Here is a 288,358-nt window from a genome sequence, read left to right as displayed (position 1 = left end):
CCAGGCAGTGGTGGTAGCAGCAGCAGCAGCAGAAGCATCCATTGTTGGAGTCCTCAGCCTAAAGACCTTGGAGGAATTGAGCCACTGATATGGGTCTCAGTCCTGAGTGACGGTCTGGGGGTGAGGAAGAGTACTGGCTGATGTGGTGGAGCTGCTGGAGGCTCTGGAAAGGGAATTCTACTTGCAGATCCTAGGCAGAAAAGCTTTGGTAGCTCCCAGACCAGAGCACAGGCCAGGAGAAGAGTAAACTCCTCTACTTTGATTGCGCCATCTTGGAGGAACTGAGAACTTGCAGGTCCCCAGAGTATACCGCCCCCCCCCCCCCCCCCTTGACAAAGGACTCAAAAGTCAACTGGCTGAGAAAATGCTGAAGGAAAAATATAAGACTTCAGAGGGGTACTTTCTTGGTGAACAGGTATTTTCTTCCATTCTTTCAGATCAGGAAGAACAATACTTACCATCAGAGGCCTTCAAAATAAACAGGCAATGGTCTCAGACAAGGGGAGAGCTCAAAAAGAATTTTGAAAATCAAGTAAGAGAGGTAGAGGAAAAATTGGGAAGAGAAATGAAAGCAATGAAAGAAAATCATGAAAAGTGAGTCAATAGCTTGCTAAAGGAGAGCCATAAAAATGCTGAAAAAAATAATACCTTTAAAAATATGCTAACTCAATTGGCAAAAGAGATCCAAAAAACCAATGAGGGGAAGAATGCTTTAAAAAAGAAGAATTAGCCTATTGGAAAAGGAGGTTCAAAAGCTCACTGAAGAAAATAGTTCTTTCAAAATTAGAATGGAGCAGATGGAAGCTAATGACTTTATGAGAAACCAAGAAGTTACCAAACAAAACTAAATGAATGAAAAAATAGAAGATAATGTGAAATATTTCATTGGAAAAACAACTGATCTAGAAAATAGATCCAGAAGAGACAATTTAAAAATTATGGGATTACTTGAAAGCCATGATCCAAAAAAGAGCCTAAACATCATCTTTCACAAAATTATCAAGGAAAACTGCCCTGATATTCTAGAACCAGAGGGCAAAATAAATATTGAAAGAATTCACTGATAATCCCTTGAAAGAGATCCGAAAAGAGAAACTCTTAGAAATATTGTAGTCAAATTTCAGAGTTCCCAGGTCAAGGAGAAAATATTGCAAACAACTAGAAAGAAACAATTCGAGTATTATGGAAATACAATCAGGAAAACACAAAATCTGACAGCTTCTACATTAAGGGATCAAAGGGCTGGGAATATGATATTTCAGGAGTCAAAAGAACTGGGATTAAAACTAAGAATCACCTACCCAGCAAAACTGAGTTCAATACTCCAGGGGGAAATGGTCAATCAATGATAGAGAGGACTTTCAAGCATTCTTGATGAAAAGACCAGAACTGGAGAGAAAGTTTGACTTTCAAACACAAGAATCAAGAGAAACATGAAAAGGTAAACAGGAAAGAGAAATCATAAATGACTTTCTAAAGTTGAACTGTTTATATTCCTACATGGAAAGATAATATTTGTAACTCTTGAGACTTTTCTCAGTATTTGGGTAGTTGAAGGAATTATACACACACACACACACACACACACACACACACATACATATAGATAGAGAGCACAGGGTGAGTTGAATAAGAAGGGGTGATATCTAAAAAAAATAAAATTAAAGGGTGAGAGGAAATATAGGGGGGAGAAAGGAATAAATTGAATGGGGCAAATTGTCACTCATAAAAGAGGCAAGAAAAAGCTTTTTCAATGGAGGACAAAAGGGAGGAGGTGAGAGGGAAAAAGTGAAGCTTACTCTCTTCACATTTGGCTTAAGGAGAGAATAGCATGCTCACTCAATTTGGCATGAAAATCTATCTTACACTACAGGAAAGTAGGGGTTAAGGGGACAAGTGGGGTGAAGGGGATGATAGAAGGGAGGGCTAATGGGAGAAAGGAGTTATTAGAAATAAACACTTTTGGGGAGGGACAAGGTCAAAAGAGGGAATAGAATAAATGGGGGGCAAGATAGGATGGAGGGAAATATAGTTAGTCTTTTACAACTTGACTATTATGGAAATTTTTTGCAAAACTATACATATATAGCCTCTATTGAATTACTTGCCTTCTCGGTGGGGATGTGTGGGGAGGGAGAAAGGGAGAGAAGTTAAAATTCAAAGTACTGAAACAAATGTTGAGAATTGTTTTTGCATACAACTGGGAAATAAGAAATACAGGTAATGGGATATGGAAATCTATCTTGCCCTATAATAAAAAAGAGAAGATAGGGATAAGGGAAGGGAGGGGGTCTGATAGAAGCAAGGGCAGATTGAGTGAAGGGGTAATCAGAATGCAAGGCATTATGGGGTGGGGAGAGGGGAGAGATGGGGAGAAAATTTGGAACTCAAAATTTTGTGGAAATGAATGTTGAAAACTAAAAATAAATAAATAAACATTAAAAAAAGAGAAATCAAGGAATAATTCCCTGATATTCTAGAACCAGAGGGTAAAATAGAAAGTATCCACCAATGACCTCCTGCAAGAGATCCCAAAAAAGAAAAACTCCTAGGAGTATTGTAGCCAAATTCGGGAGCTCTCGGGTCAAGGAGAAAATATTGCAAGCAGCCAGAAAGAAATAATTCAAGTATTGTGGAAATATGATTGAGCTAACACATGATTTAGTAGCAGTAAGGGAATGGAGAGCTTGGAATATGATATTCCAGAGATCAAAGGAGGTAAGATTAAAACACAAAATCATTGAACCAAACTGAGTATAATACTTCAAGGAAAAAAAATTATCATTCAATGAAATAGAGGACTTCCAAGCATTCTTTTTGAAAAGACCAGAGCTGAATAGAAAATCCGACTTTCAAAAACAAGAACCAAGAGAAACATGAAAAGGTAAAGAGGAAAGAGAAGACATAAGGAACTCATTCAATTGAACTTTTTACATTCCTACATAGAAAGATGATATTTGTAACTCATGAGACCTTTCTATACGTGTGTTCACATATATGTATATATGTATATGTAGATTATATATGTATATGTATACACACATACATATGTGTGTATGTATGTGCACACATATATACATGCACATATACACATACATGTATATGTATGTATAGACAGAGGGCACAGGGTGAGCTGAATATGAAGGGAGGATACCTAACAAAATTAAATGTTGAGAGGAATGTAATAGGAGAAAGAGAAAGGGAGAGGTAGAATGTAGTAAAACATCTCACATAAAAGAGGCAAGAAAGAACTTTTACAGTGGAGGGGAAGGGGGGTAGGTGAGAGGAAATAAGTGAGCCTCACTCTCATGGGATTTTGTTCTAGGAGGGAATAGCACACATTCAATTGGATATGGAAATCCATCTTACCCTACTGGAAGGCAGGGGAGAAGGAGATAGGAGAGGGATGATAATAGAAGGGACAGCAGGTTGGGGGAAGAGGTAATCAGAAGCAAACACTATTGTGAGGGGGAGAGGTCAAGGGACAGAATGGAATAAAGGAAGGGCAGGACAGGATAGAGGGAAATGTGGTTAGTCTTTTGCAACATGACTGTTATGGAAATGTTTTGTGTGGCTACACATGTATAACCTATATCAAATTGCTTGCTTTCTCAATGAGGGTGGATAGGGATGGGGGAAGGGGGAGAATGTGGAACTCAAAACTTTAGAAAATGAATGTTAAAAATTGTTTGTGCATGCAACTGGGAACTAAGTTGTACGGGCAATGGGGTATAGAAATCTATCTTGCCCTACAGGGAAATAGAGATGAAGGGGATGGGATAAGAGGGAGGAATTGAAGGGAGGACACATTAGAGAAAAGTGTGGTTGGGGTGCATGCTGTCCTGGGGTGGGGGGAGGAGAGAGATGGGGAGAAATTTGGAATTAAAACTCTTTTGGAAGTAAATGTTGAAAACAATATAAATAAATCATATATATATATATGCATCTATACATAAACATATGTATATATATAATGCATATATATGTATGTGTATATACATATACATATATATAATGTATATGTGTATAGATAGATAGATAGATAGATAGATAGATAGATAGATAGATAGATAGATAGATGAATAGATAGGAAAACCTCAAATGTGGTGATGAAGACTTGGACATATCTGAATACAACTGAACAACAACAAATGGGCTGGAGAACCAATATTCAACAAAGCAAGTAAGCAAGCATTTATTAAGCACTCACTATGAGCCAGGGACCACTGGGGATTAAAAAAATAAAATAGTCCCTGCAAGCAATGAACTTACTTTCTAACTATACATGGCCCATGACACTTTTCAAAAGAGGTAAAGTTTCCTGAAAGAGGGTAGAAATTCTATTGCCCTTAACAGAGGTCATAAAATTGTGAGCTGTGAGAGCTGGAATGGTTCTTCTAAGTCATCTAACAAGAGCTTTTTCTTTCATTGCTTTCATTTCATTTCTTCCCTTTCATTCCCAGAAAGGGAAGACATTCCATGAAGTAGGATCAGCAACCTTATTAGAGAACTCTGGTTCCTGACTCACAGTGCAGATGGTTTCCCACTGTACCAGCTCATCCCTTATCTCAGGGGGCTTCCTCTAGGGACTCATTTTGCTGGTTAAAATTCTCAAGGGAAAGGTGACTGAACAAGCAGAGTAGAAGTCAATGCAAAGACAGGCTTAGAAAATATGAGTCACAGATATGACTGGGGATAAATTGATTCTCTAGAAATCAAAATGAAATCTTTCCCAAGAACAATTGAGTTGAGAAGTAAAAGGCACCTTGGAATTTCTGTTCTTCATTTGGAGAACTCTTTCATCAAAGACAAATGTTTCAACAGCTGGAAATTTCCCTCTAACAAGAAAGAGGGCCTCTCTTTAAGCAGTTGAATTGAGCAGTTATTTTCAGTCTGTAATTTTTAAGAAAAAAGTGGGATTTGTTTATTGTAAGACGTTCCCTACAATTCTAGGAGAGAAGAAAATCTTTTTTTGAACAAAAAAAGTCCTACAGGATAAAAGGCTCCATGTGTGCTAAAGTAATCTCAGCAGCACTTTTTGCGGTAGCCAAAGTCTGAGAACAAAGTGGATGCCTGGAGTGGCTGAACAAGCCCTGGCATATGAATGTAATTCAGCACTATTATGCAGCAAGAAACGATGAATATGGGGAATCCAAAGTAACTTGAAAAGACTTGTATGAATTGATAATGAGTGAAGGAGAGCCAAGAGAAAAACATACATAGTGACTACAACTGGTGCTAGCAACTATAATTCTGACTATTGGCAAGGGGAATTTGCAAGTGAGGAAACTTCTAACAAGGCAGTACAGCACCTTATCCGTAACTTACAGCTTTAGAGAGATGTTTACAATGTAAATGACTTATCCAGAGTCATACAGCCATTAGGTGTCAGATACAGGACTTGAACTCAGATCTTGGTTCTAAGTCCATCTCTCCATCCACTATGATATCCCTTTAACACCAACTCTAATAATAGAAGTCAAAATACCACTAAAAGGAATCTGATGTTTTAGTCATTGTAATGACCAATCTGGGTTCCAGGAAGTAGGTAGTGAAAGAAACCTCTCTCTCTCAGCAGGGAGATGGGACACAAGATGTTGTGCTGTTTATCAGATGTGGTCTCTTTATTGTTGTTTTTACTTAATTATGTTTATTTATTATAAGGAAGAGTTCGAGTGCTGAGATGGAGTGGAATTGATGAAGGAAGTGCATAGATAGAAAATGAATAAAACCTTCTCTTAAGAATATCCTGACTCCTTTTTCTCCTTGTTTTTTGGAGACTTCAACTTTAAAGAATGACTAATGGTTTGGGATCCAAAGCAACCCAGAAAACTGTCAGAGGGAACTGGGATTTTGTAGATTGACAGTGTCCCAAAAATCTCAGTGCAAATTTAAGGTACCAAAACGAAATACTTAGCTTACTATTACTATAATAGCAATTGTTTCTCTTACCCAGGAACCCTGAGGATGTCCTCCCAGTTTGAATTTTTTTTTGTATTAAAGGGGCCATCCCTTGAGCAACTATTTAAAGATGCCTACTCATTGAATGGGTGTATTTCATTCACAGAGAGAATGCTATAAGACCTTAGCCTAAAAAGGCCAGGATCTCACATTGCATTCTGGGCCATTTTCAGTCATCTTGATGAATATCAGGCCACTGGACCCAGATGACTCTGGAGAAGAAAGTAAGATTAGTGACCCTGCACAGCCCTTCCTCACTCAAATCAAAGTCAACTACAAGTCATGTCATCATCTTTATGTCATGATCCTCTTTGAGGATGAAGGACAAACACAACAACAATTTAACTTACTGTCTCCATTTAACTGATGAAGAAATTGACCCTCAGACAGGTTAATTGATTTGTCCATGGTCACACTCTATTCACACATCTCTGAACACCCCTGCATTTTCTCCATCATTTGCTATGATGATGGAACTGGTGAAGGACTAGTTTTAATTTTATTTTTTTAATACTTTACTTTTTAAATTGGTCCCAGTTGGAAGACTAGGAAAAGAGAAAGGTTCACTAGAAAGTGCACCAGTTTTGTAGGAAGAGAGCCTGCATTAAAATCTCCATTCTGTTACTCATTACACTTTTCCTCTAGGTTTCTAGAAAATGAGGGGATTAGACTGGATGCTCTTTATAATCTCTTGCTCTGTTTGATGATCAAAACCACTTGTTACCTGCCCTTCCCCCATCTTTCCAGTCTTCTTATACCTACTTCCTCTCCACCCCAACATACACATGTATTCAGTGATCCATTGACTCTGACTCTGAGCTCTTTCCTTGTCCTCGAACAAAGTATTCCATCTTCTGACTTTAGGCATTTTTATTGAATGCTCTCTATGTTTTGAATGCTTTCTGTCCTTATCTTCATCTCTTGGCTTTCCTGGCTTCTTTCAAGTCCTGACTAAAACCGCACATTTTTAGAAAGTCTTTCTCATCACTCTGAAATTCTATTACCTTCCCTCTGTTGATTATTTCTCATCTGTACTGTATGTGAATTGTCAGTACATAATTGTTTGACTGTTGTCCCTCCCATTGGATTGTGAACAACTTGATAATAGAGATAGTTGTTTGCCTTTCTTTGTATCTCCAGGAGTTATCACAGTGCCTGGTGCATAATACACATCTAAATAAATAAATGTTTATTGACTATGAGTATATGAGTCTAGCTAAAATAACTTTGTAAATCTAGGCATGACTTTTTCATCATCTTCGTACATTAATTACGGTTTGCATTGAATGTCTGATATGGTCCTTTTGTTACCCATTCTTAAAGTAGCTCCAGTACCTCATTTACCACCAGAATTTTGTCTATTTAATATATGTCATTGCTACTTAATTGCTACCTCCTGTTATCTAAATGTTTTGAAGTCCCTGTTATGTGTCATATGTGCATGTACTTGTACACACACATTTATGCATATGTTTTTCTTGGAAAATGATCCCTTCTTTTCCTATGTTTTTCAAATGGACTGTGGTATAATAGGATTAATTGTTCTTTGAATGTTTGATAGAATTTATTCTATGTGGTCTTGGGGTCCCCCTCACTTTGGAATTTCATTTATGAATTGTTTAATTTTTTTTTGAAGTTGAGCTATTTAAATTCTCTCTTGTTCTGTTATCTAGATATTTTATACTTTATATTTTATAAATATTCATCCATTTCATGTAACTAAACAGTTTTTTCACAATATAATTGGGAAAAATAGCTTCTGATAACTTCCTTTATTTAATCTTCATTTGCTGTGATTTCTCTTTTTTCATGTTTGATAATGGCAATTTAGTTTGCACCTGTGTAAAAAAAGCAAATTTTATAGCAGTTTATTTTGTTGGTTTTTCTCTTTTCTAAAAAAAGTTTATAGTTTTATCAATTTAAGGAGTTTTTGTTTTTTGCTTTGTTTTTATTTTGTTGTCAAGTAATTCATATCTTCTTTAACTTTCAGAATTTCTAATTTGATGGGGTCTCTGGAGCTTATTTATTTGTTTATTATTGATTTCACAGTGTCTGGTACATAACAGGCACTTACATATTAAATTTTCATGCATTGATTAATTCTATTTCTTTAAATTGTTTTTAATTGCATTAATATGTTATTTTTTATTGATGAAAGAGTTTTAGAAATAGAAATTTTCCCCTAAGGAATGCTTTGGCTGCATCCCATAAGTTTTAGTAAGTGCCTTCTCATTATTGCTGTTTTCTTTGATGAAATATTCTATTGTTTCCAGTATTTGTTCCTTGACTCAGAAGTTCTGTAGTATTAAATTTATTTAGTCTTCAATTGATTTTAATCATTTTTCAAAGATCCTTTATTAAATGTATTTTATTGTACTGGGTTCATTAAAGGATATATTTAATGCTCTTGCTGTTCAGTATTTGTTTGGGAGGTTTACATGCCCTAGTATGCAAGTTAATTTTCACAGAAGTGCCTTGCACAGCTTAAAAATGAAATGAAATATATATTCCTTTGTATTGCCAATCTGTAATTGCCTGAGATGTATCATGCCTACCTTTCCAGTAATTTTATTCAAATTCTAAATTTCATTCATGTTTCTCTTTTTGCTAGTTTTATCTAGGTCTTAAAGAGATCTTTTGATGGTAAAAATGTGATTTTTATAGTCTATTCTTATAATTTCATTAATTTTTCCTTTAAGTATTCAGACACCATTCTGTTTGGTATTTACATATATTTATATTGATCCACTCTCTATTGTGTCTTTAAGGATGATGTAGTTTTCCTGTTTATTTCTTTTAATTATGCCTTTTTTCACTCTTACCTCATCTGAGACCATGATTACTACTCCTACTTTTGTTGTAGTTGTGGCTGTTATAAGTTCACCTGCAGTGTAATAGATTTTGCTCCAGCTCCTTAAAAAATCTACAACTCTTTGTGATTATGTTTCGTGTGTGTGTGTGTGTGTGTGTGTGTGTGTGTGTGTGTGTGTGTAAATAAAAATATATTCTTGGATTCTGGTTTCTAAATAATTTTCTATTTCTAAATCCTTTTACATCTTATGTGTTAGTTTATCTAAATCATATTCACAGTTATGAGAGTCAATTTTGTGTCTTCTTCTGTCTTTTCCTTAATACTTTTTCCTCCTTTTGCTCTGGAAACCTCTTTGTAACTAAGAATGTTGTAAAATGGAAAGATACTTCACAGCAGTGATCTATAATTGAAGGATCTGTCTCTGATCTACTGCCTTTTTTCCCCTCACCTAGCCTTTGACCACAGGTTCTTACTCTTTTTTTTCTTTCCTTTCATTCCTCTCTGCATTATCCACCTTCCAACATTAGGGCTTGTTTTGCTCATGGCATCTCTGACTTAGCCTGATTGATTGGTTGTTTTCCTCTGTTCTCGAAAAGGACCAAAATGACATCACTGTGCTAGAGTCAAGTTACAGTGTGTCTGACTGTGGCTGATCAGACCAATATGAGCTCAGAATGCTCTACCACAGGTCAGGCATAAATAAACCATGTGAACACTTGGGGTGGATTCTCTAAATTTGTGTGTCTTACTTTTCCTTTCAACTACTTCAGTTCTGCTGCTTTGATGTGGGCACACCATGCTGAATGGTCCTGTGCTAGTGTCTCTCATGTCACACAATCAGTTCCAAAGTTCTTATGAGAGACCTTGAGAGTGTCCTTGTATCGCTTCTTCTGACCATGTGAGTGCTTCCTCTATGTGAGTTCTGCATAAAATAATCTTTTTGGGAAACATACATTTTGCATTTGAACAACATGGCCAGCCCATCAGAGTTGTACTTTCTGAAGTAGAGTTTGAAAGCTTGGCAGTTTAATTTGAGAAAGGACCTCAATGTCTGATACCCTTTCCTGCCAGGAAAATCTTCCTAAGACAATTCAAATTGAAGCAATTCAGTTTCCTGGCATGGCACTGGTAGACTGTTAAGGTTTCACAGGCATACAACAATGAGGTCAGTACAATGACTGTCCTTCAGTTTGGTAGTCAGAGAAAGTACCTCTATTCTCCCACACTTTCCTTTGGAGCATCCCAGACGCTGAGCTAGCTCTCGCAATGCGTGAGTCAACTCATTATCGATGTGCATATCCCTGGAAAGTACACTAAAAAGGTACTTATCCACAGCATTCAATATTTCTCCATTTGCTGCAACCAATGGTGATGGTTCCATATATGGAGGGTGTGGTGATGGCTGATGGAGAACCTGTATTTCCTTGGTATTAATTGTTATGCCAAAATTAGCACAAGCAGCAGAGAATCAATCCATACTTTGTTGCATCTCAGCTTCAGAGACTGAATTGAGTGTACAACATCTGCAAACAAAAAAGTCATGCACCAACGCTCCCTCCACTTTGGTCTTCTCAAGTTGAATAATTTACCATCAGTACAGTAGTTGACTTCAATGCTGTGTTCATCCTCATTGAAGGTATTTGACAACGTGGTTGAAAACATCATGCTAAAAAGCATGAAGCATTCACACAGCCCTTGTTTCACTCCATTGGTGACTGGGAAAACAAGAGAGCATTGTCTATTGTCCAGAAGCTAGGCAAGAATGCCATCATGAAAGTGATGTACAATACTGAACTTCTCTGGGCCACCAAATTTTGATGTAGTTTTCCATAAACCCTCATGAATGATTATATCATAGGCCTTGGTCAGATCTACAAACATTGTGTACAGACCTCTGTTCAGCTCCTGGCATTTCTCCCAGAGTTGTCGAGCAGCAAACACCATATTGACTGTTACTCGGTCCTTTCTGAAGTCACACTGGCTCTCAGGGAGATGACCATCTTCCAGGAGAAGAATTAGCCTATTAAAAAGGACTCTAGAAAGAATTTTGCCAGCGATGACTCAGGTAGAAACTCCCCTGTGATTGTCGCAGGACAATCTATTCTCTATACCTTTATAGAGATGGGCAATGGAGACATCCTTGAACTCCTGAGAAATAGGCTCCTCTTGCCATATAACCCAGAAAATTTCAGTCAGCTTTTGTATGAGCAATGGACCTCCTACCTTGTGAATCTTAATTGGAATAAAATCAGCACCAGGTGCTTTTCCACATGAAAGGATCCTAATGGCACTCAAAACCTCTTCTTCAGTTGGAAGTTCAGCTAAGGAGGGATTGACTTCAACTTGAGGTAAATGATCAGTGGCCTCAGCATTGTTTGATGATGGACTGTTGAGACACACTATGGAAGTGTTCAGCCCATCTTCCTAGGATCATGTCCTTATCACTAGTCAATGTGCCTCCATCAGCACTGTGTAGTTGAGATGCTCCATAGGTTTTGGCCTATAAATAGCCTTCAGAGCATCGTAAAAGCACTCTGGATTGTTACTATCAGCATAAAACAGAATTTCATCTGTCTTCTTATTGAGCCAAGAATCCTACATCTCTTTAAGCTTTGCTTGCACTTTACTTTTGATGGAATTAAATGCTGCCTTCTTAGAGATGGATGAACTAGCCTGCTAGTAAACCCTGTTGAGTTGTTGTTTTTCAGTTAGTAGCTTCTGAGTTTCCCCATCATTTTCATCAAACCAGTCTTGGTGTTTGCCAGTGTTCCAACCCAGATGAGGAAAAGTGGTGCTATTCATCAAACCTCTGGAAGCTTCTCACTTCATTTCTGTTCCACTGTTGCCAACTTTGTATTGGCTCAACTTTCCCTCCAAGTTAGCAAAAAGCTGTTCCTTCTCAGAGAAGAGTTCTAATTTGTTGACATTAATTCTTTTGGTAGTCATTTTGCCTTGGGGATGCTGCTTTTGTTGAATGTGAATATTTAGCTTAGAAAGGATGTCTATGGTAGTCCAGCACTCTGCACCATATATTGCCTTCAGCATTCTCACATCCTGTCTGTCTCTTTTTTTGCAATCGCATTGTCTGTGAAATACTTGTTTAGAGGGTGCAGCCATGAGTTTTTATTGCTTTTAGGTAAACAGAAGACATTGTTAGTGATGAAAAAGTCATGAGATACACAAGACTTCAGAACCAAGTGACCTTTGTTGTTGCTGTTTCCAACTCCATTCCTCTCTAGGACTCCCTGCCACCCAGAATCATAAACTTGTCCACTTTTGGCATATTAATGATAAAGGTCTCTAGACCTTTATAAAATTTTTCATCATGTTTGGAGCATAGGCATTGATGATGGTGGAGTGATATTTTCCTACAAGTGGCAATTGCATTGTCCTGAGCCTGTCATTCACTCTTTTGGTTGGCATACAAGCTTGTTGACTAGATTAGTTTTGATTGCAAAACCTATGCCAGCTTTATGGTGCTCCCTTTCACTGCAGCCACTCCAGAAAAACATGTATCTAGCTCCAACTTCAATAAATTGACCTTCATTTGCCAGCCTTGTTTCACTCAGGGTTGCTATTTGGATGTGATACCTGCTGAGTTCTCTTGCAACAAGAGCTGTTTGTCTTTCCTGTTTGCTGGATTGTATGTTGTCTACAAGTGTGCACACATTCCATGTGCCAATGGTGAACGGAATCACCTTTGCAGATGGTTTTGTACATTTTTGTTTGTTTATTTTGACCACAGGGTAGGATTTCCACCTATCACAGTAATCAGGCCTGGGTTGGGTAAGCACACAATTCTTAGGGCATCTTTTTCTAGCCCCCTTCGTCACACCAGAAAGTGAGCAGTATGATCCTTAAAAGGCTGCTCAGACCCCTCAGGGGCTGCCAAATCTCATTGCTCCTTCCAGTGAGAAGACAACCCTATGGTCTAGACCATCTGTTTATAGGATTGTGACTACCTCTCCCAGTATATCCATACCTGTTGCTTTGTCACTTGCCTGTTGCCACAGGACTCTGAGATAGGTAAAAATGGCAAAATAGTATGGGTGATGTCTTTTTATTCATGCACAAATTGGATTTAAGTGAGGCAAAGTTGCACAAAGTTGTTGGCCTCACTCCTCCAGAGTTATCACCGTCCAGTGGCAGGATAGAATCAAGTTGACTTGTTATGGACCAAGATGCATTGGATGACGTTGGCATCTTTGATGTATAAATGAGCTCTAAGCACTCCACAGAATCTTCTTCAGCTGCCTTTATGGCCTTTGGAAAAGATTGTTCTCAACCTCCCATTCCACCAGTGGAAGTATTCACATGCTTGGGGTAGGACTCCCCTAACTCACCAAAGGGTTTGTGACCCCTTGGTCACCCTCAACATGGTTTAGTCCATCTGCTGAAATGGTTTACCAGGGTATGGCCACTGCACATGCTACAGCTTTTTGGAACCACAAGTGAGAGTTAGGTAGAACAGGTGGACACCAAAATTGGAAAGCATCCCTAAAAAGAGTTCTGCAGCCCTCACACCAGAGTTACGAGTCTTCACTGAACATACCTTGCACCTGCCCTGGGCTTCACCTTCTTCAAAAACCCTAATCTCCTTTCCTGGCCCTTACTTGGGGCAGCTGGTACAGTGAATAGCACACTGAGCTTAAAATCTCAAGGGCTCATTTTCATGAATTCAAATCTGAACTCAGATACTTACTCTCTGTGACCCTGGGCAAACCACTTAACCCTGTTTGCCTCAGTTCCTCATCTGTAAAATGAACTGGAGAAGTAAATAAAGTGGCAAACCACTCCAATGTCTTTTCAAGAAAATCCCAAACGTGGCAGCCTGAATGAAGAGTTGGACATGACTAACAACAATATTGATCTATTGAGTTTAGTTTAATGTATTTCTAAATAACAAACTTTTTATATGTGTGTCTGTGTTAAACCCTCTTTGTCCAGTTGAGAAGAAGGTAAGGTTCCTGTGACTCCTCAAAACACCTGTCACCTTTACTACTTTCCACATGTACTCTCCATCCTAAACAGCCAAATTATGTTACAGTAAGTTCCCTGACCTCCTCCTTTCTTCTCTCATAAGTCTCTTTTCTTTCCCTTCTTTGGCTTTGCTATTTTGTCTTATTTAAATGCCTTCTATTATCTTTTTTGGGTTCTGAAGTAACACTTGTTTCTCCCTCCTCTTTGTTTTCAGAATGTAAGGACTTTGCCATCATATAATCCCTTCCAAGAGATAACATCCATTTGCCTTTCTAGGCTTCTTATATTTGCACTTCAAAAATTTCACCCAGATCTATGATTTCAGCAAGAATGCTTGAAAGTCCAATAAGAGTCAATTTTCTCCCTATAGGTTTGTACTCAATGTTTCAAGGTAAGTTTTTTCTTTGCTTATGCCCCTCCCCTTTCCCTTTTGAAATATTTTATTCCAAGATCTCTTTTACTAATGATAACTTGCATGATACTGACTGTGTGATTACTTGGCATTTGAACTCTTCTATTCTACCTGTTTATAATGTTTTTTCTTTGACTTGGAAGCTCTGGATTTTGACTGTGACATTCCTAGGAGTATTTGTTCTGGGAATTCTTTCAGGAAGTGACCAGGGCATTCTTTCTATCTTTATTTTGCCCTCAGGTTCTTATAAATCAGAACAGTTTTCACTTATCATTTCTTGAAATATGGCATCCAGTAGTTTTCTTTTATACTTTTCAGGTTGTTTGTTGATTCTTAGATTATTTCTTCTTGACCTTTTCCACAAGCTAATTATTTTCAATAGATATTCTTTCATTTTATTCTATGTTTCAATTTTTTGATTTGTTCCATTATTTCTTATTGCCTTATGAAGTCAGTTATTTTTTATTGGCTCATTCCAATTTTTAGGGAATCTATTTCTTGGATAAAGAGTTCTAAACTACTAATTCTTCTAGATATTTCTTCCATAGCTTTCATTTAATCTACAATCTTTTACTTCATTTTTTTCTAGGTACTTTTCATAAACAATCCTTTCATGATTAACAATATGTTATCTTTGTGGCTAGTCATTTTCTTCTCAGAGACTCTGCTTGTGTTGGTACAATTATTTTCTTTGGAATTTTTCTTTTACATGATTCTCAGCCAATAATATTTCTTCACAATACTTGGTGTTTTCTGGCTATTCATATCTCTAACTTCAGTTCTTGATTTGGAATTTCATGTTGAAGTCAGGCTCTCACTGACCCCTCTCACATCTTTGGGTGTGGTAGTAAGGCTCTGCTTGGTCCAGCCTTTGATTTCCTACTTTCCTGTCAATGGATTTTGTAGTTGGTTATCCTTGATTGGGGCATTAGGTGGTTTTGTCACTTTTATACCCCAGCTCCTAGATTCTTTGTTTAAGGTACTGCCTCTTCTGTGTCTCCTGAAGCTTTCCCTGCTTGAGGCATTACTATGTTCTACTTCCTCCTCCTTCCTTCATGAATTTGCACGTTAGGGTACTGCCTGCTTTGTGTACACTGCCCTCTGCTTCTCCAGAATGCTGTCCCTATTGAATGAAAAGGAAAATGGTTGCCCTATTGCTTTCCTAGAGAGTTGCCAGATTGGGGGGCTGCTGAGGCCTCCTGTACTGGGCACTTCTGTCAGTTTCCATGCATTTGTTCTGGCTTCTTTGGTAAGGTGCCTCTCTCCATGTCCACAGCTTTTGGTTACCTTATTGTTGAGTCCTGGGCTGAATGGAGGAGCTTACTAAAATTTCCCTTAGGATCTTTTGTTCATTGTTCAATATGGTGATCCTTCTAGAACACTGATGGAGTAAAGGTGAGAGAACTGGACCCTTCTGCATCCTTGACAAGACCAACTTACACACACCTATGCCTGTAGATGACATCTCTCAGAGTTCAATTTTTTGAAAATAAAAGGCAAAAAGGAAATGGTGAAGGAGGGTATTTCCATTAAAATAGCAAACATTCTGAGATGACTAATTCATCAGATGCTTCCTAATGCCTCCTGAAAGGGAATTTTTTCACATGGGATGGAATGACCCTTTCTTTCTTGAAGCTGCTTGCATATTACCCGTGTCTGAGTAACTCGATCCTCATGAAAACACATTCCTTGGATTAAGGTACAACAAAGGCAAGTGGGCTTCATTTTCACAGAAAGAAAAAGGACTTACATATTCTTGCCATGATGTAGTCTCATTTTCTGGTGCTGCCCAGTTTTCCTTTTGTTATTTCCTGGCTTTTATTGGGAATAAGTAGATACCTGCTGAGCTTCCTCTGCCGATAGTCTTAGCTCTAAGAGCTGTGAATTGGTTATCCAGTTTTCCCTTTATACTTATGACTACAACACAATTTGTAAAGGCTAATAGAGCCAGGAATCCTAGTAACCAAATTCTCTGCTTTGCACATTTTTTTCTCATCTTAGAGATGTTATTTCCTGTATTTAAAAGTCATCTGTAACTTTGGCTTCTCTGAACTTTAGATCCCTATCTAGAGCAAAAGTCATAACCAGACCAAGTTAGCTAAATTCAAAGCAACAAATATTTATTAAACACCTACTACGTACCTGGCACTGTGATATATGCTGAGCATATTAAGAAAGACGAGGAAAACCAACAGAGCCTGTATTTAAGGAGTCCATAATAAATCAAATTAATAAATATTTATTAGGCCAGAATTGAGATCTGATAAAAATAGTTTATCACTCCAGATTCACACAGAAGCAAAATTTAGACCTATGTCCAGGGATCAGGCATTAGGAAGAATAGGACAGCCTGGGGTTGATTACCTCAAGGTTATTTAATTCATTTAAAAAGACTTTTCTTCCAGTTACAAACTAAATGATTATCAACAATTACAAACATTTCAAAAATTCAAAGAACAAACCAAAGATTGCTTATGAAGCTTGTGAACTTCTGTCATGTATTACTTCTTTTAACAAAGTAGTACAGAATCACCATTGGTTTATGTTCCCTCTTAAAATTGTTGCTTTATTCTGGATATTTCAAAGATTTGCTTTTGTATTTCTTGAATTTTTTTGCATTTTCATCACTACCTATTTACTCATCCCCCACATACCAAATAGAAGCTCTCCTTTATAACAAACAAGCATGGGTTAGCCAAATAAATCAGCACATTGATTGCATCTAAACATGGTTGTTTCACTCTTTGGCTCTAGTTTATCACTCCTCTGCCAAGAGGCAGGAGGTCTTTTTGATTATCAATCTCCCGAAATCACTATTAATTTTTGTGTTGACTCAAGTTCTGAAGGCCTTTGAAGGTGTTTTTAAGTATAGTATTGGGGTCATTGTAGAAATTATTCCCCTGATTCCCTGCTCGTTTCATTTTGTAAAAGTTCAGACAATCCTTCCAGAGTTTCTCTCTTCATATTTGTTAATTCTTATAGCATAATAATATCTTATTACATTCATCTAGCATAATTTGTTCTTTCCTGCCTCATTATTCAATAGGCACCAGTTTGCCAGGTTAAAGGGATAGGCTCATTTAGGAGTTCCCTGTGGATAGGACATGTGACACAACTTCTTCAGAAAGTGGATCATGGAGAATAGGGAAGGGACAGGGTTTATACTGGACCAGGAACTGAAACCAAGGTTAGAGTTAGTCAGTTACTGATACTGTTTTACTGCTGACAAATGGGTTTCCTTGATATTCACTGAAACCTCAATCAATGATTATTTGACCAAAGGTTAGAAATTCTCATTGTGATTGGATTCTAAGAGGAATTACAGGCTCAATGAAGTCAGAGCTGGTTGTGATGTTAGAGACATCTAATAAAATACCTTCATTTTACAGATGAGAAAACTGAGGCCCAGAGAAGAAGGGATCTTGATATAAAGAATAAGCACAAAAACAAGACCAGAATGCAAGTTCCCTAACCTCTTATTAAGTATTTTAGCATGAAGAGGTTTGATGTCTTAATGTAATTTACTATGTTGAAAAAAAATTGTGTCAGATGGGAGTGAAACCACACTTCCAAGGAATTATCCAAGTGAGTACAATATTTAATAGCATGTCTGCAGCAATGGACAATCTGTGCTTCCTCAGAATTATTTGTTGCCCATTGAAAGTTCTTAAGTATTGACCTATTCTCCTGAGGTCATTTGCTTTCCTTGCATGGTTCTCTACCATGGTATATTCTTTAAATTTTTTTTATCCTTTCATAATCTGCTACAAAAAGACCCAATTGAGAAAGGCAGGATAGGAATTCTTACCCCATTCCCCAACCAGGGGAACATGCATCCCCATTATAAAGAGTTGAGAGTGAGAAGGATGTAATGTTTTGTTCTTTGTTTTCTACACAGGCAGTAGACATGGGTTTTGGATAAGATATCTCACATTTACCAAAAAGCTATTTTTAAATGTGATTTTCTGAGCCAATCTGACTTTCATGAGTTTTTCTATAGCTCTTAAAAAATACCCAAGACAAGTAAGGTAAAAATATTTCTATATCTTGAATGCTGAAATTTTGGAAGTCCGTATTATTGCTCCTTTTCCAACTTTTTTTCTTAAAATAAACTCCAGATCCAAATTGAGTGAAGGAGGCAATTTTCACAATCAAAAAGAAAAGATACCAACATCCTGAAAAAAATATATACCTATCAGCCAGAAGCAACACTAGAGTGTGGCAGTAGGATCTTGCTCCAAGGTGTTAAAATGATAGAATCACCCTACAATGGTCCTCTGGTCCACCATGTCCCCTTCAATTCTTCTTAGGGATGTTGGAACCATAGGTGATATTACATGGAAAAAGACTGAATTCTCAAGGGGACTTATCACCTTCACTCCTGGAGCAACTGAATCTGGAGAAGATTGTCCTCTCCGCAGTTCTGTACCCAGTGGACAAATATTTCTCCAGCATTTTATTCAGCACAAAGATCGCAGTTGGCACAAAAAATGAGTAAAATGGGTCAAACTCACATGCTCTCAGATTCATTTGGTCAAACCACAACTGGAGTAAGACGGGTTTCTGGGCACCACATTTGGAGAAGAATATTGACAAACTGAAATATAGAATCCATACTACACAAGAGTGGGCAGAAAGAAGTAGGAAGAATTTAGGGCATATAGAATCATATTGGAAAGAGTTGGAAGAGACTTTAGATTCCCCGTTTTATAGATGGGGAAACCGATGGGGTAGTGTCATTGTTTAGGATGCATAGGATGACTGACAATGGAGAGAAGGCAGGATTATCCAGCTTTAATTTTGCTTTTGTTTTCTCTACAAAGGAAAATTATTTTCAGATTTGTAAGAGCAGAGGATTGAAACCCAAGATAAAGTAGCAAAGCACCAAAATGTTTTCCAGAGTTGTAGTTACCGGGCACAGTTGAGCTAATCTCTGGATGGTAAGGGAAATGGTAAATGGGAAGGCAGAGTCACTGTCAGACAGCTTTGAAAGGTCTTGGAATTAGGAGAGATGCTGCTGAACTGAAGAAGGAAACTGATGCCCAAAGAAGTGATGGAACTTGTCAAAGTCACATGGGTAGTAAACAGCAGAACTGAGATTCAAATACAAATCCAGCACCTTTCTTTATGACCATAGATATGGATTGGTGGTAGTGGTGGTAGAAGAGGTGTATCTTGGAAGTTCAGCCTAAAGTAGACCCTAAATGTCAAAATTGTCCTAGAGGCTCAGTGTATAGAGTACTGGGCCTGGAGTCAGAAAGACTTGAGTTCAAACTTGGATTTAGACACTTACCAGCTATAAAACCCAGGGGTGAGTTACTTTACCTCTCCTTGCCTCAGTTTCCTCAATTGTAAAAATAATAACCCCCCTGCCTCACAGAGTGGTTTTGAGGATCAAATGACATAAATATTCATAAAAATTACTTAGCACAGTACATGGCACATAGCAGGCACTCTATAAATGCTTATACCCTTCCCTTCTTTCCTTTCCCAGTTTTCAAAAATAGGAAGAAGGTATCCAAACTATAAACTTTTAAGCTTGGCTTCCATCCTGGAAAAATTCTAGAATATGTTATTAAAGGAATTATTTGTTCTCATTTAGAAAAAGAAAACCAGACTGGCTTTAGAATTTAATAAAATGAAATTTAATAGAGATAAATGTGAAGATTTTTCTTGGGAAGAGAATAAGAGAATAAGCTTGTATACAGTGCATACTATGTGCCAGACACTGCGTTAAGTACTTTCAAAAATATTATTTCATTTGATCTTCACAATAGCCTTAGGTGCTATTGTTATCTCCATTTTACAATTGAGGAAACTGAGGCAAACAAGGTTTAAATAACTTGGCCAGGGTCATACGGATGGCAAATGTCTGAGGCCATATTTGAACTCAGGTCTTCCTGACTCCAAGCCCAGCACCATTTTCTTCCTCTTTGTCTAGTTGTATTTAAGAAATCTATAGCTTTCTTGTCACTGGAAGAAATGCTAACTTCAGGTTGGTCTTTCCATAGGCTGCTTTGGGGTTGGAAGAGATCCTAAAGGCCAGTAAGTCCCAATCCTTCATTTTGCATATAGAACACTGAAGTACACAATAAGAAATCTCAGAATTGGGAGTGATATCAGAGGCACTCTGGTCCACACTCTGCTTGAGCAGAAATTGACTCTCTAGTCAACAAATATTTCTTTTACTTGATGGCTTCCCTGCCTCTCAAAGTAGTCTGTTCCATTTTTTGGAGAGTTCTAATTGGTATGAAGTTATCTTTACATCAAACATAAATCTGGCTCTCTGTAATTTATTTCCACTCATTGCTCCCAGGGACCACACAGATAAAAGAAGCATTGGTAGACCACAAACATATGGGCATTTTTTGCAGGGGTGGAAGAGTGAGGAGAATGGAGAAGTTAATAGGAATTAACTGTGTGACATGGCAGTTCAAAAACTAATGTGCACTAGGTTGCCATGAAAAGCCTACTGTCTAGAATGAAGATGACAGACTTGCCATACTCCGCCCTGATGATAACTTGTCTAGAATATTGAATGTTATACTCTGAAATCCACATTTTAGGAAGGACATTAAAAAACAGGACAGGGTCCTTGATGTTAAGGAGATTTAAGGCCATGTCATATGAGGGCTGGCTGAAGGAAACAAAACATTTAGAAGGAAAAAGAGAAAACTGGATTGGAGAGGAAGAAGAAGGGATGATAGCTGTTTTCAAATACGTGGTGGGCTATAATGAGGAAGATAGACTAAGCTTGTTCTGTTAGGGTTGGAAAGTGAACTAGGGACAATGAGTGGAAAATACAGAGAAGGAGATTAAGGCTTATTGTAAAGAAAAACTTCCAAACAATCCTAGTTCTTCAAAAGTGGAATGAGCATTTCAAGAAGCAGTGGGATCCCTCTCACTAAAAGTCTCTAGGTGAAGGTTGGATTGCTATTTCTCCCCAGGGATGTTGTAACCATGATTCCTGTTCAGTCACAGGTTTGAATAAGTACTCTCTCCAACTTTCAGTCTTAGGTTCTGCTATTATTTTATTTTGGGATTTTTACGGTGATTAGAAATTCAAACAGGCACATTAGGTAGAATGGAAACTCCTTAAGGTCAAAGATTCTCTCTCTCTCCCTCTCTGTCTGTCTGTCTGTCTGTCTCTCTTAGTCTTTCTTTGTCTCTATCTTTCAGTTTCTCTCTCAATCTCTGTCTCTCTTTCTTTCTGTCTCTCTCTCTGCCTGTTTCTCTTTCTCTCTCTGCCTCTCCCTGTCTCTCTCTCTCTCTGTCTCTCTCTTTTACTATGTCTCTGTCTCTCAGTCTTTCTCTGTCTCTGTCTCTCTGTCTCTGTCTCTCTCCCTCTCTGTCTCTCTTGTGTTTTTCTCTTTGTCATCCTATACTTAGCACAGAACTTGGCACTAAACAAAAGCTTATTGCTTTGCGTTGTATTGAATTCCATTGATGTGATTATTTATGAGGCCACTTCTAGCTCTTTGACTTAAAAGGAAAATGTGCAATAACAGAAAACAGGGAAGTGGGGCATCCCTGTTTCCCTGGCAATTTTGTTGAGGGCCAACATTGCCAATTAACGTTGTTTTGAGCCTCAGAGAAGATTAACCTAGATGTAGACCAGAGAAGATCTGATTTCTTACTCTGGGGGGGTTCGCATTTAAATTATTGTAAAATGTGTTTTCATGCCAATGTTATAATGTTAAATGCCAAGAAACGAGAACATCTAAGGGTATCCAGCTGGGTTATTTGGGGCTTCATGGCTTCTCCCTGCTTGTTTGTTCTTTATGTCTTACTCCAAAGAGTTTAACCTAGAGTTCCCTGGACTTTACATTGCAAAACCATAGGGCACAGCTGAGTTTCATTTGTTGTCAGAAACTTCAGAAGACCTGGAACATAGGGAAAGTTTATAATCAACTGTATTCTTCTTAGGAATCTGCTTTCAAACATTTTTTATTTGCCAGTAATGACTAAGGAATCAGTCTTTCTTCCCTTGCAATGTGAAACTCATTAGGATTTGCAATATTTGGGAACCTTGTATGGCCTCCTAGAGAATGAAGATGTTCAGCTTCAAAGTCTTTCTGTCTATTATTCCCACCCCTAGGCCTTCTATACTGTTATGAATAGCTTGGGGAATGTCTCTTCTGGCTTTGCTTGACCACTGGTTGGTATGTTATAGAGAACATACTTTTTCAGATATGGATTGGACTACACGGTTACTGAGGCCTCTTGCCTGAAAGTCTGTGATCCTGTCATTTGGTCTGGCTGATTCTTGTGATCTATCCATCAACAACACACTCAGTGATTATCTACTTCATCTGAAGTATGGGGAAGGTAGGTGGTTCATTGGATAGAGCACCAGTACAGGAGTCAGGAGGACCTGAGCTCAAATCTCACCTCAGACACTTGACGCTCACTAGCTGTGTGACCTTGGGCAAGTTGCTTAACTCCAATTGCCTCATCCTGGATCATCCCCAGTCATCCTGATAAATATCTGGTCACTGGATTCAGATGGCTCTGGAGGAGAAGTGAGACTGGTGACCTGCACAGCCCTCCCTCACTCAAAACAAAGTCAAGTGCAAGTCATGTCATTATTTCTCTGATGGCATGGTCTTCTTTGGCAACAAAGGATGAACACATGACTTCATCTGAATTGTCCTCTTCTAAAAAGTTGTAGTGGGCTCATTAACAAGGAGAAATGGGCTACCCAAGAGTACTCTCTAATAGTGGAATTTATCAATGACAATCTAGTGGCAAGATATTTGGAGAAAGAGAACCTTCTTTAGTCAGATATATATGCAATATCACCTGTGCGTAAGGACTTGGAACATAGGGGTAAATCCTCTTTGATTCTTGTCACTTAATAAATAAGCATGAAATGCTTCTGAACCAGATGATGTACTAGGTCCTGGGAAAACAAAGCCAAAAGTAGAGCTTGTATTTTATTAGGGAAGACAAGATGTGTCTATATTTATATGTATACCATAAATATACATATATCTATACATGTACATAGACATATATATAGCCTCTCTTAAACATACACAAACTATGTATATAAACTATATACATACATATATATAACCTCTCTCATTCCTTATTCATGAACCTATTCTCTAATATATTACTGACTGTCTTCACTTTTTCATTGAAGTCACTAAGTAAACAAAGCATTTTTTTCTTTTTGATGACATGTTTTTATTGGCATGTGGAAATCTTACTGAAGGATTTTCCTCTGCTGATATAAATCATAAAATTCTTTGCAACTTCTAGTGTTAGAGAGTGACCTGGGTTACTGATGGGAGAAATAAGTTGCCTAGGGTCACACAAGGCATATGTATCTGGGGTGGGGTTTTAATAGGTCTTTATAACTTTGAGAATGACTATATCCACTAATCTATAGATTCTGGTCATAAAAATATATAGAGATGAAATTTCACAGGATCTTATTGAGTTATTTATAGAATTTACCCATATCTTGATCCTCTGTAATTAAAATGTTGATGTATAAACCAAAAATAGTATTCACATATTTGTCATGGATATTGCAATATAATATTAATCAAATGTACCATGAAATGACATTTCTTGTTACCTTTAGACAGTGGAGTGAACCAGGTCTTGTTGATATTCATGTGGTTCTAATTCTTTGTGACCCCCCCCCTCCCATTTTGGGGTTTTCTTGGCAAAGATTCTGGAGTAGTTTGTCATTTCTTTCTCTAGCTTGTTTCACAGATGAGGAACAGAGGCAAAGAGGGTTAAAATGACTTGCCTAGGGTACACAGCTAGTAACTGTCTGAGGCCAGATTTGAATTCAGGCCCAGCACTTAATCCATTGTACCACCTAGCTGCCCAAAACCAATTGTACCAATTTTGGACCAGGGGAGGCCTGGAGTCAAATTGAGGAATTAAAGTATGTGACTTCTATGGCACTGATTCCCTCTTTTCATCCTTTCTTGAATCGTTCCATGTCCTGTGACATTCATGTAATCATAGGATTCAAACTAAAATCATTTCATTTTATAGAAAAAACAAAGAGGCCTGAAGAAATGAAGTGACTTACCCAAGCTAAATCAATATTCAAGTGAAAGAACTGGGATTTTCATTCTCTATTTAACTGTATTTCAAACAAAGCAGAAGGAAAGAATATGAGTATAATATGAGGATATTATGAGGATAATGAATATAATTCTGCAGATGCCATCTCCTTCCTGAAATGCTGCATGTAAGTGTGATAGTTTTACCCTTTCCCTTTAAAAATAAACAAATTCCCAAGTTGATAGTTAAAAGCTCATTGTTTAGAGAAATTTGAGGCTGATTTCAAGGTATTTCTTTGGGGACTTCAGAGAGTAATAAAATAGCTTTCAGAGCTGATTGCTGAAGTCCTAGAATAGGCTTAAGAGATTTATATTTTCCAAAAAGAAACTGGTTTCAGTTTTAGGTTGAAAAAGATAAAGATTCATGTACACACACACACACACACACACACACACACACACACACACACACTTCTAATCCTCCCAAATGTTTAATTTATTCATCTGGATTTCTGATGGAAAAACTACAGTGTATTTATGTTGTGAATGTGACAGGCACTTGAATTCTCAATAAACAACTGTAGGAAAAATGACTTAGAGTTATCTGGAAATAGGGTTTTCATACTCACTAGAGTTTGACAGGTGCTAATTCAAATTCAGCTCAACAAACATTTATTAGATTTTTGCTATATGCAAGGCAATGAGCTAGATACTAGGGATACAAAGATGAAAATCAATATTCTAGACTCTGAAAGAGTTTAAAATAAAATAGGGAGGATAAGAAATGTATAAATATACACAATACAAGGAAAATTGTGATAAAGGCAGCAGAGAGATCTAGGCAGGCAATTATAAGAAATATAATATGAGAAAAATTTTCTTGTTTTTTTTAGAAGTGTGAGTGATAGTTGTGATGGTAGGTGAATGGTAGGTAGGATGATGATGGATGTGTGTGTGTGTGTGTGTGTGTGTGTGTGTGAGAGAGAGAGAGAGAGACAGAGACAGAGACAGAGAGACAGACAGAGAGAGACAGACAGAGAGACAGAGAAAGACAGAGAGAGAAAGAGAGACAGAAACAAAGAAAGAGAGACAGAAACAAAGACAGACACAGACAGACACACAGAGAGACACACACCTAGACAGAGGGAGACAGAGACAGAGAGAGAGAGAGAGAGACAGTAGTGGAAAGGATCAGGGTTCACAAGAAATTGATACTTGAGCAGGGCCTTGGAGAAAGATAAGAATTTCAATAAATAGAGCTGTGGATGGAGAATACTCCAGCTATTGGGAATGACAGTATTTGCAAATGCACAAACTCTGGAGAGGGAAGGACAGGATAAGAAACTAGTTCATAGGTAGGTAGGCTATGAAGAGGCAGCTAGGTTACTCAATGGATAGAGCATGCAGTCTGGAGTCAGGAAGACGTGGGTTTACATCTGACCTCAGACATTCACTAGATGTGTGACCCTGAGCAAGGCACTTAATCTCTGTTTGCCTTCATCTACTGGAGAAGTAAATGGCAAACCAATTCAGTGTTCTTGCCAAGAAAATACCATAGTCAGTGTTGGTGTCCTATATATCCAAGGGGTCATGAGGAGTCAGGCAGGACTGAACAGCTGAACAACAGGCTATCTAAAATAGTGGTATCAAGCTCAAATAGAAATGAGAGTCCTAACCATTCATAAGGATCCATGTGGCTCCATAGAGACTTATAAAACCATAAAATCACAATATCTATGCTTTACCATATTTTATTATGCATTTTCCAGGTGTATTTTAATCTGCTTGTGGCCACTCTCCCCCAGAAGGCTAAGTGTTTGACACCTCTAATTTAAAAAATATCATTATTTATATTTAACATTCATTTAAAAAATTTTTGAATTCCAAATTCTCTTCTTCTCTCCAGTTTCTCTCCCCACTCATTGAGAATGCAAGCAATATATCAATTATACATGTTAAGCTATGCAAAATATATTTTTATGTTAGCCACTTTGAAAAAAAAAGGCAAAAAAATGAAAAAAGTATGCTTCAATCTGCACTCAGAGTTCATCAGTTCTCCATGGAGGTAGATAGTATTTTTCATCAAGACTCCTTTGGCATTAACTTGAATCCATGTATTGATTAAAGTAGCTAAATCTTTCAGAGTTGATCAGCATTACAATACTGCACAGTGTTTTCCTGATTCTGCTCACTTCACTTTGTGTCAGTTCATGTAAATCTTTCCAGGTTTTTCTGAAATCAATCTGCTCATCATTTCTTTTCATTTAAATTTTAATTTTTTTATTCTGAACTTAAGAAATAAAAGAAGCATTTCCATACCATAGTAGAATAGAAAGATGATTATTCATGAAACTGCAAGTCTATTATGTACAACCTGTCTTTCCTTTAAAATATATAATAAAGTTATCGAATAACTTTCTATTTCCTTCCCCATCCCACCTAGAGATGACTATATTAGATGCAAAAATGTGTGTATATATGTATATGTTTGTACATATACATACATATGTAAAGCCATTCTATTCATATGTCTATTTTCCAGTTCTTTCTCTGGATTCAGATGGTGTCTTCCTTCATACGTTCTTTGTAGTTTGTGTATTTACAGTAATCAAAATGACTTAGTTTTAAAACAATATTGTTGTTCCCATATAAAATGTTCTCTCCTTTCATTCTTCATTATTTTGTGTGTCTATCCATGCTTTTCTAAGACCATCGAGCTCACCATTTCTTATAGTAGTAGTCTGTCATGATCATATACCACAACTTGTTCAGCCATTCCCCAACTGACTGGCTTCCCTGCAAATTCCAGCTCTTTGCCACCATTAAGATCTGCTATAAATATTTACAAATATATAAGTTCTTTCCTTTTTTTCCCTAATCATCTTTGGAGGGGCAGCTAGATGGTGCAGTGGATAGAGCACCAGTGCAGGAGTCAGGAGGACCTGAGTTCAAATCTCACCTCAGATACTTGACACTCACTAGCTGTATGACCTTGAGCAAGTCACTTAACCCCAATTACTTCATCCTGGGTCATCTCCAGTCATCCTGATGAACATCTGGTCACTGGATTCAGATGGCTCTGGAGGAGAAGACAGCCCTCCCTTACTCAAAACAAAGTCAAGTGCAAGTCATGTCTTTTTTTCTCTGATAGCATGGTCTTCTTTGGCAACAAAGGATGAACACACAATCATCTTTGGAAAATGAATTAGTAGTGATGTTGCTGGGTCAAAAGGTATAGGCAATTTAAAAACTCTTGGGGTATAATTCTAAATTGCTCTCCAAAATGGGTTCACAATTTCACCAATAGTGAATTAGTGTTCCAATTTTTCTACATACCCTCCAACATTTGTTGCTTTCCTCTTCAATCATTTTAGCCAATCTGATAGGTATAAAATGACATCTCAAAGTTGTTTCAATTTTCATTTTGTAATCAAGAATAATTTAGAACATTTTTTCATATGTCTGTAAATTGCTTTGATTTCTTCATCTAAAAACTACCTGTTCATATCCTTTACCATTTATTAATTGGGGAATGACTAGCAATCTTACAGATTTGGCCAAGTTCTTTATATACTTGAGTTATGAGACCTTTATCTGAAAATCTGTCCATAAAAATCCCTCTGAAATCTCCTGCTTTCCTTCTCATCTTGGCTACATTTGTTTTATTTTTACAAAACTGTTTTAATTTAATGTAATAAAATTTTCCATTTTATACTTCCTACTTTTCTCTATTTTTTGTTTATTCATAATTTTTTCACTTATCCATAAGTTTGGTTCGTAATATATTCTATGTTCTTCACATTTTCTTGTAATAGCTCAGTTATGTATTGCTTTTGATCTTATCTTGATAAATGGTGCAGAATATTGGTCTATGCCCAATTTCTCCCAGGCTGTTTTCCAGTTTTTCCAACAATTTCTACCAAATGATGAATTCTTATCCCCAAACATCAAGAGCTTACACTTGCTTATGAAAATTGTATGTCTACTCTGTTCTACTGATTTACCTTTCTGTTTCTTAGTACCAGATAGTTTTGACAAATACTGTGTTATAGTATAATTTATGATTTGGTACTGCTGAATGTCCTTCCTTTACATTTTTTTTCACTAGTTCTTTTGATATTTTTTATTTTTCTTCTCCCAAATGAATTTTGTTATTATTTTTCCTAATTCAGTAAATTTGTTTTTGGTAATTTAATTGGATGATGTTGAATATATAAATTAGTTTAGGTAAAATTGCCATTTTTATTATATTGGCCCTGGCTATTCATGAATAATGAATATTTCTCCAATTATTTAAATGTGATTTTATTTCCATAAAAAAAGGTTTTTAAAATTTTGTTCATAAAATTCCTGGGTTTGTTTTGGCAGTTGTACTTCTAGGTATTTTACTATCTCTTACTATCTCTTCTTGCAGGATTTTGTTTGTGATATATAAGAATGCTGATGATTTATGTCAATTTACTTTATATACTGCTCCTTTACTAAAATTATTAATCATTTCAACTAACTTTTTAGTCGAGTCTTTGGGGTATTTCAAATATATCATCATATTGTCAACAAAAAGAGATGGTTTTATTACCTCATTCTCTATTCTGATTCCTTCTATTTCTTTTTCTTTTCTCATTGTTATTTCTGGCATTTCCAATATGATATTGAATGATATTGGTGACAATGGGCACCCTTGTTTCACATGTCACCCTACTATGAAGGCTTCTAGTTTATCCCCATTAGACAAATAAGTATTTTTTTATCAATTTAAGGAAAAATCCCTTTATACCTATACTTCCAAGTGTTTTTTAACAGAAATTAGTGTTGTACTTTATCTAAAACTTTTTCTGCATTTATTAATATGATCAATTATGTTCATAGCTTTCTTTATGTTAGACCATCCCTCCCTTCCTTCTACAAATCCCACTTGGTCATAATATATAATCCTTGTAATACAATGTTGTAGTATTTTAGCTGATATTACATTTAGAATTTTTACATTCATATTCATTAATGAAATTGGTCTGTAATTTTCTTTCTCTGTTTTTACTCTTCCTGGTTTAGGTATCAGTATCATATTTGTTTCATAAAAGGCATTTGGTAGGATCCCTTTTTTGCCTATCAGTCCAAATAATTTATTTAATATTGTAATTAGTTGATCTTTAAATGTTTGATAAAATTCACTTGCAAAGCCATCTGGTGCTGGTGCTTTTTTTTTTCTTAGCATGAGGAAGTGTGGCCTGTTTAATTTCTTTTTCTAAAATACATTTATTTAGATATCCTAATTCTTCTTCAGCTATTCTAGGCAATTTATACTTTTGTAAATATTCTTGCATCTCATTTAAATTTTAAAATTTACTAGCCTATAATTGAACAAAATGACTCCTTATAATTCTTTTAATTTTATATCAATTAGTAGCATTTTTACCATTTTCATTTTTAATACTAGAGATTTGTTTTTCTTCTTTTTAAAAAAAATCAAATTTACCAATGGTTATTTTATTGTTTTTTTTTCATAAAACCAACTCAGTTTTATTTATTAATTTGAGCGTTTTTACATTCATTTTTATTGATTTCACCTTTAATTTTTAGGATTTTCACTTTAGTATTAGAATTATGACACCTCTGATCTAAAACATAAATCCACATTAAGTGTAATAGAGTAAAATTAATCTGGAAAAGAAATTTGAAGTCAAATTTTGGAGAGTTCTAAATTCCAAGATAAATATAGAACATGACAAGAGGGTACTAGTAAAGGATCTTAGACAGGGGAATGCAATTATCATACTTGTACACTAGGAAGATTATTTCAGCAGCTTTTCTAATCATATAATCATAGAAACATAATCTCGGAGTTGGAGATTATTTTGGAACCACCTATCCCAAACTGAGCCTAAATAAAAATCATCTCTATGACTTCCCCAAGTGATCTTGTAATTTTCACTTGAAGACATGGAGTATGGGAGAACCCACCATTTTTCAAAGTATCCCATTCTACTTTGAGATAGCTCTAATTGCTAGGAAAATTTTCCTTACATGGACTCTAAACCTATCTCTCAGAAACTTCTTATGATTATAATTAATTCTACCCCACAGAGCAAAGCAGAAAGTCTAATTCCTGAGGTTGAGTTAAGATGGAGGAGTAAAGGCAGGGACTTGCCTGAGGTCTCCCTCAAACTACTCCAAATACCATTAAGTAATGACACTAAACAAATTCTAGAACAGCAGAAGCCACAAAAAGATGGAGTGAAAAACTTTTCTAGCCCAAGACAACTTATAAAGAGGGCAGAAAAGGTCTATTATATCAGGGAGAGAGAGGAGCACAGTCCAGTGCAAGTCACACAAGCACAGCAGGTCCCAGCAAACCAGGAGCAGGGAGACTCTGCAGCAGCAATGGAGGTTTCCAGACCTCTCAGACAGTAAGGGGATTAGACAACAGGTCAGAAGATTTATAGGGCTCTTTTTGCTGGCATTAGGGGCACAATTCTGTGGCATTGCCTATACTTGGATCTAGGTCACAGTCCTAGGTCTTAGTCTCAGTGCAAAGAGCATCACAGCACAGCAGAGCTTGTGACTGCAGTGGACCAGGAACCCTGGTCACAGTTCCAGGGTTGAAAATAGTGTTTGTGGCCACTCACAAACCAGTGAACAGTTCAGGAAAGCAGTAAACTCACCTCTCCCTAGATCATATCACCTTGGAAGAACTAAAAACTTACAGGTCACCAGAATTATCTCTGAAAACAGTCACACAAAAAACCTGTAGCTTGGGACAATGCCCCTTTACTTGGGAAGCAGAATCCCACTTTAGCATAGAGTTAAAAGTCAAGAAATAGGCTGGAAAATGAGCAAACAAGAGAAAAAATTCTGACCATAGGAAGTTACCATGGTGACAAGGAAGATCAAAACATACACTCAGAAGAAGACAGCAAAGTCAAAATTCCTCCATCTAAAGCCTCAAAGAAAAATATCAACTAATTAGGCCATGGAAGACCTTAAAAGATTTATTTAATCAATTAAGAGAGTTAGAGGAAAAATGGGAAGAGAAATGAGAGTGATGCAAGAAAATCACGAAAAGAGTCAGCAGCTTGGTAAAGGAGGCACAGAAAGTACCAAAAAAAATAACACCTTAAAAAACAGAATAGACCAGATGATAAAAGAGATAAAAAGGAAGGTCTTGAAAAGCAGAACTGGCCAAATGGGAGAAGTTATAAAAGAATGACTGAAGGGAACTCCTTAAAAAGTAGAATTGGCCAAATGATAAAGGAGGTACAAAAGCTCAATGAAGAAAATAATTCCTTAAAAGTCTGAATGAAGGAAGTTAGAGAAACAATCAAACATAATCAAAAGAATGAAAAAAAATAGAATCAAATGTGAGCTATCTCAATGGAAAAACAACTCTCCTGGAGAATTGTTCCAGGAGAGATAATTTAAGAATTATTGAACTACATGAAATTCGTGATAAAAAAAGAACTTAGACATCATTTTTTAAGGAAATTATCAAGGAAAATTGCTCTAATATTTTAAAACCAGAATATAAAATAAAAATTGAAAGCATCTACGTATCACCTTCTGAAGGAGATCTCAAAATAAAAACTCCTAGAAATATTATAGCTAAATTCCAGATCTCCCAGAAAAGGAGAAAAATGTGCAAGGAACCAAAAGAGAAACAAATCAAATATCATGGAGCCATAATCAGGATAACACAAAATTTAGTAGCTTCTGCATTAAAGGATCAGAGGGCTAGAAGTATGATATTCCAAAGGGCAAAAGAGTTAGGGTTAACAGTCAACAGTCACCTACCCAGCAAAACTGAGCATAATCCTTCAGGGGAAAAAATGGATGTTCAATGAAATAAAGAACTTTTGATCATTTGTGAAGAAAAGACCAGAGTTGAATAGAAAATTTGACTTTCAATTACAAAATGCAAAAGAAGCACAAAAAAGTAAACAGGAAAGAGAAAACATAAGGAATTTGATGAAGTTAAACTGTTTATATTTCTATGCGGGAAAATGATCTCCATGATTCCTAAAAGCTTTCTCAATATTAAGGCAGTTAGAAGGAGTATAAATAGACAGAAAGCATAGGTATGAATTGAATGTCATAGCATGATTATCCAAAAAAATTAAGGGATGTGAAAGAACAATGCACTGGAGGAAGGGGAAAGGGAAAGGTTGAGTGGGATAAATTATTCGACATATAAAAGGCCTGAAAGAGATTTTACAGTAGAGGGGGAAATGGGGGAAGTGGGGAAGGGAGCACATGAATCTTGATCTCATCAGATATGTCTCAGAGAGGGAATAATATACCCACTCAGTTGGGTGTAGAAATTTATCTTACCATTCAGAAAAATAGGGAGGGAAGGGAATAAGAGGAAGCAGAGGGAGCTGATGGAAGGAAGGGAAGCTTAGGGGAGGTAAAAGTCAAAAACAAAACACTTTTGAGGGTAAAAGGAGAGAAGCAGTAGGATAAATAGGGGGAAATAGGATGGTGGGAAATACATAGTTGGTGATTTAACAATTACCATGGGAAAAAATGACTCTGAGTTTCTCTGATAAAGACTTCATTTCTCATACGTATAAAACACTGAGTCAAAAAATAGAAATAAGATCCATTGCTCAATTAATAAATGATCAAAGGATAGGAACAGGCAGTTTTCAGACAAAGTAATAAAAGCTATCTATATAGCTATCTCTATATCATTTGAAATGATCTAAATCACTATTAATAAGAGAAATGCAAATTAAAACAACTCTGATCTACTACTTCACATTTGCCAGATTGGCTAATGAGATAGAAAAGGAAAATGAAAATTGTTGGAGGGGATGTGGTAAAATTAAAACACTAATGTACTATTGATGAAATTTTGTTCTTATTCAGCTACTCTGGAGAGCAATTTGGAACTATGCCCAAAGGGCTATAAAACCATGCATACATTTTGAACAACCATTACCACTACTAGGTCTGTATCCCACAGAGACTAAAAAAAACATCAAAAAGGAAAAGAACCCATGAGTACAAAAATATAGTAGCTCTTTTAATGGTGGCACAGAATTGGAAATTGAGGGGATATCCATCAATTGGGGAATAGTTGAGCAAGGTGTAGAATATGATTGTGATGGAACACTATTGTTCTTTAAAAAATGATGAGCAGGATGCTCTCAGGAAAAATATGAAAACACTGACATGATTTGATACAAAGTAAAATGAGCAGAACCAGGAGAACATTGTACATAGTAATAGCAATATTGTATGATTATCTATTATGAATAATTTAGCTATTTTCAGCAATACAACGATCTAAGACAATTCTGTAGGATTTATGATGAAAGGTGCTATCCATTTCCAGAGAAAGATGTAGAGCCTGAATCCAGATCAAAGATATTTTTCTTTATTGTTATTTTTAAAGTTTGTGTTTTCTTTTACAGAATGTATAACCTATGTCAAATTGCTTGCTTTCTCAATGGGGAGATGGAGAGAATTTGGATCTCAAAATTTGAAAAAAAAATGATGAAATTGTTTTTACATGTAATTAGAAAAAATAATATACTTTTAAAGAGAAAGTAATTCCTTTTCAATATGAAAATACTTTAAATACTTGAAGACAACTATGATTCCCATCTTTAATTTTCTCTTCTCCAGGCTAAACATCTTTGGTTCATTCAACTGGTCCTCACATGGCATCATACTCATTCCTCTAACTGTCCTGACAGTTCACCTAGCGGCACTTTCTTGCTTATCAAGGTCCTTCCTAAAGAATGTGCCAAGAACTGAACCTAGTACCACATATGTGGTTTGAACAGGGTTTGAATAGGACAGGAGATAAGTCAACCATCTTCTCCTTGATTCTGTACAATCTAATATTTTAAATGTGGCCAGACATTTAAATGTTGGTTCCTAATAGCTCATATGGCTAAGATGATGTGCTACAAATTCTTATGGAACTTGCACTCAACTAACCCCACCGGGACTTTTTCACATGAACTCTGGGCTATTGGTTTTGTTTTCCCGCAACCCCCTTTTCATCTTGGATTTGTTCAGTTGATTTCTTAACAATCATTTTCATCTTGAGAGAAAACATGAAGTGCTGGGTGAAGGGCTAGCCTTGGACTCAGGAAGACTTTGGGTTTAACTCTTCTTATCTTTGAGACATCAAAAAATCAATAAGTATTTGTTAAGTATTATTATATACAGCTCTGTTATTATTATATATCAGCTCTAAGAATATGAAGAAAAGATTAAAAAAAACTGTCTGTGTCCTCTGGGAAAACATATTTGGATATGGAAGATAATATGGATATAAACTGGTACATGCAAAATCCATGGCTGATTGTTGGTCATTTTTGAGGAGGACAAAAATGACATCACGAAGTTAGAATCAAGTTACGGCACATCTGACTGTGACTGATCAGACCAATGTGAGCTCAGAGTGCTCTACCACAGGTTGGGCACAAATAATCCATGTGAACATTTGGGTGGATTCTCTAAATTTGTATATTTCACATTTCTTTTGAGATACTTCAATTGTGCTTTGCTCATAGAGCACAGTGCCTTCTTTGATGAGGGTACATCATGCTGGGTGGTCCCTTGCCAGAGTCTCCCATGTCATGCAATCAATTCCTAAGTTCTTTAAGAAGACCTTGAGAATGTTATTGTATTGCTTCTTCTGATCACCATGTGAGTGCTTGCCTTGTGTGAGTTCTCCATATGCAAAATATACACAGAGTAGATAGTAAGGAAGGCACTGCCAGATGGACCAACTAAGAAAGACTTTCTGTAGAAGATGGCATTTGCTTTAAGTCTTGAAGGAATCCAGAAATTCTAAGAGGCAATGGCAGGGAAGGAGAACAATGAGCATCAGGTTTGAGGAACTGAAAATAGGTCAGTATAAAAAACAAAATATGTATATATGAGTACTGGAAAGATAAATAGGATGCAGGCTGTGAAAAGCTTTAAATGAAAAGGAAATTTATATTTGATCCTAGAGATGATAGAGCCATTGGAGTTTATTGAGGATTTGTGTGTGTGTGTGTATGTGTGTGTGTGTGTGTGTGTGTTTAGTTGTATTGCATGGTCAGACCCACACTTCAGGAAAAGCATTTTGGCAACTGGGAGATAAATTGGAATGGTGAGAGACTTGAGGCAAGCAGACCAAATATGAAGCTATTGTAATAATCTAGCTAAGAAGTAATGAGAGACTGAACTAGAGTCATGGTGATGTGAGTGGAGAGAAGGGGACAAATACAAGAGATGTTGTACAATTGGGGAAAAAGCAGATTTGGCATCTGAATGAGTATGTGGAATGAATTGTGACTGAGAGGTTGATGATGCCCTTAATGATATGGAACTTCAGAAGAGGGGTGGGTTTGGAGTAATTTTGAGTTCTGTGTTAAACATGCTGATTTTGAGGTGCATACATGATATTCAGTTCAAAATACATCTTGGGAAATGACCTTAATTTTTTTCAGTCTAGTATGAAGTAAGGTTCTCAGAAGAGAGAATGGAAACAGCAGGTACCAAAGGAGAATTGAGATGTGTGGCATAAATTGGCAAAATTCAGTTGAAAAAGGCTGTTGGTGATGTGCGATTGGAATTCAGGAGAGAGACCAGGGCTAGATGTATGGATCTGGAATCATAATCATAAAGAATATCTGCTTTCATAGAAGGTGATGAAAACACCACATGAGCTTAAGTTTAGAGAAAATAGAAAAGAAGTCTTAAGAGAGAGCCTTGGGGTTGAGATGCATGTGGTGGGGGGTGATGGTTAGTGAGTATGACATGAATAAATATTCAGCAAAAGAGACTGAGAAGGAGCAGTCAGACACATAGGAGGAAAATTAAGCGAGAGCAATGTCACAAAAACTCAGAGAATGCAGGAAGTGTCAAATGCTGCAAAGAAGTCAAGAAGAATGATGAAGAGGGCATTAGAATGGGCAAGTGAAAATATCTGACAAATGAAGAGCACAGCTTCTATTGAATGGTGGAGGTGGATGCCAAACTGAAAATGATTTAGAAGTGAGTTAGAGAAGAGGAAGCAGAGATGGTGTAAGTGACTTTTATAAAGGAGTTTAGTCAAGAAGGGAAGGAAAGATATAGGACAATAGCTAGCAGGGATGGTAGAATCTAGTGAGGGTTCCTTCAAAGAGGGAAAACAGAGGTGTGTTTGTGGGTGAAAAGGAAAAAAAGGCCAATTTTTCCTTACAGATGAAGTGAAGGAAGAGATAGGGAGGAATTATGCCAGAAAAAAGTGAGATGAGGAGAATTAGAAAAAAGAGACCTCTTGGGAAATGGCTTATTTCCTTCAGTCAAGTATAAAGCAAGGTTTTCATAAGAGAGTGTGTGAATAGGGGATACCAAAGGACGAGAAGATTTGACATAATTGCCGTGTTATGTGCAGTAGAGAATTAATTAAGGAAGCATAGAAGGATTGTCATGCTGTAGTGAGAGCTCAGTTATAATTAGATAAATACAGTTTTAGTGGACCCAGTCATTGTTTTGTGATGTCTTCTAGGTCCATTCAGTAGCATATGAATACAAGTGAAGATGGCAGAAGGTAGGAGTAATCCAGACTTGGTAGTTGGTAAGGTATGATGAATGATACTATTAGGAGACAAAGGCTCTCAGTCATAGGATAGTATAGAATCAAACTGTCTCAACTAATATTCAAAATTGGAAAGGGGTAGAAGTGTAGTCAGTGCAGAATTATGGTGTGAGAAAGTACTAAAGGACTAGAAGATATGAGGTGTAACAGAGTTAAGCATTATAATGCATAGGGAAAAATGGATTGAGGAAAGATTATAAAATAATTTCAGAGTTCATAAAAATGGAACTTGAATACTTATGGGTTATGGCAAAATCAAGGTATGTCTACCCCTTGTGTAATTGAGGTGGTGTGGAGGGGTATGTCATAGGAGGTGAATTGATTGAAGAACTGGTAATTTAGGATATGTATGGGACTATCAACATATATCTATAAGGGCATAGAGTTAGAGTGGGGAAGGAGATTGTGAGTCAGGCATTTATCTCATTAAAGGAGAGATAATGTCTTGGAGCTCACTAGATCTGGGTTGGATAGTAAATTTGGATAGATCAAACCTCAAAAGGCTAGAGCTTGTTGAGTGTTAGAAATACAGTCTGGATATGCCAAGATATGTTATGACTCCCTCACTGGGACTAATGAGTATGAAGTAAAATGCAGCTAGTGCTAAAAAGGGATACAGTGTCACATGTTGGTCAAGTCTCATTGAGTACCAATAAAATGGAAAGTAAAGGAATAGGAGAGTTCTAAAATGAAAAGACATTCTTTTTAAATTATAGAGCAGGAGATCAACAGGGCATGGAGAAGAAGAGGAGGAGGAGACATGGGGAAGATAGGGTCCAGGTATGAGGGCAAGAGACAGTAAACATCTGGTTAGAAATACTGGGGCTAAGTATCAAAGAGATGATCAAAGATCAAAGAGAATACATGCTAATATCTAAGAGATGGTGGGAGTAAGCTAATCATTAGGGAATGAATTCAATCTGAGGAACAGTGAATGGGAAGAGGTCCATCTAGCAGTCGGTGTTGCTGTGTGTGTGGGGGAGTAGGTACAAGAGTGAGGTGGCACAAGAAGGAATGTTGGACGCTTTAGAAAAATAGCCAGAAGGCAGGAAGTAGTGTGTCTTGGGATGCTGCCTGGAGACAAACACAGATGATCTGCATCATTCTGGTTGCTTTTAGCAGTGCTCTATCCACCATGCCACCTAGATGTCTCTAAAACACAAGGAAGATACATTTGAGAACAATACAAGGTGGTGTGTGATAAAATTCCAAAATAAGTGGTAGAAGTAATAAATTATTGTAGGGGTTCAGAGAGTGGACATGCTTGTACTATCAATATCAGAGAAGTTTACATCACAGCAGGTGGACCTGGTACTGTCTTTTTTTCCCCCTCTTACTATTGTTTTCTAGTTTATTATACCAACATCACAGGACTTAGAACCAGAAGGTACCTTGGAGATCGACAAAAGACAATTGCACTCTTCATCCCCATTTCCCCCTTATTTCACAACTTCATTCCCTTACATTTTTTTTCATTTTTAAATATGTACTGTCTTAATGTACATGTAGTTCTTGAATCATTATAGTGACTGGAAGGTCCTTTTCAACCCAGTAACAGTAACAGCCACCTCTGGGATGACATCCTGGGAATGCTTTTTCTTGTTATCTCACCTCAGTAGTTTTGGTACTGAAGAAGAATAAGGAGGGATGCACAGAAATGAATAAGGGACCCAGGTATATTTTGGGATCAATATGATTTTAATAAAAGCTCTCAAGGCATCACAGTGTGAAAAGAAGATGGGACTCTTTGGAAGGAAAGAATCCCGGTTTCCAGTCTGTGTTTTGAATTTTTCTATGTGACCTCAAGTAAATTATCTAACCTCTCTCAGACTTATCTGAAAAACAGGAATGTTAATACTTGACACTACTATTTCAACGTTTCTTTGAGCGTAAGCTTTAAAGTCTAACGGAAGTGAGAAGTCTCTTTACTGTGACTTTGGTTGCTGACCTAGAACCTTCCTTGACCCTGTTTGCTGGTGGCTGTTGGGATCTGGACATACCAGAATGTGAATGGAATGCCCACAAATGAATGCATGTGATAGGTCTGAATCTGCTGCAGTGGGAGTGCTCGCCAAGAGGATTGAGTGGTTGTCATAGAAACCTCCTGAAGTCCCTCAGTTAAACAGTGATTGCAACAATAAAGAAATACATAAAAGGCCAACCACATTCTTTGTGGGTCAAGCATAGGGCTGAGTTGGAGGGGACTGTAGGAATTTAAAAAGAGCTGTCTTGGAAACAACTTGTCACTGTAGTTCATTCTGTAGATGTCCTTCTGCTTATAACTAAGGCTCACAAGACTGACCTTCACTTCCCATGCTATTTAAAATATTAATATTTGATCTTCCTTATAAGAGAATTGATAATGTCTATCAATCAGGAAACAGCTAAAAAAATTGTGGTACATAAATATAATGGAACATTGTTGTTCTGTAAGAAATGATAAACACAATGAATATTGAGCACCATGGAAAGACATGTGAACTGATAAAAAGTGAAGAAAGCAAAACCAGGAATCTAATACATATACCTATACATGCGCACATGTGCACACATGCACACACATACACATACATATATGCAGACATATGTGTATTTATATGTAATTATGTAAATGGAGAGCACAATAGCATCACCAACAAAAATCATCAAAACTGAATGCTGCAAAATTACAACTAAACTTGACCCCAAGGAAGAGTGATGAAAAGGTACCTTCCCCTGCTTATTGGCAGAGCTAGGGTATTATCAGTATAAAATACTGTATATAAAATGAGACTTTTTCTATATATTGGGTAGTTTCACAAAGCATTTTTCTTCTTCCTCTTTTTATTGCTTATTTTAAGTGATATCTCTCTGGGAGATGAGGATATCATGGGAAATGTAAGTGATGCAACATAAAATATATTGATACAAATTTGTATTAAAAGGAAGAGACTTAATACTCACAAATACAATCACATAAAAAGAATGCTGAAAGGATTTTGAATTCTGAATAATTGTAAGACTAATTTTGGTTTGAAAGAAAAGGTAATGAAACATGCCTCTCTTGACATGAAGTCTATAAGGAGTCTATAGAGAAAAAGAATTTCATACAAATTCAAATAATTTCACTACAACATTATTTTCACTTTCTCATAAAAAGTGTTTAATTCCACTGTTGGGGGTTATGTTGGGCTGAGGGTGAGATACAGGAATGACAGTGTTGTAAAAAATAAAAGTCATCAATAAAACTTTACTTTGTTGATTGATTTCAAAATTTTAATTTAAAGAATATTTAAAAAAGAACATATTTTCCCTCTCTGTTCCTTTAAACATGATTTGATTATTGCTAAAACTTATTGAGTAGTTTTCGTAAGAATAAAAATTCCCCTCTGTATTTCAGTTGACTTGTACGGACAAGAGATGGTATTGAGAACTCAGCTCTACCTAGCACCCAAGGTACACTTGCCTCTTGGAAAATTCTGCTCTACTCTTCTGTAGCATGGACAAAGGAATTTGGTAACTCAGGTAAAAATGCTTTAGGTGTCCCAGAGACAACTGGACAAAGAAGTGTCATTATAGTCTATCATCAAAATACATATGAAGTTGCACAATCGAGCAAGCTAGCTGGTATTGGGGGAAATAAGTTCTGGCAGATAAAATGGTTGGTTGGTTGGTTGATTGTTGTCCTTCATTCTCAAAGAGCAACAAAATGACATCGCCATGATAAAGTGAAGCTTCAACGTGTACGTCTGTGGCTGATCAGACCAGCAGGAGCTCAGAATTCTCTACTACAGTTTGGACACAGATAGTCCGTGTGAACATTTGGAGTGGTTACTCCAAATTTGAGTATCCTACATTTCCTTTGTACTGTTTCAATTCTGCTTTGCTTATAGAGCACAGCACCTTTTCTGATGTGTGCACGTCATGCTGAGCAGTCCTTTTCCAGTGTCTCCCATATCACACAAACAAATACAAAGTTCTTGAGAGAGATCTTTAGAGTGTCCTTGTATTGCTTCTTCCAGCCACCATGTGATCACCTGCCCCATGTGAGTTCTCCATAAAATAGTATTTTTGGCAAATGTACATTTTGTATTCGAACAATGTGGCCAGCCCATTGGAGTCGTGCTCTCTGAAGCATAGTCTGAATGCTTGACAGTTTAGTTTGAGCAAGGAACTCAGTGTCTGGTACCTTAACCTGCCAGGTGATCCTCAGAATCTTCCTAAGACAGTTCAAATCAAAGCAATTCAGTTTCCTGGCATGGTACTGGTAGACTGTCCATCTTTCACAGGCATACAACAATGAAACCAACACAATGGCTTGGTAGACCTTCAGTTTGGTAGTCAGTCTAATACCTCTTTTCTCTCTAACTTTTTTTCAGAGCCTCCCAAACACTGAGCTAGCTCTGACAATGCGTGTATCAATCTCGTCAACATGTACATCCCTGGAAAATACACTACCAAGGTAAGTGAACTTATCCATAGCATTCAAAGCTTCTGCATTTATTGTAGCCAACGTGAATGGTGTGGTGGTGGCTGATGGAGCACCTGTGTTTTCTTGGTATTGATTATTAGGCCCAAACTAGCACAAGTAACAGAGAATTGATCCATACTTTGTTTTATCTCAGCTTCAGAGGTTGCATTGAGTGTGCAATCATCTGCAAACAGAAAATAATGCACCAACACTCCCTCTAGTTTGGTCTTGGCATGTAGCCTTTGCAAGTTGAAGAACTTGCCATCAGTACAGTAGTTGACCTTGATACCAAGTTCATCCTCATTGGAAGCATTTGACAACATGGCTGAAATATATGGCAGATAATATATAAGATGAAAGAAACTGCCCTCAAGAATGTTGGGTTGTAATGAGGCTTTTGCATATAAGTTACATATCTGGTTGTAACCTGTATATCCACCATATCCAAGGCCATTTCCAGTCATCCTGATCTATATCTTGTCACTGGGCCCAGATGGCTCTGGAGGAGAGAGTGAGGTTGGTGACTTTACATACTCCTGCCTTTTTGATGTCATGGTCCTCTTTGAGAACAAAGGACAAACAATAAGAACAGGGAACATCCACATTGTCATGTAGTGAAAAGAACATTGACTTTGAAGTTAAAAGACCTGGATTCAAATTCAGACCCTCATGTTAACTACTTGGATAACCTTGGGGAAAGAATCAATCAACAAGTCTAGTATATATCAGGTACTCTGCTATGTGTTAGAGATACAAAAACAAAAATGAATCAGCTCCTTTCTGCCCTCAAGGAGAATTACATTCTAATGTCAAGTGGTACAATGGTTAGAGCTCTGGGTCTGGATTCAAGATGACTTGATTTCAAATTTGGCTTCAGGCTTTTATTAATTGTATGACTCTGGGTGAGTCATTTGACTTCCATCTACCTCAATTTCCTTGTCTGTAAAAATGGAAATAGTAATAACACTTACTTCTCAGAGTTATTATGAAGATAAATTGAAATAATATTTGTAAAGCATTTTGTAAGCTTTAAGTTGTTATAAATGCAAATTATTAATAATAATTATTATTATTGAGAGAAACAACATTCACATATACAGGCATATAGAACTCATACAAAACAGAAAGGAGGCAACCCTTGTGGGAGAAAGGAGCATGAAGACATACAGAAGGTAGTATTTGATCTGAATCCTGAAGAAAAGGCAGAGATTCCAGAAGTCCGAGGTGAAGGTGGGAAATGATATCAATATTGAATGTCGGTATAATGGCATGGAGATAAAAGACTGGAATGTCATGAGTGAGGAACAAGAAAAATGCCAGCTTACCTGAACCAGAGTATGCTGAAGGGAATAATGTGGAATGAGACTGAAAAGGAAGGATGGAGCCAAGTTGTTAAGATCTTTAAATGTCAATGAAGGATCCTAGATGTAATAAACATTGGGATTTATTGGGGGGGGGGTGATGTAGTCAGGCCCATGCTTTCAGGAAAATCATTTTGTCACTTGTGTGGAAGAGGGATTGGAGGGGAGAGAGATCAAGTCTAAGGCTACTTGCAATAGTCTTGGCAGGAAGTAATGAGGACCTGAACAGTAGTGGGGCTGCATGGATGAATTAAAAATGATGGATGCTAGACATGTGTTATTATGAAAGATAAGATTTGACAGGTGATTAGATATACTGTGTGGGGGGAGGGAGGAGTCAACGATGTCACCTGGGATACAAACATAAGTAAATGGAAGGATGGTGGTGCTTTCTAAATAAATAAGAGAGGTAGGTATGAGAAGGAACCATAATGTGTGTGACTCAGGGTAGGTTGAGTCTGAGATGTTTATAGAACATTCAATTCAAAATGTCTGATATGTAGTTGATGATACAGAATTTGAGTTCAGGAAAGTAGAGCTAGACATATAGATCTGGAAATTATCTGGTTAGAGATGAAATTGATGAACTTCAGCCTATGGGAGCTGATGAGGTCGCCAAGTGAGAGAGCAATGAAGGAAAGTCACTTTCCCTTTCTGGGACAGTTTTTCCCTCTATAAAAATGAATGTTCCACACTAGGTAATTACCTGCCAGCTTTAAAGCTTATGATTCTATAACCATCTTGTTCTTTGAATCCCTATTTTTGTTGTTCAGATATTTTTCAGTTGTGTCCAACTCTTCATAACCCCATTTGGGTTATTCTTGGAAGAGAAAAAGAAGTGGTTTGCCGTTTCCTTCTCTAGCTTATTTTACAGATGAAGAAGTGAGGCAAACAGGGTTAAGTGACTTATCCAGGGTCACACAGCTAGTGTCTCAGACTGGACTTAGTCTTTCTGACTCTAGGGTCAACATGCTTATCTACTACACCACCTAACTGTCCTTTGAATTCCTAAAGTTAACGAGATATCCTTGTTTGCATCCATGGGCTATTTTGGAATGTTAGTATTTTAAAATTTTCATTGATAGCTTTTGTCCTATACACCAGAGTTATAGGTTTCCCATGCATGGGTCATGAGTTTCATTTCTCTGCTTTACACCACAGTCATTTTACAATTTGATTCCTCCCCCATTGAATCCTTACTTGTGTCAAGGAAATATGCTTAAGTAAAATTGACTGACAGAGTGATGGGGTCTAAATTAGGGAACATTTCTCACATACTTTATTGTAAGCCCAACCCTACTCTACTTAAGGAAGTGTCATTTATCATCTGTTCTTCAGGACCCAAACTGGTCATTGTAATAAATCATAGTCTGGCTATCTTTTAGGGTTTTTTCCCCTTTATAATTATATTTCATTTACTTTATTGTACTGATTAAGTTGATTGTCCTCTTAGTTTGCTTTGTTCTGTCTTTCTTTTCTAACAATTCATAGGAGTCTTCCCATATTTCTCATATTCATAATTTCTTATGGCACAGTAACCTTCCATGAATATTCTTTACCATAGTGTGTTCAGTCATTTCCCAAGTGATGGACATCTACTTTAAATTTGGAGATTTTTACTCCCACAAAAGTGATGCTATGAATACTTCAGTATATGACCTATTCTAAAAATGACTGAATTTTCTATTAGAAGTCTTTACTCACTGGGTGATAACTGAGTGACTAAAGTAGGATGTGAGTTTGAAGTCAAATAAAAACCACAGTGGACATCACATTAGACACCTATGCGTCACAAAACTAGATCAAAATCATTTCCAGGTCAGGAAATTCATAAGTTGAGAGTAGGTCTACACAGCCACAAGTGTATAGGTACTTCATTCCACACCCACCCTGACCAATCAGGATTATAGAATTTGGGGGTACAAAGTTTCCAGCTAGGACTGCCCCTTGCTGCCCCTGATCATGAACTTCATGCCCTGAATGTGCTTACTGAGGCCTTTTCATAAAAGCTGATTTGGTTCCAGGGGATGTTTTTGTTTTCCTTTGTTCTTAAATATATCACGCAGAGAATCAAATTAAGCTGATTTAAGAGACAGGTGAAGAACGTAGGTGTTGGGTACTTCATCATGTGTCTCCATGGAAACAGAGCCAACTGCCTTTCTTGTCATGCTTCCAGCTGGGAAAGGCCTCAAGACAATTATGACTTCATGGTGGAATCTTCTTATAGTGGGCAGAGGGCAGTGGGCTTGATGGGGAGAGGGTAGGGGGAGGAGGAGGAAGAAGGAAGAAGAAAGCTATCTCCATGGACACATTTTGCCTTGTCTTTGTAACCATAGTTTAAACTATGAGACTCATTCATGCAATGAATAACCCCCCAGTGAACAAAAAAATGAAACACCAGGGATGGTTTTTAGAATTTTAGATATCTTTTCTCAAGTTGGAACTGGCCTTCTTAAGGGGTGCTGGACTCCCTGGTCTTACTTGATGAATTAATTGATTGAGATGGAGATAAGACAGATTCAGCACCAGCCCCCTCTGAGGCTAATGACTCCCTTGTGTACTGAAGCCAATGACCATCAAGGAAAAGACTGGACACATGGAAATTGCCTGCCTTAGACCACAGTTAACATTAGCTCCAGTGTTAACATCCACCAAATGGAAAGAATGGTAAGGCCTTACAAGAATCTAGAGTAAGTGAATAGGTTGTCATAGCAATTAAAAATGGCACCTCCAAATTATTGACTCAACATAAAATACTGAGGGGCTCAGATTAAGAGATTGTCCTGATTTTGTCACTGACATAAAGTGGAGCAAATAATTTCAGTTATTTATCTGAACCTTATTTGCTTCACCTGTAAGATAGAGAAGTTAGAGTGGAATCATAGATCTAGAGCTTAAGTACTAATATTCTAGTATTATATGTATAAATGTGGTTGGGCACTATATACGGTGCTATGTACAGTGGGTGCAAAGTGTGTATATATACATACATACATACATATATATATATGTATGTATGTATGTATGTATATATATACACACCCTGGAAAAAGGGAAACAATTGTATAAGGTCATGGCCATGGTGAATTTCAAAGGAAAACCTATGAAAAGTATAAATTATATGATACAAATCCTACTCCTAGAGAGAAAACTTCTCCAGGTAAGATTAATTACTTACCCTCTTTCTCTGTGTGGGAAACTTTTTCAAAGAGCTCAGGCCCCTGACTGCAAAAAAGATTTCCTACTTGTAGCACCCAATTTGATGGGCTAATCGAGATTTTGTGAACCAGGTATATCTTCTCTTTAGAAGCCTAGGTGAGACTGATCTTGTTTTAATGAGAATAGGGTATGGAGGCCCAAGGCAAACCAAAGGCCTTTCAAGGTTTGTAAAAACAATCTACACCAAAAAAATTTTCTGGATTGCTTGTGGTCCTGTGTGTTCTCTCTCCTTGCACCATCCAGTCATAAGTGCCACAAATTACATCCTCAAGGGACTTCTTATTTGATAGAGCCAATGGCAGCTCATTCATTCGTTCTACAAACTCTAGGTGCCTACTGTTTGCAAGAGACAATCTAACTAGGGCTGCAAGGCTATAAGCACAATACAAAGGAGAATATATATGCAAGGAAGACAGGCAAAAGTAGAATAAGAAATTTAGGAAGATAGAGATCACTTTTGCCTAAAAGCTAAAATAATAATTATAGTATACATTTATTTTATTTACTCATTTTTAAGGGTTTTCTTGACAATGATACTGGAGTAGTTTGCCATTTCCTTCTCCAGCTCATTTTGCAGATGGGAAAACTGAGGCAAACAAGGCTAAATGACTTACCCAGGGTCACATAGCTAGTAAGTGTCTGAAGCTAGATTTGAACTCAGAAAGTGCCAGAAAGGACTGGCACTCTACCTACTGTACTATCAAGCCACTAATAAAACATTTTATAGAACATTTTGATATTTCCAAGGCACTTCTTATGCATTTGATCCTCACAGCTTCTCTGTGAGGTGGCTGTTATTATTATCACCATTTTACAGATTAAGGAAACTGAGGCTCAGATACATTAAGTGACTGTCAAAGGTTAAGTGTTTGAAGGAGGATTCTAATCCAGGTTATTCTAACTCTAGCGCTCTACTAATCATTCTGTGCTCCCTCATTTCAAGATGGTGGCACCCGAATTGGACCTTAAACAAAGTGAGGGACTCTTTAAAGAATCTCTCTTCCTTTAAGATGGATTTCAAGCAACATTTTGTGCATAAAGCCTGTCCTGATCTCTCTAATTTCTATCATCCCTTGTATTTAACTACTTTACCAAAATACTTTGTATTTAACTACTTTACATTTGTTCACATTTACTCACTTTATGCTTCATAGTATATTTATGTTATATATACATATATGTATGTGTATATATACACACACATGTGTGTATATATTTATATGTATGTGTGAATATATGTGTGTATATGTATATGTAGATATATTTTTCCTATTAGAACGTAATCTTAAGATTAGGAATTATTTCATTCTCCATATTTGTATCTCAAGTATCAAGCATATTGCCTGGCCTGTACTAGGTGCTTAATAAATACTGACTGATTGGTTCACAGGGGTCACCTGAAGTCAATTTCAGGCGTTAGAGATGGTGTGTTAGAAGAGAGTGTGACAAGAGTGGAGGATGTATCAGTAGTATTCTAGTCTGCCTAGAGTTGTGGGAAGGAAGATTTAGGGGAAAGATAAGTTCATTTGAAGGAAGTCAATTCATGATTGTGGAAGGTCAAAAATCAAAAGATATTCTATCTCTTTGTTCCAGACTTTCCAGAAGAAAAATAAGACCAAGGAGAAACCTACCTCTGTGATCCCCTGTGGGAAGGCACTTATGTCCCCTCTTCGGTTGTCTGAGGATTCCCCTAATACCAGGGCTGTTCTCAACGCCAGGAAATCATCCACACCAAAGACAGCTGTGTCTTTGGAATACTTACCATACTTTAGAACATACGAAGGGCCCTTTGATGAACCATTATCAACTTTGAATTTGGGGTTCTGTCTCCAGGAAGAAGAAATCTCCAAGGAAAAAAAATGCAGGAGTTTAACTACCGTTAGGCATAAGGAGGACCAGAAACACTTGGTTCCCTCCATTGGATTTTTTCCATATTATCGATCTCAGGATGAATTCTTAGTAAGCCCACTTCTACGGAGCAGGTTATATAAAGTCCACAGGAGAAAATCCAGAAATGAAGAAAAAAGCAGAGATGCTAATAGAAAACTTAGCATTCAAAACTGTAGAGTAAGTTCTGTTTGGAATCCCTCCCTCTCCTTTGGCAAGGAGGGGGCTTGGAAGACTTGGTCTTTAAAGGGTTGTCCCTGTAAACTACTCTGATAGAGCCAAATTCTGGGGTCTTTGACTCTGTTGGTGAATGTAATGCAGGAAAGTGGAAAAGATTACTGGCTCCTAATCCCAGGTTGGCTACCCAGAAGCTTCATGGCCTCAGCCTAATCAGTCTCTGTATCTGTTTCCTTGTCTGTCAGATGAAGATAATAGCACCTGCTCTGCCTACCTCACAGGGCTGCTGTGAGTACTTAAGTTCTTTACCTCCATGATCTCATTTGAAACTTATGAGAACCTTGTGGGGTAAGTCCTGGAGGTATTATTATCTTCATTCTACAAATTAGGAAACTTCTTTCAGACAAGTGAAGTGACTTGTCCCCACAGTCAGGGGGAAGATTGTAATCCAGATTTTTCCTGACTGCAGGTCCAATATCCTTTCCATTATCTCTTTGCCTCATTTTAATAGAATTATAGGAATATGAAAGAGTTTTAAATATCAATTTATCAATCATCTATCAATTGATAGATGCATCTGAAAGTACTTTAAATCTCTATTTGTAAGTACTTATGTGTATATACACACTTATCTAAGTATATATATCCTATAGATATATGTATGTATGTGTATATATACATATAGACACAATATCTATATGTAGCTATACATAACACATAATCTGTGTATATTTAAAGCACTTTCATATTCATATTGATATAAATATTTAAAACATTTTCACATACCAAGATCCTATCTGGATCAGGTATATAGTAAAAGGGCACTGGACCTAGGGTCAGGAGGATTCAAGATTTAAAACTTACCCGTGGCATATGATAGCTGTGTGATCATGGAACAAGTGCTTTTAAGTATCTTATATCTGTCTATCTATCTATCTATCTATCTATCTATCTATCTATCTATCTATCTATCTATCTATCATCTATCCATCCATCTATCCATCCATCTATCCATCCATCCATCCACCCACCCACCTATCTATCTACCTATCTATCATCCATCTATCTATCTATCTATCTATCTATCTATCTATCTATCTATCTATCTATCTATCATCTATCTATCCATCTATCCATCCATCTATCCATCCATCCATCCACCCACCCACCCATCTATCTATCTATCTATCTATCTATCTATCTATCTATCTATCTCTCTCTCTCTCTCTCTATCTCTAAATGCCTTAAATATCTACATTTATGTGAAAGGGCTATGCATATATTTATGTTAAACATATTTATATATCTTTATATACACCTACATTATAAATATGGGTAGAGGTATTTATTTTTATCTATATTATATCTATAGATAAATCTCTCTATCTAAAGTGTCATTAAATACAAAAAAGGTGATATGTTTATTATGCCCATATTACAGTTTGTCCAGGAATGTAGAGCAATGCACATCCTCTCTCCAGACTTAAATTTCCATATCTATACAATGAACATCCTTAATTAGTTGTTCCTTAATGTCTCTTCCAGCACTGGATCTTATTTTCCTCTTTTAACCTGGAGTGTTGTGCTTTCTTTTCAGGCCTCCTTGCTAAATCTTAAATCAAATTTTGATCTCCATCCCTTGCCCAAGAACTCTGTTCCTTGTAGTCCCCTTGTGTTCTTCTCTGGTGAAACTCCTGAAGAAAGCCAAGTGGATGTCCCTTTGTTCAATGAAGAGGCCATATACTCTGCAGGGTTCATTCCCTATTATAGAACTGAAGAGGCTCTCCAGCTCAGCCCCATCTCAATAATTCTTTCTTCAGTTCCCAGAGGCCATGAGTGGGATGGCACTGAGATAAGGAAAAGGAACTGGATCATACCGACTTACTGTGGGGTATGTCAGAAACATAGCAAATCTTAGAGAATCTAGATTTGTTTCTGATAAGATCAGGAAGGGTTCCACAATGTGGCTATTCCTCCAGTAACAGCCGCTATATCAGCATGTAGCAAGAAAAAAAATAGCAGAAAGGAAGCCGTGAAACATCTGGAAAGGAAGCACAGGGAGGGAGTTTGGTCCATCTGTGTTTCAATATTGAGAAAAGAGAGGGAACTTGATCTGAGGCTTATGAACATGAAAGAAAAGGGGGAAGAAATGCCTGCATTCAATCTCTTTATGCCAGAGTGCAAAACTGTTCAACTCCAGAGAGGAATTGAGAGCTGGCTCCAGGAGTCTAGCCACACATTCAAGTGAAAAACAATTAAAGAAACAGAAGTTACTAAATAGCAGATCTTCATTATCTCTCACTGTCCTCCCTGACTCCCTTTACCCCTCAAATTTCAGTGACAAGTGAATGACCACAGGTTGGGCAGAAAGATCTCAAAGTACCAAACAGTCTGGTAGAGCATTAGACTTAGATCTTCCATCTCTGAAACAAGGTGCATTGGGATCACGGACATCTTCATTGCTCACTGATTTGATAGTCACATCCCCTTGCACCATGAGAAACTAGTCTAGTACACTCCTGAATTAAATTATGACCTTTAATTCCAGCTTTTTCCTTACATAGTAGGAGAGAGATCCCACTTGGGAGAGACCCTTAAGTCTACTTCCAATGCCACTCTGAACACTTTTGTCTTGAGAAGATGCCAGATCATAGCCCATACCTAAAAAAGGATTAATTGAAGCATCAACGAGAAGATCAATATCTGAAGTTAATTTCTGTGATTTGCTATGATTAGAAAAACCCTTAAATAAAGAGAGTCACTTGGCTACATAGTGATTGGCCTTTGACTGGGGATTTGGATTTGGACTGAATGTCCTTAAAATTTTTTAAAAATTAATTTAAATTAAAAAAAAAATAAAGGTAGCACCAGGACTGAAAAGCATTTGAAGCCACATTATTTTCATAAATAAATAATCATGTTCACACAAAGGTCAGATTGAGTCAATTTCTTTCATTATATGGCTTGAAATTCATATTAGAATGTCTTGTCCTGTAGCTGTACATGTGGTTGGTCCTCTCCATCTGGCCTGTCTCTCCCCAACTTATCTACTTTTCACTTTCATTCACTCACCATTTTTCCTTCCAGAGGAAAATATGGGAGACTATAATCTGAATATATCTGCTAGGAAGCATTCATTGATTTTCTTTCCTCAATAAATGTTTTATCATTGGCCTCCTTAACTTGGGTCTTTTTTTACCTTTCCCCTGTGTACACAGTCACGATGTGTGACATTGCCTCCCAGGGCTGTACCATCGTTTGCTAGCAAATAACAATTATTTGATCATGTCAATACTAGTTGATAAAAGCAGGAATGAAACTCCTTGACTCTGTGTATTGTATATATTAAAACTGAGTACCTCCATCCCCCAAAATAAAGTCATACACATAAAAACCAGCAAAAAAAAAAAAAGATTCCTTGGAGAAGAAATGAACACATATTTTCAACATTCAGTGTGAAAATATTTTGCTGAGGCCACATTTTACAGCATCCTGTCTTTGCTTTGAGTGCCTGGTGGCTTTGATATGTACCTTTCTCTTTAATGATACTGCTTCTCTGGCATCAAGAGAAGACTTTATTAAGAAGTTTCTGACTGCATTTTTTTTATCCTGAGGCACACTGGGAGGGGAAGAGATGGAAGTGGAGAGGAATCTGGTCTCACTTAGGCTATAGAGAAGGTATTTCTCACCTCCCCCCCACCCCCAATCAACTTTTGAACTCATCTGAGACATATTTGTACATATAACTTTCTGTGAATTTTTAATCTATGAGTAGAACAAGAGATGAGGACTAATGCTCCTTTTGGACTCTGTTTGCCTAGTCAGTGGGGTGCCTCCCCTTCCGCTATTGCTAGCCTGGGGTCTCTCCACACAAACGTATCTGTATGGGCTCTGGAAACAAACTTCTTATCTCTTACTCACAAGCAAAGAGTAGAAGGTGGGAGAGAGGCAAGGCAAATGTTTGCATGGTTGAAATAACCACTGACACTTTTCAACAACACCCTATGTCCAAGGATTCCTTTGTGCAGGTGGCATTCAAGGACATCATTGTGAAAGTACAGTACTGTCCAACAATACCACTATTAGGTCCATTTCCCAAGGTGATCAGGGAAAAAGGAAAAAGACCTAAATGTTCTAAAGAGTTTATAGTAACTCCTTTTGTGGTGGCAAAGAACTGGAAATTGAGAGCATGCCCATTAATTTGGAAATGATTAAAAAACTTGTGTAGTATATGTTTGTGATAGAATACAACTGTGCTTTAAGAAATAATGAGCTGGTTGATTTTATTATTTTTCTTTTTAAATAGTATTTTTTCAATTACATGTAAATACAATTTTTAACATTCATTTTACAAAAATTTTGAGTTCCAAGTTTTCTCCCTTCCTTCTTTCTCCCCTCCCTAAGAAGATAGGCAATTTCATATGGGTTATATATGTGCAATCATGTAAAGCCTATTTCCATATTAGTCATAGTGTGAAAAAAGAAATAGACCAAAAGAAGAAAACTACACATGCACACACACACAAGTATATATTGTGTGTGTGTGTGTGTATATGAATATATGCTATATACAGTATATGTATATATAGCATATAATAGTATATATGGTATGTGTATGTGTGTGTTGGTGTGAACCAGTGGCCTTCTCTAGCACAGGGTAGGTAGGAAGGGAGGGAGACTTAAGTTTGGAACTTAAAATATAACAAAAAATTATTTTTTAAAATCGCAATACAGTGAGATCCTGACCTGCCTAGAAAGTACAAATCACACCTCAATCCCTTGCATCTGACATTTGCTTTACAGGTAGGATTTCCCTCATCTACTCTCAATCAATCCTCCTGACAACCTTGTTAAGGTAGGCAAAACAGAAATCAGTATCTCCACTTGACAGGTAAAGCTCAGAGAGTTTAAACAACTTGCCTAGGCAAGTGGTGGGACTGGACTATATTAATAATAGCTGACATTTATATAGCATTTATGTACTGGAGATAATAATCTCAATTTGATCCTCACAAAAGCGCCGTAAGGCAGGTTACTTTATCTCCCTTATTTTATAGAAAAAAATGGCAAAATCACATATTCTTCATGTTGATTGGTTGGTTGTTGCCCTTTGTTCTCAAAGAGGACCAAAAGGACATCACTGTGCTGGAGTCAAGTTTCAGTGTGTCCAACTATGGCTGATCAGATCAATATGAATTCAGAATGCTCTACCACAGGTCCAGCACGAATACTCTGCATGAACATTTGGGGTGGATTCTCCAAATTTGCACATCCTACATTTCCTTTGAGCTGTTTCAATTCTATTTTGCTCATAGAGCACAGCACCTTCTCTGATGTGGGCACACCATGCTGAGAGATCCTGTGCCACTGTCTCCCATGTCACACAATCAATTACAAAGTTCTTGAGACCTTGAGAGTGTCCTCGTAACGTTTCTGCTGCCCACTCTGTGAACACTTGCCCTGTATGAGTTCTCTATAAAACAGTATTTTTGGAAAGCAAACATTTTGCATTCAAACAACATGACCAGCCCATCGGAGCTGTGTTCTCTGAATGGTAAAATAGTATGGGTGAGTCTTTTGATTTGTGTGTAAACTGGATTTAAGTGAGGCAAAGATGCATGAAGTTATCAGTCTCACTCTCTCCTTCAAAGTCATCACAGTCCATTGACAGGACAGAATCAAGATGTCTGGTGATGGCTCAAGATGTAGTGGATGACCTTGACATCTTCAATGTCTGACCAAGCTCTAAGGACTCCACAGAACCTGATTCAGCTGTCTTCATAACCATCAGAACAAATTATTCTCTTCTTCCCATTCCACCAGAAGAAGTCTTCACATGATTGAGGTAGACACCCCCCAGTTCACCAGTGGGTTTGAGACCCCTTGGTTTAACCTCAACCTGGTTTAGCCCTTCTGCTGAAACAGTTTACCAGGGTGCGGCTACTACATATGCTATAGCTTCTTGGAGCCACAGATGAGAGTTGGGTGAAATAGGTAGACACCAAAAGTGGAAAACATCCCTGAAAAGGGCTCGGCAGCCATCACACCAGAGGTACTAGTCTTCTCTGAACACACCCTACACCCCTTCTTCATGTATTCCCATAGATACACACTATGGGACATTAAATTTTTTTTTCATTAAAATGTATAATTGTAACTCCAGACTTATTTTTAATTCACCTGATATGATAGATGTAAGCATAGCTGTGGGATTTTGTTTTCTTATTCAGTCTATCTCTTTTACATTTTATGTATTGTTTAATCCATTAACACTTAAAATTATGAGTTAGGTTTGTATTTTTCTCCATTTGTCTCTATTATTTTTTTTCAAATTAAAATCTTTTTCTTCTTCTTTTGTAAGCATAGTACTCTGTCTTTTTGGTTATTTTATCTTAATCTATTTTAAACAATTCTGGTCCCCCTGTCTCTCTTCCTTTTACCTGACACCCTCTTCCCTTTAATACTTCAAGGAAATAAAGTTTCTGAAGTGCCCATTTTGGGTTCTTTCTTCTAAACAGCTTGTATGTCATTACACTATAAGTCTTGCCTTCTAATCCCTCTTTTCTGTTATGCCTCACTTTTAGAAATACAAATTGCTGTGGATGATGTAGAAGACAGAAATGTTGCCCCATGGTGGGAATTTTCCTATGTTCCTGATAATGCAGTTAATTGTTACTCTTTGCCCTCCTCATAGAGGGCTACTATTGTAACCTGAAACCTAAAGCCCATTGATATGGGACTTTCTCCTTATGGGTGAGATCAGTGTCTCATGTTTGTGTATGTGGGGGAGGAGGAAACAGGTTAACAAGAGCGAGAGAAAAGAGAGATCTTGAACTTTTCTAGCTTCTGGTTTTAGGAGAGAAGATGTGGGAAGCCAACCTCTCTTCAGGTCTCCGAAGGGAAAGATTTGGGGAAGAATCCAATATAAAAGAAGCTGGTAGTCTCCAGTATAGCAAGTTAAGGATAAGGAAATGATAGGAAATGTTGGACAGTTTTTTTTTTCTTTTTTTAAAAATGCCATTAGTGACAGTGAAATCCTCACACTTGGAATCTAAAACCTGAGCAGGTTCACAGGCAAGCAGCAACATCAGTGTAGATCTGAAGACTGCAGGGAAATTAGGAGGAGAGGAATACCAGATCCAATGGGAGCCTATAGTTCTGTCCCTCTGAACCAACAGAGTTCCCCAGATGACTAAGAGTGGCTGAGTGCAGCAGCAGGTTCAGACCTAAATGCGGGTCAAGAAGTTGCAGAGTCTATACCATGGGGACATCAATCAGATTTTATCCTGGATCCTGGATTTTATCACTCTGAAAATGGTGAAAGTTTGCAAGTCTTCAGCCTGAATTGTCCCTGAGATCCTGAAATATACAATACTCAATACCCCAATAAAAGAATTAGAACAAGCCCAGACATTGCCTTCAGAAACACATAGAGCCTAGCCCTAATATCACATTAAATTTTTTTAAAAGGTCAGAAGAATTAGTAAAAAAAAAAATGTAATTCTACTATAAAAAGCTACTATGCTGATAGAGATGCTGAAGACACAAGCCCAGAAGAAGAGAATGACTCCAAAGCATCTACAAGCAGGTCCTTAAAGGAAAATAAAGTGTGGATACAAATTCAACTAGAATTCATGGAAGAAATGAAACAAAGATTTAAAGATGGGACTAAAAATGTTTTTCTCAATGAAATAAGAACACTAGAGGAAAAAACTGGAAACAAAAGATAGACCTATGCAAGTAAGAAATGGAAAGAGTACTAACAATTTCGCTCAATAGGTACAAAATTTTGCCCAAACAACAGACTCTATGAAAATTCGAGTGGACCGAATAGAAACTAATGACTCCATAATACAAGAAATATTTGTCAAAAGACTTTAAAAATGGAAGAAAATATAAGGTATTTCATAGGAAAACCAACTGACCTGGCAAATAAAAGGAGAAAAAGTTTAAGAATAATTGGACTACCTGGATGTCGTCAACAAAAATGTCAAGAGCTTGGATGTCATGTTTTAGAAATCTTAAAGAAAAAAAACAAATTAGACAAAAGAAAACAAAATCCCGTCAAAGTTCCTAGAACAGAGGAAAAAGTGGAAACAGAAAAAACATCTACTGGTTATCTTCTGAAAATGCTTCCAAATGAAAGCTTCCAGGAACACTTTAATCCAAATCCAGAGTTCCAGGTCAAACACAACAAGTCAACCAGAAAAAAAGATTCAAGTACTAAGGAGAATCACACATAACAGCCACCATCATTAATAAGAGAGCTTGGAATACCACACGCCAGAAGTCAAGGCTATATGTTTGTATGCAAGAATAAATAACTTGCCCATCAAAACTGAATACAATCCTAATGGGAGAAAAGGGACTTTTCATTAAAAAAACAAAACAAACAAAAAAGAAAAAAACCAGCGAAGCCTTTTCAGGTATGAATGATTCAATCTAAACCTAATTGAAGATTTTAAATTGCACTTGTTGACATAGGAAATGACCAGCAAAGAGCTTGCCCTCAAGATATAGGTTGCCTTTGTACTTTGGACTAATTTACTGAAATGAAGATTTGGGAAATATCCTGAATGATTATATGTAAACTTAAAGTCCCTCATCAAGGAGACAGCTCTGAGTCAGAAGCTATCAAAAGGAAAGGCTATAATTCTGTTCTCTTATCTTCTTACTGGGAGATAGCAAACTTTTAGAGCCTAGGTTCTAAAAGAGTAGAACTGGAGTCCATAACTATTCAATAGTCATTTGCCCAATAATTCCCAAAAATCTCTGGGATTCAAGGTTCCCCAGTTTCGTTTAGACTGAGATTTTTGAGAGCAGAAACTGTTACCTTTCTTTCTATTCCCAGCATTTAGCACAGGGTCTTGACACACTAGGTACTTATTAAATGTTTATTGTCAATGATTTCACAGTCTAATGTGGGATATAATATGCAAACAACTATGGATAAACCAATGATATACAGGATAAATTGGAAACTATCAACAGAAGGAAGACACTATAACTAAGGAGGCTCCAGAAAGGATTCTTAAATGAGGCTGAATTTTACATGGGACTTGAAGAAAGAATGAACTCACCCATAAAACTAAAGAGGTTAGCAGAATAAATTAGAAAAATCCAACAGAATTTTGTTTACAAGAAATACACTTGAGCGTAAAGACTCACACAAAGTTCATAAATGAGACTGGATAAACATCTATTATGCCTCAGTTAGAAAAACAAAAGTCAGGAATGGCAATTATAATTTCATACAAGGCCAAGCAAAATATATATTTCATTAAAAGAGATAAAATGGCAAACTACATTTTACTGATAGGCAACATAGACTGTGAATTTAGTTCATTTCTTAATATTGAAATGCAGCCAGTGGTATAACTAATAAATACTTAAAGGAAAATTGAATGAATTGCAAAGAGAATTAGAAAATAAATGTACAGTAGTGAGGTACCTCAATTAAAGGAATCTGATAGATACAAACAAGAAAAAGTTAATGACATAAAAAGAATTTTAGAAAAATTATATATCATAGATATCTGACAATTTTTAAATGGAAGTACAAAGGAATATTCCTATTTTTCAGTTGAGAATGTCACTTTTATGCAAATTAATCATATCTTAGGAAGTATAAACCTCACAAAGAAATGCAGAAAAACAGAAATACACATTCTTTAATAATCAAAATGAGAAAAAAATTAAAAGTCACTGAAAAAAGTGTTGTTACTAAGTAACTTAAAGAATAAATTATAGAAATGAAAGATAATTTCATTAGACACTAATGAACTAACATTACAAAATTTTGATTATGGAATAAAAACAATATTTAGGGGAAAATTTATATTTCTAAATATTTTTAATAACAACAAAAAAAGACTAAGCACTTATGAAAAGTTGTGAATATAGCTAAAAATACTAGAAAACCAGCAATTAAAGAAAAACAAACATCAAAATGGATATCTTGAAAATTAAATAAGAAATTAGTAAAACAGAAAACAAAATCACCAAATAAAATAAATCTATGGTTTTTTAATAATAAAGTAATAAAGTAGATAAATCATTAGATAATTTGATTAAAAATTAGAAAAAGTACCAGTATCAAAACTGAAAAAGGAAAATTCAGAATATGAAGAAGAAATGAAAGATATTATTAGAAACATCTTGCTGAACTATATGCCAACAAAACCAACAACTTAAATAAATGTTCACAAAAAAATATAAAATTTCCAAATTATTAGAATGAAATACAAAAATTTAAACAGCTTAATTGCAGAGGGGGATATTGAACAAGCCATAAATGCCTCCTCAAGAGATATGTAAATGAATTATCAAATATTCAAAGAAAAGTCAATTTGATATTATATAAATTGTTTGCTAGAATAACAAAAGAAGAGAGAACTCTTGTCAAATTTCTTTTTTTGACAAAGAGAAAGCCTTCACATATATACCAGGGAAACTAAAAATAGAAAAAAGAAAATTATAATGAACATAAATGCAAGTTTTTAAATGAAATATTAAGAAGTTAAGCAACACATCACAAAGATTATACACTATGATTGTATTTATATCAATAATATCAGAAATGCAGGGTGAGAAAACTAAAAATTTACCTAACAATATTAACAACAATCAGTAAATATCATATAATTACATTACTAAATATTTAAAAAGCTTTTGACAAAATGCAGCACTTCTTTCTGTGATAAACACTAGAAAATATAAGTGGACCTTTCCCTAAAATGATAAATAGTATATATCTAAAAGCAAAAGCTATCATTATTTATAATGGTAATAAATCAGAATCCTTTCCAGTAAATTCTGGGGTTACCCAAGGATGTCCATTGGCATCAGCTCTATTTGATGAAATCCTCAAAATGTTGGCTATAGCACTAAGATAATAAACAGAGATTGAGGGATTTAAATCAGGAAAAGAAAAAACAAAATTATCAATTTTTGAAGATTATATGATGGCTTAGGGGACTCTAGTGAACCAAGGAAAAAATTAATTGAAATGATAACTTCAGAAAAGTTTCAGGCTATTAAATAAATCCAAATAAATCTTCAGTATTTCTACAAAATGCAACTAGAACCCAGCAGGAAGAGAAAGAAAGAAAAATTAATTTTAAAATTGCTACAGAATGTATAAAATACCTGGCAATCTAACTTCCAAGATACATAAAATAACTGTGTGACTACAAACAATGTTTATAGACATACAGACCCAAATATTTGGAAAATATGAATTGCTTATGGGTATAATGAGTCAATATATAATAAATGTGACAACGCCATGCCACACTATCAAATGATGACTTTATAGACCTAGAAAAAAGTTAACAAAATCATATGGAAGAAAAAGAGTCAAGATTCTTGAGAGAAATAATGAAAAAAATAGGTAGGAAGGGAGCCTAGGGAATGATAGATCTCAAGCAGCAATTATTTTTTAAAACATACTTTCAGTGTTCCACAATCACTACCATACAACCTGGATTTTTCTTTCTCTCCCTTCCCCTCCATCTCCCCTACCTACCCCCTCCCTCCTCGAGATGGCATACAATTTTATGTAGGTTCTACAATACTTCCTATTAAATACATTTTCACCATAGTCATGTTGTACAGAAGAATCAAAATGAATGGGAAAAATCATATAACAAACCAAAATGTAATACAAAAGAAAATGATCTGCTATAATCTGTGATTGAATTCCATAGTTCTTTCTCTGTATGTGGAAGGCATTTTGCCTTAAAAGACTATTGGGGAATTTTTTAAGTCCTTGCATTGCAATAAAGTTCTAAGTCTACCAGAAAAAGTCCTTGCACACTGTGGTTGTTGCTGTTTACAAAGTTCTCCTGGTTCTGCTTTTTTCACTCAGCATCATCATATAAGTCTTTCCAGGCCTCTCTGAAGCCTTCCTGTTCATCATTTCTTATAGTGCAATAGTATTCCATTACATTCATATACCATAATTTATTCAGCTATTTCCCAATTGATGGGCATCCCCTTAATTTCCAGTTTTTGACCACCACAAAGAGTGTCAAGCAGCAATTATTAAAACAATTTAGTACTGGTTAAAAAATGGGGAAATCAATTAGTGGAACACATTAAATATATTACATACAGAAGCAAATGTATCTAAAATCCTAGTATAATCACAAAGATCCTAGTTACTAGGATAACTCACTGTCTAGTAACTAATAACTAGGATGACTCGCTAGGACATCTCACTGACAAAACATTTTTGGGAAAATTCAAGAGAAGTACAAAAGGAATTAAATTTAGACCAATACTTCACACCTTATGCAAAGACTCCAACAACAATGAGAAAATGAGCATGTGACCTAAATATGGAAGATTCTATCATAAACTAATTAGAGAAACTGAAAAAATTACCTATCAGATAGAAGGAAAGTTCATGACCAAAGAAAAACTAGAGAGGATCATAGAAGATACAATGAGTAATTTTGATTACATAAAATTTAAAACATTTTGCACAAACAAACCTAATAAAACTAAGATTAATAGGGAAACAACTGGGAAAATCTTTAGAACAAGTTTCTCTGATAAAAATCTCATTTCTACTACATATGGAAATGATTCAAATGTATAAGAAAAAGAGCCATTCCCCAACTGATAAATGATATAAGGATATGAATAGTCACTTCTCAAGGGAAGAAATCCAGATTATTTATTTAAAAAAAAATTATGCTACAAATCACAACAGAGAAACACAAATTAAAGTAATTCTGAGATTCTAGCTCATACACCTCAGAGTGGACAAGACAACAAAAAAGTGAAATGATCAAAAGACATTGGAGGGGATGTGAGAAAACAGATACATTGATGCACCATTAGTAGACTTGTGAATGAGTATAAATATTCTGGAAAGAAATTTGGAATTGTATGCAAAAATTTACTAAATAGCATGTGTATACCTTTTCACCTGAGAAAAATGATTACTTGTCTCATATTAATAACTAATTATTGAAGTAGGAATATGATTTTTCCCTTTTTTGTTTCCTCATTTAGAAATTAGCTCCATGTAAGGTACTCAGCCAGCATCTGAAGGACATGTTGCTGAGAATGAGATTGGATTAGTTTTCTCCTCAATCTTGTTCAGACCCCACCCAGATAGGGAAGCCCTTTGTGTTCTACTCAGGCTTCCCTGAGGGGGTAAATTCTTTATCTAGATTGCCAGGGCTGAGGGTGGTCTGAGAATAAGGGTGACATAATCAAAGTTATTCTCATCAGCCCCTTATTAGAATAGGTCCACCTCTCATTATCATTCTTTCATTGGTTCTTAACAATCAGAGTTGATTTGTCATCTGCTGGGAACACCCACTCTTTCAAGGGCATATAAGTGTCAATAGGCTGCCATGATCCAAATGACCAATCTTTTATTAATTATTTACCAGTCATAATTAATAAAATGAATAATTATCCAGAAATTGTCTCTTGAATTTTTTATTTGTCACTCAAACATACAGCTCTAAAGTTTATATGCAAAAAAAGAAAGAAAAGAAAAAGATTACAAAAAAAAGAGGAAATGGTCCTTTAGGTCCAAAAATGTTTATAGCAGTTCTTTTTAAGGTGGCAAGAAGAAAAGAAAAGGAAAGAAAGGAAACTAATGGGCTGTCCATCAACTGAGGAACTGCAGAATAAGTCGTATGTGACACAGAGTAGTAGTGTGTTGTAAGCAATGAAGAAATAGATTATTTCAAACAGACTTGTAGCGACTAATGGAGATTGAAGCGAGCAGAATGAAAGAATAGTTTGTATTATAAAAACAATATTATAAGAATGAACAATTTTGAGGACTTTTTTAAAGTGATAAAGAATGAAATGAGAAGAATAAAGAAAACAATTGATATGAGAACAATGCTATAAAAACTAGCAACTTGAAAAGCTATAACAACCTTGATCAAAATATAATAATCATTCATGATCCTAGAGAACTGATGATGAAACTTGCTATCTATTAGAGAACTTGATGGATTGAAGGTGTAGAATGAGAAACAGGTATTTTTGTATATAGTCATTGAGTGAATTTCTTTCGTTTGATTTTGCATATCCAATAAAAGAAATTTGTTTTTCTTCTTTCTCTCCTCCTTACTCCCCATCCCCTAGAGTGATGGGAAGGAAAAGAAATAAAATAGATTTCTTTTTTTTTATTAAATTTTTAAAAATATTTTTGTACTTTAAGACTATTATTATACTTTATAAACTAACAAAGCACAATACATTTTTTTTCTTTGGAAAATTTGATTTATAATATATTCTCCAACTGGAACTAGAACAACTTTATTCACATACTTTTTAGATGGAAGGGAAATGTGTCCTGAGTAAAAACCATGATATATAGACTTAAGAATTTTTGCTGTTTATGAATTAGTACAACTTGCTGTTCTAGGCTCCTGAAATAATATTTTTTACCTATTACTTAATTACTTACACTCAGAATTATTGGCTTCCTAAATACAGAACAACATATATAATTACCTGTCCAATATACATAAATGGTTTAGAAAAAAGGGAGGCTCCTAACTTTGCACAGCCCTCCCCCACTTAAATCCAGTTCAATTTCTTTTTTTTAATTTTTTTAATTTTTTTTAAAATTTATTTCTTTAACTTTTAACATTCATTTTCACAAAATTTTGGGTTCCAAATTTTCTCCCCATTCATCCCCTCCCCCCATTCCCAAACACCAAGCATTCTAATTGCCCCTATCACCAATCTGCCCCCTCTTCTATCATCCCTCCCTTTCCTTGTCCCCATCTTCTCTTTTGTCCTGTGGGGCCAGATAACTTTCTATACCCCATTACCTGTATTTCTTGTTTCCTAGTGGCAAAAACAGTACTCGACAGTTGTTACTAAAACTTTGAGTTCCAACTTCTCTTCATCCCTCCCTCCCCACCCGTTCCCTTTGGGAAGGCAAGCAATTCAATATAGGCCATATCTGTGTAGTTTTGCAAATGACTTCCATAATAGTCATGTTGTGTAAGACTAACTAACTATATTTCCCTCCATCCTATCCTGCCCCCCATTGCTTCTATTCTCTCTTTTGATCCTGTCCTTCCCCAAGAGTGTTGATTTCAAATTGCTCCCTCCTCCCATTGCCTTCCCTTCCATCATCCCCCCCACTCTGCTTATCCCTTTCTCCCCCACTTTCCTGTATTGTAAGATAAGTTTTCATACCAAAATGAGTGTGCATTTTATTCCTTCCTTTAGTGGAATGTGATGAGAGTAAACTTCATGTTTTTCTCTCACCTCCCCTCTTTTTCCCTCCACTAAAAAGTCTTTTGCTTGCCTCTTTTATGAGATAATTTGCCCCATTCTGTTGCTCCCTTTCTCCTCCCAATATATATCTCTCTCACCCCTTAATTTCGTTTTTTTAAGATATGATCCCATCCTATTCAATTCACTTTGTGCTGTGTGTGTGTGTGTGTGTGTGTGTGTGTGTGTGTGTGTGTGTGTGTAATCCCACCCACTACCCAGATACTGAAAAGTTTCAAGAGTTACAAATATTGTCTTTCCATGTAGGAATGTAAACAGTTCAACTTTAGTAAGTCCTTTATGACTTCTCTTTGCTGTTTACTTTTTCATGCTTCTCTTCATTCTTGTATTTGAAAGTCAAATTTTCTTTTCAGCTCTGGTCTTTTCATTAAGAATGCTTGAAAGTCCTCGATTTCATTGAAAAACCATTTTTTTCCCCTGAAGTATTATACTCAGTTTTTCTGGGTAAGTGATTCTTGGTTTTAGTCCTAGTTCCTTTGACTTCTGGAATATCATATTCCATGCCCTTCAGTCCCTTAGTGTAGAAGCTGCTAGATCTTGTGTTATCCTGATTGTATTTCCACAATACTTGAATTGTTTCTTTCTAGCTGCTTGCAATATTTTCTCCTTGACCAGGGAACTCTGGAATTTGGCCACAATGCTCCTAGGAGTTTCTCTTTTTGGATCTCTTTCAGGAGGTGATTGGTGGATTCCTTGAATACTTATTTTGCCCTCTGGTTCTAGAATCTCAGGGCAGTTTTCCTTGATAATTTCATGAAAGATGATGTGTAGGCTCTTTTTTTGATCATGGCTTTCAGGTAGTCCCATAATTTTTAAATTGTCTCTCCTGGATCTATTTTCTAGGTCAGTTGTTTTTCCAATGAGATATTTCACATTATCTTCCATTTTTTCATTCTTTTGGTTTTGTTTTGTGATTTCTTGGTTTCTCATAAAGTCATTAGCCTCCATCTGTTCCATTCTAATTTTGAAAGAACTATTTTCTTCAGTGAGCTTTTGAACCTCCTTTTCTATTTGGCTAATTCTTCTATTGAAAGCATTCTTCTCCTCATTGGCTTTTTGAACCTCTTTTGCCAATTGAGTTAGCCTATTTTTCAAGGTGTTATTTTCTTCATCATTTTTTTGGGTCTCCTTTAGCAAGGTGTTGACCTGCTTTTCATGCTTTTCTCGCATCTTTTTTATTTCTCTTCCCAGTTTTTCCTCTACCTCTGTAACTTGATTTTCAAAATCCTTTTTGAGTTCTTCCATGGCCTGAGCCCATTGAATATTAATTTTGGATGTTTGAGATACAGAAGCCTTGATTTCTATGTCTTTCCCTGATGGTAAGCATTGTTCTTCTTCATCTGAAAGGATGGGAGGAGATATCTGTTCACCAAGAAAGTAGCCTTCTATGGTCTTATTTTTTTTCCCCCTTTTCTGGGCATTTTCCCAGACAGTTACTCGACTTCTGAGTTTCCTCTCCACACCCACCTGGCCTCCAGATCCACCCAGCCAGCCCTTGGGGGCTGAAATTCAAATGCTGCTTCCCAGCCTCAGGGCTTTAGGTGAGGGTGGGGCTGCTATTCAGTGTAAGATTAAGCTGAGGTGCTTGGGTGGGGGCAGGGCCGCTGCTCGGGGCTCAGTTCTCTCAGGGGGTTTATGTGGAGACCTTCAACAATAGGTCTGAGCTCCTGCCTGCTTTGGGAGCCCTTGTCTGCTGCCTCTGCTGCTGGCTCCTGAGGGGGCCTGAGTCATGGAGACACCCCACTCCCCTCTTGGCCAGCCAAAAAGACCCTCTCACTGACCTTTGGCACCTGTGAGTGGAGGGACCTGTGCTGCCACTGGAGGTTCTGTCCCTGAAGCCTACTCAGATCTGCTCCTCTCGGTGCTGTGCTGCCAAGGCAGGGCTGGACTCTGCTCTGGGTCTGGTGCGCCACGGACCTTTCATGTCAGTTTTTCAGGTCTCTCTGGAACAGAAATCTTCTTCACTCTGTTGTTCTGTGGCTTCTTCTGCTCCAGAATTTTTGGGGAGTTCTTCTTTACAGATATTTTATAGGTTGTGGGTTCGGAGCTAGCATATGTGTTTCTTTCTACTCCACCATCTTGGCTCCTCCCCCATAAAATAGATTTCTGTTGACTTTCAAATATAGGGGATAGAAAGGATATTGCTGAAAATGTCAAATGTTACATCCGTTTTCAGATAAGGTCACCGTATTATTAATTTTACTTAACTTCTACATTGTTACTGTAAATGTAATATAAAAACAAAATATATCAATAAATTTTTTTTAAAGGAAGGTGGTGGAGGAAGGAATGCACATTCTTTGATGCATTCTTATGTTTATCTCTGGTTAGATATTCTGATCAAATCTTAGTGGTATGACTGTATTATAGGAGCTGCTATGGTGAAGTAGCAGAAAATCTTGTGGGTCCTCAGACCACAGACAGTGTCCTTCCCTAGGGCTTACTTGGTTGTATCTGTCAGAGCTTGTGTTCTGCTGGCCTGGTCTTTGAGAGCCCAGAATCACTCTCAGGTCATGAAAATGAACCAAAGGTGGGACTTCAGGGAAGGATGATGTATTCTAACAGACAAATGATTCTGTTTGGCCAACAATGGGATATCTAGCATTTATACTAAGACTTCAGGAGGATGCAGATAGTCTTTGTTCTCATTAGAAATATAAGATTTTTAGTACTAGGACATAAAAATCTCACCATCCAGTGCAGAAAGGTAGAGATAATCAATGCATCCTTTTCAGATCATAATGCATTAAAAATTACATGTAATAAAAGGCCACGGAAAGAGAAACCAAAAATCAATTGGAAACTAAATAATCTAATTCTAAAGAAGGGTTGGGTTAAAGAAGAAATCATAGAAACAATCAACAATTTCATTCAAGAGAATGACAATAGTGAGACAACATACCAAAACTTATGGGATACTGCAAAAGCAGTTATTAGGGGAAGTTTTATATCTTTGAATGCTTATATAAATAAAATAGAGAAAGAGGAGATCAATGACTTGGGCTTGCAGTTGAAAAAGCTAGAAAAAGAACAAATTGAAAATCCCCAAGTAAATACCAAATTAGAAATACTGAAAACCAAAGGAGAGATTAATAAAATTGAAATTAAGAAAACTATTGAATTAATAAATAAAACCAATAGTTAGTTTTATGAAAAAACTAATAAAATTGATAAACCTTTGGTCAATCTGATTAAAAAAAAGAAAGAAGAAAACCAAATTACTAATATTAAAAATGAAAGGGGTGAACTCACCTCCAATGAGGAGGAAATTAAAACAATAATTAGAAACTACTTTGCCCAACTTTATGCCCACAAATTCGATAATCTAAACGAGATGGATGAATATTTTAAAAAATACAAATTGCCCAGATTAACAGAAGAGGAAGTTGAATACTTAAACAACCCCATCTCAGAAAAAGAAATTGAACAAGCCATCAATGAACTCCCTAGGAAAAAATCTCCAGGGCCAGATGGATTCACAAGTGAATTCTATCAAATATTTAAAGAACAGTTAATTCCAATACTACATACACTATTTTTGAAAATCGGGGAAGAAGGAGTCCTCCCAAATTCTTTCTATGATACAAATATGGTTTTGATACCCAAACCAGGAAGAGACAAAACAGAGAAAGAAAATTATAGACCAATTTCCCTAATGAATATAGATGCAAAAATTTTAAATAAGATTTTAGCAAAACGAATACAGCATCTTATCACGAGATTAATACATTATGATCAGGTAGGATTCATACCAGGACTACAGGGCTGGTTCAATATTAGGAAAACTATTAGCATTATTGATCACATCAACAACAAAGCTAACAAAAACCACATGATTATCTCAATAGATGCAGAAAAAGCTTTTGACAAAATACAACATCCATTCCTACTAAAAACATTGGAGAACGTAGGAATAAAGGGAACTTTCCATAAAATAATAAGCAGTATCTATCTAAAACCTTCAGCAAGCATTATATGCAATGGGGATAAGCTAGATGCATTCCCAATAAGATCAGGGGTGAAACAAGGTTGTCCATCATCACCACTATTATTCAATATGGTACTAGAAATGTTAGCTGTAGCAATTAGACAAGATAAAGATATTCAAGGAATAAGAATAGCCAAAGAAGAAACTAAGTTATCACTCTTTGCAGACGATATGATGATTTACCTAGAGAATCCCAGAGATTCAAGTAAAAAATTACTTGAATTAATAAACAACTTTGGCAAAGTTGCAGGTTACAAAATAAACCCACACAAATCTTCTGCGTTCCTATATATTAGCAACAAAGTCCAACAGCAAGAGATAGAAAGAGAAATCCCATTTAAAGCTAGGGTAGGCAGTGTAAAATACTTAGGAGTCTACCTGCCAAAACAAACCCAGGGATTATATGAACACAATTACAAGACACTTTTTGCACAAATAAAGTCAGATTTAAGTAAGTGGAAAAACATTAGTTGCTCATGGATAGGCCGTGCTAATATAATAAAAATGACAATCCTACCCAAATTAATATACTTAGTTAGTGCCATACCAATTAAACTATCAGACAATTACTTTCTACAGCTGGATAAAATAATATCAAAATTCATTTGGAAAAACAAAAGGTCCAGAATATCAAAGGGACTAATGAAAAGAAATGCTTGGGAAGGTGGCCTAGCGCTACCAGACCTCAAACTCTACTATAAAGCAGCAATTATCAAAACCACTTGGTACTGGCTAAGAAACAGAGAGGTAGACAAGTGGAATAGACTTGGCACTCAAGATGCAGTAGGCAAGCAATATAACAACCTTATGTTTGATAAATCCAAGGACCCCAGCTTCTGGGATAAGAACTCATTGTTTGACAAAAATTGCTGGGAAAACTGGATAACAGTGTGGCGGAAATTAGGCATAGACCCATACCTGACACCGTACACAAGAATAAAGTCCAAATGGGTACATGATTTAGGTATAAAGATTGATACCATGAATAAACTGGAGAAGCAAGGAATAGTGTATTTATCAGATCTATGGAGAAGGGAAGAATTCTTTACTAAAGGAGAGATAGAAAGCATTATGAAATGCAAAATGGATAACTTTGATTACATTAAACTGAGAAGTTTTTGCACAACCAAACCCAATGCAACCAAAATCCGGAGGGATGTAGTAAATTGGGAAAGAATTTTTACAGCTAAGCTCGGGGATAAAGGCCTCATTTCTAGAATATATAGAGAACTGACCCATATGTATAATCATACATGTCATTCCCCAATTGATAAATGGTCAAAGGATATGAACAGGCAATTTTCAGAAGAAGAAATTAAAGCTATCTATAATCATATGAAAAAATGCTCTAAATCACTATTGGTTAGAGAGATGCAAATCAAAACAACTCTGAGGTACCACATCACACCTATAAGATTGGCAAACATGACAGAACAAGAAAATGATCAATGCTGGAGAGGATGTGGGAGAGTTGGAACACTATTTGATTGTTGGTGGAGCTGCGAGCGCATCCAACCATTCTGGAGAGCAATTTGGAACTATGCCTAAAGGGCTACAAAAATGTGCATACCCTTTGACCCAGCAATATCGCTACTAGGACTATATCCCCAAGAGATCATAAAAATGGGAAAGGGTCCCACATGTACAAAAATATTTATAGCAACATTCTATGTAGTTGCCAAAAACTGGAAGTCAAGGGGATGTCCATCAATTGGGGAATGGCTGAATAAATTATGGTATATGAATGTAATGGAGTACTATTGTGCCATAAGAAATGATGAACAAGAAGACTTCAGAGAGGCCTGGAAGGACTTATATGAGCTGATGCTGAGTGAAAGGAGCAGAACCAGGAGAACTTTATGCACAGCAATGACCACAGTGTGTGAGAGTTTTTTCTGGTAGACTTAGATTTTTGTAATAACACAAGAACTTCTTACAAAAAAAAAAAAAATCCCAATGGTGGTTCTCAAGGCAAAATGCCTTCCACACTCAGAGAGAGAAATATGGAAGTCACTCACATAATGTAACAGATCATGTTTGTGTATGTGTATGTGTTTGTGTATCATGTTCTGATTTGTTATACGATTTCTTTCATTTATCTTAGTCTGACTACATAGCATGACTATAGTGAAAATATATTCAATAGGAAAGTATATGTAGAATCTATACAGAATTGTATGCAGTCGTGGGGAAGGAAGGGGGGAGTGGGGGGTAGGGGGGGGATAAAATCACAATTGTATGGCAGTGATTGTTAAACATTAAAAAATAAAAAAATAAAAAAATAAAAAAAAAGAAATATAAGATTTTTAGGAAAAGAAGTAGAAACTGCTCCCCAGGATAGAAAGCATGCTGTCAGGAGCAACAAGTAATTACGGAGCACTTGCTGTGTTTCAGGAAGCTACATGGTAAATTTTTATCTAGAAGGATTTAACGCTTCCTTGATTGTCTTGGGCCCTTGTGTTCGGTGGATTTACTTGTTACATGTTATTTTTATGTTTATGTTTATTTTTCAGTTGTGTCTGACTCTTTGTGAACCCATCTGGTGTTGTCTCAGCAAAGATACTGGAGTCATTTGCCATTTCCTTTTCTAACTCATTTTATAGATGAGAAACTGAGACAAAGAGGGTTAAGTGACTTGCTCAGAGTCATCTTTGTGCTCTGTGGATTTACCTGAGCATCTTGTTATTTTTAAAGCATTTAATGTATTTAAAAAAATTCATGGAAGCTTTCAGATCTGTTTAAAGGCAGGGGGATAGTGTTAAAGTAGTGATAGAGACGCACAGAACATTTTGTTACACAGCTGCTGATTCATTCTCTTTGCAGTTGTCCAGCACTGGACATGAGGGAATTTGGTTGAGTGAAGCTGTCCAGTAAAACAGTTGAACAGAGACATGGGCCAGGGCCCAAGCAGATAGAACTGGATATAGAATAGAATTTAGAATAGAACTGGGTATAGGATCATGAGCTGTGAGAAATCAGCAAAAATTAAAGACACAACTATCAAGGAGTTGAAGAAATAGCTTTCTACCTGGAAAAATCTAGATTCAAGTCCCATCATTGGCATCTACTAGCTATGTGATGTTGGGCAGGTGTGTTAACTTGGTATCCTAGCAACTCTCTGAGATGCAGAGTGGTTGTGGTCTTATATTATAGAAGGCGCTCTCTCCTTGGGAGTTCACTACAATAATGAAATCAGATCTTGTCTTTAAAATATCAGCCAAACGTTTTCATGGGGCTTAAAATCATGGGGGATATGTACTCATATGGAATCATCATTCAATTCTTGAATAGAAAAGGGATTTATTTGAAGGAAGTATCCACCTAACATTGAATGGGCCATCAGAATGAATAGAAGAACCAAGTTTGTTGAAAAGACTTGAATTTGGAGTCCAAAGACCTGTGTTCAAGGCTTTGGTTTTGTCACTTTACAGTTAAGAGACCCTCAGTGAGTCATCTGCCCTTTGGCAACCTCAGCTTTCCTATTTGTAAAATGAAGGGTTTGAAGTAGGAATGATTTCTAAGGGCCTTTCTACCTCTAAGAATACGTGAAATCCTATACTTATTTCCATTCTCCTGTGGGGAAGTGGCATGATTACTCCAACTTTCAGTTTTGCTGTTTTCCTCCCTTAGCCCTACATAGCACAATGGACAGAGCACTGGCCCTGGAGTCAGGAAGACCTGAGTTCAAATCCATCCTCAGACACAAGCTGTGTAACTCTAGGCAAGTCACTTAATCACTGTTTGCTTCAGTTTCCTCAATTGTAAAATGGGGATAATAATAGCACCTACCCTGCAGGTTTGTTATAAAGATCAATTTAGAATATTAGATAGATATTTATAAATTGCATAGTGCCTGGCACATAGTAGGCATTATATAAATGTTTATTCTTTTTCCTTCCCAAGTCTTAGGATGTGTCTATGTGTCAACCTTGGTCCTCCTTCAGGGAAATATATTATAGAAACCAAAATAAAGATGCAAAGAACCCAAGACCCAAGTGGTTTATGAGTCAACCCACAGGGAACCAGAGAACATTAGAAGAAGTTACTTTGAAGAAACTCATGGTTACAATAACTCAGCCTAAATGTCACAATTGCACCTTCTTTCTTAGACAGGAAGTGACTCCAGAGTCTGGTATGAGGAGAAATCTGACCGAGTTAAAGGAATTGTTGAATTACTTCTAAGATTAATGTTTCATATCTTGACAAAGTTTCTGATATGTATTCTTTGACCATGAGTATTTATTTTCTACTATAGTAACAATGGTGACAGAATGGTTTGCTAATTGCCTGAGCTACAGAATGTGTAGACTGTAGGGAGTCTTGTGAAGATTTGTGAGTAAATCCAAGTGTTATGATCAAAGATAATAATGAAATATAAATTCCTGACTCTGGCATTCAAGGCCCTCCACAATTTTATATCTCTCCTTTGTGTAATCAACATTCTAGACACACTGGATGTTCCTTTGTCTCCCATTCTTACCCTGTCCACTTTGCTTAGACCGTACCTATTGCCTGGAATAGAGCACAATCTTGCCTCTTCTTCCTCTTATCATGACCTTCATTGTCACTGTCTCTTCCCTTTCTCTCTCTCTCTCTCTCTCTCTCTCTCTCTCTCTCTTTCTCTCTCTCCTCTCTCTCTGCCTCTGTCTCTCTCTCTTTCCATCCGTCTCTCTGTCCCTGTCTCTGTTTTTCTGTCTCTGTCTGTGTCTCTCTGTTACTCTCTCTCTCTCTCTCTCTCTCTCTCTCTCTCTCTCTCTCTCTCTCTCTCTCTCTCTCTCTCCCTCTCTCTCTGTCTCTCTGTCTCTGTCTCCAATTATGCCTACAATGCTATAGTGCTAAAGGGCCGTGAATGTCCTTTACCTCCTCCCACCAGCTTGGATTTTCCAGTCTCTACCAGTTCCCCTTTTCTCATTGCTGCTATGTCACTACCTGTCTATAGTCACTCCAGGCCACCAGCTTTGTGCTCAGCTCACAACCTGGCCTAGGGTTATGCTGGTCACTTTTAGAAATAACCAGAGCCCATTCACACCCTTGGTCCCCCAGCAATCTCAGCTTGGAGGGCCTGGCATCTCCCAAGCAGGAGTTACTCTCCAGGTACCAGGCTCGACTCCTCTCAACACTTTCAACCAATTCCTTGGCTGGATGCTCTTCCTTAGTCACTGCCAATTTGCTTCTGTAGCAAGATTTCATTGCTGATAGATTGGTGGCTTAGGGACCGGAAAGGAGAGACAAAGAGAAAAGCAGAGCAGCACAATGGTTAAGGAGCTGACCTAGAAGTCAGAAATATTAGTGTTTACATCCTGCCTCTTACACATACTGACTGTTTGATCCTGGGCAAATCATTTAATCTCTAAGACTCTAAGCTGCAAAGAATGTGTCCATCTGCATTGGAGAAGCTCCTGCACCTGTGAAATCATATGTCTCATTCAAAACAAGCATTATATATGACTTGGTTTCCTGGGTGTATATTTTGATTCCCTAACCAGAATTGTTTGCTCCCCAAGGGCATGCTCTGTATACTCTCCTCCTGCCTTCTTCAGTATCTGGGGGCACAGAGAAATATAGCCCAGAAAGACCTGGTTCCTAGGGCCACAGTTTAGGTGGTAAAAACTGCTGGGGCTGATAGAAGGATATAATGTAGTGGAAAGAACAATATATCTGGAGTGAAAGAAGCTGTATTCTCACACTTGTTCCAATTCTTGCTAATTCTATAACAGTGAGCAGTCACTTTTTCTCCTAGGGCTATTTCTTTACCTGTAAAACGAAGCAGTCAGACTAGATGAGATCTAAATCATGCATTTTTGTTGTTCTTCTTTCTTTATCAGGTAAGACAGGGAGCTGGCTTTATTTGTGAAGCCGAATTCTGATTGGTTCTTGACACTGTGCCATTCTTTCCAAATAGAAAGGAATGGAGAAAATGAAGCCTGGAGATAGGAAAAGATTTGCTTAAAGTAGGGCAGCTAATTAACCACAAAGCATAACTGAGACCAGAGCCCCCATTGCTCTGAATTCCAGCTCAGTTTTTCTTTTCCTACACTACATTGCTTTTCAGTTTGTAATAGTAAAAGTTATCATTAATATAACTTAAGATTTGTCAGTTAGTGAATCAACAAACATCTACAAAACACCTACTTTGTGCCAAACACTCTGACTTTACAATATTATTTCATTTAATTTTCACAGTCCTGTGAAGTTGGTAATAATGTTTACAAGAAACTAAGGAAAGTGAGGTTGAGAGAGTTTGTCAATGGTCACACAGACTTGGCAGAACTGGAACTCAGGTCTTTCCTGACTCCATGCTTTATCCACTACTCTAGTAAAGTCACATGGAAATGAGGCCACTAAAGTTTACATAAGGATTCATATCTGCACATATTGACTTAGAAAACCACATGTTAACATTATGTTCTATTGTATTTTAATTTATTTAGTTAAATATTTCCCAATTATATTTTAATCTGGTTCAGACTATACTCTGTAAACAATATGACTGCATTCAACACCTCTGTATGTGTTATTTCCCTGTCCCCAAAGTTTGTTCATAAGAGCTGAGAGATCACAAAGTCAGAAAGTGAATCACAGTTTGCTGAACTGTCTTGTGGTCTATCTGTCTCTGTGTGTCTGTCTGTCTTTGTCATGCTCTGTCTCTCTCTGTCTTTTAGTATACACTGACTAATACTAGCAAAGCCTTTTGTCTCTCTAGACAAGCAGGGTAGACAGCATGGGCAAAATCACAAGGGCAAGAAAGGACAGGATGAAAGTGACAAGACAGAGAGAAAGCTGCCTTACTGGAGCTGAAGGGTTATGTTGAGACTTTAGAGAAATATGGTGGAGATCCCTGACTCCTTTGGGATCTACAGATAGATTTGTCATTTATCTATTTTCTAATACAAATAAGCATCAGTGATCTCCAACAATTTGCCAACATCAGAATGAAAATCACAACCCTTAGATGCTTTTCTGTTGACAATATTAATTCTTAACCTCTCCAGGAAGTCAGTTAGATGACATTTCCTTTGAACAAGTTCTTTGTAGATTGAATGTGTCTCTATCCACTCTTTTATATATATATATATATATATACATATATATATTTCTGGGAAATATTTCTGTTAAAGAGGCCCCAAGTACAAAAATTGCTAGCTAAAGTTTTGACCAGGATTGTAGAGTAAAAACAAACAAACAAACAAATCAATCAATAAGAGAAACATCCTGTAAACAGAACGAAGTTTTGGAAGAAATGAAGGAATGTATCTGTTCTTCATTTCCACTGTTGCATAGGCAGGAGAGCATTATAACTCATCAGCATCAGTGATTCATTGCTAAAATCTTTACATTGTGTTCTTGATCTCATTGAGAGGTGATCTGAATCCCATCTGTGAGAACCAGAATCCAAGAACTATATGCAATTCTCCGGACCTAGGCCTCACCTGTTTCTCATGTTAGCTCTAATAACTCAAGACAAAATCGTAAAGAGAATTTAGCCGTGGGCCTCAGAAACCAAATCAACTCTACCGCTCTTTTCTGTCATTCTTGCTAAGTCTTTGGTATTAGGCAGGATTGTCTAGAAGCAGAATTATGAAATAGAAGACTGTCCTATATAACTCTTCTACACCAGCCTCTTCAGCCCTAAACAGGCTCTGCTCCAAGGATTTGACAAATTAATTCACACATAAGGTAGAAATGACTGGTAGGGCTTAAGTATCAGCCTCCCAGAGGTATCTGAATTTTAAAAAGAACAATTAATGGTGAGATTTCAGGCACCTTTAATCTGAAGGAATTTATAGGAGAGGTCTTCTGGTATACCTGTACTGGTATCCCCTCAACATCCATTTGTTTTTCCTATGGATAAAGCCAACCTTAGACCTTGGAGTATTCTGAAGTTCCAGCAGGAAGGATTGAGGGCCAGGGGAGGTGATAAGGCAGATGGAGTTCAAGGTGATAGTAGGGGTACACTTAGGTAATGAAGTAGATTTATTTCTGACTACCAACTCAGACTTCATTGGGCTATAGCTTTAAAGCTGGCAGAGGCTTTAGAGGTCATCGAGTCAGACTTCCTCACTTTGCAGATGAGGAAATGTCTCAGATTGGCTAGGGATCTTGGCTAAAGTCACACAAGTAGTAAATCTGGAGCTGGGATTTGAACCTCCATCTTGTGATATAGGGCTCTCACCAACTTGCACCATGCTGCATGCTCTACTTTTTTGAGAAATTGTCTGCCAATCTGACCGTGAAAAGTAATGAGTGAGCTAGCCTATGGGTTGAGTTTGTTAACCTGAGGACATTTAGCACACATTTGGGGTTCAGTCAAGCCCTACATGCCTGTGGCCCCGACTGCTTCTGTCCCTTGGGAAATCATTCTGTCTTTAGGAGGAAATGGAATCCATGTGTCTGATCTTAAAAAAAAAATGCTTAACACATCAAAAGCAAAGAATCTTTGGAGTCCTTTTAAAAATCTCCGTTTTCTTAAAAACAGGAAGTGTCATTTTTGCCAAGATTAGACTAAAATGTGGGCTTGGAGAACTATTATATTGAGTGGGTTCAGTGCCTGGAACTGTGCCATGTCCCTTGCAAACCCTGTGTGTGGCGGGAAGTTTGCTGCCCAGCTCAGAAGCTCCCTTGGCCCTTGAGACTTCCTCCTCAGTGCAGCCTACAGCTTTGGGACACCCAGATCTCCACACCTGCCTCTGTTCTTGGAGGGTGGGGAGAGGTGAGAGAGAGAGAGAGAGAGAGAGAGAGAGAGAGAGAGAGAGAGAGAGAGAGAGAGAGAGAGAGAGAAAGAACACCCCAAAGGAGGTGATGCCCTAGATCAAAGCCACCAGGATCTTACTTCCAAAGGGGGAAGCTGGTGTTGATTTCAAGGGCCAACCCAAGACAAAATTGTGAAATAAATAGTCTGTTGTCTGGGCTGCCTGTATCCCCACTCTCCCAACCTATTGACTCCTTATCTAAAGAGCTGTCTAGTCACCCCAATTATCAAATTAACTCACTCTTGCCCTACTCTCATCCCTTCAGTTTCTGAATCTCAGCTGGCTGAAACAAAATACAAAGACTTTGCAGTTAACTACTTCATACTTATTTGCAATTTTACTCCTTATATTTATTCTACATAGACTGATATACATAGTTGTCTCCCTTTTAGAGCATAAAGTCCTCAGAAGCAGGGAATTATTTCATTTATATTCCCAGCATCTAGCATGGTGCCTGGTACATAATAAGGGCATAATAAATATTTGTTAATTATTGTAAACCAGCTGATGGGCTTTTTTGGCTTAATAATAGTTGACATTTCTATCACTTAGGCTTTGCCAAATGTTTCACATATATTATCTCCATGAACTTTGTATTCCCAATTTACAAGTGAGAAAACTGAGTCTCAAATTGGTTAAGTGACTTTCCCGTGGTCACATAGTGAGTTATTAGGAAAGACAAGATTTAAACCAAAATCTTACTCATGCTTGCCAAATCCAGTATTCTTTCCATGATACTATGAAATAAAAGGAACATGGCACATGGAGTCAGGAGACACGGTTTAAGCCCTGACTCTAGCATTTCCCACTTTTCATGACCTTAGACAAATCTTACGATGCCTCTGAATTGCACAGAGCTTGAAGGATGCCACAAAGTCCTAATCTGGCAGGAAAAGGAAAGGCTAGGCATGTTGCTGGAGGAGGGAGTGTAGAAGACAGCCCATTGTCATTCTGACACATTTTCCAGAGCCTACAAGTCTTCTAAACAGAGTAGAATTTAGCTCATTTTAAAAAAGCTAATTATCAGATTGTTTAGAAGATAGTGTTGAAAGGCAGCAGGAGCAAACTCAGCTGACTCCCACGTCTCTTGGCATCATGGACTTTACTGTGGTCATTCAGCACTTGCTCAGCTTCTCAGGTTTGTGGAAATATTTCCCAAGCTTGTTCTTCTCTGTTCCGAAGAATGTAGAAAATGAAATGCTCGTTTCATTAAATTTTTATTAGAGACAGAAAATGTAGTCTAATGAAAGAAACCTTGGAGTCGGAGTCAAGAGATCTGGTTTCTATTCAAGGCTTTGACATTGACTAGGCACATGATCCAACACAAAACATTTCCTTTTGTTTTTTGGCCTCAGTTTCCCTATCCATAAAATTGGAAATCTGTGCTTTGTCTGTCACAAAGGACTGTTTGTGAAGATAAAGTGAAATAGAGAATGCAGAAATCCCTTATACATGTGAAGGGCTATTTTAATTGATATTTTAATGGCATTTTGAATAGGTGCTTTCAGAGAAACAGTGATATCAATAAGGAATCCTTATTTTATTTTGTTGAAGAAAAATTTCTGGGGGAAAAGGAAACTCAAAACTTCTCTGACCCTATCTCAAAGGTCTTTGTTTTTTTTTTTTTTCCCTGAGTGCTTAAAGCAGAACCTTAGACATGGTGTATGCTTAATGAGTGTTCACTAACTTAATTTGACTTCTGGTAATCAGAACTACAATGGTTGCTGATGGAGTAGAGAGGACATCCCTCAAGTCTCTTCACTTTCAGTTTTTCAATAAGCCTTCAGATATCAGTCACTTGTGACAGCAGGATTTCAGGAGAAGCTGAGAATCTCAGAAATTTGAAAAGTGATTGAAAATAGCCACTCCTCCCATTCCCTGTGATTTATTCTGGGATTGTTCAGCTTTCTGCCTGGGAAATAACATAGATGGAAAAAATTTCTGAGAGCTTTTCAGGAAAAGTGAAAACTCAAGGGCTGACTTCTAGATAGAGTGGTTTTTAGTCATTTTTAGTCATATTCAACTCATCATGACCTCATTTGGGGCTTTCTTGGCAACGATACTAGAGTGGTTTGCCATTTCCTTCTTCAACTCATTTTACAGATGAGAAAACTGAGGGTTAAGTGACTTGCCCAAGGTCACATAGCTAATAAGTGCATGATACTGGATTTGAACTCAGGTCTTCCTGACTTCAGGCCCAACATTCCATGCACTGCTCCACCTAGCTGTGTTTTAGATAGTACATTTTATCTTTTTATTTCATACTTCAGTCAGCTAGCCAGCTCAGTGTAGAGTGCACATAACAAACCTTGCAAGTCTCCCTATTCTTCCCTGTTCCCTGTCTCACTTCCCCAGGTAGCTGTCCACCATTAGCATGACAATGCAAAAGGTGAATATGAGAAGGAATAAAAGATGAAAACCAAAATTTAAGTGGGAGGGGGATGGTCTATCATGAGGAAGAATTAAATTCAAATCCTGCCTCACGTGTTACTAGCTGTGTGACTCTGGATAAGACATTTAACTACTGTCTACCTCAGTTTCCTCATCACTAAAATGAGGCTAATAAAAATAGCATCTATCTCCCAGTGTTGTGAGAATAAAATGAGATAGTGAAAGTGCTTTGAACCCTAAAGCATTATATGAATACTAATTTTTACAAACATTATTATTATAAAGATGCAATATGGCACCTACCCCACTAAGGTTCTCAAAGCCATTTGTAATTTTTTTTTGTTGTTTTACAGATGGAGAACTGAGGTACAACAAATGAAAATTAGGTTTCCTAGAAACTTTTATGATAGATTATAAGTAGATGGCCTTGGACTCTGTTCCTAATGTAGCAGTTTCCCTTTCCATGTATCCCTAGTGCCTAATCCCTGGAATATAGGAGCTTCTTAATGAATGTTAATGGATTCACTGATGTAATAATTAACACAAAGGTAAAACTTTGCCCGTACCTTTTGGTCAACAATTACTCATTTAATAAACATGTAGTAAGCACCTATTAGAGACATTAGCTATATGGTTCTCAGGTCACTCCATCACTAAGTGGGGAAGGAGAGCCCAGAAGTGTCAGTCATGGAGTCTGCATTAGTCACACATGGGGCTGAAACATGAATGGGGTTTGAGCCATATTAAAAGATAATTTGGAAATATTTGGCAAAATAGATAAAAATACAATAAAACATAGATAATATTACATTTAAAACCTAAGTCATAAAAGGGCTGTAGGGATCCTTATGTCCAGATCAATGACTCCTTTGTATTTGAGCTTGACACTACTGTTCAAATCCAATCCTTTCATTTTAGTTACAGAATCTGAAGCCCAGCAAGGAAAAGGAACTTAAATGAGCTCACACAGGTGGTGAGCAAGAGCCAGGGTTAAAAAGCCAGGTCTTCTAAGTCTGAAACCATTCTCAAAATTCATTTTTTTTTTCTAAAGGACATCAATTAAGTGTTGCAGAACCATCCTCCTACTAAATTTAAGAGGACCAAGGTGATTCCCTAAGCAGACATAGTTCTTCTTCAGACTGTTTCTTCCTCAATGTGTCACGTAACCTTTTAGGTGCAAAAGCTCAGTCTGAGCTGAGAGCAAAAGCTCTCTTTGGAACTGGACAGAGACAGCGGGTCTGAAATGTGTAGGTTTGTAGAACCTCCTGAAATGTTGTTCAATAGCTCCTTCTACTGTCCATTTTGGGTAACTCATGACACTGAATAAAAACTGTATTGGGGTAGAAATGACTCTAGTGCCCATCCAATCCAGAGATTTCATTTTACAGATGGAAAAAAAAAAAAACAAAAAACCTGACAGAGAGGGTTGAGGGAGTGTGAAGAGACTTATCTGAAGATTTTGTCACTAGATGATTTTTTTTCATCCACAGTACCTAACAGAATTCTACTGAATCAGTCAATAAGCGTTTATTCAGTGCCTACAGGTGAGAGAACTGGGCTTGAAGGTAGAGAATCTGGGTTCCCATCCTAGCTGTGCTACTCACAACCCAGGTGGAAATATGTTGGTAAATATTTTTTCACCTCATTTTTTTTTGTTTTTAAATTTTGTTGTTTTATTCTGAATTTAAGAAGTAAAACAAGTATTTCCATAACATAGAATAGAAAAAAAAATGATTGTCCATGAAACTGCAGGTCTATCATATACAATTTACTATTCCTTTTAAACACAAAACAAAGTTATTATGTACCTTTTTTCCCATTTTTTTCTTCCCTCCCCTCACCCCCACCAGAGATGGCTACCATTAGGCACAAGTATGTGTGTGTATATATGCATGTAAGTACATGCTTGACAGTTAAACTAAACTGCCAAGCATTCACACTATACTTCAGACAGTGAAACTCTGATGGGCTGACTACCTTACTCAAATGCAAAATGTACGCTTACCAAAAAGACTATTTTGTGGAGAACTCACATGAGGCAGACGATCACATGGTGGTCAGAAGAAGCAATACAAGGACACTCTCAAGGTCTCTCTCAAGAACTTTGGATTTGACTGTACCACATGGGAGATACTGGCACAGGACTGCTCAGCATGGCGTGCCCACATCAGAAAGGGTATTGTGCTCTATGAGCAAAGCAGAATTGAGACAGCACAAAGTAAATGTAGGATACGCAAATTTGGGGTGTCCACCCCAAGTGTTCACATGGACTATCTGTGCCCAATCTGTGGTAGAGCATTCTGAGCTAGTATTAGTCTGATCAGCCATAGGCAAACACATTGAAACTTGAGTTTATCATGGTGATGTCATTTTGGTCCTTTTCGAGAACCAAGGACAACAACCGATCATAAGTGTGTGTGTGTACATGTATGCACATATATGTATGTGTATGTATGTGTAAGTATATGTGTAGATGTGTGCATGTATATATGCGAATGCATATACACACACACATATATATGTAAAACCATTCTATACATTCTTCTATTTATCAGTTCATTATCTGGATGCAGACAGCATCTTCTTTCACATGCCTTTTGTAGTTAATTTAGATATCTGTGATGTTTAAAATGATATATTCATTTCAACTTGTTCTTAAAACAATATAGCTATTACTGTACATGTACTTAACAATTGGATTTCCCAAGAAAAAAATTTACCCATGACACATTTCAAGGTTAATCTTCATTATTAACATTTCCCCCATCATTTTCTTAAGTCTAGACAATCCATAAAACTATAAACCAAGTTGTGATTTGTAGCATATACTGATTTCCAAGGTATAAATGCTCACACTGAAAATTGACCACTGACTATCCAAGCCAGTATAGGAGCTGGCTACAACACCCCTTGAGCCCATGTGATCTTGGGCAAATCTTTGTACCACTCTTCGGGTTCCTGAGCTGTAAAATGAGTTGAACTAGATGGCTTTTAAGATTCCTTCCAGAGTTGAACCTGTGGATCTCTATGGAAAGCATGGGATCTGTCTCTCAGGGAGTGTGTCCCAGTCAAGAGAATCAGCAGTCTTTAAAGTATAAATATTTGTGTATATTACCTTCCTTTGTGATCTCCAGGAAGGAGAGGCAGTAGGATGTAACAGAAGTAATGGACTTAAGTTTTAAATCTCTGCTCTGGTGTTTATCATGGGCAAGTAATTTAATTTCTCTGAGGCTGTTTCTTCATCTAGAAAAGGGGGTATAACAATAATGGCTAAAATATATGGTGTGCAGCTTGGTGGTGCACTGGATAGAGTGCCAGGACCTAGAATCAAGAAGGCTCCTTTTCCTGAGTTCAAATCTGGCCTCAGACACTTACTAGCTGTGTGACCCTGGGCAAGGACTTAACCTTCTTTGCCTGGAGAACGAGCTGGAGCAGGAAATGGCAAACCCTTACAGGATCTTTGTCAAGAAAATTCCAAATGGGGTCAGACAATTGAAAAAACAACAAAATGAAAAACAGCCTCATATATCAAACCTCGTATAACATTTACATCATTTGTCTCATAGGATTATTAATTAGAACATACTTGCTAAACTTGAAGAAGCCACACAAAAGTAATTTGTCATTATCTAAACACTATATCATGGGCAAAAATGTTTTGTACAAGGTACTTGTGGTACAAACTATGAACCTAACTTTACACATATGAACTGATCTCACAGCTAGTTAGTGACTAAGCCAGAATGACCACCCAGGTTTTTCATCTTCTTCCACTATAATCTTTGTACTGCACCACACCATGCTGGCATTTCCCACAATTTTTAAAAGTGGGCTTAATAAGAAATGGATAGTGTTTTATCACAGAAAAGTATTAGATTATCCAGCTGATGGGGTCTAAATGTTTTTGTTTTTTTTTTAAATAACACTCAAGTGAAAGTTCATCAAATATCTGAAAGGAAAACAATATTATATCAGTCTCCAAAGGAAAAAAGATAATAATAGCCACTAGGATGGGAAGGTAGGACTTTGTTCCTGGAATTGACCTGGTAGACTTCCTCATTAAAGGAATCCAGAGAGTAAGAAAGATAATATAATGGAATCCCAGATGGTAGGCATACCCTCTCTTCTGACATAGCTTCACCTATATATGGACTGCTTTTCCTGGGGTCTGCTGGTGATTTTGTCCTCATCCCCAAAGGAATATTCACTTGATGCTAAAATTCTTTGAAATGACTCTGATGGCAAAGCACTACACATGTAGAATTTCAACTGATCCATTGTTCAAAGCAGAACCTAAAAAAAGAGATAAATGTGACTCTTTCTTTGTCTTGCGTTGTACTGTTCCTCTTCTAATTCTTTTTAATGTAATGATTTATTATTTCCATCCTTTATTCTTTGATTCAGTCACTATTTAGTATATATTATCATTTTAGGTCTATTTCTTTTGCTCATATATTTTTCATTTTGATCTTGTTTATATTTAACTATATCAAGAAAATATCTGTAAACATTAACAGTCTATAAAAGAGATTCTAATTTTTTGCTTTACTTCATTTATTTATGAATTATCTATGTACTAGCACATACATAATTGATTTAAGTAAAGCTGCATGTTGCTTAAAAAAATATAGTCCTGTCAGTTAGTGTTTATTGAATCAAGTTTTTCCAACAGATTTATAATTTCCTTCTTATTTGTCTTTCTGATAGATTTATCAAGCTCTGAAAGAGGAATGTTAGTTATCCTTAATTACTGTCTTACAATCAAGATTTTATTACATTTCAGTTCCCCTTTCACTTAAGTACTTACATGGCATGCTGCTCAGTATATAAACAAATATATTTCATATTAATGTTTTTCATGATCTATGATATTGTAAGTTTTGTTCCAGCTACTCACTATAATTCTGATTGTACATTTTACTTCTTTTCTTACATGGAAAGAAATTTTGAAATCTATTTTCTAATCCATTCTGCTACTCTTCCATTTTGTGGGTAAGTTTATTTCATTGGCCCATAAATCCCAAATTAACTGGGCGTTCTCTGGCCATCCAAATTCCTTCCTTCCTTCCTTCCTTTCTTTTTTCCTTATCTTTGCCAAAACCTTAAATCCAGTGCACTCTGAAGCCCATACAGTGCACAACAATAGGCCCCTGCCCAAATTCCACTTGAGGTCTCTTTTGGGGACACTCCTGGCTTCAGAATGTTTATCAGTAATAACTGTTGCTCTTTCCCTCCTAGTTCCATTTACTTATTTTTTTTCTTTCTTTCTTTGGCTCATTAAAGGGACCATTCCCTGCTTACTTCTTAAAGAGGCCTATTCACTGAATGGACATTACCTCACTCTAAGTGAGTTCCTGAATAGATCAACGTCTCCCAATGCATTCTGGACCTTCTCCAGTCATCCTGATGAATATCTGGTCACTGGACCCAGATGGCTCAGGAGGAGAAAGTGAGGCTGGTAACCAGCACAGCCCTCCCTCCCTCAAAACAAAGTCAAGTGCAAGTCATGTCATCATGTCTCTGATGGCAAGCTCTTCTTTGAAAATGAAGAACAAACACAGAGAAGTTTATCTCATTAGCTCTTAAGGTATATTTACTAAACATATATTTTTCTCCCTCAAATTATTTCATATTATTTTCTCAAAAAAGAAACAAACAAAGAAACACTTGTTCCCTGTGGTTTGTTTTGATATAAACAGTGTATCCCAGTCTTCTTTCACAGAGGTACAGATTCCAGGAATAAGTAAATCAATGATCTTATCATCTATCAATTTCTTTTCCATTCCCTCTTCTAGGAGATTTCCTGTTAACCCTCATAGACTTGATCCACAGGGGGTCTCTCTGTGTTCTCTTAGTGATCCTGATATAAGGTGAGATTTCTATCCTGCCTTACCAAGCACTGATAAAAGTTTGGTTCAAGATTTAATCTCACCATCTCTTTGTTTGTGACTTTAGTCTGTGATGTCCCATTTCAAGAAATATTAATTCCTTTTCTCACCCTTTTCATCTGTAGGATAATTTTATTTGATTTTCCCTCAGAAACTTCACTCATAGCTCACACTCCTACAATAACCCTTAGTGGTGAGACTTCTAAAAGACACCAGATCTTTGCAGCATGTGAATATTGATTTACTTGCTTGGTCTTTTCATGCTCTATGAACTTGTGTACTTTTCTGTCTACTGGTGAAAACTGGTTTGATTGGTATGGCTCCAGCCCCCCAGGAAGTAAGTATGCCAAGACTAATAAACTCAGAGACTGGGCATTAACCCTTCTTGGTCTCTTACTGGAATAGTTCAGTGAGGGTTAAGCTTCTTGCTTCGGTCAACCTCACTCCTACTTCCCTCCTCTTCATTCCTCTCTCCGTACTTGATAATTTAGAAAATACTCTCACTTATTGGTCCTATAGGTAACATGAAATTCTTCAATTGGTGTCAGACTGTCTCTTTGTCTCAAATGATATCTGAGATCAATCCCTGAGGGCTTCTGGGCCTTTTGGAGCACATGTACTCCCCATTAGCAGGCATGAAAACTCCCCAGTGAGATAGTTCCTGTTAGGAGCTGTTCTCTTTCTCCCTTTATGAGTACTAGTAAAGTTTGTTAAAGCTATCCCTGTGCAAGACACTTTTCATCTGGACTTCTTTACACTACAATCTGAGGTCAGAAGGGGATGAAAAGTGATTTTCAGAAATTCACTCTATGGAGAAAGAAAAGGGGGAAGAGTTGTAAGGGAAGTACTGAGAGGTTGGAAATCTCATGACACTCTAACTCTCCCACCCTCTCCCCCCAGTATGTCACAAGATGGGATTCTTGCTCAAGAACAAGAAATTAACCCCAAAGGAGTCAAGGATTCTATTCCTTGGCTCATCCTTATAGTGATAGAAAGTCTCACCTGGCATGGTGAGAGACCTAAAGCAACAGATTCATGAATAACATAATCAAGACTTGTCCAGTAACCATTTGCAAAAAAGCAGGCAGAGGGGCAGATGTATGAGGAAAGGGAGCTGGTTGGTTCCTTTTTGAGAAAAGGCACCAGGAGAATCCTGCAGAATGTTTAACACCTTCAGGATAACTGATACAAGTGCTTAAATTAGCCCCACTGTGGAAAGTTAATAGATTGTCCTTGAGGACTTATCTACTGATTCTCCCTCCCCAACCAGCAGTGGCTGCTCATCAAATGACACAAGGACAGCAAGTTATCTTGTTAGAATGACTTAACATAGTTGTGGCACATATTCCACTAGGTGGGAAAGAGGGGAAAGGGGGATGATTTCCATGTTGTTTCAGATAGATGATAGTTCACTCCTATAGAAGCAATTGGTTTTATGTTTTGTTTTGTTTTGAGGCAATGGGATTTAAGCTACTTGCCCAGGGTCACACAGCTAGTAATCATCTGAGTCTAGATTTGAATTCAGGTTCTCCTGACACCATGGCCAGGGCTCTGTCTACTGTATCACCTCACTGCCCCATAGAAGCAATTGTTACCCAGAGAACAGGAGATACTTCATGGATTTATGATAATCTTAATGGATATACTTTGCTGATGACAAGATTATAGACTGGCATATGGTTGATATATTAATAATTACAGGGTCACCTAAAAGAGCCACCTTTCTTGTTCTTCTTTTATGTTCTGGAATGACTCTCTGCCAGGGAATTGTTAACCTAGAGAGCTTCCTTCCCCAGAGACTAGAGGCAGAAAGACAGATAGAAATGTCTTATTAATAGAGAACAGTTAGACAGAAGACTGCTTGAGTAATGGCTGGGATTCCTTTAAGAGATTTCTCTGAGAATGGAAAGTCAGAAAGCAAGGATAGGAAAAGACTTCTTCAGAAGCTCCTTCCTAAAGAGTCATGTAATGATGACAGATAGTTCACAGAGTGGCCCAGAGGTATCATTAGCCCCTTAACACATTCCTGTGACAGAAATATAAGCATAGGGAGACCTCAGAGATAATCTCAGACATCCTCCTTACCCCTAGACCTAGGAGGGACACTGCAAGGAAGGTGATCCAGCTAATTAGGCAGGAAAAAATGTATCAAAATGGAAGACCAGGATAAGGAGGGTGGGAAAGGCAGGTCCTGCTTCAGGAGACTACAAGAGAACTCCAAATACCTCAAAGGAAAAGTGGAAGAGACGAAGAAGCTAGCTTGAGGATTTGTGCTCTGTTAGATTAAAACTTCTAGCCCTCACCTCGCTCCCAGGTAGGAAAGTAAGACACATCCTAGAAATCTGTCCTTCATTTTGATCCTTCAAATTAAGGAAACAAGAATGTGGTGAGAGTGTAGTTCCGAGACTAGCTATTCTCCCAGGGCAGTCATAGGCTATATACTCAAATAAAAACAGAATGACCAAATGGTTGAACTAGACATTTTTTGGGTCTCTTAGATACTGCAGCCCAAGTGACTGTAGTGCCACGATGCCCGTATGCAAAGGCAAGAGAATTCCTTTCAGTGTTTTTGGCCCAAGTACCACTTGTAGATAACACAAATGACTACTACAATTACGGGGGGACCATTTTAGTTTATCCAGTGGAATGTAGTAGTAATGCCCTCTCTAAAAACATCATAAGCATAGACATACTAAATCACTGTTGTTCATTTGTTCAGTCATGTCTGACGCTTCATGATAGTGTGAATCAAAACCTGTCAGGTCCTTCTACACTCCCCTATCTCCCAAAGTCTGTCAAACCTCATGTTCATTGTTTTGATGACACTACCTATCCATCTTATCTTCTGCTGCCCCCTTCTCCTTTTGCCTTCAGTCTTTACCAACATCACTGTCTTTTACAATGAATCCTGATTTTCATCATGTGGTCAAAGTATTTAAGCTTCAATATTTGCCCTTCCAATGAGTAGTCAATTAATTTCTTCATTACTGATTCATATGATCTTCTGTTGAAGGGACTCTCAAGAGTCTTCTCTAACACCATAATTCAAAAGCATCAATTCTACTGCAACAATTTTCTTTACAATCTTACTCTAAGAGCTATACTTTACTACTGGAATAGTCATGGCTTTGACTGTCTGGAACTTTGTTGGCAAGGTGATGTCTCTGCTTTTTAGTATGCTGTCCAGATTTTCTATAACTTTCCTTCCAAGAAGCAAGCATTTTTCAATTTCACAGTTGCAGTCATCATTTACAGTGATCTTTGAGCCCAAGGATATAAAATCTGACACTGCTTCCATTTCTTCTCCCTCTATTTGCCAAGAAATAATTGGATCAATTGCCAGGATCTCAGCTTTTTTGTGTTAAACTTCAAACCATGTTTTACATTCTCCTCTTTCAGTTCCCTTCAAGAGACTTCTTAAATCTGCACTTTCTGCTGTCAGAGTAGTATCATCTGCACATCTGAAATTGTTGATATGTCTCCCAGCCACCTCAATCCTGGGTTTTGATTTTTCAAATTTAGTATTTCACATAACGAACACTATATATGTTAAATAAATAAGGTGACAATATGCAGCCTTTTCATAATCCTTTTCCAATCTTAAAACAATGAGTTGTTCTATGTTCAGATCTAATTGTTGCTTCTTGACCTACATCCAGGTTTCTTAGGAGACAAGTAATATGATCTGGTACTCCTGTCTCTTTGAAGACTTGCCACATTTTGTTGTGATTCCCACAGTCAAAGACTTTGATGTAGCCAGTGAAGCAGAAGTAGATGTTATTTTTTTCTGCAACTCTTTTGCTTCATCCATAATCCATCTAATGTCAACAATCTAGTTCCTCTACCTCTCTGAAAATCAGCCTGCTCTTCTGCTACATCTTGGTTCACAAATAGTTTGCAGAATGTTACTCAACCTTGCTGGCATGTATAATAGCACAATTGTTTAGTAATTTGAAGATTCTTTTGTATTGGGACATGAACTGATCTTTTCCAATCCAGTGGCCACTGTTGAGTTTTCCAAATTTCCTGCATATTGAGTGCTGCAATTTAACAGTATCATGTTTTAGGATTTTAAATAGCTCAGCTGGAATTCTGTCATGTCCACTAACCTCATTGTTGGCAATGTTTCCTAAAGCTCACTTGACTTTATTCTCTAAGATGTCTGATTCTAGATCCGTAATCACACCATTGTGGTTACTAATGATAAGATTTTTCTTGTATAGTTCTTCTGTGTATTCTTGCCACCTCTTAAACCCTTCACTTCTGTTAAGTTACTACCATTTTTTGTCTTTTATCACACCCATTTTTGCATGAAACATTCTCTTGCCATCTCTAATTTTTTGAAGAGATTTATTGAATTTCCCATCCTACTGCTTTCTTCCATTTCATTGCACTGCTCATTTAAAAAAAACCTTCATACCTTTCCTTACTATTCCCTGGAATTCTGCATTCAGTTGGATAGATCCTTCCTTTTCTCCTCTCCCTTTCACTTTCCTTCTTTCCTCAGCTATTTGAAAAGCCTCATCAGACAGCCATTTGAATTTCTTGTTTTTCTTTTTCTCTGGAATGTTTTGCTGTTGTTGTTGCTACTGCTGCTTTTTCTACAACATTGTGGACTTCTGTCCATGTTTCTTTGAGAGCCTTATCTACCAGATCTAATTCCTTAAATCTATTCATCATCTGCACTTCATATTCATAAGGAATGTTATTTAGGTCATACCTAAATGGGCTGATGGTTTTCCCTACTTCCTTCAATTTAAGTCTGAATTTTACAATAAGGAGCTCATGATCTGAGCCATAATCTGCTCCAGGTCTCATTTTAACTGACTATATAGAGGCTCTCCACCTTTAGCTGTAAAATATTTAGGCAATCTGATTAAATATTGACCATCTGATTATGTCCACATGCAGTCACCTTTCTCCTTGTTGAAAAAGAGCGTTTGCTCTGACCAGCAAGTTACTCCAAGACCAAACTTGCCTATTATTCCAATTATCTTTTGATTGCTTACTTTATAATTCTAATCCACTAAGATGAATGCGACACCTTTGCGGGGGGAGTTATTTTTAGAAGACATTGTAAGTCTTCATAGAATTGATCAACTTTGGCCTCTTTGGCATTAGTGGTTGAAACATGGACTTGTATGTTTGCCTTAGATTTGAAGAGAGTTTATGTTGTCATTTTTGAGATTTTACCCTAATACTGCTTTTCTCACTCTTTTATCTCCATTTCTTCTAAGGAGTTCTTGTCTACAGTAGTATATACAGTGGCCACTTGAATTAAATTCACCCATTTCTATCCATTTAAATTCACTGAAACCATTTAAATTCATTGATGTTTAACCTTTCCAACTCCCACTTGACCACATGCAGCCAACCTTAGTTCATAGATCTTACATTCCATGTTCCTATGCAGTATTCATCTGTGTAGCACTGGACTTTCATTTGTTCACCAGACACATCTGCTGCTGAAATTCCAGCAATTTTATTAGTATTGGAGCTACTTGTAGTTGTCTTCCTTTCTTCCCCAGTTATGTGCTGAGGGGAGTATCTTTCAGTGTCATATGTGTGTGAGTATGTGTCTATAAACACATACACACATAGATATATATACATGTATGTATATGTGTTTATATATACACACACATATATGCATATATACCTATATATCTGATAAAGATAGATATATATACGTTATATACATATATATATCTACACACATATGTGTATATATTTGTGTGTATGTATATATGTATATAAATTTCAATGTTGACCATGGGGTGTTCTTGGTCAAGGTATTAGAGTGGTTTGCCACTTCCCTCCCCAATGGAATGCCTTTTGTCAGAACTTTTCACCATGATCTATCTTGGGTAACCCTGCAGAGCATAGTTCATAGTTTCATTGAGTTTTGCAAGCCTCTTCTGCCATGATGAGGAGGTGCTCCAAAAGAGGACTGAATCATTTTACAGGGGAGGTTTCACAAAGCATCTGGCCATAGTTCACCACAGTTGCCTTTCTCCTCTCAGTAACTGCAAGACAGATAGGAGCTTATGATTCTTCTTGGTTTCACTTTCCCATCAAGTTGGTCCTACTCAAGCAACATGGAACTCCAGCTGGGAGGAGATAGATCATTGCCTTATTACAAGTACTGTTAAACACTTGAGTCACACTCCAGATCATCTCCTAATTCAACAGCCCAGAGTGGACAGTGAAGAAAGCCAGTAAAGGAAGAGTTAAAGCAAGTTATGTACACAGTTGCCACTCCCACCTCCCAATCCCTGTTCCCCCTCACATACGTATGCCCCAGACATAGAGACTGTGACTGAAATTCTGGTAACTACATACAGTGAGCGTTATGCTGCAGTAGGTACAGTTAATACTTTCTTTTCCATTTCACTCAATTCCTGCCCAACACTTTCTATTTTCATTCACCTAAGGGAGGAGGACCAAGTCCAATTTGAATTTACTTCACAGATAATGAAATACATCATTAATGTCCTGTCCCAAGGTTATCTTAATGCCCAATTGGTTGGATAAATAGAAGCCAAATTCCAATATGAATCTAATATTATAGTTCCCCATTTTATTGACATTATAGTAAAAACAATTGAGACAAAAAAGACACTACCCTGACTTTCCAGAAGGCTCAATTTAAACAAGATAGATGGGTAGTCAACCCAGATAAAATACAAGGACCATTTCAACTGGTAAAGTCCCTGGGAATGTGATGGGCAGGGAAACCAAACAACCCTGAGGTCAGGAATAAATTTCTAACCCTCAAATTTCCAAACACCAAGAAAGAAGCTCAGGCTTTCATTGGGTTACCTATATAGTAGCACATTTAGGGATAATCATGAGACCCCTATATTCTGGGTTCTTATATGCCACATCACATGGTTTGGTCTGGGATTGCCACAATAAGCTTCACTGGAAGCTGCTCAATGGACCATCCAACAGGGCCTTCTACTTGGATCCTTGTCACACAGAGATGCCATAGAATTTCATACATAGTGCCAACATACTGAAGCCTATGACAGAAGGATGCAACTGGGATCTAGAGACCTCTTCAAGGTGAGATTCACACCACTCTTAGTAATGGTTAGTCAGTACAATGGGCAGAGTTAAAGGCAGTGTGGGCAGAATTATAGGCAGTGCTCTTTATCTTCTGAACTAAACACTTAAAAGGAGATATGAATTTATATTAACTCAGGCTGTAGTCAATGGTGTAGTCAATGAAGCAAATTGTCAAATAAAGTCTATATTAGTATTGGGAAAAGGACATACCAGTAGGCCTTGATAGTAAACAAGCTATAAAATGAACCACTATGTACCATTCATATCTATCTACAAAGAATGAAATGATATGTATCTACAAATGAAATGATATGACTGATCAAACCTGAACCAGAAGAATCACCCCTATTACATAATGGATTTGCATCCAAACTGGCCATGAAAATGAACACACTCTGTAAGACTGAGCTTCCCAGAGACATCTCTACTTCACCTAAAAAGACAAAAGGAGGGCTAGTAAAACATCTTGCCAACTCCATCAATATGAGAGAAAGTGGATCCCTAGGAAAGATTTCCCTGGGGGTTACAACTGGCTTGATCTTGGCAAGCAGATTATATGGGCCTGTTTCTATGACACCTAAGCCTATGATATGCCTTGACAGCAGCTGATATCTATGCAGGGTATGGGATGACCACATCTGCTACCCACCTGGTACAAAGGTGACCAAATATGTCAGCTCTTGAAAAGAACATCTGCCTTCACTTTAGTTCTCCTGATTATATTTCAGCAACAATTGAAATCCATTTATTGCAGCCAGGATTCAATAATAGACCTGAAATTAGTGCATAAGCTGGATCTTCTGTATTCTATTCTCCTCTCAATCAGCAGGCATTATGGAATGAGAAAATGGACGCTTGACAAAAAAGCCCTGTGCTCTAGTGACTATAGATATTAACTTTGTGGCTGATGGATCACCTGAATTGGACATCTATTATAGAATTCTATATAATCTAGCAAGCAGAACAACTTACTTTTATATTCACTCTACTTAAGGCCCTACTTACTTTTCCTGTGACAATAAAGTTACAAATTGGGAAATGTATTGGCATCATACAAATAACTCCAAGAGAAGTCACAGACATAGTGGACCCCCTAAGCGAGATAGAGGGAGCAATATGGCAGAAATCAGCAGTGGTGACAAATGAGTCCCAGCTGAGATAGTGCAGTAGGATACTAGGGGGACATTATAGGCAGCTAGGGAAGAAAATGACTAGACTTAGAAGGGAAGATGTAGATTGATGGGGAGAAGAAGCCTTAGAATCTGCCCCTATATCCTTTATTTTACTTCCATAGGTACACTAGATAATGAATAGGAATGGATTGAGACATTGACTTCATTCTCCCTATTCCACTTATTGTAGTTGATTTTCTATTTGACCTTTGAATCGGGCCATCACCTATACAGCAGAGGCAACTAAATCCACTTGGCACCACGAAGGTGCTGGTGATTTTTGCAGGAATTCCTTTGTTGTTGCTTCACTCCCACTCCTTATCCTTGTATTAAGTATATCATTGTAGAACTAATAGCGTTTATCTCCTTTTGTACCTGATTTCACTTGGCAATAACAGCAGCAGACAGACCTGTAATCTGGCTCCAAGAACACCTGATGGGTGGATCTGAAGTGCCTTCCGAACTCTGGCCCTCTGCATGATAAACATAGCCTTAATCCTGATCACAATCCGCTGGGCTACATTGCATACTTTCCAGCTCACTAAATCCTTCACTGTCTGCCTTCTACATGCCTCACATGATAATGCTTTGATTTGGATGATGAAATACTGGGACCAGGATGGGGCAGGGGAGGATAGATTATCAACCACTGAAAACTGGTTTGATTGCTGCAGCCCCAGCCACCCATGATGTGAGTATACCAAGGCTGATAAATCCAGAGACTAGGTATTAACCCTTCTCAGTCTCTTGCTGGAATATTTAGAATTATGTCCTTATTCCTCATTCCTCCTTTTCTACTCCTCATTCCGCCTTCTTTATAGGTAGTTTAGAAAATACTCTTACTTTATTGATCCTATAGATAATAATCCTCCTATTGGCATCATAATAGCTCTTTGTCTCAAGTGGTATATAAAGTTGAGCCCTGAGGGGCTTTAGGCCTTCAATTGGACCGCGGATATCTCTTTCCCCACACCTGATTTGCCATGTACTTTCCACCGTGGGCATGAAGGCCACACATTAGGACTGTCCTTGCTAGTACCTAGTAGCTAACAAGAAGAGGAAGTCTTGTGAGAAGCAACAATGTGAAAGCCTTTTCTATGTGAGATGACACTTCAATTGAAATCCTTCACTTCACACTTTCTTAAGTGCCTTTTGCTTAATGAATCTATATATGAAGTGCCCTGTTTAGCTCTTCTTTCTTTAGTAGGAATGATTCAAAATTCTTTGTTTTATTGAAAGTATAGCATTTTTCAACTATGGTTCAACTTTAAATTTCAGTATATGTTACTCTGAGGTGTAGGCAGATTTCCTTTGCCTTTTGGAATATTATATTCTAGACTTTGCTTTAAGATGGTCTTGCTTTATTCCTGATAAATTTGTACTAATATATGAAGGACATTCTACTATCAATTTTCACTATTCCTTGTCTAATGTTAAACCTAAAACTTGATGACTAGGTCAATGGAACATGAGGTTCCTTCCTGCCAGAAACATATGGATTCTCTTGCAATCTATGTTTCCTTTTTCCTGTATAATTTCATGAATATAGTATTCCAGAATATTGTTTTATGGCATTTTATTTTTTGGGAAATCAGGGCTTTTCCAATTATTTCTCCACATTCTGTCTTTAAAATTAGGGTTCCTTCCAGATAGTAGACACAATAATGAACTCTGCAAACCAGAAGTCATCATTGTGGCTAGCATGCCTCTACTTTACAAATATCCCACTTATATCTTGGACTTTGAGGGAATTGTTATAATTATTATTTTTATTAGCTCATATGTATACATCAATTTAGACTTTGAAAACCCTATTCATAAATTATTTCATTCAATCCTCACAGCAACTTTTAAGTATAAGGTATAATTATTGTCATTATAACAGATAAGGAAACTGAGGTTCAAAGAAGTTAAATGACTTCCCTAAGGTCATACTGAAAGTAAATATCTGGGCAAGACTCCAACTCAAATCTTTCTTATTCTAAATCCATTGTCTACTGGGCTATAAATCTTTCCCTTCTGTTTTGAATTATATTCTGTCTTTTCACTATATCTTTTTTTAGGAGTTTTACTTTTGTGCCTTATTTGTTCCTTTAATTCAATCATTCTGGTGCTTTTTTCAGTTTTTCCTATCTTGTTTTTGAGAATTTAAGAGTTATAGTATTATTTATGTTTTCTGGAGACTTCTCTTAGAATTCTTTTATTCTAAAGCAGTTCTTCATTTTATTTTGTGTTCTTTTTTGTTTACTGATATTTTTGGTCCCTCTATGAGATTTTTCTACTAATGATTTCTTCCCTCCTTTCTACTATTCTGTTTCTAAACTTCAGTTCATATCTTGTCATTTTGAGATGGCAAGAAGTAGCTAGATTTAGACATAGTCAGAAACTTGCCCATTTTGTTAGAACAAAATTTAATTTAAAAATTATTAAGTGCCTAGTACTTACATATGTGTTATTAGGAATTTCTGGAGTTAAGGTAAGCAGCATAAAACACGTCTTCAATTAAGTCAAATGAGGGAGGGGTATTAGTGAAGGGAGATAGTAATGGAGTCCCTGGGACACCACAAGATTTGATGTGCTAGGGTACTGAAAGAGTGGTGGGAGTTAGAAGGGAGCAAGACCAGGAAAGGCTGGAAAGGAACTCCCTTGGGGTGCACCTGTTGAAAAGAAAAAATACAGTATCTGAAACTTTCCTATGATAAGCAGTTATTCTTGTAATTAAATGCTAATCTCAATTTATTCTATATTGTTTAAAAATATAAAATGCCAACAGCACCCTCTAAATTTTGGCAACTTGAGTGAAAGCCCTGATCATCCCACCCTAATTATAGTCCTATGTGCTTGGTACTTGGATACAAATGTGGTTATGATATATATCTTGGTGTCAAGGCTCTTACAATGTAGTTGAAGGGAAGACACATGGAAAACAATGATGTAGGGAGAATGAGATAAATGCAAAGGAGTTTGGGCAGGGTTCATTTTGGCTTGGCGTTTGGAGAAGAAGAGGTCTTATGACACTGGGAACTGACCTGATTTGGTTTTTGTTCTGAAGACAGTCTTTCCAAGCATTTTATGGTTTTGCTAGGTGATTTCATTTCTAATAATTGTAATATATTTGGCTGTTGCTATTCTATTGGGTTAATGGAAGATTCATATGAAAAACAAAATACAATAATATTCTAGAGGCCCTACCCACCTTTTCAAAGTATAGGTTCTTGCAAAATTTGGTGAAATGTCTATCTATTCAATTACCTATGTGTCATCCCTAGGGAAAGGATCATCCTTCCATCAAAATACAAAAAACCTGGAAGACAGAGTATAGAAAACTGGGGACACACTAAGCAGCTGTTATTCACTGATCTTGCAGAAGATTCAGATCTGTTTCTCTTTTTGTCTCTTACTTTCCAGTAATTGATTTTACCTTAAATGAACACATGTACAAATGTACTCACTAAATTTTCTGTTCCCATTCAGAAAGTTAGAAGGATGTAGACTTATTTTCTTTGAAGTATATTCTGGCTCAGCCAGCCCAGGGCTGGAAGAACAGTGTGTTCCCATTAACTGCCCTTTCTCTGTATCTAGGTGGAGTGTGGATTTGTGGAAAAACTGTCAGGGTCTAGTTCCACGGGCGTGTTTGAAACTGAAGAACCATAGGATATGCCTGGAGGTATTCCTCCATCCCTGAGACCTGAGTTTTAGTTATGGTACAGTGGAAAGAGCATTGGACTTGGAGTTAGGGGGTATGGGTTCAAATCTTGGCTCTGCTATTTATCTGTGTGACTTTGGGCAAGTTGCCTAATTTCTCTCATCCTTGAGGTTCCATTATCTCTAAAATGAAGGATTTGAATGAGATGATCTTTAAGTATCTTTACAGCATGAAAGCTGTGAATAGTCTTCATTCTGTTACTATTTATTGACCTTAGGCTATTCCCTTTCCTTTTCTGGGCCTCACTTGCTTCTTCTTGTTAAATTAGAATCACAGAAAGTCTGAACTGGAAAGGACTTCAGATAGCAGTGCTCCTACTCCTACCTTCCCATTTAACAGATGAGGAAACTGCAATGGGAGAGGGGGAGAACATGTGCTAGAGCTAATATAGGACAGAAACAGAACTCAAAGTCTGGTACTCCAAGGTCAGATTTCTATTTATGTACCATTCACTACCTAACACACAGAGCTTTTATAAGCCTTAACTGAGAGGGTATATGACAGTTGTGATGTTCAGTTGTGTCTAACTCTTTATGAGCTCATTTTGAGTTTTTTTGGCAGAGGTATTGAATTGGTTTGTCATTTCCTTTTCCAGTTCATTTTCCAGATGAGAAAAATGAGGCAAACAGAATTAAGTAACTTGCCCAGGGTCACACAGAAAATAAGTGTATAGATCTAGATTTGAACTCAGAAAGATGAGTCTTCCTGACTCCAGGGCCTGAAGTTTATACAGTGCACCACCTAGCTGCCCTAGTATATAAGAGAACATTTTGTAAATTGCTAAGGGGAATAGGGACTGTATCTGTAAATTCATTAGTGTCTAGAACTTTCAGGTGAGGAAGCTCCTTCTCTTAAGCTCTTCCTTAAGTTGTATCTTAAGTAAGTTGCTTATAGTACTAAAAAGTTAAGTGACAGAGTCATACAGCCAATATATGTCAGACACAGGATGTGAACATGTTTTCCTGGATTTAAGATTGACCCTTTATCCAGAATGCCATGCTAATTCTAGTACTATTGGAGAAAAAGTAATAACAACCCTATCAAGTGCTAGATAACTTTGAGTTATTATTATCTCTAATCAGCTAGTATTTACTGAATACTTAGCATATGCTGAGGATTATGATAGGCTAGGTAAGTAGGGGGTAGGAGGTACTGAAGAAAACCTAGTTTCTTTCTCCTACTGGATGGCAGCCTCACTTGGGAGATAAGACACACATACAGGACTAGTAAGTAGTCTTTGAGATTATATTTTGAAGTCTTTGGCAATTTAAGTCTTCATCGCCTCCATCTGAAATGGAACAGCCCTTTCTCAAGTCTTTTCTATCTGTAGTACATCTTCGATGTTTCTGCCAAAGTAATATTCCCAAGTCATAAGTCTGATTATTTCACTTCCTTGCTCAATAAACCACTTTGGTACCCTATTTCCTCAAGGATCAAATAAAGAATTCTCTATTTGACATTTAAAACCCTTCACAACCCAATTCTAACCTACCTTTCCAGCTTTATTGCATTTAACAATACTCCAAACACTTTACATTCCACTCAAACTGGTCTTTTCCCATTTCTCATCTCTGTGCCCTTCCATGCGTCTATAATTATTTCTTCACCTCCACTTATTAGGATTCTTAGTTTCCTTTAAAATGTAGCCCCACGTCCCCTCCTACAAGAGACATTTCCTGATACCACAAGGTGCTAGTGCCTCTCCTCGGAAAAATCACCTTGTAATATTTTGTGCACATTTTATGCATTTACTTTGTATGTATTTACATATATACATGTTATCTCCTCCTATAAAATGCAAGGATACTATCTCCCCTTTGAATTCTAGAGGGGTGATAGGACCTATTATATCTATATCTTGGTAACCTCAATGCCCAGAGAAGTCTTTGGCACAAAATAAGCATTTAATCAATTCATGTTGGTGATCAATTAATTTGTAGAGACTTTAAGAACTTCAGATATTCAAAAGAAGATGAAGTAGTTCACAAAGGTGTGAAGGAAATTTGAATTGGGTCATGGAGGATAAGTAGGATTTGAATGAGAGCAAAAAAGAGAGAAAGAAAAAATTGGGAGTGAGCCTGGCACATATGGAAAATAAGAGTCTAGCCTGGCTGTTGCACAGTATGTTTAGAAGTAGTGAAAAATAAATTTATGAAGATACTCTGAGGTTAGGTCCTTGTATATTACAAAATATAACAGTCTGGAAGCAATTAGGTTTAGACCAGTGTCTTACAGTCTATACCAAGATTACCTCCAAATAAGTTAAGGACTTAGATATAAAAGGTAACATCATAAATAAATTATAACAACAAGGAAAGAAGTTTTCTTTCAGATCTATGGATAGGGGGAGATTTCATGACCAATTAAAAGATAGAGATGATCACAGAAGGCAAAATGACATTTTACCTTTAATTTAATTACATAAAATATGTTTTTTTACAAACAAAACCAATGCAGCTAAAATTAGAATTTCTAGAAACAATTAACTGGAGAACAATCTTTGCAGCAAGTTTGTTTGATAACCATCTGGAAGGTAATTTAGAATTATGACCCAAAATCCTCCATACCCTTTGAAGCAATGATGTGACTATTTGGCCTACAACCCCAAAGAGATCAAAGAAAGAAGAAAAAGACTCACGTGGACAAAAATATTATGGTAGCTCTTTTTGTAGTAGTTCTCTTTGTAAACAAAGAACTGGAAAGAGTGCCCATTAGTTTAATCTGCATAAAGAAATTATGGTGCATGGGTATAATTTAATTCCATTGTGTTATAAGGAATATGGAAAGGAACATGGCTAAAATGTATATATGTTTTGCATGAATTCACATGGGTATTGTATTTCTTGCCTTCTCAATGGATAGGGAAGGGTCCAGGAAAGGAGGGAATTTAAAACTGAAAATAGAAATTAAAATTAACTTCAAAAGACTTTAGCACTCTGAGCAATGTAATGAACAACTACAGCTCCAGAGGACCAATGATGCAGCATGCTACCTAACTCCTGTTCTTGCTGTCCAGTCATTCAGTCATGTCCAATTCTTCTTGAACCTGTAGACCATAGCACACATGGCCGTTCTGTCCTCTACTATCTCCCAAAGTCTGTTCAAGCTCATGTTCATTGCTTCCATGACATTATCTATCTATCTCATCCTCTGCCATCCCCTTCTCCTTTTGCCTTCCATCTTTCCCAACATCAGTCTTTTTCCAATATGTGCTGTCTTTTCTTGATGTGGCCAAAGTATTTAAGCTTCAGCTTTAGTATTTCTCCTTCCAATGAATAATTAGAGATAATTTATTTAAATATTGATTGATTTTATTTCCTTGGTGTCCAAGAAACTCTCAAAAGTTTTCTCCAGCACCACAATTCAAAAGCATCAATCCTGCTCAGCTTTCCTTATAGTCCAACTGTCACAACTATTCATTACTGAAGGAAAAAGTATAGGTTTAGCTACATGAACCTTTGTCAACAAGATTATGTCTCCTCTTAGTATGCTATCCAGATTTGCCATTGCTTTCCTTCCAAGAAGTCACTATTGTCTTTTAAATTCATGACTGCAGTCACTGTCTGTAGTGATCTTTGATCCCAAGAATATAAAAGCTAACACTGCTTCCATTTCTTCTCCCTCTATTTGCCAGGAAGTAGTGGGACCAGTTGCCATGATCTTAACATAGCAACTTTTTTTATGTTAAACTTCAAGCCAGTTTTTACACTCTCCTTTTTCACCCTCAGCAAGGGACTTCTTAATTCCTCTTCACTTTTCTGCCATCAGAGTGGTATCTACTACATATTTCAGATCATTGATATTTCTCCTGGCAAAATTAATTCCAGCTTAGCATTTCACATGATGTACTCAGCATTTGAGTTAAATAAATAAGGTGATAATACACAGTCTTTTGTGCTCCTTTCCCAACCTTGAACTGGTCAGTTGTTCCATGTTCAGTACAGAGAGGTAATGGATACAATATGCAGAATGAGATATGCATTTTTGGGTGTGGTCCAATAAAGAAATTTGTGTTATTTGACAATGAATATATTAAAAAGATTTTGTTTCTGTTTTCAGTGGAGGTGGGAGAGAAAACACATGCTTTTTAATTTAAAAATACTTCAAGAAATCAGAAAAGAGGTGCTTGGACTTGATGTTTAAGCAACAGTACACCATAAAGGAAGGGGAAAATAATATGGCAAAAGTGATGTTTTAAAAGTTAAGCTAGTGATTTGTCCAGCTGTTTATCCGATTATTCAAACATTGTAGTTCCTAGTCTTATTTATTAATTCAATGAGTTTTTTGTTTTCAATTTTGTTAATCTTTTCTTTGATTTTCCAGGATTTGCCTTTGGTTGTTTAATTGAGGTTTTTATTTGTTAGTTTTCTGGTAGTTTTAATTGCATTCCCACTTCATCATCAATCTATCATTTCATGTTTTAGTAATGAAAGTGTTTATAGATATAAAATTTTCCCCAAGCCTTACTTTGACTTCATCCCCCAAATTTGTTATGTATTCTCATTGTTTTCATTGTCTTTAATGAAGTTATCTATCATTTTTATGATTTTCCCTTTGACTTATCAATTGTCAATAAAGTTATTTGGTCTTTAGATGATTTTTAATATTCCCTCTACCTCCACAGTGGCTACTTGTTTAATGAAATTTTCATTGCATTGTAGTCAGTAAAAGATATACACTTTTCTGCATTTGTAAAGTTTTTATGTCCCTAAGACATGATAAATTTGTGTAAAAGTATCATACAAAGATGAAAATAGGTATACACACACGTGTGTGTATGTATGTGTGCATGTATATATGTGTGTGTGTATTGTGTTGTTGTGTGTTTGTCCTTTGTTTTCAAAGAGGAACAGGACGTCAGGGAAATGATGACATGACTTGTAATTGACTTTGACCTGAGTGAGGGAAGGCTGTGCATAGTCACCAGCCTCCCTCTCTCCTCCAGAGCTGTCTAGGTCGAGGGGCCAGATATTCATCTGGATGACTATGGGTATATATACATATACATAGGCATGTATATGTATATTCATTTCTATTTACATCCTATAATAACTAGTGGGCTATCATACCTAATTTTTCATTTTATTCAGGTCTTTAACTTCTTTCTTGTTTGTTTTTTTGGTCAGGTGGCCATTGTTCTCTACAAGCTCAGGTTTAGGAAGGCAGGAATGTACTTCCAATCAAAATTATGATCAATCAATGTAATCTACTTGCACTGACATAGATAGACTGGTATAGATAGTCTAGAAAGTCATAGAAGAGTAAAAGTTACCTGATGAGCGTCCAGACCAACACTTCATCCTGGGAAAAACTGAAGAAATAATAGCACATATCCAGACAATAATGCCAGTGCTTACCTTTTCAGTGTGTATCTTGCATGCAATTGCATTTGATTGCTATACATGTTAATTCTACATGTACCTGTTTAATTTTTCTTCTTGCATATTTATTTGCCTTTTATTAGCACCATGCATTTATAGTACAGTTTTTAACTATGGCTAGTTTATTGTCTGCCATGCACATGCAATCTGTTTTACACAGCCTACCACCAGCAACATCCTTTGAATGTAATAGTCATTCCAGCAACACATAAACTGGCTGCTTTGCAAGTGAGGCCTAAGTTGATAAAAACTCTAGTTTTTTTCTACAGTTCTTCTGTAAATTCTTCTACTTTTTCTCAAATTGGGAAGATAGGGAGCTACCTCAAGACTATAGGGTTTTCCTCTTTAATAAAAAAAAAAAAGTAAATCTTCAGAGAAAGGAAGAATATAGATTACTGAATTTGATTACTAACTACTTCATAGACTTCCCCAAGACATTTTAGTTTTGATGACTTACAATCAGTGAAAATAACAATTGTTTTCTGTTCTGGTCAGAAAATTGAGGGTCTTTCCCTCCCAGACTGATTTTTTGTGATGGTAATTTAGGTCATCTTTTGTGTCAATTCTTACCTACCTCTTAGTCATTGAATGAGCATTTCCTCAGACAAACTAAGACCTAGGAAAGACCTTAATTCAGAAAGGCCAACATCCCCCACTGTACCCTAGGCCATCCCCAGTCATCTTGACTTTTGTTTTGCCGCTGGACTTCCCTAAGTCTGGAGGCGAGTGAGGCTGACAATTTTGTGCCACTCTGCTTCACTTAAATCCAACTCATACACACGACGTCACCCTCTTGAGGTCATTGGTCCTCTTTGAGAAAAAAAGACAAGCAAAAGCAATGATGAAAGTGGCTAGATTGCTAAAAATGAAGTTTAAAAAACACACCTGAGTTCAAATCCAACATCAGAGATTGACTGTGTAATTTGGGGCAAGACATTAACCTGTCTGCCTCAGTTTCCTCATCCATAAAATGGGAATAATAATAATAAAGCCAATTTTCAGGATTGCTGTAAGGGTAAAATGAGATAATATTTGTAAAGTTCTTTGAAACCTTAAAGTGCTATATAAATGCTACTACTACTGCCAGTACCACTACCATCCCTACCACGCCCACCACCACTGCCATTATTACCACTACTACTACTACCACCACCACCACCACCACTACAAAGCACTCCTGGTTGTTATTCATTCTTTGTTGTCAAAGAGGATCGATGATATCAGGTGGGTGATTTCTTGACTTGCAAGTGAATTGAATTTAAATGAGGGAGAGCTGTACAAAATCAACAGCCTCACTCTCTCCAGAGTCATGTCCAGTGACAAGATATAAATCAAGACAACTAGCAATGGCCTCAGATACAACGAGGGACATTGGCCCTTTTAAGCTAAAGGTCTTTCCCAGGTCTTAGTTTATCTGAGGCAACACTCATTAAAGGCTAGGTAAGAACTGACACAAAAGATGGCTTAGTTTTCTTTCATAAAAGAATCATTCCAGGAAAGACCCTCAGAGTTTCTGGCCAGAAAAGAACAAAACACTGAGGAAATCATTAAAAAAGTATAATACAGAAAGAAACTTACTAAGTCACTAAAAAGTTATTCACCCAGGGTTTGGGACTATGGATTTTGCCAACAAGCGAAAAAGTAAATATTAAAATGGAAGGGAAAGATGTCTATTGATTATGCCATCCACTTGAAAGTAATTACCTTTGTCAGGTAAGAACATTTTTTTGATTGAACAAATTGGAGGTAAGCAGGGCTTTGAATCAACCAAAGCTAGTGCTGACCTAAGGAAGTTGTTTAAAAAGGAACTTACAGTCAGATAGAGATTTTGAGGGCCTGGAAGCACAGAGGAAGGCATGGAAGTCATATAAAACTGAGTCAGAAAGAGCAAGACCAACCATAAGGTAGGTCAGAGCTGAGGCAAATATTAAAGAGGGCCAACAGCCTTCCAGATATCTTGCTAGCACAAAACTCTAGCTATGGTTGCAATACAGTTGTACTAACTTGTTCAAGAACTGAGCATCCAAGGAAAGTCTACATTGGCTCCAACTTCCAATCCAGGTGACTGTGTATATTCATAGACACTTTAATTTAATCTACTGCTTTATTATTCCTATATTCACAGCTGCCTCAATCTTGTTTCAACCATAAAATCCAAGGATATTAACTAGAGATAAAGGTATAAATATAAATTAAGGCAGAACCAAACTTCTGCCTAATTGTTTAGAATTTTCCCATGGGGGGTCATAGTAATTGTGACTATAATCATACTTTTCATTTAAAATAAACTTCTTAAAGCCTCAGAGGAGGGAAATATGAAGACCTTGGGGACTATTATATTTCCCTTAGGCTTAAAATAAACAAAGAACAATCACACTACGTCACAGTTATTTGCTTAATAATTACAAAATACTTGTGAGATTTCCCAGTTTTTTAACTTTAAGTTTCTTTTGTTTTTTAATGTAAATGAGATGATAAAAAGTTAGCTGAAGTAGGTTTCTGGAGTGTGGAAGAAGACAGGGTCATTATTTTGTTTACTGCTCAGTCAAACTCATGGCATTTTCATATGTAAATGTGATGTCCCCTACCCTAACATCCAACAAATAAAGCTACTCAGGACATGATTATACCCTTACAAATACATTATCTCATTTATGCCTCATAATTGCCTTCTGGGAGTTTGATGGCAATATGCTCATGTGACAGAGAAGGAAATATGTTACCCATGGAATCATAGGTAGTGGCAGAGGCAATATTCTGACTCAAGACTATCTGAGTCCAAATTCATTACTCTTATGAACAGTAATTTTCTCCCATTCCTGACGCTAGGTTTCTTTTAGAGTTAATGCATGTACTCACAAATACTTCTGGCCAACTTATACTTATACCCTACTTATAACCCACCTATAGTCCTACTGCCAATCAATTTTCCCATTTACTTTGCTGCTGCATCCTAAGGTCCATGGGACCTTTCCATCTTATTTGCAGTTGTAACTGTGTTTTGTCTCCACTATTAAAATGAGAGGCTCTTTGAAAGTCCCAAGGAACTCTTTCCCTTTTCTATTTTTATTCTCAGAACTTAATATAGTACTTTCCATAGAGTAATTTAATAATTTTTTTAAACTCCTTCATTGATTTCTCCAACATCTATCACGTTAGAGTACATAAATGAATGAATGAATGACGAATCATTTATTGATGACTTTCTGTCTGTCAGACTAAGAGCTAAGGACACAAATACAAGGAAGTAAGATAGCTCTTGACCTATAATGGGGAAGACAATATATGAAGTGGAGCTACAGTACAAATGGAAACATTTGTAGATGGTGGCATGGTGTGAAAATGACTGGGAAGAGTGATGCAAATGTTTGGTTTCAGACAAGATAGATGATATCAATTTCTTATTCTGAAAAATTCACTCTTTCAAGGAAAATTGGTCAGGAGAAGGGGTTTCCATTTTGGATTCTGTGTTTATTAGTATTGTGACATTAGGCAAAACCTTTTCCTGGTACAGGGCTAGGTTTCCTCAGTCATAAAATGATGAGAATAGATTGGATGAGCTTTAAGATCAATTAGAATCATAACATTATAAAATATCAGAGATAGAGAGACAGGGACACCTTAGGCATTCAATCCTACTTCTCCATTACAAATATATATACACAAATATGTGTGTATGTTTATGTGCATATGTACATATATAGTGATGATATAATAATATATTGTATATATGTACATAGTATGTGCATATATATTTGTGACCATAAAAATCAATTAACATGAACATTTCAAAATATAGAAAAAGAAAAAGCACAAAAAGGTGATTGTATATGAAACTATGAACTTCTATAGTGCAGTTTATTGTTCTTTAATTTTAAAGTAAATATTCAGTTTAATAAAATAATAGCAAACTTCTCTGCTTTCTGCTCTCTTTTGATTTTTTTTCTTTTTTCTTTGCATCACATTTATTATTTAAACACATCCTCAACAACTTCTCCCTCCTTAATTAAAGTTGTCCTTCTAGAAAAAATCCATATAATTAAGCAAAACAAAAGGACACATTGGCCATATATAAACATGCCTCATTCTTCACTTCTACCCCATCACTTCTCTCTCAAAAGGTGGGAAACATGGCTCATCATTACTCTTCTGAAGTTGTTATTGGCAATTGGACCGATCAGAATTCTTCTTCAACTTGTTTTCTTTTTCATTACTACAGATGATACAAAAATGTTCTCCTGGCTCTGCTCACTTTCACTAGGCATCAATTCATCCAAGCCTTCCTAGTCTGAATCTGTCCATATTATGATTTCTTATAGGAAAATAATTTTCCATCTCTGTGTTTTCATAACATTGCTTTCTTCTAGTTCTTTTTGCTAGTCTGACTATTCTCATTTTTTAAAAGTTTGAACTTAAATACTAAATAAAATGAACATTTCTGTATAAAAGTTTGACCAAAAAGGACTACATGTGAAACTGCAAATCTTCATTATTCACAGTTTTTTTCTCTTAAGTTTATGTTAAATTCAATATGTCATTTTAAAAGATCGCCTGCTTGTTTGTGTTTTTCTTTGTTTTCTTTCCAATACAGTGTTTGAAAATGCTTCAGTGACGTTTTTCCCCCTTGGAAATCCTATAAGCTACCTTTTTTTCCCCTCATCTGTTCCCCTCAAAAACCTTTATAACAAAAGAAAAACAAAGCTCTTGTAACAAATATGCCTTGATAAATAAAACAAATCCCTTACTGGCTATGTTCCAAGATGTGTGTGTCATTTTGTATATCACTTATCTGTCAGGAGACCACATTTTGTTATGAAAGCTGAGGATATTGATGCCTACAGTAGGTCCAGTGAAACGCTTCAATAAATGCCTATTGATGTATGTATCATGTTGCAACAGTGTGGCCTTATAATATATTTCTTATTATGTTATATCCTGTTATGGTGTCATATGGAGGCACTAGGTGGCCCAGTGCATGGCTAGGAAGACCTGAATTCAAATTCAGTCTCAGACACTTAACAGCTATGTGACCCTGGGTCAGTCACTTAACCTCTGTTTACCTCAATTTCCTAATCTGTAAAGTGAAAATCACAATAATAGCACCTACCTCCAGGGTTGTTGTAAGGATTAAATAAGATAATATTTATAAGAAGTGCTTAGTACAGTGCTTGGAACATAATAGATACTATAAAAATGTTTAATAAATGTTCGTGCCTCCCATAAACAATAGGAGATGCAGGGTGGGAAGGTAGATACAGAGTTGGCCTCAAAAACAGGAACATGAGTTCAAGTTCTGGGCCTGGCACAAACTATTTATGAGACAGTGGGCAAATCACTTAGCTAACCTCTCCATGCAATTAACAGCAAAGAATGTGCTGGCTTGCAATGGGAGAGGATTTTACCTAACCAGGAGTTCTTGAATCAATGAAATCATAGGTTCATTCACCATCCATGTGTTGTACTATGCTATATTTATATTCTACTGTGAGAGGCAGTGTGTCATAATGTATAGCTAACAAACCGAAGTTAAGGACAGTTGGGTTCAAGCCCTCCTTCTGATGTGCTAGTTTTATAACTCTGGGCAAGTCATTGAACATGGGGGATGGAGTCAAGATGCTAGATTAAGAGGAAGCATTTTGGCCTAGCTCACCCAGAATATCTCCTCTGCAACAACCTAGAAATCGTACCAAACTGAATTCTGAGAGGGCAACACTTGAACCTCAACCTCATCTGAACTGGTTTAATGAGAGAAGAATACATATACAAATGCAGTTGGGTAAGGACATTCATCTTATCCAACAGAGAAATAGGAGGGAAAGGGGTTAAGAGAAGAGGACTGGGGGAAAAAGAGAGAGAGTAGGTTAAGGTAGGCAAAGATCAGAAGCAAAATATACTATTAAAAAGAAGGGTTATTAAAGGGTAGAAAAGAGAAGGGTAAGTATAATAGGGTGCATGGAAGTACACAGCTAACAATATTAACTATGAAGATAAATGGAATAAATTCACTCATAAAACAAAAGATGATAACAGAATGGATTAAAAACCAGAATTCAATAATGTGCTGTTTACAAGAAATATGCTTGAAATAGAAAAACGTACACAGAGTCAAGGTAAAGGTCTGAAGCAGAATCTATTATGCTTCAGCTGAAGTAAAAAAAAGCAGGCAATCATAATATTAAACAAAGTAAAAATAAAAATACACTTAGTTAAAAGAGATAATCAGGGAAAATACATTTTGCTAAAAGTTACGATAGACAATGGATTAATATAAATACTGAACATACATGTACTAAGCAGCATATCATCTAAATACTTAAAGAAAAAAATAATTACAGGAGGAAATAGTTAAAACTATATTAGTGAGGTACCTCAATTTATCCCTTTCATACCTAGATAAATTTAATCATAAATAAACAAGAAAGAAATTAAAGAGAAGAATAGAATTTTTGAAAAGTTAGGCATGCTAGACAAGAAATATACCTAGTTTTTTCAGTTGTACATGACATAAAACTTAAGAAATGTAGAAAAGCGTATATATTCAATGCATGTTTTTCTGACCGGGATGTCATGAAATTACACTTAACAAAAGGCCTTTGAAGGGCAGAATGAAAATTGTTTGGCAACCTAATCCTAAACAATGGGTACATCAAAATACAAATATTTTTCTTCCTCTCTCTCTCCTTTCCCATTCCCCTACTCAAGACAGTAAGATGTATGCTATAGATTATATATATGCATATCTATACATAGATATGCATATATACACATATCTATTTGTATATATGTATATGTATATATATGTGTACATATGTATATGCATATGTATGTATGTATATACATATATACAGTCCTGTTAAACATAGTTCCACATTAGTCATGTTGTAAAAGAAGAATCAGAACAAAAGGAAAACCACGAGAAAGAAAAAAAGGGAGAAAATAGCATGCTTCCATCTGCTTTCAGACCCCATAGTTCTTCCTCTGGATGTGGACAGTATTTTCCATCATGTCCTTTGGAATTGTCTTAGATCATTGTATTGCTGAGAAGAGCTAAGTCTACCAAAGCTGATCATTGCACCATGTTGCTGTAACTGTGCACAATGTTCTCTTGGTTCTGCTTTGTGTATATCTTTAAAGACCAAATGGAGGAGTTTATGTTTGACTCTAGAGGTAACTGGGAATCATTAGAGTTTATTAAGCAGAAAAGTGGTTTGATCAGGCTCATGCTTTAGCAATATCACTGTGTGGATGATATTTTGGATAGGGAACAGAGGAGCCAGGTAAACCAGTCAGGAAGGTATTCTTATAGTCCATGCAATAGATGATTATGGCCTGCAGGTGGTAGCTGTCTGAGCTGCAAGAATAGGGAAGATGCATGGGATGTTGAAGAGGTAAAATCGATTGGGTATGTGGAGGGAGGGAGGGTTAGGAATCAAAAATGACTTCAAGCTTCCTCCACTGTGTGACTATAAAAGTATCCTCAATAGAAATTAGGAATTTGAGAAGAAGGGTGGAGTTTTGTGGAAATATAAATGAGTTCTGTTTTGGAAATATTGAGTTTGAGATGTCTATAAAATGTCTAGCCTGAAAGTTCCATCAAGTGATGTATATAACTGAACCTATGGGAGTTGGTGAAATCTCTAAGAGAAAGAATATGTGTACAGGAGAAGAGAGCAAAAGGCAAGGGAAAAGAAGAAAGTACAAGAACAAATAAATAAAGCATTTATTAAGCATTTACTTTGTACAAAGCATTGCGCTAAGTACTGGGGATACGAATAGAAAAATAAAACAGTCCTTGCTCCCAAAGAACTCACATTCTAATGAAAGAGACAATACATATTAAAGGTTTCAGAGGCAAGTCAGACAAAAAAAGACCCATTCTTAGGTTACAGTGGCAAAGAAAAAGGTAATGCCTCTTCTTTAATAGATAACATCGTAACAGTTTTTGATGGTGAATCATTGGAAAGTGACAAGGATTTTGGTGATAAGAACTTTTTTCCCCCTAGATCTTCATTTAATGTTGCTATATAACCTGCAAGAACAGCTTCCAAGCTACATGTCTAAAGGATTTTCTCCCCAGAATGACATCTGTGAGCTCTGACCTGGAAGCATTGTTATTCCCAAGGTTCTGGGATTCAGGGGCTTGGGCTGTCTCCATCAAGATCTAAGGGGACCTGGTACTCATGGTGCTGGTGGTTTGACTTGTCCAAGACATTCTCCCTCTTGTCTCTCCCTTGGGGTGCCTTCTTGTTTCAGCTAGGTTGGCTTGCCTGCCCTGTGTGTAGCAACTGGTGGAGTTGAATGGTCCTTCTCCCACAAAAATTCCTTCCTGGAATGGTGACTATGAAGGCTGATCTGAAAGCAGGCTTGGTCATATGGTTGATACTACCACTCCTGTGGCTCTTGTGCTCATCTGACTGCTTATGGCAGTTATTCAGCAGTTGTTGCTAATGCTTGCAAGGAAAGTGGGGCCCTTCTCCACAATAATTTCTCTCCTCAGTGATGTCTGGCTTGGAAGCAAGTCTGTGGGAGAAGGAGTTAATGTTGCTTCAGGTTATAAGGGGAGATGGTGGTCAAAGTGGTAGTGGTGGTGGTTGAACTTGGCTGACACATTCTGCTTCCTGAACACAGGACAAAACCTTGTGGTCCAAACATAGAATATTTAAATTATATAAATCTGTGCTCTAGATAATTCTATAAGATAAGCAGTTATTGGGAAAGTACTGACTTGCATTGCTGAAGGAATGTCCTCACCCAACAGTTCCATATACTAATGACAGAACAAGTCCATTCCTTATCCTTATCTTATCTTGATAAGATCTGATCTTATCATGTCATTTATCATATTTTATCATATTCTATATTATAGTTTAATCTTTCATTCTATACTTAAACTGTAGTTGTAGTTTTACTTCTATTATAACCTTGTATTTTAAGACTAAGGCAAGTTTTATGTTCTGACCCTGCCACTTTGAAAACATGGACTCATTTCTCTGAACCTCAGTTTCCTTAAGTGTAAAATGAGTATAAACAGAAATGTGCTATTTTCTTCAAAGGATGATGTAGTGAATTAATAGAGAGAATAGTAGTCGATATATTTTGTAAAGTGAAAAGCCCTATAAAGATTCAAGATACATGTGATAATGCCTGTGCCATCTGAATCTTAATTGGTTTGCCTTTCTAATTTGCTCTACTGTCCTGTGATCTTTGAGCCTCCAGACATACCCTTCAGTCTTCGCCTTGTTCCATAGCAGGCCAAGTGTCCTTCATTCATTACTGTAAGCTTTCTCTGAGATGCAGGTTAAATGAGAGAGGACAGTGGGTCTGACTAGCTACATCCATGTTGAATAGAGGTGGAGGTAAATTACTAGCTATAATATGACCTTAAACTCTAGACAGTGCTCTACAAATTGCTCTTTCTTGGATCTTATAACACTAGGGGTAAAGACTGAACCTGTGATGTCATTGACATAAGCAACTCTTGGGTGAAAAAGCTCCTTCCGCCAACGCAGATGAGCACTTTCCCTTATCTTAGAGCACTGCCCACTCTTTGACAGGCTAAGTGTGAGCTCAGGCTCCTATAACTGGAATGTGTCAGAGACGGGACTTGAACCAAGGTTTTCCCGAACAGAATTCTGTACAGTACACCCTCTTTTATGATGATTGCTAACATTCTTACAGCACTTTAAAGATTTCCAAAGTCTTTTACGTACATTATTTCATTTCAGCCTTGCAACAACTCTGAGAGGCAGATATCATCATCATCATTAATGACAGCAGCAATGTCATCATCTCCAGTTTGAAGATAAGGAAGCAGAAGCCCAAGGAGGATAAATGACTCACCTAAGTTCATATAGCTAGGTAGTGTCGGAGACGTAGATTTGAACTCACATCCTCTTAACTTCCAGTCCAGCATTTTCACCACTGCACCAGTGCTTATACCTCTGCAAACCACATTGTGAATATTCCTTCTTTGAAACTCATGATAATCCTTTAAGGAATCAAGGGTAAGTATTATTATTTGGAGCACTGGAACTAGAATCCAGGCCTCTTGACTGCCAGGCCAGGGCTCTTCCCTCTAGAGTACCATGTCTTTATGAAAACCTAGTATGGAGGGTGAGGCTGGAAATCTCCTTCCAGGGAATTCCCTCCCACTAGCAATGTTTCCTAGGAAGCAAGCTACTTATTCCACCTAAACTCATTAACATTACCAACCATAGCTCTGTCTCTGCTCAATTGGATTAAATTGCCACCCAGCATTCCTGCCAAGTTCCAGACCTGACAAACAGCCTTTGTATCCTAAAGCAGTTATGGGGAAGGGAGGCCCTAGTTGGAGTCATCACTATTTTCATAAGATTTGTGTCTTCTTTTTTCCATTTTTATTCAATCAGTATCAATAAAAGCAATCATCCAAATAAAAACCCAAATAAAAATAATTGTACCTGAAACCAAAAAATCCCAATAGTTTCCAATGTGTTTTAGAAATGTATATTATGTTTACTACTAAAATGGCAAAGATTGTGTAAAAGCTAAGCTAAAATGTGGTCTAGTAGATAGAGAAGCAGGGAGTGGATCATTAGGAGGCTTTGGAGTCAAGTCATGGGTTCAAGTCTCGCTTCTGACAAATATTGGCAGAGCGATCTCAGAGAAGTCACTTAAACTCTCAGTGCCTTGCACAACTCTAAAACTACAAATTACAAAACAAATTGCGATCTGCTTTGATTGATGGATTTCTCTTTGCCAATGAAACTATAGGTCTAGACAAAATAAAAGTTTTAAAATGAAATTATTGGGTTTGTGGAAAAAATTCAACCATTAAAGTGATATTCCCAAAGCATAGATCTGATCATGTCACCACTCTGCCCTGTTCAATAAACCCTAAAGGTTTCCTTTTGCCTCCAGCAGGAAATAAGTGTTGTTTGACATTCAAAGTCTTTCACAGTTTAGCCCCACTCCTACCTTTACAATTTTCCTCTGCTTTACTCCCCAGTACTCTGATCCAGTGACACTGGCCTCCAGGAAGGTCAATGCTCCATCTTTTGGCTCTGGAAATTCTCTCTGGCTGGTCCTCATATCTGGAGCACTCTCCCTCTCCCACTCTGCTCTGGGACCTCCCAAGCTTGTTTTCATTTCCAACTAAAGCCCTACCTTCTACAGGGAGCCTCCCCAGGCTCCTCTTAATTCTAGTACCTTCTCTCTCTTACTTGTTTCCCATTTATCCTGTATATAGCTCACTTTGGATACATTTGGTTGCATGTTGTCTCCCCCACTAGACTATAAGTTTCTTGAGTACAGGGATTGCCTTTTGCCTCTTGTTGTATTGGTGGAACATAGTAGGCGCTTAATAAATGTTCATTGGTTTATTGAATTCTACATTGCTATTGGAGTTATCAGGCAACGAACATTTATTTAGTACCTACTCTGTGCCAGACCCTGAGAATACAAGCATATTTATTAATTTGCATGATTGTACGTGTATATTAGATCATTTGTCATCTCAGAAAGGAGGTAAGGAAAGAATGGAGGGATTAAATTTGGAACTTGAAACTTAAAAAAAAAATGTTAAGAATTGTTTCAACATGTAGTTATGGGGGAAAAAATATTAAGGAAAAAAAAAAAGCTAGTCCCTGTTCTGAAGCAGCTTACATTGTGAAGGGGTCAGGGGTGGGATGGGAGACAACATGTAATAGGAAACTGAAAAGTGAGGACTAAGGGAGAAGGCACTCACGTATGGGAATGTAGGGTATATCTGGAGAATCAAGCACAGGTGGTCTGGGCCCTTCCCCAAGGAGGTTCTAGGAAGAACTCAAAAATTTGTGAATGGGCTTCTATGGTGTAAAGGAAAGGCAACTGAGTCCTGGTGGTATAATCTTGGTAAACAGGGATTGTGAATTGGGATACTCTTTTAGAAATTAGAAATTTAGATATTGTATTGATAAATGCAATAAGAGTCATAGAGCTCTTCATAACTTTTGATCCAGTCATTATATATTAAAACTATACCCTAAGGGTGTTATTGAGAGAAAACTACTTGCACAAAAATATTTTTCATAGAACAATTAGCAATAGCAAAAAAATTGGAGACAATACAGATGTTCTAACACAAGGTCAGGAGATTTTTGCATAAATTGTAGTAAATGGGAATATGTGGTTATATGCACATAGTGGAATACTATTGTATCATACTTCAGTGCCATGTCTGCGAATCCCTTTGTAAGATCATTTCCTTTAATGAGATTGGTTACCACTTATGCACACCTTCTCCTCCTGGAACATTCTTCCCCACTGAGGCCTTGCTCTGTACCTATAGGTATTATCTACATCTCAATGCAACACTTGGTCTATCTATTGGATTGTCCCTTGAATTCATTATGTGATTTACCTGCCTACTTTTCTGGTAGACATATATTTGATGACATATCTTCTGGTTTTATTTATATCAAGAATGACTACTTTTCTTTAGGACAATGCCAACTTAGGCATATTTAGAGTACCAAGAATTAAATTACTATTCAGCACCTTAACACTTTAGTCCCTTTTATGGTTTCTATTTCATTATCAGAAGGGAACCAAGTAGGACTGAGGGGTTGATTTATATGTTTTCTTTGTTTCACAGTTTGTTGTGGCCACCTTCGGCACCTAACAGCCAACCTACTGATGGTAGCCTTTCTGCTGTGACCTAGCTTGGTCTTTAGAAATCGGACAGAACCTGTTGTAGCAGGCTGAAGCTTATGCCAAAAGAAACAAAAGTAACGAGACTATAAATATGTGTAATAATCCCTTCTCAGATTGCTTCCCTCACCTGCACCAGCCCTGGCAGGTTCAGTGCCTAAAGGATGAAAAGCATTTACTCAATCAGCACAGCAAGAACAGTACTCACAGAAGCTTTTCCCTCGTAACCTGGAATGCTCTCTTCAGAAGTATACACACACACACACACACACACACACACACACACGCACACACACATACACACGAGGTCACAAGCTTAAAGTATAATGGTTGTGAGGTTATATGTGTAGGAAATACTACATAACCAACACAACTCAAAATTGCAGGGCTTTGATATCCTTTCTTTGGAAGGTTCTCATAAGGATGAGGGTGTGGCATCAGTGATGCATCTATCACTGGAGGTAGTGGAGATACTACCTTCACTTCTCAGTTGATCTATCTCTTTGCAGGAAATGGTATCACTCCTAGAAAGGGGGCTTAGGTTGGTCTGCCTCTTAGAGGCTGCTGTATCAACTGAATGGGTCAGTTTGCTACTGAGTAGGTCAAGGTCACTTGGTTACACTGCAATTTCATTCAGCTCACCTGACAACGACTTGGACTGGGCAAGTTTCTCAGTTTCTGGATTCTTACTCTAAATAGGGCCAGATAAACCAGTCTACCACTGGACCACTGCTCCTGGATAACACTGGACAGCCACTCTATTGCTTGGAGGCTGCTGCTAGGAGGGTTGTTTGGTTGCTGGGCTCTTCACAGAGGTGACATCTGTGCCAGATGTTCTGAACTTCTAGAGTCCCTGGGTTCTTTCTTCAATGCGCAGCTACAGTCTTTTTCCACCTTCAGTCACTGGCTGAACTGCGTGATATTTCATGCTGGAGCATTAGGATGCTCATATTAGCTGGAGTGCTTCAGTGCTTTTTCAGCTAGGTCAATGACTCTAGTCTACTAGTGGAAGAAGCCTCTCCTCTTTGAATTGTACAAAATTCTGAGGTTCGTTACCTCCAAACAAGAGGTGAGGAAAATCAACTCTTGTCCTCAACAATTCTCCCTGCTTCAAGACCTCCCTCACGATTCCTAATCAGTCCCAATTCAATCAGTTACCATTTCCAGACTCTTTTTGGGGTCTTATGAAGATGGGCAACTAGGGCCAATGACAGAAATTCAGATTGTGCCCTAGAGGAAAATTCATTGTTTCACTACCTCAGACCCTTTCTGTGGCAGGGAACATCTATTTATGGATCTGAAGGATTTTCTCTTCAAATTTCATTGTCTCTGTCTTTTAGCTTCTCCAGATCGTTAGCTTTTTTTAAAAAAAAATTTACTTATTTCTAGTTTATAACATTCAGTTCCACAAGCATTTTAATTTTAAATTTTCTCCCCCTCCCTCTACTCCCCCTTCTCCAAGACAGTGTGCAATCTGATATAGGCTCTAGTTATATATTTATATTAAACATATTTCCACATTAGTCATGTTGTAAAGAAGAAGTATAACCAATGAAATGAACCAGGAGAAAGAAGAAACAGAACAAAACAAAAAAGAGAGAGAACCAAGAGGATGTTTCAATAGGCATTCAGACTCTGTAATTCTTTCTCTGGATAAGGATGGCATTTTCCATGATGAGGTTTTGGAGGTGTATTAGAACCTTTCATTGCTGAGAAGAGCCAAGTGTATCAAAGTTAGTCATTGTACAATGTGACTGCAACTGTGTGCAATGTTCTGCTTTTTCTGCTTCTCGCTCAGCATCAGTTCATGTAACTCCAGGTTTTTCTGAAGTCCACCTGCTCATCATTCCATTACATTCATATACCACAATTTGTTCAGCCATTCCCCAATTGATGGGCATCCCCTCAATTTCTAATTCTTTGCTACCACAAAAAGAGCTGCTATAAATATTTTTGTGTGTCTATGTCCTTTTCCCATTTTTATGATCTCTTTGGGATATAGCCCTAGAAGTGGTATTTCTGGGTCAAAGGATATGAACATTTTAATAGTCCTTTGAGTATAGTTCCAAATTGTTCTCCGAAATGATTGGATCAGATGTCCAACTATTTTATATGAACACCCTATTTTATATGGCAATATTTATGTGAAGTGATATTGCAAAAAGTAAAATCTGAAGATTATAACTATGGAAGTTATAATAATTCTAACAATAACAAATCTGGAAAATATGCAGAAAACATAAACAAAAGTCCTATTCTGAGGTTAATCATAACATGGAAGCCACTTTGAGTTCTTAAAAGTTATACCAGTGGAGCACAAGCTCTGGCAAGTTTGAACTCGATATAGAAATGACAGGAATGACTGATTAGGTAGTAGAAAATGAGGCTAAAAGTAATAAAGCTTATACTCATTGACTTGACTCATTCCCATCAAATGCTGACTTTACAAAAGATGTCTACAAATAGCGATCAGCAAGTAAATCCATTTACCAAGGAAAGAACAAACAAAAATTAGAGAAATCATACATATTAAATTATACCAGAAAATACACAAGAGTGCTAGAGATCTTTATGAACTCTTTTTAGAGTCTTTATGAGTGAGTTGACATCTTAGTTCAAACCAAAAGAGAGGGCCCAATTTTACTCAAGGTAAAGTTTTTTTTTGTGGAATTTTTAGAGAAGCAAACTCAAAATCAGGCACCTCTTGAGAAACTAGTTTCCCCTTTATGTCTACAGCTGTCATGAACTTTCATTTACTTTCCATGTCTTTACCAAAGAGTCTCTTCTCTCTCAAAAGGTCTCTAAAATCACACATGTCTCCCAAGAAAAATTGATTACCAATTCTACCCCTCACATGATTAGGCAGCAGTGAGAACCTGCGAAGACTGTAGCCTAAAAGAGCCAGGGTCTCCTACTTCTGGGCTATCTCCAGTCATCCTGATGAATATCTGGCCACTGGATCCAGATGGTTCTAGAGGAGATATTGAAGCTTGTGATCTTGCACAGCCTACCTTCACTCAAATCAAAGGGATGTCATCATCTCCCTCATGTCCTCTTTGAGGATGAAAGACAAACACAACACAATTACAACAATAACAACAGCAAAATTTATAACCTCAACCTCCTCTCCACAAACTAGGAGTCAAATAGCCCTCTGCAAATGTTGGGAGTCCATTTGCATCTGTAAATGGGCACATCCTGAAGAGTCAATACAGCCGAAGACCTAGGCTATAAGTTCTCCAGCTCTAGCTTTGTGTTTATGTATGCTAAAGAGGAGACAGATGAAGGCAATTCCCACCCAACCTTCAAGGAACTCATGGTTTGGTAGTGTAGATAAGAGAAATGCAAAAATAGTGAGGCACCCAAGAAAGAGTGTAGCAAAGTAGCTGGAGAGCTGTGTTTCAGTCCTAACTGTAACACAGACTGGTTGTGTGATCCTGGGCAGGTCCCTCTAAATCTTCTAGGAAACTCTTGAAACTTTATGACATTGCAGAGAACACATCCAACTGCATTGGTTGAGGGAGTTTCCTTTTCTAGAAAGTTTCTGTGCCAATGAAATCCCATGTCTAGTTCTTTCAAAATACAGAGGTATAAACACAAAGTTTTGGGGTTCTGAGGAGAATTTGCTCATGAGAAGGACCTTTTGATTCCCTGGATGAACTCTGTGCAGCCATTTGTTAAAAGCCCCCTGACTACTCATACATTGGTACTCTTCCAGTCTGGTGGTGTATGTAGGTGGTTGTATTACTTTGTTCAGACAGTTGGAACCCTGTCTGTTGAATCTCCGTGCTAATTTCTCTGCTTGCAGTTTCTATGCTCACTTCTTTCTACTTATCTGTTAATTAAAGTAAGATTGTTTAAAAGTTGTCTTTTCTTTAGAAAAGCAGATCAAAGAACCTGTGCCAGCAGGCCACCCTGTGTGCTAGTGTGGTTGCTATTATGCTTCCCAAGAGAAAGGAACCCATGGACACACAGTGTATATTCATGAACACCTGGCAGAAAGCTTCATGGCCCATTTGGACAGCAATGCTGTCTAGCAGAGAAGGAATGACCGCTTGTCAGGCATGTCATAGTAGAGATTTCTTTCATGTATGGGTTGGACTAGAAGACAATTGAGACACCTTCCAGCTCCCAAATTCCGTGATTCTTGAATGAAAAAAAAAACCGAGACAGGATGATATTTTATTTCACATGTATTCTTGTCTGCTTTTCAAAAGATTAGAGGAACCTTGAGTACATTTCACAGGAAGCTAGTTGCACAATGGATAGAGGGATGGACCTGGAGTAAGGAAGGTCTGAATTGAAATACTGCCTCAGACAGCAACTGTGTGACCCTAGGTAAGTCATGTAAACTATCTGCCTCAGTTTCCTCATCAGCAAAATGATGATAACAATAATCCATACCTTCCAGTCTTGTTGTGAAGATAAAATGACATAAAATTTGTAAAATGCTTTGCAAACCTTAAAATGCTATATAAATGCAATGATGATGATGATGATGATGATGATGATAATGATGATGACGACAATGACGACAACGATGACGACGATGTGGTAAGACCAATCTGGATGTGGTGTAGTATATGAAAAGGGGGACGTTGGTAGAAAGGAAGTAAAAGGGCTCTGAACTGGAAAGGGCCTTCAATAGTAGGTTAATGAGTTTGGGCTTTATATTCAATATGAAAAAATATAGATCTAGAGCTTAGAGGTTCCTTCACATTATAGATGAGGAAACAGAGGTGATGATCAGCCATTGAGTGTTTATATAGGGTACAATCATCAGAACCATGTTATATGTCAATGATGGTTTCTGAGAGATGAAAGCAGGTTGTTAAGGTGAAAGGCAGAGATTATGTAGAGGATTGGCACATAAAAAGACACAGAGCAAAGGATAAGTAGGTCATGAGTAGAGAATATGCCAGGCAGAATGGAGCTGGGAGAATGAGAAATGAGTTTTGAGGCAAGACAAGAGGACAAGAATAACTTTTTTGAGGTTTGCGATGAGGTTCCTAAGGGACAGAAGGACTATCCCCTTGAACAGCCTCATGTACATGAGAAGCTTTATTCCTGCTTTGTCTTTCAGGGCAGTGGTCAGCATTTTGCTTAGCCAAGTAGAAGATGAGATATTCAGCAGAATGCTTTAGCATAAGGGGCAAAGCTTGTCCTGCCAAAGTAATCCTTAGAAAAGGTAGAGAAAATGCTACTATCAGGCAGGAGATTTAGAACATCATAAACCTGAACTTCATTCTGATGGCTCCAAAAGGATATTTTCAGTCCATCCCCAATTAACAAAAGGCTAAAATTCAAAAACTGAGAATTACTGATGGAGGTATTTCAAGCCAATCCTCCCCAAATTAACTCCAAGTAAAAAATATTTTTCCTACTAGAATTTTCAAGATTTTTCAGAAAGTTAATTTTCACTTATTTTGAATCAATATGTACTAACAAGAGAGTTTACATATTTACACAAGAATTAATGTACACCTAAACAGTTCATGGTTTACTACCTGTATGACATCTAACCCAAATACAAGGCAGTTAATGAAATGGAGTATTGGTGAACTTCATGTGAATTTTGTTAAAGCTAGATCATTCAGGTTAAAATGGTACTTTAGACAGTGGAATTATTATAATTTGTTTATTTGCATTACCAAACTTACCCAGCATTTGTTTCATTTCATTTGGTTTTTTTTGTAGGTATTGCCAAGACTATTAGGGTTTGTTTTTCCTCTCAGTACTTTAAAATAGGAATAGTTAAATCTGGGGGAAAATATTGCATTCAATGGACCTCTCTATTGAAACTGCTCTCTCAGGTTTTTGTTAGTCCTGGAAAACAGGGCCCCTCAAGCAAACTTCTGTAAGTCAGACTCCTTGTACAGCTTGTCTTGCAGTGGAAACGCCCAAGTGTCCATGCTGCTAGGAAAGCAGACTATCTGGTCACCAGGTGGCACTGTGCCTGCGGAAATTGGGCTGCTATCCAAGATACGGATTTCAGCAACCTTTCTGTGGTGACATTGATGGCATCACATTCTCCTTTTGGTTCTGAGCAGAATGGGAGCAACATAATAGTTGATTAATAAATACTTTTATAAATAAATTAAAATGAAGCCTTTTGTTTCTCTTGGCCAAGGGAACTGATTAAAATTATAATACTTCTCATATTTACATAGAATCATAGATTTAGATCTTAAAGGAACCTTAAAAATGATCTAGACCAATCTTTCCGTTTTATAGATGATACAGAGACCCAGACAAATTAAATGATTTTCCTGTTTACACAAGGAGGAAGTATTAGAGTTAAGATTTGAATTCAGCTCTCCTGGCAACAAATGAAGAACTCTTTCTAGCATGCCATGAAGGAAATCTTATATGTTGTTTCCTCTGGTAGAATATAAGCTCCTTGAGGGCAAACTATTTTATTTTTTCATGGGGCAGGAGAAGGACCTTATCAATATAGTCAGGATCAACTTATTTTCCCTAAGCCCAAATGATAAAATGACAGAATGTCAGGGATAGGAAACAGTGTGGTATTCAGGTCCCAATCAGAGTGTGAACAAATAGCTATACTTCATTATCTTTTTAAGGTATAAAGAAGTTCTTCCGTCAGGCTTAATGGAATTAGCTAGCCATTGACTGACTGAAACATCAGCCAAAGTAGCGCAGGAGATAGATCTGAAGAACATGGGCTCTGTGAGTCAAGAGGCAGTTCTAGTCATCTGGAAATCATTGTTGTGTGACCTGCCCAGCAAAAATACAAGGAAAGAAGCATGACGATCCCAAACAAAGGAAAGGTCGTTAGGGCCATGCAGAGCTGGAGGTCTGAGTTATCTGTCTGAATCTTAAGTGTTTCCAAAATGTACTTCTCTACAATTGTATTCAGTATGACTATGTGTACAAACTACTCATTGATCCTTTGTGCAATTGTGTAAGAGTGTCCCTGATTCTGTGGGGAGAATGTTTTGCTACTATTTTTCATTTGTAAAAGTTTAAAAATATTTTATAATCATTTGTTCTCTCTTCTCTTCCCCTGTTAAATAATTTAAAAGAATACTATTATAAAAATGTGCATAGCCCCATGAAAGTGAAAAACAGAAAAACAATCCCCATATTGGCCATGTCCAAAAATAATGCTTCATTCTGAATTATCTACATGTTGGGAGCTATTCTGTTCTACTTCTCTGTTTTTCAACCAGAACCAAGTTTTTAAATGTTTTATGGTATAATTTGTGTTATAGTTGCTTTCCCACTTTTTAAAATTACTCTTCTTTAGGTTGTTGACATTTTGTTATTTCACATGAATCTTACTATCATTTTTTTTAGCTAGTACAAAAGTCTTTGGTTGTTTGATACAGCACTGAATAAGTAAGTTAATTATAATTTTTTATATGGCTTGACTTAACAATGACCAATTAATATTTTTCCAATTATTTGATTCTGTCAAATTGTTATATGTATTCTATGGTGTTTTGTACTTGGATTCCTACAGTTCGTAGGTGTGTCTTGGTGGATAGACTCCCAAATATTTTATGTATCCTGCAGTTATTTTGAATGAAATTTCTCTTTTCATTACTCTCTGAAAGATTTTGTTGATAATATATGGGAATGATGATTTATGTGTAATTATTTCATACTCTGTGACTTCACTGAATCCATTGATTATTTAAATTAACTGTTGATTGACTCTTTGGAGTTTTCCAAGTAATTATATTTTTTTGTAAAATACTTGATTTTTTTTGTATCCTCATTGCTTTGCTTTTTCCCTTGATTTCTCTTCTTTTATTACCATAGCTAGCATTTTTAGCACGATATTAAATAGTCAGCATTATAATTGGTATCCTTGCCTCACTCCTAATCTCATTGGAAAGGCCTCTAAGTTTTCTTCATCACATATAATGTTTACTGTGATATGAAATAAACATTATTTAATATATTAAAGAAAAGGTCAACTTGTTCATACGTTTTCTAAAGTTTTTCACATTAATAGGAATTGGATTTTGTCAAAAAATATTTTCAGCATCTATTAATGTAATCATAGAATTTTAATCATTTGTTACTAACATGGTTGATTATGTATATGGTCTTCCGTATGTTGAGCCAACCCTGTATTCCTAATGCAAATCCAACTTGGTTACAGTGTATAATCTTTATGGCATGTTGCTTTAACTGTTATATCAATGTTCATTAGGGATAATGCTCTACAGAGGTGTTAAATACCTGGCCCATTTTATAACAACATTCTTAAATATGGTCAAAACCAGATTAAAATATAATTGGGAAATATATTCTAAAACAAATTTTGAAAACAATTAAACATCTTTGTGTATGGATTAGTGACCCCCATTTACTTTCTAATTAATATTTTATTTTTTCCAATTACATGTAAAGATAAATTTTAATACTCATTAAACAATTTTTTTGAGTTCCAAATGTTTTCCCTCCCACCCTCACCTCTTCCATCATTTCCTACTATGGCAAGCAATTTGATATGTGTTAGATATGTGCAATTCTATAAAACATATTCTCACATTAGTAATGTTGTAAAAGAAGAAGCAAATCAAAAGAAAAATCCATGACAAAAATAAAATAAAAATAGTACTCTTTAATCTGTATTCAGAACCCATCAATTCTTTCTCTAGCTGTGGATAGCATTTTTCATCATGAGTTCTTTGAAATTATTTTGAGTCATTGCTGAGCATAGCTAAGTCATTCACAGTTGATCGTTGCACAATGTTGCTATTACTGTGTACAGTGTTCACCTGGTTCTGCTCACTTGACTTTGTATCAGTTCATGTAAGTCTTAGACACTTTTTTTCTGCATCCTATTTCCCTTATGAGTTTAATGTAGTAATTTCCGTCTTCCCTTCTTTGTTTTTTCCCAAGATCATCAAAATAAGAAAAAAATTATCTTCCCCATGTCCTTTCTCTATCGTATTTGTTTTTTCTGTAGATTCTGAAGATATTAGAGCTTGGAGAATATCTTTGTTTCTAATTTCCTTATTAGTATATAAATGATTCATCCCTATATAGACTTTTTCACCTGAAGAAATTTGTTTACCTTTCTATGTTTTTCTTGCCTTTGGCACTTCCATTTCAAAATGTCTAATCAGATCTATCCTTTTCATCACGAATGCTAGGAAATTATATTTTTATTTTAAAGATCAATTTTGTGTCTAAGACTATACTTATTTTGCTGTATGTTACTCTTTGTTGTAAGTTTTTAACTTACTTTACTCACTTTCATCTTATTTTATCTAATTTTGTCTTACTCTATTTGGAATATTGTGTTCCAAGCTCTTTTCTCTTTTATACTGACAGCTGCCAAATTTCATGTGCTTCTTACTGTGGTTTCTTGGTGTTTGAACTCATTAGTTTTAACTGTTTATAGTATTTTTTTCTTTGCCCTGGAAGGTCTGGATTTTGGTGATGACATACCTGAGAGTTTTTATTTGGGAGTTTCTTTCCTGAGATGATCAATAGATTCTTTCTACCTTCACTTTGCTTTTTCGATTCTAAGAATTCTGAGAACTTTCACTTATAGTTTCTTGAAATATGATAGCCAGACTTTTGTTGTTGTTGATGAGGATGATGATGGTGTCTCTCATTGGTTAGTTTTCCAGAACATTTGATTCTGATATTATATTTCTTTTATTTTTTTGTTTTTAATTTTGTGGTTTTGCTTTAATATTTCTTGTCATCTCCTTGAATCATTTTCTGTATGGTTCATTCTAATTTTTAGAGTGTCCAGTTCTTCAGTGAGGTTTTCCTTATCTTTGCCAAGGTATCAGTTTCTCCCTAACCTTGTTTTTTTCCAGGTACTCTTATAATCCTTGCAACCAGGGCATTTTTTTTATTTGAGGCTTTAACTGGACCTGCCATGAGATCACTTTCTTCTTTAGAATTTACCCTTTGAGCCTTTCTTAACACAAAATATTTTCTCAAGTTATTTTGTGTTTCTCTTGGTTTGCTCTAATCGGCATCTAGACTGATCTGATGTATGTGTGTGTGTGCTCCAGTCAAATTCTATTTGTTGCCTTCCTAAATGGAGTTGTCAGGTCTTTCCTTATCTTGAATGTGAGGACCAAGACTAGACTCTTCCTTCAAGAGCTTGCTGGGCTGATCTGTTACTGGGCTGTACCTAAGGATTCACTGTTGCCACAGTCCCTTCCCATCAGCTGCTGGGTCCAGGAAGTGTAGCATTCATTCATGCTGGGCTCTCACTATAAGGCCTCCATTTTTCACAGGGCTATGGAGCTTCCCCTTGTGGTAGACTCTACCTGAGACCCTTCCTCTTCCTCCTTTTGATGAGGTCTGGGGCACAATAATATTATCCCAAGATCCCTTTGCTCCTGTATAGTGTGTGTACTCATTGATCCTGAACACAGCGATAAGAGAGGCAGCTAGGTGACTCAGTGGATAGAGTGCTAGGACTGGAGTCATGAAGATCCGAGTTTGAAAGTGGCCTCAGACACTAGCAACTAGGGTTTCTAGAGTGACCCTGGGCTAGTCACTTAATCTCTGTTTGCCTTAATCTTCTGGAGAAGGAAATGGAAAACCACTTCAGTATCTTTGCTAAGAAAACCCAATGGATAGTATTGACATGATATGGTCCACAGGATCACAAAACGTTGGACTAAATAATAATAGCAACGTAGTGGCTAAGATTAGTCCCCACTTTCTGTAGAAATTGTTGGATCTTCTGTCCTATCATGGTCCTTTCTAAACTATCAGCATGCTGGGTTCTGCTCAAGGCCTTTCTTCTGTGGTGGAAATTCTACTACTTAGTGCTGTGGCATAGTGGAAATTAAGTCAGAAGACCTGAATTTCAATCATGGCTCTACCACTTATTAGCTGTGTAATCCTAGGAGAGTCACAATAATGTAGTCTCTCAATTTGCTAATCAATAAAATGGAAGAGTTGGGTTATATGCCTTCCATCTCAATTATCCTCCGGTTCCACACTAAATTCTATTTTCCCTTTACCTCATTTCAAAATGTATGTATTTAGTAAATGTTTGCTGAATGAATGAAAATATAGTAGTTGTTTTTTCAGTCTTTTTCAGGATGTCTTGGCAGGGAGAAGCATAGATTCTATGATAGCCAGAATTAGACTGGGAGCTCCTGGTGAGCAAAGATTTTTTCTTTTTTGCCTTTCTTTGTATCTCCAGCACAGTGCCTCACACATGGCAGATGCTTAATAAAGACTAACTGACTGATGAACTATCTTTTTTACTGGCTATTACCCCATATTACCCCATGTTCACATTGACTATTTGTTCCTGACCTGTGGGAGAGAATTCCAAACTCATATTGGTCTCATCAGCCACAGTTGGACACACTGTAATTTGATTCTAACATAGTGATGTCATTTTGGTCCTCTTTGAGAGCAAAGCACAACAGCCATAACTAACCAGCCCTTGAGAGTAGAGGAAGATAGGAACTTTCTCATAGATCTTCCTGTCTGAACTGCTTCTATGTGGTCTCTTGCCCTGTGTTTTAAGCCAAGCATCTCTTGTACTGAAGTGGAGGGACATGTCATGGGCATGGTTCTGGTAATTATTCTTACTCTATTAGTTCTGTTGACTAAAAATAAAATCTGTAGCAATTCCTAAAGTGTTTAACTTCTTACTTATCTGTGGTCTGGGGACTAAGTCAGAGAATCTTCTGATGCTCTAAGATTTAGGGGTTCAAAGGATAAAATTTATGTTCCATAGTCATCATGAAGTAGTGTCTAGAGAGCCTACTTTGGCAATAGGAAATACTAGGTTCTGGTCCTTCATCAAGCACGTTAAACTCTGATCCTGGGCAAGTCACTTAGATTCTTTGTGGTTAAGAAGACTGAGGAAGAAGAATGTGTTGAAATATTGCTGTGTTGCAAGAAAAAATGAATATGAAGAATTCAGAGTATCACAAGAAGACCTTGATAAATAAGATATGGAATGAAATAAGCAGAACCAAGAAATCAATAGACAGTTTTGCTTACAGCCTGCATGACCTAGAACAAATCAGGCTTCTTTATCAAAAAGTGAAATGGATGCATTAGATGGTCATTAAGGTCCTTTTCAATGCTAAAACTCTGATCTTTCTATGACCAGTCCAGCTTCCTCATTTTACAGAGAATCGAGACCCAAAGAGGGTAAGTGACTTACCCAATGTCATTCAGCTTTTGGGTGTGAGAGCCAGGATTTGAAGCAGATCCTCTGATTTCAAGCCCAATAGACATAGATAACAATGTATCTAGATAGAGCAACAAAAGTCAAGCAAATGAATTCTACATAAATATTATTCTAAGTTTGATCACAGAAGAGAGCAGAGAAAATATACTGTCCAGCCTTGGTTGCAGAGGTTGTCAGGCTAAACCCATGTTTGGGCTATTTTCTTTCTCTTTCTTCTTTTGTCTTTTTTTTTTGCAAGGAATTATTTGCTGGATAAGGGAGGAATGAAGAATATAATTGAAAATAATGTGAAATAAAAGGCAAAATAAAAATAAGATTTTTTTAAAAAGTAGTATTGAATAAACAAACAGATTAGGTGGATTAGATGAATACAATAAATATTTTAAACTTGTGCTATAAGTAGTCTCTTTGTCCACTCCCTAAAGCTGGAGCAAAGTTCTAGGGAGCTGGTTCTAGCCCTGACCCTCTTGTGAATTCCCCAGTGATTAGACTTTGGACAAGCCACTGAAATTCCCCTTAACTGGAATGGAATCTATCTTTTGTCCTTCCTGTATCATTGGTATTAGAATCACTTGCATTTCTTACCCTCCCAGCCCCTACTCCACTATACACATGCCCTGTATGTTAAGCATATTGGTAGAGGGATCCCAGGAAAGTAACTTAAACTCTCGGTTACCCACACAACTCTCTAAAACCATAAGGTGCAAAATAGATGATAATTTCCCCAAAAAGGACAAATGACTTGCCCAATGCCATTCAGGTTTTGGGTGTCAGAGCCAGGATTTGAACCAGAACCTTTGATTTCAAGCCCAATGATTTCTATTACACTATATTAGGGTTAAAAGGAGTATTTTAACTATCAGTGATGTGCTTATTGTATGTGTAGATATTAAGAAGACAGTTAAAATAGTGCCCTTTGATTTGTTCTGATTATGGTTCAGAGTTTTTGTAGAAGGGCCCTGCTCAGTTCTATCTTCTCATATAAATATGCACATTCCCTGATTTCCATCCAGAGTGTCCTCTTCTGGGTCCTGGGGATACAAATTCAAGAAAGCAAGATAATACTTGTTCTCATGGAGTCTTGAAAAAAATGGACTTGTAATTGTGGGGTACATGTGACAAAGGGTAATTCACAGCTCCTGGTTGCTGAAAGTCCTTTTCTACCTTTTGTGGGATGCTCAAGAAGTTTCTGTTTAGTCATTAGTAGTTCCCTGTAGGACTCCATAAGTCTATTCTATCCCTGGCTACTCTCGTAGACACTCACATCAGCTGTCCCAGGGTGGGACAAAGGTAAGATGGGAGGAGAAATGATACTATGATATAATGGGAAGAGGTGAAACTCAAAGGGAAGATGTCAAGTCCTCTGGACCCTTTGAAACTCACATCATCCTCTTCTATCCAAAGGTATGTGTAGGAGGGTAGAGGGAGAGATGATCTGATCAAGTTGGAACCTAAAGTCTCTCCTTCTCTCTCCCAGGGTGTTCATTTTAAGGGATGTGCTGGAAAGTGGCAATTGTTCCAGTGTCTGGAAATCCATCCCTTTTAAACTTTCTTGATAATTTGATCACTGATAGAGAGTCCTTATACTTGGTCCAATTTCCTCAGCCCATCCACTCACTGCTCTCTCCTGGTTCTCATCTTACCTTTCTAACTACACATTCACAGTCCCTTTGGCTGGAACTTCCTTCAGGTCTTTCCCAATAAATGCAGGTGTCCCTCAAGGGTCTGTTCTGGCCCTCTTCTCTTCTTCGGCTATGTTATTTTGCTTAGTGATTTCATCAGCTCCCATAAATTCAAATCCCTGTGTAGATGATTCCCTGATCTATTTATCTAAACTTTGCCTCTGTTCAGAAGTTCAGACACATAGCATCTTAAACTCAAAATATCCAAAACAGTACTCATTCTCCTGCCCCTCCGCTAAAAAAAGCCCTTTCTCTTCCCAATTGTTGAGGTCGTTATCATTTTTCCAGTCATCCAGGTTTACAACCTTAGTGTTATCCCCAATTCCTCACTTTTACTCACTTTACATATCCAAACTATTGCCATCTTCCCATTTTTTCCTTCATGTCATCTCTGGTTCACATATCCCCTTATTTCCACTCACACAGCTTCCACCTTGTTGTAGGAGCCTATTACGATTCCCATAGTGTACTGAAGCCTTCTGACTGTCTCCCTCCTTAAACTATCTCCCCACTACAGTTTATCTTTCACTCAGCTGCCAAGTATTCTAAAGTCTGGATCTGGCAGATCTCTGCTTCACTGGATGCCTATCCCTTCTAGAATCCCAGTTCTCCATTTGGCTTTTAAAGTCCCTGACAATCTAGTCCTTTCCTGCCTTCCTTCTAGTCTTCATACACTTCTCTTCCTTCACACTCTGTGATTCAATGATTTTGGCCTTCCTTGCTTTTTACCTGGCTATTACCCATGCCTGTATTGTTCTCCTCCCTCACTTTTACCTCTTGAATTCCCTAGTTTTCTTCAAGAATCTCAATTTCTGCATCAGGCCTTTCCTGATTCCCTAATCACTCACCCATTTTCAACCTACTGCTAGTACTACCCCTCTGAGATTACCCACCCATTTACATTTTAAATAGCTTTTACGAACAATGTTTTGTATGTTGCCTCCCCTTTTAGAAAGTTAGATTTTTGAGGGTTAGAATCTTGGTTTTTTTTTTTTCCTTTAATTGTAGCTTCAAGAATTAGGAAAGTACCTGGCATCTAGTAAACAGCACATGGTGAATATTTAATAAATTCTTGTTAACTTAGAGTTCAAAGGAAAACATGTTCTCACACAATTATATTATCAAGGCTAAAATGGGCTAGCATGGTTTGGCCTCTACCCTTACATGTCCTAAAGAGAACTCAGTATTTCCTTCCTAATTTACCCCTCTACTAAACTTCTCCCATTTCTATTGTAGGCACCTTTGTATTATTCTCTCTTCCTCATCACAGATATGCAATCAGTTATCAAATCTTGTCATTTCAAACTCCATTGCATCTCTAACATCTCGCGCCTTTTCTCTCTGCACATTAGTTGGAGCCTTCATCTGTTCTTACCCGTGTTACTGAAGCAACTCACTCTCTGGTTGTACTGCCTTGAGTTTCTCCCAACTCTAGCCTATCCTCCACAGGGCCATCAAAGTGAATTTCCTAATGTGCTGGTATGACCATGTTACTCCCTTCCTCACAGGATCTTTACCAAGAAAACCCCAAATGGGGTCATAAAGAGTTGGATATGACTGAAAATGATTGAACAAAAACAAGGGCTGGGATTAGAAACCAGATCTTCTGACTCCAGAGTTAGCATTCTTTCTACTACATCATTTAAAATAAAGGACTGAGGGGTGGAGCCAAGATAGTGGAGTAGAAAGATGCATATACTCTAGCACTTTTCCCACAACCCACAAAATACCTGTAAAAAATGACTCTCAACAAATTCTAGAGCAACAGAAACCACAGAACAACAGACTGAAAGAGGTTTCCAGCCAAAGTAACCTGGAAGGCCAACAGAAAAGGTCTATCTCACGGGATGCTGAGTAGAGCACAGCCCAGTCCTAGCCATGTGGCACTTGAAGGAACAGGACCAGAACAGACCTCCAGGGCAGAGTTCCCAGCAGGAAGGGTCCCAGATCCCTCAACCCACAAGTGACACTGAAAGCTCCAAAAGTCAGTGTGGGAGGGTTTTCCCAGCTATGTGAGAGGAGAACGGGGTTCCTCCAGCAAGAGCCCCAGGTGATGGCAGCAGAAGTAGCAGCAGACTGCACATAGCTACAGTGGCTGAGAAGCAACCTGGGTGCATTGTCCAGGCAGCTCAGCTTAAAGCCTCTGCTCTAGGGAGCAACTGATCTAAACCTTAGCCCTGAGTGATGGTCCTGCCCCCACCCAAAGCCCTGGGGAATGGAGCAGCTGAGTCAAATCTGAGCCTTGAACATAGTACTGGGGAGAGGATGGGCTATAGGACCATCCTCTTGACAAAGGATTCAGAAGTCAGGTAACTGGCTGGGAAAATGCCCCAAAAAGAGAAAAAAAATGAGATCATAGAAGGTTACTTTCTTGGTGAACATGTGTCTCCTCCCATCCTTTCAGATGAGGTCTTCCTCAAGGCACAGTGTCACAGGAAGTCAAGGCCCCTGCCTTCAGTGCTTCCAAAGTGAACTTAAACTGGGTTCAGACATTAGAAGAGTTTGAAAAGAGAGTTAGCAGCTTGTTAAAGGAGAACCAAAAAATGCTGAGGAAAATAACACCTAAAGGTGTTATTTTTAAAAAATAACTCTTTTTTAAAAAAAGAGGCTAACTCAATTGGAAAAAGAAATTCCAAAAGCCAATGAGGAGAAGGAGGCTTTAAAAAGCAGAATTAGCCAAATAGAGGAGAAGGTTCAAAAGCTCACTGAACAAAATCGTTCTTTGAAAGAGAAAATTGAGTTCAAGGAAATGAATGACTATGAGATAAACCAAGAAGTTAAAAAACAAAACCAAAAGTTTGAAAAAATAGAAGATAACGTGAAACATCTCATTGGAAAAACAACTGACCTGGAAAATAGATCCAAGAGAGACAATGTAAAAATTACAGGACTACCTGAAAGCCATCATCAAAAAAAGAGCCTAAGCATTATCTTCCATGAAATTATCAAGGAAAACTGTCCTGATATTCTAGAACCAGAAGGCAAAATAAATATTGAAAGAATTGACCAATCACCTCTTGAAAGAGACCTGAAAAGAGAAACTCTTAGGAATATTGTGGCCAAATTTCAGAGTTCCCAGGTCAAGGAGAAAATACGGCAAGCAGCTAGAAAGAAACAGTTTGAGTGTTGTGGAAATACAATCAGGATAACACAGGATCTGGCAGCTTTGACATTAAGGGATTGAAGGGCTTGGAGTAGGATATTCCAGAAGGTAAAGGAACTGGGATTAAAACCAAGAATCAGCTACCCAGCAAAGCTGAGTATAATACTTCCAGGAAAAAAAATGGTCATTCAATGATATAGAGGACTTCCAAGCATTCATGATGAAAAGACCAGAACTGAAGAGAAAAATTTGACTTTCAAACAAAAGAATCAAGAGAAGCATGAAAAGGTAAACAGGAAAGAGAAATCATAAAAAACTTTCTAAAGCTGAATTGTTTACATTCCTACATGGAAAGATGATATTTGTAACTCTTGAGACTTTTCTTAGTATTTGGGTAGGTGGAGGGATTACACACACACACACACACACACACACACACACACACACACACACTCATATAGACAGAGAGTACAGGTTGACTTGAATCAGAAGAGATGATGTCCACAAAAAAAAAAAATAAATAAAAATTAAGGGTTAAGGGAGGAAAATACTGGGAGGAGAAAGGGAGAAATGGAATGGGCAGACTATAACTCATAAAAGAGATAAGAAAAATCTTGTTCAATGGAGGAGAAAAGGGAAAAGGGGAGAGGGGAAAAGTGAAGCTTACTCTCTTCACGTATGGCTTAAGGAGGGAATAGCATGCTCACTAAATTTGGCATGAAAATCAGTCTTACACTACAGGAAAGTAGAGGGGGAGGCAACAAGTGGGGTGAAGGGAATGATAGAAGGGAGGGTAAATGGGAGAAAGGAGTAACTAGAAGTAAACACTTTTGGGAAGGGACAAGTTCAAATGAGGGAATAAAAAATAAGGGGGGCAGGTACAGCCAAGATTGTGGACTAGAAAGACACACTTACACAGGGTCTCCCCACACAGTGCACAGCATACTTGTAGAGAGGGACTCTCAACAAATTCTGGAGCAGCAGAAGTGGAGAACAACAGAGTGGAGGAGATTTCCAGCCCAGGGTGACCTGAAAGGCCCACGGGAAACATTTCTTGCGCTGGACGCAGAGTGGAGCCTAGCCCATCCTTGGCCACACAGCCTGGTGCAATGAGACTCTGGGAGGAGGACACCTGAGGAGGGTGGGCCAGAATCTCCAGTTGAAGCAGCGGGTCCTCATATCCCTCAACCCACAGGCACCAAAGGTCAGTGACGAGTTTTTTCAGCTGGCCAGGAAAGGAGAAGGGCTTTCTCATAGCTCCAGCAGCAGGCAGCAGCCACAGAGGCTTCACAGCAGCCCATAGAGACCACTCTATTGTTGGAGCATAAAAACACCTGGGGGCGCTGAAGACCTGAGCCTTATCTCAGCCCCGTGTGGAGGCTCTGGCCAAGCTGGTCTTTGTCTCACACTGAATGGTGGCCCTGCCCATCCAGCTTATCTGAAAATCAGGTCCCAGTGCTGACTTGGCAGAACTGGAGGCCAGGTGGCTGTAGAGAGGTAACTGCTAAGATTCTGGGCACAAAGACCCCTTTCTGTGCCAAGACCAGTACATGTTTGATCATGCCACCTTGGAGGAACTGAGATCTCACAGATTCCCAGAGTATACCCTACTCTTGACAAAGGACCCAAAAATCAAGTAATTGGTTGGGAAAATGCCCAAAAAAGGGGAAAAAATAAGACCCTAGAAGGTTACTTTCTTGGTGAACAGATATCTCCTCCCATCCTTTCTGATGAGGAAGAACAATGCTTACCATCAGGGAAAGACATAAAAGTCAAGGCTTCTGTATCCCAAATATCCAAAATAAATATACAATGGTCTCAGATCATGGAAGAGCTCAAAAAGGATTTTGAAAATCAAGTAAGAGAGGTGGAGGAAAAACTAGGAAGAGAAATGAGAGAGATGCAAGAAAAGCATGAAAAGCAGGTCAACACCTTGCTAAAGAAGACCCAAAAAAATGCTGAAGAAAATAACACCTTGAAAAATAGGCTAACTCAATTGGCAAAAGAGGTTCAAAAAGCCAATGAGGAGAAGAATGCTTTCAAAAGCAGAATTAGCCAAATGGAAAAGGAGATTCAAAAGCTCACTGAAGAAAATAATTCTTTCAAAATTAGAATGGAACAGATGGAGGCTAATGACTTTATGAGAAACCAAGAAATCACAAAACAAAACCAAAAGAATGAAAAAATGGAAGATAATGTGAAATATCTCATTGGAAAAACAACTGATCTGGAAAATAGAACCAGGAGAGACAATTTAAAAATTATGGGACTACCTGAAAGCCTTGATCAAAATGAGAACCCAGACTTCATCTATCATGAAATTATCAAGGAAAACTGCCCTGATATTCTAGAACCAGGGGGCAAAATAAATATTGAAAGAATTCACCAATCACCCCCTGAAAGAGATCCAAAAAGAGAAACTCCTAGGAACATTGTGGCCAAATTCCAGAGTTCCCTGGTCAAGGAAAAAATATTGCAAACAACTAGAAAAAACATTTCAAGTACTGTGGAAATACAATCAGGATAACACAAAATCTAGCATCTTCTACATTAAGGGATCGAAGTGCATGGAATAGGATATTCCAGAAGTCAAAGGAACTAGGACTAAAACCAAGAATCACCTACCCAGCAAAACTGAGTATAATACTTTAGGGGAAAAAATGGTATTTCAATGAAATAGAGGACTTTAAAGCATTCTTGATGAAAACACCAGAGCTGAAAAGAAAATTTGACTTTCAAACACAAGAATGAAGAGAAGCATGAAAAGGTAAACAGCAAAGAGAAGTCATAAGGGACTTACTAAAGTTGAACTGTTTACATTCCTACATGGAAAGACAATATTTGTAACTCTTGAAACTTTTCAGTATCTGGGTAGTTGGTGGGATTACACACACACACACACACACACACACACACACACACACACAGAGTACAGAGTGAATTGAATTGGATGGGATCATATCTTAAAAAATGAAATTAAGGGGTGAGAGAGAAATATATTGGGAGAAGAAAGGGAGCAATGGAATGGGGCAAATTATCTCTCATAAAAGAGGCAAGCAAAAGACTTTTCAGTGGAGGGAAAAAAGGAGAGGTAAGTGAAAAACATGAAACTTACTCTTGTCACATTCGACTAAAGGAAGGAATAAAATGCACAATCATTTTGGTATGAAAACATGTTACAATACAGGAAAGTGGAGGAGAAGGGGATAAGCAGAGTGGGGGGATGATGGAAGGGAGGGCAGTGGGAGGAGGGAACAATCTGAAGTCAACACTCTTGGGGAGGGACAGGATCAAAAAGAAAGAATAGAAGCAATGGGGGCAGGATAGGATGGAAGGAAATATAGTTAGTCTTACACAACACAACTATTATGGAAGCTACTTGCAAAATTACACAGATAAGGCCTATATTGAATTGCTTGCCTTCCCAAAGGGAATGGTTGGGGAGGGAGGGATGAAGAGAAGTTGGAACTCAAAGTTTGAGGAACAACTGTTGAGTATTGTTCTTGCTACTAAGAAATAAGAAATACAGGTAATGGGGTATAGAAAGTTATCTGGCCCTAAAGGACAAAAGAGAAGATGGGGACAAAGGAAAGGAGGGATGTTAGAAGAGAGGGCAGATTGGTGATAGCGGCAATTAGAGTGCTTGGTGTCTTGAAGTGGGGGGAGGGGAGAAATGGGAAGAAAATTGGGAACCCAAAATTTTGTGAAAATGAATGTTAAAAGTTAAATAAACAAATTTTAAAAAATAAAATAAAAAAAGGAGTGTTGAAAAAAATAAGAGGGAATAGAGTAGGATAGAGGAGAATATAATTAGTATTAAACAACATGATTATTATGGAAGTCTTTTGCAAAATGGCACATAGTTAGTATGTACTGAATTGCTTGCCTTCTCAGTGGGGATGGGTAGGGAGGGAGAAAGGGAGAGAAGTTGGAATTCAAAGTATTAGAAACGGATATTGAGAATTGTTATTGCATATAACTAGGAAATAATAAATACAGGTAATGGGGTATAGAAATTTATCTTGCTTTACAAGAAAAGAGAGAAGATGGGGATAAGGGAAGGGTGGGGTGTGAGAGAAGGGAGGTCCATTGAGGGAAGGGGTAATCAGAAAGCAAGGTATTGGGGGTGGGGGAGGGGAGAAATGGGGAGAAAAATTGGACAGGTTACAAAGTGATGTAAAAACAATTAGTATTAAAACAATTGACTGAATTAATACTAAGACTAAATCACAGACATCTTTAGTTTGGGGAAAAGAATTTTAGTCTAAGTTTCCTAGAAGCAGGTAACCTCAGGTAAAATTTGGCATTGATGGAAAAGTTAAGGTTTTAATGGTAAATTTGATTTTATGATTGCTATTTAAGCAGGAACCAGAACATGTATAGAAAGGCATGTAAGCCACTTAAGACTTGCCTCAAAAGATGTTCCGTATCCAATGTGAAACTACAGTCATATCTGAAACCTGGTTATTGGAACTTGCTATTTTAAGATTCTATGGGACTATTAACTGACTATTCTTCTGAGTCTAACTCCAGGTAAGGATAGCAACAAAGGCAGTCTGAGCCTCCAATCCATGATGCCAGTAAGCCTTTGAGATGCTGGTATGAAATGCAAAATGTGATCTCATGGGAAGGATGGGAGAGTAGCTGTTCAGGCTGGGCTAAGGTAGGATTCTCCTGACTCAGTTCCCCCACTGACACCTGGCAGACTTTAAGGCTGATTGAATGCAAGCTGACTATCTACTCCTGACTGGAATTGACATGAAGTTGGGGAGATATTATTTCCCTACAATATCCCTACTCTTAGTGGCAATTTCCTGTAGTCAAAAGGTTTATAAGCTTCATACCAGATCTATTAAATTATAGATTGTTGCCAGGGGAACATCCAAGGTTAAGTCTAAAATTAAGCTATTAGGCTTAGGACTTTAGACCAACAACAATAAGTTAGGGTCCTTTAATTCTTAGGAATAGTGCCGAGACAATTAGGTTAAGGGCTTGTGAAGTTAGCATACGTAGTGATTATTTGTGTCTCGGTTAATGTTAAAAAACAATTTGTTTGTGGTCTATATTGTAATTGCTTTAAAAGAAGCATCACCTGACCACCTGGAATTGTTCTATGTGATATGAACTGTGTTAAAAATGAAAAAAAAAAAAACAAATAAAGAAACAAAAAACCCCCAAACCCCCCCAAAAATAAAATAAAGGACATATTTAAAAGACAAAAATGAGCAATGAAAATAAAGAACAATTTAATTTAAGGACTGAATCATAGATAGATATGGCAAATCTAGAAAGTTGTCAAATATGAAAAGAGAAATGCAACAAAAACTTGTTCTTCCTACCTTTAAGAATATTAATAACTACCATCCTAAATCTAATTCCTCTATCATTGGACAACAGGTCCCTAGCACAGAATGAATGTAAATACTAAATAGTAGCTGTTCCTCTTTTACCCAGAAACCCTGAGAGTCTTCTCCTTCCAGTTAGATTTTTTTTTTTAAAGGGGTCAATATAAGGAAATTTCTTTTTATGGATTCAAAATCTATGCTTCTTTGATTTATGTTAATCAATCCTAGTTTTGTCTTATAGAACAAAACAAAGCATTTTTAATGTCTCTTTCAGCAACATCGAGGAGAGGACAGAAGAGGGGAGGGGAGGGATGAGGAAGGGAGGGGAGAGGAAGGAGAGGAGAGACACTAGACTACAAGTCCCCACCCACCTACTACAGAGTGAGTGTAATTACTAAATAGTAATTGTTTCTCTTTTCCTCCTTAAACCTTGATAGTCTTCCCCTCCCAGTTTGATTTTTTTTTTTTATTCAAGGGGCCATCCCTTGAGTAACTACTTAAAGAAGCCTCTTCATTGAATGGATGTATCTCATTCAAAGTGAGAATGTGGTAAGACCTTAGCCTAAAAGGGTCAGGATCTCACATTGCTTCCTGGGTCACCTCCAGTTGTCCTGATGTATAACAGGCCACTGGACCCACATGATTCTGGAGAAGAAAGTAAGGTTGATGACCTTGCACAGCCCTCCCTCACTCATCTTGATGTCATCGTCTTCTTCGAGAATGAAGGACAAGCACCACCAATACCACCCTTATTATACTGTGTAAGAGTGATTTTAGTGGCTTTCCCTTCTTAAATAGGAACATCAAAAGTTGAGCTTGTCTTTATTCAAAACTAAAGCCCCAATTTGTAGCATGTACTACAGCAAAAGAAGGAAGTTGAGTCTCTTTTCTAATGCAACCCACTAGACTCTCACATATTGTTGATTATGAGGATTAAGTGGAAGAGGAAGCCACAATTTTCAACAAAGGTAGTATTAATTTCCTCATATGAAATGACAAAGGTGATGCTGGCAAGATACATAAACACCCTACACAAAGCACAAAAGCCCCTAAGAGATTCTTGGTCACATCTTTCAGCTGTTCAATGATGGATTCAGTTCTTTTGACCTTTCTTTGCAGGCCAGAATCTATAGCTCTCAATATTTCTGTTTCAGGTAGGGGGTAGTTCAGATCCAGTTTTCCATGGACTTAGATACCTGTGGATAGAGCACCAAGTCATTCTCAGCTGTGACCATCAGAACTGGAACCACAGCCTTCTTCCTAGTCTCAATGAAAACCCACCATCAATTCTCATTTGTGTTTAACCTGAAAGCAAATTTCTAGAACTGCTACATGTAGAATGGAATTTCTTCCTCTGTTATCATCTTAAGTGGTCTGGTGAGTTCCCAGGTTTGCTATATTCAATCCTCCCTTCTTAGTGATTTCTTTAACTTTGATGTGGTTTTTCATCTTATCATTTGTTTGGAACAGTAATTTAATGTCTGGCTCAGATCCTTTTCCAGTTGTTTCTCTCCTTCCTGGTTTTTTATAAGTACAGCTAGTAACAAAGCAGGAGGCGTGAGCATTGATCTTCCCTCTGAAGGGCCAGATGGATCAGATGGCATGAAAGGTATATTCAAACAGGCCACACAGGCCATTGTCCCTTACTCTCCCTAGGTAGAAAAGAACTGGGTTCCAAACCAAGAAATCACCCTGCTCATGGATGATGATCACTGCTGGGAAAATGCCCATCTTACAACCTTTCCTAGGAATATTCCTCTATTTTAGAATAAGTAAAAGAACCTCTGGAGCCTTTCCTATACAGGCTGTAACTGCTAGAACAAGAATCAGATACCTCCAAGAGAATCAGTTTTCAGAGACAAACAACTAGACCAGTCCCATCTCCATGAAATAAAGCAAGACACCAGGGTTTTGTGAAGTGATTCATGCCTTTGGATCTACACCCCTCTTCTCCAAAGGAGCAGGGAGAGGTATCTTCTCATGTGTTTTGGGGGTCAAGCTTGGTCTCAACATTCCGCTTAAATTGGTTTGTGGCTATTGTTCTTCCAATTACATTGCTGCAGTCATTAGATATATTGTTTTCCTGGTTCCTCCTACTTTACTTTTCAACAGTTTATATGTTATCCCGTGCTTCTTTATTCATCAGGTTCATCCTTTCCATTATATTCCTACATAGATGATGAGGTTGAAATACCAATTGCCAGAGTTAGCTAAGTGTTTGGGAGGATTCAAAGAAAAGTATAGGAAAGAAGAGGTATTGGGTTGCCTTTCCAACTGAAGGCCTACAATTTCCTTGTGCTGATCTCATCATCGTATGCCTATGAAACCTGGACAGTCTACCAGTGCCATGCCAGGAAGCTGAATCACTTCTATTTGGATTGTCTTAGGGAGATTCTGAAGGTCGCCTGACAAGATAATGTACCAGACATTGAGATCCTTTCTCGAGCTGAACTGCCAAGCATTCAAAGAGAACCCAACTCATGGGCTAGCCATGTTGTTCAAACACCAAACATACATTTGCCTAAAAGACTATTTTATGAGGAGCTCACACAAAGCAAGTGCTCCCATGTAGGTCAGAAGAAGCAATATGAGGACAATCTCAAGGTCTCTCTGAGGAACTTTGGCGTTCGTTGTGAGACATGGGAGACATGTATATACTGGGCTGCCCAGTATAGCATGTCCTCATCACAGAAGGCGCTGTGGTCTATGAGCAAAGCAAAATTGCTGTAGCTCACAAGAAATAAGAGGGGCACAAATTTAGAGGCATCTCCACTCCAAATGTTCATATGGACTATTTGTGCCTGACCTGTAGTAAAATCTGAGTTTATACTGGTCTGATCAGCCATAATCAGACTCATTTTATTGTGACTCCTGACATAGTGATGTCATTTGGGTTGGTCCTGTTGGAACAGGAAGGACAGCAACCAGGTACCACAATTTGCTGAGCTATTCCCGAATGGAGAGGAATTTGGTAGGAAACCTGGTTTACAATTTGCAACTTTAATTTAATAATAATAATAGCACATATCTTATCTCATTTGACCTTCACAACACTCCTAGGAGTAAGGTTGGTGATATGGTTATCTCCCAGAATATGACAAAGTAAGCCAAAGCACAATATTCTTGTTTGATTAGACATACAAAATCAGAATTCATGAACCTCCTGACCTTGAAAAAAATCCATTGGATAAAGGTTTTATTGGCGACACTTTTACAATGAAGTCATTTCGGAAAGTAATTCCTTTCCCTTCTACCCAAGAAAAACAAACCCCAAAAGACCTGAGCCAGTGATTACATCTGACAACTGAAACCCTACAACTTTCTCCCTTTGTAGCTCTTGGCCTCTCTGCTTTGAGGAAAGACATGTTTTATTATCTATTTACTACTGTACCACCACCCGAAATTAACTCTGCAGACGCTTTGAGGATCTTAATCTCTGCTTTTTTTTTTTGCTCCAAATTATTAAATTAAATTACGAGAGTGGGAGTTTTCTTCATACTGCGATTTTCAAGCATGCCAGCTGCGGTGGGATAGTATAAGCTTTTGTTTGAATTTCCCTTTCATGACACAAGGTACCAAGCGGTGCTCTGTACCGGCCCTGCTTGGGGCTGTGTACTGTGCCTTTAAGGTCCAGGGGCGTTCTTTAAACCCCAGCGGTGAGCTACTTTGAGACAAGCTGTGCGAGAGGTGAAGCGCCCCGCTCTGCTAGTTCCAAGTTCTTTGAAACTTGTAGACTCAAACTCGTCCTGGGACAGCTCTGAGCTGCGCTTGGATGTGGATAACCCCGCTAGCGTTATCACAGTGCTGGAGGCTGGATCGCTAACAGAAAGGCACGTGCAAAGGAAACTGAATGGGGCTTGTAAATTTCTAAAGGCTCCCTCCATCACCCCTGCCACACATCTGCCCACCCTGTTTCTCTGCACCCTTTTAAAATAAACAAACACCTAGATCATCAGGTGGCGTTGGAACGACACAGCTAAATTATGGAAGATTTTGTGGCTGGCTGGATCGGGGGTAAGTCTGTCTTTTGGAATCTCCGGGGATCAGCAATGGGGAGGAGGTAGGAAAGTGATGTTATTGAACTCTGACCCTAAGGGGATAGAAGAGCTGACTGAATCACTCATAAAATAGACTGAGGTGGAAGGTGGTGAACAGATGTGCATTTCAGAGCAAGCTTGATTGTATATACCTGCAGGATGTCAGAATTTGCCAGAATTTGCCTATTCGTCATAGGTATTTAGATGTTTATGCCCCGTGCCCACCCTTGCGGGGCATGTTTGTCTGTTGTATCTAAGGAGGACACTTTCCCAAACTTCCACCTTTAGGAAAACAAAACAATTGGAAAACATTAAACCTATTTTTAAAACATTACTATTTTAACCAAAAATTCCCATATGTATGGATTGATAGTCTAATTATTAAACTCTTAGTAGGAGTCCTCAGCCTCAGACTGGCTTTTTTAATACACACCCTTTTATGACTGGACATATCTGATTGCCAGTGAGAAGTCTTGATAAGTGTGTTCTAACTCAACAGAAACATATGACATGAGTGTTTTGACAATGTTTGCTACTGACTGCCCGTTTATCTCTGGGTGGAGCTACTTGGATTCAGGATGACTTCTGAATTCCCATTTTATGGCAGTTAAGAGAAGGGAAGGAAGGACTAGTACCCCCCTTAGGAGATGGATGGAGTCTAAGAGGCTGAGCAAATATAAAGCAAGTTGGAGCTAAGTGTGAGATAACAGCCATCTATATCGCCAGAATGAATTAGCCCAGAAGCCTTGGCAAAGAGGTAGCATGCAGCCAAACTATCTAATTGTTCAAGCTGGCACTCTTACTGAAATAGCTGGGGGCTTGGTCTGACATGAGAAAAAGCCTGGAGAAACCTTTCAGACATATTTATTTCCTATTAACTTTGAGACAACTCTACCTTTCCCCCATTTGTCACCTCCTTTCCTCCCCTCTCCTCATTTCCATTGTTACTCTTATTTAAGTCTTTTTATTTTCTCCAGTATTTCAAGACTATTCTTTGGCATCCTATGGGCCACTTAGCTCTCCTCATTTGTTCTCTTTCTTAAAATCACTATTCATTCAAGCACTCTTGGCCCTATTCCCCATTCTTCTCCATGGCAGTGTTCCCCTTCAATAGAGAAGATCCTGGAAGACAGTCAAAAGAAAGGACACTAGGAAGACTGGACACATTTTTCTGTACTCTCTGTTATTCACTAACCTTGCTCTCCTTCCTCAGTGATTCATTTACTTTTCTTCTGACTTGGACATGTCTTTTCTGGCTCTTCTCTTTTTTGGACTGTCTCCTACACTCCCATTTTCCCTTTCCCTTACTTTATCACTTTTGTCTTTACTCATCTCACACACCTTTAGCAGAAAAGTACTCCTAGCCTGTACCACACACTATGATGCTCCTGATCAAAGATAGTGTCCATAAGAGTGGGTGAAGTTTATATGGAAATTAAGGAAAATCACAAGCATAAAGCTGGAAAGGGACCTTAGGGACCACCCATTTTGCAGACATGGAAGCTGAGGCACAGGAATACAAAGTGACTTATTTAGGATCACACAGGGAGTAAGTATCAAAACAGTCAGATTCTGTGACTCCATGTTCAGCATTCTTCCCCCTCTACTATGACGGCTTCCTCACTCATACATGTATAAACATATACAAGATGTCAAGAGAAGTATGGGAATTTATAGGGAAGACCCCAACAATAATAACAACTCACACTTTTATCACATGTTAGGTTGCATTTATGAACACCTGTGATGTAGATATATACTTCTAGATCTGTATACCTGGTCCTGGATTCTCTTCTGAAGTCCAGGCCCACATCAACAACTTCCTGTTGGACATTTCCAACTGGATGTGCTCTAGGCATCTCAAGCTTAATATCTTCAAAACAGAGCTTACTGTTTCTTCAGAACTCATCCCTCTTCCACACTTAACTATTTTTTGTCAAGGGCACCCACTATCCTTTCAATCACTCATGTTTGCAACCTAGAAGTTTTCCGACTCCTCAAATCATATAGATTCTCTGTCCATGTCATCATTCCCTCTCTAACTACCCTCATTCAAGCCCTCATTATGTCTGGCCCGGATTGTTGCAAAAATTTCTTCATCATTCTCCCTGATGCTTGTGTTTTCCTCTCCAATCCATCCTCCATACAGATATTAAAATATTCCAAAGCACAGGTGTGGCCATGTTACTTCCTAGCTCAATAAGCTCTAGTGCTTCCTATCACCTTTAGAATCAAATACAAATCCTTCTCTTTGATATTTAAAGTGTTTTTAGACATGGATCCACATTCCCTTTTCATATTTATGACACATAAACCATTTATGTTTGGTCCAGCCATATTGGATGTCTTGTTATTATGTGTAAGGAAAAGTCACATTGGCCACTTTGGCTGAAATCAAGAGTACATAATGGGGAGTAATGCGCAATCAACCTGAAAAAAAAATCTATGAAGAGTTTTAAATGACAAGCAAGATGTCTGTACTTTATCTTGAAGGCACAAGGAAGCCACTGAAGCCTTTTGAACAGAGGAATGACATGATCAGACTTTTGCTTCAGGAGTATTAATCTGGCTCTATTTTGTAGATGATGTATGGAAGAGGGAGAGTGACTTGCAGACAGCAAAAAATAAATAAAAAATAAAAACTATAACAACAGTCCAGGTAAGGGGTGATAAGGACCTGAATTAGAGTAGTTATGGTATGCATAGAGAAAAGGGGATAAATATGTGACATATCAGTTCCTAAATCAGTAGAAGTTAGGAACTGGTTGATTATGAGGTATGAGAGAAAATGGAATCAAGTATGATTCTTAGTTTACAAACCTTAATAACTAGATATATAGTGGTGCCCTTGGGAGAAACAAGGAAGCTAGAAGGGTGATTTAGTTTAGGAGAAAGAAGGTAATAAGTTCTGGTTTAGAATTTGAAATACCCATGGGGTATTCAGGTGGAGATGTCCAACAGGCAGTTGGAGATATGATACTGGAACTTAAGAGTCTTCTGCATAGAGATGGTAGTTGAACCTGTGGGAGCTGATGAGACTACTGTGAATGCCAAAAGAGGTGCCAGGATAGAGCCCTAGAATATACCCAGGCACTGGGGGCAGGAAAAGATCATGCTATAGCAAAAGAGACAGAGAGTGATTGGTCAGAGAGGTAGGAAAAGAATCAAGAAAGAGCTATGTCACAAAAATACAGAGAGAAAAGAGAATCCGTATTTAGCAGCAAAGGAAGTAGGTTCAACTTCCAGCTTTGCAAGTTACAATCTCTTTAACAACTGACTAATAATCTTAGCATCATAGGATCACAGAATATAGAGAGATTCAGAGGTCATCCATCCAGTCTAACACTTATTTCACCAAAGAGGCTTGATGCAGAGATTAAGGTTTATTAGTAATGTTAAAAGGTGCTATTTTAGCTGGGAAGCTACTTCCCAGTATAAGGTATAAATATCCTCACTGATGCCACATATAAAGCTTTGATGAAGTGTGAAATGTGTCCATGGTGTGATGAAGAGAAGTTTGATCAAGTTAACATGGTTAATGAGGAAGAGAAGTTTGATCAAGTCAACATGGTTAATGATGAAGAGAAGTTTGATCAAGTTAACGTGATTAAAAGGTAAGACCTTTATTTTGTATTTGAAGAGGTCATCTATAAGTCAGGAATTGAGTGTGTAACTACTTTGTGCTAAACTGCTGTACTAGGTAAAGAAGACAAAGACCTCCTCTAATTTCCTTCCTCCCCTCAAGAAAAAAATCCCTGCCTTTAAGGAAATTTCATTCCAATAAGTAGAAACACAAATGAATGAATGAATGAATAAGAACATTTATAAAGAGAATGTGAAATATTTTGGCTGGTAGAGAACTAATATTTAGGGTCCCTTTTGATAAAATATCCTTGATTGGGGGTGGGGGCTACAATATTCCTGGGGCAAAGGGGAATTCTCCCCTTTGACTTATCAAAGTCCAAATGGAGGTTATAAGTATTACCATGTGTGGGAATACATCTCCTAAAAGAGAGTAATGCCTTTATCCTTTGTGATGTGTTCATTTCATCTGGCTCTTCTCGGTCACGTCCTCTATATGAGTATTCTATATCCATCATCCTTTGGATATGATTGCTAAAAGTTACCATAAGGGTGCTTTCCTGGCCTCTTCCTTGTTCACATTTATAATGGTGTTTTAAATCTCCTCATAGACTGTAAGTGCCTATGCTATGTGTGAAACATTTCAGGGCACAGATGCCTCCCCATTGCAAAGCAACATATTGTTGATTTTGTGAAATGAATCTTAACCTGATTTGCCCTTCAGTGTTGTGAGTTAAATGGGAAGGAGTCATGATTCTTCATATTGTGCTGTTTTTCTTTTCATCTGCAGGTGCTACAAGTGTCATTGTGGGTCATCCTATGGACACAGTTAAGGTACGGAGGATGTAGTTCCCCATGTCTATTTTGAAGGGTAAAGAATAACTTCTGTGCAGGATAGGACTCTTACCGACCTAATGCTTTCTGCTGCTTCTAAGAGGTGTGGGTGAAAAGCACTGGGGTGGGTCCTGCTGCCCTAAGGGGCTTTGATACACAATGTCTTCATGTAAGAGTCAAAGGACTCTTTGTTTAGAAGCTCTATTTCCCTTTCTGAGGCATTGTCAAGTTGACTTTCAACCCCTTTTTAAAACAAAGGATTGTAGATTTAGAGCTAAAAGAGACCTTAGAAGCCATCAAATACAACCTCTCATTTTACATATAAAGAAATGAAGGGATAAGGGTAAGTGACTTGCCTATAGTTATACCATGTTAAGATTCAAACTCAAGGCTTCTTGACTCCGAAGCTGGTACTCAGCCACCCCAACTAGGTGCCTTGTTATTGATGAAGATGTAAGTGGGCACATGAGAGAAATATCAAAGAGTACTAAAGAGGAAAGGAAACTGAAGACACTGATAAATGAACAACAGTCTATGTGCCTGATTTTTGCAAAACTTAGGAAATGTTGGTGGATGAGAATGGTATTGCCAGATGCTAGTGTTTTCAGGATGGAATGTAAGAGTATAAAACTCGTTGTGGGGAAAAGAATGGAAAAAATGTCTTCCCTCAGTTATTACCTATTTCCTAAGACCCTCTTCTTTTCCTAACCTTCCTGTTAGTGTGAAGGGTGCCATTATTCTCGTAGGTCAAGCATCCTTGACTTCTCATTCTCACTCATCCCTCATGTCCAGTCAATTGTCAAGCCCTGTTGTTTCTGCCTTTGCAGTATCTCTGTCCTGTGATACTGAAATCACCCTACTGCAGGCTGTTTACCTTGTATCTGGACCATTGCAATAGACTATTAGTGGATTTCTCTGATTCAAGTTCCCCCCCTCTACATTCCATCCTAAAATCAGCTATCTGATTTTCCTCAAAGCACAGATTTGACTATGTTATTCCCTTGTAAAATCCAGTGGCTTCCTCTTACCTTAAAGATGAAATATAAAATTCTGTTTGTCTTTGAAAGTCTTTCATGATCTGACCCTTCCTACCTTTTCAATCTCCTTACATCTATCTTCTGTGTTTTCTGCAATCCAGTGACATTGGCCTCTTTTCTGTACCTTGAACAATATACTCCATCTCCTAATTGAAGCATTTTAGCTGGCTGCTCCCTCCTCCCCCCATGCCAAGAACTTTCACCCTCCTCATCTCTGCCTCTTGGCTTTCCTGGCTTTCTTCAAGCCTTTGTTAAAGACCTATTTTCTGCAAGAAGCTTTTTCCTAGTCCTGCTTAGTGCATTTCCTATGAGATTACTTTCAACTGACTTTGTATACATCTTGTTTGCATATAGTTGTTTGCATGTTATTTTACCCATTGTATAGTGAGGTACTTAAGATTAGATATTCCTCCCCCACCCCATTCTTTTCTTTGGTATCCTCAATGACTAACACATACTAGGCACTTAATATGGTAATAGGCACATAGTAGGTACTTAATGTAGTGAACTAGTTGACTGACTTAGCCTTCAGGCCTTCATGCTTTATAATAAATATAATGGCACACATTTATCACCCTACATCCATTGTCTCATGTAATACACACAACAACTCTGTGGATTAAGTACAAATATCATTATCCTCATTTTATAGATGAAAAAGAAGAGATTAGGACCAGACAGGTAAAGTGGCATGTCAAAATTCAGATAATTAGTGAGTAGGGCCATCTTGAAATACTAGCAATAGTGTCTGATTTACATAGCACTATAAGATTTAAAAGGTTTGCAAAAATACATTCCTTGCAGAGTGCTGGGCCAGTTCTTGGCATAACTTAGAGTTTGTCTGGTAGCAGTCAGAACTCAAACTCTGTCTGTTTTTCCCTCCATCATTTTATCATTCTCAGTAGCATAGGATATTCAGACTCCTCCTTGAATATATACAACCCTCAGCAACCTGGCACTGGGCTTCCTTTCTGGATTTTGTACATACTTGTACATATTGCTCCCCTGAACCACTCTGTGATCCAGCAATACCTGCCCAGTCACTATCCTTCACATACAACACTATGTCTCTTGCTGCCTTTCCCTTGCTTACAATGTACTGCCTTCTCACCTCCACCTTTTAGAATACCTGTCTTCTTATAAAAGTACTATATTCTAGGAGACTTTTCTTGCACTAATTCTTCCCTCCCCATTACCTTGTATAAACTTTGCAAATATTAGATTTATTTATGTCTAATGCAAAATCAACACATAATACACTTATGTGTGTACTACTTAGCATGTGTATAATGCTCTGTAGACCTTAACGTGCTATGTAAATGCAAGTTGTTGATATCATAATCATCATCATTGTTGTCTCACTGTATAGACTGTAAGCTTCCTGAGATCAAGGACTACTTCATTTTTGCTTTTATAATCTTAACACCTATCACAGTTATTGGTACATATTTAATGCAAAGTAAATTCTTGGTAATTAATCACTCAATTGTTCCTGGTTTCAGTACATTCAGAAGCATTCTTAGACAGAAGTAATTTATTGTATTAAAGGAAAGGAAACAATACCAATTCAGTATTATCCATACTAAAACAAAAAAAACAGACTTTGATTTTAAATAAAATGGTTTTCCTTCAAAGGCAAGGTTGTTTGTACTACTAAGATGGCCTGGATTTTGGAAACCCTATGATTTTTCATCCTTGTCATCACCCTACAACACAAAGTACCCTTCCAGGAACTTCAGTTACTTTGTTGGCTTTCTACATGTCCCCCATGCTGATTTTAATTTAATAGACCTCAAGATAAAGATGAAGTGCAAGGAGCATGATGGGAAATGGCCATGTCTGTTAAAGGGCCTAGGATGCAAGGAAGGAATGTCATGGGAGCTTGATGCCCTATGAGTGGAACAAATTATGTCTAAGGAGCTCTCACACTTGTTGAATCATTATAATGTATTGATCTAAGGGTTGCTTCCTTCTATTAAATCAAGATGTGAGACAGATGGTCTGCTAGCCTTGGAGTCAGGAAGACCTGTTCTGCCTCTGATACACCCTAGCTATGTGACTATGGCAACTCATTTAGTGACAAGTCACTTTGTGACCTAAATAACTTTCTGAGACTAAAAGTTACGATATGAGTTACTGATCTGCAGTGGTGGAGGAAGTTCCCTACACAGATGAAATCAGTTTTAGAATCACCCCTCTCCCCCAATATGAAACCAACATTACTTGTGCTACCTACAAGAATGTCATGAAAAAATGCTAAAAAAATTAATCACCACTAACTCACATTTTTTTTTTTTACCATTTTTAAAAGCAGTAAAGATTTGTTTTTCTCAATAGAATATAAGCTTCTTGAGGACTGAGTACCAACTGCCTGCCAGTAGGCATTCCTGGAAGCATCTAAATTACTAGCAGTACTTAACTAATTAGTGGTTAGAATTTATTTTAGTAAATTTCAATACACAACTGATAGGAGCCAACTAGGAGGCTAAATTTTATAAGCAGAAAATGAACAAGATCTTCTAATAGAAAACTTAGAATTTGGCGTACAATAGAGATCACTGAATACAGCTTCCATCACAGTACAAGAATGCCCTCCACAGTATCCTGGGCATCTGGCAATCTGGCATTTATTTGAATATCCTCAGTGATGGGAACCTTACAACATTAAGAAGAAGACCATTCAATGAACAGACATCCCTAATTATCAGGATATTCTTGTTAGTATGTTAACCCTAAACTGACCTCATTCCAAGGCTCAACTACTGATCCTAGTCCTGTGGTGAAGCAGGATCAATCTGCTCCCACTTCTCTATTGCATCCCTCCAAATGTTTTAACATAAAAATCTTGCACCCCTTAAGTCTTTTCTTCTCTAGATTCTACATCCCTGTTTCACAGAATTTGAATTGGAATGGATCTGTGACTATCTAGACATACAAAAAGAATCTACATCACAACATGGATGGCAACTGCTAGAAGACCTCTGAGGAAGCCAAACCCATTACCTATCCAGACTGTCCATTCCATATTTGGACAGCTGTAAATATGAGGAAGTTTTTTTTTAAACATCGTCTAAATTTGACTCTTTGCAACGTTTACCTTTTGCTCCTGATTCTGCCCTCTGAGGCCATGCAGAACAAGTCTACTCTCTGTTCTCTATGACTCCTAGGCTTGCACTTCAAAGTTTTTGCTCATCTCTGAACTATTTATCAGAAATGTTTAAACATCCTCTAGTTCATTAAAGACAAGTTTTTTCCCCTATCAGTTTCTCTGGGAAAGTTATTCTTGATTTCAAGCCTTTATTCTTTGCCTTTGGGAATATTTTGTACCAAGCTCTCCAATGCTTTATAGTTGTGGCTGTAAAATTGTATTTTATCCCGTTTTATTCATTGATACTTGAATTCTTTCTTTTTGACTTCTTGGAGTACTTTCTCTGATCTGGAAGCTTTAAATCTTGTCTCTAATATTCCTGGGAGTTTTCCTTTTGCGGTTTCCTTTGGGAGATAGTCAGCATATTCTTTTGACTTCCATATTTCTCTCAGGCTCTAAGAGAAAAGAGCAGCTTTATTTTGTGACTATATTTTCATAATATGATGTATAGGTTCTCCTTTTGTTAATGACTTTCCAGTAGTCTAATGATTCTTAAGTTATATCTCCTTGATCTGTTTTCCAGATCAGTTGTTTTTGCAATGAGATATCTTACATTTTCTCCCCTCTCCACCCCTACTCTTTTGACTTGGTTTTAATATTTCTTGTTGTCTCATAGCTCATTCTACTTTTGAGAGGGTTTGTTGTTTGGGCAAGGTTTTGTATCTTTTGTTCCAAGGTATTAATTCCTTTTCTGAGTCTTTCTTCCATTTTTATTATTTTCTATTTTTTAAATGTAGCATACTCATTTAATTTCTAAAAAACATTTTAAACTATAAAAAAAAAACCTTGCTTTACTTCTGCCAAAGATTCTAATTGAACTTATTCACAAGCTATGTTTTAATTTGAGGTTCTGCTTTATAGTTGTTTTGGGGTCATTCTCTTTTGGGTTTCTGTCTTGAGTGTCCCTGTCACCATCTTCATTTTTATGGTGAGATTCATTTTGGGGGTGTTATCCATTCTTCCAGTCTTCTTCCTGACTTCACACTCTGTGTTAGGACTTGATTCTATACCCTTCTGGAGGAAATGTCTGCACTGGTCCTGCTGCAGTTTTCTTTTTTGTATTGAACTTTGGTTGTTCCAGGGTGTCAGAGATGGTTTAAGGTGGGGATCTGCAAGCTGTCATTGCCTCCAAAATGGTCAGTTCCGTGGCAACACCTTATTCTGTCTTCCTACTATGAGCTTTATGAGCTCCTGACCTGAATAACACACTTCCGTTGGAATTCCAATGGACCACTGCTGGACTCAGCCACTATCAGCTTGTTGGGCAGTTCTGCTGGTTCAGTTTGGTCTTGAATTCTTGCCTTCCTTCTTCCCTTGCAGGCTTTGGATTTGGCTGGAACTGAGACCCTAGATTGAGGACCATGAAGCTGCTCCTTGCTTCTGAGCTTACTCCTTTCTTGGTACACAGCCTATACCTTCAATCACTCCTCACCCTGAAATGATGCTCAAGTTCTTCTTCTGTCCTGGATCTATGACCCAGAATTGGGTAGGAAACAAGAGAGTTGTGATTTGGTAGCCATTCCTGTGCCCTGCACACATTTAGACTCCTCATTCTGAATTGAGCATCTCCTCTTGCCCTAGTGCAACACCTCTCCCTTCCCTGGACATGAAGCCATTTTTGGATACACTCCACCCCAGTGGTTTCCTTTGGGAGATAGTCAGCATATTCTTTTGACTTCCATATTTCTCTCAGGCTCTAAGAGAAAAGAGCAGCTTTATTTTGTGACTATATTTTTGTAATATAATGTATAGGTTCTCCTTTTGTTAATGACTTTCCAATAGTCCAATGATTCTTAAGTTGTATCTCCTTGATCTGTTTTCCAGATCAGTTGTTTTTGCAATGAGATATCTTACATTTTCTCCCCTCTCCACCCCTACTCTTTTGACTTGGTTTTAATATTTCTATGGTTTTAATATCTCCATCTCAATATTTCTTGGTTTTAATATCTCTATGACACCCCAGTGTCATAGAGAAATACTGTTTGTTTCCTTATGCCAATCCAGGCTGGAAAAAATGACTACTTGTGATTTTTATCTTAGATTTCTCAACCAGGACTTAGTTTAGTGTGTTCTCTAGGTCTGTTTGGAGCAGTTGTTTGCTAGACCTTTGCTGTTTTTTTTTTTTTTACTGCTACTCTGTCATCTTCTATAACCTGCAAATTTGATGAGATTACTGTCTACATGTTTACCCAAATCATTGCCAATAATGAAATATCACAGGACCAAAAACAGATCTCTAGAGGGTACTCTACTGGGTAGGTACTCTACTGGGTAGGTCTCTTTCTACTCATAAATTTTATAATTAACTCTTTAATACCTGTAGTATTTATGCCATAAGGTTGCTGTAAAAAATACCTGAGTAGGTGCAGTGCTTTACAAACCTTAAACTGCTATGTAAATCTTAGTTATCATCACCACCATTATTACTAATTATTATTTTGCTGTTGGAACTAAACCATTGTAACCTGTGCCACTGGAAAATCAGATATAAATAGGGGAGAGAAAAGAAAAAGAGGAAAAATAGAGGGCAAGCAGTTGGAAAAGGAAGGATTAGAATGAGAGATCTACAATTAAAAGAGAAAAGAGAAGCAGTTGCCATTGGTAGGGATGGGCATAGGAAGAGAGCTCCCCTATGTCATGGGCTTAGATCAGAAGGAATAGATTGATCATCATTGAGTTAATGTGTTGCATTGAGTCTTAAGACTGAAAGTAAGGTAATTTCAGGGCCCAACTGAATGTCTACTATTTCCATGAAGCTCCTTTTAGCAACTCTAGACTATAATGATATTTCCCTATCTAAACTCTCATTGTTCAGATGGTTAGTTTCATTCATTTTACAGTTACCTTGGATGCTTGTAATTGTTAGCTAACTTGTCATAGTTTTGAATTTCGTCTTCCTGAATAGATTGTAAGCTTCCTCAGGGCAGGGAATACAATTTTGTGTTACTTCCACAGTCTGAATTCTAGTTCCAGCTTTGCTACTATATGGGGACATTACCTAACTTGTTTTCTCTTCCTGGACCTTATTTTCCTTATCCAGATAATGAAGGATCTGGACTTAATTATGTCTACAGTCCCTCATAGCTCTAACATTCCATGATCTTATAATTCTAAGTTCTCATCATTGCTAAATCTCTCAACAGACTCGCTTACAAGCTGGAACAGGATATCGAAACACACTGAATTGCATCTTCACTATGTTTAAAAAGGAAGGTGTAAGTACTATGTGTGTGTGTGTGTGTGTGTGTGTGTGTGTGTGAGAGAGAGAGAGAGAGAGAGACAGACAGACAGACAGAGAAAGAGAGAGAGAGAGAAAGAGAGAGAGAGCATGTGTGCATTCATCATGTACATACATGCATGAGAAAAAGAGCTCTGAAAATGGATGTGGTAAAATATTTCACTGTGAAGTGTTTCATTGAAGCAGCAAAGGCACAGAGTATCCAGCGACTTTTTGCAGCATGGAACATCCTTTATCATAGTGACATCCATGCTCATTGTTTTTGAAGGTTTAATAAATTGTTTTTTCTGACTATTTCATTCCATTGAAGTTTTTTTTTTTAATTGAGCTATTGGCCTGGACTGTATATTAATACCTTCTCTTCATTCTAGACAGGAGGATCCCCAGGTCAAGTACTTTTTTATTCCTGACTTCTAGAGCAAAACTCATTGATTATCATCATGAGGTTACTTGGGGTGCTAGAACCCAAGGATATAAACAGAAGAGAACTGATTACATAATAAATATACCACAAGAAAACATGCAAATCTCCCTCCCACATAACTATGTGACTTTAAATAAAGTAATCTCCTTGCAGGTAGGGACTATTTTTCATTTTGGTTTTGTCTCCCCAGTGCCAAGCATGGTATATGGTAGGCACTTAAATGCTTATTGAACTGCAGATTTTTGAAGCCTCTGCATAGTGGAAGATACTATATGTTGGTATTTAATCCTATCAGGAAAAAGTGACTAGAGGCTTCAAAGTAGTGGAAAGATTTTAGGCACTTCACCTCCTTCCCTTCTTTCCAGGAGCTAGGAGATCATGGATATGGAATATCAGTTGAAGTGCAGGCTAATTTTGCTGAATTGGATTTTTCTTCATTATTCTTTGTGAACCATGGATGACTTGCTTTGTAGGGTAGGGGAGAAGATATATTAAGAAATGAGGTTAATATAAAAGCAAAAGATAATTTGTTAAAGCTTTAAGGTTCTAATGGAAAACTTTTTTTCTTGAATAACTTGGAAAAAAAATGTAGTTATTTAAAATGTATTTAGGTCTCCTCAGTCAAAAGATAGTAACTTACACCTGTCAAATAACTTGGCTTGTGCCATTTGGTTCTATTGGATGAAACATTATTTTAGTGAGTCTTTATAGTTCTTTTGATATGCCCAATTACAGGGTCAGTGAGGCACTGTGTGTCATACCTGTTATTTGCAAAGACTCATCACTAGAGTGCTTATTGTAAGGTGACAGATTGTTTCAGCCACAGTAATACCTTACAACATTCTGTTGAGATGAAGGTGGCTTTGGTGTGCATTGGAACCAGGCATACCCACGTTGGTACCAGGAATACCGACACAAAATCACAGATCTTTTAAAGTTTTAAGCAAAATAATTCTCTTTATGAAGGCCATTTTCTCTCTAATACTGATCAATGAAACTACATATCTTATACTTTGACTCCATTCACCAAGCATAGCGTTGTGTAACTGGGGAGTCCTCAAAAATGCAAATGTCACACCCACCAAAAACTCTGCTTTCAGCTTTCTGCTTCTGTGAATATCCATAGCAAAGAGAGTGCTTCAATTGAAAAGTAGCATTTCACAGGAAAGGCCCTGAAGAGTCTTAGGTCTTCTTAGGTTATATATTTGTGTGTGTGCACATGTATATGTATGTATATATGTACCTGTCCTACATTTGGCATGTACAAGAGTATAGTCCATGTGGGTGCAGACTGAGGTGACTAGGTGTAACCTAAAGGCCTTCCAACATCTTTATCTTTAGTGAGAAGAATAAATATGTATGTATATGTATATATATATATATATATACACACACACACACACACACACACACATATATGTATATATATATACTTACACACACGTATATACATATATATGTACATACACATACACACACTTTATTAAATCATGCAGAATCTGTGGAACTAAAAATTGACTAAAATGTACCTTTGACAATCATGTAGCCCAGATGAAATTAACAACTCTAAAAACACTTTTCAGCAGTAATTCAACCACTCATCCTTTAGACCTCGTCCAAATTTCATTCATATCCATTAATCTTCAGCCACAACCAATGTCCTTTCTTATAGTGGATGACAAGGGACTATTTGATTTTTGTCTGTGTTTATACCCAAGGCCTGGAGCACTTTCTATGCTAAATACATGACAGGTGCTTAACACTAGAACCAGAATTTAAGACCAGGATCCATCAATTGATGAAGTGCATTTTAAAAAATCTATAGTGAGAAGAATTAGAGTTAATAGGATGAAAATTTTTATTTCAAAGTAAAGTTATATTATTTTTACACAATTGATATGTATGGTCCTTCCAGTGTTAATAAGTGCTTAGAATATGTTGATCCCCCACTCTTACCTCTAAGTCATTCTTAGGATTTCTTGCTTTCTATTCTTATTTTCCAGGTCCTATTACTTCATCTGTCTAGGGAGCTCACAGTATGGGAAGTCTTTCCATTGATACAGATTGTAAAGTCATATGTAATTTACAATCTTAGAGAGTTATTTAGGGGAATCTGAGAAGTTATGACTTAGAGATGTTCATATAGCTTATAGGGGTCAGAGGCAGGACATAAATTCAGGTTATCCTGACTCCAAGGACAGCTCTCTAACTACCACTCAATGTTCCCTCTCTTCCCATAACAGAACATAAATATTCACCTAGACAATAATGATGTAGATAGAAATGAAATATGGCTAGATTGAATGGGCTGGGTTTTGAGGCCCGGAGCATCTATCATATTTATTTTTATATCTATATCAAAGACACCTTGGCAGAGCGAATAAAACTAGCCCTCATCAGAAAGTACAGAGGGGATCAAAAGGATATAGTTGACATGTTTGGTCTTTTTTGATCTTTAATGTACCATTTCTTCCATTGGGCAAGTAAGACTATATTCAAACAGCTTCAGCCTATGAAGTCATACTAGACTGGGGATGATAAAGCAGAGAGGTAAAATGGCACACCTTATACTCCATAGCTGTGGGGCAAACTGTTTCCTCTGCATACCTCATAGTGAGATTGCTATTAAGGGTATGTTGGTATATGTTTAATGACTAAATTTCTGTAAAAAAATATACTTGAGATAGTTTTAAGTTTAATCTACATTATTGACATTTTTCTCCATCACTTTCTAAAGTCTAGAGAATCAACAAAACAGCAAATCATTTGTAATATTTGCTGATTTCCAAAGGATAAATGCTCATACTCAAAATTTAATGATGGGATCTTGTGAGCCAGTGTGAGCTGCCTCTAGTCCACTCCCTTGGACTAGGCACTAATTACTCTGTAGTAGCCCCTTTCAGGGTGACTCATTCACCTTTGGTGTCTACTTGTCACGCATCTCTCACCTGTGACTCCAAGAATCTGTAGTACAAACAGTAGCCACAATCCAGTAAAACTGTCTCTGCAGACAGGCCAAAACAGGTTGTGAGTAACCAACAGGGTAGGGGGATGTCTACTCCAAGCCTGTGAAGACTTAGGCAGATGAGAACAATTTGTTCTAGGAGCCATGAAGGTGGTTGAAACATGCCCTGTGGAGCATTTAGAACTTGGTTAGACATTGAAGACAGCAAGGTCATCCACTGCATTCCAGGCCATCATGAATGACTTTTGCCTTGCTGCTGGGTTTTGCTGACTCTGGAAAATAGAATGAGACCGGTGACCTTGTGCAATCCTGGCTCACTTAAATCCACTTTACACACAAGTGAAGACAGCACCCCATGATGTCATTGTCCTTTTTGAATTGAAGGTGGAACAACAACAACTACCCTGTAAGGTGGAAGATATAGAGACCAAAGGCTGATGTTTTCTGAGCCTCTGAAAAGAAAAGAGCTGTGAGACAACCCTTGAAATTCTTTTATTTTTAGAATTCCTTTTATTGCTATCTTTTGCTTTTATATCATGTTCCTTTCTGAGTATTTCCCTCCCCTCTTAGTTTCCTAGCAAATTATCCTTTGTAACAAAGATTAAAAAAGGCAAAAAAAAAAAAAAAAAGCAAAACTACACTAACCAATATATCCCATATCTGACAGTGTACACATTATTTCATACTTATAGTCCCTGTCTCCTGAAGAAAGGGAAGGAGATGTGTTTTTTCACTCCTCTGGGATCTAGCTTAAGCTTATATTCCTATTAACTTTTGATTTATCTCACTGTTAGGTGACGGGGTTCTTTAAAGGAATGTCTTTTCCGCTGGCAAGCATTGCTGTCTACAGCTCTGTGGTGTTTGGTGTCTTCTCCAATACTCAGAAGTTCCTTATCCAGTACCGCTATGGAGATTCTAATGATTCAGGCACCTTGTCCGATTTACTTCTGGCTAGCACGGTGTCAGGTGTGATTTCAGTAGGACTTGGAAGTCCTGTGGACCTGATTAAGATAAGGCTACAGATGCAAACAGAGCCCTTTCTTAAAGGTAGGAAGACCAAGTTTTTGTTGCATTTCTCTTCTTGTATTTGACAGTTTTCTGGATTTAGCATTTCTGTGATTCAATTGTTAAATTAAATCATTCTTTATTCTCATTGTTCATTTTTGTATTTTAAGTATATCCTTTATTTTAAATGATGTAGGGGAAAGAATGTTGACTCTAGAGTCAGAAGATCTGGGGTTTAATCCCAGCTTCTGTTCCCGTTCGATTGTTTTCAGCCATGTCCAACCATTCATGACCCCATTTGGGGATTTTTTGTTGTTTTCGTTCATTTGTTTTCGTTTTTTGGCAAAGATACTCAAGTCATTTACCATTTCTTTCTGAAGCTCATTTTATAGATAAAGAACTGAGGCAAACAGGGTTAAATAATTTGCCAAGGGTCACACAGCTAGTAAGTGTCTGAGGCCAGATTTGAACTCAGGAAGGTGAGTTCCTGACTTCAGGGCCCACTCTCTATCCATTGTATCAACTAGCTACCATTTACAATATATTTGTGTGACCTCAGGCAAGTAAATTAACTTTAGCTTTCTCATCTGTAAAACAACCTCTTCCATCCTTTAAATCTATTATCTCTCTGTTATAATTTGAAAAAGAAAGATAGATGTTCCAATATTTCTCATTCATTAATTCAACAAAGACTTACTGAGTAATTTCTTCAAGTAAATCTATGCAGTGTTACACTGATATATAATACAAAATCTCTACCCTCAAGAATGTGTGGCTAAGTTTGTAGAGAATTACAGCATCCTCCAAGTGGCAAAAGAAAGAATCAAGACTTTTATTAACACCAACTCAAGTTCAGGGACCAAAAGTGAGAATAAATAGTGATATTCCTAACAGTATTTTCCATGTGTAATTGAACCACTCAGTGTGAACACTGAAACTCAGTAAGTAGTGAGAGATTGTATTCCTACAAAGGCTACTTTGACTAACAGGTAAAATCATATAAATGAGAAGTATAAATAGAACAATGTTTATGAAACTGCTTTATAACAGGGAGCTAAAATAAAACATGAAGGTGGATAGAGATAGCATTGTACAATGCAAAGAACATTGAACTTGGAATTACAAGATCTGTATTGGAATTCTTATAGGCAAGTCCTTTTTTACCTCTCAGCCTCAATTTCCTCATCTGTAAAATGAAGAGATTGAACTGGGTGACCTCTAACGACAATACCCTGTGAGTCTATGAATCTCACGCTAAATGAAGCAAGCATTTATTAAGCACCTACTATGTGCCAGATGCTGGTGATACAAGGAGAAAGTAAAATAGTACCAGTAGTTAGAGCAGGGAGCTGACTATGTGGCATGATTGCCCTTCTGTGGATGACTCTATTTGGATAATGACCTTCCTAACTAATTAGAGACTTCCTTATAGATATTCCACATTAAAAGAGCAAAGCCAGGTCATTGGTCAAAGTGAGATGAGCATACCCAAAGTACTGGAGAGAAAACTTAGGTGACCAGGATGCTGGATCAAAGGAAGCAAGAGTCAATTAGGGAAAACTAATCCCTGTTGCAAAGGAAAGGGTGGGAGGGTGGAAAGCCTGGTTGATATTGATCATATTATATAACATTCTCATGGTACTATAGTGTTCAGGACCTTCTGGAGGACATTTGACCACTTGTGTTCTTTCAAGGCAAAGACAATCTTGGCTTAGTCACTACTAAGGGGAAAATAGTCTCTACTAAGGTGAACTGTATATTCTGCTCCCCTCTATATATTGCATCCCCCCCAAATGAATTACGATAAAGAAAAAGAAGAAAGGAAGAAATATGGAGTATAGAAAAGTCACTATAAAAAATGTGGAGGACAGAAATCCTAGGTTTTTTGTCCCCTATCCTGAAGGAAGGAGTTTCACACGTAAGTAGGACAACCAGCTGAGGAGCCAGAGTAGCACCCTGAATATCAATGTTGCAGCACAGATGGCACTTTTGGCATAGTCAACAATTCTTCATTATAGATTAGGGTCATATGTGGTAAATTAGGTCATAAGCTTCTTGTATGTAGCCTGCCCTGAGATGTAAATTGATGCTGAGGTTTTCACAGTACTGTCACCTGCTTGATATTCTTTGACTCATCCATCAAAATCTCTCCTTTCCTGAAAGCCACGTCAGGGAGAATACAAATCTTTGGCCCCTTAGAGACTTCTGTGGAAGGCCTGCCTCCATCTTTCCTATTCCCACCCCCTATCCAGGGACTCAGCATTATTGACATGTTGACTAGGAAGGCACTCAGAAATCATTGAATAGTTAGCAAAAGGAGGTTTGCTTAGATGTGACATAGCAAGGATATGCAACAAAGATACATTCATCAAAATTATATAGCAATGGTTTCACCTCCTCCATGCTGTAAGAAAGTGAGGTATCACCCAACAATGCCACTCTTTTGTCCTTCAAGCCCATTCTTTTTTTAAAATAGTTTTATTTATTTATTTTTAGATTTCGACATTCATTTCCACAAAATTTTGAGTTCCAAGTTTTCTCCCCATCTCTCCCCTCCCTCACCCCATAACACCTCACATTCTGATTAACCTTTCCCTCAATGTGCCCTCCCTTCTATCACACCCCACCCTTCCCTTATTCCCATCTTCTCTCTTTTCTTGTAAGGCAAGATAAATTTCTCTACCCCATTACTTGTATTTCTTATTTTCCAGTTATATGCAATAACAATTCTCAACATCCATTTCAAATACTTTGAATTCCATCTTCTCTCCCTTCCTCCCCCCCCCACCCATCCCTACTGAGAAGGCAAGCAATTCAATACAGGCTACATATGTGTCATTTTGCAAAAGACTTATAGTCATGTTGTATAAGACTAACTATATTGTCCTCCATCCTACCTTGTCCCCCCTTTATTCTATTCTCTCATTTAACCTTGTCCCTTCCCGAAAGTGTTTACTTCCAGGTTCTCCCTTCTCCCATTTGCCCTCCCTTCTATCATCCCCTTCCCCCCACTTGTCCCCTTCTCCCCTACTTTCCTGTAGTGTTAGATAGATTTTCACACCAAATTTAGTGAGCATATTATTCCCTCCTTAAGCCACATGTGAAGAGAGTAAGCTTCACTTTTTCCTCTCACATCCTCCCTTTTCTCCTCCATTAAAAAAAGATTTTTCTTATCTCTCTTGTGAGTGATAGTCTGCCCCATTCCATTTCTCCCTTTCTCCTCCCAATATTTTCCTCTCTCACCCCTTAATTTAATTTTATTTTTTTATAGATACCATCTCTTCTGATTCAACTCAACCTGTACTCTCTGTCTATGTGTGTGTGTGTGTGTGTGTGTGTGTGTGTGTGTGTGTGTGTGTGTGTGTGTGTGTAATCCTTCCACCTACCCAAATACTAAGAAAAGTCTCAAGAGTTACAAATATTATCTTTCCATATAGGAATGTAAATAGTTCAACTTTAGAAAGCACTTTACGATTTCTCTTTTCTGTTTACGTTTTCGTGCTTCTCTTGATTCTTGTGTTTGAAAGTCAAATTTTCTATTCAGTACTGATCTTTTCATCATGAGTGCTTGAAAGTCCTCTATATCACTGAATGACCATTTTTTCCCTTGAAGTATTATACTCAGTTTAGCTGGGTAGGTGATTCTTGGTTTTAATCCCAGTTCCTTTGACTTCTGGAATATCCTATTCTAAGCCCTTTGATCCCTTAATGTTGAAGCTGGCAGAGCCTGTGTTATCTTGATTGTATTTCCACAATACTTGATTCATTTCTTTCTAGCTGCTTGCAATATTTTCTCCTTAACCTGGGAACTCTGAAATTTGGCCACAATATTCCTAGGATATTTCTCTTTTTTGTCTCTCTTTCAAGAGGTGATTGGTGGATTCTTTCAATATTTATTTTGCCCTCTGGTTCTAGAGTATCAGGACAGTTTTCCTTGATAATTTCATGAAAGATAATGTCTAGGCTCTTTTTTTGATCATGGCTTTAAAGTAGTCCACTAATTTTTAAATTGTCTCTCCTGGATCTATTTTCTAGGTCAGTTGTTTTTCCAATGAGATATTTCACATTATCTTCTATTTTTTTAAATCTTTTGGTTTTGTTTTGTAGCTTCTTGGTTTATTGTATAGTCATTAGCTTCCCTGAACTCCACTCTCATTTTTAAAGAACTGTTTTTTTCAGTGGGCTTTTGAACCTCCTTTTCCATTTGACTAATTCTGCTTTTGAAAGCCTTCTCCTCATTGGCTTTTTGGACCTCTTTTTTCCAATGAGTTAGCCTATTTTTAAAGGTATTATTTTCCCCAGCATTTTTTTGGGGTCTTGTTTAGCAAACTGCTGACTCGTTTTTCAAGCTCTTCTATGACCTGAGTCCATTTCATATTCATTTTGGAGGTACTGAAGGCAAAAGCCTTGCCTTCCTCTGACAGTATGCATTGTTCTTCCTCATCCATAAAGATGGAAGGAGATACCTGTTCACCAAGAAAGTAACCTTCTATGATCTTATTTTTTTCCCTTTTTTGGACATTTTCCCAGCCAGTTACTTGACTTCTGAATCCTTTGTCAAGAGGAGGGTCTTAGTGCTCCTCCTCCCCCCAGGACCATGCTCAGGGCTGAGGTTCAGATCATCTGCTTAATTCCCCCAGAGGCTTAAAGCTGAGCTGCTTGGACAATGGACCCAGGCTGCTACACCATAGCAGCCAACCACCTGTTGCTGCTGTTGCTGTCTGGGGCCAGTGCTGGGGGGACCCTGTTCCCTTCTTGCCCAGCTGGGAAAACCCTCCCACACTGACCTTTGAAGCTTTCTTTGGTGCTTGTGGGTTGAAGGATCTGAGACCCTCCATACTGGGGATTCTGCCCTGGAGACCTGTTCCAGTCCTGTTCTTCCCTGTGCTGCGCGGCCAAGGCTGGGCTCAGCTCCCCTCAGTGTCCTGTAGGATAGAGCTTTCCTGTCAGCCTTCTGGGTTACCTTTGGCTGGAACCTCTTTCACTCTGTTGTTCTGCTTTAGAATTTGTTGAGAGTCATTTTTTTACAGGTATATTGTGGGCTTTGAGGGAAGCACCCGAGTATATGCATCTTTCTACTCTGCCATCTTGGCTCTGCCCACCCCCTCCCCCCCGCCCCAAGCCCATTCTTGGAAGGGATGGCCAAACCATTCCAGAGAAAAGAAAGCCTACCAAGTGAGAGGCACTTGAGCTTTCCCCCTCTATGGTTCTTGAAGCCCTTTGGTGGGATGTTGGCACCAAGGCAACTCTGCCCTGGGGAAGGAATGAGGAAGGACTAGAGAGAGTAAACTGGAACTATGTCCCAAAACAGTCCATTCTTATCATATAAGTCTTTGTGGAAACTGGGTCCCAGAAACCACTGGACCAGATATCACTTTCCTTTGCTAGGGTGGCGTTGATTTGCCACTTTCATGGCTTCTGGGAGGTTAGACAATTTCCCTGGCTAGTCAGATATGTAATGATGAGCTGTCTGGGAGAGTCCAATTTTTACCAATTGGGGACAAATTGAAAGCCTTTCAGTTATGTTGTTGCCTTAGTTAGAGGGATCACATGGTTCTGTACCCACCACAGACATGGTATTTTTGTCTCAGTGTCCATATTGGCAATGGACCCATCTTATAACCTCTACTGTTCTATTAACATCTCCATTATAATTGTTTAGCATGTGGTATTTCTGATGAGTACTGTCAAGCTTCACAAATAACCATATATAGTAGGAGGTATTCATGATATTTCTCCACTGATCTTTACCCCAAGGGGGAGAATTTTTGACTGTCAATCTTATGATCCTTAGAGCCCAGACCACTAAGTCATACTTATTCATACTTATGACCCCCTCCCAGGAATCTCCATAGATGAAGATGTCTGCCCCATTCCTCAAGGCTCTCTCACAGGTCAGCCATGAGCTTAGCTCACTGGGAAGACTTGCTAGGACTCCTATTCTCTAGGATATAAATCCCTGTTACTGGATTACTGGTCACTGAAATCTAATTGCATATACCTCGCTCTCATGTAGTGACTGGAGCTGTTGATAAACCAGGCAAAGCAGCATTCCTCAGGAGCCAAGTCCATATAGGTGGAGGCTCATTGTGCCAGTAGAGAAGGCAGGGCTATAGGGTCTAGATTGGAAGCCTCAGTTTCTAACATAGTTGACATTTCTAAATGAATAGGGGATTTAATAATCATTATTTTTGAATGTAGTACTTCCATTTAGTAATAGTAATTTCTCTTTTCCCACCCTGTCTTGCTCTCTTATACAATCTTATATCACCTAAAGCAAAACAGGCAAATCTAGACAAAGAATAACAGAATACTAGCATATTATCTGGTATAATGAGTGATTGTTCTAAGAAACCAGAAACACAACAGTCACATATTTTACCCATCTCTTGGTGTGTGCCGGAGGCTCTACTTTTTCTGGTCTTTCTGGACAAAGACCTCCAGAAACATGGGCTTTTTAAGATCACAAGGAGAGAGATGATTGGAGAGCCTGCTTTAGATCTTGCAGATTAGTCTGTTCTGGACTCAGTTTGAAAGAGGCAGAATTGGAAGTGACTCAGTAAATTGAGACATCTGTGTGAGCAATGTGGGTTCTCTAAAACCTGAAATATCCAGTAAGTCTTGGTATTACCCTCTTAGATTGCAGGGAAGTAAATTCTCTACCATACCTAGAATCCTCTAGATTTCCCTCACCCACTTGATTACCTGGAATTTGACTGAGCAGGGTAAACCCTGGATGTTCTTTTTTTTGGTAAAGAGTGTTTTAATTTTTCTGACTACATGTAAAAATAGTTTTCAACATTTCATTTTTGTAAGATTTTGAGTTACAGATTTTTCTTGCTTCCTCCCTTCCCTTTCCTATCCTGAAGATGGCAAGCAACTTGATATAGGTTATGTATGTACAATTGTGGAAATATTTCCATATTAGTCATGGTGTGAAAGAAGAAACAGAACAAAAGAGAAAAGTCACAAAAAGTGAAAATAATATGCTTCAATCTGCATTCAGATTCCACAGTTCTTTTTCGCATGTGGGTAGCATTTTCTGTCATAAGTCTTTTGAAATTGTCTTAGATTGTTGTATTGCTGAGAAAAGTTAAGTCAATTATAATTAATCATTGCACATCCACTTCAGTAGCATTAATTCATGTAAGCATTTCCAGGTTTTTCTAAAATCTGCCTGATTATCATTTATAGCAAAGTAGTATTCCATTATATTTATATACTACAACTTGTTCAGCCATTCCCCAATTGATGGGCATTTGCTTATTTCCAGTCCTTTACCACCATAAAAAGAGCTGCTATACATATTTTTGTACATTAAAGTCCTTTTCCCTTTTTTATGATCTCTTTAGAATACAGACTTAGTAGTGACATTTCTGGATCAAATGTATGTATATCTTATTGCCCTTTGGGCATGGTTCCAAATTACTCTTCAAGATGGTTGGATTAGTTCACAACTCCAGCAGCAATTCATTAGTGTCCCAATTTTTTCACATCTCTAACATTTTTCATTTTCCTTTTCTGTAATATTAGCCAATCAGTCAGGTGTGAGGTGGTACCTCTAAGTTGTTTTAATTTGCATTTCTCTAATCTGTATTGATTTAGAACATTTTTTTAAAATGACTATAGATGGCTTAAGTTTCTTCATCTGAAAACTACTTGTTCATATCCTTTCACTGTTTTTCAGTTGGGTAATGACTTATATTCCCATAAATTTGATGTAATTCCTTATATATTTGAGAAATGAGGCCTTTATCAAAAACGGTTTCTATAAAAAACTTGCTTCCCATCTTTCTGCTTTCCTTCTAACCTTGGTTGCATTGGTTTTGTTTGTGCAAAACCTTTTTAATATACTGTAATCAAAATCATCCTGCTGTACTACTGGCCTGCTGAGCCAGGATTGTAGGGACCTTGTTTGCTGATCTGTGCTGTACCCAAGAGCCTCCCGCTGACTTGCTTGGACATCATGTGTACTGGGTTGTTCTCTGCTTTTTCCCAAATGAAACAGACCTTTCCTGAATTCCTTATAAGTTATCTTGGGCTGGAAAATAGTTTCACTCCATCTTTTTATGAATTTTGTCATTCTAAAATTCTTTTAGAGGCTTGATTTGACATTGTTTCCAAGGGAAACTGAGGAGAACTCAGGTAACTACCTGGCTTCTCTCTGATATCTTGGCTCTATCCTGGACTTTCTTAAGAGTTAATTTCCTACTTCTTGTTTTACATATTGCCCACCATCCCATTGTTTCATCTGGCCTGATCATTATCATGTTATCAATGTAGTAACGTATTTCAATGCTCTCAGTAAAAACAGCCACTTTTTGTTCCTTTTAAATTCAATTTTATCTTGTTTTCAGTTCTGAATTCTATTCTTCCTCCTCTGCCTTCCTTAACAATTAAAAAGGTAAGAAAAACAAAACACACTACAAGTATGGGTAGTCATGAGAAACAAATTCCTATACTAGATATTTCCAAAAAAGAAAGAAAAAGGAAAAGAAAATATATTTCATTTTGCACTTTGAGTCTATCACTTCTCTACCAGGAGTGAATAACATATTACATCAAGAATCTTCGAAACTGTGCTTGATCATTGTGTTTTTTCAGTTACCAAATCTTTCAGTTTGTATCTTTACAATATTGTTGTATAAATTGTTCTGCTGGTTTTACTCACTTCATATAAGTGTTTCCATGTTTTTCTTATTTCATCCCTTTTATCATTTGTTGGGTCATTTCAATGAAATGGAGTACAACAGTATTCCATCATAGCCATATACAATAACTTGCCAAGCCATTCCACTATTATTAATAGACATTCCCTCAATTTCCAATTCTTTGCTGTCGCTAAAAAAGCTGCTGTAAATTTTTTGTTTTGTACATTTGAGTCCTTTTCCTCTTTCTTTAATCTCTATGGGAGTATAGACCTAGTAGTGATATTGCTGGGCCAGAGGGTACAGACAGTATTAATCTGTGCTTTAGGGGCATAGTTCCAAACTTCTTTCCAAAATGATTGGAACAGTTCACAGCTCCACCAACAGTGTGTTAAAGTATCTGTTTTCCCACATCCCCTCTAGCATTTGTCATTTTCTTTTTTTCTCACTTTAGCCAATCTGATGGGTGTGAAGTGGCAGTACTTTAGAGTTGTTTTAATTTGCATTTCTCGAATTAGTGATTTAGAAGATTTTTTTTTAATGTAGCTATTGATAGTTTGGATGTATTCCTCTGAAAATTAGCTATTCATATGTTTTGACCATTTGTGAATTGGAAAATGGGTCTTACTTTTAAAATTTAATTCAGTTCCCTATATGTCTTAGAAATGAGACATTTATCAGAGAAACTTGTTGCAAAAATCCCTTTCCTGCCAATTTCCTGGTTTTTTTTTTTCTAATTTTAGCTTCATTGGTTTTGTTTGTGCAAAAGCTTTTTAATTTTGTTGAATTATTAAAATTAATCAAAATTATTTGCTTTACCTCGTGCGAACATCTCTGTTTCTTATTTGGCCATGAATTCTTCTTCTCTCCATAAATCTGACAGTTAATTTCTTCCATGCTCTTCCTCTATCATATCACTCTTTATATACCCATTTGAAACTTATTATGATAGGCAGAGTGACATATGGGTACATAACTAGTTTCTGCCAGACTGTTTTTCAGTTTTCCTAACAGTTTTTGTTGAATAGTTAGTTCTTACTCTACTAACTAGGATCTTTGGATTTATCAAACACTAGGTTACTGTGCTTAATTGCTTCTATATATTATATGCCTCATTTGTCCCACTCACCGACTTCTTTATCTCAAACAGAATCAAATTGTTTGGAAAATTACAGCTTTGTGGTATAGTTTGAAATTAGATACTCCTAAGCCTTTTTCAGGTCTCTGCTTGAGACCATAATGTGGTAGTATGAAGTATGATTCAGTAAAGGGACAGTGAAAGTACCCCGGGTTCCTTTAGAAACGAAAGCAAACAGCCCCTGTCTAGTCTCAACTTCAGGGAAAAGAGGAAACGGTATTGGTGAGGCCAATAACTATTTACCATTCACCCTGGGCTTAGGTTACCTGCTCTACAACTTTGACAAGGTCAAGAAGAGCATTACTAATAGGCATGAAAACTTTGTTCAGCTCCTGTAGTTCACTTTAAGCTGCCACATGCGATTGGTCTTCCTTGTAGGCAACATTAGGTTGATATAAGTTGAATCAGCATAATAAAGTGTTCCAAATGACTTAATCTCAATCACTAGAGGAAAAAAAATATCTTTTACCACCCCACCCCACCCTCAGTTCTGGGACCTGATACTGTTTGGTGTTAACTACACAAGATACTTCAGGTAGATGACAATAAAGGTTTCTGTTTGGACTGACCCACAGTAGCATGTGTAAGGGATGTCATAGATCCTGACTTCTGAGAATCTGTGAGACCCCTTCCCTCCGTGGTCTGCCCTCTTTAGTTTCTCCTGAATGATTCAAATTGGGCAGGAGCTTTAGAGGATGCTTTTGCCTTGGGTGAGGTTTAAGGGTCCCCACTGTCCCGGTGCTGAATTTCAGTATTTTATTTCATTAGCATCTTCATAGATTGGTAATCAATTGCATAACATGTCTGATAAGACATGTTTTAGGAGCCATACCCCAAGCTCCCTTCCCCACTCCATCTCCCAGAAGATGTCATTACCCTTTGCCTGTCTAGCAAGGCAGGAGACTCCTTTACTCTTCTGTCCATTCCTAGAGTGAGGGGGCCAATGTCTCCTGTTGCATCCTGAATCATCTCCAGTCATCCTGATGAATGACTGGTCACTGGATTCAGATGGCTCTGGAGGAGAAGTGAGGCTGGTGACCTGCACAGCCCTCCCTCACTCAAAACAAAGTCAAGTGCAAGTCATGTCATCATTTCTCTGATGGCATGGTCTTCTTCGGCAACGAAGGATGAACACAACAACAATTTGCACTGACAGCTGCATTTTCCCAAGTCCAGAGTATTATGGCCTCCTACCCAAATTTCATCAGTTTCATTGGCCTACATCCATCCATCCATCCATCCATCCATCCATCCATCCATCCATCCATCTATCTGTCTGTAGATGGCAGGAAAGACTCATAGTTAAAGTCTTTGGTGGGGAGTGGGGGCTGGGATGGGGGAGAGACATAGATCCATTTTCTTTGGGAATTTTACCTCATTCCTTTGCAGATTGCCACTGGGGAGCTAGTTCTGACTGGAAATCATATTTATGGAGCCAGATGTGAATAATCTCATCTTAGCCAGTTAGAAAATGACAAGGGACAACCCTGTGGCAAAAATTAAAAGAAAAACAAAAACTTTAGATCCTTAAGCCTACATTCCTCAGCTGCTGAGAGTGTCTTATCATTGGCTTCCTCAGGCCATTCCCCTAGGAGTCATTGCTCTATTGATTCAATGGGTTTCTATTTGAAAATTTCATTCAAGTTACCCTATTCCTTGATACCCTGTTCACTCTCTATTCCCTCAGGGCAGTCCTTTTCCCCCTAGGAACAGTAATAAATCTGGAGTTGTCATTGTTGGTTTTCCTACCACTGGTAGCTCCCAAGTCTTTTCCTCATACTCTCATTCTTTGTTCTCCTGGCTCTGATCTTAGGAGGGGTCTAGTAAAAGCAATCTTTGAGTCATACATGAGATGTCTGTGGACCTGTCAGCCCCCATGCCCCAATTGGTAGAGACCTCTTTTACTTACACAGCTACCAGCTCCATTAGTTGCTTCTCAGCTTTCATTGCACAATCCCTAGAAGCCAAAAGCTTTTTTTCTGGTTTCTGAGTGTGTTAAGCCAGTTCACTTTCAAATATATTATGCTGGCAATTCAACTTTTGCAGGATGATCAACAGGAACTAGGGAATTCTAGACTTGGAATTTTTTTTACCCTTCCAGAGAGCCTCCTCTAGCATTCACTGAGCTAACTGCTCTCTGTTTAAATGGGATCCTGCTCCTTGGTCCATTGAGAAGACTCCTCATATACAACCAGAAGGCCACTTGCCATCTTCTTCCTTGCTTCCTTGCTTCCTTGCTTCCTTGCTTCTTTCCTTCCTTCCTTCCTTCCTTCCTTCCTTCCTTCCTTCCTTCCTTCCTTCCTTCCTTCCTTCCTTCCTTCCTTCCTTCCTTCCTTCCTTCCTTCCTTCCTTCCTTCCTTCCTTCCTTCCTTCCTTCCTTCCTTTCTTTCTTTCTTTCTTTCTTTCTTTCTTTCTTTCTTTCTTTCTTTCTTTCTTTCTTTCTTTCTTCCTTTCTTCCTTCCTTCCTTTCTTTCTTTCTTTCTTTCTTTCTTTCTTTCTTTCTTTCTTTCTTTCTTTCTTTCTCTTTCTTTCTTTTTTCTTTCTTTCTTTCTTTCTTTCTTTCTTTCTATCTTTCTTTCTTTCTTTCTATCTTTCTTTCTTTTTTCCTTTCTCCCTCTCTCTCTCTGTCTCTCTCTGTCTGTCTCTCTATCTCTCTCTCTTTCTGTGCCTCTTTCTCTCTCTCTCTCTCCCCCTCTCTCCCTCTCCCTCTTTTTCTCAAAGACCAAACCTTAAACCCATTTCACTCATTTCACTCTGGAGTTCATATATTGGACCACAATAGGTCTCTTCCAAATCTTCTCTTGATGGCTGTATTTTGGGCCTTCCTGGCTCAAAGTGAATATCAGAAGTAACTATTTAGTTTCTCTTTTGACCAGCAACCCTGAAAGTTTTCCCCTCCCAGTAGAATTTTTTTAATAAAAGGGGTCAACCCTTGACTCACTTCTTAAAGAGACCTATTCACTGAATGGGTGTTGTCTCACTCAAAGTGAGAACCTGAAAAGGTCTTAGCCTAAAAGGGCCAGGGTCTCCCATTGCATTCTGGGCCATCTCCAGTCATCCTGATGAATATCTGGCCACTGGACCCAGATGGCTCTGGAGGAGAAAGTGAGGCTGGTGACCTTGCACAGGCTTCCTTTGCTCAAATCAAAGTCAATTGCAAGTCATGTCATTATTTCTCTGCAGTCTTGATCCTCTTCAAAAGCACGGGACAAACAGAACATCAACCTAATTACACAGTGTCTGACTATGTGATCACTCCACCCTCCATGACTGTAGTGGCCTTCTCCTTACCCAACCAAGTATTTTAACAAATGTTAGGGACAGGCCTTATGCCAATATTCTGATAATTCAGGTTCAATTCTGGGATAAAATGAAGCTCTCGTGTCATCAAACAGCTAACAAAAGCAGGTTTACTTAGTTGTAACAAAGCAAGGATGTGCCACAAATATATAATGACACTTCTTCATATGGAAATGCAGCTGATCAGTGGGGTGAATGGATCTGGATTGTCTTCAGTCATCTACTAAGTCCGAAACCCCACCCCTCATCCCTACTCCAAGTGGATGTCTCTTTGTACACTCTTATGTAACCAGAAAAGTTGTATCATGGAAGGCAGGGGACAATTAGATCCTGGAAACTGTTCTGTTATTTTTTAGGGAAAGCTAATCTTTGTTGCAGGGAGAAGGAGAAATCTGCTGGATAATGGTCCTATCACAAAGTTCTCTGATAGAACATTTTATACCACATTTCTGAATTGCTGTGAATTTTTCCACTTGAGCAGAGGAAACTTTTAAGTCACTTTTAAGCCTTGATGCCTCCATGAGGCTACTCCACCTTCAGTGTTTCATAAAAAACAGTTTCTTTTAAAGAAACCTCAAAAATTCTCATGTGGCAGCAAAATAAAATGAACAAATATTTGCTTAGTCCTACAGTTTGCCAGAAAGTCCATGGTTATAGAGCATGAAAAAGATATTTGGTAAGTGTTTGTGGACTGCCATAGCCTTACACACTATAGTTTTTTCACAAAAGCAAAGTCACTAAAATTGGAAGGAGAGTCATTAGCCAGTGAAAACCAGAGACATTTGTCTAAGTGAGTATAAGGAAAGGCTGTAATTGATGAGGGTCTTTCTCTGGGCACAACATCTGCTCTACAAGAGAGATTCCTTTTTTTTTTTTTTTTAATCAGTGTCTTGCTGCCTACTTTCCCTTCTTAAAAAAAAAGAGTTTCATTGATACCCTTTTGTCTTGATATTTCAGCCAATTCTATAAACTCCCTGACCCTTTCTGATTAAACCCCTCTCTATAAACAAGAAAAACAATTAATAAAAAAAATGACTGACACAGTGATCATATGTGACAATGTTTGACAGTTTATCCATGTAATTGCCCAAACTCTTCTTTTGGAGGAAAGATATGTTTCATTCATTTTTAATCTTTTTTATTGATTTTTTTAATATTGCCTTCGTTTCTGAATATACCCCACCCCACTCCCATGCCTTACTCATCATTCATTCCTTGAAAGAAAGGTTTTAAAAAGAAAAAGAGAAAAAAAACCACTTCAACAAAACCAAACCACACAATAACTAGGTCTGACAGTAAAAGCAATGTTCTGCACCCATAGACTCTCAGCTCTGGAAAGAAGGAAGGGCACTTTTTAATTCTTCTTCAAGGACAAGTTTTGGTAATTATAAATTCCTCAGTGTTCAGTTTTGATTTTTTTTCTTTCTATTAACATTGTTGTAGTCAGTCGTTGCAAATATTGTTTTCCTTGTTCTCCTTATTTTACTACACATTAATTCAAATAAATCGTTCTTTTTTCTTTGAATTCTCCATATTTATTTTTTCTTATGACAAAGGAACATTCTATCATGTTCACATGCCCCAGCTTGCTTGGTCATTCCTCAATCAATGGGCATCTATTTTATTTCCCACCTTCCCCTTTGAAGTCTAATCCTGAGTTATTGTGACTCTTTGAAGCTTCTCTGATCTTGGATCTTGGTGAAGTGATCTTTAAAGTCCCCTCTAGGACTATGATCCTGTTATTATTCTTTATACACCATATTTATTGCCATCCAATTTTATGGTTGAGGGTGCACATTCAAACTTCAGTTGAAAACTCTCTATGTCAGATTGGATTGAGCTTTTGTCACAAACATTCTTCCTGATCCCCATTATGTGTTCTTCATCTCTATCATTCAGCTCAGCTTTGTGCTATTTGATTACTGCCTCTGGATTCGGAAGAATCTGGGTATAAATACCTCCTCTGGCAATGCCTTTGTTACCTTGGGTAAGTAACTTGCTATATTAGGGTCTTAGTTTACTCATCTATAAGATGAGGGAGTTGCACTAGATAACAAGACAGCATAGTTACACAAAGCAGATTCAAATATTGACCTATCCATAAATACGTATGTCACTCTGCACCTTTCATTGTATGTTGTTCTGAAATTGTAGTGAGTCTTTGCATTGGTCTTTATGTCTTAAGTCTTTCAAAGTTGGTTTTCTTTATGATGCTATAGCATTGTATAAATGCTTTATTGGTTTTGCTCATTTTACTCTATATCAATTAGATGGGAATCAGCCAAGATAACAGAAAAGGAGGAAGTAGTCCAACCCATCTTCCCCTAGTCCCTCCCCCGCAACTACACCAGCAATGATCTAAGAAGACCACCGGGTACAGTAGTGATCAGGAAGTGAAGGGGGAACTACAGTGGCTCATCTTTGCCAATTTTCAGGATATGAGGTAAAACCTCAGAGTTATGTTGATTTGCATTCTTTTTATTAGTGATTTGGATTCTTTCATATAATTGTTAATAGCTTGCAATTTTGACCACTGTTTTAGGCTAATATATACAAATATATGTGTGTATATGTGTGTATACATATATACGTATATTAGCTGTTTATATATCTTAGATACCCAAACTCATGTGAGTTTGAGAAAAATTCAATACAAAGAATTTCCCCCCTGACTACTTTGCTTCTTGTCCTAGGTACATTAATTTTCTTTGTATAGGAGCTTTTGAGGTTCAAATAATAAAAGTTCTTCATTTCATCTTTTGTAATTGTCTTTACGCTTGTTTAGAGTACATCTCCTACCTGCAAATGTGAAAGGATTATAATCCATTTCTTTTCTAATTTTTATGGTGTAATCTTTAATAATATAATAAATATATCATAATATAATTATAATACATTATAATTATATTATATCATAATATAATTATAATGTATTATATGTGATATTATTATAATATATTTATACAGAATTATGATATATTAGTATAATTATAGTGTATTAATATAATTATGCTAATTATATTACTATTATAAGAGGATATATCCTTTTAGAATCTGTTGTGAAATATAAGGTTTGAGCCTGATATCTGCCAGATTGTTTTCCAATTTTCTCAGCACTCTTTGTCAAATGAGGAGGTTTTTTACTCTAAGCAATTTATGTTTTCTGGTTTATCAAACATTGGTTTATTGAATTCTGTTTTTCCCCTAATTCTTCCTTGTGTAGTATGTTCCCTTAATCTACTATCAAATTAAAACAATAACCAAATGATTTCAATGACTGTTGCTTTATAGTGTAGTCTGAGGTCAGGAAGTACTATTCTCCTTCATCCCTATGTCTTTTGATTATTTCCCTTAATATTCTAGATCTTTTGTTTCTCCAAATGAATTATCCAATATCTAAAGATGCTAATTATGATCCTGCCTTACTGTTAAAATAATCTCTGTACCGAGACCATAATTATTTTCAAGAATGATCTCTTGGGATTTCGGTTTTATTGCAACCCTAAAAAATAGGTAGGGATTAGAAGAACATTCATTAACAGCAGGGTTGGACTAGGTGATAAGAAGTGCACTGATACCAGCAGAAATTAGCAGAACTTTTTCTAAGCCCAAACTGAATCATCTAAAGATCTCAGGGAGAAGACACCTTCAGTAACTAGTCATGGTCCAGGTCCCTGTGATACCTTTGAGTGAGCTCCTAACCTTGGCCCTACCCTCCACCCCACCAGAAACTTGGATTTACCTTTCTAGTCCCTCACCCAGGTGCCTCTGCTTTAATAGATGAGCTTTTGTCTTACCTTGCTCTGACTCAGGCCTCCATGACACCTTCTAGAAGATTCATCCCCAGGGCCCAGACTGGGTTTCCTTTTCTCCTCTTCTTCTCTGCCTACCTTCCAGAAAACTTCCTCCAGTACAATGAAAGTTCATTGAGGGCAAGGACTGCTTTGCTTCCTTGTATATCTATCCCCAACAGGTAGCATAGTACCCGACATGTAGTATGTGTTGAATTAGTGCTCTATCTATCTTCTATCTATCTATCTAGTATCACTAAGACTTGGTGACATGGTACCCATGACTATTCAAAAGGAGCAGACTTAGTATCCAGGGTGTCATTAGAAAGATACACTCATGGGAGTTAATTCAGGAACCTGAAGGCATAGCATCTGGATGAATATCAATGCTTTGAGAAACAACTGGTATTGTTGTTCCATTCGGATCTCCAAAAGAAGGAGAACCATCGTGGAGACTTGGCTAATCTCCACAGGAGATAAAGAGGCATATGAGGTGGTAGAAAAATCATGGAGTAAAAAATATTAGAGAATCTTAAAACTAGAAAGGACCTCAGAGAAAACTGGGTTCAGTATATCTACAACACACCCAACAAGTGGTTATCCAGCTCTAGTGAGGGGTAACTCAGTACTTCCCAAGGCAGTTCATTATATTTTCTTGTGTGGTTGTTTAGTCATTTTCAGTCATGTCTGACTCTTCATCACCCCTTTTTGGGATTTTCTTGGTAAAGATACTGGAGCGGTTTTGCCATTTCATTCTCCAGCTTATTTTACAGATGAGGAGTTGAGGCAAACAGGATTAAGTGATTTGCCCAGGGTCACCCAGCTAATGAGTATATGAGGCAGGATTTGAACTCAGGTTTCCCCGACTCCTGGCCTGGTACTCTATCCACTGTGTCTTCCAGTTGCCCTCATTATGGTGTTTAGATAGTTCTAATTGTTAGAAAACTCTTCCTATATCAAGTCTTCCTTAGTTCCTTTTCAAATTCTACCCATTGTTTTGTCCTTTGAGGCCAAGCACATTGTCTCTCTCATATGATAATCCTTCAAATGGCCTGAACACCTGTAATACCTGTCTTCTCCCTCTGATTCCTCAACTAATTCTTTTATAGCATTGTTTTCAGTCTCCCATGGGGTAGCTAGGTGATGCAGTGGATAGTGCAGGAGTCAGGAGGACCTGAGTTCAAATCTCACCTCAGACACTTGACACTCACTAGCTGTATGACCTTGAGCAAGTCACTTAACTCCAATTGCCTCATCCTGGATCATCCCCAGTCATCCTGATAAATATCTGGTCACTGGATTCAGATGGCTCTGGAGGAGAAGTGAGGCTGGTGACCTGCACAGCTCTCCCTCACTCAAAACAAAGTCAAGTGTAAGTCATGTCATTATTTCTCTAATGGCATGGTCTTCTTCGGCAATGAAGGACAAACACATACATCAGAACCAGTCTCCCAGTCTTCCTCTTCTGCATGCTCCCAGTTTGTTAATGTGCTTCCTAACACACAATCCTTCAGATATAGTTTGGCCTACCAAGTGCATAGTGGGCCTAAAAATAGTCACTCTGGACATGATGCCTTGCAATGAAGCTTATATATAAATATACACACATACGTGTGTGCACATATGCTAAACATACATATATATGTATATACACAAATACATGTGTATTTTATATATGTTTATATATACATATATACAAATGTATGTGTATATCACATGTTGCCCTGCCACACTATTTGCCTCCCAGAATTTTTCTTTTTACCCCTGCTAGCCTAAATATGGTGAGGCACAGAGTATGTATTTGGAGAACTAATTTTATTGAATGCTTGGAAGTTAGTGTGTAGAGCTGGTGTGTACTTTGAGTAGAGAGTGACTGAGGGGTGATCCAAGAGGAATAGGTGGTTGTGGAGCCTACACAGAAAAGGTGTGGAGAAGTAGATTCAGCAATTATATGGGAGAGAGAGACAGATCAAGAGACAGATAGATGGACAGACAGAGACTGCATATGACAATCAGTGGTAGGTAATACATCAGTCCAGAAAGTATGCAAGAGTCTGGGTCCTAGTACAAACCTTATTCATCAAACCAGGCTAATAGAAGGTGTGACAAGAGACTGAGAATCACATTTGAATTCATACCTCTTGTCTGAATAAAACACTTCCTCATTTCTTCTGGGCCTATTTTGAGAACGTATCCAAGGAGGCCCGAGGGGGTATGGAGCACTGGGAATGACAACACCATTACAACCAATGGCAATTTGTGATGGCAAGCCCCAGCTCAAGTTCAGCATCACAACTGGACCATGAATCCGTTCTGTAGTCATCTTATATTACCTTCCATTACTTTCATGTTCTATACTTAAAACAAACATGAGAACACATTAGCCAATGAATTTTGTGCATGTCCACATCATTTGATTTAAATAGCTTCACATTTTCCACTGTCTTTTCAAAATTTTATTCTTGAGTGTTTCCCATTATACTTGGACTTATTTCTCCTTTATAATTCCGTATCATGAAATATTATCTATTCTTTTTCCGAGCCCTCTTGAACTGTTCTCTTCCACAATCTAAGGTATGTTTCCCCTCCTTCACAAATTCTAAAGATACTCCATTGTGTTCTGTTAACTCTAAATTTCACATTTCTGCAGCAGATTCTCTTCCTCCTTGTTGGTTAGAATCAAGTCTAGAATTGAAATTTCTCTCAGTGGTTCTTTTGTCTTTGAAAGAATGAAATGATCACTGAGGCAAGGGTGAATTTATTAGTTGTTGTATACTTGAAGTCACAGGACCTGGGTTAAAACCCTGCTTCTAAAATTTAATTAACCACATGACCCAGGGCAAACCATTTAACTCCTCTGAGCTTCATTTTCTTCATCTAAAAAAAAGGGAATATTAAGGTCTATTGTACAATAGGTTATTGCAGGGTTATTCAGAGACTTAAATGAGGTAATGAGAATGTTAAGCAATAATAAGTATATTAAAAGTTTTGCAAAAATTCAAGCACTACAGAGTCGGTCTAGTAGTTAGAATTCAATGCTCTCACCACCATGGCCCACAGGCCATTCTTGATCAGGTAACCATATGCTGAAGTTTAGGGGTGCTGGGACCCCCAAGTAGCAGTATGTGGGTCCTGCCCAAATGAATTTGACTCAAACCTTCTTTCAGCCAAAGATATGGTTTATTAAAATATATATAGGGGGTGATCATGATTCTAAAAATCTGCCATATTGTCTAGATTCTTAAGGAATCTAAGCATTGGCTAGACTCTTAGGTAATGTGAGCACCTTAATGGAGGCAAGATGGAAGACTGTGGGAAGGATCTAGGAGTGGCCAAGTAGTCTAGGGGTGACTGGGAGGTAACAGAGAGGGACTGAGAAAGCTGGGGACCTGGACCATATGGCCAAGGGAGAATGGGGTCTAGATAGGATCAAGGGTCAGGAAGTAGCCTGGGGAGATCCAGAGGTAACAGACAAGGAAGGGCTGGGAATTGCGATTGGACATAGGCCAAGATGAAAGGCTGGTTGAGAGGATTACTGGAATGAGTAGTTGCCTCAGGCTAATGCCAGAGACTTGACCAAGGGGGAAAATTCAAGGAGAATTCAAGAGAAAATGGGTGGGAGTGGGGAAGGGTTTCCAGGACCTATACCCACTCAGCTTCTGGCAAAGAGAATGCTTCAGCAGGCCTCCAGATAGTAAATCAAACCTCTATGCTGTTTGTAATCTTTCCCCCCAACGATTCATCTTTTTTCCCTTTCTATCCATGCTATACTACCACGACAATATCAGTTGCTTCTGACTCCCTTGATCTCCATCCAGATATTCTCTGCTGTAATTTCCCTTTTCCTTTCAGGTTCCTGGATTTTATTATGAGTATCTGTTTTTTTAAGTCCGCTACTTACATGATACCCCAGTTATTTAGAGTGTTCCTTTGCCACCTCATCACCTCTTCCCTGAGGATCTTATTACCTGTGCAATATGTATTTTTATGGAGATATATGTGCCCCTGTATTTTATTCCTGGTTGCTTTCTCAGATTTTGAATTATTGCTGTTTCTTTCTCCCATTTGTAGATGCTTCCTTTGCTGCTATCTTGGTTAGTAAACACATGGAAGCAGTTTTCTCTCCCTTCCCTTTTCAGTTTAAACCTTTTTGACAGATTTATAAAATTACAATTATATTTTGGCTTGATCTTGTTAGTGGCAATCCATTCTTGGCCAAGAGCTCATAATTCCTTTCTTTTAAACCAGAACCAAATGTGGATATAACATTCTCAGAAACCTTCTTGTTCAACAGCTCTTCTCCTAAATCTGCCTTCTTCTTAACCACTCCTAACTTCCATTGATAGCCATGATAAGAAAATGCCTTCTGCCCCCAAAGATTCAATTATTTTACCCAGATCTTCATAAGCCCTCACAATGGTACAGTCCTTGTGGCAATGTTATTTATTTTCATTTTTAATCATCAGAAGTGGATAGAGGTCATCAGATTAAACAGCCTCGCATGCCTTAAGAAACACAGATGAATTTTTTATAGTAATTGTCTTGTCAAACAGCTACTTCAAATTCAAATCCTGATTCTTATGGTTGCGGCTGAACATAGCAAATCGATTAATTTCCGTTGGGTTCATTTTCCTCATTTGTAAAATTAGGAGATTGGACTAATGGCCTCAGAGGGCTTTTTCCAATTTTAAATCCACAATCCAAGGCATCTGGAAGGAAAGAACTATTTGTGTTTTTGTTTTTGTGTCCACAGCACTCAGCACAATGGCTGGTATGTAGAAAGTAGATAATAAATATTGGCTGAAATGGAATTAAATTCTTCTCACCGTCGCTGAATGATCTTTCTCTCGATGGGTCTTTCTTATTCCTTGGAAGGCAGGGACGTTATTTTTCCTCAGGGTATGCAGACTCAGGTCTGTGACTTGCTTCTAGGTATTAGTGGTCCTTCCCTTACCTCTGCTGGCTCCCATTCTTCTCTGCCTTGTTTCTTGTCATTTACTTCACATGCAGAAAGAGGTCACTGGAGACATTGTTAACAGGTATCAGTATTTTGGGCAACAACTGTCCCTATGGCAATTAAACTTCTTTAAAAGTAATGATTGCTTGAGTAATTCTGGGCCATAAAAACTAATTGTGTGCATTATTATCCTTGAGTGGCTGGAAAGAATTTCCTTCTGACCCATATAAGGAGAAAGCAAACTGAATTCTTGTTGCACAGTTGCTGGTTTCTGAGGCTAGCAAATGTTTTTCCATCCACTGGAACACCATAATGAGAAGTTTAAGTAAGAACATTTGGATTCGATCAGTAACTATGGGAATCTATAACATGCTAATAGCTGATTGCCGAGAACCTTGGCTTCTGAATCATATTATTACAACATAAGTGAGGCTTATCATTTTAGGCAATGAAATCTGTTTCATCCAATAAGTTAAGCTCCTCTAGAGAAAGTTGGGGGAGGTGAAGGGAAGTGTTGGACAAATCAGTGTGGCACAATCCTGTGTTCCTGCTGTAACTTCCAAAAGGGGGTTCTGGGTGCTACTGTATTGCCCTGCCATGTCTTTGATGAGATCCAGTGAGGCAGTGGGAAAGACAGGTGAATTGGACTCAACCTGTTGTCCATCCCCCTTCACTACAGGGAAAATGCTGAGTACGGGTGTTTGTCATTTACTAGCTTCAACAAATATGAGCAAAAGATACAGAATATGTTTGCTTAGGCACACATACCAGGTCAAGGAAAAAAAATTACCCTCCTACTGTAACCTACTTACCGTGATAGGTAAAAATACAGTTTGAGTCCATGGTCAGAATTCCAGTTAAGGCTATCATATTCTATTTCACCTTTGAAAATATAGTGGAGTTTGAGGGATTTTGAGTTCAGTTGACAAAGGACAAAGAGCATGGGCCCTTAAAATTTTAAATGACATCTGTTTTTATGTATTATTTAAGTTTGACAATATGACCCTTCTGCCAGCCATTCCTTATAACAAAAAAAAAAAAAAAAAGGAAAAAGAAGGAAAAAACCGCATCAGTTTAGCAAAGTCAAATAGACACCAGGCATAAGATTATATGTGACAATCTTCATTCATGTTCCCCCCCCCCCCCCCCCCCGCAGAGAAGGAAGGGAAATTCTTTTTTACCTCTTCTTTGGGGCAAGTTTGGTCATTGTAATTCTACATCATTTTGTTGTTGTTTCATTTTTCATTGTTTTAGTCATTGTGGATGCTGTTCTGGTTCTGATTACCTCCTTTCACATCAGTTGATATGGGAAGACTTCATCCTTCTCTGTATTCATCATATTAATAATTTCTTAAATTATTATAGTTAAATACCATGATCATTTAGTTATTTCCCAATCATTGGGTATCTTCTTTGTATCTAATACTTGTTCATGGACCATATAATTTGCTCAACTTTGTACTCTACTAATCTTTATGAAGCTTGACTTCCCCTAAAATTGAATGTTGAGAATGAGATAATAGATGGCAAGAACAGCCTAGGACAGAGCAAAAGGAGAAAATGGCAGTGTTTAATCAGAGGCTGTATAATCTATACAAGGGATCATATACCTCTAATCCAAGGAATGCCTTTCATGGGAAGTAGGTTTCATTTTGTGCTGTTGGAAGCCTAAAGTAGAGGAAGAGGAGAAAAAATTAAGAGCAAAACAGGAAGGCCTATAGAGGACTAGACGAGTAAGTGATGAAGGACCACAGAGTCAGGAAGGAAGGAATTATATAGTCTTCCATTCATTCATTCATTCATTCATTCATGGAGCATCCATTGTGTATATGGTCCCAAGCTAGGGAATGGTAAAAAGTGAAGGTACTCCTATTATAGGTTCTTTTGGCACTCTACACAATGACAAAACAATAAATTAAAAAGTTTTTTTCATTGAATAAAATATCACAACCTCAGACTTTTCACTGACTGAGAATGAATTGCTGAGCACAGAAGCAAAGACCAAACCCAGAAGGATGTTTAACTCTCAATGTTTGTTGTACCTGGACCCTACCCTCCTGCCCAACCCCCATGTGGTGTTAGAATTCAGTATCCTCTTCCTCCTCAAATTACTTTGTATTTGTTTAACTGTGTGCTTGGCATGTCCTTCCCTTTGGTTTCATTTTTGTTTTTCTATACCTAATATCTAGGATAAGACCTTGAACATAATGTGTACTTAATAAATGTTTGTTGAATTGAATTTGGAGGTTGAACTCTAGTTGGAAGAGTTAACATGAGGGTATGTCTACTGAAGACTTTGCTACCTGTGTTTTTCCTTGGAATTTTCCTCTCTGGATCAGCCAGAATCATTTAGTGAATCTCTGAAACCATTTCTAGTTCATTGATCAAGCATCAGAGCAATCCTCTGTCACCACCTAAGCCTCAAAGTATTTCCTCTACACTGCTTCATCCCTCAAAGTTCTTTTTTAGGAGGTACAGAAAAAATTTAATTCATTTAAAAAAATTTTTTTAAATAAATTGCACACAAGCGTACAGAAGGGAACTGAATTTCTTAATGATTTCTTTGAGGGCGGTAGACTATGTTCACATTCATTCTTTCCTGCCCAGTATTAAATCTTGCCTTCTGCCAAAAGTAGTTAAACAAAAACATTCAAATACAATGTCTATGTCTGGCAACGTATACAACGTATACAGTGTTTTGTGGGTGTCTGCCTTTCTGTTGTGAGTCAGGCACAATTTTTTTTATCGGCTCCCCCGAACTTCAGTTGTTCTTTTTTAGTTATTCAGGGTTTTCCTTCTGTTTCACTGACTTTGTTATAGTTTGTCTTTATCTTTAGGACATATCTTTAGCAACATTTTCTTCGAAAGTGGTGTTGATTGAGAAGGATGCGATCTGTTTGTTCAAAAATGGTTCTAAGGGTTTGACATTCCCCTAAATGTCAAAAGTCTCACCTCTTTGAAGATTTTCCTGGCATGTGCTGGTGTGAGGGATGCCAAAGTCACTGTTTGGCAACAGCAACAAAAGCTACAGCTGTATTATCCGGTAGTTACAAAGGTACAATAAATAAACAATCATGATTAGGTCTCTAGTGAGGTAATAGAAAAGATTCAGAGAGTAGTATTGAAATCAGATGGGCAAATAGGAGTGAGTGACACAAAGCAAGTGTGGGTGGCTATGATAAAGATGGTCATTTAATTAATTGCAGTCCTCTCTCCCCTGTATATGCAGCAAACCTCCATTGGAAGCCCAGACCAAAGGACCTTTGCCACCCACCCATGTACCGGGGGCCTGTTCACTGTATGACATCAATCATCCGGAAGGAGGGCTTAGTGGGACTCTACCGGGGGGCCAGTGCCATGCTGCTAAGGGATGTCCCAGGCTATTGCCTCTACTTCATACCTTATGCGATTATCAACAAATGGATCACTCCTGATGATGTCAGAACTTCCAGTCCCTATTCGGTGTGTTTGTCAGGGGGCATTGCAGGTAACTCATTTTAGGAAAGGGGTGGAATGATAGGTGAACTGGACACTAAACCTTGGCTTTAACTTTCATATTCCCTAACAGGCTAGTGAAGAATCACTGGGTTACAGACTCATAGGGGGAAGAGACTTCAGAGATATCTAGTCCAGTCCTAAGCAGGAATCCTGAATAGCAATCTCTTTTATAAAATCCCTAAAAAGGTCACCCAATCTCTGCTCCAAGCCTCTAAATATGGAGAATTCATCCCTGCAAAGGCAACCCATTCCACTTTTGGATACCATTATTACCACCATTTGCTTCTAGTTCTATCATCCTGGGACAAGCAGAACAAGTTGAATTTGTAGAGGTTTCTTAACTTTTGACTGCTAGGATCAGGAATGTATATGTGGTAGACAGAACAGGGAGAACCTATCTGGAAACATTTGGTTGAGCAGTTTGACAATCCATGCCCCTCCTATGTTGGGTCAAAGGGTTGTAGGATCAAAGATAGATGAAATCTGGAAGTTGGGAGATCTGTTCAGGGATAAGTGTTGAAAGAGTGCTGAATTTAAAGAGCTCAGGTTGATTTGTGTCTCTACTGCCTACTGTGTGGCATTTGACAAGTCACTTCTTACCTTCTGGGACATAATTTTCCTATTTGTAATATAACGTATTTGATCTAGGTGATCCCTATGTTCTCTTCCAACTATAATATATTCTGTGTTCTAAAACTGCTTTTATCTTTAACTTCTATAAAACCTAATCCCTCCTCTCTCTCTTCCCTCTGCCCCCAGACCCTCTTACTTTGGAATTCACAAGGCTCTATTCCTTTTTCCTTTCCTAATTCTCTTCCATACCAAGCTCATCTGGCCCCATGCCTCTTCCTATTTCTGATTAGGATTTAAATAGCAATATGGATCCTAGTGGATCTATTTTGTTATCCATTTTATTCATATCATAATGTCAGCTGGGAGATCTTAGAGAGACTTTAGTACAACCCATTTGTTTTGCAGACAGGGAAACTGAGACCTAGAAGGTGGAGACACCTAGTTCAAGGTCTCAAATGAATTCAGTCTCCACTGCACTGCCTTCTGTAAAGGATGCTAAGCTGCAATGCCCTGTTCAGCTCTAGAATTTAGAATGAATCTAGGGTGGGGAACAGATACTGTCTAATATGTCTTCTTTCCCAATTCATCACTATGTAATCATTATCCACAGGATGTTAATGGCCTACAGGAGAGACAATGTGGTCGAATGGACAGAGTACCAAGTTAGGAAAACACGTTCAAATCATGCGGCCACAATCTGACAATAGGCAAATCAGCTGATTTCTCTGAGCTTCTGTTTCTGCAAAATAGGTCTAATAATTCTTGTAGTACCATCCTGGCAAGGTTCTGAGACTCAAAGGAGACAAGGTACCTTAAGTGCCTTGTTAGTGTCCAAAGTTCGAAATAAACTAACTGTCATTATTGTAGGAGAGCTATAGGTGGAAAGATGGATAAGAAACAGTAGAGGAGAAACTAAGGGAATCCCCATGTGTCTCTATACTGTGCTATCTATCACTTTAAGTCATTCTAAGGACATACTGCTTTCATTCTCTCCTGGTTTTTTTTTCTTGCAACCAGACCTGTGACATCACGATGTCTTTTTTGGGAGGCCCTGAGATAAGTCTAGACTTATTTTGGTCACCATGCCCTCTTGGTGTTGAAAGAGCCCTGTCCCCACAGCTGGAAGACTTTGATTTCAGTTCAGGCTCTGACATCTGGATCTGTGACAAGGATCAAGTAACCCAATCTTAGGAAAATTGTTTCCTCATCTGCATAATGGGAATACTACCTAATTACCTATTTATTACCTTATTATATTATTATTGCTACCTAACTTAATATATATTGTATATAATATTATTACCTAATGTAACATTATTCTATTACTTAATTACTTAATCATAGGGGACAGTTGTGAGAAAAACTCTCCATGGGAGCCATTAGTTTTGTTATTGAGGGAACCAGTAAAGCAATAGTTGCAAAATTTGGACTTCAGCATCAATTCTATTTTTTTCTTCCCTGTCCATGAATCTAATAGTTTCTGTGTTTGCACAGAAGCTTAGGAGGTAGGTTTTTAAAAGGAGCATTATATTTACTGAACAGAAAAGTTTATCTCTTTGATCTGTGACCAGGCTGTAAATCAGCTTAGAAGTAATGATTACTGAGCAGTTACTTTTTTTTTTTTTAAAGATTAGATGCCTATGTCTGGGGGAAGTAGAGGTCTGTGAAATCAGTCAGTGATTTTATTGGACTGGTCCTTTCTCTCCTTCTACAAAGTAGCACTTCAGGAAAGCAATTCTAATCAGAGCTTGTTAATTAGGTTGAAATGATAAAGCCTTTGGTGGTAATTTCTATTTCAAATCTACCAATTAACTAGGGATGGCTTGGCAAAAGCACAGGCATCATACGGTGTTTCTTTTGTGGACCTTAAAAAAAAAAAAGAAAAAAAGATTATATAAAATCAAAAACACTATTATAGATTCTCTCTTTTTCTCTCTCTGTCTCTCTTTCTCTCTTGCTCTCTGTCTCTCTGTCTCTGTCTGTATCTCTCTGTCTCTATCTCTCTTTCTCTCCCTCTCTCCTCTCTCACCCAGCGTTCTAATCCCAATTTAATCCCACATCACTCCTTTTTTATGGTCTCTGTCAAGTGAGTCCTAAAGGCCCATTCCAGCTGCAATATTCTTTGATCCAACAAATTTTATTGGCCCTATGATAAAAAGTAATATGATGTTCATTGAAACAACTAAAATTATAGGACAACATAGAGACATGCTCTATATGCTCTAACTCAGCAGTTCCCAAACATTTGGTCTCAGGGATTCCCTCATATTCTTAAAAATTCCTGAGGATCCCTAAAATCTTTTATCTATGTGAATTATATCTATTGATATTTATCATATTAGAAATTAAAACATACATTTGAAACTATCAAATAAAACCCATTATATATTAACAAAAATCACTTACCTTTACTATTATCCAAAACAAACAGTAAGAAAAATGGTACTGTTTTATGAATTTTTGCAGATCTCTTAAATGACTGGCTTAATGGAAGGTAACTGGCTTCTCATATCTGCTTTAAATTTTTTGCAATCTGTTCTTTTGATTGCAGTATATGAAGAAAATTGGGCTTTACATATGTACATAGTTGGAAAAGGCTAATAATATTTTCATATTATTATGAAATTAATTTTGACTTTATGGATCTACTGAAAGGGTCTTGGGATCCCCAGGAGTCCTTGAACTGCCAGGGATAGGGAACCATTACTCTAACCATTCAACCACAGACAAAGATATCTACCTCAGTACTTCAAAGAATGGTGAAAGTTACCATTCTGGCTTTAAAGTGTGTAGGGGCTCATTGTGACAATCCTAATGAGTGGTGGTTCTTGCCATAGACAAGTTAGTCACCTTTGAGCTACATCTGGGTAGAGTGTTCCACACACATACACACACACACATATAAATGTGTATGCGTGCATATACACACATGTATATGTTGCATATATGTATATATATAGTTACATTTATACACAGGTAGGTTTGTATTCATGTGTGTACAAATAAATATGTAATGATACAGCTGTCTTATTAAATTACAGAATGATAGATGTCAAACTGGAAAAGTCCCTAAGCCATCTAGTCCAATTCCCACATTGTACAGAGGAGGAAATTGAGGCTTATGAAATTTAAATGATTTGCCCAAGGTCATACAGGCAGTAAGAATCAGAAATGAGATCTGAACTCAGATCCTGTGACTGTACTGAAGTCCGTGCTTTCTGCTCAGGGATGTGTTGGAGGCAGTTCATACCTGCTTGTGAAAGCTAGCTGTTAAATTTACAGTGTGAATATTCACACTTCAGAAACTGCAAATTCTACAAATTGGGGTTTGACCCCAATTTTACACTTATCGGGCCCGGTTATGATTATAGTCAAAACACAATATTAAAGACAAGCCAAGAAGCTGTTAGATTTAATGGAAAACAGTACATTGTGTATAAATATATATGTGTGTGCATGAAGAAATAATATATGTATGTATATCTATTTTGGAATATTTTGTTACCAACACTCCTCCTTTATTGTAGATTTGCCAGTAGGTTGGGTAGAATTGCTAGCACCACATCCATATCTCCATAGCATGTTAGGGTTTCTGTATCGTTTCCTTCCCAATAATCTTAGAGATTAAACATTTTTTTACTGCAGCAGTATTTCAAGGATCTCTGATTTATTTTTGGGTAAGTATCACTGATTCGTCTCACAACCCCACCTTACCAGATAAATGGGCTCCTGAACCATTCAAGCCAAGATTTTCTCTTCAGCTTCCCCAGCTGAATCCCATATGTGATGAAGTTGCTGACTCTGTGATGGACTCTAACATCCTAACTCTCTCTGTGTCTGTGTGTGTATCTCTGTCTTTTTGTAGGAGCAATTTCATGGGGAACTGCCACTCCCATGGATGTCATAAAAAGTCGACTCCAAGCAGATGGGGTTTATAGCAATAAGTACAAGGGTGTCATGGACTGTATCTGTCAGAGCTACGAGAAGGAAGGATTTAAAGTAAGCAATACAGAAGACTTTGTGGGGTAGTTGGCTTTGTGTTGATGATATCTTTGTCCAGCTATTAAGACAGAGGGACCATGGAAGATGTTGCAAAGTCAGGGAGTTTGGAATCTGATATGTATTCTGGGACAGGTTTCTTGTGTGACCTTAGGCATATCATTCAACCTCTCTAAAGCCTGGCTTTCCCTAGTATGTTGGATTTGGAGTAAGACAGCCTGAGTTCATATCACACATCTGTAACTGACCTCTGATAACTGATCCCAAGAAAATCACTCAGAGCCAGTTTTCTCATGTGAAAAGTGACGGAGTTGTACTAAATAACCTCCAAGGTCCCTTTTCATTCTAAATAGAACTGTAATTTCTTTTTTCTTTTTTTTTGTGTGGGTACTACTATAACTTTAATGCACATCCTTTGGGTAGGGTTAATTGGTAAATAGTACAAGTTTACAGAAATGTAAATGTTTCATTGTTTATACTATTATTTTAAGTTTCATATTATATGCACTTTTTTTTTTATTAAACTTTTAACATTTATTTTCACACAATTTTGGGTTACAAATTTTCTCCCCTTTTTCCCCCTCCCCCCCCCCAGACCCAAGTTTTCTAATTGCCCCTGTGACCTATCTGCTCTCTCCTCTATCCTCCCTCCCTGCCCTTGTCTCCGTCTTCTCTTTTGTCCTGTAGGGCCAGATAGCTTTCTTTACCCCTTAACCTGTGTTTCTTGTTACCCAGTGGTAAGAACATTACATTTGGTCCTAACACTTTGAGTTCCAACTTCTTTAGCTCCCTCCCTCTCTACCCCTTACCCTTGGAAGACAGGCAGTTCAATATAGGCCATATCTGTTTAGTTTTGCAAATGATTTCCATACTAGTTGTGTTGTATAGGACTAACTATATTTCCCTCCATCCTGTCCTGTCCCCCATTACTTCTATTTTCTTATGGTCCTTTCCCTCCCCATGAGTGTCGACCTCGTATTGCATTCTCCTCCTCATGCCCTCCCCTCTATCCTCCCCCCCATCCTGCTTGTGCCCCTGTCCCCCACTCTCCTGTATTATGAGATAGGTTTTCCTATCAGAATGAGTGTGCATTATATTCTTTCCTTTAGTGGAATGTGATGAGAGTAGATCTCATGTTTTTCTCTCTTGCCTCCCCTCTTTATCCCACCACTAATAAGTCTTTTGCTTGCCTCTTTTATGAGAGATAATTTGCCCCATATAACTTCACCCTTTCTCCTCCCAATATTTCTCTCTCACTGTTTGATTTCATTTTTTTTTTTTTAGTATATGATCCCATCCTCTTCAATTCACTCTGTGCACTCTGTCTCTATGTATGTGTGCGTGTGTGCATGTGTGTGTGTGTGTACTCCCACCCAGTGCTCAGATACTGAAATGTTTCAAGAGTTATAAATATTGTCTTTCCATGTAGGAATGTAAACAGTTCAACTTTAGTAAGTCCCTTATGATTTCTCTTTGCTGTTCGCCTTTTTATGGTTCTCTTCATTCTTGTGTTAGAAAGTCAAATTTTCTTTCCAGCTCTGGTCTTTTCATCAGGAAAATTTGAAAGTCTTCTATTTCATTGAAAGACCATTTTTTCTCCTGAAGTATTATACTCAGTTTTTCTGGGTAGGTGATTCTTGGCTTCAGTCCTAGTTCCTTTGACTTCTGGAATATCCTATTCCATTCCCTTCTATCCCTCAATGTAGAAGGTGCCAGATCTTGTACTATCCTGATTGTATTTCCACAATACTTGAATTGTTTCTTTCTAGCTGCTTGCAATATTTTCTCCTTCACCTGGGAATTCTGGAATTTGGCCACAATGCTCCTAGGAGTTTCTCTTTTTGGATCTCTTTCATGCGGTGTTCTGCGGATTCCTTGAATATTTGTTTTGCCTTCTGGTTGTAGAATCTCAGGGCAGTTTTCCTTGATAATTTCGTGGAGGATGATGTCTAGGCTCTTCTTTTGATCATGGTTTTCAGGTAGTCCCAGAATTTTTACATTGTCTCTCCTGGATCTATTTTCCAGGTCAGTTGTTTTTCCAATAAGATATTTCACATTATCTTCCATTTTTCGAATCTGCGCGGTATGTTCTGAGATATCTGTCTTTCTCGAAAAGTCCAAAGCTTCCATCTGTACCATTCCAGATTTGAGAGATCTATTTTCTTCAGTAAGCTTTTGAATCTCCTTTTCCATTTGGTTAATTCTGCTTTTGAAAGCATTCTTCTCCTCATTGGCCCCTTGCACCTCCCTTGCCAGCTGAGTTAGGCTAGTTCTCAAGGTTCCAATTTCTTCAAGATTTTTTTGGTTCTCCTTTAGCAGGGAGCTGATCTGTTTTTCATGCTTCTCCCTTATCCCTCTCATTTCCCTTCCCAGTCTTTCCTCCATCTCTCTAACTTGATTTTCAAAATTCCTCTTGAGCTCTTCCATGGCCCGAGCCCATTGGGTGGGCTGGGACACAGAATCCTTGATTTCTGTGTCTTTGCCTGATGGCAAGCATTGTTCCTCCCCATCAGAAAGGAAGGGAGGAAGTTTTTTTTCTCCGATAAAGTACCCTTCAATAGTTTTATTTCTTTTCCCTTTTCTTGGCATTGTCTCCACCTAGTGGCCTGACCTCTGAATGTTCTCCTCACACCCACCTCGCCTCCTGGTCCTCCCAGCCAGTGTTTGGGGACTGAGATTCAAATGCTGCTTCCCGCCTTAGGATTTTTGGCAGGGGCAGGGCTGCTATTCAGTGTGAGAATTAAGTTCAGGTGCTGAGGTCAGGGGCAGGGCCGCCTCTCTGGCTCAATTCCCTCAGGAGATTTATGCACAGACCTTCCACAATGGATCCAGGCTCCCGTCCGTTTGGGGAGCCCCCGTCCGCAGCCGCCTCTCAGCCCCCACCTCCCGGGGGGGCCCGAGCCATGGGGGCACCTCACTCCCCTCTCAACCCGCCAAAGAGACTCTCTCACCTACCCCCGTCAGTCACCTGTTGGTGGGGGGCCCGTGCAGCTGCTGAAGATCCTGCCTCTGGATCCCTCTCAGAACTTTGTCTCTCGGAGCCGCGGCCGCCGTCGCCGCCCCAGGTCCGGGCTGGGCACCGTGTCTGCAGCACGACGGACCTTTTGCGAGAGGTTTGCAGGTCCCTCTGTGGGTGGGGGGACCCGTGTGGCCACTGGAGACTCCTTTCCGCAGCCCTCTCGGATCTCTTTCCCACGGTGTCGCTGCCGCGGCAGGGCTGCTCTCCTCTTCCCGCCTTGGCGGCCAGTCCCCGGCGCGAAGGTCCCCCTGCTAGAGGTTTGCAGGTCTCTCCGGAACAGAAATCTCCCTTGCTCCAATATTCCATGGTCTCTGGGTGCAGAATTCGCCCTGGGTTAGTCCCCTCTGCCGTTCTGTGATTTGTGGGTTCGGAGCTTTGTGTATGTGCGTCTTTCTACTTCGCCATCTTGGCTCCGCCCCCCTGTAATTTCTTTTAAATTGAAAAGAGAAGGAAGAGGACTGAACTTATTGATGTGTTCAGGGAACTTCGAGTATGAACACAACTCATAAATAATTGCCTGGGAGCACTAAAAAGTTAAATGGCTTGTCCGCAGTCACAAAACTATATGAATCAAAGGCAGGACTTGAATCCAGATTTTCCTAATTTCAAGGCTCACCCTTTCTCCATTTTACCATGCTACTTATCATCCTTAATAATTGACAAATATGATCAGTGAAATTTTATTGAAAGCCCATTCTATTGGGACAAATGAGATGAAGCATGTAAGTGCTTTGAAAATTTTAAAGTGCTACATCCACATTGGTTATTATTATCACAAAGCAAAGGACAGGTGAAACAGTTTGTAGGATTTAGAGAGGAAAGAACCTGAGAGGTCATGAGTGCCTACCTCCTCTTTTTACAGATGAGGAAACTAAAGTCCAGAGAGTTGGAACAGCAAACTTTAAATAGCAAAGCAATGAATCCGACACCTGCTCTTTTACTCCTAATTCAGTGCTTCTTCCATTCCATTCAAAAATACTTATTTATTACTTAGAATGTGCAGTCCCCTCTGCTTGGCTATAGGAAGGATTATCATAGGCCTCGGGCCAGATCCTACAGCTTCCTCTTTCCCTTCCTCTCCCACAGCTGGGCCTCTCCCTATATCTGAATCGCAGTTTACTAATGAAGATGTTCCCATCCCTCCTTGTCCATCCTCTACCCAGGGTCTGGCCATACTGATAAGGAACTCGTAGTTGGGAGATACTGAACTCACTGCATTGGAGTACTCAGTGTTTTCACATATTTTTCATTGCCATCCCCTGAGACATACCCCTTGGCATGTTTGAGCCAGCCTTAGTCCCACCTAGAGACAACTCCAGTGAATGGATATACGTTATGCATGTATACCCAGGTCTGTCTGTGTGTCTCTGTGTGCTTCACATGGGTACCTGCATCTGTGTGTACATGAGTTTGTCTCTGTGTGTGCCTATGTGAACCCAATCTATTTAACAATCAGATCTGTCTTTGAAAGAGTCCTTCTCCTGAAGTTCTCATCTCTGATCCTCTTATATTGGTCACCAAGAATGTAGAATGGATTCTTTGAGCTAGAAGGAGACTAAAGGTGATCTAGTCTAGTTCAGTGCTCAATGTACAGAGGAACTCAAAGCCTTCAGAGGTGACCAGAGAGCATAGATACATGTATTGGCCATTGAGAACCAGATCAGGGAGGTGACGGTCTGAGATCCACATAAAAATGGGCCTTGAGACAGGAGGTAATTTGGGCCAGGGGAGATGGATAGTAATAGTGGATAGTGGCTCAGAAAAGGAAGAATTATGTCCTGCTGGGAGTTGAAGAAAGAAGAAATGGAAGTGCCTGTTTTCAAAGGATTGTTAAGTTTGAGGGCACAGATCTGAGGGAGCATCTAGGACAGAGACAAGAACCCATAGCATAGTCAGTCAACAAGCAGTAAATAAGTAATTAGTATATGCCAGGCACTGCTTCAAAGGTAGTGGGGGAGGGAGGAACACAAACCATCTCTGTCCTTAAGAAGTTCACATTCTATTGAGAGAGACAGATATGCAAGTAGTTACATATCTATGAGTTGTATACAAAGTTGATCAAGGGTATATTAAAGAAGAAGCCACTAGCATAGGGGTGGGTGGGTGTAGTATGACAGAAAACTGGAAAGGTCTCCTGCAGAAGGTGAAATTTGAATTGAGTCTTGATGCAGGCAGAGAAACTAAGAGACAGAGGTGAACCAGGTTAGAAAAAGCTTTAAATGCTAAACCAAAGATTGAGAGATAGAGATAAATTTATCTATCTGTCTATCTATCTATCTATCTATCTATCTATCTATCTATCTATCTATCTATCATCTATCTATCTATCATCTATCTATCTATCTATCCCTAGAGGTAAGAGCTATTGGAGGTCATGATGATGAGGGGTATGAATTAGAAGGAAGGAATCAAGTATGTGACATTGAAAAAAAAGCACTTTGACAGTCTGAAGGTAGAACTCTTCTCTGAGTGTAAACAGTTTGTTGCTAACTTGAAGGGAAACTTGAGCCAAAACACATAGCTGGCAACAGTGGAGCAGAAAAGGAGTGGGCAGCTTTCAGTGATTTGGTATACAGCACTGCAGAAAACTTGTAAACACTAAGACTGGTTTGATGAAAATGATGAGAAATTCAGAAACTGCTAAATGAAAAACAAGAACTCCACAGGATATACCAACAGGATAGTTCATCCACCTCTAAGAAGGCAGCATTTAATTCCATCAAAAGCAAAGTACAAGCAAATCTTAGAGAGATGCAGTATTCCTGGCTCAGTAAGAAGGCAGATGAAATTCAATTTTATGCTGATAGTAACAATCCAAAGTGCTTTTATGATTCTCTGAAAGTTATTTATGGACTAAAAATCTATGGTACATCACAACTACTCAGTGCTAATAGAGCCACATTAATTAGGGATAAGGGCATGATCCTAGAGAGATAGGCTGAACCCTTCCATAGTGCTTTCAACAGGCCATCATCACTCAATGCTGAGGCCATTGACCATTTACCTCAGGTTGAAGTCAGTTCCTCCTTAACTGAACTGCCAACTGAAGAAGAGATTTTGAGGGCCCTTAGGCTCCTTTCATGTGGCAAAGCACCTGGTACTGATTCTATTCCAGCTGAGATTTACAAGGTAGGGGGACCATTTCTCAACAAAAGTTGACTGAAGTTTTCCAGGTTTTATAGCAAGAGGAAGTTATCCCCCCAGAGTTCAAGAATGCCTCCATTGTCCATCTCTATAAAGGTAAAGGGTATAGATTGTCCTGTGACAATCACAGGAGGCTCTCTCTCTTAGCCATTGCTGGCAAAATTCTTTCTAGAGTCCTCCTTAATGGTCTGATCCTTCAACTGCACCTGGAAGAAGTGCCTGGCACATACCTGAGAGCCAGTGTGGCATCAGATAGGGCCAAGAAACAGTTGATGTGGTGTTTGCTGCCCAACAACTCCAGGAGAGATGCCAGGAGCAGAACAGAGGTCTGTACACAACATTTGTAGATCTGACCTTTGACACTGTTAGTCATGAGGGCTTATGGAAAATTATGTCAAAATTTGGTTGCCCAGAGAAATTCATCAGTGTTGTATGTCAATTTCATGATGGCATGTTTGCCTGAGTTCTTGATAATGGACAATGCTCTCGTGCCTTCCCAGTCACCAATGGAATGAAACAGGGCTGTGTGCTTGCTCCCATGCTTTTTAGCATGATGTTTTCAGTCATGTTGTCAAGTGCTTTCAGTGAGAATGAACATGCCATCAAGGTCAACTACCACATTAATGGCAAGTTCTTCAATTTGAAAAGGCTGCAAACCAAGACCAGAGTGGAGAGAGTGGTGGTGCATAATTTTCTGTTTGCAGATGATTTTGTACTCAGTTCAGCCTCTGAAGCTGAGATGTAACAAAGTATGGATCAATTATCTGCTGCCTATGCTAATTTTGGCCTACTAATTAATATTAAGAAAACACAGGTGGTGCATCAGCCAGTACCACACCACCCATATGTGGAACCATCGAATACAACAAATGGAGAAGTTTTGAGTGCTGTGGACAAGTTCATTTACCTTGGTGGTGTACATTCTAGGGAAGTACATATTGACAATGAGCTTGATGCACGCATCACCAGAGATAGTTCAATGTTTGGAAGGATGCAAAGAAAAGTTTGGGAGAGAAGAGGTATTAGACAGACTACCAAACTGAAGGTCTACAGAGCCTGTGCTGACCTCATTGTTGCATGCCTGTGAAACATGGACAGTCTACCAGCACCACGCCAGGAAACTGAATTGCTTCCAAACTCTGAGGATCACCTGGCAGGAAAAGGTACCAGATACTGAGGTTCTTGCTCTAGCTAAACTGCCAAGCATTCAAACTGTGCTTCAGAGAGCATAACTCCAATGGGCTGGCCACATTGTTCAAATGCAAAATGTACACTTGCCAAAAAAACTATTTTATAGAGAACTCACATGGGGCAGGTGATCACATGGTGGTCAGAAGAAGCAATATAAGGACACTTTCAAGGTCTCTCTTAAGAACTTTGGATTTGACTGTGCAACATGGGAGACACTGGCACAGGACCATTCAGCATGGCGTACCCACATCAGAAAGGGTTCTGTGCTCTATGAGCAAAGCAGAATTGAGATAGCAAAAAATAAACATAGGATGTGCACATTTGAAGTATCCACCCCAAATATTCACACGAACTATCTGTGCCCAAGCTGTGGTAGAGCATTCTGAGCTCATATTCGTCTGACCAGCCACAGTCAGACACACTGAAACTTCACTTTATCGTGGTGATGTCATTTTGGTCTTCTGAAAACAAAGGACAACAACTGACCAACCTATCTCTCTCTCTCTTCTCTCTCTCTCTTCTCTCTCTCTCTCTCTCTCTTTTTCTCCCTCTCCATGGAGATAATAGCTATTGGAAGTCATGACGGTGAGGGGTGTGAATTAGAAGGAAGGAATCAAATGTGAAACATGGTCTGAGCTACATTGAAAAAAAATCACTTTGACAGCCTGAGGGTAGAATGGATTGGAGATGGAGGAGGTCTAAATCAAGGAAACAAACCAAAAAGCTATTACAATAGGCCAGGTGAGAGGTGAGAAGGACCAGAACTAGGGATGTGGAGAGAAGGGGAGTTCATATAAAAGAAATGTGAAGGTAGAAAATAATATGATTTGTCAAGAGACTAGATATGCGGGTTGAATGAGTGGTGAAGGAAGGATGACATTGAAATTGTGAACCTGGATGACTGAAAAGTTAGTGGTGCTTTTTTGGAAGTTGGGTAAAGGGGAAAGTTTAGGGGAAAAGTTAATGAGTTATGTTTTGGAAACGTTGAGTTTGAGATGCCTACAGGACATCTTGTTTGGAATGTACAAAGGGTGGTTGGTAATGTGGACCTGAAGATCAGGGGAGAGACTAGGACTAGATATATAGATCTAGTAATCATCTTTTTAGACAAGACAATTGAACCAATTTAAGTTGTAACCCAGAACTCAAAGGCAGTGTGAAATAGTAGAAAGAACCCTGAAATTGGGGCAGAGGACATTAGTTCACTTATTTGCCTCAGTTATTTAGATGACCTTGGGCAAGTCACTTACTTCCCTGGGCCTATATAGCTATACAGTGAAGAGATATGACAACTACATTGGCTCTGAAGTCCTTTCCGCTTCTGATGCTATGTCCTTCTAACTCAGCCCATTCAACATCTAGATCACTTGAGTTGTTAGGATATAACTCTTAATTTTGAATCAAAATCAGTGTCTCTACCACTTCTACCCATTGGTCTGAGTTCTGTCCGCTGGGCCCATAAAAGACAAGTTGAATCTCTTTTCCACTCTTTGTAAATTGAAGGCTCTGACCATGTTCTCCCAAGTCTTCTCAACTTTCTGAACTCTTCACTTACTAGCTGTGTGATAACTCTGAGCAAGTCTCCCCCTTTGGGCTTCAGTTTTCTTATCTGTAGAATGGTGCTATTAATATTGACCTATATTACATAGTTGATGTGGGAAAAGCTCTTCTAAACCTCAAGTACTATAAACATTTGGGTTATTCACCATAGCTGGCACCTTACAAGAGGCAAATTGTTCATTGCAGTTACTACACAAGGTATAGATATCTCGTGCTTTGGTTCTTGGGGCAGGTCTTGTGATTTATCCACACTCTTGGGATATATTTGATAGGGGTGTCAGTGGAGGGATAAGTATAGAAACTGTGCAAAGCTCCATAGGTCCTCCAGGTGTGTTGTGTGAAATTGTAGTTGTTCATTTCTACTTTCATGAATCATAGGATTTCAAGAGGAAAGAATCTACACATTTCAGTAGCTCCAAGAAAGACTGCATACATATCCTTTCCCTCCTTTTAAAGACAATGGAACCCCCTTTTTCTTCAAGGAAATTTGTTTGGGTCCTATATTCAATAATGTAATTGAACTAACCTCCATTTTGGAAGATCACCTTGGGCAATTTTATTTTGAAATTTTCATTCAGTACATTGAGGTAATTTTGGATGGTCACAAGCAGCATCCAGGAACCTGTCTGGCCTTCACTTGAATTTCATTTGTCCTGTGAGGCAACTCTCAGGAAGCATGTCCATCTCTATCAGGGCACAAATTATCCAGAACCGAGAAAATAAAACACAACTTTAAGTTTTTAGTGGAAATTTCCTAGAAGGCCACCAGATGGTGATGTCACTCTAGGAACTCTGTCTCTTTTCTTCCATGCGTGTATCACCCTGAGTGCTACTTTTGCACTCTCTAAGTCCTGCATGTATGTTTGTGTATATTTGCATCTGTGCATATCTTTTATCTATTTCTCTTTTTTCTGTTTTTGTCCTTGTGGTCTCTATCGTTCTATGTTTTGCTCTGTTTTTCTCTGTCTCTTCTGTCCATGTTTATTGAGCACTTAGCTAGAAGCATTTCCATTTTAAATAAAATATTGCTTCTCCTTCAGTTTTCCAACACTTAAGAAAATTTCTTGGAACTTATATTCTGTCCCTTGTCATTCTATTTTCTGAGAATCTAGAAGTCTAGTTCAAAAGACAATTCTTCACAGGCATTCCATTCTTCAGATCTGAATATGAGTAGACAAGTAGCACAGGAACAGACTGTAAACTTCTCTGAGTGAGGGATTTGTAACTTTCCATGTGTCTGAGGTGATGTGGAGTCATGTGGAGCATGCTCCCAGTGCCCTCGCTTAACCCAAAGGGACCTGCTTGTGGCTTTTAGCTGGGCTCAGTAGGACAGAAACTTTGTTCTCTGAGAGTAGAGATCAGTCCAGGTAACCAGGTGAGTAGCTATGAACTCAGCGAATGGAATTTTCCCCTCTAAGCTTGTCTTAGCTCCTTACATGCCACTTATGTAATCTGTAGTCCTGTGGAATTTTTAGAAAGGTTAAGAGTTAGCTTCTCAAAACACTGTTAAAGTTCTAGTGACTTATTTTTTACTCGCCCCTGTATAAACCACTTCTGTGCCTAGGCACTGAATGTTTATTACGAGCAGTGACATTTTTATAAATTTCTAAAGCAGGGGTTTATGATCTTGGAGACAATAACTATATTTCTTTACAATTGTCTTCCTTTGAAATATATATTTTACTTTATGCATTTAAAAATATTCTGGAAAGGCACTCACAGGTTTCACTAGACTGACAAAGGATTCTAAGGTAGAAAAAAAGATTAAAAACCTCTGCTCTAAATCACCTCACAACATAGGACCAGAAGCAGGTGCTGACATTTCTTTTCCAGTTTTGTGAACTGAGAAAAGACATTTAAGTGTTGCCAGTGCACTGGACTTGTAGTAATGGACCTGAGTTCAAATGCTACCTGAGAAATTTATTAAATTGTGACCCTGGACAAAACACTTAAACTTGCTCAGATTCAGTTTTGTCCTCTACAAAAATGGAGTCAACCGTAGTAGTAGTTACCCACTTGGGTTGTAATGAGGATCAAATGAGATAAGAGGCTTAAAGCCCCTTTCGAATGTTAACTTGTTTTGTAAATTCTAGCTAACACCATTCCTATTATTAAAAGATAATTCATCCCAACATACACAATAACCTCACTATCCTCCTTAGTCAAACGTGTTTTGTGCCTAATTATAGAATCTGTGGATGAAAACTGCTGACCTAAAACTGAGAGTCAGGCCCTAACTTGCCATGAGTAGAATTACCTTAGACGTTTAAGGGTCTCAGAGGTCACTGAACACATCTCCTAACTTGGCAGGAATTATCTCCCATCCCTCAGCAGTAATACAGCATATCCTTGAGAGACTCCAGAAGCAGGGAACCTGTGTCCCATAAGGCTGTCCACTGCACTGTAAGAATGATCTAAGTTTTAGGAAGTTTTTTGTTTACTCAAAACTTATCCTTACGCAGTATAAGTCTAATTCCTTTTTTTTTTTAAGTTATGTTTTTCTTTTTCAGTCAGCAAATTTTTTTATTCTCTCTCTCTTCACCCCAACCACTGTTAAGAAAGAGGGAAAGAATACAAAATGTTGAAACAAATATGCATAGTTAAGTAAAACCAATTCTTAAATTAGCCATTTCCAAAAATACATGTCTCATTCTGCAGGTTGAGTCCATCCCTGCCCAACAGTGAATAACACATCATTGGTCCTCTGAAATCATAATTGGTCACTACATTGATCAGAATTCTTGAATCCTTCAAAGTTGTTCATTTTAATAATGTTGTTGAGATACACACACGCACACACACACACAGACACACACACACATCATTCTCTTGCTTCTACTCCACTCTGCATCAGTTCACATGTTTTCTCAGGTTTTTCTGGAAAAAAAAAAAACTTTCATCATTTTTTATGATGCAAAAACATTTCTACTAATTCCCTTTTCACATGAAATATTTTCAACTATTTGAAGAGCTATTAATGGAAAAGGAGTTAATATGAATAAAGTAGATTACTAATCATTTTTCCATTCCTTCCCAAATCTTTAAAGACAGTGTTGAACCCCTGCCCCCAACTTTTTCTCTTCAGGCTAAATAGTTTCTTCAATTTAGAGACATAACTAGAATGGATCATCTGGAACTTTGTCCTAGGAAACCTGCATCTAGAAGGGGGCATATTTCCCATGCTTTTTAGTCTTCTGTTGGAATACCTTGGAGAGTCCCATCCTTTGCTTAAGACTGTTTTTCCAACAACTCATTTCCACTGCCCCAATCTCTTCCTCTGAGGAGGAGCCCTACCTCTTTTATATCTGAGACAGTGCTCTGGCACATTCTGAGTTTTAAATCTTTCTCTTATCCTAGAATTCCTCCCTTCAATCATTTCCTCCCAACTTTAGTCCCAGTAAGTGCACACAGACTAGCCAATACCTGTAATTAGCACTGTTTATAAGGACAAAATAAATAATTAAAACAAAGGGAGGCAAGTCAGATTTCCCTGTGCTGAGAGGGAGTCATCTGCAGAGAAAGGGGTCTGTGCTCCTGTGGAAGTAGTTTCAGCAACACAGAATTTGTCCTCAGCCTCGATTGACCCAATAAGACCAGCTGTCAGAGTCTCAGAAGTTGTCCTTGTGGCAGCTTCTTCTACCTGTGTTCCCGCCTTCCTAACTAACTTCCTGGGGTTTCTCTCAGTCTTTCTCCAGCTCTGTGTCTAAATGGGGACCAGGCTTCTTGCTCTTGCCATTACTCAGACTACACTAGACCGCTTAAATTGTTCCACTCTTACCTAGCTAATCATTTCTGTAAGAAACAAGGGTCTTACCAAGAACTCCAAGTGACCAACAATGAATCAGGAAGGACTTTTGTTGACATTCTTGCAAGAGTGAGTGACCCACAAGTAGGCACACCCGTGTAAGACACAGCTTTTTATTCTCTGTTCCAAATTTGAATTTCCCTCCCCTGTTCCCCATTGGCTAGGTACTGCGGGGTTTACAGCTTATCCAGAACACCTAAACTCCCCATGTGAGTTTCCACCCTTGTTTACATTTCCTACTCCTCACATTTCCTTGCCCCTTCCCCTTATTTTCTTTTTACCTCATTTGATCATAGTTGCCCATAGCTTATAAGCATAAGTGGACATGTTGGACCACAAAACTGGTTTCAATCAGTTTTAACCAGGCTAGTACCAGTCTCAAGTGAGGCTTCTCTATTGTTATATGGGGGTGGAATTTTCCAACCAACTGCCATGTAAGCTCCTGCACCCTGTTCAGCAACATGTAGGAGCAACATTCTAATGGTGATTTTCCACAATTCCCCCTTTTCTTTTTATTTACTTGTTGTTGTGCCTGCAACCTTATTTCATCGTACCGTAAGAGGATTTTAGTTTTGATAACATTACTTCACTTTCCTTGTCCTAATTAGGGTTCACCTCAGTCTCTTCATCCAGTAGGAATAGATTATTTGGTCGAATGCTCATGGGTATTTGCTTCGTTACTGCTGTTTCGATTAATCTTTGTACCAATCCTCTTACACAAGGTATTATGCAATATCCTACAACTGTTAATACTCCAGCCACCACTATTAAAGAAGTCCAGATGGAGACTACCATTCCCTTCCATTTGCCAAACCATCATTCCAACCACCCTATTAATGAATTATCTATTCCAGAGTTCTCAGCTAACTCCTCAGCTAAAGAGGTTAGACTTTGCAATGCCTTAGTAAAAGTTCATCTGCAGCTGTGTTGTTGGGAATAAAAGTGCAACACTCTCCTCCCAACATGGAGATTAATCCATTCTACATTCTTATTAATGGTTACCCCCAAAAAGAAAGATGCAATCCGATTTCTGGCCTTAAACTTATCTGGAATCCTCTTTGGGACTCCAGTGGCATCAAGGTAAATTCTGTCATCCAATGAGCCATGAGGCGCTTCCCTTTTTTATTTCTTTTCAGTTTTTGATCACATTCTCTCTCTCAATGCCAAGGTGAATGATATAGCTAATTGTACAACTACATATGTGCCTCCTCAATTTAGAGGAAGTTTCTCAGGGTTTTGCTTTTGCAATACCACCACAGATCTGCTAGGGGAATGCTGAAAGCAGAGTAGTTTCCTGATTCATCCTCAGTGCACATATCTATGCACGTCTGCAATTGTGGAGAAAGCAGGAGGTATCCTGTTATCTTTGCCCTGTAGAGTTGGGAACAGTATTGAGAGAGGTTTACAGGTATTGTTTCCCCGTAGAGTTTTATTCTGATATAGTGTACCCATACGCCTCATCCCCTTGTCATCCTTGATCCTTCTCAAAGGAAGGGGGACTATCTGGGCCACTGGCCAGCCTGAGGAACAGGCATAGTAGTTGCTTTTAATTTTAGCTCTTAACAGTATATTTTACCCATTCTATCCAGGCATTTGTATCCCCATATCCTGCTTCTATGTCTATGGTCTATCTTTAGTCCTTTGATTATCTTCACAATCTTAGGGTCACTTAGAGGTTTCTGTTCCTTCATTGAGAGTATTATTGTTGCACTAGGACTTCCCTGTATCTCCAGATCCTGAACGAGTATCCTAAATCTTGTTACTGGATCTTGACCTGTACTGCCTGTTCCAAACTCATAGGTCCAATCCACTTCTCAATCTGCATGTTTTATAGATAAAATTATAAGATCACATTTTAACTCTTGACAGTTGGGTCTGGCTTCTCCTCTGCACATGTTCAGTTTTGATTTTATTGGTTTGTTTTTGGCAAATGGAGCTGACCATCCCTCATAGGCTGTGGTGAACCAAACATTGCTCCACCCTGAACAGAGGGCCCTATAGTATCTGGGTTTTTCCCCAGAAGGTTGTTCTTCTGGACATGGGTATTTATGGTAACTAAGTTATCTTTGATTATTTAAATCTCCACATTCTGTAATTTGACATACATCAAACTGAGCTGTTTGTGGGGTAGCTTCAGTGATGTTAATACAAATTTTAATGGGGCACCTCCTTCACTGTACTAATTATCCTGAGCATGCCTTAGATTTACTTGATTGGCTATTGGAATTACCCACAATAGCAGTCCTCCCCACAATATTAACAAACCCCTCATCTGTCCTCTGTTTTCCATAGATCCAGTTATCAATGCAACAAGCAAATTTTATTCCTACAAAGATTAAGGGCAAAATTCCAGCAGCTAACATTTCCCCCCACCCCCCAGAGTACATTCCCCAGTTCTTAATATCTTTTTGACCTTAGCTTCAAGGGATCGTTGGTTGGATGTGTACTCCACTGTTTAGGTTTTACACAAGAGACTTCCGCTGGTCCTTTGATTCATGGTGTAGTAAGTCCAACCTTTTTCAGCCATCTGGACAGCAGTTTCTGTGGTCAGGAGCACCTGATAGGGCCCTTCACAATCAGGCTGCAACTTGGTCTCTCCAGGATTTTGACCAAAACCAGTTTCCTGGTTGTATGTTATATAATGCAAACTCAGGAGGTGACATCTGTAGTCCTTTTTTCCTAAGATGGGATAGAGAGGAAGACAACCCCAGTGTATAGTTCTTTAAAATTTTATCCTTTGTTTCTCTTGTTAGGTCCAGCCGCTCCCCCTGCCACCCCTTTTAAGGTAAACCAAACAACATTTCATAGGGTCATAAACCTAAATTTCTTCTTGGGGCTGTTCTAATTCTCAGCAAGGCAATGGGCAAGCATTTAGTCCATGGAGCTTAGTTTTCAGCACTAATTTACATGCTTGTGTAGGAAAAGTTGGAGACTGCCTTTGGGTGAGGGATGGAAGGAACTAAGACATATATTTCTTTGGGCTCAGAATTTAGGGCAGTTTCCTTAGCCATTTCATCAGCCAGTCTGGTTCCTCTTGCCTCAAGTGTATTCCCTTTTCGGCATCCATTCACATGGACCATTGTGATTTCATTTGGCAATAGCAAGTTTATTAATACTTGCTTTACTAATTCACCATGTAATAGTTCCTTCCCTTTGCTAATGATTAATCCTCTTTCACACCAACTTTTCCGAAAAGTGTGTACTACCCCCTAAGCATATTTGGAGTCAGTGTAAATGATTCCCTCTGTTTGAGCCCCCAGGTTTAATGCTTGATTTAGTGCACTTAGCTCACAAGTTTTGTGCTGACCTGGTGTTTGACCATCTATCTGCTTCTTTCAGTGAATTGTTATTCCCATCTATTACAGCATAACTCTTGTGTCTTTTCCCATTTATCATCATACACGATCCATCAATAAATAGGCTATGTCCCTCAGTGACATCTCTCAAGTCTGGACACACCCTTGTCAGTATTCAATGATATCTAAACAATTTCATTCCTAAATCCTTTCCTCCAGTCTCCCCTTTCCACAGGAAGGTACCTGGATTTAGACAGGAGTCGGTGGTAAGCACCAGATCATCCCTTTCCATCAAAATTGCCTTATATTTTAGAATTCGGGAGTCAGTTAACCATCTTGCAGCTTTTTGGCTCAAAATGGTTCTGACCTGATAGAGAGTCCTTATTACCAGGGTTCATCCACAGCAGTGGCCGCTGCTTGCCTGAACATACTCCAGCCAGCCTCATGAGACAGGGTCTAATAATTTTGACAGAAGGGCTACAGAAGGGTTGTCTTTTTCCTCCCCAGTTCTGAGTCAGAACCCTTAGTATCACTCTTTTGTCCGCCACTGGGAATAAATGAAATGGTTTGTCTAGCAAAAGGGAGCATCAATATGGGGGCCTGAGTCAGATCTTGTTTTAATTCCTCAACTGAGTCTTTCTCTTCTTGTGTCCATTGGAGTATATTTGACTCTTCTTCTAGCAATTTGAGATGTAAGCCCTTAGTTTTCTGAGCGTAGGAATTAATCCATAAGCTACAATTACCAGCCAGGCCTAAGAACTTCCTAAATTACTTTTTAGACTTTGGAAGGGGTAACTTGACAATTCCCTTAATTCTCTCTTTTGCCCTTCACTGATTAAGTGGCCCAAATACCTCATTTCCTTCTTGACATTTACCTTTGAGTACCCTTTGTCCTTATTCTTTTAGGAAGTTTAACAAGACATTAGTGGCCTCTGATACCTCTCTCCTCTTTTTCCCTGAGATCAGTAAATCATCCACTTACTGTAACAAAGTAGTTCCTGGGGGAAGTTTGAATTTCTTTTGTATTTGCTCTAATACTTGGCCAAAAAGGTTAGAGGATTCTGTGAAGCCCTGAGGAAGGACTGTCCACCAAAATTACTGCTTCCATCTGTTGAAGGGGTTTTCCCATTCAAAGGTGAACATGTCTCTATTATCCTGTGCCAATGGGCAAGCCCAGAAAGCATCCCTTAAATCAACTACACAAAATGATCTGTGATCAAAGGGGAACTTACTGAGAAGGGTGTAAGGACTGACTACAAATGGATGTCTTATTTGGAGAATTTTGTTAAGGGCCCTCAGATCTTGGACCATGCAATATGTCCTATCAGGCTTCCATACTGGCAGAATGGGGATGTTAAAAGAGGATATCCATGGCTCAAGGAACCCTCTTTAATCATAATCAGTTGCAGTCTCTTACATTCCCCTAGTGGAATAGGATATTGTTTTAGGCATAATATCTCCCCCTTTTTCTTGAGGGAAATACTAAAGGGGGGTATTCTCAATCCCTCTCTGTTTCCTCCTTCACCCAGACCTTTGGATCTATTTATTTTTCATCTTCTTCAGTTAAATCAGCCACAGTAACCACAATTTGTCACATAACCCAAGCTCCAAACCTTGTTGTATTATCAAATCTCTTCTTCAAAATTACTTCTTGCCTTGGGGATGTAAAGTAATTGTTCCTGTATTTGTTCATTGCCCAATTTAATGGTTGTTGTTTCAAATATCTGGACTGGAAAGCCCCGCCCCCCTTTAGCTCCTGAAACTATCAAACTTTGATTAGGAACTTTTACTCCCTCTGGTATAAAATTCAATGAGGATCTGGCAACCCTAGGGTCCACAGGAAAAGAGTTTCCTCCTCTAGTGGTCCCACCTTTATATTAATCAAGGGCTTCCAGTGAGACCTGGATTTAATGAACCCCTGACCCCTCTAATCATCTTCATCAAAAAGTCATAAGGGGAATTGTTTTTTCTTCCCTTTTTAATTCCAGCCACTCATGCTTGAAATGACTGGGTTTCCCCCATTGAAAGGATCTAGCAGGAGTCAGAGGAGTAAGCCATGTGCACCCCATCCTTACCCACCTTTTCCTCCTAGTCCTCCTCTCTACCTTCCTCTTATTTTAACCCATGTTTCCTTTTCCCTTCCTGCCCTTTCCATTATCTTTTGTTTGAGATCTCTTGCATCAAAACTAGCCACTTTGTCCTTCTCCAGCTGTTTCCCTCATGGGAGCAACAGAACTGCAGATCTGAACTCTGTTCTTGATTTATACCTTACTGGTACATCTCAGACATACACACCCACACACACACCCACACGCACCACCACCCCCACACACACACATATACACACACACACACTCAGTCTCAGAATCCCATAGGATGTCCAAACCGACAAGGCAATATTTAATGTCCTCTTTTCTTATCTTGGTCTTTGCATAGAGTTGCCTGGTTGTCATGGTGCCTACTTTTTCCTTCTTCCTTTCATTCCCGGATCCATAGAGGCCTCTTTCATTACTGTGGTCCTGGGATTCTGAACAGTCCATGAGCGAGGATGCCCAGCTGCAATACACAGAACCATTTAAAGTCAATGGGACATGTCTCCCCATCTTTTGGCAGTGGCTACTCCTTATTCAGGCTCTCTGGATCCTGGATGAGCCCCCATCTGTAAGAAACAAGTGTCTTACCAAGAACTCCACATGGCCAACAGTGAATCAGGAAGGACTATTATTAACATTCTTGCAAGAGTGAGTGACCCACAAGTAGGCATACCTGTTTTAAGACAAATACACAAATAAACATCCTAATGGTGATTTTTCCACATTTCTTTGATGCATATGGCACAGTTTCCTTTTTCAATGACCCAAGGTACTTATTCATAACGGTGTCATTGGGCCTGTCTGATTTTTTACAGGTAGTTTGACTAGTTTTGACTTCATCCCTTTGCTTTCTTTGATAAGGACCTGGGTAACTGCAATTGCACCTTAGCGCAATTTAATATGAATAACATTTTGGTGAAAATGATAACATGAACATAATGGAAATTTGGGCAGTTGAGCCATAAAATAAAAAGCATCTCATTCATTCTCCTAGACCTTGCAGATTAGACTGAGAGATCTCATGATCGTCCTCCCTCTGGCAGGGTGGATAGCATATAAGTACACAAACTGCAGTAAGATCTTTTGTTAAAACTCCCACAGTGTCTATAAGAGTAATATTTCTTCCCTCACCATCAGTGAAATAACAAATCCCAGCCCTTAATTGGGTAATCATCCCAAACATTTAGACATTCAAAGATTTTTAAGTGTATAACTTGTGAAATCATCTATTTCTCATTTAACAAATGAGGTCTGGGGTGAGGGTTGGGCAATGACTTGCTCAAGGTCATATAGCCAAGTAGTGGCAAAGCTGAGACTAATGCCTAGTTCTCCTTACTCCTATCCTAGTGGTTTTTTCTTTTTCTTTTCTTTTTAGTTTTCAGCATTCACTTTTATAAGACTTTGAGTTCTAAATTTTTTCTCCTTCCCTTTCCTCTCCCCTCCCCAAGAGGGTGTATAATCTGATATAGACTACACATGTACAATCATATTAAACATATTACTACATCCTAGTGCTTCTTTCACTCTTCATTACTTTAGGATAGAGAATATCCCCCTCACCCCACCCCCTTCTGCCCCATTTTTGTCCATTGAAAGAGATTGAGGAACAATATAAAATAATTGAGGTTAGAAAACAAAATTTTTTTTCTTTTGCTCAGCTCTATTGTCTTTAAAACTTTGAAAAAGAACCACAAATTTCCCATTCGATAGGCCCCCTCCTTAGAGGTCAATAGCTCTAGAAGGGACCCTCGCAGTCATGGAGTTCTCCTTGATCACCTTTGATAAGAGAGAATTCAATGAAATAAGAAACTAAGAAAAATGAAGGAAAGAATTAAACCTTCTAAAACCCTAAAAAAAGGTAAAATCTTACCCTGTTATATGTGTCTCATTGTATTACTTTTCATGCTTATGAGGATGTGTTTGTGGGAATGCCTATGTAAAGGGCATGCATATGTAAAAAATTTTGTCAAAATAACATTGGGATATATAAGCTATGAAATAACTTGATTCTCTTCCTGCAAAGGTGTTTTTCAAGGGATTGACAGTGAACACCATCCGGGGGTTCCCAATGAGTGCCGCCATGTTTCTTGGATATGAACTTACACTCGAGATATTGAAGGGAGACGAAACAGTGACAAGTCATTGAGTTCCACGTCAACTTCTTTCTTTCCCATTTCCTCATTTGTAAGTGTCCATCTTAGAGAAGAGAGACTTCTTAATATGGGGTGGGGGGGGGGGAATGACAAATAGTCTTTGTCTTCCTAACATTGACTATTTGGTATGGGAATAATTACTAGAGTCATCATACAAAAGTACCTTTCAGTGTCTGTCTCTGCATAGTGGTGTGCTAGATACTAACCAGATTATAACCTAGTCATAGCGTCCCCTTTCTTTAACTTTACACCTTTGAAGAAGGTTTAGCAAGCTATGTATGAAACCTCTGAGAGTTACTGGTTGAAAACCTTCATTTTCACTCATTTCGCACTATTTTTTTCCTCCTCTCTATGGTTTGCTGTAGCGCCCAGGTATCCGCTTTTGACCCTGTCCTGATAGCTCCTGTACACTGGGCTCTGTAAGCCCTGACCATCTAGGCTTCTGGGGAGCCTGACTCACTTGGGGGGTTACTGAGGGACCTGACTCCCTTGGCTGAGCTTCCTGCTCCTTCCCCCTGCTTGTGGCCCCAGTTTGGGCATCAAGTTGCTATGGTAACAGCATAGCACACCGACAGAAACAAGTCTTATGCCTGACCAGCAGGCTGCTTGTCCTCCTGTGGAGCTCGCGAGTAAAAGAATGAGGTGGGAGAGTGGGTCATGAAGCAACTCCGATTTATTCAAGCAAGCACTCTGATTATATAGTCTCTGCCAGTCAGCCCAATGAACCATGATAACACACACAAACAAACTCGAAACTATAGTAATGAACACAAGCTGGAACTATAGTAACAAACACAAAGCAAGGGTGGGTCCATCCCTTCCAGTGCCATCTTGTTCACCCTTCCCTGCTCCAGACTCAGTTTACCTGATGTCTGTCAGTGTGGTGTCCCCAGATGGTGCGGTGGTCAGTGCCCCTTACAATTAGGTACTTAACAAATGCTTGTTTTTTGATTAATTGAATGAGATTAGGCACCAAATACCTATTTCTATTCATCTGTAAAACGAACCAAAGAAGATAATGGCAAACCACTATAGTATCTTTGGCAAGAAAACCCAAAATGGGAGCATGAAGAGTTAGACATTACTGCAAAATGACTGAAGGAAAATCTCATATACCAACTGACAATTCCATCTTTCCTATGCAATATAATTAGGACCGTGAATGTGAATGTCAAGAAATCTGTTTTAGTCCACTGTGTAATGTTAGGAAAGTAATTTCATTCACTAGTTCATTCAGTGAACATCTGATAAATACCTGTTCTTTGAAAAGCACTGTGCTGAGAGAAATAGATAAGTCATAATCCTTGTTTTCATTGAGCTGAGAGCATAGGAGGATGCACAAACAGATGACTAGAATGAGGACTTTAAGAGATAATAAGATGCGATTGGGGGTTTTGGAAAGGAGACAGGGAATAATCAAATCTATGTATAAAAAAAACATTATTCTGGTAGCATCATGAAAGACAGAGGGAAATAGGGAAGAGGATGGTTATGGGAAGGCCAATAAGAAGGGTATTATAGTCATCCAAATAGATGGTATATCAATGAAACTTCTATGTGTTTCAGTTTCATCTATAAAATGAAGGAATTAGATCAGATTATCACCAAATTCACACCACTAAAATTCTTATTCTTTAGAGATCTTTCTCAGCAGAAGATTAGGTTATATAAATTATACCATGTGGTAAGTTTATGTAAAAAAAGTTAAGCAGTACAAAACAAGCAAACTTCAAATATATAGTGAAACATTAAATGATTCCATTTAGTCAAAGAATGGGTTATCTTCATTCACTGAAACTTCTCCTTACCCAAACCATAGTAGTTAAAAATCCTTTTAGAATATCTGAATCCATCTTTCTGCCTGTATGACTGATTGATTTTGTCCTGACCAAGATTCTTAAAAAGGTCATCATTCTGAATGTTAGCGGGTTGTTTTTTTTGATATTTTGGGTTAAAAAAGTGTTCTCAGGGGGCAGAGCCAAGATATCAGAGCCAAGATGTCTAAACAAATTCTGGAGTTGCAGAACCCAAAGAATGATGGAGTGAAACAAGTCTCTGGTCCAACACAGTCTAGAAGGTCTTCAACAGGAAGAGTCTATTGTCTATTGTGCTGCACTGAAAGAAGAGCACAGTCCAACATGCGCCACTCTAGAGAAGATGGAACCAGAGCAGGCATTGAGGGGACTGAATCTCTAGCACCTGTAGCAGTTTGCAGACTTCACAACCCCGAAACACTGAGGACAAATTGGAAGGTCAGTGGAAAAAAATATGTTGGACCTGTGTGAGAGTAGAGTAGCCCAGCTCCAGCCCCAGGGAGGCAGAAGGGGTGAATGGGAACTGCAGCAGCATCAGGGGCAGCATCAGCTGTTTCTGGAACTCTAGGCCCAGAGATTATGGGGGGGTCAAGTGGCTGACAGTACACGCATCCACCCCACTGGAAGCAAAAAATTACCTTGACAAAGAACTCAAAAGTCAAATAAATAGTTGGGAAAATGAGCAAAAATTAGAAAAAGAATAAAATTTTATGGATTCTTACTTTGGTGACAATGAAGTCCAAAATATACAAACAGAAGAAGAAAGCAAAGTAAAAGCTCCTACATCCAAAGTCTCCAAGCAAAATGTGAATTGGTCTCAGGTCGTGGAAGAGCTCAAAAAGGATTTTGAAAATCAGGTAAGAGAGGTGGAGGAAAAATTGGGAAGAGAAATGAGAGAGATGCAAGAAAATCATGAAAAACGAGTCAACTGATTGCTAAAAGGAATCCCAAAAAGTGTTGAAGAAAGTAACAACTTATAGACTAACCTAAATGGCAAAAGAGATCCAAAAACATAATGAGGAGAAGAAAGCCTTAAAAGGCAGAATTAGCCAGATGGAAAAGGAGGTCCAAAAACTCACTGAAGAAAGTAATTCCTCAAAGATTAAAATGGAGCAGATGGAAGCTAATGACTTTATGAAAAATCAAGAAATTATAAAACAAAACCAAAGGAATGAAAAAATAGAGGAAAATGTGAAGTATCTCACTAGAAGAACAACTGACCTGGAAAATAGATCCAGGAGAGACAATTTAAAAATTATTAGGTCACCTGAGAGCCATGATAAAAAAAAAATAGCGTAGGTATCATCTTTCAAGAAGTTATCAAGGAAAACTGCCCTGATATTCTAGAACCGGAAGGTAAAATAGACATTGAAGCAATACACTGACAGGATCCTGAAAGAGATCTCAAAAGGAAAACTCCTATGAATATTGTTGCCAAATTCCAGAACTCCCAGGTCAAGGAGAAAATATCACAAGCAGCGAAAAGGAAACAATTCAAGTATTGTGGAAATACAATCAGGATAACACAAGATCTAGCAGCTTCTACATTAAGGGATCAGAGGGCTTGGAATATGATATTCCACAGGTCCAAGGAGCTAGAATTAAAACCGAGCTGTGCAAAGTAGATACTATCATTATTCCCATTTTACATGTGAAGAAACTGAGGCAATCAAAGTTTAAGTGACTTGAGGTCACACAACTAGTAAGTATCAAAATCTGAATTTGAACCCAGGTCCTCCTGACTTTAGGCCAAGGATTTTATTCACTATGTTATCAGGTACCTATGGAAGGCATAGCAAACACAATGGAAAACCGTCAGTATGCAAAATGATTATGCCAGGCAAGAGCCCTGGGCTGATTTGCATAAGATGAAATCTAAGAGGGTAAATTATAAAGTCTTACTCTTGGACAAAGTATCAACTTCACAGCTCCAAGATGGTGCTATTTTGGTTAGACAGCAGTCATTCTGAAAGAGGTCTGGGGATTTTAGAAGTCTACAAGCTCACTAAGAGTAAGCAGTGTGATGTGACATCCAAAAAAGTCAGTGCAATCTTGGATTGCATTGAATCGCATTATTCCAGGGCACAGCTCCCAGGATCAGAGAGATGATAATTCCTGTGTCCTCTGCTCTGTTCGGTTCTGGATGATATAGTTTAAGAAGGATACTTATAAGGTAGAGAATGTCAGAGGTGGGTAACCAAAGAAATACTTTAAAGTAAATGATGTGTAAGGATCCAAGGAAGGAACCGAGGACAAGATTCAGGGAAGATAAGATAATGGTGGAGCAATGTATCTTATTTTGTCTGGTCCCAGTGGACAGAATCAGGGACAACAGATGAAAGCTGAAAATTGGTCAATATTAGCTTGATCTCAGGAGAAGTCTTCACATTAATAAAACTATCCAAAAATGGCTACTTTGAGACATGGTAGGATCCTCCTCCCTAGAGATCTTCAAACAGAGACTGGAGGACCACTTGTAGACAGTGTTGTAGTAACCTTTCAGAGTTAGTTGGCTCCTGAGGTCTTTTCTATTTCTCAATTTCTATGATTCTGGATGTCTTATTTTAATTCAATGGGATGTTTTAGTTTATTTCCTAGTTAGTGGTTTGTTTTCTTGAAACTATTGGAACAAAAAGTTCTGGAAAATTGAAAGTTCCAGTTTATTGGAAATTTTATGTTTTGTGTTAATCTTAGTGCAACAATAAGCATTTAGAAAAAGACTTTATATAATCCAATTTTGTTCTCCCCAATATATGTGAGGTAGCATGGCCTCAGAGGTAAATGTCCAGGGATGGGATTCAGAGTACCTAAGTTCAAACTGATTCTCTTATTTACCACCCATTTCATGTTGGGCTTATCCCTATCTTATCCCTTAATCTCTATATGCCTCAGTTTCTTCACTTGTATAACAAAAGAGTTGCTGCATGTAATAGGTTTCATAAGAAGATTTCTCTTTCTATTCTACTTGCATGTAGAAATGCTTGTGATTCTATGTGTTTGGGTGTTAAGTTCAGAATTTTTTTAAAATTAAGGAAAATGAGGGGGGTTGGATATGATAACTTGTCAGATTTCTTCCACAAATCTAAGATTTTATGATCCAATCCCAAACTATTTCTAAAGGTGAGAAAGACAACAGACTTTTCATAGCATCCTCAGGTGACCACCCTTTACTTCTTTGACAGAAGAGAAGTTGGCTACAGAGTGGGAAATCATTTAATTTCATCATTAGAATCACAGAAAACAGAACATAGTTTCTTTTTCAGAATGGGAGCTTTTGCCCTACATTAATAGGTAGTCCTGATGGCTTCCCAAACACCTTATCAAGATGATATCGGAGGAGGGTGGGAGAACTATGGCCTATTCAAAAGATCACAGTTTTATAGCTGGAAGGGACTTTGTAAGCCAGTGAGTCCAAACCCTTCATTATGCAGGTGAGAAAACCTAGATGCTCTGATTTCTAGTCCTGCCAACTGGAAAACTCTGCAAGTTCAAAGTGACAGAACTTCGTGTTCTGCCTTAGCTAGGGCTTCCTTCCCTGGTCATTCCATCACAGGCTTCCAACTGGACTGGAGGCTAGATCTGAGACCACTTCCCACTCCTGGGGCCAGAGCCATGCCACTGCTGATTGCTCCTTGCTCACTACACAGCCAAGCCCAGCTATCACTCCTTTTAGCAAGCCGTGGCTCTACATATAAATTCCCCTCCTTCAACCTGGAGTATGAGTGACAGAGCTTCCAGAATTCATTCTTACTCCTGCACAAATGCAGACTCTTGTTTAACAGATTTTGAACCTATTCTTTCCCTGGCGCATAGCTGTAGGCAGACTGATGTTCATTCTCTTTGCAGAAATGCTTTTCACACAACTCTCCTGATGAGACCCAGTCCTCAGTACCTGCAGACCTCTCTGTCTTTCTGTCCTTTTATGCTGCTCTGCCCTGGAAAAATGACCCCTCTGATCTTGTTCCTTAGCCATTCTAATCAGGACATATCCTGGTGTGTTTTCTAGATGTTTGTGGAGTAGTTGTGAGAAGAAAGCTGAGTTGTACTATTTCTTCCTATTCTACCATCTTGGCTGGTGTACTTGCTGAAAGGTTACATAGTCAACAGATTAATGCAATACTAAATATATATTCCCAATATGGTATAACATTTCAATACTTAAAAGAAAATGTAAACTTAAAGGAGAAATAGAAAGTAAAAAAGTATGAGGGTGGGGGATCTCAACATACCCCTTTCAGATCTAGATAAATGTCACCCAAAAATAAGCCAGAAAGAAGTATGGACCTGAGTAGGATTTTCAAAAAAAAATTATAGCCCTCTGAAAATTATTGGAAGGGAATAGAAAAAGATGTACATATTTCTGATCTGTGCGTGGTACTTTTACAAAAACTGATCATATATTAAAGCACAAAAATCTTATAGACAAAAAAGTAGAAATATTGAACCCTTCTTTTCTGAACTAAAATGCAAAAAAAATCAATTTAAATGAGCTACTGAAAAAAAGAGAGACAATAACTTGAGCCTAAACAACCAATGGATCCAAGAATGAATCATAGAAACAATAAATAATTTCATGAAAATAATGATAATAATAAGACAATATGCTAAAATATTTGGAATGAAGCTGGGAGTAATCCTTACAGAAAAATTTATATCTCTAAACACTTTCACCAACAAAAGAAGGAACAAAGTAACAAATTGACTATACAACTGAAAAAATGTACAGAGCAATTAAAAAACCCAATTAAACTTAAAATAGAAATTTTGAAAAACCAGAGAAAAAATAATAAATTTGAAAGAATAAATCCAATTAACAAAGCCAGAAACTTGTTGGGAAAAACACAACAGAAGAGATAAATCATTAACTAATTTGATATGAGAAAAGAAATAGGAAAAACAAATTAGGTGAAGAAGAAATAAAGGAAATTATTAGAAAGTGTTTTCCCAAATAGATCTGAATAAAATTGTATCCTTTAAGTGAAATAGATGATGAATTTTTAAATCCCCAACTTAACAGAATAAAAAACAGAAGAAACTGGAAATTTGAAAAGTGTCCATTGTTTGAGGAATGGTTGAACAAATTATTCAATATGAATGTGATAGAGTGCTATTATACTGTAAAAAATGATGGAAGGGATAGTTTCAAAGAAACCTGGAGAAATTTGCATGAATTTATGCAGAGTGAAGTGAGCAGAAACAGAATAGAAGAGTTTATATAATACCAACATTATAAAGATAAACAACTTTGAAAAACTTAACTCTGATAAACTCAGTAACCAGCCACCATTCTAGATGACTTATGATGAAGTATGCTACCCACCTTCTGACAGAAAAGTTAGGAACTTAGAGGGCACATTGAGACATTTTTGGACATGATCATGCAGATTTGGGGGGGTGGTGGCTATGTATATTTGTTAAAATGGTTTTGTTTTTCTTTTTTTTTTTTTTTGGTAGGATTAAGGTGAAGGTGGGAGCAGGTAGTTTTTCTAATGTGAAAGTTTTTATATTTTTTTCAGTTGCATGTAGAATGTATTTTAAAGTTGTTTTTAAACTTTGAGTTCGAAATTCTCTCCCTTTCTGCCCCCCTCCTCAAAGAAGGCAAGCAATTTGATGTAGATTATACATGTGCAGGCATGCAAAATGTATTTCGACATTAGTCATATTGCAAAAGAAAACACAGACCAAAAGACAGCCAAGAAAAAGAAAGTTAATTTTCAAAAAGATGCTTCAATCTGCATTTAGCCTCCACAAGTTCTTTCTCTGGAAGTGGATAGCATTTGTGTATCATAAGTCCTCCAGAATGATTCCTGAATTGCTGAGAATATCTAAGTCATTCACAGTTAAGTCATTGTACAGAATTGCTATTACTATGTACAAGGGTCTCCTGGTTCTAACTTCGTTTTGCGTCAGTTAATGTAAGTCTCTCAGGGTTTGAGAAGGTTGATTTTTTTCATTAATTGATTTTTTCTAGAAAATCAGTTTTTAAAAAAAGAAGAAAAGTAATCTGCATATGAAAATCAGAATTAAGCTGTATGAGGAAAATAAACAGGAAATTTTGGCAGCAGATTTAAATCCACTCTGAATGTCTGTTACAGTCAATAAAACACTTTATTTACTAACAAAGCATATTCTTTTAAGTACTAGCAAGTTTAATGAGTAAACTTGAGTCTTTCACTAGCTATAGTCTTCTACAAAAAAATGCATTTTACTATATTGTCTGCAATATAGAGTCAGTAGGTGACAGGGTGGACAGAAAGCTGGGCCTGAAATCAAGAAGACCAGAATTCAAATTCAGTGTTTTAACTCTGGAAAAGTTTAACTTCTGTCTGCTTCAGTTTCCTCAACTGTAAAGTTGATATAATGAAATCACCTATCTCCCAGTGTTGTGTTAAGGATAAAACACTTTTTGAAAAAGCACTTAGTACAGTACTTGACACATAGTAGATGGTTAATAAATGGTTGATCTCTTTGTCTCTCCCTACAACTGCCAATCTTTATTTTTTTAACGAATGAACTTCTTCAAGTTGTGTTTTTGCGGATAAAAACTTTTGTTCATTTTCCCTTAAAAATGAATCAAATTTTTTTGGGGGGAAATATTTTAATTTTATTTTTGAATAAATTTTTATTGATGCCTTATATCTTACATTGTGCAACATATCCCTCACTTCTTCTCCTTCTATAGAATCATCCGTAAGATTAAAAAAATGGGTAGTGACCATTCAACAAAACAAACAAGATGCTAAAACAAGTCTGTGTACCATGTTCGGTGTACCATACCAGTACCTTCCCACCTCTGCAAAGCAGCAGGAATGAGATGCATTCTCCTACGTCTTCTTTGGGCTATTCTAGATCATTAGAATTTTTCAACATTCAATTTCAGTTGACTCATTTTTTATGTTCTTTCCATTGAACATATTTTGTTGTGGTCCTCGCTGACAACTGTGAATCTCTGGAAAGTTCATTTTACTGTATTGTCTACTACTACTTACCTTCATTCCCTGCATGCTAAAATGACTTAGTAGTCACTTCTCCTTCAGGTTGTGACTTCACTAACGAAACTTTTGGATAATTTTTCTTTAAGAAATCAAATCAAAATTTGTTTATCTAGAAAAACAATCTATATTTTAATGTAATGTATTTTGAAAGTTTGTTTTCTTAGTTAAGAAATTTTGTGCTAATGCAACTAATGCATTTAGCAAAATAATGCCAGTTGAAAGAAGAAATAAAGAAAAACTGGAATAGATTGGTCATGAAAATGTTCATTTTGGAACATAAGATCAGAAATTTAGAGTCGGAAGGGATCTCAGAGGCCATTTAGTCCCATGTCCTTACCTTACAGTTAAGGAAACTGAGGTCCAGGTATGGTAATTGCTAGGTATTGTCCAAGGTCATGCAGCGTCAGAGGCTGGATCTGATTCTACCAATTCTATCAGGTCCTTTAAGTGCTGAACACCTACTCTTTCTACCAAAACACTTAACTTTTTCAAAGACAAGAAATTAAAAAAAAATTTCCCAACTGAATACTTATCTTATTTTTCTTTTTCATCTCCCTCCTATTCCCCACTTCCTTTTTTAGGAGTAATATCATCTGAGCAAGACTTTTTACTCTCCTGAATCAAGTTGCAGACTGTCCTCTGAAACCGGAAACTCTGGAGAACTATTTCATGGAACGCGCACTTCGTCAGCTGAAGATTAGCTCTCTCCTGACTTGCATCCTTGCACCATTTATGCCTTCAGAGAGATATTAAGGAAATCAGCCTCTGTTCACAAATTTTAAGCACCTCAATCATTATTCCCTTGGCTAGAGTCAGGGAATACCACACATGGTCAGTGGCACATCTCTCCTTTCCTCTGAAATGAAGTATTGTTGACATTCATTTACTCTACAGCTGATGTGGTTGCTGAGTTAAATATAGGATCCTTCTTGAAGAAGTATGGTGGACCTGGTTCACTATAACCTTAAACTCTTTTGTCTCTTTGTGGCCTTGAAGTTGTCACTAAGTTTTGAAATAAAACATTTAAAATTATACACAGATTATTTCTTTGTAATGCATATACTTGCATATTTGTTCCTGGAAATTAACAATCCTTAGACCAATGATTCCTTTTCTTGGAGTCTGGATCATATAGTCATGGCTAGAGAGCTAGAAAGGATTGTGGGATCATAAGATCATAAACCTGGAGCAGAAAAGGACCTTATAACTCATCAAATCCAACCCATTGAAGATCCTGAGACACAGAAATATTCCATGATTCCAGGATCTCACAGTGTCTGAGATAGGTTTCAAACTTAAGCTTTCCTGACTCCAGAGCCGATGTTCTTCCCATCATACTAAAATAAATTTGAAGATAACTGTGAGCCCAAGAAAGAACAACTTTAAGGCAAGCAATAGTAAAACATGCTAATAACTGACTCATTTTGCTTCTTGGATGCCTTTGATTGATTTGGGTTGGGGATAGCCTTACAAATTTCTCTCATGAAGCTTTCAATATAATACTCACATGCCAATGATTCACTGCCTGAACTAATCATACGTTTATTATAAAAATGATACCTATTGAGAATATTTCAGAAATCTTTCCTACCCTTCTCCCAATAAAATTAGCATTGAAAGGAAAAACTTTCCTTAGTCTAAAAAGATCTCTAGGAAGAGATTCTGCACTTTGACAGGCTTAAGGGTAATGATCGTTCTCTTGGCCTTCTGTTTGTACTGATAAAGAAAAAAATGATTTGCTATATCCAGGGTACATTATCTCAGACTCAGTTTCTTCCTCAACATGGATATGAAGCCCTTTTGATAATTTGCGTAGATGCTTTAGCTTCAGAGAAACTGTTAGTAACTTGCAAATGCTTATGCCCTTCTTTTTTTGAGATTCTTATACCTTCCTCACTCTTCCTTGGTTGTACTTAAGTGATTCTTAATAGCTATTCAAAAGCTACTATTCACAGTACCCGTGACTAGAGACCAAACTTTTGATAAAATGGAATTCTAACTGAAAGCAAACATATGAGCCCTTTGATTCTGGGTTCTAGAGCAAAGCTCTCAGCAAGATCTCTCAGGCAAGAGGAGGACTAGACCTGTTTTCCCCACTATATTGCAAACCCAGGATCTTCTTTACTTGTTTTATACTGGATCATACTCCAGAGATGCTGCAGTAGTAATCATTAAGTCAATCAACTAGCATTTATCAAATGCCAGCGACTGTGCTAAGTGATGGGCAAAAATCAGTTCCTGCTCTCAATGAATTCACAATCTAATAAGGAACACAGCACATGAACAACAAATTTATGTATAAATACGATAGGTACAGTACAAATTGGGGGTGCTCTTGGAGATAAGGCACCAAAATTAAGGAGTAGAAAAGGTTTCTTGCAGAAGGTAGAGCTTTAGCTGAGTCTTGAAGGAGGCCAGGGATGCAAGGAAGCTGAGGTGAGGAAGGAGAGAATTCCCAACATGGTGGATAGTTTGTGAAAACACTTGGAGTTATGGAATGGAGAATAATGCTTGAGGAAAAGTAAGGAGGCCAGTATCACTAGATATAGAGTATGTGCAGTGGAGTAAGGTAGAAAGTCAAAAAGGAGCTGGGGTGTCAATGGCTTTGAAAGTCAAACAGAATTTTAAAATTGATCCAGTAAGTGATAGGGAACCATGGGAATTTATTGAGTAGAGGAGTGTTATGATCAGACCTGCATCTTAGGAAGATTAATGATAAGCAAAGAGATTTCAGAAAAACCTGAAAAGATGTGAACTGATGCAAAGTGAAATGAACAGAACCAGGAGAGCATTGTCCACAGTAACAGCAATAATGTGTGATGATCAACTGTGAATGACTTAGCTCCTTGAGCAATACAATGATCCAAGATAATTCTAAAGGACTGATGATGGAAAATGCTATCCACATCTAGAGAAACAACTGCTGGAGTCTGAATGCGGATTGAAGCATACTGTTTTCACTTTATTTTTTGGTGTTTTTTTTCTTTGGTCTGTTTCTTCTTTCATAACATGACTAATATGGAAATGTATTTTACATGATTGTATGTATAAAACCTATATCAAATTACTTAATATTTTAGGAAGTGGAAGAGAGGGAGAAAAATTTGGAATTAAAAATTTGTAAAAATTAATATTAAAAAGATTTTTACACATAATTTTAAAAAAATTTAAAAAACAAAAGAAAACAAGATCAATTTAATAGCTGAATGGAGGATGGTTTGGAATGGGGAGAGATTTGAGGCAAGGAGATGAACCAATAAGCTATTGCAATAGTCCAAGCATGAAATAATGTGAGCCTGGACCAGCATGATGGTAATGTCAGAAAGAGAAGTGGGATATATGAGTGATATTTTGAAGGTAGAAATGCTAAGTAACTCTCAGATTATAAATTGTATAACAGTGGCTCATTTACATTAAGAGAGGCTGATTCCAATTCAGGAGTTCCCTGTGCCAATTAAATCCCAAATCTGGATCAAAACAACAATAAAAAAGCCTCCTTCAGAATTGCTAAGTGATATTTCTCATTCATTATACATGAATAACCCACTTCCTTTTCTAGTCATACATACCCTCAGTGAGTTCTCATACCACTTGCCACACATCAGCCATTATTGGTACTGTTATGATAAGTCTGATCACATAGGGAGTAAGTGTCAAGGGTGAGTTTTAGACCCAGGTCATCGGACTTTACAGTCAATGTTCTTTCTAGTGTGCCATGCTGCTTCTTAGGATTTGCAGTCATGGAGTATCACTAGGACACTCAATATTGGTGTTAAAGTTAAGAACTGCTTCCATTAGAAACAACTTGGTATCACTCTGCTATATAATTTTTGAAATACTGTCTATCTGGTGCCCTTTTCTTACTCCATTCTGAACCCACTGGTCAAATGCTATATCTGTGCAAGATACATACACACACACACATGCATGCACACACACATTTAGTTACTTTCAAAGATACTATATAAGGTAAGAGTTTTTTTGTTTATATAAATATATATACACACATATATAGTGCATATATTATTCTGTTTCAGAGGTACCATGAACAATAAGGAATATGTATTATGTTTTAATATACATTATTACATATTCATATATTTATTATAATGTTATACATAATAGCATATAAAAACATAACATTTATATGTGTATCTATATATGCCTTACTGTGCATGGCACCTTTTCAAAACTTACTATGTATAGGGGTATTAAATACTCATAAAACTGTCCATATGAGAAATAGTAAACATATTTTATGTAAGGATGGCTGAAAAAAAGTATTAAAATCAATAGGAGACTGATCAACTAGAACAACATAATTGATGAGTCAAATCATAAAATCAATAGATAATTTCATTTAAGATAATGACAATAACACAACATATGAAAATTTTGGAGATATAGTCATGTTAGTACTTAGAGAAAATTTATATCTCAATACTTGCATCAACAAAATAAAGAAAGAACAGATAAAGAAATTGGGTTCTCAACAGAAAAAATGACTAGAAAATCAAGTTAAAAAAATACAATCCTGAAAAACCAAATCTTACAATAGTGAAATTGAAAGCACCCAAAATGTTGAATTAGTACATAAAATTAAGAGTTGTTTTACTTAAATTAGACCCATAGGTATTTTTATTTTAAACAAACAAAGCAAAACCTGATTATCAGTTTCAACAAATGAAATTGTTCACAATAAATTCGCAATAAATAAATAAGAAATAAAAGGAAATTTCTAGAAAATATTTTGCCCAATTATTTTCTAATAAAATGGACACACTAAATGAAATGGATGAATTTTTGTTGTTGAATCTTTTCAGTCATGTCTGACTCTTTGTGATCCCATTTTGTGGTTTTCTTGGAAAAAATAGTGGAGTGGTTTGTCATTTCTTTCTCCAACTCATTTTACAGATTAGAAAATGGGGCAAAGAGGATTATGCAACTGGCTGAGGGTCACACAACTAGTAATTGTTTGAGTTCAGATTTGGACTCATGGAGATGCGTCTTCCTGATAAAATATTAAAAGTTGTTGTGCAAACTAAGCTAAGATTAGAAAAGAAACAGTTGGGGTGTGGGGATATTTGTAGTAAGTTTCTTTGCTAAAGGTCTAGTTTTCAAGATACGTAAACAATAAATTCAAATTTATAAGAGTAAGAGCCATTTCCCTCTTTGACAAATGGTCTAAAGCAGGCCCACCAAAAAATTTCGACTGGCCCATGAAAAATGTAGAGGATGTAAAAGAAAGTAAAGATGTAGTCAATACTTTTTCCATGTCCGGCTTAACTTGCCTTCCACTAACCACTACTGTGCCTATCATATAACTTGTTGGGTGGGTTTCCACTACCCACGCACTCTCTCCTGTTTGTCATATGACCCATGGCAACCAACCATTTTCAGTCTGTCTCTAGTCTGAGAGGAGTGAGAGTTGATATCTTTGCACTGTGTTTTTGGTGTTGAATAGAACAATGCAGCTGATGCCCTCTATGTAATGAGTGGGAACAATGCGAGGCTTTCCTCCCACCCCTCCTTGCACAACTGCCTTGCACGTTACATGAGTGTCTGGTGCTCTCTCTAAGATCAGACACTCAGTTCAGTATTTCTTTGTATGTAACTTTTCCTACTGAGGGTAACTTCATAAAGAAATGTTTGCTGACTTCAGTTTCTGGATTATGTCTCAGTAAAAAAAAAATGTTTTTAGAGAATATAAATTTTTCCCGGATGATGACTGTTCAGTGAAAAGTAACTAACAATAAACTGAGTGCTGAAAAGAAGCATAAAATGTCCCATTAACTAACTGTAAACAGTAAGAAAATCTGGAAAATGTACTAAAACTTGTACTACTTAACTAAGTAATTTTTTACATTAATGTGATTTCATGATAAATAAAAAAAGCTTAAGAAATAAGTATAATTAATTAATGCTAATTGAAATTTCTCTTTATAAAAAATTTTAAAAATAGTTTTAAAAATAAAAATTTTTTGCAAGGTAGGTTAATCATTAATTATACCTTTACTTGGAAAGTGAACTGCTAAAAATCTATCTGTGGCCTGAAGAAGTTCAGCTTATTTTAATTTTGACCCCTAATTACTTCCAAGTTTTGCAGGTCTAATTTAAAGACATGAATAAACCATTCTTAAGGGAAGAATCCCTGGTTATCAATGGCCTTATGGGGGAAAAAAATGCTCCAAATAACTACAAGAGAAATGCAAATTAGAATAATTCCAAGATTTCACCTCACATTCATCAGATTATCAAAGATACAAAAGCAAACAAATAAATGCATAATGATAAATGTTAAAGGAAAGCTTCTTGTGTTCATCCTTTGTTTTCAAAGACCATGACATCAGAGAAATGAGGATATGACTTGAAATTGACATTGTTCTGAGGGAGGGCTGTGCAGGTCACCAGCCTCACTTCTCCTCCAGAGCCATCTGAATCCAATGACTAGACATTCATCAGGATGACTGGAGATAGCCCAGGATGCAATGGGAGACCTTGGCCTTTTTAGGTTAGGCCTTTTGATATACTTCAAGGCAGGTAACCATTCGTGGTAGAGCTGTGACTTGATTCAGTCATTCTGTAAAGTTATGTGGAATCATGCAAAGAAAGTTACCACTACTAGGTCTATACCCCAAAGAGATCAAAGAAAGAAAAAAAAGGTGCTATATGTAAATGCACATGCTTATTGACTTGTACACACACATTTATGTGTGTGTATAAATTCACATATATACATACATACACACATATCACCTCTTTTTGTAGAGGTAAAGAACTGGAAAATAAAACTAAGGGGTTTTCCATCTTCCAGGAAATGATTGAGCAAATTGTTGTATAAGAATGTAATGGAATACTATTATACTATAAAAAGTGAAGAACAAGATAGTTTCAAAAAGACATGGAAAGATCTATCCGAACAGATGCAGAGAGAAGTTCCTAGCAAAGTTCCTGACACACAGTAGACACCTAATGCCAGTTAACTGATTAACTGATGCAACTAGAAACAGAAGAAATATTGATACTGTAACATCAATATTATAAAGAAACAATTATGAAAGAATTAATAAGCCTAATCATCTGATTCTAGAGCATTGGAGAGGAAGAATTCTTCCCACCTCATAACAGAAAGATGATACACTAATACACAGAGTAAAAAATATGGCAGGAAAGCATTTTGTTTGATTGTGCTTATGTGATAACAATGGTTCCGCATTTCTTTTTATTTGTCTCCTCCACCCCCTGGAGAGAAAAAAAAATTGCTTGATAATTGAAAATAAAATAACAAATAAAATAAAGATTTTAAAATCAGAATAGAAAAGTTGTCAAAATCCATGTGAAATTGACCCTTTACTAAAATTTTGTAAAATGGCCACATGGTGGCACCAGAAACTAAAGGGAGCAGCTGCTTATGGCTGGCACTTTCCTCCATATCAAGAAAGGAAGGGTAGACTTGCCCCATGGTTGATGGATACAGTGTCTCTTTCTGTTTTCTTTTTTTCTGAATCATCTTGTCTGTGGCTTAATATCAGTCTGAGTCTCTTTTTTTCAGTCTCTGTCACTGTCTCTTCGTATTTTTTATGTCTTTGTCTCTGTGCTTTTCTCAGTTTGCCTTGCCTGTCTCAAATGAAAGTCTCAGTTTTTTCCTCTCGGTGTAAAGTATTAATACATCATAGAGGCACAGAACTTGCCCCGACACTTTTTATTGCATTTTGCGCATAGTACCTGCACCATAAGTGTCGAATCTCAGGGTAAAGGAACTTCAGAGTTCATCTAGCCCTATGCAGCAATCACCTCCAGAACATATTCAACAAGTGATAGCTTAAACTCCATTTGAAGACTTCTGGAGGAACCTCCCAAAGTAGCCCATGCCACATTGTGGACAGCTTGAATTATTAGAAAGTTGTTGTTGGTTTTTTTTCTCCTATCCATTCTAAATCGTCCTCTCTGCAACTTCTATCCATTACTCCCAGATCTACTCTCCAAAGGCAAAGAGAAAAAGAATCATCCTTCTGTTGGGGGTGTAAGCTCAGTTTTCACATGGACAGTCTCGGGCAGGTAAAAGTGAGGACCTCTAAACCTCAGAGTTCTCACGAGGCCCCCCAGGGAACAGCTGGGAATTGAGGCGTGAAACACGGGCTATCTCGTGAATTTCCAACTCTTCTCAGTGGGAAACTTGCTGGGGAGAGCATCCCACCCTTGAGATTGGCCTGTGGTCTGAGCACACCTGTTGTTAATTAGCTAGGGGCTGAGAGCACACATGGTATTCACGTGCAAACTATGCTGCGGGAGAGCTTAAGTAGGGACAGGAAAGCCTGAAGGCCCCTTTCTGGATGTGGGGTCGCCTTTGGGGGTCCCTCCCCACTCTTCACGCTGAGGGTCCCTTGGAGGGAAGAGGGTCCCTCCCCTCTTCTGCTCCCATCCTCTTGCTGTATGATCCTTGCCCCTTGGGAGGAGAAGGATTCCTCTCTCTGAGGAAGAATTCACCCTGCATATGGATATGTAACTAAGACCCTGAATAAAGCCTAACCCTTGTTCGACTCTGGAAAGTCTCTTCTCTCAACACGTTTATCCGGCTGATCACCAAAGACCTGCGAGAGGTAAGAAGGCTCGGGTAGCTCATCGGCCTCTAGGTTGACCATCCCTCTTCTTCGCAACTCTTTAAATATTTGAAAAGAATTATATTCTCTCTCAGTTTTCTGTTCTCCAGAAGAAACATCTTTAATTCCTTATGGCATACTCTCTGATACCTTTAATATGCATTCATCAACATCCTTCCAAAAATGTGGCACCCCGAACAGATTGCAATGCTTCAAATATAACCTGACCAAGGCAAAGTCTAGTGGAACTTTAACTCCCTTTATTTAAGACACTGTTCTTCCTTAAGCAAAGTCTAGGTTTTCTTTTCCTTCCTTCCTTCCTTCCTTCCTCCCTTCCTCCCTCCCTCCCTTCTTTGTCCCTCTCTCCCTCCCTCCCTCCTTTCTTCCTTCTTGTCACAAGACCAGGAAAGGCTCAGAGACTATTTCTATAGATAATCCGAAGAGTGCATAATCCACCCTTAGAATAGAATGAATCTTAGAACTAGAAAAGACTCTTAAATATCATCAAAGCTAACACTTTCATTTTCTAGGCAGGAAACTAAGGCTCAGAAATAATAACTGACAATTATAGTACTTTGTGTTTGCACAATACCTTTCATACATTTGTATGTAAATGTTTCACTCCTCTGAACCATGCAACAGCCTCGTAAGGCAGGCTTTGTAAAAATTACTATCTCCATTTTCTAAATGCAAACATTGAGGTTCTGAGGTTTTCCCATAGTCATACAACTAGTAAATGTTGAAGTCAAGTTTTGAATCCAGGCCTTTCTAACTGAATCTAGCATTTTATCTTCTGTACACATTGCCTTTCAGAGAGGTGAAGCGATTTAAGTCCCACAGTGAGTTTTTGTCGTTGAGCACAGACTAGAACCTAAACCTTTTGACTCCAAAGACCAGTGTTCTTTCCATTACACTGCCTTCCCTGTAGGCCAGTGCAATGGCTTCTGGGTATTTACTGGGGGCAGGGATGACCCTATGGGGACACATTTCAGCTGCTCTGGTCTCCTTGTTAGTGGAAATTTGTTCTAAACTTGTTTGCCTCTTTTCCAGCCCATGCTTCTTCCTTCCTAGGTCCTCAGGAATGGCAGTCTCTTAAAATGACTTGTTAAACCTTAAGGCTAAATATTTATCAGTCAGATGATCTATCTCTTAATATAATTACTGCCCTCAGACCAGTGACATTTTAGGCCCCTAAATTAATCTTAATTTTTTTTCCTAACACTAATAGTGTTTCTGAAAGCAATAATAATTGACTACAAAGGAATAAGGCAGAAAAAAATATCTTCAATGATGACTCATGTATTGCAATGAAAAATGTTTTAGTTGCCTATCTCTACTTCCATCAAGACACCAGTTTTATTCGGGAAACACTTGTTAACCGCAAATGTGTATTTCCTGTCATCATGTGGTATTGTGCTTCATCTTCTATTTTGATCATTTTCTTTCTCATAGGAAGATTTACGATGAGGTTTCTATGTGGGCACATTATTTAATATGTCATAACTCTAAGCTACTATCTACTTATACTGGAAAGTGATGGAAGTGATCTGAGCCAGCCAGTCTGAAGGAGATAATTCCAGTGATCAAAGACCTCTTTTCTTCCAATAGCAGTTCTCTAATACCCTGAAAATAATCTCCATTTACAGCCTTTTCCCTTATATGCTTGGTATATGAAGAAAGGGCTTCAGACCACACTCTTCCATGAGGCAAGAGGGATGCTTAGCCTGAAAGAGTGCTGAATTTTCTCTAAGCTGTATAAAAATTCATTCTACTTGGGACTTGCTATTATCCTACCTTGGAGAGCTGGAGGGGACTTAATTCTATTTTGTTATAAAAGAAAGGGTTGTTACCCATGAGAAGACCTAGCCAACTAGGGGGAGACTGAGCTCAGGATGAACTTAGAGTTGCCAGTTGGGGTTAGGGCATACTGTTCACTCTACATTACTGTGGAAAACTATCGGTCATGGTTAGATTTCTGTACCTCTTCCCCTCTGGTTGTTATTTTAATTGTCTAGGGATCTCCCTGTAGTTACCTATCCACCAGCTTTAATAAGGACCTACTATGTGCCAGGTCCTGGGTATACAAAGACAAAAATGAAATAATCGGTGTCATCAAGAATATTCTATAGCGGTGAGGCAGGAGAGGTTGTAGATGTGTATGTGGAAGTAGGAAAAAAAAACACATGAAAGTAACTACTAGGTAATTTTTGGTGGGTTGAAAGAAGGAGATATTAGCACCTAGGAGGATCAGAAAATGCCTCTAAGAGAAAAATCTTGAAGCCAACACTGAAGAAAGGATTTTAAGAGGCAGAGGTGAGGAGGTTTCTAGGCATGGAGACAGTTTGTACAAAGGCACAGCAGGTAGAATGTCTCACGTGAGGGACAGTGAGATGGTCAATTGGGCCAAAACGCAGAATTCTTAAAAGGAAGTAATGTGCGCTATTTGAGTGAGGGTCAGCCTTAACAATTATATGGCTTCACTTAGAGGAAGTGGTAATTAGTAAGATGATAGCTCTTATCTATACCTCAATCAGTTTAGAATACATCTAAACAATCAATTACTTTAAACTAAGTTAGTCAGTCAATAGATATTTATTAAATGCCTACTATGTGCCAGAAACCATGTGATAAATGCTGGGGATATGGAGAAAAGTAAAAGACAGTCTCTATACCCTCAAGGAACTCATCATTTAAGGGGCAATACAACATGAAAATAATTGTAAACTAACAAGGTATACATATACACACATACATACACATGTGTAGGCATGTGTGCGTGTGCATGTGCATGTGTGAGCATGTGTGTGTGTGTGTGTGTGTGTGTGTGTGTGTGTGTGTGTGTGTGTGTAGCAGCTAAGTGGCATAGAGTGCTGGGCCCAGAGTCAAGAAGACTCATCTTTCTGAGTTTAAATCTGGCCTCAGACACTTGTTAGTTGTATAACCCTGGGCAAATCACTTAACCTTGTTTGCCTCAGTTGCTTCATCTGTAAAATGAGCTGAAGAAAGAAATGGCAAAACACTCCAGTATCTTTGCCAAGAAAACCCCAGTGGTGTCAGACATGCCTGAAAATGAATAACCACAAAAATCATACATATATATACATGCTTATAAACATATACACAGAGGATAAGTGAGAAATAATAAAGAGACAAGAACTGAAGGGGACTGGTATAGGTTTTCTATAGAAGGAGGTATTTTAACAGAGATTTAGAGAAAATCAGAGAAGCCAAGAAATGGAGATGAAGAGGGAGAACATTCCAGACTTGGGGGAGAACCACTGAAAATACCAGCTCCAGAATTGACATATGTAAAGTATCTTGTTCAACAAAAAGGAAGGAGGCAGAGTATTTAAGGGGTGGGGGGTGGAGTGTAAGGTGTAAGAAGACTGGAAATGGAATGTGGCTAGATTGTAAACAGTTTTGAATGACAAAGAGAGGATTTTGTATTTGATCCTGGTGGTAATAGGGAGCTGCTAGAGTTTACTGAATATGAAGGAGACATGATTAGATCTGTGCTTTAGGAAGATAATTTGGACAGCTGAGTGGAGGACAAACTAAATTGGGGAGAGACCTGTGATAGGGAGACCATTCAATAAATTAATAAATGTTTGTTAAATGCCTACAGGTACTGACCTAAGGACACACACGTACACACAAAAGGCAAAAATCCCTGATATAAAGAAACTAACAATCTAATAGGAGAGTCCACAACAAATATCTCTCTCTCTCTCTCTCTCTCTCTCTCTCTCTGTCTCTGTCTCTCTCTCTCTCTCTCTCTCTCTATATATATATATATATATATATATATACATATATATATATCACATGTATATAGAGATATAGATATATAAATAAACAGATATATATGTATATATATATTTATATTTATAAAATAAACTATGTACAGGATGAACAGGAAATGGTTAACAGAGGGAAAGCACTAAAATTAAGAGGGGCTGAAGAAGGCTTCCAATAGAAGATAAGATTTTAGTTCAGACTTAAAGGAAATCGGGGAGGTCCCTAGGCAGAATGAAGGAAAATGTTCCAAGCATTGGAAACAGCCAGAGAAAATTCCTGAAGTTGAGAGATGGGGTGCTTTGTTTGTAGAACAGCGAGAGGTCATGTTCAAGATATCTAGCAAAATTAAAATGGACAGATTTTGCTAACAGATTGCATATGGGAGGGGGTAAGAGATAGTAAGGAGTCCAGGATGACTCTTGGGTTGTGAGCATGAGGGTCTGGGAGAATGGTGGTGCTCTGTACAATTACAGGAATGATAAGGTCCAAAACCAAATTGTAAGGGAAGTACAGTGAGAGGAAAGAAAGTGGAGGCACCTATTTTAGACAGGCTTTTCAAGGAATTTAGTTATGGAGGACAAAAGAGCTAGAATGGAAGGATACAATAAAGGTTTTTCCAGGATGGAGGAGACATGGGCATATTTGTAGTTTATTGCCTTATAATGACATAGTAGAGGGGGAGAGACTAAAAATAAGTGAAAGAATGGGAATGGCAGAAGGAAGCATTCTAATGGAGGAATGGGATCACTTGAAGATTTAGAAGAGTTAACCTTCAGAAGGAGCAAGGCCACTTCATCGTGTGAGATAGAAGTGAAGGAGGAGACAGTGGCAGAAATTCCATGAGTAATAGAGATAAGGAAGAGAGAAGTTTAGTGGAAACGTAGTTCTTCCTCTCATGGAACTTATGGCCCAGCAGGGGGGATATGACATATGTAGATAACTCTCATGCAAAATATTACATTTACACAGAAGTTATAAACAAAGTACTTGGGGAGGTTTAAGGGCAAAATAATTGCCAAATGATGTATTGGGGAAACCCTTTTGGTGAAAGGGTACTTTAAGTTGGTATCTAAAGAACAGCTTGAATTTGGTAAGTGAAGAGAGGTAGAGCAAGGATTTCTTAAGGATAATTCCTGGATAAAGATATAGAGACAGGAAAATACTGAAGAAGTTAATGGTGTTGGGGAATTCAGCTTGGCAGGAGTGTAAAGTATGTAGAGAGCAATAATCTGAGATAAGACCAGATAACAAATTATAAAATTCCAGACAAAGGAATGTGAACTTTATTCCACACTTGGTAAGAAGCAACTAAAGATTTTGGTACAGGAGAATGACATGACCAGATTTGTGCATAAGAAAGATTATTCTAGTATTGGTTTATGAAGGAAAAATTGAAAGGAGGAGAGAAAGAAAGAAGGAGAAAATCTGTTCTAAGACCAATGCAACAAGTCCAGGCAAGTGATGATGAGAATCTGTATTAGGGTGGCAGCAGGGAGAGTAGAAATCAAATGATAGATGTGAGATGTTTAAAGAGATTTATTCTTTCCCCTCCCTTGTTTTTCAAATCTGATCAGTTATAGATCCATTTAATTTTAAATATAAGAAATAATTATTGATATCTTATATTTTATATCACCTTCATTTCCAACCTGCCACTCTATCCTCCCCAACGTGTTCTTCCTTATAATAAAGAATAAAAGAGAAAAAAGAACATTTTAGCAAAACCATCTTACATATCAATTCAGTCTAACATAATGTACAATGTTTCATACTTATAATCCCTTTACTGTAAAGAATAAAGGTAACTTTTTGCATCATTTTGTTGGAGACCATATTCATCCTGCTGATTGAAGGATAACCCTGAAATAATAAACATGTGAACTAAGGGTACACAATAGCACTAGAAGTAAAAATGAGGAGCAGGGTGACATCTTGTGTGGTAACATCTTGAGGCTTGGAATATGTTGAGTCTGAGGTGCCAATGATACATCCATTTAGAAATGTCTTGAAGGAAGTTACAGATGAGGGTCTGGAACTGAGAAGATATGAGTAAATAGAAAAATTTGGATAGGAGCAGAGTCAAGATAGTGGAGTAGAAAGACAGACCTACTCTAGTTCTACCCCCCAGCCCATAAAATACCTGCAAAAAATGACTCTAAACAAATTCTAGAGCAGCAAAAGCCACAAAATGGCAGAGCAAAAGATATTTCCAGCCCAAGACAGCCTGGAAGGCCAACAGGAAAGGTCCATTGCACCATGCTCAGAGCAGAGTGCAACCCAGCCTTGGCCATGCATTCTGGCAAGGCACAGTACTGAATGGACTGGAACAGGCTTCAGGGAGCAGAATCAGGGGTAGCAGCTGTGGTTCCCAGATTGGTCAAACCTCAAATGTCAAAGACAGCTTCAAAGGTCAGTAAGAAAGCTCTTTCACCAGGGTGAGAAGGGAGCAGGGTCCAGCCCTAGCCTGCCTCCAGAGCAACAGTGTCCATTTTTGGAACTCTTCCCCTAAAGACACTGGGAGAATTGAGCAGCTGATCTGGGTCTCAGTTCTAAGTGGCGGTGCTGGGGTGAGGAGGAGCACTGTTGTGGTGAAGTTGGTGGAGGCTCTGTTGAGGGAACCCTACTCTCAGATCCTGGGCAGAAAAGCTTGTGGTTGTTCCCAGACCAGAGCACAGGCTAGAAGAGGAATAAACTCCTCTTCCCTTGACTGTGCCATCTTGAAGGAACTGAGAACTTATAGGTTCCTAGAGTATACCCTCCTCTTGACAAAGGACTCAAAAGTCAAGTAACTGGTTGGGAAAATGCCCAACAAAGGGAAAAATAATAAGATTTTAGAAGGTTACTTTCTTGGTTAACATGTATTTTCTTCCATCCTTTCAGATGAGGAACAGCAATGCATAACATCAGAGAAAGACATCAAAGTCAGGGCTTCTGCATTCATAACCTCCAAAACAAATATGCAGTGGTCTCAAACCTTGGAAGAGCTCAAAAAAGATTTTGAAAATCAAGTAAGAGAGGCTGGAGAAAAATTGAGAAGATAAATAAGAGCAATGAATGCAAGAAAATCATGAGAAACAAGTCAGCAGCTTGCTAAAGGAGACCCAAAAAAATGCTGAAGAAAATAACACCTTTAAAAATACGCTAACCCAAATAGCAAAAGAGGTCCAAAAAGTCAATGAGGAGAAGAATGCTTTAAAAAGCAGAATTAGCCAAATGGAAAAGGAGGTTGAAAAGGTCACTGAAAAAAATAGTTCTTTAAAAATTAGAATGGAGCAGATAGAAGCTAATGACTTTATGAGAAACCAAGAAATTACAAAACAAAACCAAAAGAATGAAAAAAATTGAGCACAACGTGAAATATCTCATTGGGAAAACAACTGACCTGGAAAATAGATCCAGGAGAGACAACTTAAAAATTCTGGGACTACCTGAGAGTCATGATCAAAAAGAAAGCCCAGATATCATTTTTCATGAAATTATCAAGGAAAACTGCCCTGATATTTTAGAATCAGAGGGCAAAATAAATATTGAAAGAATCCACCAATCACCTTCTGAAAGAGGTCTGAAAAGAAAATCTCCTAGGAATATTGTAGCCAAATTTCAGAGTTCCCAGGTGGAGGAGAAAATATTGCAAGCAGCCAGATAGAAACAATTCCAGTACTGTGGAAATACAATCAGGATAACACAAGATCTAGCAGCTTCTACATGAAGGAATCAGAAGGCTTGGAATATGATATTCCAGAAGTCAAATGAACTAGGGTTAAAACCAAGAATCACCTACCCAGTAAAACTGAGTATAATACTTCAGGGGGGAAAATTGTCATTCAGTGAAATAGAGGACTTTCAAGCATTCTTGAAAAGTCCAGAGCTGAAAAGAAAATTTGACTTTCAAACACAAGAATCAAGAGAAGCATGAAAAGGTAAACAGTAAAGAGAAGCCATAAGGGAATTACTAAAGTGGAACTGTTTAAATTCCTACATGGAAAGAGAATATTTGTAACTCTTGAGACTTTTCTCAGTATTTGGGTAGTTGAAGAGATTATATACATATAGACTGAGGGGACAGGGTGAGTTGAGTAGGAAGGGATAATATCTAAAAATTTAAAATTAGGGGGTGAGAGAGGATTATATAGGGAAGAGAAAGGGAGAAATGAAATGGGGTAAATTATCTCTCATAAAAGAGGCAAGAAAAAACTTTCAATGGAGGAGAAAAGAGAAGAGGTAAGAGGGAAAAAGTGAAGTTTACTCTCATCACATTTGGCTTAAGAAGGGAATAACATGCTCACTCAATTTGGTATGAAAATCTATCTTACATTATAGGAAAGTAAGGGAGAAGGGAATAAGTGGGATGGAGGAATGATAGAAGGGAGGGCAAATGAAAGGAGGGAGTAATTAGAAGTAAACACTTTGGGGTGGGACAGGGTCAAAAGAGAATAGAATAAATGGGGGGCAGGATAGAATGGAAAGAAATATAGTCTTTCACAACATTATGGGCATCCATTATTATGGAAGTCTTTTGCATAACTCCACATGTATAGCCTATATTGAATTGACTGCCTTCTCAGTGGGGATGGGTGGAGAGGGAGGAAGGGAGAGAAGTTGGAACTCACAGTTTTAGGAATGAATGTTGAGAATTATTTTTGCATTCAACTGGAAAATAAGAAATATAGGTAATGGGGTATAGAAATCTATCTTGCCCTACAAGAAAAGAGAGAAGATGGGATAAGGGAAAGAAGGAGTGTGATAGAAGGGAGGGCAGATTGGGGGAAAGGGTAATCAGAATGCACAGTGTCTTGGGGTGGGGGGAGGGGAGAGATGGGAAGAAAATTTGGAACTCAAAGTCTTGTGGGAATGAATGCTGAAAACTTAAATTAAATAAATATTTTTTTTAAAAAAAATCAAAAGATTTGGGAGTAAGCTGCATAGAAGTCATAGTCAAAGCCATGAGGATAGGAATAAATAATTGTGCCAATGGAGAGTGTAGAGAAAGGAAAACAGGACCAACCTTTTGAATCTTTTCAACCTTTTGACAGAAGACTTCTGGGGTTTCATTTCTCTACTCCCTCCCACTACTAGTGCCTTTCCTTTGAGATCACCTTCCATTCACACTATATATTTTATGTGTACCTAGTTATTTACATATTATCTTATTAGAATGAGGGGTCTTTGAGGACTGAGACCATCTTTTTGCCCCTAGATCTTAACACAGATTCTGGCACACAGTAAGCACTTAATAAATGTTTGTTGACAGATCCTTGGGGAATGAAGGAGGAGTATTTAAAGCACAAGGAAGGAATATTTAAAGAAGGAGAGATTAGGGAGGCTAAAGTATATGGTATAGTCACTTCTCATCAATTATGGTAATAATTTTCTCTAAAGTCACCACAAAAGTAAAGCCACTGAATTCATGACTATTGAGCCATTGCTTTTAGGGAAAATACAGAATTGGGGACCTTTGAGCCTCTAGTCACATTTGCTTTAGCACTTCCTGGAGAGGTCTCACTTATAGATTAGCGATTTTCCTCTTCCTTTTTCCTGGATGTACAATATTATTGGTTCATTAACGTTGAACCTGTAGTCAACAGCTCTATAACTTGTGCCTGAATGAAGTTTATCTAACACACTTTTCTACATAAGGCACATCACAACCTTCTTCCACTTTGGAATACTGAAGGAAGTTTAGCCTACAAATGGGAATCATTTTAAAGAGTGAAATTATCATCAAAAACACAAAAATGTGCAAAATGGCACTAAATAGACTCTTAAAAATAGACTATGAGAGCTGAAATAAGAGGACAGAGTTTTCAACGTCATCTGGGAATGTGCATATTGAATGGTTCAAATTTTTCTATTCATGTCTATAACTGACCACAAAAGCACTACAACTATTGATCTATTCATGTCTATGACTACAAGTATTGATTTAGGGGTTGTAAATAAATTTTAGCAGGTAGGTGAATTGAAAAATACATAATCCACAAATAATCAGCATCAATTGTAGATGTAATTGTGCAGCAATGTCGAATGCTGCAGAGCAGGTAAGGAGAATGAGGACTGAGCAAGGTCATTATATTTGTCAAATATTATTTGGTCACTGGTGACCTTAGAGAAGGAAATTTCTTTAGAAAAGTTGAAGAGAAGCATTAGGAATATTGCAGCCTTTAAAAAGCATTTAGCAATGAAGAGGAGATAGGCAATATTATAAATACATGGGGTAGAAGAATCAAAGGAAGAATGTTTCCATGTTGTACAGGTTTCAGCATGTTTAGAGAGAAATGGGAAGTAGAAATTTGAGGGAGAGACTGAAGGTGATAGAGACAGAGGATGGTTAAGGTCCTGACAGAGGCAGCACTGGGATCAAGTTTACAGGTGGAAAGATTAGCTTTAGTGAGTAGTAGGGACATTTCTTCTGTGATGGGAGGAAAAGAAGTGAGAAGGTGATTATGCTGAAAAGATCTAAGGAATGGAGAGGGAAGCTAAGGGATGGCTTCCATCTCATGGAAATAGAATGCTTCCAATTAAGATACAAAAGGATGAGGAGGGGTTGGTGGCAATAGGATAGAAGAAAAATTTGGGAAATGAAATAAGGAATTGTTAAACAAATAGGGTAGGATTTCTGAGCATCAAGGCGTGTCCCAATGAGGTTATAATAAATTTGTAATGGGCAAAGCCAAATGGATTTCATGATTTTCTCTATCAACACTCAGTAACAGCCTTGAAGAAAGACAAGAAATCAGGCTGTGGAAATAATTCAAAGATGAGGATTTGGAATTTGGGAACAGTGAAAAATTGATGGGGGTTGGGAAGGATAACCTAGGGATTCTAGTTTAGTAGTTAGTAAGGCATTAAAATTGTATGATATCAAGTTAAAGATGAGTATCTCTGAAGCTGAAGAAACTGAGAAATTGTGTGGTCAGGCTGCCAGAGAGCTTGTAAGCATGAATATTTAAGCCCCTGAGACAAATAGCAGGTTATAAATTCTCTCTTTAACTCAGACTAACTATGCAAATTCCCAATTAGATAAATTGTGCCAAGGAATCCTGAGGCAGCATGGTGGAATGGATAGGACTTCAGACTTAGAAATAACTGGAATCCAGTCCTGCCTCAGATACTTGATACCTGTGTAAAATGAGGAGGAGTTGGACATTCCAAGGAATGTTAGTTAGGTAATAAATATAAGTGCCTACTATGTGGCAGGCACTGTGCTATGTGCTCCATTTTCCCAGAAAGTCTTTTTCTCTGATTGAGAGAGTAGGCTGAAATCAGGCAGGCAAGGGAGCTGTGACCCCAGGGTCTGGGAATCTTGAGGAGTTTAACAACATTCTAGGAGGAAGGAACTCTTGTGCAACTGTCGAGGCAGACAGAGATCAAGGCTAGGCCAAGATCAGCTTTCAGAGCAAACATTGGCTAATCAAGGAGGGTTCTTATTAAATGGGAATGGATTCCAGAGCCAATGAGATAGATCCTGAATATACAAACCAAGAGATTACACCAAGGAAATCCTAACAAAGGAAATTCCCTTCCATGGTGTAGAGGAGGGCAGGAAAAACACAGGGTTTGGAGTCAGAGACCTGCATCCAAATCTTGCTTTTTTTTGCTTTTTCTTTGGCAATATGACTAATATGGAAATATGTTTTTCATTATTTCACATGCATAATTGATATCATTTTGCTTGCCTTCTCAGTGGATGGGAGAAGGATGGGCAGGAGGGAGAGAATTTGGAACTCAAAATTTTAAAAGAAAAGAAAGTTAAAATAAATAATAGAGTTTAATTTTATTTAAGAAAGGGGATGACAGAAGGTACCCACTTAGATCAACTCACTCAAATTCTTCTTCTTTTGTTTGTATTTTTTATTACAAAATAGAAAGAGTAGCTTTCAAACAAATTAGCAAAGCCTCTTTAAGCTTCTTGCAATTCCCATTTGGACTTTCATGTTAATTATTTCAGTGCAATAATTACAGTAGCATGATTTATTTAGATAATAAATATTATAAATAATAATTTGTTCATTAGTTGTTAGAAATAGGTACTTTCTGGAAGTTTTCCTGGAGAGCCTTCAGAAACTCCATTGTGTTGGCAGTGAAGGTTTCATTGCATGGCTGGTAGCATGAAAAAGGCTGTAGAATGAAAGTGGAGCACATTTAGAGGAACTGAAACTGCCATGACCAGTTTATACTGGTCAGTAAGACTCATACTAGCTTAGGAATTGGCTGATATTTGATGTATTAGTAATAATAGTAATAACAACAATAATAATTTGACATTTATATAGGTAGGACCTTAAAGTTTCAAGTGTACATATAGAAATTCATACAATATTTCATTGAACCTCATGACTATAAAGTAAGGCAGGTACTACAGCTATTATTAGCTTCACTTTACAAATAGGAAAACTAATCTCAGAGACCAAGTTCCCTTGGTCACTTAGCCTTAGAAAGTGTCAAAGGCAGAATCTGAACCCATGTCTTCTTGACTACTAGTCTGCCATGAATTCTATCACTGGAAATTCATTTCCTATATGGTCTTCATCTTTCAGAGTATTTTAGCAAAATACAAATTCCCCTCATAGGAGGTGAACACCTTAAGCTAACAATTCAATACAGATGAATTGATAGTTCTCTAAGAGTAAGGACCTACTGGAATGGGATCCAGCCTTGGGACTAAGGAGGAGAGGATGATCATCAAAAAGAGAGATGGAACAGCACAAAACACAAACCACACACCTCAATAATTTTGTCCAGCGCTAATTCTAACTAGGACTAATCATTTAATATCTAAATTCCTTGTCCTCTCAAAAGAAACCTCTGGTAACCTTTAGAACACCAGTTAAGATTCATTAAGGATCTTATTTTATCCCCTCATGCCTCAGCCATATTTCTATAACAAGCAAAACTGAGAAAGCATATCAATGTTAACTGGCATTAGAAAGGGTTTACCTTAGAAGTGGAAGGAACATCGACTATCACCTGGTCAGGGATGTGCTGGCAAATGTTTAACGAATGGTTTTCAATGGGGGTGGGAGGGCAAAACTCACAAGACACAGTTTTAATTTTCAATGTCAAAATCACATTTTCAACATCTCCTTCTTGAGTCTAGACAATCAACAAACTGACAAAAAGTCCAAATTGGAGCCTTCGCTGATTTCAGAGGTATAAATGCTTACAATGATAATTTTACAATGAGTTCTCCACCAGTAAGTTCTCTAGCCAGTTAGAGTTGGTTTTAGCATTTTCCTTTATCATTTTACAGATGAGGAAACTGGGGCCAAGAGAAATTAAGTGACTTGCTCGTATCACAAAAGTAGTAAGTAGGAGAACCAGAATTTGAACTGAGGTCCCCAACTCCAAGTTCAGCCCACTTTCTACTGTTCCAAATCAATTGATAAGGAAGTACTCTACCCAATCCAGGGTGTTCTTTGCATACACTCAAAAAGCTTTAGGCAATAAACAGTGTGTTTTCTGATCAGTGTGTGCTCACTTTTCCATTATATTCTTCTAGAAAGATCACTGTCATGGCTGCACTACTTGCTACCCTAGAAGTTAGATCAAGGATGCTGTGTCTTCTCCTTTCCCTTTCCCTCAGCACCAGTAATTCAGGTCAAGAAATGACAGCTAAGATACTTATAGTCATATATATATATATATATATATATATATATATATATATATATATATATATATATATATAGTCATATATAATTTAAGACCATAAAATTACTTAGGTAGACAGAATGTGGTACAGTACTCAACTGAGTCAGAAAGAGTTGGGTTTATAACTAGCCGTTGACACTTATTAGCCATAGGGTCATTGAATTGCTTCTGGACCTGAGTTTTCTCATCTATAAAATGAAGAGGTTAGACCAGATGGCTTCTGAGGTCTCTTTCAGCTCTAAATCCATGATCCTATGATTCAGAGCCTTGGGTTTTCATCTGAAAAGTAGTGAATATGCTTTGTAGGACCTAGTTCACATAGTTGTCAGAAAGATCCAATTGGATCATGAATGCAAAGCACCTTATAAGCTTTAAAGCATTGCAGTATCAATAGTGATTACTATTGGGAGAATCAGTTAATTGGTTCAGAAGAAAGGTGCCTCTGAAAGCCATTTGTTGATAATATAACTAAAGTGGGATCACTAGAATAGACATTTGTCCTGAGGCATACCTTTAGAATACTCTTGGCAATTGTCTTACTATTTCTTCTAAAAGTTAGGTGAAGCTGACATTTGCATTCAAGATTTGCAGGCTTTAGATCAGGGATATTACTTTTGACCTTCTCTGAATCACCATAATAGAATAATTGCCTTGCTCTCTCAGTATCACCAGCATTTATTGACCCTTCCAAGAAGGGGATGCTTGTAAAACCCACAGAACTGGGAGTGAGTCCATGTGAGTGACTCTAAGTTTTAGAAGTAATTCTAGGAACCTAGCGTTCTTTGCTTTACATCAAAATTTCATTTGCTTGTGATTTTCCTGCTCTTTATTTATAACTTCTGTCCATGGACTTAATATTGATTATTGATAATGCTGATTAGCAGTGCACACCAAGGGAACAATATAGCATTAATATTTGTTTGTTTGTCTTGGGACCCAGACTCTCTAAACTTTAGCTGATAATTATATGGATTGGTCCCTTTTCCTAAAGCAGATAGGAGGGAATTGGATACATAGGCTGTGAAAATATTTAAATTGAATTTTTTAGAACAGATGCTACTTCTAGCTAGTCAAAAAACATTTGTTAAGTGCTCACTATATGGCAGACATTGTGCTAGGGAAAGGGATAAAAAGGAAGATCACACTTCAAGGGTAAAACCCTGGCCTTCTGACTTTTTGGAGGCACACTAGCCGTATTATGTAATGAGATCTGGGTCTAAGCACTTGGTCTTAGCATCCAGTTCTGCTCAGAAACTTATTTGCTATGAGATCCTAGGCAAATCATTTTCAAAGTCTCTGTTTTCTCCTCTACGTAATAGACGTTATGTTATCAAAATTACCTAACTCACAGGATTGCTATTTAGAAAATACCTTGCAAATCTTAAAGTAACATATAAACATGAGTTCTTTTGGGATATTGAAATTCTTAGACCTCTTTAGACAATAATAAGCCATCAAAACCAATTTCTTTACTTGTGACCAGAAAAATTTATCTGGCGTTCAGAGTCAAATAAAATCACAAACAACAGTTCGTAAAAGGAGGAAAAACATTAAAACTTACCTTGCAACTGAGGCTCCTCAGGTGACTGACATATCTCTGCACTTTAAAGATGGTTCGACCATAAATCGGTTTCAATGTCTGGGACATCTTTTTCAGCCCATATTGAAAGCATGATGTACTACAGTTGTTCTGCTAAAACATTACATTACATTATAATCTATGATGATATGATATGATATGATATGATATGATATGATATGATATGATATGATATGATATGATATGATGATATGATATGATACAATATGGTCTTATTTAACCAAAGGGACAAATTTTTAGCAAGACTTCAGCCAAGATTTCGATCAAAAAAAGTTCTTACATTTTATCTAAATACATAGCAAGTCCATTCTTGCACTAAGAATATCTGACAATTCAGGCAGCTCTTCTCAATATTTAGATCCATTGTCATTTTCCCAGAGGAATACCTCATTAGAAAAAAAATCCCAATATTGTACTTCAGAGAGAAGAAAGACCCCTGGTGACAACCAGGGTCTGAGCTCCCACTTTATCTGATTCTTATGCTTTTCAGCCCTTGAGAACATAGAATGTAGAGCTAGACAAAATATTAGAAATCATATAATCCCTTCCTTTTATAGATTAGAAAACTAAGCTTTAGTTTATCTTGCCACAGTGGTAGGATGGATTCAAATCTAGACCTTCTGAAACTCAACCTAATGTTCTTTCTACCAGACTAAAGCTGCTTCATTACATCTGATATGCATGAGAAAAAAAGAAAGAAAGCCTCACTATACAGGAAATGTATTTAAACAGAAAGAAATCTCTGTGCCTTAACCTTAAGTGTTTGATATTTTTTTAAAAAGTCAATGAATATTAAGCTCAGGGACAGAAGTTATAAATATACATTATATTGTTATTTAATCCTATCCAACTATTTGTAATCCCATTTGGGGTTTTCTTGACAAAGATATTGGAGTGTTTTGCCATTTCTTTCTCCAGCTCATTGTACAGATGAGGAAAATGAGGCAAGTGACTTACCTAAGGTCACATAATTTGTGTCTGAGGCCAGATTTGAACTCATAAAGATAAGTCTTTCTGCTTCAAAGACCAGTGCTTTATCCACTGCATTACCCAGTTGCCCCAAATGTGTTATGGTTTCTTCTAAGTAAACAAGTAGTATGATTTAATGGGAAAGGACATTGGAGGACATGAATTCAAATACTGCTCCTATTCCTGACTCCATTTGTGACTTTAGGCAAGTCACTTCACCTCTTAAGATCTCAGTTATTTTATCTATAAAATGAGAGAGCAGGACTAGATGACTTCTAGTATTCCTTTTAGCTCTAAATCTCTGATTCTAAATGCATTAGCCCTCCTTACTTTTAAAGTAACATTCTTGGAATGATTGGGGAAGGAATTTTAGGATCATTGTGGAAGTATGATATTTGACCAAGGTAGACACCTTAAATTCTCTGTCAATTCCTCTGGGACTTGAAGTGGAGAAGAAAAAAAAAAGAATGCTTTCTGATTTCAGCTCTAACCATGCCACTCCCCTTCTCATTGAGTTTTTGGTAGGGAGGGGACAAAAAAATACAGAAAATTAATGGACAAAAAACAAGGTTAGAGGAACAAAAAAGATATAGACTATTGGAAACATTGTAAATCCACTCCGAAGTTAAGAGTAGGATTAACATTGCCACAATTAAAATCTTTACTTTCTCCCCAATTTCCAACAGCAAACACTGTATTGTCAACAAGGGAAACATTATAACCATGAAATACATTTAAAATGGTTTTGCAGAAATCCAGACTCCCCCAACACTTGATGCCAAGCAAGAGATAGAATATTATTTCCATTACACTATGAGGAAGTGTGTAATGTGGTAAAGAAAAAACATACTCCCTATGCAGTGGATCATTGGTTTTTTCATTCATACTTTAAAATTTTCTTAGAATAGTAAATACTGCCACTAATATAGAAAGAAGCTGTTTACTTTAAAATAACGTAATCAATATTTTAATCTCTTACATTTTATAAGGCTGGCTACAAATGAAGGTTTCATTCTTATGTCATAGCCAGAATCATATGGTTTGTTTGACATAGACCTTAAAGGACCTTCTAGTCCAACCACCCTGAACATTACAAAAGAAGAAACTGAGAGCCTAAGTGGCTAAATGGTTTTCCCATGGTTTCCTAGGTTGAGGCAGAAGTAGAATTTGAAACTAGGTCTTATGGTACCAAACTTTTTCACTATACTTATCTCATGAGTTCTGAATTTTAACAATAAACATAACAATGAGATCTTTCTAAATTGCTTCACAGACATTAAATCACATATGAATGTAGCTATTATCATCATCAAAATTGTTTACTAACATTGTCCAATTAAATTTTTAGATGAATGCAATTTAAAAAAAGAATGATATTTGAAAAGAAGAAAGTCTTCGGTGTTTTTCTTTCACTTTTCTTACAGAAGAGGTAGGAAGTCATACTTACAGAAGATACAGGAAGACATAAACAGTCAGTCACCTGCAAAAGAGACATTTAAAGATAAGATTCTGTTGAGTGATATTTAGCAATAGAAAATTTCAATGGGGCTTAAAAATTCGGATTCATTCACTTACGTTGGCATTGCAATCGCAGGTTGCAGCAGTCTCTTTCTAAATTGGTAAAGACATACATACACACACCAAGAAAAACAATCATGTTGAATTCAAAGTCTTTTTTAGTTTCAAATTGTTCATGAAAAACACCAAGCCCTCCTGAACATACCTCCAAACGGTCAATGAGATTCTGGGTAACTTCAGTTGGTTCTGGACTTGAGCAGAGGTTCCCACTCGGACTTGGTATACTGTGTAACCTTGATTGGTTCTGGTCTTGAGCAGGGGTTCCACTCACTGACAAGAGCAAGGTTGAAACGAAAAGCCCGTTGAAGAACATCTTTGATTCTTCAATGTGTAACTACGACTGCAGGCTCTCCTTTTTAAATTGTGTCCTCTATAAATTCCCTTTCCATCATGGAAAACCCCTGAGTCAACCCCTGAGCCACTTTTTCTTTGAAAGTTTAGACCACCGTTTTTTTTTTTTTAAAGAAAAAAGTCCAATTGAGTCACTTAACAAAACATAATCAATTTTGTGCTAGGAAATTTCAATCCTCAGAAAAGATGATTTGAAGAGTTATAAGTTGCAGTAGGAAAAGTTAAAGATCTTACACTTCTAACTTTTTTTCAAGATAGGATTCTAATTGTGAAAATGCTGGTGTTTTCCTAAAAGCTGTATATGTGTTTTCCCTTTTAGCATCATTTTATATTATACTGAGAATGTTACTCAGCCTTAGGTTCTAATAATGAGATTTTTTTTTCTGGTTGTGGACAGGAATGGGGGTGTTGGGGAAAGGATGAGTGAGATCATAGGGTAACTTTTTTTTTGCATTTTATCTTAAGATAATACTTACTATTGAAGTCAGCATATTTCATTCATAAATCTTAGAAGTAATTTTTATTACTGGACCACATTTTGCTCCTGTCCAAAATGCTTAGTACCCACTTGCAAATGACCTTGTGCTGGGAAAAATTGAAAAGCAACTTTGAATGGATACTACATTTTGAATCTCATCATCAGAGTACTTAGTGTTTATGGAGTTGCTATAGCTTTAGACAACATTAAGTACATTTCAAGACCAAATCCAATGATTGACTTAGGATAGACATAGGTATGATCCCATCTTTTTGCTGAGAGTCCAAAAGCATTCTGCTGTCTTTCATTCAAGTCCACAACCTTGAAGTCATTTTTGACTCTTCTCTGTGCCTCAACACACATATCCTAACAGTTGTCAATCATTGTTGATTCTACCACCTTAATAGCTCTCATATACATCCCATTTTCCTCCCTCACAGACTCTCCCTAATTTAGATCTCCATAGCCTCTCCCTTGTACTCTTATAATAGCTCCCTAGTATGCTACCTTTCTTTCTGTCTTACCTTCCCAGCCAATCCTCTGCACAGCAGCCAAAATTGATTGCCCCCAAATATAGCTCTGCCCATGTCACGATACCTTGAATGTCTTCCTATTGTCCCTCTCCAGGACAGACTACAAAATTCTAGCCTAGCTCTCTAGAGCCCCCCACAATCAGAATACCACTGACTATTCTAGTCTTATTTCGTATGACTCACCTTTACACACTCCTCATCCCAATCAGATCAAGGTGTTCATTCTTCTCTACTATACGAGACAGTCCATTTTCTACCTCTGAACCTTAGCAAAAGTGATTCCCCTTTTCTGGAAAGCAGGCCCTCCTCAACATCACCTTATGGAATCCCTCTTGAAAACACAGTTCAAAAGTCCTTTCCTATAGAAAGCCTCTCCTGATTTCCCTGGCCCAAGGTATTTCTTTTCTCTCCAGCTTTTTAAATTTTTAACAACTTTATATAATTCAATAATCTAATAATTCTACAACTTACCTACTTCCATACATGTTAGATCCTGTCTGTAGAGTGAGAACAGGTTCTTAGAGGACAAGGATTGTCCGTTTTGTTATTTTTTGCCATTCTTTGTATTTCTAACTCTCACCATGATGACTATAACACAATTAATGCTTATTGATTAATTCCCTGATGAACTATAGATCAGTCATTCACTGTATATTGTATTTTTTCCAGATGAAAAAATGTAAGCCCAATGTACCTTCTATTCCCCCAACTCCACTTTAAACAATAACTAAATATTTTCTTCTCAGTGTTTGCATAATATAGTAATCAGTCAGTCGGTAAATAAACGTTTATTCAGTTTATAATACTATCAGACACTATGCTAAGTGCTAGGAATACAAAGAAAGGTGAAAGACTGTTCCTGCTTAGAAGGAATTGGCCATCTTTGTGCAATAAGAAATTAACATAGAGTTTAAAGACACTTATTCAATTCAATTTGTATATATCAATTGTCGTTTACATGTAATGAATTACATTAGACAACAAGGGATGCAAAAATGAGGAAGAAATGGTAACAGTCATAAAATATTATAGCTTAAAATGGGTAAGTACAACAAACATTGAATCAGCTGTGTTCAGAGTCCTCATGGAAAGCAATAGCATCAAACTGAGATGGATGGAAGAGAAGCCATCAACATAAATGGATAACTATATTACCCATATTATATGCCACATTACATACTAAATAATATAAATAGATATACTAGGTTACATGCTGAATAATATAAACAGATAAATATATTGTTATATACTAAATAATACAGGTAAATACACTATAAATACTATATTATATGTGAAATATAAATAGATAAATATACTATATTACATGAGTCAAAGAGTTCAAAGGCACAGTGCTACGTGAATTCTGAGGGATAAGGCCATTAGTTGACTTTGTGGATCAGAAAAGGCTTTCTAGAGGAGGCAAGCTGTGGGTTAAGATTTAAAGAATATAATTTAAAGAACGTATTAGAATTCAGCAGGCAAAGAGGAAGAGTTTGGGAATTCTAGTTGTTGGGAAAAGTGAGCAAAAGCATGGAGTCATGAGGTCTCAGTCATGTTTAGGGGACATTTTGGCTGGAATAGATCATCAAGAGAAGTAGGACTGAACAGCAAGTGTCAGCAGGGTAGTGATTCTGTTTCTAGCAGGAACATGGGACAGAAAAGAAGGCTTCTTCTTGCCCTCTTAAGAACTATAGATCCCAGATAATAATTTACATTGGAATAGAAAGGAGTCCAAAGGAAGTGTGGAGTCACCTGGCAAAGAATGGTAGAAAGCAATGGGAAAAAAGAACCAGAAAACACTGATAGCTTTGGCGTGTCAAAAGTGTGAGTTGGCTAGGGTCTGTGTCTTCTCTGGCCACATATGTTGCCTCTATCTATACACTACACATAGCCTAGGGACCTCAGGGTTCTGACACTGCAAAGCCATTGATATCCTCTGGGGATAGAATCATGATGGTATCAACTGGTCTTTTTTGGAGACTACACTTAGCTATTGTTGCTCTCTGCTGCTCTCTGCTGGTTTTACGTTTTAAAAACCCCCATCATTTTCCTCCACAGGGAAAGAATCTTTTTGACTCTAGTTTACAGCTTTCTTCTGTCTTGTGGGGATGGGAACCAACCAGCTAGCTAGAAAAGCCCTTGAGCATTTTAAATGTATTTCTGAACTTCTTTGATTCTATGTGAGCTACCATTGTGTTTCTTTTGTTGTATATTTAACTGAGACAAAATTCCTTTACAGTTTTCACTCCTGCAATACCAATAATAATCATGGATTATGCAAATCACTCCTCCAGAGGCTGTGGTTAGCAAAAATGAGTCTAGGGAAGAGGGGAAGGAGGGCAGGGCAAATTAGCAACTTTTTATTCTATATTACTACCCATAAAAAATCACGATTGTCTCCAATAGGAAGGACCCAGAATGCCTAGATAAGAAATATAAACTTGAATTTGGAGAAAAAGTAGGAAGAAACTGAAGATTTTTGAGTAGAGGGGTGTTATAACCAACCATATTGTTACAAACCATTATTCTCGCAGAGATATATGGTATGACTTGGAGGAGGAAAAGAGAAGAGGCAAGAAGGCTTGTTTGTTACAATAGCTAAATGGTGATAGTATGGATCTGTTCCAAATGGTGAGGCTGCTAGGGGGCGCAGTTGATGGAGTGCTGGTCCTAGAATCAGGAAGAATTGTGTTCAAATCTGGCCTCAGATGCTTATTAGATATGTGACCCTCTTTGTCTCAGTTTCCACATCTGTAAAACGAGATGTAGAAAAAAATGAGAAATAAACCCAGTATCTTTGTCAAGAAAACCCCTAAAAGGAATCCTAAAGACTTGGACATGACTGAACAGCCACAACAAAATTATTAGGTGGTGGCTATGGCAATAAAGAGGAGATGAGAGAAAAATTATTGCTCCTGATTTTCCAAATTTCAGCCCTATAATTACACTCACCTTTTGCCACATCCACCCCTATTCAAGTGCTGCTGCATGGCACGGAGGGAAGTCTTATAATTGTTAACTGGACTTATTACAAATTTATGTTCTTTATTCTGGAAATCCCATAGTTACCTTAAACTCAGCATATCCAAAAGAAAACTCATTATCTTTCCTTTCCATACTCTCCCTTCTTCTAAGTTTCTCTCTTACTGGCAAGAGACCCACCCTTCACCTAGTCACCCAAGTCTTTTTAAGAGCGTTAAAACCCTCGTTCTTTTTTTCTTCAGTATTTTTTGGGTCTTCTTTAGCAGACCGTTGACTCGATTTTCATGATTTTCTTGCATGACTCTCATTTCTCTTCCCAATTTTTCTTCTACTTCTCTTACTTGATTTTCAAAATCCTTTTTGAGCTCCTCCATGGCCTATAACCAATTCATATTCCTCTTGGAGGCTTTTGATGTAGGAGTTTTGACTCTGCTGTCCTCCTCTGGTTTTATGTTCTGATCTTCTTTGTCACCAAAGTAAGATTCTACAGTCTGAGTTCTTTTACAATGCTTACTCACTGGCCTAGCCAAACACTTGACTTTCTAACTCTTTGTCAAGGTAGAACTCTCCTTCCAGTGGGGGTGAGGGTGGGGGTGGGGTGGGTATATTGTCCCAAGCTTCAGAGATTATGTATCAGACCCTTGATCCAACACCATCTGTGGGCCCAGAGTTCCAGAAACAGCCTCTGTAGCTACTGTTGCTGCTGTTGCTGTCCCACCAGCAACTACCATCACCTCCACCACCCTGTGGCTGGGGCCAGACCCTGACAGATGGCATACTCCTCTTTCACTCAGGTCCCACAAAGTTTTCCCACTGACCTTTTTGGAATTTGTGGGTTGAGAAGTCTGGAAACTGCCACAGTTGCCAATGATTCAGTGCCTTGAGCCCTGTTTCAGCCTGTCTGTGCTGGCAAAATGTGACCCACTCCCTGCCCAGTGGGAAAGATACTTCCTGTTGACTTTCCAGATTGTTTTAGGCTAGGAATTTGTTTCACTCTGTCATTTTGTAGATTCTATAGCTCTAGAATTTCTTTAGAGTCATTTTTATAGGTATTTGGAAAGTTTTGTGGGACAACTCAGGGACATCCCTGCTTTTATTCTACCATCTTGACTCTACCCCCTCAACTTCCCTGTTCTCACTGACTTCTGTGTATTATATCTGTTGTCAAGATATCTATATCTATGTGTAGATAGATAGATAGATAGATAGATAGATAGATAGATAGATGGATGGATGGATGGATGGATGGATGGATGGATGGATGGATAGATAGATAGATAGATAGATAGATAGATAGATAGATAGATAGATAGATAGATAGATAGATAGATAGATAGATAGATATCCTTTGGTCTACTTACACAACTACCACCATAATACACATCCTTATCACCTCATGCCTACACTAGTGCCTTTTTTTGGGATCTCTCTGAATCAAGTCTCTCCCTACTCCAATCCATCTTCCATATATATACCAAGGTAAATAGATCTGACTCTATCACATACATACACTCACACACACACACACACACACACACACACACACACACAGTCAATCAATTCTAGTGGCTCCCTATTACCTTTAGGATCAAAAATAAAATCCTCTGGTTAGCATTTAAAGCCCTTCTGGGACAACATTCAAAGTCCTTTCTGTTTGACTGTACCAACCAGAGCTGGTGCCCCATTGGCCTACCCTTCAAGCACCCAAAATCACCACTATGTGAATGAGACAGTAGAGGGGTACTTTACTGGACATATATGAGACACACTTGGTTTTTAAAAATATGTAATACAAAGTGAATTAAAATGAATTTTGTTTTGGGAATTTAAGGACATCTTTAGAATAATTAGAGATGTTCTTGGTTATTATAGGGAATCTCTGTGGAGATTCAGTTTCACAATTTTGTGGTAACTGCTGAAGACCTGAAAATCTTCAGCACCAAAGTTCTTGGTACCATCAAATGGAACAATGTCAGAAATGGATATGGTTTCATCCCATAACAAAATAAAATAATGGAGGGGCAAAGCCAAGATAGTGGAGTAGAAAGATGGACCTGCTGTAGCTCTCCCCCATAGCCCATAAAATACCTGTAGAAATGATTCTAAACAAATTCTAGAGCAACAGAAGCCACAAAATGACAGAGAGAAAGAAATTTCCAGCCCAACACAACCTGAAAGGCAAACAGAGAAAGAACTATGGAATTCAATCACAGAATGAAGCAGATAATTTTCTTTTGTATTATGTTTTGGTTTGTTTTATGATTTCTCTCATTCATTTTAATTCTTCTATGCAACATGACTAAGGTGAAAATGTATTTAATAGGAATGTATGTGTAGAGCCTATATAAAATTGTATGTCACCTCAGGGAGGGAGTGGGTAGGTAGGGGGGAAGAAGGGAGGAGAGAGGGCAAAAAATCTAAGATGTATGGAAGTGATTGTAGAACACTGAAAACAAATAAAACAACAACAACAAAAAGAGTTCCAAAAAAAGAAAACTCCTAGGAACTATGTAGCCAAATTCCAGACTTCCCAAGAGTTCCAAAAAAAGAAAACTCCTAGGAACTATGTAGCCAAATTCCAGACTTCCCAGGTCAAGGAGAAAATATTACAAAAAAGCCAGAAAGAAACAATTCAAATATTGTGGAAATACAATCAGTATAATAGAATTTAGCAGCTTCTACATTAAGGGATCAAAGGACTTGAAATATGATATTCCAGAGGTCAAAGGAGACAGGATTAAAACCAAGAATCACCTACCCAGCAAAACTGAGTGTAATACTTCAGGGGAAAAAAATGGAATTTCAATGAAATAGAGAACTTCCAAGCATTCTTGTTGAAAAGACCAGAGTTGAATAGAAATTTTGACTGTGGAATACAAGAATCAAGAGTAACATGAAAAGATAAACAGGAAAGAGAAATCATAAGGGACTTACATTCCTACATGGAAAGATGTTATTTGCATCTTATGAGACCTTTTTCAGTATCAGGGTAGTTAGAAGGAATATCTATATCTATATCTATATCTATATCTATATCTATATCTATATCTATATCTATCTATCCATCCATCCATCTATCTATCTATCTATCTATCTATCTATCTATCTATCTCTCTCTCTCTCTCTCTCTCTCTCTATACATACACACACACACATATATGTGTAGGTATGTTTGGGTATGTGTATATATTGGTATGTATATGTACGCGTGTGTGTGTATGTATGTATGAATGTGTGTATGTATATACATATATATACATACATATATACATACACATATATATATATATATACATATATGAACAGAGGGCACATGGTTACCTGAATATGAAGGGAGAATACCTAAAAAAAATAAAATTTACTGTTGAATGGAGTGTACTAGGAGAAAGAGAAAGGGAGAGGTAGAATGTAACAAATTATCTCACATACAAGAGGGAAGAAAGAGCTTCTACAGTGGAGGGGAAGAGGGGAGAGATGAAAGGAAACAATTGAACCTTATTCTCATGGGATTTGGCTTAAGGAGGGAATAAGACACACTTAATTGGATATGGAAATCTATTTTACCCTGAAGGAAGGTAAGGGGGAAGGAAATAGAAGAAGGAAGACAATAGAAGGGACAGCAAATTGGGGAAAGGGATAATCAGAAGCAAACACTATTGTGGGAGGACAGGTCAAGGGAGACAATAGAATAAATTAAGGGCAGGATAAGACAGAGGGAAATATGATTAGTCTTTTACAACATAAATATTATGGAAGTGCTTTGCATTGTTACACATGTATAACCTACATTGAATTGCTTATTTTCCCAATGAGGGTGTATGGGGAAGAATGAGAGAATATGGAACTCAAAGCTTTAAGAATGAATGTTAAAAATTATTTTAGCATGCAACTGGAAATTAAATTATACAAATAATGGAGTATAGGAATCTATTTTTCCCTACAGGAAAATAGAGGGGAAGGGAGATGGAAGAAGGGAAGACAGACCAGAGGAAAAGGTGGATGAGGTGCATGCTGTCCTGGGGTGGGAAGTGGGGAGATACGGGGAGAAAATTTTCAGTTCAAATTCTTGTGGAAGTGAATGTTAGGAACTGAAAAATAAATTATATATTTAAAGAAAAAGAAAATAAGATAAAGGTTTTCTATGTCTACATACTAAGACTTTTCCATTTGACTTGTATCTGAAACTATTTCTAGGAATATTCTTCCTCTCTTGAAAAGAGATGCTGTCTTGCTTTTCTATTTATTCCTCAGCACTTAGCACAGTATTTCCCCATAATAACGATTATGCATTCATCTTCAGCCTAGAATTATTGAATAACTGATATAGCAGACACAGAAGAAACTTAATGGCAGCTTCCTTAAATTGAGAATAGAATTATATATATCACATATATGAATGTGTGTATATAAATATATATACACACATAATCTAAATTATAGAATATTATGAGTATCAAATTGTTTTTAAAATTATTTTTATCTTCATTGTGGACAAAATTATTAATACTAATATAATTTCTCAGTGGAATCAGGAGTTGCAAAGCAGACACAATAGAACAAATTGGCCTTTTTTGGATCCACTAGTTATTAGAATTCTCTTCCTCTCCAAATTACTTTTTGCTACATTGTATTATCTCAGTTTTTTACATGTTGGATCCCCAAGAAAATGCCAGTTTTTGGAAGACAGGATCTATTTCATTTTTGTCTTTTTATCTCCAGTCACTCATTAAATATATGTTAAGCACCTGTTATGTACAGGAGTTGAGGGTATAAATAAAGTATATGTGTGTGTGTTCGTCCTTCATTGCCGAAGAAGACCATGCCATCAGAGAAATGATGATATGACTTGCACTTGACTTTGTTTTGAGTGGGGGAGGGCTGTGCAGGTCACCAGCCTCACTTCTCCAGAACTATCTGAATCCAGTGACCAGATATTAATCAGGATGACTGGAGATGACTCAGGATGAGGCAATTGGAGTAAAGTGACTTGCCTAAGGTCAGACAGCTAGTGAATGTCAAGTGTCTGAGATAAGATTTGAACTCAGGTCCTCCTGACTCCTGCACTGGTGCTCTATCCACTGCACCACCTAGTTGCCCAAAGATATTGGAGTGATCCAGCTCATTTTACAGATGAGTTAACTGAGGCAAACAAGGTTGAGTGACTTGACTCACACAGCTAGTAAGTTTCTGAGGCTGGATTTGAACGTTTGAAGATGAGGTTTCCTGATTCAAATCCCAGCACTCTATCCACTATGCCACTTAGTTTCCCCAAAGTATAACTCCTATCCCAAAATACATTTGTATGGGACTCTCTCCTCATTGACAGAGATGAAGGCCCTCCCCTGAGTGAGGGCCAGGACAGAGTTGGAAAGAATGGGAGATCTCCAGGGTTCTTCAGGATTCTTTTGGTCTTTTCAAATATGGAATCACTCAGAGCATTGCTGGCTTCCAACTTCTAAGAGATAAGGTGGAGGAAGTCAACCCTACTACAGACTGCTGAAGGAAAAGTCTCTGGGAAGACCAGAGAGGAACTGGCAGTTGCCATCTTGTCCCTATCCCTAACTTCCTACTCTACAGACTTCAGGGAACATCCCCTTGGGTGAGATTTTAACCCTTTTGGTTGAGCTGAATTACCTCACTACCAATGGGAGAATTTCCTTGCTTTGTATTTTCTTACATATATTTTCATATGCATACTTTCTCTGATTTGTTTTACTATTGAATTGGATAAATGAGTTTCTTGGCTAATTGCTGTTTTTGTGGAACCAGTGTTTGATGGGAAGGGATTGGTGGTTCCTTCATTCTCAAAGAGGACCAAAATGACATTACTATGTTGGGGTCAAGATACGGTGTGTCCAACTATGGCTCATCAGATCAAGATGAGCTCAGAACATTCTACCACAGATTGGACACAAATAGTCCATATGATTGTATGGAGTGGAGATGTCTCTAAATATGCACATTTCATGTTTCTTTTGAGCTACTGCAATTCTGCTTTCCTCATAGAGCACAGTACCTTCTTTGATGTGGGCATGCCATACTGGGTGGTCCTGTGCCAGTGTCTATCATGTCATGCAATCAGTTTCCAAAGTTCTTCAGAGAGACCTTGAGAATGTCCTTATATAGCTTCTTCTGACCTCCATATGAACACTTCCCTTGTGTGAGTTCTTCATAAAATAGTCTTTTAGGCAAATGTATGTTTGGCATTTGAATGATGTGAGTAGACCATGGTAGCTGCACTCTCTATAGTAGAGTTTGAATGTCTGGCAGGTCAGCTTGAGAAAGGAACTCAGTGTCTGGTAACTTTCCTTGCTAGATGATCTTCAGAATCTTCCTAAGACAACTGAAATGGAAGTAATTCTGTTTTCTGGTGTGTCCCTGGTATACTGTCCAGGTTTCACAGGCACACAACAAAGAGGTCAGTAAACAATTCTGTAGACCTTTAGTTTGCTAGACTGCCTAATACCTTTTCTCCCCTACTTGTTTTTATTCACAGTTGATTGTTCACTCAGAGCAACCTCTGAAGCTGACATGTAGCAAAGTGTGGATCAATTCTGTGCTACTTGTGCTAATTTTGGTCTAATAATGAACACTAAGAAAACACAAGTTCTTCATCAGCCAGCACCAAACCATCTATACATGGAACCATCAGTTACGGCAAATGGAGAAATTTTGAATACTGTGGACACATTTGCTTACCTTGGCTGTATACTTTCCCAGGAATGTATGCATAGATGATGAGGTTGATGCATGCATTGTTGAAGATAGTTCAGTATTTGAGAAGTGATGAGGAAAAGAAGTGGAAAGGGATATATTTGGAGTCCTTCCCTATTCCCACTCCCATCCCCATACTGAAACAGTGATCAGGAGTTAGCTTGAACCTGAAACTCACATCCCCTGGTCTAATCATATTTAAACAAGTAGAGTGACATAATTTTAGCCTTGTACCCTCTTTTTTTTAGGAGAACAGAGTGATAGTTTTTTCCCCTGTTCTCCTGCTTCTCCTATTGGCGGGAATAAAAGTCTCCCTTTGAGAAGGACTGGGGGATAAGGGACTGAAAATGTTTATTCCCTTCAAAGCACACAAAGACAACCCCTTGTCACATGTAGGCAAACAGCCCTCACTACACATGGGACCTTGGAATAAAAGGTTTAAAGATAGTCTGTGCCCTCAAGGAGCTCATGGTGTAATAGCGGAGACAACACGCAAACTACTATTTACAAACAAAACAACGAGGTATAGACATTTTAGAGATAATCCACAGATGGAAGGCACTAGAATTAAGAATTGGGAAAGACTTCTTTCATAAGGTGTGTTTTAGCTGAGACTTGGAAGCCAGGAGATGAGAAGGTAAAACATTTCTGGCATGGGTGAGAGCCAATGAAAATGCTTAGAACTGGAAAATAGAATGATTTTTTCAATGAATAGTAAGGAGACTGTCACTGAATCATAGAGTGCATGAATGGGAGTAAGGTATAAAAAAATTAGAAAGGTAGGAGGGGACTATATTTTGTAAAGAGCTTTGAAAGCCATGCAGAATTTTATATTTGATCCTGGGGGTAGTAAGAAACTACTGGGGCTTATTAGGTAGTGAAGGGTGGGGTGGCATGGTCAGACCTGAGCTTTTGGAAGATCACTTTGACAATATGTAGCATAGTACCTCACATATGGTCAGAGCTTTAAAATATTTCTTTATCCGAATTTGTCAAAATTGAAGTCAGCAATAGATACAGTAAATTGTGAATCTTACATTGTCCAACAAAGAAATACAAAACTATTAGGGAAGGAGGATAAGAAAGGCTATTTAGCATGACCAATACTAATAACCAGTGTTTTGGCTTGTTCTTATTGTTCTGGGTTCTGGCCTCCTTTTTTTTTTAACTAGAATTGTGGTTTCAGTGGTATAAAGAACTCCTATGAGAAGGTCCTTCTACCAATGCAGATTAATATCTGCACTGAAATTTAGTCTTAGAGAGTGATCTGAGACACTGAGAGATTAAGTAACTTCATAAGTCACAGGGTTGGAATCCAGGTCTTTCTTACTCAAGCCCAATTCTCTAGACACTCTGCCAGTTACTGAAAGTAAATAATTTTAAAACTAAAGTATATGAAATTTTTCACTACCTTCCCCACCCACTGAGTTGTAGAAAACTAAGAATACCAAGTTCAGCAAAGCATTTTGAAATGCAGATGTTTATCTAAACTTGGGCCACAGAAACTTTTGAGGTTTAGCTTCTAGGATTTTATTTAAAAAGGTAATTGTAAATATGCAAATTAGTCCCTCCAGAGAAAATTTGCAAAGCTTCTAAATTACTCACTAGTTTGAAATACCAAAAGGATTTATGAGGAAACCTCTTATCAAACTCTAGCCATCCTGGGGAAGTTGACATCTGACATGACAACCAAGTCATTGGATGAGATGAGACATTTTACAAACCATGAGTGACAAGATGATTCTGACACATTTCTAAAGATAAAGAAACTCGACTGTTTAGTTTGAGTAATGAAAATTATTTACCAGAGAATAGGATAAAATAATTATTCTAGGAAGTCAAAATAATAAAAAAAAATGAATTTCCAAGGAAAACCCACTCTTTTATGTTAAAATTTAAATGTTACATGAACAATCAGTAAATGAGTTCTCAAGCAAAAGAACAACTTTATTTTTGCCTCATTTTTGAAGGAAGTCTTGGTAGACTTGTCTTCCAACAAACCTGTAGGGACACAATACCCTCAGAATATCTCAGAAAGCTAGGTTTTTCTCACATCTCAGGTTCTGGTGTCTGCTCAGCTCAAGTTTCCAAAACATCACTTCTGCCTATGTACCCTAATTAATGCAGCTAAAGGCACATTTTAGGCCCAGGAAGTCTGTACTTCTCACCCAATGTCTGACTTAGGTCAGCCAGGTCATCATCCTACAATTTAACAAACATATATTAAGCACATAGATGAGGAGCTGTGTGTGTGCGTGTGTGTCTGTGTGTCTGTGTGTCTGTGTGTGTGCGAGCGTGCACATATGCCTGGTGAAACCATGGACTTCTTCTGAGAATAATGTTTAAATGCATAAAATAAATGCATATGATTACAAAAGTAATTGCTTATATTGAAACATAGTTATCAAGTTTTTAAGAAAGTTCATGGTTAAACTATGGTTAAACCAAGGTTAAATCAAGGTTAAAATCACTGATCTAGTTAGATGAAGAGAGAGAGAGAGAGAGAGAGAGAGAGAGAGAGAGAGAGAGAGAGAGAGAGATCAATGGAGAACTTATTATCTGCTTAACATTGTTCTAAATACTAAGGACAAAATATAGCAGCCAACGAGACAGTCCCTTTCCTCAAGGACCTTACATCTGATGGGGGACCAAGGAATTGGTAATATTATGTTTCTATAATGTGACAGTTTGGAGTTGGTGGCCTAGAAGTGAGGTGGAGACTTGGTTCAGGGCAAAATAAGGTTAAAAACTCACCTATCAGACAAGAGTCCGTGGTTCCAAGGCTTTTACCCAATTTAGTTTAAATGTCTACCTTTAGGTATCTGAGACATATAAGGCACCATATTAAGCACTGGGGTTAAAAGGCAGAACAACAACCAAAAAAATCCCACTACAATGTGTAAATTATTGTGTTGTTAATGTTTTAGGGATAAAGATAAAGAAGTTCTAGACACTGTCCTCTTTGAGTTTATAGACAAGTAAGGAGTAATGGATCTATAAACTGAACAATGCATCAGTGCAGATCAATATTAATCTGTGCCTTCTCAACCTATGTGATTCTTGTCCATGTTATTCCCTGTGATGTATTCAATGTGATGGAGTTCTTCTTTTTTACTTCTAAAATAAATTTGATTGATGTCTCGTATTTTTTTAATCACCAAAATTTCCCCCAAGAATCGCTTCCCTTCATTTTCTAAGAAAGTCATTCCATATAACAAATAATATTTGTAAAAGAAAAAGAGAAAAATAAATCAGCAAAACTGATCAATACATCTCAAAAAACTGAAAATATGTGTCACATACCACACACATGGCTCTGTATCTCTTCAGAAAGGATGAGATAGAAGTGTCTTCTCAGATCTCCTCTTTGAAATCATGCCTGTATTTTATAATTTTGGGACATTCAGTTTTTTTGATTATCCTTTCTATTTGCATTGCTACAGTCATTGCATATATTGTTTTCTTGACTATGCTCACTTAACTCCAGATCAGTTTATGTAAATCTTTCCATGTTTCTTTATATTTATCATATTTGCAATTTCTTGTAACATGATAATATTCCATTAATTTCATGTACTGCATTTTATTTGGCCACTTCTCAATCAATAAATGTCTTTTGTTTCTAATTCTTTTTTATTAGTATTTTATTTGTTTTCAGTGTTCTACAATCACTTCCATATAACTCAGATTTTTTCCCCTTCCCTCCCCCTTCTTTTCCCTCCCTCCCCTCTCCCTCCCTGAGACAGTATACAATTTTATATAGGTTCTACACATAGATTCTTATTAAATATATTTTCACCTTAGTCATTTTGCATAGAAGAATTAAAATGAATAGGAGAAATCATAAAACAAACCAAAAAATAATACAAAAGAAAATGATCTGCAACATTCTGTGATCAAATTCCATAGTTCTTTCTCTGGATGTGGAAGGCATTTTGCCTTAAGAGACCACTGGGAATTTTTTAAGTCCTTGCATGGCAATGAAGTAGTATGTCTACCAGAAAAAATCCTCATACACTGTGGTTTGCTGTGTATAAAGTTCTCCTCCTTTCACTCAGTATCAGTTCATACAAGTCTTTCCAGACCACTCTGAAGTCTTCCTGTTTATCATTTCTTATAGCACAATAGTTTTCCCAGCAATTTTTGTCAAACAGTGAGTTCTTATCTCAGAAATTGGGGTCCTTGAGTGTATCAAACAGTAGATTGCTATATTCATTGACTACTGTGTCTTGGGTACCTAACCTATTCCATTGGTCTACCCTTCTGTTTCTTAGCCACTATCAAGTGGTTTTGATAATTGCTGCTTTATAATACAATTTGAGATCTGGTAGAGCTAGACCACCTTCTCTGGCATTTCTTTTCATTAGTTTCCTTGATATTCTGGACCTTTTGTTTTTCCAGATGAATTTTGATATTATTTTTTCAAACTCTACGAAACAATTATCTGATAGTTTGATTGGTATGGCACTGAGTAAGTAAATTAATTTAGGTAGAATTGTCATTTTTATTATATTGGCTCAGCCCACTCACGAGTAACTGATGCTTTTCCACTTTCTTAGATCTGACTTTATTTGTGTGAAAAGTGTTTTGTAATTGTGTTCATATAGTCCCTGGGTTTGTTTTGGCAGGTAGATTAGCAAATATTTTTATAGTGTCTACTGTAGCTTTAAATGGGATTTCTCTTTCTATCTCTTGCTGTTGGGCTCTGTTAGTAATATATAAAATGCAGAAGATTTGTGTGGATTTTGTAACCTGCAACTTTGCCAAAGTTGTTTATTGTTTCAAGTAGTTTTTTCCTTGACTCTCTGGGATTCTCTAAGTGTATCATCATATCATCTGCAGAGAGTGATAACTTAGTTTCTTCTTTGCCTATTATAATTCCTTCAATTTCTTTTTTCTTCTCTTATTGCTACAGTTAACATTTCTTGACATGACTTGCATTTGACTTTGTTTTGAGTGAAGGAAGGCTGTGCAGGTCACTGGCCTCACTTCTCCTCCAGAGCCATCTGAATCCAGTGACCAAATGTTCATCAAGATGACTGGAAATGACCCAGGATGAGGCAGTTGAGGCTAAGTGACTTGTCCAAGGTCACACAGCTAGTAAGTATCAAGTGTCTGAGGTGAGATTTGAACTCAGGTCCTCCTGACTCCTGCACTGGTGCTCTATCCACTGCACCACCTAGCTGCCCCTAACATTTCTAGTACAATATTGAATAATAGTGGTGATAATGGACAACCTTGTTTCACCCCTGATCTTATTGGAAATGCATCTAGCTTATCCCAATTGCATATGATGCTTGCTGAAGGTTTTAGGTAGATACTGCTTATTATTTTGTGGAAAGTTCCATTTATTCCTATGTTCTCCATTGTTTTCAATGGGAATAGGTGTTGTATTTTGTCAAAAGCTTTTCCTGCATCTATTGAGATAATAATGTGGTTTCTGTTAGTTTTGTTGTTGATATAATCAACATTGTTAATAGTTTTCCTAATATTGAACTAGTCCTGCATTCCTGGTGTAAATCCTACCTGATCATAATGTATTATTCTTGTGATTAGTTGCTGTATTCTTTTTGCTAAAATCTTATTTAAAATTTTTCTGTCTATATACATTAGAAAAATTGGTCTATGATTTTCTTTCTCTGTTTTGGTTCTTCCTTCTTTGGGCATTAAAACCATATTTGTATCATAAAAAGAATTTGAGAGAACTCCTTCTTCCCCAATTTTCCCAAACAGTCTATGTAGGATTGAATTTATCTGTTTTTTAAATGTTTGATAGAATTCTCTTGTGAATCCATCTGGCCCTCAAGATTTTTTCCAAGGGAGTTCATTCATGGCTTGTTCAATTTCTTTTCCTGAGATGGGGTTATTTAAGTATTCAACTTCCTCTTCTGTTAGTCTGGGCAATTTGTATCTTTTAAAATAATAATCCATCTCATTTAGATTGCTGAATTTATGGGCATTCAGTTGGGCAAAGTAATTTCTTATTCTTGTTTTAATTTCCTCCTCATTGCAGGTGAGTCCACCTTTTTATTTTTGATATTGGTAATTTGATTTTTTTCTTTCTTTCTTTTTTAATCAAATTGACCAAAAGTTTATCAATTTTATTGGTTTTTTCATAAAACCAACTCCTAGTTTCATTTATTAGTTCAATAGTTTTCTTAATTTCAATTTTATTAATATCTTCTTTGGTTTTCTTTATTTCTAATTTGGTATTTACTTGAGATTTTTCAATCTGTTCTTTTTCGAGCTTTTTCAGCTGCATGTCCAATTTATTGATCTTCTCTTTTTCTATTTTATTTATGTAGGCACTCAAATATAAAAAACTTCCCCTAAGAACTGCTTTTGCAGTATTCCATAAAGTTTGGTAGCTTGCCTCATTGTCATTCTTTTGAATGAAGTTGTTGATTGTTTCTATAATTTGTTGTTTAACCCACTCATTCTTTAGGATTAGATTTATTAGTTTTTAGTTTATGTTTCCATGGCCTTTGATTACGTATAAGTTTTACTGCATTATGATCTGAGGAGGATGCATTGACTCTCTCTGCCATTCTGCACTAGATTGTGAGGTTTTTATGGCCTAGTACATGTTCAGTTTTTGTTTATGTACCATGTATTGCTGAGAAAAAGGTGTTTTCCTTTCTATCCTCATTCAGTTTTATCCAGAGATCTATCATATCTACCTTATGCAGAGTTCTATTCACTTCCTTAACTTCTTTCTTGTTTATTTTCAGAAAGAGGGAGGTTGAGGTCCCCCACTAGTATAGTTTTGCTCTCTATTTCTTCCTGTAACTCCCTTAACTTCTCCTCTAAGAATGTGGATGCCATACCACTGGGAGAATATATGTTTAGTAATGAAATTGCTTCATTGTCTAGGGTGCCTTTTTGCAAGATATAGTTTCCTGCCTTATTTCTTTTGATTTTATCTATTTCTGTTTCTGCTTTGTCTGAGATTAGGATTGCTACTCCTGCTTTTTTTATATCAGCTGAAGCACAATAAATTCTGTTCCAACCTTTTACCTTTACCCTATGTGTTTCTCTCCTTTTCAAATGTGTTTCTTCTAAACAACACATTGTTGGATTATGGTTTTTAATCCATTCTACTATCTATCTCTGTTTTATGGGAGAGTTCATTGCATTCACATTCACAGTTATGATTACTATTTGTGTCTTTCCCTCCAGCCCCTTTGCCCTTGTTTATATTTTTAGTTCTCCCTTCTCCCTTCCTCTCTCCAAGAGTTTTAATTTTTGACCACTGCCTCCCTTAGTCTTCCTTCTTTTCTTTCAGTCCCCCTCCCTTTTAATCCCCTTTTCCCTTACTACTTCTTTCCTCCCTTTTAGCCTCCTCTCCCTTTTCTTTACCCCTTCCCCTCCTATTGCCTATAGAACTAGCTGTATTTCTATGCTTAACTGAGTTTGTTGTACTCTCCTTGAATCCAATCAGATGAGAGTACCTCTCAAACAATACTTATCTCCCTCCTCTCTTTCCCTCTACTGTAATATATTTTTGTGCCTCTTCTTGTGATGGAATTTAATTTTTTACTGCCTCCTCCTTTTCACATCTCCTATCACAATCCCTTCACACCCTTAAATCATATTTCTTATCATCACATCATTTAATTCATACCCACTCCTTCTATGTATATCCCTTTTACATTTCATAGTACATATATAATTCTCAAGATTAGCAAGTATCATCTTCCCTTATAGGGATGTAAACAGTTTGCCCATACTGTGTAACCAGGATTTTTTTCCTCTGTTTACCTTGTTATGCCTCTCTTGAGACCTGCATTTGAAGATCAAATTTTCCATTGAGTTCTGGCCTTTTCATCAGGAAGTTCTGGAAATCCCTTATTTCATCGAATGTCTATCTCCTTGCCTGAAATATTATGCTCAGTTTTGCTGGGTAATTAATCCTTGGTTGTAGTCCTGTTCCTTTGCCTTATGGAATATTGTATTTTAATTCCTTTGATCTTTTAATGTAGAAGCTGCAAGGTCCTGTGTGCTCCTAACTGTAGCTCCTCGATATTTGAATTGTTTCTTTCTGGCTGCCTGCAATATTTTCTCCTTCACTTAATAGTTCTGGAATTTGACAATGATATTCTTTGGTGTTTTTAGTTTGGGGTCTGTTTCAGGTGGTGAATGGTGGATTCTTTAGATGACTATTTTGCCCTCTGAGTCTAGGACTTGTGGGCAATTTTCCTTGATGATTTCTTGGATGATATTGTCCGGGCTCTTTTTTTCATCATGGCTTTCTAATAGACCTATAATCCTAAGATTTTTTTTCTCTCTTAGATCTATTTTCCAGGTCAGTTGTTTTTCCAATTAGATATTTTACATTTTCTTCTATCTTTTCATTCTTTAGATTCTGTTTGACTGATTCTTGATGTCTCTGATTCATTAGCTGCTACTTGTCCATCTTCACTCCTGGAATCAGAACCTCTTTCTAATTCTTTATTTTAAAATGTGTGACTATAAATATTTCAATGTGTATGGAGACTTTTGTCTCATGAATGGTAGAGGCCTTCTTTTGTTTAGGTTTTTTTTTCATTTTGTCAGCATAAATGCTATGTGTGAGCTAGCCATGTGTTATACCTCACTCTTAGTACATAACTGCACCCTCCTATCATACTTCTCAATTTTCTACCTCTACTTGAATCTACATCATCATTGGAAATAACCTCCTGATTACTTGCATCCAGTATGTGACTCTTGGTTGTCCTTTGGATAGTCCAGACATTTTTGATATTCTAAATATTGTAGTATCCAAGATTTGCCACCATGGACCACCAATAGGAGAACTTTTGTTTTTTTTTTTTATTTGTTTGTTTTTGCCAGGGAGCAACTCAAAATGCGTTGTATTTTCCCAAATCTTGTCTAAACCACTCTCTTCCTCTTATTCAACTCATTGCTCAGTTTTCTGTTGCTATCTCAGACATATGTACTGATGAACGAACTCAGTGAACTGTCCATTGAATTGCATGCCATAGTCTAGACAACAGGCAGCTAAGTGGAGCAGTGGACAGATTGCTAGTCCTGGAGGTAGGAAGACTCATCTTCCTGAGTTCAAATCTGGCCTCAGGTACTTGCTAGCTGTGTGACAAGTCACTAGACAAGTCACTTAATCCTGTTTGCCTCAGTTTCCTCATCTGTAAAATGAGAATTAAATGGCAAACCAGTCCAATATCTTTGCCAAGAAAACCCTGAATGAGCTCACAAAGAGTTGGACACAACTGAAGTAACTAAACAACAATCATCTGGACAACAGGAATTTTTAAAAATCCATTCAGTTATTCTTGTATGATTATTAGATTGATCTTTTAAAAATAATCATAGATATTATTGAGGAGGTCCTGTAATATTTATGGAACTTGATAAAAGCAATCATTACAATATCATCTGCTAGTAGAAGCATCTGGAGTACCTCACCATACCGAAACCCCTCTTCTGCTCAGATAGTATGCCAGACATCCTCAAGCAAACACATCTGGAAAATATATATTTATATCTCTATCTATCTATCTATCTATCTATCTATCTATCTATCTATCTAATATCTCTTGATGTTAATAAGAGGGTCGAATTCATAATGGTTGTATTTATCAAGAAATCTTTTGACGATTTTACAATATCTGTGAGATTCTTTCTTAGAGGAGAGTTTTTAAAGTATTTTGTTCTATTGAGTCAAATGTGATTTTGTTGTTTTTGTTTTAAAATAATCAACAAATGATGAATGGTAAAATGTTCAACCTGTAGCTTTCAGCCATGGTACAGGCACATATAAATTAGAATTCTTAAATACTTGTATCTGTTTTCTAAGTGGTATGATTAGTCTATCAGCCAGGGGGTAATTGAAAACCCTTCATTCCTGATCTTCTTGTGAAACTTTTGTCGGTGTCTTTCTAAAAGTCTCATGAAATGCATTGAAACTCATCTATAGGGGAAAAGGACAGGAACTATGATTATATTAGCATATCAATGTCCCAGGTGGTACTACAATCTCTATCAGTACAAATCATCACATTTTATGGAATATATGCTCTAAAGAACTTTCCTGGTGCACTGAGATGTAAAGTAACTTGCTCAGTGTCACACAACCTGTATGTATCATAGATGAGATATGAAACTAGGTCTTCATGGTCCTAAGACCAGCTCTCTAACCATAACAACTTGAAATACAAAGAAAATAAATACAACATACAAAATACTGAAAAACAAGGAAATCAGGGAGGGGGGGCATGAGTACTTTAAGGTATCCAGAAAAGCTTCAAGTAAATTGAGATGTTTAAGTGGTAACTTGAGAGAAGAGAGGGAGTCTATGATGCAGAGGTGAGGAGGAAGTACTTTCTAGATATGGGGAATAGTCAGCGCAGAGAAAGGAAATGTAATGTGAGGAAAAGAGAGAAGGTCAATTTAGCTGGGATGGGGAAGGCGAGGAAGAGGGAGAGGGAGAGGGAAAGAGAGAGAGAGAGACAGGGAGAGAAGAGGAAGATGAAGAAGAAGAAGAAGAAGAAGAAGAAGAAGAAGAAGAAGAAGAAGAAGAGGAGGAAGAAGAGAAAGAAGAGGAAGGAGGGGGAAGAGAAGGAGAAATAATAAACAATGGGGCAATGGAGCTGGGGCCAAATTTTTAAGGATTTTAAAAACTAGAGTCTTTATTATTTTTCCTTAATCACAATGGAAGGCCATTGGAGTTCACTGAGAAAGGTAGTGATAGGTTTGTGCTTGAGATTTAGGAAAGTCCTTTAGTGGTTGTGTAGCAGATGGACTGGAATTGGAAGAAGTGAGTTCAGGGAGACCAAAGTAATGGGAGCCTGTATACACAGTCATATAAATAGAGAGAAGGGAGGGGATATGATAGATGGTGCGGAGGTAGAAATTGCAAGCTTGACAATTGATTGCTTCTGTGAGATGAGAGAGAGAATAAAGAACTGAGTATAACACCAAGATTATCAACCTGGGAATCTAAAAGAATGCTACTACAACACAGAAAAGTTTGAACAATGGTATTTTGAGGAAAGACGAGTTAAATTTTGAATATACATATTAAGTTTGAGATGTCACTAGGATATCTTGCTTGAAATTTTTAACAGCTTCTTGATGATGTGGTACTGGAGCTCAGATGAGAGAGAGACTGAGTATATAGATTTATGACTTGTCTGCATTAGAGATAATTCAAATCATGGGAGCTGATGAGGTCACTTAGAGAGAGAGTGAGAAAAGAGAAGAAAATCAGACTCAAAACAGAACCTTGATGAATACTCACATACTTTATAGGAGATATGATAGAGATGACAAAGCAGTTGAAGAGACTGAGTAGACCGGTAGTCTAAGGAACAAGAGAGAAAGTTGTGTCACAGAAACTCAAAAAGGAGAAAGTGTACAGGAGCAAAGAGTGGTAAATTGTGTCAAATGCATCAAATACATCAAGAAAATACCATGTTTTCTCTTTGGTTTTAGGACACCACTCTCTTCTGGTTCTCACTCTACCTACCCAACTACTCCTTCTTTTATCTCCTTTGATGAATTTGCTTCCAGATCACCTCCTTTAACCATAGGTGCCCTTCAAGGTTTTTTCCTGGGTCTTCTTTTTCCCCGCACCATACTACTTCATTTGATGATCTCATCCACTCTCATGGATTTAACTAATATTTCTATGCTTGTGATTCTCAAATCTATCTATCCTGCCCCAAATTCTCTACTGACCTCCAATCTTAAATCTCCACCTGCTTTTCAGACATCTCAAACTGGATATCCAGTAGACATCTTAAATTCAATGTATCCAAAATAGAACTCATCATCTTTCCCCCTAAATACTTCGCCTACCTTATCTGTTACTATAGAGGACAACACCATCCTTCCTTGAGTTCACAACCTAGGAGTCAGTCTCAGGCTCCTTAATATCTCACCCCACATATCTATGCTCTTGCTAAAGTCTATCAATTTCATCTTTGCAACTTCTCTCAAATACTCCCCATTCACTTCTTTGACACTGACACTCTTGTAGTCCAGAGTACTCGTGAGTCTGCTTGCCTCAGGTCTTGCTCTAGATCTCTCCCACTCCAACCCATTCTCCATTCAGCTATAAAGTGATTTTTCCTACAATGCAGGTTTGATCACATTACCCTCCCACCCCCACCCCACATACACATACATACATACAGACACTCAACAAATTCTATTAGCTCCCTTTTGTCTCCAGGATCAAATGCAAAATACTCTGTTTAGCATTCAAAGCCCTTCATAATCTAACTCCCTCCTACCACTTAAGTCTTTTTGCAATTTACTACCCAATGTCAATCCAGTAACATTGTTCTCCTGACTATTTCATGAATAAGAACACTCTATCTCTTAGCTCTGGGCATTTTCTTTGGCTGTTCTCCCACACCTGAAATGCTTTTTGCCTTCCACTTTTCCTACTGACTTCCCTGGCTTCCTTTAAGTCCCAACCAAAATTCCAGTTTTTACTGAAATTTTGTTTATCCCTTCTTGATTCTCATACCTTGCACCTTTATTTCTTATTTATACAGTTTGCTGTGTGTATGTATGTGCACATGTGTGTGTATATGTTTCAATATCATCATTTTGTCAGAGATTGTAAACTCCTTGTTTGTTCCTTTTTGTATCCGCAGTGCTTAGCACAGTGCCTGGTACATAGTATGTGTTTAATAAATGTTGATTGATTAATTGATTGATTGAAGAAGAATGTAGACTAAGAAAAGATAATCAGACTTGGAAGTTAGGAGATTTCTAGTTTCAAAATAACAGGAGAATAAAATTTCAATTGAGTGATGATATTTGAAACTAATTACAAAAGGTTAAGAAGTTAGAAGAGAAGCATAGACAACTCTTTCTGGGTTATTTACTGAGTAAATGAGGAGATATATAGGATGACATGCTGAGGAGATGGTAGGATACAGAGGGAGTTTTTAATGATCAGAAAGGTATGGGTATGTTTGAAGACAGGAAAGGATACCATAAGTAGAAACAGGCTGAAGATTCAAGAGCAGAGGGATGCTCAAGGTTGAAATAAGCTGGAAAAAAAAAGTGATCGGATCAAGGTCAAATGTGGAGGAGTTGGCTTTGACAAGGAGGAGGGGTGCCTCATTGATGAACAGTGGAAAAAAAGGAGGAAGAGGGTGTGACAGATGTGGTAGAGGTAGAAATTGAAAGCCTGACAGTTGATTGGATATGAGGGATGAGAGAGTAAGGAATTGAGTATCACATCCAGGTTATGAAACTGGGAGTCTGGAAGAATACTACTACTTCCACTCAAAATAGAAAAGCTTGAATAGTGGTATTTTGAGGAAAGATAATGAGTTAAATTTTGGATATACATATTAAGTTTGAGGTGTCACTAGAATTTTTCATTTGAAATGCTTAATAAACATTTGATGATGTGAAACTGAAGCTCAGACTGAGTATGTAAATCTATGACTCATCTGCTTAGAGATAATAATCAAACTCATTGTAGTTTAATGGCTTCAGTTTCCTCAGTAAAATAAAAGGCAAGATCTTCAGTGGAGAGGGATTAAGGAGAGGGGACAATTTGGATGACTTCAGGAATGAAGGTTTGCAACGACTTTTGTGGAGAGTGAAATCATGAATCAAGAAGCATTGGTAAATTACTGCTATTGGGAATAAGCAAGAAGAAAGAGTTATCTTTGTAACTCTATTGCCTAGCATAGTACCTGGTGCATAAGAGATGATTAATGCTCTTGGTAGATTAATTAAAGAATGACTTCAAAATTATGAAAATATAACTAGAAGAATGAAAGTGTACCACTTAGTAGAAATAGGGAAGTTAGATTTAGGGAAGAAAGATAATGAGTTCTTTTTGAGCTGTCTATAGCACATCATAGAGGAGATATTTATCACATAAGGGATAATTTAGGCCCGGAGGTAAGGAGAGTGATTATGACTAAATATGGGCTTGTGAGTCATATACTGAGACTATCAAAGGAGAGAGTATAGAAATGGAAGAGAAAAGGACCCACGAAAGAGCCATCTGGGACAGCTATGCAGGAGAATATTATGATCCACCAAAGAATGAGGATTAGTCTGCTAAATTAGGTGAGCCAAGAGAGAAAAAGATCATGGAAGTAGAAGAGATCATGTTCAAGGGAAGGTAGTGATGAAGAATATTTACATAGTGGCAGAAAGGTAAAAGATGAGGACTGAGAATAGGCTCCTGGATGTGGCCATTAAGATGAATGGAAACTTTAAAAAGGACAATTTTAGTCAGTGGTTGTGATAAGCCAGGTTATAAGAGCAGGAGAAATGAGTAGGTTATTAGAAAGTAGGGGAATAAGGACAGATTTTTCTTTTTCAGAATTTGTTAGTGAAATCAGAAAGAAATAGCTCCAGTAGATGGGAGCATCAGGCCAGTGGAGCTGACCCAGTTGGCATGATTGTGTTATTTTTTCCAGAGTTCAGATGTATGAATGCATGTGGGTGATGCCACATGGGGAAAAGATGATAAAAAGCTAAGGATTGGCAAGGCATCAAAGATTATGGATCATGAGTGCTGCATTCACTTTGGACTGGATATTACAGAGACACTTCAAATCCAAGATCAACAACAGAACACTCTTTTCTCCTCTCCTCTCTTCCAAACCATTTTTTGCTATTGTTACTGTTGAGGGCACTACCATCTTTCCAATTACCATGCACATTCATATGATTTGAAAAGCATGCTGAACTGGGAAGCTAAAATGTTTTCATATATATGAAAGCCCCCATGTATGAAGGTGGTATGGGCTTGGAGAGAAATTCTGTGAGACAGTTACAGATCAAGTATATGATCATGTCTGTGTATAGCTAAGGAAGAGTGGGTCATGGAAAATAAGTCAATTAAGGAATTGGGAAGTTAGGGTATGATAAAACCTCAATATATATGTTGAAATTTCCCAATATGGGAGGGGGGGTTAGAGTTGAGGAGGAGAGAGAACCTGTAAGGCTGGTATGGAACTCATTGAAAGCAAAGAGTACCTAGAGGAAAATATGATCTCTGTTTGAGAGGATGAGAGTTATCTTGTGTCAAGCTGTCTTTGCTATAAGCTGTCCTCCTGTTCCTGCTACCTTTCGTTTTCTTTTTTAAAAAAATTTATTTATCTTATTTTAATTTATGGAATAAAGCAAGCATTTCTAGTAAGTATAAAAAGATGATTGCACATGAAACTGCAAATCTATTATGTATACCTTGTTAATACTGTTAAATGTATAGTAGTTATCATGTAAATTTATTTTTTTCTTCTTTTTTTTTCTTTTTTTTTTCTTCCTGTCCCCTCACCTTGGAGAAAGTTACCAGCAGACACAAATATGTGTATATGTATGTATGTGTGTGTGTGCATGTGTGTGTGTATGTATAATCATTCTATACATACTTCTATTTATCAATTTTTTTCCTGGATGCACATAGCCTTTCATTTCATATGTCCTCTGTAGTTAATTTGGGTATTTATAGTAGTCAAAAATGACTTAGAAATTAATAATATAATATGCTATTAAATCAATATTGATGACACATCATCATAATACACAATATAAATAATAATAATTAATTATGACTTATTTAATTATTTTTTTCTCCTGAATACTATTTTTTTTTAAAAAAATTTATTTGTTTTCAACATTCATTTCCACAAAATTTAGGGTTCCCAATTTTCTCCCCATTTGTCCCCTCCCCCCACCCCAAAACACCGAGCATTCTAATTGCCCCTATCACCAATCTGCCCTCTCTTCTATCATCCTTGCCTTCCCTTGTCCCCATCTTCTCTTTTGTCCTGAAGGGCAACATAAATTTCTATACCCTATTACCTGTATTTCTTATTTTCTAGTTGCAAGAACAGTACTCAACAGTTGTTCCTAAAACTTTGAGTTCCAGCTTTTCTTCATCCCTCCCTCCCCAACCATTCCCTTTGGGAAGGCAAGTAATTCAATATAGGCTATATCTGTGTAGTTTTGCAAATGACTTCCATAGCATTCATGTTGTATAAGACTAACTATATTTCCCTCCATCTTATCCTTCCCCCCATTTCTTCTATCCTCTCTTTTGATCCTATCCCTCCCCAAAATTGCTCCCTCTTCCCATTGCCCTCCCTTCCATTATCCCTCCCGACCCTGCTTAACCCCTTCTCCCCCACTATCCTGTATTGTAAGATAGGTTTTCATACCAAAATGAATATGCATTTTATTCCTTCCTTTAGTTAAATGTGATGAGAGTAAGCTTCATGTTTTTCTCTCACCTCTCCCCTTTTTCCCTCCACTGAAAAGTCTTTTACTTGCCTCTTTTACGAGAGATAATTTGTCCCATTCCATTTCTCCCTTTCTCCTCCCAATATATTTCTCTCTCACTGCTTAATTTCATTTGAAGATATGACCACATCCTATTCAATTCATCTTGTGCTGTGTGTGTGTGTGTGTGTGTGTGTGTGTGTGTGTGTGTGTGTGTAATCCCATCAACTACCCAGATACTGAAAAAAGTTTCAAGAGTTACAAATATTGTCTTTCCATGTAGGAATGTAAACAGTTCAACTTTAGTAAGTCCCTTATGACTTCTCTTTGCTGTTTACCTTTTCATGCTTCTCTTCATTCTTGTGTTTGAAAGTCAAATTTTCTTTTCAGCTCTGGTCTTTTCATCAAGAATGCTTGAAAGTCCTCTATTTCATTGAAAGACCATTTTTTTCCCCTGAAGTATACTCAGTTTTGCTGGGTAGGTGATTCTTGGTTTTAGTCCTAGTTCCTTCGACTTCTGGAATATCCTATTCCACACCCTTTGATCCCTTAATGTAGAAGCTGCTAGATCTTGTGTTATCCTGATTGTATTTCCACAATACTTGAATTGTTTCTTTCTAGCTGCTTGCAATATTTTCTCCTTGATCAGGGAACTCTGGAATTTGGCCACAATGTTCCTAGGAATTTCTCTTTTTGGATCTCTTTCAGGGGGTGATCGGTGGATTCTTTCAAAATTTATTTTGCCCTCTGGTTCTAGAATCTCAGGGCAGTTTTCCTTGATAATTTCATGAAAGATGATGTCTATGATGTCTAGGATCTTTTTTTGATCATGGCTTTCAGGTAGTCTCATAATTTTTAAATTGTCTCTCCTGGATCTATTTTCCAGGTCAGTTGTTTTTCCAATGTGATATTTCACATTATCTTCCATTTTTTCATTCTTTTGGTTTTGTTTTGTGATTTCTTGGTTTCTCATAAAGTTATTAGCCTCCATCTGTTCCATTCTAATTTTGAAAGAACTATTTTCTTCAGTGAGCTTTTGAACCTCCTTTTCCATTTGGCTAATTCTGCTTTTGAAAGCATTCTTCTCCTCATTGGCTTTTTGAACCTCTTTTGCCAATTGAGTTAGCCTATTTTTCAAGGTGTTATTTTCTTCAGCATTTTTTTGGGTCTCCTTTAGCAAGATGTTGACCTGCTTGTCATGCTTTTCTTGCATCTCTCTCATTTCTCTTCCCAATTTTTCCTCCACCTCTCTTAGTTGGTTTTCAAAATCCTTTTGGGGCTCTTCCATGGCCTGAGCCCATTGAATATTTATTTTGGATGTTTGGGATACAGAAGCCTTGACTTTTATGTCTTTCCCTGATGGTAAACATTGTTCTTCATCTGAAAGGATGGGAGAAGATATCTGTTCACCGAGAAAGTAACCTTCTATAGTCTATTTTTTTCCCCTTTTTTGGGCATTTTCCCAACCAGTTACTTGACTTTTGGGTCCTTTGTCAAAAGTAGGATATACTCTAGGAATCTGTGAGATCTCAGTTCCTCCAAGGTGGCACGATCAAGCATGTACTGGTCTGGAGGCAGAGAGGGATTTTTGTGCCCAGAATCTTAGCAGTTACCTCTCCACAGCCACCTGGCCTCCAGTTCCTCCAAGTCAGCACTGGGGGCTGATTTTCAGATAAGCTGGATGGGCAGGGCCACCATTCAGTGCAAGACAAAGACCAGATCTCTCTGGGCCTTTACAAAGGGCTGAGGTAAGACTCAGTTCTTCAGTGCCCCCAGGGGCTTTTATGCTCCAACAGTACCAGTCAGTACGAGCTGCTGTGCAGCTGCCCACTGCCAGAGCTCTTGGAAGGCCCTTCTCCCTTCCTGGCCAGCTGAAAATACCCCATCACTGACCTTTGGCACCTGTGGGTTGAGGGATCTGGGAACCACTGCTACTGGAACTGGAGATTCTGTGACTAGAGATTCCACCCCCAAGGGCTGTTCACAAGCTGCACCTTATGGCCAAGGTTGGGCTGGGCTCTGCTCTCCGCTCTTTATCTGGTGCAACTGACATTTCCTGTGAGTCTTTCAGGTCACCCTGGGCTGGAAATCTCCTCCACTCTGTTGTTCTCCACTTCTGCTGCTCCAGAATTTGTTGAAAGTCCCTCTCTACAGGTATTTTATGGGCTGTGTGGGGAGACCCTGCATATGTATGTCTTTCTACTACACCATCTTGGCTCTGCCCCCTAATTGATTGTTTTTAAAAAATATTGTTGTTACTGTATGCAATGTTTCCTTAGTTCTGCTCATTTTGCTCTTTCTTATTTCATGCAAGTATCAATAAATTTTTCTAAGATCATCTAGCTCATCATTTCTTATAACACAATAGTATTCCATCATAATCATATACCACAACATTCCCCAATTGACAAGCATCCCCACAATGTCCAGTTCTTTGCCACCACAAAGAGAGCTACTATAAATATTTTAGAACACATAGACTCTTTTCCTTTTTTATCCTTAATCATCACTGGAAATAGACCTAGTAGTGATAGTAAGGTTAAAGGATATAGGAAATTGAGTAACACTTTGGGCATAATTCCAGATTGCTCTCCAAAATGGTTAGATCAGTTCCCAATTCCACCAACAATGAATTAGTGTCCTAATTTTTCCACATTCCTTCCAACATTTATTGTTTTCCCCTTCAATCATTTTAGCCAATCTGATATGTATAAAATGATGTGTCAATGTTGTTTTAATTTGCATTTCTCTAATCAATAATGATTTAGAGAATTTTTAATATGACTATAAATTGTTTTGATTTCTTTACCTAAAAATAGCCCATTCAAGTCCTTTGATCATATTTATCAACCAGGGAATGACTCATAAATTTTATAATATGAGACCTTTGTCTGAGAAACTCTATATAAAATCCCTGCCCCATGCTCCATTTTTTCCTATTCTGATCTTGATTACACTTGTTTTCTTTGTATAAAATCTTTTCAATTTAATGTAATTGAAATCCTTCACTTTACATGTCACTCTGCTCTCTACTTCTTGTTTATTCACACGTCTATCCATAACTCTGATTCCCCTTCCATTTCTACAATACTCTATTCTTGGATCCTTCCATGCCAGTCACTTCCATTTCTCACGCATTTTCACTAATTGGTACCTATTTACCTATGACAACAGACCTGGAAAGACAATTAGATTGGCAAGATGCCACTCGTCCATATTAAAACTCCTAGTCTTGAAAATGGAAGAATAGAAGCAGGGATCTGGTAGAGATCTCCCCCCAAACTCTTTAAAAAACCTGTTAAAAATGACTCTAAACAAATTCTAGAGCAGCAGAAGCCACAAAATGACAGACTGAAGCAAATTTCCATCCCAAGACATTCTAGGAGGTCAACAGGAAGGGTCTATTGAACCAGACTGGGAGCAGATCACAGTTCTGTGTGGGCCATGATGGCACAGACTGAGCAGGAGAAGGCCTTTTGGAGACTGAATCACTGGCAGCTACTATGCATTCCAGACTTCTCAACCCACAAATGCTAAAGACAGGTTCAAAGGTCAGTGGGATGGGTCTCTTATCTCATGGAGAGGGGAACATAGTCTGACCTCAGCCCCAGCCCCAGGGCAGCTGCAGTCACTGCTGAAGAAGAGGCTGTTCTGCAGCCCTCTATTTAACAAAGTACAAAAGTCAAGTAATTGGCTGGGAAAGGAGCAAACAGGGAAAAAGAAACAAACTATATAATTTCTTATTTTCTTGGTGAAGAAGTATTTTATTCTGTCATTGGTGACAAGGAAAAATAAAACATGCAGCCAGAAGAAGACAACAAAGTCAAAGCTCCTGCATCCAAAACCTCTAAGAAAAATAAGAATTTCTGTCAGACCATGGAAAAGCTCAAAAGGGATTTTGAAAATCAAGTAAGAGAAGTAGTACAAAAATTGGGAAGAGAAATTAGAGTGATGGAAGAGAATCATGAAAAATGAGACCTAAATGGCAAAAGAGGTCCAAAAGCCAACGAGAAGAATGCCTTAAAAGCAAAATGAGCTAAATGGAAAAAGAGATCCAAAAGCTCACCGAAGAAAATAATTATTTAAAAAATTATAATGGAGCAAATGGAAGCTAATGGCTTTACGTGAAATCAAGAAATTATAAGTCAAAACCAAAAGAATGAAAAAATAGAAGACAATGTGAAGTATCTCACTGAAAAAAATAACTGACCTGGAAAATGGATCCAGGAGAGATAATTTTAAAATTATGGTACTACCTGAAAGCCACAATCAAAAAAAGGGCCTAAATATTATCTTTCAAGTAATTATCAAGGAAAACTGCCCTGATATTCTAGAACCAGAGGTAAAATAAAAATGGAAAGAATTCACCAATCACCTCCTCAAGGAGATCCCAAAAGGAAAACTCTTAGGAATATTGTTGCTGAATTCCAGAGTTCCCAGGTCAAAGAGAACATATTATGATGAGACAGAAAGAAATGATTCAAGTATTGTGGAAGCACAATCAGGATAATACAGGACTTAGCAGCTTCTACGCTAAGGAACTGGAGGCCATAGGATATGATATTCCAGAGGTGAAAGGAGATATAATTATAGCCAAGAATCATCTGTCCAGCATAATTGAGTATATTACTTCAGAGGAAAAAATAGAACTTCAATGAAATAGAGGACTTCCATGCATTCTTGTTGAAAAGATCAGAGGTGAATAGAAAATTTGATTCCAAATACAAGAATCAAGAAAAACATGAAAAGGTAAATAGGAAAGAGAAACCATAAGGGACTTATAATTAAAGTGTTTACATTCCTACATAGAAAAATGATATTTGAAACTTATGAGACCTTTCTTGGCATTAGGATAGTTGGAGGGAAAATGTCATACATTTATGTACATGTATATGTATATGTGTGTGCATTCATCCTTCATTGCCAAAGAAGACCATGCCATCAGAGAAATGATGATATGACTTGCACTTGACTTTGTTTTGAGTGAGGGAGGGCTGTGCAGGTCGCCAGTCTCACTTCTCCTCCAGAGCCATCTGAATCTAGTGACCAGATGTTCATCAGGATGACTGGAGATGACCCAGAATGAGGAAATTGGGGTTAATTGACTTGCCCAAGGTCACATAGCTAGTGAGTGTCAAGTGTCTGAGGTGAGATTTGAACTCAGGTCCTCCTGACTCTTGCACTGGTGCTCTATCCACTGTACCACTTAGCTGCCCCATGTATATATGTATGTGTATATATAGATACACACACATATGTATATGTACATAGAGAAAGAGAGCCACAGAGGACAAAGGGTGAGCTGAATATGAAGGTATGATATCTAAAAAAGAAAATTAAGGGTTGAGAAGAATGTACTAGGAGAAAGAGAAAGGAAGAGGTAGAATGTAGTAAATCATATCACATAAAAGAGGCAAGAAATTCTACAATTCTGCTTTTACAGTTGAGTGGAAGAAGGAAAAGGTGAAAGGGAATAAGTTAACTTTCCTTTCATTGGATTTGGATTCAAGAGGGAATAATATATACACTAAATTGGGTAGGGAAGTTTATTTTACCCTACAGCTAAGCAGAGGGTAAGAGGATAAGAGAAGGAGGATAATAGAAGAGTGGCAGATTGGGGGAAGGAGTAATCAGAAGCAAACACTTTGGTTGAGGGACAGGTAAAAGGAAAGAACTGAATAAATGGAAGGTGGGACAGGATAGAGGGAAATATAGTTAGTCTTTCACGATATTGCTGTTACAGAAGTGTTTTGCATGACTGTACATGTAGAAGAATTGTCTACTTTCTCAAAGAGGGTGGATGGGGAGGGGAAAGGGAGAGAATGTGGAACTCAGAGCTTTTAAAATAAATGTTAGAGATTGTTTTTACATGCAACTAGAAAATAAGATATGTAAGCAATGGGGCATAGAAATCTATCTTACCCTACAGGAAAATAGAAGGGAAAGGGATAAGGTGGGCTGTGATAGAAGAGAGGGAAGACTGGAGGAGAAGGCAATCAGAATACACATTGTCCTGAAGTGGGGATAAGAGAGAGATGGGGAGAAAATTAGAAATTCAAAATTTTGTTGAAGTGAATGTTGAGAACTTAAAAATAAATAAATTTGTATGAAAAAAAATAAAACTCCTAGTTTCTTTCACTATCCCAAGCTACTGTGATTCATGGATTATTGATGATGGACTCTAGAGTCCTACCTATATAATCTAGGACTGGTAGCAGCCAAATTCTGGTGAAATAATGTACCAAGTGTAGAGGGTAGCTTCTTGTTTCACAGACATCATGACCTCCCTCCTCCTGTCATATTTTCAACATCATCATGCTGAGACTCTGGTGACATTCATGCTTTTTTCCCTTCTTGTCTTCCTTGTTTTTAGAGGTGATAGCTATCTCTTCAATTTGAGAGCCAAGGTCTATTCTGTTGACTTGCCTTTCCTGTCCCAGTCCCTTTTCTCTAAATGCTTCTAATATTAAATTCCTTCAGTTAAATCATGTGACCTCTCTGGAAATATACCAGATAAAAGCCTGGTGCCTTCCTTGAACACTTTCAAATTCTTTTTTTTTTTTTTTTACCTCTGTAGTTTTAACCTTGTTGATTGCCCCAATCTTCCTGCATGTTTTTCCTTCCCTGCTTTATTGTGGTTCTGCTCTTTCTGACAGAATCATCTGAAGCAATATTAGACAGATACTGCGTTCATCTGTACTTTCAGAGTCCCTAACCCCAGGACTGTGCTCTGGGCCTTCTATGCAAATGGATCCGAAATCTCTTGCAGGGAGTTTGAAAGATCAGGGAAGAATTGTCTTAAAGAAGCATGACCCAAAGTCTCTTTTAAAATTCTTCTCTGTTTATTGGTACATTTTATTTATATAACAGGTTTAAAAATAATTGTTACCTAAAACTCTAGAGTCGAGCGTGAGATGAGCATTCCTCAGCTAAGAAAACATAATTCTAGTAGTAGTGTGTACTGGTTGCCTTACTATTAAGTACTAACTTCAGTTTACAGTGAAAAGTTATTAAATTATTTAAAAATTTTCTTTCATTTTAACAGCCTCCTACTTTAGGCAAAATAATATGATAATAAGTGTCTTCCTGTTGAATGATTGGTGTGCTAGATAATGTTTTGGGAGGTACTACATAATTAACATGAAATTTAAGTTAAAAGACACATTATTTGATGCAAAAGGTCTTTCCTGTCATTGCTATATTTTCCTCCACAATGATTCTATATTCTATTTGTAGTAAAAATCTGATCATAAAGGTTGATATAGTTCATGCTAATAAGCTCAAAAATAAAAAAAACTGGTCTTGATCTAGCTAATATTGAAGTCAATTACTGTACTTTCCATTGTGCTGTTGAAATAGCAGAATTTCTCCATATTCTTTTAAAAATAAAAACCATCTAATGCTGGAAAATGAGAGCAAGTACAAAGTATATATCACTCTTCTTAGTCATAAATGATTCTTATCATCGCAGCTTCATAGAACTTGTTCTTGCTAGTGTAGTACAGAACGGATGTCAAGAATTCCTATTATATTTACTTCATTTAGACAGAGAATTTTACATCTTAATTAACGGCAGCAACAATGGTACGTGGAAACTAATTTCTTCAATTAATTATGGAAATGACATTTTAAGAATGATTTTAGATGCTACAATACTCTTCTTTCCCCATGCATTTATTAAGGCCATACTATGTGCCAGGCACTTAACTAAAACTAGTTAGGAGTTTATACTCTATTGGGAAGAAATAACATATACACAGAAGTAAAAACAGAATATGGTCGTAACCCATGCCCAGCCCTCTTCACTTCTTGGAATCACATGGACTCAATTTGATTTGTGGTGGTGCTGATTCCATTAGGGTTAGTTTTCTCTGTGATTTGTTGTGCCCACACCTCAGAATTTTGTTATGGGGAAATCTCCCAAAACGTAAAGTGCAGGTATAACTCATGTCTAGGTTTGTCCACATGTGGATAGCTGGGTCCCCAATCCATATGAAAGCATTTGATTTACAATAAAGGGATCTCATCCCCATAAAAAGTAGATAAAATATAAAGGACTCATAGGGCCCCATAAAGACACTAAAATAGTCAAATAGTCCAGGATACTGTTCTTACACTATCTCATTCCCAAAGCTAACTTTGTGGGGTCTCCTCTTCACCTTGTATTTGCCTTGTCTGAATGGGTATTCCTGCCTCAACTTCCTCTGCACTTTAGTCCATCCTCTGCATGGCTGCCAAAATGTTTTTCTCTAAAGAGCAATTCTGATCGTGTCATTCTCTGATTCAATGAATGCCAGTAACTCCCTGTTGCTTCTAAGATAAAACAAACCAACCAATCCACTTCTATTTACCATTTAAAATCCTTTACCTATTGGATCAAACATACTGGGTAGGTGATAAAGTGGACAGAGCACTGTGCCTGGAGTTAGGAAGATCTGAAATTCATATCTGGCCAGAGACACTTACTGCAATCCTGGGCAAATCACTTAACCTCTGATTACCTCAATTTCCTCATTTGTAAAAATGGATGTAATAATATCACCCACCTCTCAGAGTTGTTGTAAGGATCAAATGAAATAAACATCATAAAATGTTTAGGACAGTGCCTGGCAAAATAATAAGCACTATATAAATATTAATTATTATTATTGCCTTCACAGCATTGATACCAGACATCCCTTTCTATAGTACATGATCCAGCTAATTCTTCTTACTCTTCTTCATTCAAGATACTCTATCTCTCATCTCTATGCTTCGTCATTGGTTATCTGTCAGACCTATAATAACCTTGTCATTACTGCCTCTTAGAATCCCTTATTTCTTCCAAGACTCAGTTCAAATATCACAATTTTCATGAAGCCAATCCTGATTCCCCCAGCTCCTAGTGCCTGCCTTCCCCAAATTACCTGGCACTTAATTCTTGTAATCTCTCTATACTTATTTATACATCTATTGCAGGGATGGGAACTTACAGCTTTGAGGTCACATGTGGCCCTCTAGGTCCTTGGTTACAGCCTTTTGATTGAGTCCAAGTTTTCCAGAACTAATCCTTTTTATTAAAGGGATTTGTTCTGCAAAGTTTGGATTCAGTCAAAGGGACATACTTAAGGACCTAGAGGGCCACATGTAACCTTGAGGTCACAGGTTCCCCACCCCTGATCTATTGTCTTCTCTGTTAGGGGCAAAGAGTGTTACCTTTATGTCTATGTACCCTCTTCATTTAGCATAGATCCTGGAACCTTAATAAATGCTTGTCAATAGAAGGATCAGCTGAGCTCAGAAATGCGAATGTTCCCTTTAATGATGAAGTAAACAACTTATCTATGCCTATTCAACCTGTGAGACTCTCATCCATGTTCTCTCATTAATTTGTCATAGAGGGTCCATCCAATGTGCTCCAAAGACTTCCTTACTTTCTCTTGGTATTAAGAGGCTATCTGTGGAGCACACCAGCCATCCCTCAGCTATCCCTCTCTTTGCCAAATGATCAGCTTTTTGCTTTTTTTTCCTATCATATATTTCTTTAATAATATATTTTGTGCCAGTTCTTTGTAATTATAATAGATTAGAAATCTATTCTGGAAATGGATCACAGAGGTCATCTAGTTGTTCATTTTTCATATTTTGACACCGTGGCCCAGAGAGATGACAGGTTTTGCCCAAGGTCACACAGAAGTAATTGGAAGAGCTAGGATTTTGACTCAGGTCCTATGGCATAAATGTCAGCATTCTTTCCACTGTACCCTAATACTTCTTCACTATTTGTTATTTTTTTCAGCATACTCATTCCTATGAGGTTTCTATCTAATGAGGAACACTTCAATAATTGTATTTAATTCTTAAGGTTCCCATGGTTCCCAGTCATATATCAACATAAGAAGAATATCATATGAATATGCTTCTAATAGACTTCTGTTTCATAAAGACATTTGCTATTTCTAAATATATGTATATGTATATATGTGTATATATATATGTATGTATGTATGTATGTATGTATGTATGTATGTAGGACCAAGTGTGAGGCAGCTCAGTGAGTACTGGGTCTGGAGTCAGGAAAACCTGATTTAAAATCTGATCTTAAACACTTACAACTTGTGTGATGCTGGGCAAGCCACTTAACCTCTGCTTTGCTTAATTTACTAGAGAAAGAAATGACAAACCACTCCAGGATCCTTGCCAAGAAAGCCCCTTGGATAGTATTGGTATGCTATGGTCCACTGGGTCACGAAGAATTGGACATGACTGAATAACAAGGACCAAGTGTTCCAATCTTTTTAATTCAAAGTTCTATTGCCTATTGAAATTCAGCGGCAGGCCTAAGGTTTTAAGTTGCTGTTAACCACTTGTACTTTCATACAGATAAGTTTCAGATCCTTCCTGAAGCCTGAGGGCATTAAATGCTTCAGGACAGAGGAGAGCACTGGCATTACCAACAGAAAAAAAAAAACATATTGGAACTCTAGGAACCAAAATCAACCTTCACCAAATTCACAATTTTGGGTGCTAACCCTGCTACTGAGTCTTCTATAACACATGTGACCTACATTATTCAGAAAGTGAGTCTGCAAACAAACTTTAAGGATTTTATATTTACCTTAGACAGTGGTGTCATAATTATTTATAATTATTATCTTCTTTTTGGTAGAGCACTCAGAGTGATCCAAATGAGAGGCATTAGGGTATATGTTACTTCACAGGTTTTTTTAAACGTATATGTATTATGTACTGTCCTGTGTGTGTACTTGTGTGTACAAACAAATCCCACTCTCACTAAGACCTACATATATTTTGCATTGCTTTTCTCAGTGATGATGGTGGGCTTCACAAATCCTCAGCTTTTCTTCAGAGTACTCCTTGTAAGCAATGGGTACCAGTGACGGACATTTACAGCCAAGGGCTTGATTTACTTCTGTGGCCTTGAAACAGGGCAAAGCTAAATAAGTTAAGAAAAACTAAATGTTTTCTATCATTGTAAACTACTTTACTAAGCATGAGAGTGATTTAGGTAAGAATCAGAGACCTGTAAGTGGAAAACAATGGACCAATGAGTGTCAGATCTGTTACATTTGCTTGGTTGTAGGCAGCCTACTTCATCCATGTTTGTTATTCAAATTTAGCCTGGGATCCCCTGAATGTGCCCCATAAGATGCACTATGGTTCATGTTTGTGCCTCTCATCTATTTTTAAATGTATATGTATTATGTACTGTCTTGTATGTGTGTATGTATGTGTACATATAGAGCTCTGAACATCCTCCTCCCCCATTAGTGTATCTCTGCTCTAGATCAAGCAAGATGGTAAATGAATTCAAAGCAAAGACATTTAATTGAAGCAAAACGGCAAGATAATAAATAACAAGAAATTGATTCAGGTATTAAACATCCTCAGCAACTCCTCATAAATAGCTGCTATTCCAAATGTCAATTGGTTGTGCCCAGTAGATTCCCAACGAACCACCCTGTTTCTCTGATAGAGCAAGAGAAGGGCATGTCAGTTTACTGAGAGCCGTATATTTTATATATAGCTACAGCTGTCTTTGCTTAATTACTTTACTTTCCATCTCAGCCACCAGCTAATAAGCACTGTCTGTTTCAGAATAATGTGTCCAGGTAAATGTCTGAAACACTCTTCAAATGATTATTCATGAAAGTATTATTGAATTACTGCTAAACTTCTCTTCCAAATCCATGCTACTTACCTGACATAATCCCTATACCCAGATAAGAGCAAGGCGTTTTGGGAGTCTCGTGTCCTGGAGTGCTCTTTAATAATGAGTAAGCAGCTCTGCCTGTGGCAAACCAAAACTGTGTTGGAAAATGCCTATTAAGGTCAAAACCAGTCTTCACACCTATTTCACAAGTTTAAAAGAAAAAGAAAAAATCTTGAACTTTTTTAAAAATTAAAATGGAACTATCTTTAGGAAGAGAGATATATCTCAACACATTTTCGTAAAGGAACAGAAAAAAATTGATTAACCAGCTAAATAGGCTTGAAATTAATTTTTGTATAATTTCAGAATTGCCAATCTGGTCTGACTCAGAAAGGAAATTGATTTCTATGACGGGCTCTTCGCAGGAAACTTGATTGCTCAAGGTCTTGGGTCTTCACCCCTTAGAACAATTAGAAGAAGTGTTGTGGCTGTTTTTTGGATAAATAGCAATAAGGAAACTGGCAATTTCTCAGTAAATGAAGATGTGTAACAACACTATGTAGAAAGGATATAAAGAAATATAATCAAGTTATCACACAAAAGGGATCCTGAAATAGTCGGACTGATGTTAGCAAAAATAAAAAAAAACTCCCTGTAAATCTCATTTCACAAGGCTAATATTATTAAAATTAGCTGTACCGAAAATTAAGGCACTGTTCCAAAGTGAAACCCGAGATTGTAATATGAGTTCAATTGGATTCTACCATAAAGCACCATCGAGCTATTGAATAATTGCATTGCTAAAAGTAAAAACACATTTTCAGGATATGAGTCATTAGCAATTTGCTTTTAATGAAAAACACTTGAAAAAGCAATTGCAATGAGCCCTGATTGCCCTTGCTTTTCCAAAATTGAAAAGTCCAAAAATGAAGAAGGAATGTGATCAGTACTAATGAAGGAAGGTAGATACTCAAATGATTCGGGAAGAGAGAACCTTCTTTTCAAGGTTTTTTTTTTTGGAGGGGGGGGAAGAGAAATATATAACAAAGATTTGAGATTTTTAAATGTGCTTTTATCATTAATATGTACTATGTAGACAAAAATAAGCATATGCACTTAAATTATGCAATGAATGTAGGATAAGCCCTTCACACACAACTGTATTCCATATTTTTAGTTACCACTATTTTCTTCCATATGAGTTATGGGTATTAGGATCAATCTTCTATTTCCTAGAAAAGATATTGATGTGGTCTGGACATGCATACCTTAAGGAAAATGGTGCTAATTTCCACTATAGAAGAACTTAAGGAAATTGAGGGTATCAATCGCAGGATTCAGTCTCTTACTTTCCATTGGAGTTAGTACAGATAGAGACAAAAATAAACAGATTAGTCTGGTTATTATTCTGTCAAATTATTTGTCTATCTACCTACCTGCCTATCTTGTTGCTATTGTTCAGACATGTTTGACTCTTAGTGATCTTTATGCTATACTGCTATTAAGTTAGTGTTACATATTCTCTTAGGAAGCTGATATTTAAATGCCATGACAATATAACAGAATAAAGAATTCTACACTTTACCTGGGCTCTACACTGTCTGAATAACTATCAGTTCATAACTTCTGGTAAAATGGCCAGACTTGTGCCAATCCTTAGAGTTCTGGAGCAGTTGCTATGAACTTATTCCTGTACCTCCAGTTAAGTCTGAAAGAAAGAACCCAGGATCTCTGAAACTCAAACTTACAAAGTCAACTCCAAGCCTAGACACAACCATGTCAAGATAAGGGATCATTTCCCTATGATCAGAAAAGAGTAAACACAAAACTCAGGCTCAAGCTTGTACAGACAGGACATGTATTTTAGGATCCATATATTCATAGCTGCATGTTGACCAGGATAGAGTACAAAACAAACCACTCCTCTCCCCCATTGTGGAAAGAAGTTCAAATCATTTCTGGCAGTATCTGAAGCTGAACAGAAGAGAGCACTGAGGGTGGGGTCATTTCCTTTTAAATAGCCCTGAGTCATCAGCTCTTTCCTATTCAGTTACCATAAGGCAATCCTCTCATCATCTCAAAGCACCAGCGATGGCCCTAGTACATGTAGATGAAGGTCTACCATTGGGATAGGGATTAGATTTGCTTTACTCAGCCCAAAAGAACAAAACCAGGAGCAAGGAGTGGAAATTGCACGGAAGGAAATTTAGGTTCCATGAAAGGAAACATTTCACAATAATGGGAGCTATCCAAATGAGGAGTGGGTTCCTGCAGGGTTTTCTGGTTTTGGAGATCTTCAAGAGGTTGGATGATGTAATTCATATTCTTGTTCAGGTATAGGTTCAACGAGATGTTTTCTGAGTTCCCTTCCAACTCTGCTGTGAATCTGTGATCCCTGAAAGTCATCCAATATTTGTTTCGACACCAACCAGAACATGGAGTTCATTGCTTTACGATACCCAAGGGCCTTGTCTGACAATCCTAATTTTTACAAGTGTTTGTATCTGTCTGCCTATGACTTGCACCCATTGGTCACAATTCTATACCCTGATGCCTCACTATTGGAATCGTTATTTTCATGGAATTCACACATGGAATTACTATTTTCCACATCAGAATATATCAAGCAATTGAAGATATCTATGTCATGAGAGTTCACTTTCATACCAGAATTTAATACTAAAATTAACAATAAAACTGTCTGATTACTGAGAAATTCAAAATATTTTTCTCCCTCTTTGCTTTAAGTACCTTCCACATAGTCCTTATCTCAATATGTGTATAAGATGTTTAAGGAGGACTAGTACTTCTGGTGTGACAGCCTGCTGAGTCCATTTCAGGGTACCTTTGGTGTTTACCTGGCACTCAACTCTCACTTGTGGCTCTAAAAAGCTGTAGCATGTACAAAAGGTCATATCCAGGTAAACTCTCTTGGCAAACAGACTAAACCAGGTTGAGGGTAACCAACAGGATTGAAATGTGTTGGTGAATTAAGGGAGTGTCTACTCCAAGCATATGAAGACTTACCCCAGCAGAATGGGCTGATGAGAACAATTTGTTCCAATGTCCATGAAAGTAGCTAGAGCAGGTGCCATGAAGCACTTAGAGGTTGGTGAGACATTGAAGTAGCCAAGGTTATTTGCTGCAACCTAGGACATCACCAGTCATGTTGACTTTTGTGTTGCCATTGGACTTCAATGACTCTGGAAGACAGAATGAGGTTGATGACTTTGTGCAGCTCTGCCTCATTTTAGTTGAAATCATACAGGAGTCAAGACATCATCCTGTGACATCACTGGTCCTCTTTGAAAATAAAGAATAATCAATAACCACAATAACACCACCACCAACTTCTCAATAAAATAAAGTTTCATATTTAAGACCTTGTGAAATAATATTCCATAAAACTTCACTTCAATCTAGTCCATTATACTCTAAAAACATATTCTTTTAAAATATCACAAGCTCATCTTCAAAATGATTTGCAATCACTTTTCTAAAAGGGTCAGGTTGTATTAGCTAGAAAATGTCTTCTCAAAGCTCTCGTTGATGGTTGACTTTCATGTCCAGTTCTATTGCACTCTATATGAAGAAAAGACATAGAACTGAAATATATAGATTTATTTGTGGATTAAGGCTATTACTCATTTAAAATCATGACTCTAAAGTGACCCTATATGTTCAATCATCTATGAGATCCTGAAAACAAGGTAAATTATGAAATGTAAGCTTTTAAGTAGATTGGATTTAGTCATCATTCATTACATTGATTCAAGGCCATGGCTTTGTTTTCTAGTATGTATAAAATGGATTGTATAGAAATGTTAAAAGCTTGAGGAACCAGAAACTCAAGGTCCAAGCCTGTAGATGAATTTAGAATTTTAAAAAATAGGGGAGAATCAAATCCACACATGCATTTTTCTTTGGTCCATATGAAAGAGAGTTTATCTAGGGTGCTACTGGTGTGAGAACCTCCTTTATTGATACAATTTAGCATGGTCTGTAATCTATAGTTTTACAGAGCTGTGTGAAGGCACTGAGCAGTTAAGTGACCTGCCTGTGGTCATACAGCTAGTAGATTTCAGAAGCACTACTTGATCTCAAATTCTCCTGACTCTGAAAGCCCGCACTGAGACTTTCTGTTATGCTGTACTGACTCTCTACAAGAATAGATAGAAAAGCCCACATGCAAAACTTTATTTCCCTTTCATAGAATTCAAGCCTTCTTTTTGATTTGTATGTAAAATATGAAGTCACTAATGATGACAAAACCTCAGAGCAATCTATACCTGAAGAGAAATCCATCATCTTGACAAGTGGTTGGTTATCTAGAATTTACGTGAAGACCTCTAGGAAGGGAAAGTTGACAGTTTGTGACAGCAGAAACAATTAGATTTAGAGCATGAGAACTTGTGTTAAAATCCTAGCTCTGGTACTTCACAGCCATAATTTTTTTAAATAACAATAACAATCATAACAATATCTAATATTAATATAGCACTTTAAAGTTTGATATACACTTTGCAAATTATCTTATGTGATCTTGTTTAGTAGGTGCTACTATTATTCCCCTTTTATATATGAGGAAACTAAGACTGAGAGAAGTTAAATAAATCGCCAAGGGTCTCACAGCTAATACGTGTTTGAAGCAGGGCTTAAACTTGAGCTTTCCTCACTTTGAGAATAGCCTGGGTTTTGAGCCCTTATGTTTGCTCTTTTCTGATCATAGGTAAATGATCCTTTATCTTGACGTGGATGTGTCAAGTCTTGGAGTTGACTTTGTAAGTTTAAGAGCTTCAGAGATCCTGGGTTCTTTTGTTGAGAGCTAACTGGAGGTAAAAGGAAGAAGTCCGTAGCAACTACTCCAGAATTTTGGAAGATGACCATCAATCAAAGGGTTGGCACAAATCTGGCCATTTTACCAGAAGATATGAACTGAGAGTTATTCAGACAGTGTAGAGCCAATGTAACATATAGAATTCTTTATTCTGTTAGTTATGTTGTCATGGCATTTAAATGTCTGCTTCCTAAGAGAATATAGCAATAAGTTGATAGCAATATAACAGTTAAATGAACAAATCTTATTTTAAGTTGTTCTGTAAATTTGTGCTGTCAGTTTTTTGTGACCTTGAGTATTTCTTTTGAGTGTAAAAAATAAATACCTGTCCCATAACAGATTAGCATTGCATTTTATTTCTTTCTTTGGAGAAAGTTTTTCTTGTGGCAGCTACTTAAAGAAAAGAGGGAGGGAAGAAAACAACTTTGATTTTTCTAGTAATGAGACAGCCTAATATTAATCTTAGTATTAAATTCTAGTATGATAGTGAAGAGAACCTTCATGACATAGATATCTTCAAAGAGCTGAAGTATTCTGATATGGAAGATGAGTTATGAGTTATCAAGGATTAGAATTGTGACTCATGGGTGTAGGTTATAGGCAGACAGAGAGAAATACTTATAGAAATTAGTATTGTAAGACAAAGCCTTTGGGGAACACAAAGTAATGAACTCCATGTCCTGGGTGGTATAGAAGCAAATACTGGATTATTCTCAGAGATCACAGATATATAGCACTACACAACACCAAAGTTAGAAGGGAACTCAAAAATATCTAGCCTACACTTTAACCGTCCTTCCCCTGGGTGCTAGATTTGGACATATAATGAGCTAAAGCTATAAGAAAAAAAAACAAAGTCCCTCTCATTAGAAGCCAGGATGTTCATGACTGAACAGGCAGTTTTTAGAAGAAGAAATTAAAGCTACGTATAGTCATATTAAAAAATGCTCTAAATCACTATTTAGTTAGATAAAGGCAAATTAAAACTACTTTGAGATGCCACCTCTCACCTATCAGAAATGACAAATGTTGGAGGAGAAGAGGGAAAACAGGTACATTAATAAATTGTTGGTGGAGTACTGAACTTGACTAATCATTCTAAAGAACAAAATGGAACTGTGCCCAAAGGGTTATAAAACTGTTCATTAACATGACTATATCTGTACCCAGAAGAGATCAAAGAAAAAGGAAAAGTACCTACATGGACAAAAATATTTACTTTTTGTGGTGACAAAGAATTGGATAAGGAGGGGATGCTCATCAATTGGGAAATGGCTGAACAAGTTGTGGCATAAGATTATGAAAGAGCGTTATTGTGCTATAAGAAATGACAAGCGAGGAGGTTTCAGAAAAGAAAAATGTTACAAGACCTGTATGAATTGATGCAAAGTGAAGTGAGAACTGGAAGATCATTGTTCACAGTGACAGCAGTGTTGTAATGATGATCAACTGTGAAAGACTTAGCTATTCTGTTCAATAGAATGATCCAAAACCATTCCGAAAGACTCATGATGGAAAAAAAAAATGCTATTTACCTCCAAAGAGAGAGAATTGATGAATTCTGAATGCAAACTGAAGCACAATTCCCTCACTTTATTATTATTTGCAATATGGCAAATATGCACATGTGTTTTGCAAGATTTCATATGCATAATGGATATACTGCTTGCCTTCTCAGTAGCTGGGGAAGGGATGGGAGGGAGGGAGAACACCTGGAATTCAAAATTTAAAAAGGAAAGAATATTAAAAGCAAGTAAATAATTTTTAACTAAACAAATTTTTTTTAATGTTCAACAAAATAGGGCCAATGCTTCTCCCAGGGTGGGAGGGACATTCTCAGACATTTAACCAATTTTGAATCCATCTAATTTTTTTTAGTCAGTCAACAAATATATGCCAGGTACTGCACTGTGTTCTAGGAATATAAAAAAAGATGAAGACAGTCTCTGATCTCAAAGAGCTCACAATGTAAAAGGGGAGAAACTACTGTGTACAAATAACATATATAAAGGATATGAGACTGGAAGTTACAAAGTTAAGGCTAAATAAGTAGAACTGAGAATCACTGAAGCTTATCATCTATTTTGCCAAAATCAGGGCAAACTATCTATGACATTTCCCTGACGTATCAGTTAGGTAACTTTGTCAAAAGAAAGGCAATTTCTTTTGTTACACTAGACTAGTCTAGTGTAACCTACTCTTGTTTGTTTGTTTGTTTTTCCCTGGGTGGTAATACTGGTTAAGTGACTTGCTAAGGGACATACTAGCTGGTAATTGTCTGAGGCAGAATTTGAACTCAGGTTTTCCTGACTCTAGGGCTGGTGCTTGTAATGGCAATCCAAATAGTATCTTTTGTTGTTTTTGTTTTAGACAATCAATTGCTTCTGATTGAATCTTGCCTTTGATTAATCAAGAATCTTTAACTAGAAATAGTGTGTGTGTGTGTGTGTGTGTGTGTGTACACACACATATATGTATATATGTATATGTATATATATACATGTATGTATGCATATATTGTGGAGAGAGTTTTAACCAATTATACATGTGTAAGTGGGCTCTTACCAGTCAGATACATGTGGACTCTAACCAATCAGATGATGACTAGAACTGCATATAAAGAGAACCAGAGTTGAGAGAAGCAGACATGAAGAGAGC

The 288,358-nt window shown here is 37.6% G+C and overlaps 3 protein-coding genes and 1 long non-coding RNA gene across 8 annotated transcripts; 2 read left to right on the top strand and 2 right to left on the bottom strand.

Annotated features, from left to right (window-relative positions):
• Window positions 1-44,813: 44,813 nt before the first annotated feature.
• On the top strand, window positions 44,814-50,981 carry LOC140518093 (uncharacterized). Of its 3 annotated transcripts, none has more exons than XM_072629885.1 (4): window positions 44,814-45,260; window positions 47,406-47,879; window positions 49,474-49,767; window positions 50,444-50,981. In XM_072629885.1, exons 1-4 carry the CDS (start codon window positions 45,249-45,251, stop codon window positions 50,495-50,497), a joined length of 834 nt encoding a protein of 277 aa, XP_072485986.1. In that variant the 5' UTR covers window positions 44,814-45,248; the 3' UTR covers window positions 50,498-50,981. The 3 variants fall into 3 exon arrangements, with proteins under 3 accessions (XP_072485986.1, XP_072485988.1, XP_072485987.1); XM_072629887.1 differs by having other exon boundaries at window positions 50,441-50,981; XM_072629886.1 differs by lacking the exon at window positions 50,444-50,981 and having other exon boundaries at window positions 49,474-50,154.
• An 89,095-nt stretch (window positions 50,982-140,076) lies between these two features.
• SLC25A48 (solute carrier family 25 member 48) lies at window positions 140,077-216,758 on the top strand. 3 transcript variants are annotated; one of them, XM_072629882.1, is made up of 8 exons: window positions 140,077-140,496; window positions 144,892-144,935; window positions 152,264-152,335; window positions 156,542-156,794; window positions 181,816-182,073; window positions 186,523-186,656; window positions 206,788-206,948; window positions 216,308-216,758. In XM_072629882.1, the coding sequence occupies exons 1-7, from the start codon at window positions 140,466-140,468 to the stop codon at window positions 206,908-206,910; spliced, it is 915 nt and encodes a 304-aa protein (XP_072485983.1). In that variant the 5' UTR covers window positions 140,077-140,465; the 3' UTR covers window positions 206,911-206,948; window positions 216,308-216,758. The 3 variants fall into 3 exon arrangements, with proteins under 3 accessions (XP_072485983.1, XP_072485985.1, XP_072485984.1); XM_072629883.1 differs by lacking the exon at window positions 140,077-140,496 and adding an exon at window positions 150,441-150,606 and having other exon boundaries at window positions 144,898-144,935; XM_072629884.1 differs by lacking the exon at window positions 206,788-206,948.
• On the bottom strand, window positions 196,102-199,667 carry LOC140518090 (uncharacterized). Its single transcript, XR_011971829.1, has 3 exons — window positions 199,385-199,667; window positions 197,828-197,971; window positions 196,102-197,030 (listed from the first exon to the last, which is right to left on the bottom strand). It is a non-coding gene; the product is annotated as an uncharacterized lncRNA (long non-coding RNA).
• A 19,376-nt stretch (window positions 216,759-236,134) lies between the features above and the next one.
• Window positions 236,135-242,314, bottom strand: IL9 (interleukin 9). The gene is given in 6 exon segments (XM_072641313.1): window positions 236,135-236,242; window positions 239,337-239,468; window positions 241,792-241,824; window positions 241,920-241,955; window positions 242,068-242,280; window positions 242,282-242,314. Coding segments are annotated over 6 exon segments (555 nt in total).
• Between the last annotated feature and the right edge of the window lie 46,044 nt (window positions 242,315-288,358).

This window comes from Notamacropus eugenii, chromosome 1 (assembly GCF_028372415.1).
Source record: "Notamacropus eugenii isolate mMacEug1 chromosome 1, mMacEug1.pri_v2, whole genome shotgun sequence".
Taxonomy (NCBI): Eukaryota; Metazoa; Chordata; class Mammalia; order Diprotodontia; family Macropodidae; genus Notamacropus; species Notamacropus eugenii.
Note: the sequence above shows the minus strand (reverse complement) of the source record. Positions and strands in the feature narration are given on the sequence as shown.

Excerpts from the sequence above, each read along its gene's own strand:
- LOC140518093 (XM_072629885.1), top strand. Across the intron at positions 47,880-49,473 it reads TTAGCATTCAAAACTGTAGA|GCCTCCTTGCTAAATCTTAA; the intron begins GTAAGTTCTGTT and ends CTTTCTTTTCAG. Across the intron at positions 49,768-50,443 it reads TCATACCGACTTACTGTGGG|GAGAGAGATCCCACTTGGGA; the intron begins GTATGTCAGAAA and ends CTTACATAGTAG.
- SLC25A48 (XM_072629882.1), top strand. The coding sequence starts at position 140,466 with ATGGAAGATTTTGTGGCTGGCTGGATCGGGG. Across the intron at positions 156,795-181,815 it reads AACAGAGCCCTTTCTTAAAG|CAAACCTCCATTGGAAGCCC; the intron begins GTAGGAAGACCA and ends CTGTATATGCAG. Across the intron at positions 182,074-186,522 it reads TTTGTCAGGGGGCATTGCAG|GAGCAATTTCATGGGGAACT; the intron begins GTAACTCATTTT and ends GTCTTTTTGTAG.